The sequence below is a fragment of the Mustela erminea genome, chromosome 13 (genome assembly GCF_009829155.1).
Source record: "Mustela erminea isolate mMusErm1 chromosome 13, mMusErm1.Pri, whole genome shotgun sequence".
NCBI classification, from domain to species: domain Eukaryota; kingdom Metazoa; phylum Chordata; class Mammalia; order Carnivora; family Mustelidae; genus Mustela; species Mustela erminea.
In genome coordinates, this window is record NC_045626.1 from 49,661,949 (window position 1) to 49,892,186 (window position 230,238).

General features: G+C 42.2%; 1 protein-coding gene and 1 pseudogene across 1 annotated transcript; both read right to left on the reverse strand.

The window, feature by feature from the left end:
- Window positions 1-5,895: 5,895 nt before the first annotated feature.
- Window positions 5,896-196,732, reverse strand: COLEC12 (collectin subfamily member 12). Its single transcript, XM_032310194.1, has 10 exons — window positions 196,491-196,732; window positions 179,293-179,343; window positions 46,543-46,665; window positions 39,286-39,384; window positions 37,059-38,105; window positions 24,479-24,967; window positions 23,379-23,515; window positions 21,806-21,915; window positions 15,520-15,665; window positions 5,896-6,448 (listed from the first exon to the last, which is right to left on the reverse strand). The coding sequence occupies exons 1-10, from the start codon at window positions 196,495-196,497 to the stop codon at window positions 6,429-6,431; spliced, it is 2,229 nt and encodes a 742-aa protein (XP_032166085.1). The 5' UTR covers window positions 196,498-196,732; the 3' UTR covers window positions 5,896-6,428.
- On the reverse strand, window positions 123,214-124,005 carry LOC116571804 (annotated as a pseudogene).
- Window positions 196,733-230,238: the final 33,506 nt, after the last annotated feature.

Here is a 230,238-nt window from a genome sequence, read left to right on the forward strand (position 1 = left end):
AACCAAGTAAGCCACCCAGGTGTCCCCAGAATTACAGATTTTTAAAGACATGTTTGCTATGGGGACTCTTACTTTTTACAAATCTGAGCAGGAGTTCCCCTAGCTTCAGGCTTCTGTGCCATTCCTCTTGCATCCTTTCCCCTTCAGATCTCCGTCAGTACAATCTGGGGCTGCTTAGTGCAGCTGAGTTCAGCCAGCCCTGCCCTTATCCCTTGTGACCTTCAGCTTCCCTTTAGTTGACCTTTTGGAGTTTAAAGTTTCAGGAGAGATACTTTCAGGGGGATTTGTGTAGGAGCAAAAAGACATGTTCCTATAGATCATGAACAAGTAGGTAGAGCCTGTGAAGAAACTGCTTATGATGAGGCCAGAACCTTCACATACATGCTTCCATCCATCTCTCTATCCATGGAGGCATGTATCCATTCATCCACTCATCCATGCCATTCATCTACCATCTGTGCACCTGCCCACCGATGCATCCATCTGTGCTTCAATCCTTCCATCTATCCATTATCCATCTGCCCCTATAGCAAAGGGAGAACACAAATTCCCTGATTTTGGAGATATTTAAATTGATTTTTCTGCCTTTTGAGTAGCTATGACTCAATGCATAAGACATTAAAGATTAGTGTACTGTATCAAAATTTTTAACTTTTTTTTAAACAGTGAACCTCGGAAGAAACCTCATATACGAGATAAATACATAGCCATCTGAAAAGGCATCTGGATCTCTGCTACACAAATACCCTCCTCTCAACTACTGTGGCACCTTCACAAGATCCTTTGGCTACCTGGAGCACAGCTTACACACTGCTATGCTTTGGTATAAAACAAAGTATTGACGGTGTGGTTTCAGCAATTGATCTTGGGGCGATAAGGGAAGGGAGAGGTCACTGGGAGGTAGAGATTTTGGAGGAAGTGTTTTGAAAGAGGGGTTGTGCCTTGAAAGGGAAGTCACATTTTGATCCATGAAGAGAAAGTGGGGAACACACTGCTTGGCAGGGTAGAGGCATCGAGGTGGAGATGGGGTAGAGGAAGAAAGGTTTTTATCAGTCAAGGTCCAATGAGGAAAAGATGGCGCAGTAAAGCTGAGTAATTGAGAGTGTATTAAAGGGGTAATTGACAAAGCTACAGCAGGTTTGGAGAAGATAATAAAGGATAGTGTGGAATCTTGAAGTTGGTGCAGCTTTGAACAATTATGGGGGAGGGTGTGTGTGTGTGTGTGTGTGTGTGTGTGTGTGTGTGTGTGTGTGGTGTAAGAGGAATTTGTCACTTCTGGACCCAGAGAGAGAGCTGGACCACCTAACAGCATGTGTGGCCTTCAGCTGAGGGATGCAGGGAGAAGTTCAGCGAGGAGTTCAGGGAAATAAATTGCCCACTTTGCTCTTTCTCTCCTGCCATTTCATTGACCAAACCAACTGGAAACCAGAAACCAATGAAACCCATAAAGATTTACCTCCCAAAGTCCAGAAAATGGTGGAGAAGGGATCTAGAGGGACAGACAAAAAATAGCCATATATAGAGTAATTGGGTTAGAACCCAAGGACCTATTATCAGTTAGCTCTTGCTTCAGTAATGCTGTGTAATAAACAACCCCCAAATCTCAGTGGAACATACGTTTCATGGGTCTGTGGGTTGGCCAGGTGGCTCTGCTGAAGGCTCTGAAGGTTGAGGTGGCTTTGCTTCTCACTGTGGGTGGGGCCATTTTGTTCCATGTGTGTTCTCTCTACAGCCCAGGCTGCTGGGGCAGCAGATACCCAGGGGAGGCTTGTCAGGCCTGGCGTGGCTCCTGCTCCATGGCACAGGAATTGATTTTATTTAAAAAAAAATTTCATTTATTTATTTGACAGAGATAGAGAGCACAAGCAGGTGGAGCGGCAGGCAGAGGGAGAGGGAGAAGCAAGCTCCCTGCTGAGGGAGGAGCTGGACGAGGGGCATGATCCCAGGACCCTGGGGTCATGACCTGAGCTGAAGGTAGCCGCTTAACCAACAGAGCCACCCAGGTGCTCCAGGAATTGATTCTAAGACACCTATAATTCCCTGTAGTTTCCAGCCATGATTCGGTGGGTCACGGCAATGTGTGACATGTAAAGAGTACAGTAAACTCTGGCACCAAAGATTAGAAGACTGGCCAAAGGACAGTTCTCCATACCTGATCAAGAAGACTAAATCGAGATCCTTTGGTTATGCCCATTTAAAAAAAAATTATATGTATATATATATATATATATATATGCACACATACATACATATATATATATATTTAAGAGAGCGAGGGCTCATGAGTAGGAAGGAGGGGCAGAAAGAGAGGAAGAAGCAGGCTCCCTACTGAGCAGGGAGCCCGAAGTGGGGCTCTATCCCAGGACCCTGAGATCATGACCTGAGCCAAAGGCAGAGGCTTAACCAACTGAGCCACCCAGGCCCTAAAGTTGGTTTGCTTAAGCCTGCTTTTTTTCTGGACTTTTGCCCAACTGGGCATGCTATGTACTTACTTGAACAAGAATATCTAGGAGGCGAGGAAAAGCGATGAACAGGTGAAGCAAAATCTTTTCAATATCTCCTTTGTGATTTATAGAATAAATATGATACCATTCCATTAAGGGATTCTTCCTAGGAAAATGGAACTATTGTATACAGCAACATCTCAAAAACACTGGGAAGTCCACCTGTACTTGTAAAATTGTTGAGTATAATAGCAAGAGAAGAGATACTTGATCACACTGCCATTTAGAAAAAGTTTCTAAAGCTTTTCCCAGACTCAGGGCCATACTTTGGTAAAAGGATGAAACTGTTTTATCATCTGATTTTTTTCAGTCTATCTTCTTCCATTTATGTTGATGGAATGACATGTATAATATACTTAGATCCAATATATGGATGTATAATAAGCAATTATGAGTAACATGAATTCCTTCATTTCTCTTGCTTGACTTCTCCCACTCTTTGGTGCTTTTATGATTTTATAACTGACTGGTCACATTCACTTTCCTCTCTTCCAATTCAGTCGTTTTTTGGTCTTGCAACTAATCTGTAGACATCTAACACAGGGAAGGAGTTTTATTGTTTCATCCAGCACACTTGTGCATAGTGTTTGGCGTGGAAAGAGGAATCAGCTCTACTTTCAAGGTGCGTTTGTTGGGAAAGGAATCAGACAAGAAGTGATGCTTGGGCTGAGTCTTAAAGAAGGTTCTTTCCAGGAAAAAAAGATGAGGAAGGAGTCCATTGAAGTGTGGGGGTGACAAAGAGCGTGGGGTAAGTGCAGCTGGCTTGGAAGGCTGTTTGGGTGCCTGTGGAGGGAGGGTGGGGTTGCAGCCAGAGGAAGGCTGGAGGTGTGAGTGGGAACTCGTGATTCTCTGTAATGTGCTAGGCTGAGGATTTGCGGTAGGATGGACTTGGATTTTGAATTAAGAATGAGGATCCGGATCAGATTTGCATTTTTGAAGGCTACTGTGACAGCAATGTGGGCAATAGCAAGCAGGTCTTCCAAGTAGTCCCTGTTTTCTAATTTCTAAAGTAGGGACAAGGGGCCCCTGAGAGGTTCCGTCGGTTAAACCATGGACTCTTGATTTCAGCTTGGGTCATGATCTCAGGGTTGTGAGATCGAGCCCCCATCAGGCTCCATGCTCAGAGGGGTTCCTGCTTGAGATTCTCAGTCTCCCTCTCACCCCATTTGTACTCTCTGTCTCAAATAAATAAATCCTTTAAAAAGATAAAGGGCAATAGGTTTTGTATGAAGATTAGAGGAGATAATGTAGGTGAAAATGCCAAACATATTTAAACTGTTATTCTTCTTGTGTGACTTCTTTGAGTCATGAATGAGTTAATATGCTTACTTTTTCAAGAAGAGACCAGCTTTGTCATCTGAGGCAAAAAGGATATGCTCGGTATTGTTACCTGACTTATATAGCTTCCTACTTCCTTAAACATCTGGGTTTTAAAATAGGAGTGGCTATTACTGTTTGTTGTCTGCTTTAGCTTAAATTTTAACTCCTTCAAATTGGAAGGGTGGTGGGGGAACAGATGAATATTTGTAAGAGAAGCAGAAAGGTTTTTTTCCCCCCTCCTGGTGTGGATTCATCCTTTACAAGAGCCAGTAAGGAAGAAAAAATCCCCTTCTCCCAGCATGTAGGAAATCAGGTGCCTGAAGACATCATAGTTCATTAAATCTCTCCTCCCAAAAGAGCATCAGCTGTGAGTAGGTGAACAGAAGCCTGGTGTGTAAATAGCTAAATGCACAGAGAAGCATGTGAAGCATCTTATAATGTGAGATACTCAGATCTGATTTTATTCAGGGTGGTATTAAGAAGGTCCTTGGTTTCTAAAGAACATTAGATCATTTTCAGAGCTCAGATCTGAATCCTGTCTCACTGGTGATGGTGTGACCGAGAAAATGATGTCAACTCTTCTGATCCTCCCCTTTTCTGTCAGTGGGGTGTAACTTCTTACTATATAAAAAAATAATTTTATCTTTGGGTATGGAAGGTGTAACCTTCCTCCCAGCAGCCCTATGAAGCAGGCTTTACACCTGCTTCATAGGGCTGCTGGGAGGAGGACATGAAATTGTCTGACTCAAGCACTTGCTGTAGTGCTTGACAATGAGAGCACTGTAAGTTCAGGGCTAGGACAGGAACAGTCCCAGCTGTGGGAACTAGCTATTCCCTTCTCATGGGGGCAGAAGACATTTAAGTTGCTTTTAGGCATAAATCTTAATTACTTAAATAGGAAAAGGACAAACAGGCGATTTGGTTTAGTCTCTGAAAGGTCTTGAGGGATTGGGTTTCATCTATGAATGGTCTTGAGCCTGAATAAGTACTAGAGTCCAATGCTTGCCTTGTATCATGGGGCCCAGATGCCAGTGGGTCCTGTCCACCTGACCAGGCTACATGGACTGGGCATCAGGGCATAAAGGTGCTGAGGAGATGGCCACTTGGGCTGCAGAGATGGGAGATGGCGTGGATGGTGACCAGGGGTAAGACAACATAGTCCACACAGCTACAGGTGTGAAAGTCAAACTCTGTCTTTATTCTTTTACCATTTTATTTGGGATAGGTAGCAGCATTGCCTGGGAAGCTCCTTGGAAGGGGAGGAGAGGAATTGTGTTGGATAGAAATCTTACCTTTGAGAATCAATGATTTCTAATGCCTATTTTCAGCACAGTTCTTGTTAAACTTTTCAATGGCAAGTTAAGGAATAGGAGGAGGATGGACTCAGAGGAAAGGTTCGTTGCAGTAGTTCAATGTAGTGGCCCAAAGTTGACTCTTGCATTTCATTATGCATGTGCCTTGGAGTTATGCTTTTGGGAAGGTGAATTAAGAAAACACAAACTTTCCAGATAGCGTATAGCTTTCCCCATCTTTCTTGTATCTCTGTCCTTGGTTGACAGGATGCTATACTTTCCTTACAGTCATTAGCAGCTCTGTTATGAGTCTGATACCACACACATTCATACCGCAGCCACAAAACAAGGCTTTCTAGGTGCTGTCTTTTCCAACAGATACCTTTCTACCACCCCTAACGTCCACCAAAATGAAGCAGAAGCACATCCTGAGTTGACCACTTCCTCCAGGCCCAGCCAGGCACACAAGAATGCTGGCTGGTGATGGACTCGATACACAGCCCACCTGACTGAGCCATGTATATGTTCAGGCTTGACCGTACCCTGGAAAAATCTGAAAGGATATTTGTAGACATTTCAAGTGATTGACTCTTCTGAGGAAATGCTACATTAAAAAATCTATACACACATATATTTAATTTTTTTTAAAACCACAATTGAAAAAAATTTTTTTGCCATTGGGTAGAATTAAATCTGACAAAAAACCCTAGGAGTTTTTTTTATTAGTACCATTATTGTTTTCTTTGGCTCCATGTATTATATTGGTTAAAGGACAAAAAAAAAAAAAAGGAAGAAAAGGAAAAAATTGTAAAAAGGCAAATATTTTGTACAAAAATACAAAGTTTTAAAAGCTCTTTAAGTATATTTCATATTATCACTAAGAGTTGGCCTATATATCTGTATGTCTGCATATTTTTCTTATGTCTGGGATTTTAGAAATGTAAGGTACTGTTTACACAATACAGTTTAAGTTCTTAGAGCTCAACAACCAATGATAGCATTTTTCTGATTGGAGCAATCCATACTTTGGAAGATGTGATTTGCATAATTATACAGTTACTGGCTGAGAAACATCTATGTGATTCAGTCCATTTGCATACTGAAAATCAATATCTCATACTGGGGGAACATTTCGGTTCTGAAGTCCTTGAGTAAAGGAGGATGGTAAAGATAACCAGCCGTCAATCTTTTCAGAAACTGGTCTTCAGTGCTTTTTTCCCAATCTGGAGAGAAGGTGATACAATCAGAAAGCAGTATCCTTTCCCTTTGAGAACCATCCAGAAGTTTGCTCATGTTATTACATCATAGTCCATTATAATGCAGATGATAGTACTAAAAGAGAGGAAAAATAATGGGCATTTAGTTTTTCTTAAAGAACACCATTAATGTACAATTCAAAAAAAAAAAAAAAGGAACATGTATTTTTATAGGAAAGATTCCAAAATACAACATTCAGTTATTTTTTCAAAGAAATGCCTGTAAGGTCATATTCAGATTAACTGAAAGTTAAATTTCCTTTTGAAGAAGCCTATTCTGGGCTCCACTCAAATCCCAAGTGGCCAAGCAAGGCAAACAAATGACAAGTCTGGGTCACTTCTCACCCTCTACTGTAATTTCTTTTTTTTTTTTTTTTTAACTGAGGTATAGCTGACACACCACATATTAGTTTGTTTCAGGTGTACAATATGATTTGGTAATTGTATACATTCTGAAATGATCACCACCGCAAGTCTAGTTAACACCTGTCATCACATATAGTTAGAAAAATAATTTTTCTTTTAACTTCTTCAAGTTTTAATTTTAATTCCAGCTAACTCAGAGTGTTATATTAATTTCAGGTGTATAATACAGTAATTCAACAATCCTTGGTGCTCATCATGATAAGCGCACTCCTTAACCTCCATCACCTATTTTAAATGCCCATCCCCCCCAGCCTACCTCCCTTCTGGTGGCCATCAGTTTGTTCTCTATAGTTAAGAGAGTTGTTTCTTAAAATCCACATGTGTGTAATCATATGGTATTTGTCTTTCTCTTCATGATTTTGCTTACCATAATACCCTCTAGCTCCATCCACGATATTGCAAATGGCCAGATTTCATTCTTTTTTGTGGCTGAATAGTATTCCATTGTACACATATAATACATCTTCTTTATCCATTCATCTATTAATGGAGGGTTGGGCTGCCTTTCATTTCTTTCTTTCTTTCTTTCTTTCTTTTTTTTTTTTTTTTAAAGATTTTTATTTATTTATTTGACAGAGATCACAAGTAGGCAGAGAGGCAGGCAGAGAGAGAGAGGAGGAAGCAGGCTCCCCGATAAGCAAAGAGCCTGATGCGGGGCTCGATCCCAAGACCCTGGGATCATGACCTGAGCCGAAGGCAGAGGCTTTAACCCACTGAGCCACCCAGGTGCCCCCCTTTCATTTTTTCTAAAGTTTCCTTTGCTGTGTAGGAGCTTTTTAGTTTGATGTAGTTCCAATTGTTTATTTTTGCCTTTGTTGCCTTTGCTTTTGGTGTCAGATGAAAAAAATCATCACCAAGACTGATGGTCAAGGGGTGTACTGCTTATGTTTTCTTCTAGGGATTTTATGGTTTCAGGTCTTAAGTCTTTAATCCATTTTGAGTTAATTTTTGTGTATGATGTACACTTCATGATTTTGCATATGGCTCCAGTCTGCCTAACACTAGTCATTGAAGATACTGTTCTTTTGCTGTTATGTACTCTTGGCTCCTTTGTCAGTTAATTGACCAGCTATGTATGGGCTTATTTTTCTATTCTGGTCCATGATCTGTTCCACAATATACATGTCTGTTTTTATGCCAGTACGATACTGTTCTGTTCTCATTACTGTGCCTTTATAATAGAGTTTGAAATCACATTTCAAAATGCTTCTAGCTTTTTTATTCTTTCTCAAGATGGCTTTGGCTCTTTGGGGTCTTTTGTGGTTTCATACAGATTTTAGGATTGTTCTATTTCTGTGAAGAATCTCTATGGAATTTTGATAGGGATAGGACTGAATTGCTTTGGCTAGTATGGACAGTTTAAAAATATCCTTCCAATCCATGAGCATGGAATATCTTTGCATTTATTTATGTCATCTTCAATTTCTTTCATCAATGTCTCGTAAGGTTTCAATGTACAGATCTTTCACTCCTTGGTTAATTTATTCCTAGGTATTTTCTTTGACGCAATTGTGAGTGGAGACGTTTTCTTAATTTGTCTTAGCATTCATAATTAGTGTATGGAAATGTAACAGATTTTGGTATACTGGTTTTTTATCCTGCAACTTTACTGAATTCATTTACTAGTTCTAATGGGTGTTTTGTTTGTTTGTGGAATCTTTAGGATTTTCTATATATAAAATCATGCCATTTGTGAATAGTGACAGTTTTACTTCTTCCTTTATAATTTGGATGCCTTTTCTTTTTTCCCTCTAATGTCTCTGGTTAGGACTCCACCCCACCCCATACACTTGAAAACACTTTTATCTTCATAAAAAAATATGTTAGTTGAATGGGATTTTTAAAAATTTAAATTCAACATATAGTATATCATTAGTACATACAGTACAACATAAAGCCAACATATAGTACCTTATTAGTTTTTGGTATAGTGTTCAAAGATTCATTAGTTGCATATAACACCCAGTGCTCATCATATCACATGCCCTCCTTAATGCTTTTGTTCAATGTAACACTACGTTGAACAAAAATGGCAAGAATGGGCACATCCTTGTCTTGTTTCTGATCTTAGACAGAAAGTTTTCAGCTTTTCACCATCGAGTATGATGTCAGCTATGGGTTTATCTTCTAAGACCTTTATTATGTTGAGGCCTCTCTATTCACTTTGTTGAGAGTTATTTTATTCTAAATGGAGGCTGAATTTCGTCAAATGCTTTTCTGTATCTATTGAGGTATTATTTTTATCCTTCATTTTGTGAATGTCTCCCACTGATTGATATATGGATATTGAACCATCCCTGCCTCCTTGCAATAAGTCCCACTTCTCATGGTGTATTATCCTTTCAATATATTGTTGAATTCAGTTTGCTGATATTTTGTTGAGGATTTTTGCATCTATGTTCATCAGAGATATTGGCCTGTAATTTTCTTGTGGCATACTTCTCTGGTTTTGGTATCGAGATAATGATGGCTTTGTAAAATTAGTTTAGAAGTAGTCTCTCTTTTCTTTTTTTGAAAAGTTTGAGAAGGATAGTATTAATTCTTTGCATTGTTTGATAGAATGCACCAGTAAAGCCCTCTGGCTGTGGACTTGTTTGTTGGGAAGTTTTTGATTACTGATTTAACCTCCTTACTACTAATCTGTCTGTTCATGTATTCTCTTTTCTTTGTTATTCAGTCTTGGTAGGTTTATGTTTCTAGGAATTTATCCATTTCTTCTAGCTTGTCAAATTTCCTGTCAATAATTGTTCAGAATAGTCTCCTATGATCTTTGTATTTCTGTGGTATTAGTTTTAATATCTCTACTTTCATTTCTGATTTTACTTAAAATTGAGTCTGCTCTCTCTTTTTCTTGGTGAGTCTAGCTATAGTTTTGTCAGTTTTATCCGTTTAAAGAACCAGCTCTTATTTTCATTGAGCTTTTATGGTGTCTTAGTCGGCATTGCATTCCCTTCTGCTCTTGTTTTTGTTATTTCCTACCTTCTGCTAACTTTGGACTTCATTTTCTAGTTCTTTGAGATGTAAACGTAGGTTACTTATCTGAGCTTTTCTTGTCTATGGAGGTGGGTATTTATTGCTATGAAGTCTCTTAGAACTGCTTTTGCAGCATCCTGTAAGTTTTGGTATGTTGTATTTCCATTTTCATTTGTCTCAAGGAATTTTTTGATCTCTCTTTTGATCTCTTCTTTGATCTACTGGTTTATTTAGTAGCATGTTGTTTAATCTTCACATATTGGTGAATTTTCCAGTTTTCCTTTTGTAATTGATTTCTACTTTTATATCACTGTGGTCAGAAAAGATGTTTGGTAGGATTTCAGTCTCCTTAAATTTAATTTAACTTGTCTTGTGGCCTAATATATGATCTGAGAGAATGCTTCATGTACATTTGAGAAGAATATGTTTTCTGTTGATTTTTTTTTTTTTTTTTAGATTTTATTTATTTATTTGACAGAGAGGTCACAAGTAGGCAGAGAGGCAGGCAGAGAGAGAGAGAGGGAAGCAGGCTCCCCACCGAGCAGAGAGTCCGATGTGGGGCTTGATCCCAGGATCCTGAGATCACGACCTGAGCCGAAGGCAGAGGCTTAACCCACTGAGCTACCCAGGCGCCCCTTCTGTTGATTTTTGATGGAGTGTTTGGTATGTCTGTTCAGTCTATCTGGTCTAATACATTGTTTAAGGCTGATGTTTCCTCATTGATTTTCTGTCTGGGTGATCTAGCCATTGAGGTAAGTTGGGTAATAAAGTCCCCTGCTATTGCTGTCTATTTGGTCTGTTAAATCTTTGTTTCATATATTTAGGTGCTCCTATATTGGGTCCATAAATATTTATAAATGTTATAGCCTCTTGTTGGACTGACCCCTTTATTATTATGTAATGTCTCTTACATAGTCTTTGTTTAAACTCTATTTTGTCTGATATAAAATAGCTATCCCCTCTTTCTTTTGGTTTCTGTTTGCTTGGTATATCTTTTTCCATTCCTTCATTTTCAGCCTGTGTGTATCTTTATGTATGAAGTGAGTCTTTTGTTGGCAGCATATGCATGGGTCTTGTTTTCTTATCCATTTGGCTACTTCATGTAGCTGATTTCGATTGAAAAATTTAAGTCATTTAATTTAATTCATTTCATTCACTTAAAGCAACAGTTGATAGGTGTATACTTAGTCATTTAAAAAACTGCTTTTTGGTTGTTTTATAGTTCCTTTCTATTCATTTCTTTTGCTCTCTTATTTTGTGACTTGATGACTTGCTTTAGTGGTATGCTTAGATTCTTTTTATCTTCTATGTATCAACTACAGTTTTTACTTTATTGTTACCATGAAGCTTACATGTAACTACTTATAACTGTCTATTTTAACTTGAAAACAAGTTTGCATTCTAAAGCTCTACATCTTTACTCCCATTTCCCACATTTTGTTTTTGATGTTACATTTCATCTTGTGTATTCCTAATTTTTGTAGTTATAGTTATTTTTACTACTTGGTCTTTTAACCTTCTACCAGATTTATAAGAGCTTAATCCACCACTTTTACTATTTACCCTTATCAGTAAGATTTATACTTTTGTATGTTTTCTTGTCACTAATTAGCACTTTTTTTTTTTAAGCTTAAAGAAGTCCCTTTGACATTTATTGTAAGGCTAGTTTAGTGGTGATGAACTCCTTTGGCTTTTGATTATCTGGGAAACTGTGTTTCAATTATGAATGATAAGGCTTATGGGGTTTCCCTTGCAAATACCAGTTTTCTTTTTTCTTGATTCCCAACCCCCAAATTTTTACTTAAATTCTAGTTAGTTATCATATATGGTAAAATTGGTTTCAGGTGTAGAACTTAGTGATTCATCACTTACCTGTAATACCCACTGCTCATCACAAGTGCTCTCCTTAATACTCATTACCCACTTAGCCCATAGATTCTCATTATCTTTTAATTGTTATGTGTCTTGGTGTAGATATCCTTGGCTCCATCTTGTTAGAGGCTCTGTGTGCTTCTTGGGCCTGGATGTCTGTTTCCTTCCTTAGATTAGGGAAGTTTTCGAGTAAGTATTCTGCCCTTTTCTCTCTTCTGGGATCCCTATAAAGTGCATGTTATTATGCTTGATGATGTTACAGAATGCCCTTTAACTTACTCTAATTTTTATTCTTTTTTCTTTTTGCTGTTCAGCTTGGCCACTTTCCATTACCCTGTCTTCCAGACTGCTGATCTGTTCTTCTGCATCCTCTAATCTGCTTGATTCCCTCGAGTGTATTCTTTGTTACTGAAATCTTTCCATCCAGCTGGTTCTTTTTGTATTTTCTATCTCTTTGCTGACATTCTGAGTTCATACATTCTTTTCTCAAGTGCAGAGAGTACCTTTATGACCATTGCCTTGAATTCTTTATCAGCCATATTGTTTATGTCCATTCATTTAGCTTTTTATTGTGATTTTATCTTGTTCTTTTATTTGGGACATATCCCTCTGGCTCCTCATTTTGTCTGTTTGTTTCTATGTATTAGGTCAGTCAGCTTCAATTCCTGGTTTGAAAGTAGTAGCCTTGTGTAAAAGAGGTCCTGTGGTGTGCTATCATGCAATCTCCCCAGTCATCAGAACCAGGTGCTCCAAGGGTATCCCCTGTGTGGACTGCATGTGTCCTCCTGTTGTGGCTGAGCTAACTGCCTTCAGCACAACCAGCTATGATGACCCACTTTGCCTGCTGTGAGTGCACCAGGCAGGGTTTGCTCCCTGTGGTGTTGAGAGGCCTGTCAGCAGCCACCATGAGTTCACGAATGGGTGGGGCCAGCAGTCAGGCTAGCTGCCTGCATCAGAGCAGGCCCACTAAAGGATAGGCTTGTTCCCTGTGCAGCCGGCTGTAGGAACATCCCCTCATCTTCCCGGAGCAGGAGTCACTTTGGAGTAGTGGTATCCGGGCCAGGGTTGCCTCCCAGGTGTGGCAGGGTAGGACCTGCTCTGGAGGGATGCTTGCTGAGATGGGTGGGTGTGCTGGTTGGGAGGCAGGGGTTCTGGAGAATGCCAGGGCAGAGCATGTAAGGTAGATGGAGAGTGTTAGCATTGGCTCCCCTTCGCTTGCTACCCTTGGCTTGCCTTGGCTATCTAGGCTGGGAAAAAGAAATGGTGCCCACCAGTACTTTGTCCCTAGAGAAATCTTCAGATCCCTGCCCTTCCAGCACATGTTCAAACTACTGCTTCTGTGCTGTGTCTTGGGTAGAGTTATGTATGCTGACATTCTAAGGGTAGGGACGCAGTTTCCCTTTGCTCTACAGCTCTCCAGGTGCCTGGCGTGGGGTCCTATCCTCTCGCCTCACCATGCTTGTGATGTCCCTCCCATTTTCATTAATCACAGTGGGGGTTTGGTTTCCAACCACACCTCTGCCCCTCCCTTCTCTTAGGATGTGACCTCCTCTCTGTGATTAGCTATGGGAGGTCTGTTCCGCCAGTTTTCAGTTAGTCACATGGAGGTAGCTGCTCTCTTGGGTGTCTTTGCCACAAGGTGAACTCAGGATCCTTCTATTCCATCATCTTCCCCAGTATTCCAGTGAGCAGCCTGATGGCCATTACCGTGAGCACTTTATCAGGGAAGTTACTTATCTCCACTTTATGAAGGGCTCCCCCCTTGCTGCCGAAGTTTTATCTTGCTCTTTTGTTTGGAACATTTTCCTCCGTTTCTTCATTTTGCTTGACTATCTGCTGGTTTCAATGCATTAGACGAGACCACCTCTCCCAGTCTTAAGGAGCGGCCGTGTGTAGGAGATGAACCTTACCGTTCAAACCCACTCTAGCTCTTGGCTGTCTCTCAAACTTTCTGATTGTCCAAGTAGACTATTTTATTTTTAATAGCTCCCCATAGTTGAAGGTGTGCCAAGGTCAGTGTCCCAAAGGGGAAGATCACAGTCAGCACCTAGATGCAGGCTGATTGGAAGTCAGACCGTCAGGCAGCAGTATTTAAAGACTACAAATAGATAAAGTCCTGTGGGACCACATGTGTAAGCTCTGAAGGCCACCAGGGCCAGGTGATCTGGAGGTGTCATTTGCAAAAATACCCGTGGGCACAGGGAGAGCACAGAGATGGCATCCCCCAGCCTCTGTTCCCGAGGAAGGCCTCAGATGTATACCAACCTGATAGGACCCCTAGCCCACCAGACACATGCAAGAGCTCCCCTCCAGGAGATGCTGGTGCTCTGGAGCACAGCAGAGAGAGCGCATAGAGATAGTGATTGTCCTCCAGACCTCTGGAAATGATTACACTCAGGCCTTACAGGTGTCCTTCATCACAAGCCTGTACCTCAGGCTGCAGTCTGCAGTCATGGTGATAAGCAGACAGGTGTCCTTCACAGAAAGTGGAGCTCCTGGTTCTGTTACCTCTTGCTGTGTCCTGGAGGAGGGTGGTAGCTGTGTAAGAACTCTTTCTCTGCTGGTTACAGTCCTGCGGGATCCATGAGTATAAGACCCACAGGCCACTGGAACCAAGCCATGTAGAGATGGCCCCTGGTGACAGCTGCAAACACGGGTGCACTGGACAAGGGTCTAAGCTCCTTTCTGGGAGATGCCAGTGAGCTTAAGTGAGTCTGAAGGATAGTGTGCAAGGGCTGCAGCCACTACCCTCTGTTCCCGAGGAACACACCCACAGGCCCCTAGATGTGGTCTAAACTGAAGGCTGCCCCTTAGGCCAAAGCCCCTGGACAGGAAACTAAGCTGCTGTTGTTTCTGCAAGCAGAGACTGCATGTGTGAATGGTTGTGGGGGGGGGGGAAGGTGGGAGAGAGAGAAAATCCGCAAGCAGACTCCCCGCTGAGTGCAGAGCCCACTGTGAGGCTCAAATCAGGACCCTGAACTCATGACCTGAGCTGAAATCAAGAGTTAGACGCCTGACTGTTGAATGGATGTATGGAGAATCTGTGCCCCGGTTACTACCAACAATAGTTTGAGAAAATGTATTTGAGGTTTTTTTTGTTTGCCACCACCACTTTCATAAAGGTTTTATGAGACATAATTCACATATAAAATTCATCCACCTAAGGTATACAGTTCAGTGGTTTTTAGTATATTCACAAATTTGTACAATTTAGAAGTACCTAATTTTAGAACATTTCATCACTCCACAAAAAATTCATACTTATTGGGATTCACTCCTCATTTCTGCCTACTCCTACCATAAATGTTTAAATCTAGTCCTGATGAAGAAAACAAAGATGTCCCATTCTGAAAAGGGTCATGTATTATGTGAAGCTTTAGATAAGGATCTTTTAAAATAAAAAATAGATACATCCAAAAGCTTCTTTGGCTTACAGGCTTTTCAGGGGTATAGACCATCTCCCTCCATTATCTAGCATAGCCCCTGGCCCAGATTAGACACTCAATAAATACACGTGGAGTTGAATGGTTGTCCGCCTAAAATCTCCGTGTGTGGAATCTACAAAAGAGGCATGACACTGGTACCAAATTTGTTAACTGACAATATTACAAGCTAATGACCTAGAACAGTTAGTCTAATACCTCCTGTACGTTTGAGGCACATTTATTAACTTATTTAAGCTCTCACAACAACCTCATGAAGAGGATACTGTTACTATTTCCCTGGGGTTTACAACCTTCCCCTCTAACAAGCGGCCTAACCAGGACTAGAACTCCATTGCAGAGCCTGCATTCAAAGCCCTTACCCTCCGTATATGTCACCCTTGAACAGGAGGTAGGCTCTGCAGCCCACCCTCAGATCGTTGATCCTGCTTACCTGTCTCTCTGTCCTTTTCACAAATGAAGTTATTGATGTCTTCACACTGGAAGTCATTCCACTGCCCAGCATAAATCAGCCCAGCACAGTCTTCTCCCGGCCCGTGGCCATGACCCCAGTTATCTGGCTGTCCAGCTTTCCAATTTCTTTTAATAAAACAGAAATTGAGTGTTATTTGCAAGTCACGCCACAGTTTTCTTTACCCAAGAGCAGCAGAGAAATGTAACAAACAAAACTACATCCTGTCATTTGTCCTGGAAGGAAAATGCACTGTTTAAGGAGTGTTCTTTTTTTTTTTTTTTTAAATTTTTATTTATTTGACAGACAGAGATCAGAAGTAGGCAGAGAGGCAGGCAGAGAGAGAGGAGGAAGCAGGCTGCAGAGAGCCCGACTGAGGCAGAGGCTCTAACCCACTGAGCCACCCAGGTGCCCCAAGGAGTGTTCTTATTCAGGGGTGCCTGGGTGGCTCAGTGGGTTAAAGCCTCTGCCTTCAGCTCGGGTCATGATCCCGGGGTCCTGGGATTGAGCCCCACATCGGGCTCTCTGCTCGGCAGGGAGCCTGCTTCCTCCTCTCTCTCTGCCTGCCTCTCTGCCTACTTCTGATCTCTGTCTGCCAAATAAATAAATAAAATCTTAAAAAAAAAAAAAGAAGTGTTCTTATTCAGAATAAAAAGCAACTGTTTTGCAGGGTAGTGGGTAGCACAGCATCTCCCTGAAGGCTTGTTATCTTTGCCACAGAGAAATCAACTCACTGAGCTGCTGCGTCAGAATGCTGAGGGAGTGAATCCTTCTGGCAACATGGTTAGATGAGTAACCTTCCAGTGTGTTTGTGTGTGTGTGTATGTGTGACTATACATGCACTCAGTGGACATGATACACACACACTCTCACTCACAAGAGAACCAGGGGGATCCTTGCACATTTTGATACCTTGCCCGTGACCAGTTAGAGTGTCAGGCAGGGAAAGTGAGGGACTGTTGATATACATTTCTGAGAATTTACACCCACCAACCCTGGGTTATGACAGCCTGCTTTAGAAAGAAATAATAATTTAATCTTACTGAAAATGACTCATCCATTTCCCTGCCTTTTTTGGGAGGGAAATGCTCAAAAACAAGTTTTCTTTAGGATGCGTTCACTTGGGGGCTTGTTAACTTGGATGCTGCAGCTCAAAACACCACTTTGCCTGAGTCTGCACTTCTCAATTCTGTTTCTACGCAATACATTAGATGTGCTTCTAGGACTCAAAACTTGAAAGCTGAATTTTCTATAAGAAGCGGGTTCTTGCATAAAAGCTTGTGGTTACTGCCTGAGAAGACAAGCTTGCCTCATGTGGAGGGTCTGAAAAAACATGTGCGGCGGAAGGTTCTTCCCATAAACAATTACTCATTGCCCTGTCAGCCATAGGGTGTCCTACGGTCACCTGAGGACACAGCCCCTATTGCCCTATGTCATTTTTTTCTTTATCTGTATCATATCTGTATCTATATCTATATCTATCTATATATATATAATGTATTATTTACCCCAGGGGTAGAGGTCTGTGAATTGTCAGGCTTATACCATTCACAGCACTCACCATAGCACATACCCTCCCCAATATCCATAACCCAGCCACCCTATCCCTACCCCCCAACCCCCAGCAACCCTCAGTTTATTTCATGAGATTAAGAGTCTCTTATGGTTTGTCTCCATTCTGATCCCATCTTGTTTCATTTTTTTCCCTCCCTAACCCCCCATGACTCCCACCCTACTCTCAAATTTCTCATATCAGAGAGATCACATGATAATTGTCTTTCTCTGATTGACTTATTTTGCTCAGCATAATACCCTCTAGTTCCAGCCACATTATTGCAAATGGCAAGATTTTAGGTTTTGTTTTTTTTTTTTTTAGATTTTTTCTTTATTTATCTGACAGAGATCACAAGTAGGCAGAGAGGCAGGGAGAGAGAGAGGAGGAAGCAGGCTCCCTGCAGAGCAGAGAGCCCGATGTGGGGCTCAATCCCAGGACCCTGGGATCATGACCTGAGCCGAAGGCAGAGGCTCAACCCACCGAGCCACCCAGGTGCCCCAAGATTTTAGGTTTTTTGATGGCCGCATAGTATTCCATTGTGTGTGTGTATATATGTGTGTATATATATATATATATATATATATATATATATATAATATACCTCATCTTCTTTATCCACTCATCTGTTGATGAACATCTAGGTTCTTTCCATAGTTTGGCTATTGTGGACATTGCTGCTATAAACATTCAGGTGCATGTGCCCCTTCGGATCACTACCTTTGTATCTTTAAGGTAAAGACCCAGTAGTGCGATTGCTGGGTCATAGGGTAGCTCTATTTTCAACTCTTTGAAGAACCTCCATACTGTTTTCCTGAGTGGCTGCACCAGTTTGCATTCCCACCAACAGTGTAAGAGGGTTCCCCTTTCTCCATATCCTCTCCAACATCTGTCGTTTCCTGACTTGTTAATTTTAGCCATTGTGACTGGTGTGAGGTGATATCTCACTGTGGTTTTGAGTTCTGTTTCCCTGATGCTGAGTGATGTGGAGCACTTTTTCATGTGTCTGTTGGCCATCTGGATGTTGTCTTCGCAGAAATGTCTGTTCATGTCCTCTGCCCATTTCTTTTAAGATTTTTTTTTTTTTAAAAGATTTTATTTATTTATTTGTCAGAGACAGAGGGAGAGAGAGCGAGCGAGCACAGGCAGACAAAGAGGCAGGCAGAGGCAGAGGGAGAAGCAGGCTCCCTGCCAAGCAAGGAGCCCGATGTGGGACTTGATCCCAGGACCGAAGACAGCTGCCCAACCAACTGAGCCACCCAGGTGTCCCCTCTGCCCATTTCTTGATTGGGTTATTTGTTCTTTGGTTGTTGAGTTTGGTAAGTTCTTTATAGATTTTGGATACTAGCCCTTTATCTGATACGTCATTTGCAGATATCTTCTCCCATTCTGTCAGTTGTCTTTTGGTTTTGTTGACTATTTCCTTTGCTGTGCAAAAGCTTTTGATCTTGATGAAGGTTGAAGCAGTCATCAAAAATCTCCCAACAAACAAAAGCCCAGGGCCAGACTGCTTCCCAGGGGAATTCTACCAAACATTTAAAGAAGATTTAATAACTATTCTCCTGAAACTGTACCAGAAAGCAGGAATGGAAGGAAAAGTTCCAAACTCATTTTATGAGGCCAGCATTACCTTGATCCCAAAACCAAAGGCCCCATCAAAAAGAAGAATCATGGCCAATATCCTTGACGAACACGAATGCAAAAATTCTCACCAAATACTAGCCAATAGGATCCAACAGTACATTAAAAGGATTATTCACCACAACCAAGTGGGATTTATTACTGGGCTGCAAGGTTGGTTCAACATCCACAAATCAATCAATGTAATAACACTACATTAATAAAGAAAGAACAAGGACCATGCCCTACATCTTTTGACAGGGGTATCAGGTACGACCAGAGGGTAGTGGGAAAGGATGGGTGAAATTTACAGTTAAAGGGTGAGAAGATGAGGTAGAATTGTCTCCCCCACACTAAATATATACATATTGTGATCTTTAAAAAATGAAAAGTAATCTAGTGACAAATAGATAATCTAGATGAAACCATCAACTGAAGAGAGTAAAAAAGGGATGATACTTAGGAGGGAGCAAGAGTGAGAAATGAGAGCGAGAATGAGAAATACTCATTCACACATTCAGTCCAGCAGATCTCCCCAGAGCACCTACTATGTGCTAGGATGAAGCTACATGACGGCAACCCTGCAGTGCAGGGAGAAGACAGAATTCCAGCCTTCATGGAACTTACGTCACCGACAAGAAACAAGTGAATTAAAAATCTCCATGAATTAAAAATCGCCATGGTGATGCCAGCTAGAAATGAGGTTGGACGGAAAAAGAGGTTACTTTCACGGCTGCTTTTCTGTGTGTATTTCCATTCACCTTGTGGGACCCCTTTGGCCATGTCAACAATGCCTGAGCTGCTGGATCCTGCTGATGGACGTTTGCCTAATCCCTGCCAGCAACCCGAGGGGGTTTGATTCCAATTTTATTTACAGAATTTGAGATCTGTGATTCCTGAATGTATAATGATGGGACATCTGATAGTCTTTATCTCACTTTACTAGGAAGTTGTATAAATAGGACTTTTGGAGAGAAGACCTGCTTAGTATTATTCCCTTGCATATCCTTCCATTTAAATAGATAAATGGGATTTAGAGAAGAGACCAAAAGATAACTGACTGATAAGAGAGGAGGTGGCAATCTTGTCTAAGATCAGTTTTATCTTTTTCCTTTAATAACGTCCATCTTCCATCTCTACCGCTGACCTTTCCAACAGTTTTGAGTCTCCTGAGATATAACTGTGCTGTGCTGGGTGTTCTCCTTTGACCGCCAGCTAACCCCCCGAGTGCCAGGGTGTGCTATAGCTCCCTCTCCCAAAGGTGCAGAGGGGGCACACAGGATATCTAGTTGGCCCAGCAGGAAGATAACCATTTGCCTTGGGAGCACTGTGAGGCTCATCCCAAGCAGACTTAAAACCTTCCAGTGTTCCATCTTGATGTTTAGTCACTGTTCTGTAAAGAAATGGCCTTACTCTGGTTTCTGCCTCTAATCTTGCTTGTCATATGGAAGATTTGTCTCCCTGTGCCCAGATACATGCACACAGAAATATTTTTTTTTTTTTTTTATTTGACAGAGAGATCATAAGTAAGCAGAGAGGCAGGCAGAGAGAGGGGGAAGCAGACTCCCTGTTGAGGAGCGAGCCTGATGCGGGGCTTGATCCCAGGACCCTGAGATCATGACCTGAGCTGAAGGCAGAGCCTTTAACCCACTGAGCCACCCAGGCACCCCTGGAAGCATTTTTTTAAGACTTTTTTATTTTTTAGGGGTGCCTGGTGTTTCATTCAGTTAATCATCTGCCTTTGGCTCAGATCATAATCCCAAGGTCCTGGGATGGAGCCCTGAGTTGGCGGGGGATACCTTGGCTCAGTAGGGAGTCTGCTTCTCCCTCTCCTTTTGCCCCCACCCCCATGCTCTCTCTCTCTCAAATAAAGAAATTTTAAAAAGATGTATTTATTTTTTAGAGAGCGCACGTGAGTGAGCAGGGGACAGAGCGGGGAGAGAGAATCTCAAGCAGACTCTCCTTGGAGCTCAAGCTCACTTGGGGCTGGACCTCACACCCTAAGATTGTGGCCTGAGCTGAAATCTCAAGAGTTGGATGCTTAACCGGCTGAGTCAACCAGGCACCCCCACAGAAACATTTTAGACACTCACTCTGGCTTCTCCACCACCTCTGGCCCTGGCTCCCTGTCCTTGTCCACAACAGGATAGGCCAAGCCTCAGTACTCCCACACAGTCTTAGCCTGAGGCACCTCACAGTTTCCTCCCCATGCCGTGATAGCGGCTGCCTCCAAACCTCCAAACTGTGTCGCCCTCATGCCTGCTTGAGCCTCTGCAGGGTCTGCCTTCTCTTCTCCAGCAAAGGAAAGGCTGGTTATTTAGAGGTGAGTTTTCATAAATTCTGCTGCATGTGGTACCATGTGTGGCACATTTTTACATTCATTAGAGGCAAAACAGAAGTTGGAAGAAGTGAAATTCAAATTGGTACAATTCAGCCATTTCCTGGCCCTGGGGTCGTATTAAGGAAGGAGTGGAGAGGACAGCCCTAGCGGTTGAAAAGAGGGGCCCAGAAGTCTCCATGAGCCTGGGAGCCTGTGCAGGTATTGTAAAAGGTTTCCATTCTTTGTTGCTGCCTTTATAGAATTCAGGTCACACCACACTAACAAGGACTTCTCAAACACTTAGAGGATGATTATCTCCCACACACCACATCTTTGTTCCTGGTGCATCTGTCACAAACTTGTAGTTCATAAATCACACTCTGGCCAGAAGCCCAGCTGGGGTCAGGGCCACTGACAATGTTGTTATCCTGAAGCGAGCTCCCGGCCCTTGAACAGGGGCGAGCTCTCATCGTGCCTGGTGTAGTCTTATCCTTCACAGCAGCAATGGAAGAGAACACCTCACCACAGTTACCCTACTGCGAGATGTTACGAGTCTCTGATTTTTCTTTCCCATAGGAATGAAAAAAAATTCATGCCATGAAAAGAAAAAAAAAAACAAAAAACAAACCCACAAAGTAGTTTATAGCATACTGATTCTCAACCACACATGGAAATACACAACGGGTAGCAGACACAGGGTGTTTAAAGAAGAGATTGCAAGGGGCCAGAGAAGGGGTGAGAACCAGAGAACAGCCTGGAAGGCTCTGAACACTCACTTATACTCTGGAGATGTCCCATCCAGCCACTTCCATTCGTTTTCATGCTCTGAGTCTGTGAGGCCAATCCAGTGGCTCGCTCTCCCTACTATCTGCTTCTTTATCCATTGCTGAAACACAAATCAGTGGCAGTGTGTCATTATTGGGGAGAGGGGGGACAGGTATCTGGAGGAATGCCCCCTTCCTTGCAACATTTGGGGAAAAGAAAGAACGTTTATTTTATTTATTTATTTTTTAAGATTTTATTTATTTGACAGAGATCACAAGTAGACAGAGAGGCAGGCAGAGAGAGAGAGAGAAGCAGGCCCCCCGCCAAGCAGAGAGCCCGATGCAGGGCTCAATCCCAGGACTCTGGAATCATGACCTGAGCTGAAGGCAGAGGACTTAACCCACTGAGCCACCCAGGCACCCCAAGAAAGGATGTTTAAAAGAGAAGGTGTGTTACGGTGTGTACATGCTTCTGCTTTTTTTTTTTTTTTAAATTGCACCTGTTTTTTTTTTTTTTTTTTTTTTTTTTTTTGCAGTGGTTGGAGGCTTGGACACGTTTTCCTCCTATAGGTTTGTAAATGATATTTAAGGGATGCTCCTCTTCTTCTAAATCACCCAGACAACTTAATGAATCCCACCAGGCTCCATTCCTTTCTATCACCCGTCGCTCCAGTGTTCTGATGACACAAACAGCCATGGCGTTATTGAGCGCTTCCTTGGGCCAGCTCCCGTGTCCACGTGCCACAAACCTTTCTGTAAGCTTCCCAGCAACCAAGGTAGTGAGCAGCTGAGCTGAGACAGAACCCAAGTCTGCATATTCTAAAACCGGGGCATCTGACTGGATGCCCAGCCCCAGTTAGTGCAGGAAACATCCGTTGTCAGGGCTGCGTCTGCTGAAGATACTTAGGGAAAAGGAAGGAGGTCACTGGAACAGTGTGGCACCAGAGAGCACTGGCATTGTTGCTAGAGGGACCTCAGTTTCAGTCTCAGCTCTGCATTTACTTGTCATCCTATGAATAAAGCCATTAAACCTTATGGGGCCTCAGTTTTCTTATCTGTAAAAGGGGGATAATAATACCCACAGGTTCTGGGCTTGCTGTGAGGTGTAAAGGAGAGATGCCTTGTACAGTGCCCGGCCCACGGTAGGGGCCTAGGGAGTGGTCACCAGCGTGATCATGAGGGAGCTCGGCCCTGGGGCCTTCTCTACGGCTGAGGCCACTCACCTCCTCCCCAGCACCCACCCCTACATAGTGCTCACGCCCCTTGGCTTCTCTCTCCACAGGTGTCTGGTGCCAGCCGGCGGACTTCTCTTCCATATTACAGCTCTTCTGGGAGAAGCCACTGGGAGGAGCCATAATCTCCAGGCTTAATACAGCAGTATCTTCCAGGTGGAAGGAAGAGGACGTTAACTCCCATGCCACGGATGCTCTTGTCACTGGATAAAGCCCAGATCGCCAGAATGCGGCCTTCTGTGTTTATGTGACTTACGGATTTTTGATATCTTTGAATCCCCAGATAAGCATGCAATTTCCAGATGTAAACAATCCTTAAATGATAGTTTTCTCCAAGCATACTGCAAACATACCTGTTCCTCTCTTGTGTTTATGAAAACGAGATGTGAAGACTTGTCTTCGCAGAAGAGTTTTGCATCCTCAAAAATTTCTTTCTCAACCGAAAAATAGTAGCATTTGTCCGTGAAGTTCTTCCAGTGAGGGGGGCAGCCTAGGAGCACAGACGTTTAAAATATTAATTAAAAAAACCAACACACATACAAAGCACTACGCCCTTCTTCAGTTATATTTAAGAGGCCGTGGCTCTGGCCTTGCTTCCCTCCAAGGCCAGGAGCAGTTCGCGCGTCCATGTGTGCGCCTGCGACTGCCCGTGCTGGACAGGCTGGGAGCAGACCCTAGTGGGGAGGAGGGCGGCAGGCCGCAGAGGACACAGTAGTAAGAACTACAGAGCCTGGAAAGTTACGGACGCTGGGACTTAGTTCCTCTGCGTCTGGATTAGTCTTTAGAATGACAGAAAGAACAGAAACAACAAAAGGCTGAGCAGCCACAGATGTGCCACATCAGTCTGGAGTCCTATGGAACCCATCGATAGAGGGGAGAACCCACAACCAAAACGGGGCTTGTGGAAAAAAACGAAGACGACCAGAGTCGTGCTTAAGGAAATCAAGTGGAATTGGGTGTGATTCAAAGGAGACAAAAATAGGCTTAGTCACTAACCAAACATTGAGGGTTTTGCCAAATTATCAAAATTTGGTAGTTGAATTTAAAAAGGTAGAAGCACCAGAACACCCTCTCAAAACCAGGCAGTCTGGGCTTTAGTGACAGAAAGTTCCATCTACACGGTTACTGAGGGGCATACGATGAGAACAAGACTGGCTGGGGGGAGCCAGCCTCAGACTTGCATGAAGGGGACGCATTTGTCCCCAAGGGCCTGACTCGTCTAAATAAACAAGTGTGATAGAACATGATGGCGTTTACAGAGAAGCACAAAGTGCCCAAGAGACCCCACCAGGGGCAGAGGTCTGTGAGAGCGGCCAAGGCCATGTGCTGCCCTCACAGAGCCTTCAAAGCCAAGCAAAGTGGGGCACGGGGGCACACGGGGCTGCATGCTGGGGCTGGCCATAAGTGCACAGAGCCCCCCTGACCTCGGGTGTGAGGAAAGTCTCAGACTTACCATTAGCCTCAGGTGTGGGGGTTGGCTCGTTCTGCAGGGCTAGGGGCATCGCTGCCCCCGATGGGCCCGGGGGGCCGGGGGGACCCTTTGGGCCCGGCATGCCAGGCACCCCAGGCAAGCCTGGCAGCCCCCGTGGTCCAGGCACCCCTGGCTCTCCCACGGTGCCCTGCAGTCCCTGGAAGCCAGGAGGGCCCTGAGGGCCAGGGGGTCCATCCTTGCCGGTTGGGCCAGGGGGGCCTGGGTCCCCACTGGGGCCCTGAGGGCCAGGCTTCCCGGGGGATCCACGGGAGCCTTTGGGGCCCTGCAGGCCCTTGGAGCCTTTGCCGCCACGTTCTCCAGGGGGGCCGGCGGGCCCAATTGGGCCCCTCTCACCGGCGGGGCCAGGTGGACCAGGCTCCCCCTTCTCTCCTTTCTGTCCTTTGTTGCCAGTGGGACCAGGGGGTCCCTGCTGTCCTCTGTCACCTTTTGGACCCCTGGGGCCAGGAGGACCTAAAATATAAAAAAACATACATGGTGTGAACATGAAATCCACTGTGAGTAGTGGTGAAGAATTTATCTTCTTAAAAACTCTCCAACTAAAAAAATAGATTTTTTTCAAAATATATACATTAAGGAGGGCTACTTGTTTCACCATACTATTGTTGACTGGTTTTTTTTTTTTTTTTAAAGATTTTATTTATTTATTTGACAGAGAGAGATCACAAGTAGGCATAGAGGCAGGCAGAGAGAGAGAGAGGAGGAAGCAGGCTCCCCGCTGAGCAGAGTGCCCGATGCGGGACTCGATCCCAGGACCCTGAGATCATGAACCGAGCCAAAGGCAGCGGCTTAACCCACTGAGCCATCCAGGTGCCCTTGTTTTGTTTTTTTTTTAATGGAAAGTTTTCTTTACTAAGTTCACCCTTTCTGCTCCAAGCATTTAGAATATCTCTTAATGGCACACAGCCCTCTTGTGTCCACAGATGTCTTTTTCCTGCCGACCCCACAGCAGTGATCACGCCATTACCCTGGGTTCCCTTAGTCGTCTGGTACTTTTCTGTCACCAGCAGAAAAACTGTGCAGGTTGGGATTGGGGGATTCCCTCCCACAGATTTCCCCTTCTTTTCATTAATTTGAAAAATATTTATTTATTTTTGGGGGTACATTATTATCATCTTCATTTTTTCCCCTTTATTTTTTATAAACATATAATGTATTTTTATCCCCAGGGGTACAGGTCTGTGAATCGCCAGGTTTACACACTTCACAGCACTCACCAAAGCACACACCCTCCCCAATGTCCATAACCTCACCCCCCTCTCCCAACCCCCCCCAGCAGCCCTCAGTTTGTTTTGTGAGATTAAGAGTCACTTATGGTTTGTCTCCCTCCCAATCCCATCTTGTTTCAATGTGACAAATATTTATTAACAACCTGCTATATGCCAAGCACTGTGCAAGGGGCTATGGGAAAAAAGTTGAAGAAAGATGCCATCAAATGTTGAGAGGCACCAGCCTGCTAACTCCCTCAGCACACCAGGTGCCAGCCTCTTCTCTGTCCTGTCACTGCTGGCCCTTTTGTCTCCTCCACTGTGCTGCTGTCCTTGAGGCTGAGCCTCCCTCACTCTTGGCTCAGAGGGTCTTGGTGGGAAAGGGTTCGACGGGCTGAGCTGAGAAGAGTGTCCTTTCTCCCAGCTTGTTCGTCTAATAATGCAAACAGGGAAGGTGGGCTAGAGAAAAAAACAGGTGACCATCGAGTTGAGCAGGCAAGGGAAAAAAAGGACATCCTTTATTCCCAAAGGAAGAATGCAACTATCCGCTTTTCCCTTATTATCCTAGAGAAGGTCACGTAACCCGAGATTGTTTTTCCTGTAAGTTCTCAGGGGCAACAGGGAACTGCGCGCAAATACACCACAACCAGGATTTATAGAGTGAATGAGTTTTCGGGGTACTTTCACATACATTATGTCACCTGATCTTCATCTATGACCTTTGATTCCCAGAGCACATGTGAGGATAGGTAGAGCCAGAGACGCCAAACTTCTTACTCAACACTAGCTTGTCAAGACAGATACACCCAGGAGGAGGAGACGTGGACAGTCACAGTCTAGCTGTGGAGCTGGCCCAGGAATTCCTTCTTATGTGGAAACAACTGGACCTGGGAGGACACCATTCTCAAATATTCTACTCTCCAGAATTCTTGAGTTTCTGAAATCTCACGGTTCTATAGGAGTTAAGTGAAAGAGATCTATACTCATTCTTTCCATAGAAGTAGAAAGCCTTTCAGGCTGGCTGGGCAGAAGTGCTGGGGAGATGAAGCGTGCGTGGGGCTCCCACCCTATGTTTTTCTTGATCCCTCTTACCCAGTCGTCCCCCACCAGCTGGACAAGACAGAACAGTGACGTAGGCCTTCCTGCCTCCGTAGGGCGATCTCTCTGACCCATTCCCCTTTCTAAGCCTCAGTGGACATCCACTGTACCCTCACACTATCCATGGCCCCAACTAGTCCACCCATCTCTGTTCTCCCTTAGCAAGAACCTTGGCTCTGGACTCAGCTTTCCTTATTTAAGGCTTATTTCCTTATTTAAGGCTACCCATGATGTCGTCCTTGGATTTACTGGCATTCTGCTGAGCTGTAAGAGAGTTTATGCTAATGGTTCAGACTGGTTTCAGTGTGTCCCTTTCTAGGGTTATCTGCTTCATAAGCAAGAGACTTGAGAAGACTTTGTGATGAAAAATTTTCTCTCTGAACCCAACTCACTGACTTCTGTCCCCCAGTTCCTGTTGGCGCTTCTCAATCATCAGCTCTCCTGGTCGTTATCTCATAGTCAGGTGGTCCCCCTTTCTCTGGGATGTCTTGCCAGCACCTGCAACCTGGCGTGTCTAAAACGGACCTTATCCTCACTTTACTGTTACACCTTTCATGACGTCATCACAACCATCTCTTCCGCCACTCATCACGACCCAGTGTGGGTGCTAACCTCTTAACTGCTCTTCCGACCTTTGATTCCTCTCCCTTGACTCCACTCCACATGTTTCCTACATTTGTCTTTCTTACTCAATGATCTGATCTCCACTTGCTCTAGAACATTCAGCCCCCACTACTTGGTTACCCGGTGTTAAATCAAGGCTTTCACGGCCTGGTCTAGCGTGTGTTTACTCCATTCTCCTCTGCCCTTCTGCAGCTCAGCTCTTACAATTTCCTCTGCCTACATCCATCTGGAAAATTCCGGTCTGCCTACCATACAATCCTCCCAGGTGGAAGTGGTTCCTTTTTCTCTCAACTTTTAGTTCTTGTCTGTTCTTCGAGGGCACTTCCCCAACTAGCAGCTAGCAATGTCTCATGCATACTCGTTTTTCAGACAGGGTTTGCCAAATGAATGTGCGTCACAGATCCAAAGACCTAGCGCACTAATGCCAACATTTTGGGTCCCAGGAGAGACCAAAAGGGAGAGGGAGAGGTTTCTGGAGGAAAATGGCCTGACTGGCATCCCTCACCTTATTCTAAGAAGCATAGCTCCACTCAGTCTACATCTCAGGATGACCCTGGCTGCTACTATGAAATGACCCTGGGGAGACTGGTCTCTCTTGACTCTACTCACGTTTAAGAATTGATCCAATGGTCTCTGCATCTACAATCCGAGGGTTTTTTCTTTTTCTTTTTTAAACTGAAGAGGCTCATTAAGTGTATTAGTAAAGATAAGGAAGGTGATTTTCACTGCCAAATCTATCTCCTGTGAAAAAGGATCTTAGTTCTTTGTGTAGTCGAGAAATAGCGTCCTAGAGATTAACAGTGGGAAGGTGGCGCATGCATTCCTACATAATGGTTGTAGCACTGTGGAAGTTCTAGTGGAACGATACTGACAACGGGCCAAAAAAAAAAAAAAAAATTCTAATTTGTTAGAATAATAGCAAAAATAAAAGTACCTTTTCTTCTCACCTATTTCTACGTTCAGCCTTATGGAATATAAATAATGGAGAAGGTCTGTTGGGAAATTCAAGGGCTTTAGAGATTCTTTATCCTTATTCTTTTTATGGGTTTTGCCAACAATCAGTGTTTCTCAATGGCTCACAACTGGGTTTGTTACTATACTTGCAGGTGATGGGAAAGGAGTTTACCTGTGTGCTTGGAATAGAGACTGTTCAGGGGTCTGTCTACCTAATGGGACAGACCAATGTGACAGGGAGTTCTGTTTCTCCCAGAACACCTTCCACTGGTTTCTGACAGACCTTCAAAGACACACGGTTCTCTCTTCCTCTCTTGATATGAATCCAAGACCTACCTCATTTAGGATGACCACTTTTCATTAATCTTATTTCTTTCTGGGGTTGGGTAGTTTATGGTATATAGCTATTTCCTTCTGAAGTGCTGCTCAAATGTCCCCACTCACTCCACACAAAAGTACTGGCTTATTTTAAGAATGGCACCAACCATGGATCCCACAGCCAGTGCAAAGTATCGGCAGATGCTAACTTCTAGATCTTGGGGAAGAAAGAAAAAGATGTCAAAAGATGATGCAAGTTGTTGCCTTTGATAAATCTTACTTGTGAGGCATTTACCAGCTGAGTAAGCATAAAAACTGATTTCTTTCTTTTTTTTTGCATGAAGCACTACATCAATCACAAATCAGTTATCTGACTGTTTTAATTAGTTTGAATACTCATCACTGTGGATAACCTCCTGGCAAGCACCGTGTTACTGACTTCTTCATCCACAGCTGCCCCGGCCTTGGGAAAATCGTCACGGTGCTAGAGCAGGAAGCTGGCCTTCCAATGCTGGGCTAAATAAAAACATATTCTATGTGTCCCCCATATGTAAGAGGATTCAGTCATTAATACTTACATATTCAGTAAGACCATACTTTGCTCATTAAGACCTAGACGTTTCCTACTTATTTCTTTTTAAAAATTCTTGAGAAATAAAGAGCTAAAGCCACTCGAAAAGCCAGTACTAGACACCCAGAAAAACAGATTATTAATGCTCATAAAACAGATTATTAATGGCTATATCTTCCTCTAGGACACAGGATGGTAGTATCGCTTGTTAGCATCTGGATGATCCCAGACTTTGAGGTCTTACATGCACCTTTTATTGGGCAGCTGTTGAAGTGAAAATAAAATGAAATAAAAGACAAGCCACCCCTAGTGCCTTAAAACCAAAACAGTGAGATAAATAACACAAGAGTATTTCTAAGCATGCGTAGTAATGACTTGTCCTCAGAGTTGAGAATATGTTAGCTCCCAGGTGGAGGCATGTGTGATGACTCTCTCAAAAGCAAATTTGAGAGTTGCTTTCAAGGCCAAGCGAGTGGCTCCCTGGTTCCCATTCTGAAATGCCAGGATACACACTGCGGTACTGGCAAAGCCAGCCCAAGCTCCCAAAATGTCTGAGTCTGACTTAGACCAGGCTGGGGAACAGCCTGTATTTCACTGCTGGCAAGGCCTCCCCGTGTTCCCCACCTTCCAGAGCAGGGAGCCTGAGACACCAGAATCCTCCAAACAAGCAATTAGATGATGATTTTAAATCGCTGCGCTGTTTCTGCTTTGGACACCAAACTGTGGACCTTGGGGAGGGCCCAGCCCTGTGTCCTACCCCTGAGATAAGTTTCCAATTTATTTGCCAACAAGACAGAAAGTAGAGAAACCGCTTTGATTCTTACTGCCGTCCAAAGTTTTGGAGACTTGATTTTAGAACCTCTAGCTACCGGTAAGTTTGGAAGCTAGAGAAAATTAGTAATATAATTGGAGACATTTTGCTTCTCATTTAAAAAATCTAAATTAATCAAACATTTACTAAATACCTACATTATGAAAAAATCATCCTGTTTCACTGAGGTACTTTCAAAGCCCTTATTTCACTAGGAAATGGACAGGATATTATTTGGCAATCATTTTGAAAATTAATTCAATTCTTAACCTCACGTTTAAGACAGCCTTGTGGAAATCCCCAGAGGCTCCTTCTCCACAAACACACCCTTGTCCACAGGGTATATTTAAACCACCATTTCTCACCCCCTGGCAACAGTCTGTTACTATGCCTTCCAGTGCCTGCTCTGAAGGGTCCTCAGATAAACGGTTTTGTTTGAGGAAGCGTGGCAAGAGTGGACAGGGTTGGCAACGAGAGAAACTGAGGCCTCCTGCCTGAGCCTTTCAGTGCTCCTAGATATCTGTTAAGATGCAGCTCAAATGTCAGTCTCTTACTTAACCTCTACCAATTGCTCTCCTGAAAATAAAGTCTCCCACATTTCAACTTCTCAACATGCCGTCTGTTCTCTTTCATTATCACAGGGCAGCGGGGTGTCATGTGGAAGCATGGCTTTGGGAACTAGAAAGATCCAAGGTTAAGCACTGACAATTTACTAGCTCCTTGACCTTGGAAAAGTTACTCGGGCTCTCTGTGCCATGGTTCCCAGCCCTGCAAATGGAGACTGCTGGTAATTCCTACCTTAAAGAGATGTAACAATGAAAGCAGACCCCTGAACCCAGGGCTTGGCAGTATGTCTGGCATATTGAAAACACGGGACTGAAAAATGAGTTGAAGCTGGCTGTCAGCAGCACCTGAGTCTGAGTCCTCTCCAGGGCTGGGCCGCAGGCTACCAGCAGTCAGCACTGCTAGACCCAAATCGAGGTTGACCTGCTTCTGTACAATTTTATTCCTTGGGCACATGAAGCTGTTGTCTTCCACTGTGATGTAGCGGCTGCGGCTGCAGGAGAGGGGAAATCTTGCAGAGGTGCTGAACTTACACTTGGGTATGAATATTAGCCCACCACCTGCTAAGCACTGTACTAAAATCTTTATTTACATTATCTCCTTAAGTTCTCATCACTTGAAAGGGTAGATGCAGACGAGGATGAGGAACTTGTGGTTTGTGTTTGGGTCTGTCCCATTCCAGAATTCTTGTTCTCACTTACTGAATCTGATGCCTCTCTCAGAAGAGCAGGGGAAGGGGGCCCTCTGCCTGGGCGAGGAGGGGGCAACTTCACATTCTCCGCATTATGCATTATGACAAACGAAGTCCTCCATATACATAATGAGCTTAAAAATATTTATAGTATTTGTACCAAAAAATAAGGCATTCTTAGTAAGGTTTGTTTTGTTTTGTTGGTTTACAGATACAGAGATAACTGTTGCTGGGATTCAACATGGAGCTTAAAGTCTATTTCCACGTTATCACCTAGTTTAGTGCAAGCCGTCAACTTCCGCTTCTATTTTGCAATGAGGCCAGTGTCTCCTGTGAGCCATCCCGTAGGCATGAGGGTTCATGAAGTGTGAGTCAAAAGGATGTCCCAGAAAGCATGAGAGCACTCTGAACCTTGCAGAGGCAAGGCCAGCATAATCCAAAGTGAATCCAATACTGGCTCCTCCTGCCTGCTTTGTCCCGTCTCTCCCTCCTCCTCGGGGAAGAGATCTGCTTGGAGAGGGAGCAAGGAAGGGCACTGGGAAATGGAGCCCTGCCCCCAGTCTCTTGTTCTCTGGGAACACCTCATGGGCAATCCTGTTCTATAGGAAGTTGAACAGATGGAACAGAAAGGGGGCAACTAGAGATGTTTCTGAGGTCAATTCACAAAAAGCACAGGTAATGAAAAGACCAAGGATAAAAGTTATACGGGAAGGCAAATGAGAAAAGGAAAATACCATTCAGAAGCCAGGATCTCCAGTGTTTTAGAAACAGAGTCAGAAACCTCCTCCTCGTAGACATGTTCCACTTAATATGTCTAAACGGGCCTCTCTTCCGGAACCTCCCCAGTCTGTCCTTCCGCCTACGTGCTCAAGCTAAAAACCGAGAAGACGTTCTGCTCCTCTCTTTCCCTCACCCTCCACTATCGATCCACCATCAGCCTTGTCCAATCACATACATCAGCCCCTGACCCTGTGTTCCATTTCTGTCCACACCCCTCCACAAGCACCCCTACAACACACAGCCTTGGCTGCTTCTCTGGGCTAAGAACACGTTGGGTAGGAAACTCCAGGATCCTGAGCACCAAATGGGGTCAAGAACAGGTTGATGTGAGCTCTGAATACTCCTATCCCCTTCCATCTGTAGGTTCCTCCCCTTGGGGAGCATAGCTGGTTAAAGCCAGTCAGGGTCCTGATGGCCAAGGAAGGACAAGCCTGCCTTTGGGTCTGCCTATAACACTCCTGAGGAGACCCATTTCTCTTACCTCCAAGTCACCCATAACTGTCCCATAGCCCCGCACTGGACCCCTGTCGCCCTGCTTGCTCCCTGAAATCTATCTTTCTTCCACCTCACTCCCCTCCCCACAACCCAGAATGACCTTTTAAAAATATAAATCAGATCATGTCCCCACCATGCCTAAAACTTCCCTGCCGCACTTAGAATGAAATCCCAGCTCCCTGCCCTCACAGAGTCCAGGGGCACCTGAGGACGGGGCAGAAGGGCATGTACTTTTGGTGATCCAAGATGGGGTTAACAGCATGGGCCCTGGCACCAGAAAGCCTGGGCTCAGATCCTGTTTAGCTGCTGCCATCTCTGTGAATTTGAGCAAGTTCCTTAAACACCTCTCCAAACCTTAGTTTCATCTATAAACTGGTGATAATCTTGTAAGTACCATCTTACTTGGGATGCCCAGGTGGCTCAGTCGGTTAACTGTCTGACTCTTGATTTTGGCTTAGGTCACGATCTCAGTGTTGTGAGACTGAGCTCCACGGTGGGCTCTGTGCTGGGCATGAAGCCTGCTTCAGATTCTCTCTCTGTCTTGCCTTTCCCCAAACCCCTCCCTGCCCCTGGCTCACACACACTCTCTAAAAAAAGAAAGAAAATACGAGGCACCTGGGTGGCTCAGTGGGTTAAATCCTCTGCCTTCACTCAGGTCATGATCTCAGGGTCCTGGGATCAAGCCCCACATCAGGCTCTCTGCTCAGCTGGGAGCCTGCTTCCCCCCCCTCCCCTGCCTGCCTCTCTGTCTACTTGTGATATCTGTCTGTCAAATAAATAAATAAAATCTTTAAAAAAAATTAAAAAAAAAAGAAAAGAAATAAGTACCTGTCTTACAGAGTTTGAATCAAGTGCTCAGTGCATCCACACTCAATATTAGTGAATAAAAATAATCACAATAGTGGAAACATTACCTAATTGAAAGCCAGGGTCTGAATCTTCAGTTAAAAGCTTTTCGTACACTTCCTTAGCTGCCAAGCAACACTGTCTACACACTAAATATGTTAGAAGTTTACTTGTAGAAGGCAAGCTAGCAACTGGATGGAATAATAAAACTGTAAAACTTATAGCTAGAAAATATCCAGAGTACTGCAACAGGATTCTCTAAGTTTTCACAGTGCCAAGAGAAATTGAGAAAGCTCTTAGTTTATGTGGTTGCCCAACTACAGAGATCTGCCCTTCTTTTGAATTTAGGTTGAGAAAGAATAGGAAAAAACTAAAGCAATCACTGAAGAACTTTGATTATCTGAAAGCCTGCCCCTTATTCAGAGTAGGATTCATACCCACGATGTCTGTCTCCTCTGGAGCTGGGACACCAATATTGCTCAGGGAAGCCACTGTATTTACAGGCAACACCAATTTTTATAAGGAACATCACATAAAACCAAAATTTGTTTTCTATTCATGAATACCCACTAGTCCTGTTTCACCCTCCTCAGATGTCACATGAAATTTCTTCCACGTGATAGTCTTTTTTTTTTTTTTAAAGATTATTTATTTATTTATTTGACAGACGGAGATCACAAGTAGGCAGAGAGAGAGAGGAGGAAGCAGACTCCCTGCTAAGCAGGGAGCCCGATGTAATGTGGGGCTCGATCCCAGGATCCTGGGATCGTGACCTGAGCCAAAGGCAAAGGCTTTAATCCACTGAGCCACCTAGGCGCCCCCCACATGATAGTCTTTAAATACCTGTAGATAGCTGCCCTGTCTCCACTAAAACAGTGTCTCCTACAGGTTAACGTTTCCGGGTCTTGCAATCCTTCCCCAACCACATTTAGACTCCATAATCCTGGGTGTATTTTTCTCGAGCATGCTGGTCTGTCAATGACCCTTTGAAAGAGGTCCCTCAAAGTACACACTATCCTGCAGGGGTAGTCTTGCCATACTGAACAGCGTAAGGTATCACCTACTATCATTTTCATTGATATAATCAAAGATCACATTAGATTCACTGCCAGACACAGTGACTTGCTTACAGTCGATTAAAACCACCATGCTTTTCATGCACATGTTCTTCCATCAACATCTGTCTGTCCGGCCTTTTCCAACCTCAAGCAGGATTTTACAATTCCCTATCTCTTCCATTTTGTTGGCACCTCTTAACTATTCTAGCCTCTCCAGGTCATTTTGGATTATGATTCTAGCATCCATTGGCTAGTAAATGTAGTTTCATGTCACACAAGTAGTGGATTATCAGGTTATCTATATCCTCATGCTAGTCACTGACAAAGCTGTTGAATGGGGCTCTGCCTTCTGCCATCCAGACCTGCTGCCAGCCCCCCAGGGGCTCACTGAACTGCCATTCTTTATGCACATTCTGTGGAAGACACACCCTAGGGTCACCCCCAATGAGTCATGCCCTTGTATCATCTCTTCCCCTTGAGTGTGCAACCTGTGACTTGCTTCTAACCAACAGAACATGGCAAAGGTGATGGCATGTCACTCCCCTGACTTCCATTAGATGAGATTACATTACATAACACTGTCTCAGCAGACTGGAATGAGAGACTCCCCTGCCGGTTTTGAAGAAGCTGTGGTGTGGTTGGACGGTCACATGACAAGGGGCTGCAGGTGACCTCTAGGCCAGTACCCCTTCTTGCCCCCAAAAGACTCCAAGAATCTCAGTCTCACATTTGCAAGGACATGAATACTATCAAGCACCCAAGGGAGCACAGAAACGGAATTTCCCCAGTCAACCTCTGATGAAACCTTAGCCCCTCAATGACAGGGTATCCTGCTTTGGGGCAGAGGCCCCAAGCCTTACCCAGACACCTGATCTACAGATACTATGAGATAAGAAATGGGTATTGTCCCTTGCTGCTGAGTTTGCACTTTGTTACATAGCATAGAAAACCAACATCACCAATAAATTCACCCAACTGCGCTGTAATTCAGCACCTACTTTCTCCATCTTGTTCTAGACAGCATCAATGACAAATGTCTTGGTAAAATCCAGATATGCTATTTTTTTATTCTTCTAGTTTTTTTAAAAATTTTATTTATTTATTTGAGAGAGAATGAGTGAGAGAGAGCATGAGAGAGTAGAAGACCAGAGGGAGAAGCAGACTCTCCAAAGAGCTGGGAGCCCGATGCGGGACTCGATCCTGGAAGTCTGGGATCATGACCTGAGCCAAAGGCAGTCGCTCAACCAACTGAGCCACAGAGGCGCCCTTATTCTTCTAGTTTAAACAATCTAGTAACTCTGTTAATATGCAGAAATAAGATTATTTCTGCCTTCTTTTTAGTGAACTCACTCTGATGATTGCTGCTTTCCCAAAAGCTCACAAATTATCCTCTTAACAACCTCTTTTCAGCCTTGAAGACCAATTCCCCATTCTACACAATGTGTCTATGCATCCATTTCCTCTTTTTGAATATCAGGATTTCTTTGCTTACAGGCAATCTCCTAATACTCTAAAATTCTCCTGATTTTAAGCTACCTGAGGGCAAAGACCATCTGGGCCTCTCTGCATGCCCCAGAGTGCTTAGTACATCATCTTTCACATAGTACTTTCAACATAAAAGCAGTGAAAATAGTTCATGACTGAAAAATGCTATTAATATATGGTTGCCCCAAATCTTCAGAAGGAGAGTTAATTTGAGCCGAGAATTTTCAATTTACATGGGTGACCTGGATCGGAGTAAAACTCCGATTTTACATGCAGGTCACATTCTTTCTGTCCTCTGTGGCTTTACGGTTACTGTGATGGCCAACCATCCATCTGCTCGTCACACTTAGAAACGGGAATCCCTGTGACCTACACAAATTAATCCTGCTTTCAAAGGAGCCCGATTTATAATGACATTGAAAGAGCAAGGCGCCGAGAAAGTCCAAATTCAGCAACTAGTTAATGGACTGCCTTTGACTGCTGTCCACAAAGTCACAGTTAAAACTCTTTTCAAGATGTGGAGCTTAATCTACCTGCCCCTTGAGTGTGGGTTGGACTTAATGACACATTTTTAAAGAGCAGGATATGGTGGAAGTGATAGTATGTGACTTCTGAAGCTCGGTCATAAAAAGCATGTGGCTTTTTCTTGTGCTTTCTCCTGGATCACCTCCTCGGCAGTCAGCCAGCTGCCATACTGTGAGAACACTCAAGCAACTTCCCATCGCCAGGATCGAATATCTCTTGCCAACAGCCAGTAGGGAACTAAGGCCTCCTGCCAAGAGCCATGTGAATGAGTTATCTTGGAAGGAGGTCCTCAGTCGCAGTTAAGAGTTCAAGATGACTGTAGCCCTGGCCAATATCTTGACACAACCTTACAAGAGATACCGAGCCAGAATCACCCAGCTAAGCCACTCCTGAATTCCTGATCCACACAAACTGTGAGATGGCAAATGTTCGCTGTTTTTAAGTTGCTGACTTTTAGGGTGATTTGTTATATACCAATCAGTAACTAAAACGAGTACATTCAGAATTTTCACTTACCTTGTAGTATTGTAAAGTTCTTGATGAGCTGACCATGCTTGGAGTCTACCAGCTTCATTTCTTCCATAATCACTGATAAGTTGGCTACTTCAGTGTCTAACCTGGACCTCATCATATCTTGCTGCATCCTGAGAGAAACAGAATCCAAACGGATGTTGGCCAGTGTGTTATTCAAGGAGGTCAGATCATCTGTGTGTTTGGTCAGTGTATCAGTGCACGTGGTCCTGACTTCATTCAGATTGCTGGTCAGCGTCCGCAGGTAGTGGGCAGTGTAACTGATGTTGCTAATGATGTTCACTATATCCGTCTCAAAGAGCTGGAAGCGTTCCTCCAGCTGGCTGAACTTGATGGCCGTCCTGTTCTCCGCGTCCTTGTGTACGTCCTGCAGGTCTTTCAGGTTCTGCTCATTGGCTTGGGAGGCTGTAGTGATGTTGTCCATCTGCCCCGTGAATGAATTGAGCTGGCTGTTCATATCCTCCAGGGTGTCGTTGTTAGCTTTGGCCAAAGCAGAGTTATTGGCAGCCAGTGTCTGTAAGTTCTGCACTTTCTCCTTCAGCCAATCAGTGTCCTTCTTGGCTTGAAGGAAAACCTGCTGCAGATTTTGGAAGTCATTCTTGATTCGCTGGATGGCCTGGCTCGTGTCATCCACAGACCGCTGCAGATTGGTGATGAGGTTCCTCTGCTGCACCTGGGTCAGGTTCAGGTTGTTGAGGTTCATAACGACCACGTTATGAGAGTACATTTGGCTCTGCAGGTTGCCCTGCAGCACACTGGTGTCTTGCTGCAGATTTGTGACATACCCATTATACGCCTGGAGGGTTTTGTTCACAGTGGTGATGAGGAAAGAGTTATTCTCCAAAGTTTCTTTCAGTTGACTCTGCCTGTCCACCAGGGCATCCCCACTTGCCTGTAACTTCTCCAGAGTGTCTTTGTTCTTGCTGGTTTTCTCTGTGATCTCACGCAGCTGCTGACGAAGATCCAGTATGTCTGATCTGAAGGTAGAGAGTTCTGAGTTGGTGCTCATAGCTTTCTTCCCAGTTTGGTCCCCTGGAATAAGACATATTTATTACTTAGATTAGTGGTATGGAGAAATGCTCAGGTGGAGTCAAAGATCCCAAAGAGGGGCACCTGAGTGGCTCAGTCATTAAGCTTCTGCCTTCAGCTAAGGTCATGATCCTGTGGTCCTGGGATCAAGTCCTACATCAGGCTCCCTGCTCAGCGGGAAGCCTGCTTCTCCCTCTCCCACTCCCCCTGTGTGTTGCCCCTCTCTCTGTCTCTCTCTCAAATAAATAAATAAAATCTTAAAAAAAAAAAAACAAAAACCAAAAACCAAAAAGAGAACCATAAAGATCCAAAAGACACTTAACTGTTATGAACTGTGTGTCAGATATAAAATTTGTGGTCTATGCAGAGTGTTTTGCATTAGTAAAACCCACGTTATCTATTCAAGGTGGGTCCTGGGAAGTTGGGAAGGGTGCTAACTTCCTAAGCACTTTTCTCAAAGAAGGAGGGGGATTTTATCAGATTTTAGAGCACTGGGCAGGGTGTCAAGAAGGAAATAACTTACTGTTTATTAAATTTACCATTAATCCCTTCCTAAAAAAATGAAAATAAAAATCAAAGTATAGAAATATGTTGGAATCTTTTAATTTTTTAAATTGATTTCTGTAGCTCTTCTATGCAGCTTAGAATAATTCAAGTACAAATTTACTGAACATTTTATAAAGGATATTTTTTTGTTTTTTTCTCTTATTATTTTTTATTGAGATGAAAATTACAGCATATACACAAATTTTAAACTTTAAAAATTACCCTAGGTTCACATCTCAGCTGTTCTTCTTCCTGGTTAAGTCACCATTTTCTCCTGTATAAATTAAGGATGACAATACCAATATCCACCTTGCAAATACTTAGAAACTTTCTCTGTAGGTTTGCTCTAAAGAGCTTTTACTAAAATCTATGTGTGGTCCTTTTTGATCAGGATTGATCTTCAGATTTTAATTGGCACACAGAGTGGTTTTTTGGAGAAGAACTCCAAAATTGCTCCTTAAGGTTAAAATGCAGAAGCCTTTAAATAAAATCATGAGGAAAGACTCAGCACACAGCACAAAAATTTACATCCTTCTGGGTGAATGTGAATTTACAGCAGTATAGTTCTAAATAGCGGTGGTCATTTAACATGGAATTAGAGGATTCAGTTTAATGATTCATTCTTATTGCAGATTACCTAATTTTTTCAGGTCGCTTTCCACTGCTGTAAGCTTGTCATCATAGGTCTGGCGAGATGTCTCCATGCCACCCGTAACGTTGTCCATTTTTTCTACAACTAAGATTTAAGAATTAAGGATTAGTACACACACCTGCTCACATTTTATTTTTCCAGTTTTAATAAAAAAAAACATTTCATTAGCGAATAAAAGAAAAGATTGAAACAAAAAGAGTATAAATGAAATCAAATATGGGGGAAATGCGATTCTTGAAAAATAATTTACTCGTTACAAAACCCAGTGGTAGGTTATTTGGTTGAGAATTATGTGTTTTAAAGATTTATTTATTTGACAGAGATCACAAGTAGGAAGAGAGGCGGGGGGGGGGGCAGGCTTCCCACTGAGCAGAGACCCTGATGCGGGGCTCCATCCCAGGACCCTGGGATCATGAATCAGAGCCAAAGGCAGAGGCTTTAACCCACTGAGCCTCCTAGGTGCCCTGAGAATTGTATGTTCTTAACTGTACTTAGGATTCTGTAATGCCTTGGATGTGTTAGATGTAATCTGGAGCTCGGCTTTAATTTTTATGTATTATATAAGTCCTCAATCTGTATTGTTTTCTAAAGTAGTTTTCATAGATGGAGGTATAACACTGTGATCATTTACAAAGCTTTATCACTCATCACACTCCCTACCATTCCTGGAAGGTGGTATACATTTATGTAGAAGAAAAGTCTGTAGTAAAGAATACGTAGCTACTTCAATAAATAGTCTTTGTAACAGGAAGGGAAAGAAAGTCAAGAGCATTTGCCACTCTCTTTCATGAGGCCTTGAAACGTCTGCTTTTTCCTCGGTGACAAGCCAATCTGTCCTTCGTCATTTCCCAAGAAGATCCCTACATGGATTTCCAGACAATTATTCATGAAGAAGACTTTTTTTTTTTTTTTTTTTTTTTTTTTAGCATTTTCTTGATTGTACATGGAAAGAGTGACACGGTGTTAAATAAAAGCTTCTGCTCTTATTTGTTCTCAGACGGCAGCTCTTTATGGGTGTGAATACAAGTTTCTTTCTAAAATATTGCGTAAGACCGTGTTTCTCCCAAAGTGACTCCTGCGACATCCAACCTCTAGCAACTCGAGATCAAGTCTGTCTTGGTATCGATGGCTTTCTGAAAAGAAGAACTTCATTTTTTTTTTTTTTTAAGCATGAAATCTATTTTGTATATTAATTGTGAGGTAACAGAGCCAATTTATTTTTATTCTTCAAGTGTTCCATCCATGCGTGATTGTATGAGAAGATTCTTCTGGCTCCTTTCAGGAAGCAGAAGTATGCTCCCATGTGTCTGTATGACCCAAAGTGAACCAGCCCCCTGGCTTCTAGCACCTTCCCTGGGGAAGCTTGTCCTGCTGTCCCCCTCTCGCTTCTAGAGTGTGGCTATAATGAAATGGGTGCAAGGCACCAAATGCTCTTTCTCACCCAAGCCCTTCCAAGTGCTCTTCTTTCTACCTAGAACGTTCTTCCCTGGACTCATTGCCAAGTTAAGCCCTACTTGCTCTTTGAGACTCAGCTCATCACCTTCTATGGGAAATCTTTGCTGCGGTGCATCTTTCAGAAATTCTCTTGGCAAGCAGTCCTTTCTCTGCCATAGGACTTACTTCACTGTGTGGTCCTGGCTTGTTTACTATTAGATCCTTGAAGGCAGGAAAATTTGCATTCAGTTTGATCTGTAGCTCTTAGTGTGGCACTTAGTAGGTGTTCAACACATATTTGTTTATTATGCTATTTATTTAAATCAGTGAGAGTCTGCCCCTTGGCTACTGAGGCCTGTGAAAAACTGGCTGAGCTAGAGGTCCTGCAAACAGACATACAAATCAGCCCTCCCCACCCCCACACCCCAAGAAGAACAACAGCCAGCTGAATTATGACTCCTTTTTTTTTTAAAGTGACTATATAGACAAGAGGGGTATTGTTATAATAATATATATCTTAGGACTGTTAGATAGGCATGCATATTTGTAAATCCCCCAAAACTCTGAGGAACACAATGTTTCATCTGTAATTTTGCAAAGTTAAACTTTAAAAAAAAAAAAAAAGCATAAAATGTTGATGAGTTAAGATTCAGTTTTGATTCTCAAATCAAAACACATGGCTCAGTCTGTCCTCAAACCACACACAGTATCTTAAGTCCTGCCCATTTTTTCCCGGAAGCCGAAGAAACTTCTAAATATGCTGACAGGCAGTCATTTTCTACCCTCTCTAATTTTCCTTCCATTTTAGTTTTAAAAAACACAGAACTGTCATGGACAGAGAATTCAGGTTTGTGTAAAGGCAATAAATACATTTGTTAAAAACAGAATGAAAATCTGTTAGGTTTCTCTTTGGTGCAGCAAGAAAGCTATTGGCTTGGCCACAGGGGCTAATGATCTGGTTACATGCACTGGGGCGTGTGTGTCTGCATTTTAAAAATAGGATCTGGGTCTAAAGCTGCAAACTTCAGGGCTGCAAAGCTGGCAGCTTGCTACTGCATAAAAAATACCAGGCTGATGGGCATCCAGAACCAACACCTGCTGTAATAGCACACAGCATTTTTGTTGGTTTTTACTCTTAACCTATCAGCACAAGTTGTCAATCAGGAAAACAGTGACAGAGCCATCCTCCCTTACCCTAGAAACTCCCAGTCTATTGATGCAGACCTCGGTCTGTAGATCCTTCTGATGTGAGGAAGATGCACATCAAACGGAAGAGTTCCTAGCAGTCTGTTTTTTTCATGGGCTCCCCTTTATTCTTTTTTTTAAAAATTGTGTTATGTTAGTCACCATACCGTACATCATTAGTTTTTGATGTAGTGCTCCATGATTCATTGTTTGCGTACGACACCCAGTGCTCCATGCCATCGGTGCCTCCTTAATAGCCACCACCAGGCTCACCCATCCCCCACACCCCCTAGCAACTGTTTTGTCAGTTTTTCTTCAGAACATTACTGCTTTGGAAATCATACCCAAGGAGGTGGCCCTCTTCGAGTACCCAAAGCCTAATCCTCGTGGATAATCTGACAATCATACCTTTTCTATAAAAGCCTTTTGGTACCGTCCCTTGGCCTGGGCCATGAACCTCCTTCTCCCTTGTCATGATTCCACCCGTCCTTCAGGGTCCACTCCACTCTCACCACCCCAACGTGCTAAGCCTTCCCTGACAAGTGGGTTTTATACCACACCAATAATAACAGCAATAACAGCCTCTGTTTACCAAGTGCCTACTCTTTGAGAGGTGCACTGCACCATCACCAAAGTTAATCCTTAAAACTGCTGTTTTACAGATGAAGAAACTGAGGCTCAGAGATGTTCACTAACTTGCCCAGGGTTACACAGCTTGTAAAGGACCAAGTGAGATGGCAGGCCAGGAAATCTAATTCCAAAATGAATGCTTTCTCTAGAATTCCACATTACCTTGAATTTAGTACTTCATTTTCCTCAATATGGTTACCTCCCATGAGAGACACAGTCCACGCTGCAGGCCCTGAGGACAAGGAACAAGGGCAGGGCGAAGAGCTCCTGCCTGGTGCTCATGCGTGTCTGTCCCAGACGGCAGTGTTGAGGGGGGAAACCCGTCCCTGCGTGAGGACCTGGGACTTCCGGGAATACCAGCTGCACTGCCCTGGAATGCAATCAAGGCATTTCCACCTTGAATGCTATTTCGGGTCTCACTACAAAAGTACAGAAGATCTGGCTGTTGGGGATTATGCTGGCTTCTCACAGGAGCCCCCCAGTGTGACTTGATGCCCCTGTGAAAAGCCTACCGAACCAGCTGTCTCTGCTACTTTAGCAGAGCTTAGCAGCAAGGTAGACATTCAATGACTAGGAATGTTGAGTTAAAGGAGATTTGTCTTGCGAAAGATTCAGATTTCTTTCTTCTCTATCCTAATTCCCTTGAGATGGATGCCTGCTGATATTCCTGTTCCGGAATGTTCTGGAGGAAACATGACCCACTGAACTTAGGAGATGGAGTCTGCCATGGCAGCTCCATGACGGAAGGAAAAGAGCCCAAGGCAGAGAACACCCCAAGCTGGAATTATCCAAGAATATACTTTCTGTACAGCAGCTGATGAGCCTCTGGGGTCACAGTCACTGTACAGCCCTGTGGGGGTGACTCAGCAGTTCCCCGCCTTATGCAGCAAATTCTCCAGAAGGAACTTTAGTTATATCTTAACTCGTGGTTGTGTAAGTGACATAAAAGGAGAAGTAAAAAAACTATTCTGAGGAAAACAGTATGGAGGTGCCTTTGCCAACTCTGATACATAAAGTACTTTCTATTGTACTTCCTAACTTCTCCTTCAGAGAAAGATCTCCTTTGAATATTCTTTTTCTTCTTTCTTTTTTGAAATGGAAAGAGTTTCTCTAGACTTCAAAGGGAGATGTGGGAAAGGAGAAACCAGGTCTTATCTTTCTGCCCCTTCCCCTGTGGGGTTGCTAGACTCTTATCAGCAAGAAAGAAGACTTGCTGTACAAGAGAAAACACATCTGGAAAATACCCACATTTTAGTTCATTCAGACTATGCTTGGGAACCAAAACTACATGTGGTTATTATTTTATATTTGTTAGTAGATGCTGAGGGATGGGGGCCCCTTCAGGAGGGAAAAGGAGTAAGACCATCTCCTTGCATCCACTCACTCGTACTTGCTCCCTCAGCACCTCCCTGCTTCATCCTGGGTGGATTACACCCGTAGAGAGCAGGCCATGCTGATCTTTAGGATTTTAGACTTCCAGGTAGGGCTCTGAGTGGTAGCAATGCCTTAAATGCAGAATGGTTTACAGGTCCCTGGGCACTGACTTATTGTCTTTACAGAAGTCAGCCCTGATCTACAATCCATCCATCCATCCATCCATCCATCCATCCATCCATCCATCCATCCTCCCTCTCATTAATTTATCCAGTAACTTTAACTGGTGCCTAATAAGTACCATGAGCCTAGGTGTTAGTGGAAGATATGACAAACTAAAGATAGGAGTCTCTTGTTTTCATGGAGTTTAGAGTTTGGGTGGTGAGACAGACAAGCCCACCGGCCATCATGACTGAGTATGACAGGGGCTAAGTGTAAATAAGGGAATGCTTTGGGAACAAACAGGAGGGCCTAACTCAGCCTTCGGGGCTTCTTATGGGATAAATGTCCGAGACATGAAAGGAAAGGAGTCCTTTTAGGTGGAGAGCTGAAAAAAAGTGTTCTCAGCACAGGGGCCAGCACGTGCACAAGATGCCAGAGTTGAGATGGGCTTTCCAATGTCATAAAAATGGAGGAAATATTTGGAATAACTTTAAAAACATACAAAGGGAGAAAATCCCCTCTGCTTTGGAACTGCTGTACAATTCTAAAGGCACAAAGATTCTAGATCTTATTTCTCTGCAGAGAGAAAAGTTATAAAATACCATATGGTAATATGCTCTTCAAACCTTTGTCAACTTTCTTCCAGTAGTTGTTTGCTTTCATGATATCACACAGTAGTGAGCCCTAAAGGTACTTATCAAATGGCTATTTGATCTCAAGACCCTTCTTTATCTGGGTTTTCTGGGAAACGTCGAGAAGTAAGTAGTGTTCTAAATAACCTGGTAAAGGAGGAGAGCCAGTCTGACTCACCCAGGATATAACAGACCCCCCCTTTCCCCACTAGACTCCCTACCCCACCCCTTGTCCTGCCTTGCCACAATTTAATAACCTTTCTTAATGCTTACTTTGTTAGTCTTAGGTTGGATTAACTAATCACAAATGGATAAAATGACCTGGTAAGTTTCTAGATTTCCACTGCTCAAATTCATCAGTCAACACCCTACAGGATGCACACAATTTTCCATGCATCTGGCCTCAGAGATGGGACTTTCAAGCTTCAACTATACAAAGTATTTTTAACATTTTGCCATTCTGCTCTATAGCTGTATAAATGCAGTTATGAAGAAGCAAGAAACACAGAAACATGGCCACTATCTACGAGAACCAACTACTGGACAGGTTCAATGACATCATCTTTGCTGATTGCAAACTCCTTGAAAAGTGGTATTACTGTCATTGTAAGAAATAGGAAACTCAAAGAGGGTATGATTCATACCCAGGTTACACAGCCATGTGGAGGACTTAGCGTGATGCCCAGCATGTCAGCAAACACTGAATAAACTCTCACAATTGTTTTACAAATAGAGGAATCGAGAGTTAGCTTGGACCATCTGGCTCCAAAGCCCATTCTCATTTTAATACATGGGGTTTCCTCAGGAAGCCTCTAGACACTTGGGGAGAGGCAAGAGGAGTTATAGGTTGGAGGGAATTCACTTCTCTCCCCAGGGAGGAGTGTCTATGAGCCAAGAAACAGAGAAGGGAATCCGTGGGAATTCTCCACTGTTAACCTGTCAGTTCTGAGGGAAGGCAGCAGGGATAGGGGCTGAGTGAAGGTTTTGAAGATCAGCAGCCCCCATGCCTGCCTCTTGCTGAAACCAGACGACACATCTGTGTCATGTATCTTTGATGGGAAGGCTTCCATGACTGTCTTCTATAAAAAGGTTTATGCAGCTCGTGATTCTGAATCATGACACCTTCTACCTGTGGTGTCTGGGAAGGGTATGGTGGTGGGGCGGGGAGGGGAAGAAGAAAATCCACTTTGTCTGCAAGTCTGAAGGATTTAGGTAAAAATCTTCCACTGACCTTAAACAAGACATTCTGAAAGAATACCTAACATCCCATAAAGTATTATTGGGGTGGCGGTGCTCCCTCTATGTTTAACTTCTACAGGGCAATATTTTTACGGAGCTATATAAACAACAGTGGTCACGGTAAATGTGCTGAAGAAAAAAAGGGGAAAAAAAAGGGAAAAAGAGGAAAATAGCTGCCCAGTCCCTGGGGTGAAGTAAGTCGTATCTCTGGAGATCTTGTGTTTGGCTTACCCTCTGTCAGTATAATTTTCCTGTGTGCTGACTCCAGGGTTTCCACAGGACCTCTTAGAGATAAGATGAAAAAAGATTGAGGAAGAGGGTGGAGCTAGAAACAGGTAGGAAAACACAACAATGAGGAAAAAGCTTTATAACTCATAGAGGACCTTTAGGATTGTGGAAATGCGTCAAAAGGACTCAGATCCCACAACTACACGAAGCGCAAGACACAAAGTTTATGATGTCGCTTCCTTTTGCGTTTGAGTTGTATTAATGACATACTTCATACTTGCAAACATGGTTTTTTTTTAATGTTTAAATTAATAAAGGGAAATGTGCCATTTGGAAAGAAAAAGGAGAGGGTACTTACCTTTGTATCCCAAAATGGCTACTGTGATTGTTAGCAAGGCACACAAAACATATAATAATATGATAGAAAACTTCAGTGCCCAGTTATTTTTACATTTGGTACACTGCGTTCCTTCCTGAATACCTGTAAGAGAAGTCAAATTTTAATAACAGTAACCAGAGATATCATTTCCAAAAGTATCTTTCTGCATGTTGCCCCAAATACTATGATGGAGACTCATTTTCCCTTATGCCTTCCCATAGGATGAGTGGTATTTTAAACATACCATTTTAGCAACATAAGCACTTTAAATATCACCATTATGTTGGTGTAGTTTAATGTCGCTGTATTTAATAATGACTTGGAAATGGCATGTAACTTTGTGTCAGAATAATTTCAAATCCATTATAATTAGATTTTCAATAAAAATCTCTACATGATCAAAGATTTTAAACACCCAAATTGCCTTGTTTCAGCTCTTATTGGACCTATAGCAATTCAAACACAACCAACCAGAAAAACTGTGGACTGTGCCTTGATGTCTGTTTCAGCAGTGTGCTTGAGCTAGTTCCTACTGGCTTACAAGAACCAACTGTTACATTTGTAGGAATTTGGGGAGCTGGTTGTCAAATTGTTGGAAACCTAAAATCAGTCCCGGAGAGAGTATTTATACCATGGAAATGGGCGACCACCACATACTGTGATTCCGCCCCCATCCACACTGTTTTACCATGCCCCTGGCTGTAATGCTCTATAACCTATAGCAGAAAATAGAGGTAATTTTATGATTAAAATGCTCAGTATATAATATTTTTGGATATCATATGTATATAGAAAACAGACACTGACCCTTACTTAAATTATCACAGTGATTTGAATAACAATTAGGAAACTAAAAAAAAAAGGACATTTTTGATGAGAGGAGGTAAATTTTGACTGCTCACTATTCAATTTTTTTGAAAAACATTCTAGCCTAAGTGGTAAACCACTATCACTTCCACAAGCGACTCCAGAAACTAACCTATAAAAAGGGAACTTTCCGTCACACTGATTAGAAACACAGAAGACAGAGACTGTGGACATTTTAATGTGAAAATCACATTGTAAGGAATATCGGGAGATCCCTTATTTTCCTATGTACATTTTACTAATAGCGTCTCACAGGAGCAACAGCACATAAAGGACTGATCTCCTATAATTGTGCTCAATAACTTTTGATGGGTAAGTCGTGAGGATTAAGCCACAGCGAAAGTTCCCCCCTTTCAGTTTATAATTTTACGCATGGTGCCCTTCTTCGGTGAAAAGAGTTCTTCAGCTGTGTTTAATGCAATATGATGAGAGAAACAGCAAAGAACAATGACTCCAATTTAATTTTCAGGGTTTAACCAATCTCTCTGGTGTTCTGAGCTACAAACTCAAGGGGAGGGGGTTCACTCCATCTGTTCCATGATTTAGAGCAGTGGTTCTCAAACTCTGGGGTGCATCAGACTTGTCAGAACACAGCCTTTCTACCTCAAGAAAGGCATCTGGGAAGGTGCCTAAGAATCTGGATTTCTAACAAGTTCCCAGGGCATGCGGACATTGCTGGTCTGGCCGCCATGCTTGAGAACAGTACTTCTCAAACTGCAAAGTGCTTACAGAATACACTGTGAAATGCAAATTTCTGATTTAGTAGGTCTGAGGCAGAAGCTAAGATTCTGCATTTCTCCCAAGGTCCAGAAGATGCCTAATTAGAAAAACACATTTTGAAGAGCTAAAGCTTATTGAGAAGATGGTCATGCTGGATCAAACTTTGGTTAGCCAGCCCTCTGAAGGTAAAGCTGTAAAATCTGACTCAAACAGACCAAGAGTAAATCAACTTCTCTGGATTGGTTTTCCCATTTCTTTTACTCTATTTCCTTTCCATCCCCCTTTAATTGCCCTTTGGATGTCTCAGCACCACCTCCCTATCCAATACCACCCCCACCAAACCAGAACTCCAACTTCCACCCTAAATACTACCATTATCCCAATCCCCCACTCCAAGACACCTTCGAGTTTTCTCTTATATTCTTTAATTCACTCAGTTGCCAGGCACTGCTAATCTTCCCATGAGACATTTTTATCACAGTCATCTCCTCTGTAGGTTAATCTGGTACTGTCTATGCTCTACCAGATTCTGAGCCAGGTGCTTTCCATACAGCATCTTTATTCATGAGCACCCTTCAAGGAGGCATGGCAGTGACAGCTGCAATGATATCCCACAGACACCATAGGCAGGATTCAAACTTGGATCTGACTGACTTTAAGCACCATGCTCTCTCCGCTCTGCCATGGTGACTCTCTCTGGTCGTCCCTTCCTTTCTACTTCACTACCATGGTCCTCAGTGAGAACTTTTCATCTCAGTGGGAGCTTCGTCTTCCACTTCCACTGGAATCTAGCCTCACCCTGTACTCAGACACTGCTATCCTCACGACAGTGCCAAAGAGAAAAAAACAAAACACTTTAACAACTCCTCCTTAAATAATGAACACACACACACACACACACACACACACCCATCAGCTCTTAGACTCTATAATTCGGCAGCTTAAAATGAAACAAAGACCCCTTACATCAGTCAGAGTGAAACTATTTTTGGAACTGGGATTGGGGGGAAGTATAAGTAGACCCACAAACATGCCACGTCTCCTGTCCAGAACCCAGAAACTTGCTTTGGTGGCAACGGTAAGCACAGAAGGATGATAGACACAGCGACATTAGACTGAACTCCCTTGGAAAAGACTGGCTGACACTTTTGTGGTTGATGTAGGGGCGGGGTGGGGTTACCTTCCTTTTGGATTTTAGGACGGTAGGTGGGTGAATTATTTATGTCTCTCTAGGGCGATTTCTTGCATTCCATTAGAAGAGCCTCAGAAGATTTGGTCACAGGGGAGGTTAGGGTAGATAAGAGAATCTCGGGTGAGAAAGCTGCTTGGAGGTCATCTGGTCAAGTGTCATTGTGTTATTGATGGGGAAAGTGAGGTCAGTGAGGCAAAGCAAATCCGAAGCCACGCGTCTGCCCTCTCAGGGTGAAGGTCCTTCCCTTCCGCTCTGCCGTGTGTGCTGCTATTGGGTTTGCCGCTGGACCTCCTGGGCATGTGGTCTTCATGCAGATTGCTTGAGGACAGTTGTCACTGGTTCATATTCTGAAGAGCAGGGTCACTTCCTCTCGATGTGCCTTTCTCGCTGCTGACTGTATCAAGCATTTAATCAATATCAGATGGCACCGCCTGGCCTTCCTTTCCACTTGACACACGTTCTGTGTCTTGTTTCTTCTCTCCCCAGAGACTTATTTTTAATAAGAATTCTGTTTTATCTTTCCCTCTCTGCCCTCCGCTGGGAGGACATCTGGCCAAACATACAGATGCCTACTACAAAGAGACCCTGCTGGCTCACGAAGCTGGGGGACCCCCTCCTCCGTGAACCTAGATGGTCACAAAAAAACATTCGAGAGAGATATCCCCCTGTTCCCCGCCTTTGTACTGTTTGTTTTCTCAGCATTACTTTCCAGAGACTGGGGGCTTTGTTCCTGTGGGCCGGGGTGGGGTGGTGGGAAGGGCAAGGGAATCAACCTGCAGGCTGCTGTGGATAAGACATTCCCGCGCAGGAAGTGAAGCAGTCTTGCCCCTTACCGGGAGAATTCATGTATCAAAAAACCTGGCCCGAATAGCACATTTGTAATTCAGCACGCCACAGACGGAACGCGCCTGAAGGATCCCTGCTTCTGCATTGGTTATCCCTCTCAAACTCTCTCCCATTGAACTTGAGTCTTGGCTCATGTTTTAAATGTATTTGCTAGTGTCCAAGTATTTATTATGCAAAAGAAAGAAAAAGAAAAAAAGGAAAAAGAAAGTCTGGGGGCCCAGTGAAATCAGAATCACTCTGGTTAACTCCTTGGGTATTCCACGGAAGTTCAGAATAGGCTGACAATTCGGTCCCCAGGGCTCAAACTCCGGGTTCCTCGGGTTGCCCTGTTTCCAATAACACATGTTTAGAGTAAGAAGAGTGGGGGCCGGGTGGGGCCACCGATCAGGGGGCAGCGGTTAGCTGGTTGGAGAGAATAATTGAAATACTGCAGGAATGACAGTGCAAAGGGCCAGAAGAATTCAACAGCAGAGAATTCCTTTCTGCTGTGGTTCTCCATAAAAAGCCCTCCCAAGTGCTGCGGTCCAGGCTCCAATCCAGTCTGTTTTTCCAATCTTTTTGGAGAACAAAAGTGTCTCTTTCCTTCACTATCGTATTTTTCGGCCATTACCGAAGGATCGCTTGTCTTTTGATATGGACTCATGCTGATCTGTCCCCTTTCCTGTCAGGGGAAGCCTGGCACGGTGGGCAAGTGTGGGACACTCCTGGTCTGTCTGAATTATCACAAATGTCTACAGAGCTCAGTGGTGTTGCCGTAAAGATCATATTACTGGAGAGAAGCTTCAAAAAGTTGGTGGGTTGCAAAATCCAGAAAACCACAGGTTTTGATCTGAGATTTGCAGTGACCTTTTCATGTGGTTTTTTTATAGTTATTAATCTATCGCCTGGTGGCATATATTCCCATAAGCCCACGAGAATGATTTGGCTCTAACAGTAAAACTGATGATTCAAATAAATTCCTATAATTAAAATGCCCTTAAAGGCAACAACATAGTAAGAGTTAACAACCTGGTTAGTTATTTGGATGTTATGTAATATCACTAGAACAAAAGTTAAATACATAAAATACTTTAACCCACAAATAATTAATTTTTCCTTATTATAAAGGCCATTTGCTAAATGACAGAATATGGATTTAGTTAGCAACAATTTTTTTTATTAATCAGCAATTTAGTTGCCCAAATATTAATCTCAGCCGTGGACACCTCATTAGGCCAAGTTTCCTAAACGATGTGCAGAAGTATGAAAACAGAAGCAGGACAAGACCCAGGAATGAAATAACCTTCTGCACAAAATAAATGAAGCCTCATTGCATCCCTGTATTCATAAAAGTGTCCTCAAACCAGAAAAATTATTTGGAAGAGAGTTTTAGGAGTCTGAAATCTTCAGCACTCATTCTGAGCTTATATTAATAACTTGCACAGTCAACAGGGTATAGTTTTTTTTCATTAAAACATTTATACGTGGCAGTCAGTTCTGGTTTGATATTTAATGTTCAAAGAAGAGTATGTAGTGTTTGTTTACAATTTATCATTTATACCCTGCCTACTGAAAAGAATTATAGGCAAAAGCCAGATACAATGAGCCGCTCAGAATATACATACAGAATCTCCCAGAATATATAGTGTCTCAACAGAACACTATATATTATTTTTGGTTTTTATAAAAAGAAATCCTTTATTATATGAACTGTACACAAATGCTTTCAATTCTGAGGGAAGGAATCCTTGGTCCTCGGGGAGCTCAAGCATCACATCTCCAGCAGTTGTCTCTCCTCACTGGCCCCCTTCCTCTTGGCTCTGTTCCTACTCATTTTATTCTAGGGACACAGCGTGAACTGTCAACAATCCTGATGATATATTTCAGCAGCTCTGACTGCTTCATTATCTGGTACTACCAAACAATGTCCTTCTGTGATTAGGCACTGAGTCTTTTAATGGAAAGGACTTACGAAAATGCAGCCCCAGCTCGGGCCATCAGAGTCTGTTGTATAACTGAGCTGGACACAGACACTGCGCAGGTATCTGAGGAAGGCCACTGGACGTTTGCTTAGTGGGTGAGAGTCTGCCGCGAATGCAAGGGGAACTGCTGGTGATGGCTGCTGGTCCTGAGGCCCTGAGAGGTGCCAGGCATCTTCTCCTGGTTACTTACAATGCCTTCAACGATTCTGCAAAGTAGGAAAGCTGGCCCTAACTTTAGGAAGGTGCCCGTGAAAGAGGTTGACTCTTTAAGCCAGTAAGTGTCTGAGCTGTAAGATGAACTTGGGGGGTTATCACCTGCTGCTTCTCCAAGCTTACTGACTTCCAGAAATGGAAAGCAAAACAAAGCAAGATTAAGGATGCCTAACAATGAGTGCTATTAAGTGTGTAAACCTGGCGATTCACAGACCTGTACCCCTGGGGATAAAAATATATGTTTATAAAAAATAAAAAATTAAAAAAAAAAAAAGGATGCCTAACAAGATAAACCATAGAAAGCTGACAGGTTAGGCTTCTAGAAGTATTCTGTCAAAATAAAGGGGTGCAGAAACACCTTTTCAAACATGGATAGAAGATGCCTTTCTCAGAAATGAGCAGTAAAATTCAGTCTCAGTAAGTTAACTATTACAGGCCTGGAGCTTCTACAGGCTGTAATTTCTGACTATTCTGTGGTGACATACTGAGCAGCAAGTTAATTCCACACTAAATAAATGCTCATTATCTCTGTTAGAGGTCAGGATTGTCTTGGAGGTTGGCTGGTAAGGTCTCTTAGCCCTTTAGGAGAATCATCCCCCAATGGCGATGGAATTTTTGGAATGGGGTAGGCTGGGAAGAGAAGATAGTTTTATAATTTCAAGGCAAACTGTGAGACATGCAGGGGGCTTGCATGGTTTAAGTCCAAAACCAAAACAAGTTTGTTGTTCCTACTGAGGTTTCTTCCGAGCTTCTAATACGTGATATAGTAGCCACAAAAGCCAGTGTCCAATGGCTCATTCATCTGTGGATGGTGGTCCTTACCTCCAGAAGTTGGGTGAGATAAGACAGTGGAAAGAAGGCAATGAAAGAAGGATTTATTAAATGGCGATTAAAAACATTAATTTATCTCTAGCCTCTTCTACCCCCTCAAACAAAAAATTCTGCCTGGAGTACACTGGCAAAAACCTCTTACAAACACCAGCTTGAGCCCATGTTTCAGAAAACCATGGTCATTCTCCACTGCCACAGTAAGGTCCAGGTGGCTCACAGCAGATTCCAAGATGCACAGCAGCTGGCATCCTCTAACTACGCAGGTTCAAAGAACCTCAGCACTAGGAAGAAAATCGGCTGTCATCTTGGCCAACATCCATCTTACGGTGAGGAAACTACAGTCCGGTGAACTTCACGGTCTTCCCCGCTCACATATGAGCCAGGCCTGGCTTTCGGCTTCCCGGTTCCTGATTCTCCTCTGGAAATCTAATTTAGTTCCTGAACCCTGCCCACTTTACCATGCTTCTTTCTTGGTCCATCCCATTATTCATGTATTCAAGAAATAAGTATGGAGGGGTGCCTGGATGGCTCAGTTGGTTAAGTGTCTGCCTTCACCTCAAGATCTGGTCCCAGGGTTTTGGAATTAAGTCCCGCATGGGGCTCCCTACTTGGAGGGGAGTCTGCTTTTCTCTCTCCCTTTGCTGCTCCCTCTGCCAAAAACAAATAAATTTTTTTAAAAAAGGAAAGAAATAAATATGGAGCACCTACTATGTACAAAGCACTCGGTATAACGTTCAGCAAAACGGACAATAATCTTGGTCCCTGTGGAACTTACACTCCAGTAGGAGGCTATGGTAGAGTACCAGGAGGTGATAAAAACACTTTGGAGAACAATAAAGCCAGAAATAGGCAAAGAGCATGTGGGAGGGGTGGTGGATGGCAATTTTAATACAGTGGTCAGAGGAGGCTTCAGAGAGTAAATCAGAAGCAAAAGCTTGGGGGAGTGTGGGAAAGAGCCCCAGGATACCCACGCGGAGCTCACACTGCACCCTCCAAAGGTCTGCTTAGTCCTTCCCCAGCTCTTGAGATTTGCCCTCCTTCTCCCCACAACAGTTTTCCTCCCCATGAAATGACTTCTTTTGAAACCTTCGCTCACCCTTCTCCTCCTCAATGAATCCTGTCCTAACATCAGCCTCGTCCCAAGCCCAGCTGCGTCTGAACCCTTTAGTACCTGTGTGATTCACACCGGATAAATCTAGGTATGTGTGTGAGTGTGTGTGTGCGCGCGCGAGCGTGTGTGTGTGTGTTTTAAAGGCTGTCTGCATGGCCACTGCATTGCAGTGGTGTGGGAATTTTATTTCTCTGCACTATTGCTTTTGCATTTCTCTAAACACACCAGGGAGTTCTCTAGAACTCTACATGTCAAGCAGTTTAACGAGTCCATGACTGCAGTGACATAGATCCCAGCGGGGGAATCACAGGCTCTGTCACTCCCTCAGGGACTGTGTCGCACACACGTTGGAAGCAGCATGCCTCCACCAGCTCTCGGATGCCTGGAACTCAAGACCTTCCTTCCCACCTTTGGGTCCAGCTTTCTAGGTGACGAGGGACATGCCCATCTGTCTTGTTGTCCAGGGGTAGGCGTCCTGGGAGAGCTCTGAGGCCCGACAGTCAAAATGCAGACACTCGCGGGGAACCCCTGTCCTCCCAAATGATCAGGTACCCACCGCCTGAAAGGAAGAGTTTTCTGTTCACCTCAGGACGTGGGGAGTGTAATAGGGTTTACTATCCCCGGGAACGCAACGCATTCTTTAGACCCTGGCCCAGCCCACAGTGAACCCCAAGATCTAAAGCAGGAGGACAGCATTTCTACACTTTCTGTCCCTTAGCACTTGTAAAACTAAATCCGACAGGGCCAAGATGACAAATGTAAACCCACAATTCAACACCTGCCTTGAATGCTGCTGCTTTAAAAAGTGTTCTTTTGGGGGCAGCTGAGGAGCTAATACCAGGATGAGGGGAACCCTGCTGAGCTGGCGCTAAAGGGGCAAGTCGCAGTTAATGATAGTGTGTTCGCTGTTTATCACCGAAACAGTGTTGGGACATGTGGAAATTATGTGTGGGGCAGGTGCTGGCAGAAAGAGGAGACTAATCTACGCTCTCTCACATACCTACTTGGTTTCTTTAAACCAAAAGAACTAGTGTTTTGATGGGGAAAAAAGGGCCTCCATGTAAATGAAAATATCAATCAGCCTGACAGACATTCCTCATTCCTTTGTGAATAGGTGTTTTTTACTTTCTTCAAGCGAAGACTATAGTTGAGGACACTTAAATTAAGGGAAAAGGGAGCCAAGACGGAGCAACAGATTTTACTGTCGGTGTTTTAAAGTAATTATCTGCTCTGCACTGAATGTAGCCTCAGTTCTCAACTGTGATGAGAAATGGGTCAATCAGCGTGAAATGACCCACATGAGGAAATGCTGGCAAATAAATAATGAGGGAAGTGGGAGGGGTCTATTTTAGGGACAATGGCCCAGCAGGGAGAGGAGTGAGGTCCCCAGGTTCCGTGAAGAGCCCCCTGTTCACCAGCTTCTTATTCATACTTGTTATTAAGTCTGGACAAAGGACAGAGAGAGGAAGAAATGTTTCCATGGGGCAGGCAGCTATGGTTGTGGAGGCCAAAGGAATATAAAAATGGAAACCTGATACACAACAAGAAGGCATGTGACCGAATTATAATTGAATAGAAAGTAAATGGGAAAAGGTATGCTTATTAAAATTTTCCATGAGAGGACCGAGTTAAATTTAGAAAATGATCTAAAACTGAAATAACTAGATAAAAATGGATAAATGCACATACTTGTATAGACACACACACCTGCAAACAAAGTGATTTCCTTGACAGTGAGAGAGGTTTAAAAAATAGATTTCTAAGTCACGACTCAAATTCACAGTTTCCCAGATTCCTCAGGGATGTGCTGGGACCAAGTGATGCTGACGAGTAAGAACCAAGTGTTTGTATCTCTTCGCAACTCCATGGTCAGTGACTTTCCATTGGCAGCTTGGAACTGGTCACGCCAGGAGTATTTACACCAAAGAAATCAGCACATGCTACAAAAATCAGGGCTTTTGCCTCCTGGAGGCCCACCTCTCAACCTGTTGCAACTGACCCACCCCATTTAAACAAATCAAACAGCTCCGTCCATATGGCGTAATCGCAAGAGAAGTTCAGGGTCACTGGACAGGGTGAAGGCTATGCTGGACCTTTGTCATTCCTTTTCTCTCCCTCAGGGTTACAGAGATCATATGGGCATTCTTAATAGTGCTATTTGTGCACATTAGATGTTTTGGAATTCAAAAGTTCCAGGGACACTTAATATACTTCAAATTCACATCTCTGTGGGGTGTGATCATCTTAGATTCCTGGTGAAACTGACAACGTTCGGGGCTCAGGTCCCATGTGTCTGTTAATGTCATACCACGGATATAGGTTTGACTTAACTCTGACCAATCACCCTGGAAGTGAATTTCCCTCTTGCTTGGGGGATGATGTACAGAGGACTGGCCTGATCTGTTACCTGCGTGAAGTTAGTATGGCAAAGTTACGAACACAGATGAATCAGCCTAAGGACAGGCAGTGGTGGAGAACACACGCAGATTCAGAGGAAGGAATCACCATGGAGGAAGGGATTTCAAGTGAGAAGCCTCAGTCTGGAAGATATTCTCTTCACCTCCTACATTCATGCAGGGATTAAAACTCCAGCTGCCAGACAGAAAAAATTCAAGAGTCCAAAGGAGTACAAGACCTTGGTACATTCATGAAATGTACAAATTTCTGACATCAGCAACCAGACCTGGAGACAGAAACGGGAAAACATCAGAAATATACCAGTGGAGTTGCCAACAGTGGAGGCAAAATACCTTTTGAACTTGACCTCTTATAGCAGAAAACTGCACAGTCTGGTCCAGGCCACATTAGCTCTGGTCTATTATTCAGTGGAGATAAGAGATGCAGAAGATAAATACACAATTTCACCAATATGAACTTCTTAGTTGATATAATCACTTAATTCTATTTCATGCTCAAAGAAATGCATCTTATTGCTAAATGGCCAAACAGCTTCTAATTCCATCTGTAAACTGGGGAAACAGGTGGAAAGAAAAGGCTTAGGACAAGCTCTTAACAATGCTGCTCAGCCCACACCTAGATCAGGGTTTTCTCCTTTACCCCAGTAAATATGGAATTTGAAACCTGTATCAGAACCACCCAGTCAGGAGTCATTCATGTATTTCATTTCTAATTTGTAGCATATATTTGTTTACATTAATTCCTCCTAAGCTGTGTGAGTTCATTGCTTTTTATTTTCTTAAAATATCTTGTGGTTCCTTCCAGTTAAGAAGTACTTGTCTTTTTCTTTTTCTTAAGATTTTGTTTATTTGAGAGAGCGAGAGCACACGTGCATGTGCATAAGCAGGGGGGAGCGGCAAAGGGAAAGGGAGAAGCAGGCTCCCCACTGAGCAGGCTCCATCCCAGGACTCCAGATCATGACCTGAGCCAAAGGCAGATGCTTAACCGACTGAGCCACCCAGGTACCCCAAGAACTGTTTGTCTGGATTGGCTACTTCACAATGGGATGCCAGGCATGGATGCAGCTCAGCAGACCAAGGACACACAAACTTCTAGAGCAGGGTCTAAGCAGGGCTTTTCCTTCCTGGGCCAGCAAAACTTCCCCAGGAAGTCTTGGAAGTGTTGGAAATGCTCTCATCCTATTGCTGACAGGCGGGCAGTGTGATCTTGCAATTGAGACAGTGCTGTTTCATTCCTCTCACAACATGCATGGCCCTCAAGAGGCACTAAAAAAGAAGGATTTGGTCATTGACAAAGCATCCATTCCTAAATGAGGAATCAAATCAAGTCTGGACTCAATAACCCCAGCTACTACACAATGTTCCTTCCTGCCAGAAAGTAGTTGTGTTATGGCAGCAAAGCTAGTAAAGACAACCGACCACCTGTAAATACAGTCCACCGGTTGCCCTGAAACAATCCGTCACTTTATACAGCACTTAGGGGAGACAACACCTAATAAACAACACCTAGTAAAGCACAGGAACATATACTCCAGTTAAAGGAAAAATCCCACTTACAACTGTGGTTATGACAGTGCTTATAAAATTAGAAGCACTAATTTACTAGGGTATACAGAGCCCCCAATGACTATGTGATTGTAGATTTACTCAATTCTATCTATAGGACTACGACCGAGAAGTAAATCTTCTCGGCTTTGAGCTTGGTGGGAAGATCCGACAATTTCCGCACTTGCTCACTGCCTAGACAGACATCACGAGTGGCACAAACCACCTGTGAGAAATGTTCACTCCAGTGGGGCCAGGAGAGTCAGGGCCTCAGGGAGGGCTCTTTCTTTCAAAGGCTTCAGCTGTACAGGCCTCAGGGAGGTTGGAAAGGAAATAGAGCAGGGGAAAAGAAATACCCACCCCCATTTTTTTTCTTTTTCTTTTCTTTTTTAGGAGAGCAAAGATTTGTGATTATCTAGAAATAACATAAGAAAGGGGAGAGCTGTGGCAACAGGGAAAGGAAAATAAGCCACAACAGGCCTTGGGAAGGACACCATAAGGAAGGCTGCCACCACTGAGTATTCTGTGGCCCAGCCACCTGGGAGACTCTGAGGGGGAAGGTCTGTGCCTCACGCCCTGGGACACAAAGATGACAGAGATAATTTCTGTTGATAATGAACAGTAGGTTCTCGAGAGTAAAGGGAAAACTAGTGCACGAAACAAGTAGTGTAACATTACTTGGGACATCAAGGGCACAAAGAAGCAAGTCTGTTAGGTAAAGAAAGGAACACCAGTCTCGCTCCTGCTGTTACAGCGTGGGGACTTTCTCCCAAATGGCCAATACCAAGGCTTGAGATCTAGCAGCATACCTGTCCTCAGAGCAGGGCGAGACGTCTGCTTCCACGCAGCTCACTCCCGCCCCACCCCACTGACCCATGGCCACGTGGCCTCAGGTGGCCCCCAACCTGGGACCCAAACATGGTGGCTCAGCACAGACGCCAGACGCCACCCATCTGGGGTGCAATGTCGAGACAACGAAAGTATTCTCTCTTGGAAGATGCGACTCAGAGTCCTGCCTCAACCTCAATGCCTCTCCCTCCTCCTTCCCTCGTGAAACAACAAAATTGAAGAGACCAAACCGACTTGGCTTATTTTTCCTGCACTATCCCATTTCGAGTAAGTCAAGCACCATGGTTCTGAGTCCCTGTGCCCCTGCTGGGAGGGGTGTTCATGCAGAAGTGGGTATAAAACAGTTTCCCAGCTGCATCATTCTGGAGGGTGCACCCGACACCGGGTGAGGCAAGGGTGTACCTCAAGCCACTTTCTGCCAAGGAGACATGGAAATGTACTGATTGCTCACACAGAGGAGATCCAGGTTTTGGTCTGATCTTTCAGCAAACAGGTTCAACCTCCTCCCATCTGTCCAGGAAACACAGAGGACAGCTCAGTAGCAAAAGATACTGAACGCCTCTGAGAGACTGGTATCGTTACAATAATTGGACAAGGAGGCCGTCAGACTGAGGGGGCTCACTCGTCCTGGTGGCCCACAGGAGCAAACCAAAACCCAAGTCTGTAAATGCCTCTAGGTTACAGAATCGACATCTAAGGACAGCCAGCCACACAACAGGCAACAACTAGCCGAAGCATTAGCTAATCAGTTGATGTCCTTTCCTTGCTGCTGGGCACCTTCTCCACAGAAGTCTCTCCCCTGGCTCCTGTAGTTGGAGTGTTTCTAACTACTGCTGATTTGTCGCTGTCCTGATTTGAATAGATGTCTGCTTCAGCCCTCAAAAAAAATTTTTTTAAGATTTTATTTATTTATTTGACACACAGAGAGAGATGACAAGCAGGCAGAGAGGCAGGCAGAGAGAGAGGAGGAAGGAGGCTCCCTGCTGAGCAGAGAGCGCAACGACGGACTTGATCCCAGGACCCCGAGATCATGACCTGAGCCGAAGGCAGAGGCTCAACCCCCTGAGCCACCCAGGTGCCCCAGTCCTCAAAATTCTTAATATGCCCCAGTTTATCTTCTAACAGTATATAGTCAGGTTAGAGAGGAACAGAGGCTAGGGCTCCCCTGTGGCCAGGACAAAAACTGAAATGTTGCCCGTGCTGGGGGACAGAAACACAGACTGAACCTGTAGCAAGTATCCTTGTCATAGTTCTCCTCTTAAAATTTCCATCTTGATAAACAATGTGAAATTTCTATGCAACTGAAGAACAAAATACACGGACTTCTGTTTCATAATTTGTATGGCGGATCTTCTCTACTTATAAAATATGAGCTTATTGCATTTGATCATGTTTCTATCTTCTGACCCTGACGTGAGAGGCAGACGTCGCTTCGGTCAGTTGACACTAAACAGCGGGGGAAGGGGCAGTGGGGACATATGGAAGCAGATTCAGACAGGACCAGAACTATTTCCTTAGCCGCAATGATGAAGGGTTTTTTACCAGTTCCTTTAGTGAGGAAGAACTGGAACCTGATATCAAAACCCACTGTATGTCCTTTATAGTTTATTGTATATAATTACGTACCATAAACTGTGCGGGCTTTGCATTCCAGGGCGTGGGATCAGTCATTCTCAATAAATCCTTTTGTTGACTAAGTCCTGGCTAGGAACCCCTGGAGGGCTTCTCTGAGCTGGGCCCCATGGACTAATGTGTCCCCAGGATGCACTGAATCCCACCTTCAGGTACTCTGCAGATGCACACCCTGCGTATGGAACCCAAACATGTCTGCAGGTGCCAGCACGGCTTCAGAAACGTCTCTTTCCAGCACCGACTGTTGCAAAGTTACTAGGCTTCCCTGTTAAGTTGTTCTCTTTGTTCGCCTCTGCAGCTGGGACCTCATCCTGTATGTGAGCCCTGTTCCACGAAGGACCAGAGGGGATGGTGGGGGAAGGGTTCTTCCAAACACTTAAGGCCTAGGTTGTTGTTTTAAACGATTTGGCTCATGAGCATGTCTGTAAAGCATTGCTAAAATTGGAGGTGTTTCAAAGGCAATGAGGAGCATATGAGAATAAGTGATCTAATACAGCCGGGGAATTCCTAGCAGTTTAGTCACTGAGCAAAAGGAGGCAAAACAGACCCTGTGTGACAGCACACCTGATGCCCTCAAAAATACATTCCATGTCTTCTAAGAGACTACGACTTCTCTTTCTGTCTTGGAAACCCTACAAGTAACGTTTGTTAAATAGAGATATTACAGATTCTTAATATTAGGAAGCTAGGCCCCTTCTTCAAAATGTGTACATTGTCCCCTGGTTGCATATAGGTTAACGCACTAGCATATCCAAGGTTGCAGATATGGCTTGCAGTTGTGATGAAGCCATTCTAGGAAGAAGCAGCTAGAAAGTCATGACCTCTCCCCAGAAAAATGCACTCAGACATATATTTGGACTTTACTTCAGGAGGTCTCTGGGCTCTAGAAGCTCAGAATCTGTATTGCCTAGCCACTCACAGGAATATCAGGATATCATAATCCTCTCCCAAAGGAATTTACAGGGGCTAGTGAGTTCTTGGTCACAGAGGGAGCAAGTCCATTGACAAACATCTCCTTTGTCATCCTTGCGTTCCATTGGTTGCCCTGGTTGCCTGGCCAAGGTAATATTTATCTGTGAGTCCCTGGGCCAATAACTAATGCAAATGGAACACACATCATGAATCACAAGTGTAGACCACAGGCGTCTATGCAGCAATTTTAGTAGCATCCTCAAGACAATCCAATGCGGAGAAGCAGCAAAGGATGGAATCATCCAGAAGGGAGGAGGCTGGACGCAGATACAGGGGAAGCTGGGGAAAGTTCATCTGTTGTTAAAATCAATAAGGACGATGTTAACAGTGGAGGCCCAGATGTCCTGTTAAGTAATGTCCCAGTTAAACAGTCTCAAAAAGTTGGCAAATATCCTTGTGGGAACCAACAGCAGGCGCAGCAGCTGTAGTGAATGAATCAGAAGTGTGCTTTCTACACATCTGCTTCAACTTGATCATGCCCCTCGTCTACTCAAGCTCTTCTGGTAGCTTCTCTTCTCACTGAGACACGGCGCTGAGGCCCATGAAGCCCCATCCAGTCCACCCTCCCCTGACCTCTCGGACCCATCTGCTCTGCCCTCTGCTCCTTCAGCTCCAGCCACACTGGTCTCTTCACCGCACCCTGGATACACCAGACACGCTGCTAGAGGACCTTCACACCTGCCTTTTCCTCTGTCTAGGACTCTCTTTCTCCTGGATATCCTCATAGCTTCCCTTCCCCCACGCCACCATTTTCTGAAAAAGCATTTACTCAAATACCGTCTTGTCAGAGAGGCTCTCCCTGATTATTCTTTTGAAAATGACAACACTACTCTCCCCCACTTCCCAACCCTGTTTCATTTCTCTCCAGGGCACTAAGCACCATCTATCACATTATTTATTTTACTTCTCTTCTGTCTTTCCTCAAAAAGAACGTAGGTTTCACATGGGCAGAGATCTCTGTCAGTTGCCACTCGCCACTGTATCCCCAGGGGCTAGAACATGGCCGGCCTGGTGCCCAGCCCACGTGGCTGTTGAGAAGATTAAATGAGTTACTACATGTAAGACACCTCACACCACACAGCATGTGATAGGAATTAAAGAAATGTTGGCTATTATTCTGAATTCTGTTTTAAACTTCACGACAACCTAATGAGTAGTTACTACCACGCCATTTTACAGATCAGGAGACTGAAGTTCAGAATAACTCCCCTGAGGTGACATATTAGTAGTTGGCGGAACCAGGATTCAGACCCAGATCTGACATTCGGTTCTGTGCACTCATTCCCCTCTCTCTGCTTTCTAAGTCCTGGGATAGCAGAGGGGGCAGAGATCCATTTGTTCCGCAACAAGCCCAATCCCTCAGAAGGCTCCAACCCCAGGGTTTTGGGGGGCAGGGAATAGAGTTTCCGGGATCCAGAGACCTTAGTGCTACGTGAATCTGAAATGGCATGTGGCATTCTGTTTACTTCCTCACTTCACCAAAAAAATGTAATCGAGCCTGCCAATTAAAAAATGTTTTCATGACCCCAGAAAATCCATGTATTGGAGACATTTACTTTAAACAGTCATTCTACCATAACAGGAAAAAGAGGTAGAGCAGAGGCCTTTATTATAACAGCTGCTTTCATACCCCAAACAAGGTTTGGCTGTTTTTGGCAGGTTGTACTGTACTCGTGTTGGCAAGAAGCGGATGGACTGCGTGAGTTTCCTTTCAAAAGATCATTTTGCTTCCTCAGAGAAACCCATGACTGGACTATCTAGTGTGAATTGCAGATGTTTGTTCCTCCTTTGCTCCTCGGTCCCCTCCTGGGGCTTCCAGCCTGCCGAGGCCTAAATGGGGCACGAGCCTGTAGAGCAGAAAGAGTGTGGGCTTTGGAATGGTGAAGGTCTTGGTTAGAATCCAGTGTTTCCTTTCTTAGCAGTGCAGCTCTCGGAGACGTGGTGTCCCCAGCCACAGGGCTGTATGAGGACTAAGTAGGGCAGACGCTCCTCCTAGCTAATTACCAGGTACCCCTGGCAGCGATTATTGCAACGTAGTTATTACTGTGACTTTAGGTGGCTAGAGGCTTGAGTCCCCATTTCTTCTGAGGGTTCTCCTGAGAGATTCCATTGTACAAAATGCACACAGCAGAGGAAGTAAAATCCAACTCCTTTCCTGGGGGCTTTTTAGAGTCGCTCTTTAGAGTGACTTATTTGCATCCCCACTTCAAACCTACAAGGTGGGCGAGAAATGACACAAGGATAGATATCAGGACCTCCTCTTGCCCCCACAAGGATCACTGCTCTTGAGTTCCAAAAGGGGAGGAAGAGGCAGAGATAGAAGGGGACCTGATGATCCTGATGATGGCCTGAAGGGTAGGGCTTCACTGGATTTTAAACTGGAAATCATACAGGAAGTAAAGGGCTCCTGACTCCCAGAACCAGGGCTGTGTTGGGCTGTGCCTCTTGCGACACCGGAATACACAGCACACAGCCGAAACCATTTCAATGCTAATGGCTTCCAGATGGCAGGAGAGCAACCAGCACACGATGCACTCAGCACAAGTGAGCCCAAGGGATCTGATGTCCATCAGTCCTGCTCGTGGCCCAAACTCATAAGAACCCATGTGAGTCAGAACTGGACCCCCAGCAAACTTGGAAGCCCTAGCTGGACAGCACCCGCTGCCGTATCCCAGTAAGTTACAGACTCCTGTGTTCCACAGAGTATCAGTCAGCACAGAAGCCACCTCCCTCCAACCTCCAGGAATGCCTGCTCCCCAGCATCCAAGTCTGAGACCCGAACACAGCATAGGTCTTGCTGCGCAAAGGAAACGAGCTTCGCCAAGTATTTGGGAGATGTGTGCTGGGCTGGGTTTTTGGACCCACGCTGGAGAGGAGGGAATCTTTGGCCACTGCGGGCAGTTTTGAAGACCTATTTTTGACTTCAAAGGCCTTTAATCCTCTGTCTATTCAGAGCCTGAACTTGGAGCATTTGCCTTTCAAAGAAAGACGGGGGAAGCCAGTGAGCGGCACTGGGAACTTCCAGCCCCCCGCCCCGCCCCCCCTGAGCTGGGCACATTTAAGTCCTTCTCCTGAGTTCCAGCCTGGCAAAGAGTGGGGTTGGGAAAAAGTAGGTGGGGGGTGGCTATGCTCCTTCCCCACTGAGAAGGCAGCGGGCGGCGGGGGGAGGGGAGTTTAATTCATATGTCAAAAAATCCCATAGTCCAGTACCTGTTCAACCAGAAGGAAAGACCCTGTACAATTTCAGCCTCAACCCCGTATCTAGGGGTGATAGTCCACATATTTAATCAGTGCTCTGGCATGGGCACTGATCAGTCAGAAGGGATATACCATGGTGCTCCCTCTGCTGAACGCCAGCCCTGCCTACGTCCTGACAGAGACGTTTTAAAAATACCACGGCAATTACTTGTGGGTGGAATATCCCGGAGCAGCCCACACACTTTCCGCTGTTGACACAGAGCTCTCACTGCCTGGAGCCTTTCCTGGAGGGCACCCCGCTCCATGGAAGCCCGGCCACACAGTGCTGATGGGACATTAGAAGATGAACTCCATGCCCCAGCTGTGAATGAAAAACAAGTTCTGTTACAAAAGTAGACAGATGAATGGCTATTTTAAGTTGTTTCACTGTTTTGGGAAAGTGGCTGCAAGGACAGGTGCCAGGGCTTGAAGAATATTCTTCCATTCCTGTCAAACTGTGTAAAAACCCTAAGAGTACCGCTTTGCGAATCCAAAGACTCATGCAGCCACCACAGAACCTTTAGCAGAAGACCAACATGGAGTCCTGAAGGGCATGGCTCGTGAGGGAGAAAGAATGAAGCAAAGGGCACCCAGTCCCCACCCTCCAGAAACTTACAATCCAAGTCTTTGCAATTTTTGTCATAGTTTTAGATAACTAGCTCCTTCCACGCAGCAGCCGGTACTGCTCTCCGTGGGGAAATTCTGAGTGCCGTATTTTGTTTTGTCCTTTCAAGACTCTCCCGACACAGTGTGTTTCTTCCCAGTCTATTCTCCCTTCTCGTCTCACTCCTAGAATGCTACCTCTCAGTTCTCACCTTTCTTTTCCTTCTTCCCTCATAGCCAGCTCTCTGCAGCAGACCCTTTGATTCTTAGCAGTTCCATGTCCTTCTTCTGGTTCTTTCTTTCCGACAGTGCCTTCCAGAACCTTCCCCCAGGACTGCCTGGAAGAACTCTGAGTGCCCCTGACTGAGGAGGGAGTGGGGCAAGGTGGAAATGTGCAGGATGGTTTCCACCACCATGCCCACATCAGCCCAGAGCTGCCCAGACTAGTCATTCTTTTTCACAACATAGATCCTCACTGGGAGAAAAAGTTAGAACATGCAACCCAAAAATTTTGGAAAAGGAAAAAAAAAAAAAAAAAGAAAGAAAAAAAAAGGGGGTTGGAATTGGAGGGGAAAAGGAAGAAATGAAAAGAATAAAGAGCAGAAGAGAAAGACTCAACTTCAGAGTGATCACATTGAACTCAGGTCAAAGTTCAAAATACTAAAACTGTTTCTAATGTTCCACGAAGTAGCAACCTCTCAGTGCCTCTGACAAGTGATTTAAGAGAAGTGGTCTGTTCCCAAGGGGACCCATGAATCTCCATGCATGATGGTTCGATCAAGAGAGTCTGGAGTCACACAGTTGGGAAGGTGGCAACACAAAGGTCAGAAGGACAAGGGAGGAGTCCATTCATCAACCCTGACAGGCGGGCATGCCCAGGATGGCGCAAAAGACAGGAGCCATCTGGTAGCTTTGCTTGCAAGACCAGATTAAGAAAGTACCAGCCCAGAAACCACAAAGGAGAAGACGAAGCTGTATTTCCGGAAGAAAAAGCAAACATTTCTACCCAAAGCTGAGGTAAGAGCTTTATTTATTTTTTTTCCAATGATGAAGAAAGAATCCTACTTCCCTCTGATTTGAATTATTTTTAGCATACATGCCTCAGCTTTGATGCCCAACACGTCTGGCCATGTCTCTCTTCCCCTGCCTGAAATTTTTCAGTAGCTTCCCAGTGCCTAGAGTATAAAACACAACCTCCACTGCATGGCTCCTAAAGGCCTTCATGAAGGGACCTCCGCCCAACACTTCCTGTCTTCTTCCTGCATTCTTAGCTCAGACTTCAGAGGACTCGGGCCTTCCAGAATACACTAACACCGCCTCCTGCTTTTCCCTCTGCTTGGAACACCTTCTCCTGTTTGCCTCCCTGCCTGTCTGCCTGCCCAAATTTTACTCATCCTCTCTAATCCATCTCAAAACTCCAGCTCCTCTGGGAATCCTGACTTCTACAGGGTTCCCTCTCCTGGCACTTGAATGCCATCCCATTACATTAATTATCTTTTACTGTAATCCAGACTAGAACTGTACCTTCCATCTTCTTGCAACCAGTGCCTCGCACACAGCAATTTCCCCAGATGTGTTCAGACTACTCAGATGATCATTTGTTTGCATTCTATATGTATACATCTCTCTCTCTCTCTCTCACACACACACAGACACACACACACAATGTCATCACCTTATCACCTCCTGGGTCTCTAGGATTGTGGGATCTAGGTTAGGATACTGGTTAGAAGTTAGGGCCCCAAGGTTGAGATGGACGTGAAGAAAGAGTGAGTCATACATCAGAAATCAAGTTAGAAGCCTAGAAATGAACGGCTTCAAGTGCTTAGATGTTTCCCATCCACAGGCCTCAGCTTTCCACTCAGGCAGAATATATGTATGTTTGCAGAGAGAGGGTGGCTAGAGCAAAGTGAGTGAGAGCAGAGAGAGGGGTACAGGGTCTTGTGCAGAGTCTCTCTCCTGGTCCCTTTCCAGGCTTCTAGGCAGTGGTTCCAGCCCCTGGCTAGTGGTTCCATACAAAGAGTCATATATTATTTCCACCCATTTAAATTTCATTTTTAATTAGCCCTTTCCCAAAGAACCACAAAATGTCCAAGGTGCTAAGGTAAGCAGTTGAGACGTTTATAAGTGTCAAAGCCAGTAGAGCCAGACTCAGAGAAAGGCAGGTAAATGCAAGGGACCCCTTGAATTCCAAAACATGTGCAGAAAAGTGCAGAAGTCAGTATTTATGGATGGAGGAATTTTTGAAATAGTCTATTGCACGGAGACATAATTCTGCTCCAAGACCTCAATTTTCACTAAGTCTGGCATGGAACGAACAAGCAAAGAACCATCTAGATACTTGAACTCAAAAGTTCTGTAGTTCTGAAATTTGGTCTAGTTTGTGTTCCACTAAAATTGTTTGCCTCTCATCAGGAAAATAATTTCTGGATTAGCAAATGTCAAGAATGGGCATGTTAAACAAGCATACCAGGTCTGTGATCTTCTAGAGATCTTAAAAAAAAAAAAACTAAACAAAAAACAAAAAACAAACCAAAAACAACAACAGCAACAACAACAAAAACAAGGCAAAAAGCCACTGCCACCCCAGGGGAGATAGGAGCTTTGCTAGGAATTAGCAATACTCTGCTATAATAATCTGTAACATGCTCATGCTGGAGTTGGGAGTAGTGTAGTCACAATACAACCAGGTAGGCAGCAGGTTAAACAGGCGTTTCAGATAGCCAGAAGATGAAATATTATTTCTAGGGCAAAATGTATCTTTAAAATGATCAAACATCTGCTTTACAAATCACCCTTCCTGTTCCAAATTAGGAACCACCTGTATAAATCACTCAGACACACTGATGAAAAATAAATCCCCCTTTTCTTTCTACTTTTCATGCACAGAGTCAGGGATATAGGATCAATTAGTTTCTCCAGGGTATGGTCTGTTGTACTACTTTACATAGCACGTTGCACAAAGGCAGGTAGAATGTCTCCTAAGCATTCTGCATTCCATCACAGTGGAGCAGGTTTTCCTAACTTAGCCAATGCATGCTGTGCACAAACAGGACTCAGAAAGACGGAAAGCCTGCAACTCTGGGGTGAACGCAACACAGTGAAATTCAACATCCTTAGCAGGATGGTGTAGGGGGGAAAGGCATGACACACATTTCCCTCCTGACACCCCACTTATTAGTGCTTTGCCCTTCTAAGCACCAGCTTCCTCATCTATAACATGGCCATCCTTATGTGCACATCACAGAATTTTTGGACAGATTAAGTGAAACCATGCATTTACAATGATTATGGTCAATGTGGTACATATTGGGTCAAAACATCACAGTTGCTTCTTCTTCTTTCCTTGTAAAATGCAACTACCTTTTTAGGGTGTCTGTTTGCCCACAGAGGGCACACTTTTTCTCCATGTAGCACGTTCTACAAGCCAGTCCCCACATAAGAAGTCTATGGTTTTTTAGTACTGCCTGTGGGAAAGTCCAGCTAATTCTGGAGTCCACGGCTGAGAAACTCATTGTGGCGGCACACCTAAGCCACATCCTCTGACCTTGCCTTTATCAGTAAAAGTGATTAAAAAAAAAAAAAAAAAGATTGTCAAAATATAAGATGGGGGTAATGGCTGAGGAGGTAGCATGAGGAGGAGAAAACTAGGAGTCTTTTTTTTTTTTTTTTAAAGATTTTATTTATTTATTTGACAGAGAGAGAGAGAGATAACAAGTAGACAGAGAAACAGGCAGAGGGAAGGGGGGAAGCAGGCTCCCCACTGAGCAGAGAGGCCAACGCGGGGCTCGATAACCCAGAACCCTTAGATCATGACCTGAGCCGAAGGCAGAGGCTTAACCCACTGAGCCACCCAGGCACCCCGACTAGGAGTCTTTTTTAGGTGAACAGCAAATTCACAATATGCGAGTGCTCTCCTGCAGCGAATGTGAAGAATACAGTGCGGCAGAGGCAGAGAGAGGGAGAGAGGGGCGGTATCTCAGGAGGGGGACGATGCACCCCCGCCTCCCGACTCCCCAGATGTCTTGTCATAACATCCAGAGAGAAAAAATATCTGCTAGAAACACGATAAAACGTGAAACAGAAACACCATGAGCTCACCTAGCTCAGCTGTGAAACTTAAGTTATGATTATACTGGTTTTGTATCAACGTAAAATAATTCAAGATGAAAGCCTAAAAGCCAAATAAGAAGTACTAGTTCCAGCGTAAGGAGAGACCTGCCAGTCCGACAAAAGGTTGCAGCTTCTCCTCCACCCTAACCACCCTCCCCATTCCTTCTCTACACTCAAACCATGCAGCCAGCAATGCCTCTGACTGGTAAAAACGAGAAATAGCGGTACTCAGCCTCCATTGCCTTTGACGTACCCCAGAAGCCTGGACAAATCTTGACCCCAGGTCAGTGAAGTCCAGGGGACTCTAACATGTAGCCAAGGTTGAGAACAACTGCTCCAGAAGGCTGATCCCCCTTCAACCCAGGGGATGGTACCAGAGAGACTCGGGAGCCTGCTCAAAGGGCAGTGACCAGGATAGTGACATAAGGACAACTGGCAAGGGACATGGAGATGAAGAGAGGACACTCAGGGAGGTATAATCAACACTTAAAATACCTGAAGCCCTGTCAAGTGTCAGAGGAAATTGTTTTGCTCTCCCTGCATGGCTACTAAAGGATGGGAACTAGAGGGGAAATGGGTTTCAGCTTCATCTCAGGAAGAACTTTCTTAAGAGAACTCTTTAAAGACGAGGAGACCTCGAGGGAACTCACAGCCTACAGCTGAATGCATGTAAGCACAGACCCCACTGGCGGGAGGCCCCACTGGACAGAGATCCATAAGGGGGAATCAGGCACTGGGTGGAGAATTGGACTGAACCCTTCTCAGGTCGGTTCCGCTCTGTGATTCCTGGGGCTCGATGCGAGTGATGGACGGAAACTGCAAACTTTCCCCAACAAAGAAAACATGTTTGTTCTAACTCAGGAAAACAAATCCATCATAAACCTTGCCAAACAGAGAAACAAGAGTGGGCTGGGATGGCAGAATAAAGGCATGACGACTGGTAAAGGCATGACAACCGAAATGCTCCAGAGTTCTTTCCACAATATCGTACAGTTCATTAGAACAATTCAAAATGCAGCAGTGAAAGGCTGCTGTGCTGCATGGCCTCGCCGGCCGCTCTCCGGGAGCTATCTGCTGATTTAAGAAGGCAGACACTCTGGAGGAGCCCCCTGCTGTTTATATGGTTGTCCAAGTTAATTATCCCTATATTTGCAGATGAAGAGAATGGTAATCTGTTTATCTAGGTCAAATATTTGGAGCTGCCTCTGTCCCTTGATAGTTGTACAAAAATACATAGTGTTGTCCTCTTGGGCATTATAAGAAAAGATCAGGTTAAAAAAATAGCATCCACTTCTTTATAGGTTTAACACAGTAAGCCCCTATTTGTGAAGTAGCCTAATTAGACCTAACTCTAAACAATGAATTTATAATGGGATTTAAAAAAAAAGAAAGAAAGAAAGAAAGAAATTTTGAATTCATGCCATATTTTTGTCTTGAGTTTATGGATGTTTCCCCATAGAGATAATGAAAAACTGACCTCTGGCCTCTGTAACCATTCCTAAGAGTAGTAACTTCCACTGCATAAGGAAAAATAAATGCACGGCACTACCACAGACAGGTGATAAGGTGCTGGTATCGGTTACCAGAACAGAGAAGGGTGCTGGAGTGGAGGCGGAAACTTTATATGTCGCAAGATATGTGGGAAAGATGTGATTTAAGATGCAAACTAAAATCTCTGGAAGACTAGGTGTTTCCTAAAGGCATCTACCAGCTGTCCTTTAAGGTCAATTTCATTTTGGATCAAGTCAGTCAGAGTGAGCTGGGGACAGAGTTAGGGTGGGTATGTCCACCTTTGAGAAACTTACAACAGGAAATCTGCTGTGGTTGGGGTGGGGAGAAGGCCAGGCTTGGTTTGGTCCTACAGGAAGGAACCTTCAGAGCAGCCAAAGTTACAAGCTCCCATCCAACCACGTCCCTTTGAGCTACTTTTCTGTACTAACTACATCCAGTGTACCTAACATTATTACACGCAAGGCATCTAATCAATGTGGGCATGCAGCAATGACAGGAAGATGAAGACATGCTTGCTGCCCTCTTGGAGTCTCAGAAGGATGATGCTGTAAGACCTTCATCCTCAAAGTGCTGTCTGCACCAGCAACACCAGCAGCACCTGGAAGCTTTGTAGAACCTCAGGACTCTCCCCAGACCTGTTGAATCAGACTCTCATCTTAGCAAGATCTTTAGGTGATTCCTTTGCCTCATTAAAGTTGAGGAGCACTTTAGTAAGAGACCTTAGAGTTAATACCCTCTCATGTAAAAATTTTTAAAAAATTAAGATTATTTTTTTAGAGCAGTTTTAGGTCTGCAGCAAAATTGAGGGGAAGCTACAGAGATTTCCCATGTGGAAATCCCACCAGAGTGGCACATTTGTTACAGGTGACGCACCTACGTGAACACATCATAATGGTCCGAAGTCCGCAGTTCACATGAGAGTTCATTCCTGATGTGGAAAATTCTGTGGGTTTAGACAAATGTATAATGATGTGTATCTACCTTTATGGCATTACATGGAGAGTTTATTGCCCTGAAAAACGCTGTGCTCCATGTGTTCATCCCTCCCTCCCTCACAACCCCTGACAACCTCTGACATTTTTACTGTCTCCACAGTTTTGCCTTTTCTAGAATGTCACATAGTTGTATTCATACTGTATGTAACCTTTTCATCCTGGCTTCCTTCACTTAATAGTATATATTTATGTGTCTTCCATGTGTTTTCATGGCTTGATAGCTCCTTTCTTTTTAGTGCTGAATTATACTCCATAATCTAGGTCCCTACAGTTTATCCATTCATCTACTGAAGGACATCTTGGTTGCTTACAAGTTTTGTCAATGATGAATAAAGCTGCTACAAACATCTGTGCACAGGTTTTACGTGGACATAAGTTTTCATCTCCTTTGGGTAAATGCCAAAGTTTATGATTGCTGGATTGTACAGTAAGAGTATATTTAGTTTTGGCAAGAACGACCTTTCATTTCTTAGCTACAAAGGTGAGGCCCAGAGAAGTTCAATGACTTGTCCAAATTCAAGCCATAAATTCGTGGCAGCCAGGTCTACAACAAACATTTCGTGATGTTTCATCGGGAAGCATAGGCTCTTAGATATGAAGAATGGATATGGGAACTAGGGAGACCTGAATTTGGAAGGTCTGTGCCTCAGTTTCCTCATCTATGGACACTAACATGCTAATATTTCCCCATAATTGTGTGTGGTTATGAAGATTTAACAAAATAACACACCTGCAGGAGCTCAAGGTACACAAAAACTGTAATTCCTGAAAAGTTTTTGTTCCTACTGGCACCTTGTAGGGGCACAGACCTGCACACCTGACTGAGGCCTGAGGGGCTCTCCACATGGTGAGGAGTTTTGTTGAGCCAGAATGGAGAACTACTTCATCTGCTGAAAGGTGGGGTGCCACACTGCTGTCCATGTTCTCTAGACTGTTGTCCAAGCTTTATATAGATCCCTGGATGTTTCCAGTCCTGTTTTCTAACACAGTGACATGCTCGCTTTTGGCAGCTTAATTGGTAGAGCTGTCAGCACAGCTGCCTTTTATTGCCAATAAACTTGGGTCTCTCTGAGCTGTGGTCTTAATTATTTGTTATTTCTTTTTCCAAGGGGGATAATGTACGCCCTTCTTTAAGATGGCGTTTTCTTGCATCAGGACAAGAAACTGAAGAATGCACTGAGGAATTTAGCATATGGCAGTAACTGAGAGTCACTAGGAGAAAAAGCAATAAACTAGCAGAAAGTGGAGTGGCCTTATATCGGTCTTTTTCCTTTTCTTACTCCTCTCATGCCCCTTTCTCATCCACCCAACTCCCAAAACCCATGCTTAATGGCAAGAGACAGAGAAACATCTGCATCTGGTCTAAGCCTCATGATAAAATTTCCACCAGCATAATACCGTGATTTCCCTCTCCCCACTTAAGAAAGGGTTGAAGGCTTTTATGCCGTAGTGCAATCCCCCAGTGATGTTTTTCTATGCTGCATTTGAGAACTGATCAATCTCTCATAGCACCTCTGATTCAGATACAACCGTAGATGACTGTATTTCTATTTAAAAATTAAAAAATGTACCCTAAGAAAATTGAGAAACTCTGTTGACAGTATTTACAGACATAGGCAAAAATGGTTTTGATGAGTGTAATCACTGTGCAAATCGTGTAATTTTAAAACGCTTCAGCATCTCGTTGGATTTGTCACTGTTTTCCTTTACATGTGACAAAACTAATGTCATATAAGCAGAATGCTGCTGAGTTTACTTTTTACCCTACCTACCAGTGATCAGCTCTAACACTGGGGATCTACGGGAATCGAAGGAAGATATAATCCATGTGGGAACACACAGGTATGTTTTCAGCCAATAGTTTCGGTATCTTCCCTACAAAACAGTTTACCAGATTTGCTGCTAGGCAGAGAGACAGACATGAGCTTCACCTTCTTCATGTGTACCTTCTTGCCAAGGGGCTAGTGAACTGTGTAACGGTCTCAGTTGGACAGCCGGAGGGATAATAAACAAAAAGAACTTGGTAATAAGCCATCTACATAATTAGTCCACGAAAAAAAAAAATCAAGCTAAAGTGGTAACTTTTAAGGCTGTGAGTAGCACTCAGCTTCCACAATAGCAAGACCCAGTAAACTACTTATTATACTATTTTATTATACTCAAATACCACCTCATTTTAAATGGAAGCCTTGTAAAATTGAACTAGATTGATGTCTTAGCCAGAGTTATCCGTATAATCTCCAACTAAATCTGCCTAATTGGGTCATCGGCAATGGCTCTCTTGGCCATTAGTCTTAATTAGCATGGCGCCATCCATACTACGCATGCTCCTGTGGCTTCCAAGTAGGAGCTCGCATCAATCACTCACCTCTTTATGAAGAGATTCACTCAAAGTTTTTGTATGTAGGTGGGTCTCCTCAAATGCCAAGCACACATGCAGTGATGTTTGTAAACCTTGGCTTTAGTTTGCTGAAACCATCTGATTAACTGCTGTGGCCACCCAATGTCTGAGAGCTAGTGTATCACACAGAGATGGAATAAATAGAAATAACAGTGGAGAAATAATGGAGGGTTCCATTATTCTCCTCATTCCTGGCAATGACAGGCCACCAACTCATTAAGGTGACATTAAAGCCAGCTTTTGTCACAAAATCTGATTCCTCGGGACACTTGAAGAGGAGTGGACACATCAGTAATTACAATAACTGATTTTGCTTATAAAATTCTCACCTACCATTGCTCCCTTTCTTTCAGGCCAAGGAACCGCTGGGAAAGCATACGCCTTTCCTCCCAAACCAGGGTTTGCTTTGTACTTTCAACATGGGAAGAAGTTTATCTTTGGAGTCCTCCTGCCCCCACCTCGTTCTCCTGAATGCCATCTACCTGCCCCTGGTATCCTCCTGTGCCTGTCAACCAGTGAAATTTCCTCACATGCTGCTCTCCTCCTGAATTCCCCTGGATTCTGAGTACCTCCTCCTTCTACAACAAATACTTCTTCCTCTCCTGGAGGGTGTGTAAACCAGGTGTTAGAAGGAAAGCAACCTGTTTACATTATTCACAATTTACTGTGAAGCTAGAACAACTCACCTCAACTCTCCCAAGGACGTTAACAACGGAAAGAAAGCTTACTGATGATACTGAATTTATTATGATAGACTTTCAATCAATGTAACTTTGAAAAGGAAGCTGTTTTAGGCAGAATTAGGAGATGATGTTTGAAAAGCAAGATGCACACATCCATTTCACACACACATAGCCAAGCTGTAGGATACTCTGCAGCAATTTTAAAAAATGAGATTGTGTTGTATATGCTAAAAGAGAAGCTAGCTCTCCAAGTTACTGTAACAGCAAGGCCCTTTGGGGGTTCTTTAATCCAACGACCAGGACAAAAATAAGGTCACCCCTAGTCTTCTCTCACTGATTCAGAATAATCATCCCCTCTGCTCCCTCTCCTCCCTGAGAGAATCAAGCTCACTCAAATGCCACCCACAGACTTAAGCCTGAAGAACAGAGCTGAAAACTTGGCATGGCCCTTCTGAAAAATTGCTAATCCCTGAGCCTGGCCAATGGATGTGGAAATCTCATCGGTAGTCAAAACCACCCTCACAGTTCAGGCCGCAAATGCAAATCCATTTTCTGCCATGGTATCCACAGATCTCATCTATTACTTTCTGTTGATTGGCTTTTGTTCTCACTGAAAGGCCAAAGAGAAGATCCTGATGGAATTTTTTTTTTTTAACATTAAAAGCACAAATAAATAAAAACATGGAGCAAACACAGTGCCAGACTCTTTTTTCACAGGACACCACGTCAACCTGAGACCTTTCCCAGGCCCCATGAGTGCTTTGCCCAGCAGGGGGCTACACTGCTCCCAATCACATGTGCACTTCCCAAGAGCAGGAGGCCTCAGATGCCCCCAAAATCTGGGAAGGGAAGCTGGTCCTGCTCCACAAACGCAGGTTTGCTACCGAAGCAGAGATGGCGTACACGCCTGTCCTTCTAAGAGCTATTTTTGGAAAAAGAGGCCAGATGAGAACCTTAAAACAGAATCTTTCAAAGCAGAAATGACCCTCTGGGACCCAGACATTTTCAAGATGTTCCATTAACTATTTCAAGGCACTAAGGATCACTTTGCAAATGACCCTCTTCTGTACTTCAAGATGAAAAGGTAACAAAGGCACAGACCCCTTTGGTGCATGTGTTATAATCCCTAAGACTTCAGAAGGCCCTGTGTTCCTAATACCCTAGTTACGGTATAGTAGCAGGTCACGAAGACACAAGGACCGTCTTCTCCCACCACAGTGGTGGCTTAGACATCATCTCCATGGCCGCAAACTGGTGTCTGTCAGGAAGGAACCATGCAGGTGGCTGTGGGCAGTTGTGCACTGACAGGGAACTGATTCCACTCTTCTTTCTCTCTTCCTTCCTTTCCTATCTTTCGTGTATGAATTTCCAGCTACTGCCAAGTCATTTCTAAAGAGTGGGCTTTTCCAAACCAGTCTCGGGTTTGGCTGCCAGAGGGTCTTGCTTCCACTGACTTAACATGAACTCCATCTTCAACAACTTGGGAGGCTGGAGAGAAGAAAGCTCTTCAGATGTGCAGCAACCTTCACCTTGTAGACTTCCCAATGTTTTGAACTGAAAATGACTCAGGAGATGATATATTCTCTCATTTTTAGGAGTCAGTACCCAACTGGATGCTAACTGGAAAGGGGTGAGTGGTACTGTGTGCCCAAACAGAGAAGAGAATAGGAAAACACATTCCGGAATGCTTTACCTGGATTGATTTGGGGACGGGCTGCTCTTGGGTATCGTTGGCAAGTAACTACATCAAAAGAGTCTCAATTTTTGAGTGAATAGACAACAAGTTATGAGTTAATGGGTCTGACTGCCATACTGAGATCTGGGATTTCCCCCTGGAAACAAACTGGGGATATATGGTGCTGTCTTGGGATCATCTCTTTGAGTGTCTATGACTCTCTGGTTATGAGAACCCTGGTTGATTGGGAGGAGATCCTGTCCTTTGGGATGCCAGTTTACAATTTAGTGCATTATGTCAGCGGTGGCATTGATGCCTGAATTTTACTTCCTATCTTTGTATTTTCGGGGGGAACCAAGAGAAAACATTCTATATCCACAAATTCTCTGCTGCACACCAAAGCAACTAGACACAAGTTGGCTCTTCAGAAGTTCAATGCAAAAGTAGGCAGGAGGCAGAAAGAGTTTACTTTTACTTAAGCAGAGTACTCGGAAAAGCAATTATTACAATATACAGAGTTCAAGTTCATCTTTATAGCTACCATAAGTACCTTCAGGAAGATTTGGTCATTTGGTATCAACAGATAAGATTGTTTAAAGTTTCTACAATATCTGTACAACTAATCTTACATTATACAGGGAACAAGCGCGTCCACACAATCATACATGGCAATGCATGGTATGTTTGGTAAACAGAAGGCTGGTAGAACAGACCCTTGGATTGTCTCTGGCCAGTGCACACCTGGGATCACCCATGGACTACAGGAACTAGGAAGTGCTTGTCTTTCCATAACAGACGTCTCACATTCCTGCCTAAGGAGTTGATATTTTTTTCCGAGTTAACTGCAGGGTGCCTTCCCTACTTACAGTGTATGGAATTTTTTCCATTTGGCGGTACTGTAGCCTGGTGGCTGCGGAGCGTGGTTATCATACCCTACCTACAATTTGTTCTTCCTTTGAGTAAGTCAGGTGTGTCTTGGAAGAGAGAAAAATAAGTGTACTAAAATCAAGAGTCAAGTTATGATCCTTGTTCTCCTACCCCACGTGCATGCCAAACTGCGCAAGTCTTCAGTTTTCTCATATGTGTTATGGGATAATCATACCAGTCCTCTTCAAAGTTCTGTGTAATTCGAATTAGATACTGGGTGGGAAGGATCAAAATATCTTTTATAAATTGTACAGTGTTGCATAAATATGTGGAATTTGTTTTTTAGGTGTAGTGGAATTTACGCTCTTAGTTTAGATGCTATTTGGTGAATGCCACAGGCCTCCTGAGACGAAAACAAAACACACACACCCACAGTCTGTTGGACCTACATTTATGTTTCACATAATTGACTCAGCTGCTGAGGAAAGGGGCCTAATGTCAAAAGATGCTCAGCCCACAGCTTTCCTTGTATAATGTAAGGACTTATTTATGCTCCCACCTTCAACTTAGAGTTCACAGCAAGACACGTGCTATCAGGTCAGGGAACTCTACTTAGCAACTCAGCTCTAATTCCAGGTCAGCTGGAACTGAGCCATGGATTACACCATTAGTCCGGGATGACCAATTACTTTCCTTCCATGATTAAACATCTTTGGAAAAGATTTTTCTGTTGCATAACCCAAGGTTCACACTCTTTTGTTCTTGAGGTCTTTGACAATGAATAGAAGCTTAAGTTCACTGCTTGCTGTCCAATACTTTTTAAGATCCTGTTGTAATAAATAATATTCATGGATGATTGCCCAAAAGATATGAAGAACTTCTTTTCCTTTATACACCGCAAATCATATCCGTACATCAAGCCAAACGATCACAAAGCAGCAGGCTTAGGCTGAACTGCTATGGCCCTGTGCAGAGCGGCTTTTACTGAATTACACTTTGGCAATGTGCCATTGGCTTAACACTGAGGGACATTACAAGAAACAGTTCTATAAAAATTGCTAGTGTAAGAATATGGTTGAAGATATTTCCACTGTATCCCTCCATGGAGCCTTTGATAAGAATCAATGGATGAATTTCCCTTGGGTCCTAGTTCCAGCAAAAGCCCGTTTCTCTGGCTTTTTTCATTAGTTCGGGTTTCTCTTTTTGCTGTGGCATTTAGGAAGTACAGAGAGAGTACTGAGAGAGAGAGAGTGAACATGTGCATGTGTGAGCAGGGGGACAGGCAGAGAGGGAGAGAGAATCTTCATCATGACCTGAACTGAAATCAAGAGTCAGACACTTAACCAAATGAGCCACCCAGGCGCCCCACAGTGTCAAATTTCTGTCCTACCTGTAACAACTAATTGTACATAAACCATACAGGAACAACTAACTTTCATGCTCTTTTCCATCCTCATCCCTCATACTTCCTACAATTCAATTTCTTCTTTATGTATTTATTATGTGTGTTTCTGTAAACTCTCCGGATTTTCTGGAGAACAAATGTATATTTAACTCATGGTCCCTGCATAAGGCTCTTTCTGATCCCAACCTGCCTCTCTAGCCTCCCAGCCTTGTATTTTGCCATCTTCCACCATGACTCTGTAACACAATCACACTGACCTTCATCATGCCTTGATTATGCCGTGTCCTTTTATGCTGCTCTGCATCTGCCCATGCAGATTCCTCTGCCTGGAATACCCTTAGCTGAGTGAAATCCTGGCAGAACTCAGAATTCTGGTCTCTGTTCCTATACAGCTTTTCATCTGTGCCTCCAGTGTAGCTTTTACATTCTATTCTGGCACACCATGTATACACCTGTGTCGTTTACTAGGTGATAAACTCCTTGAAGGCAGGGCCATTTGCATATATCTTTGTATCTCCAGTGCCTATCCAGGTATACAATAGGTGTGCAACAAATGTTAGTAAAACTAATGGTTAATGAATACTGCTGTTGCAGCACCAGCACTGGGACCTCTGGGACACTTGTTACCAAGACTGATAACAAGTTGCTTTGCAATATTCACATGGGCGTGATGGTGGTGGCTGCTGGAGGTACAGGTGATGGTGTCTTCCATCAGTCCTTCCTCAGAGCAGATCCCAAACCTCAAACTCTCTTCTGGAGGCAGGAATACAGGGATGCTTTTTTCCCCCACAACACTTGCCTATGGATTTGCTACATGGTCAAATTCCAGCTGTGTGTTGTTGATGAAGCTAATACCACAACAACAATGAAATGCAGCCCAAAACATAAAAATCTACACCGGGTTCTGCTTTGTGATTTCATATGACAGAGAAGAAGGGCTCAGAAAATGGGAAGCAGTCTGGTATACTGGGTTCCACCTAGAGGGTGTAAATGTGCAGATGAATGCTAAGGAAAGTTAACCCAGAAAGCAATTAGTCAATCAATTTTCCAAACAATGGGATGGAAATGAAGCTACCAGAGCCTCCCTTGTTCTTCCAGTGCCAGTATCATTTCTCTTTCGTTCAAGAGTCCAAAATATCCATGGGATGGTGAGATGGAACATGAAAACAGCGTCACAGTGTTTGCAGAAGAAGGTTACACCAGAACATGTTCACAGAGCTTTGCAGAGCAATGTTTAACATGCCTTGGAGGTTCTTCCTTGGAGGTTTCCCATCTTTGCCTTTTGCGTGGTCTTTGTTTTCCTGGAAACCTTACAGTAAAACGAATAGGACAACTACTGTTTCAACAGGAAGACCGCTACATCCAACACCTCCATTCTACAAACGGGCAAGCAGATACACTGAGTTACCCAACACTACACAATGAACTGGCAAAAGAACCAATGCTTGATACTCAGTCCCTGTCCTTCCCAGGACATCAGTATCATACCAGCTGGCTCTTGGTCGTCCTCAAACAAAAATTAAGTACAAAAAAGTAGGAGCACCTGGGAGAATAAACCAGTTCACTTGTTTCTACCAACTCAGTTAAAACAAAAAACAAAAAACAAAACCCTGTATTAAAGGGCTAACAGACTCAGCTAAAAGGTTAACACTCAGCAAGTGGTTAATGTGTACAGGGACAGGGACACGATTGCTAAGAAATGTTACATTTTCAAGCTTGGCATCTGGGACTCATTCTGCAAACACTGGGGGGGGGGGTGAGCGGAGGGGGGCGGGCGTGTGCCGAGCCTAGCATCTGCTGACCCAAGTGCTGGAAGAAGGAGAGGAGGTGAATGAAAGAGAAGAGTGGAAAAGTGCAGCAGAAAAGTAGGTCTCAGACCTCCTGCTCTGTTGATGAATGTGTTATGTATGTCACTTGGCAACTGGCACAGGGTGTGCATCAGCAAAAAGACACTCAGGGTTTCTGCAGTTGAGCTGGGAGGACACAAGGCCCTACGAATGGTTTACAATTCAGTTGGAAGGGCCCTACAGAAGACAAGAGTTTGGTGCCTTCTGGTTCCAATGCTGGCACAACACCCCAGTTCTGGGGCGGGGGGGGGGGCGCATGTGTCTACAATCCTGGGGCACACACAGCGCAAGGGAAAGGCTCATGTGTGGATGTACCGATTTGAACAAGCATGGAAAGGGCACTAGACATTTTGGAGTTTCTGATGGCCTTTTTCAAACAATAAAAATGTGGATCATAATCCTTCCCAGAAAAATGTGAGGTTAAAAGTTTAATCTGAGTTCACAGCACACACATTCCAAGGGGGCACTGTACTTGGGGAAATTACTCACCTAGAGTTTATATAAGTTCCGAGGCGATTAGAGTCAGCCGACAAATTGGAGCCAGTACACGTTTACATTTAAGGCTTAAAATGTAGAGTCCTCTTATGGAAAGAAAGAATGGGGGGGGAGGAAATCACCCACCACCCAATGTTTCTTGTTAAGGGACCAGACCCCATTAAGTGTCAGTCCATCATCTCAAAGAGTGTGGAAGATGCCAACACACGATCCCTCTCTGTCCCTCTTGAAAAGCAAACGTCACATCTGCTTGCTATCAGCATTTATCTCACAGCGTGCGTCTGACTCATTTGGAAAACTCAAAGCACATGTTTATTCCTGCTGAGGAACCGGCCATTACTGTGCAATTTACAGGTCTTCTGCAACCCAGACCGCACCGTGCTGAAGGGAGAACTGCCAGGGCGACGGGCGGGACACTCAGCGCTTCTCAGTTTGATCACTTTGCTCCCAGTTTTCTGAGTGGAGAGGGCACTGTCCCGGTCCTCTGGAGAGCTGTCCTTCATTTCCCAGCCTGGATCACAACTGACTGTCCCTCTTAGCCAATCTGAGGGGGTGAGGATCCCAGAGCAAGCATGTTTGGGAAAGAGTGGCAGCAGGTAACCAACGAGAAGCACATGGCTTGTTAGTTTCTGGAAACAAGTGGCGTTTGTGCAGCAACTCAAAAAGTCTTGGTCACAAAATGAAATCCATCCCTGCTGTCTTCGGGATGGCTCCTAGCGACAGCAATACAATTCTCACCCTGGGCTTCTCTCCACCACCTAATCTGATTTCAAGTGGCTTCTCTAACAACACTGAGGGTGAATGCAACATGAATCTGCCTTACTGGGCCTTCATAAAGCCACACTCCCGGCTGAAGAGTGAAAGTTCATTAGACTTAGTGCTTGATCTTTTTTTTTTTCTTTTTTTTCTCTATTCTGCCAAAATTCACTGCAAAGCCATGGCAGTTCAATGTAAGCGCCTCTGTAGGAGTTAGAAAAAGGTGCCTTTTAGGCAGATCAGGCCTTCTGGAAAACTTTCTGTGGAGCAAAACCTACAAAACCTAATACAGCGGTCCTGACAAGAGCTCCCGGGCCTTTTCTTACCAGAAACCTTGAAAAGTGATAGGAACTCAAGATTTGTTTGCCTTCACGGGTAAAGACCATACTGGGATGATGAAATGCAAAAGGCCAAAGGTTCGAATCAAAACCTATCATACATACCTCTATGTGTGTTCTCTGAATGCTGAGTCCCACCCACAGCGGGGAGATGGTGAGGTGCCATGAGTTATCTGCACTCAGTGGTCCTCCATGACCAGATGAGCTGCTAAAACTCACCTTTCCCGAGAACCAGCTCCTAGACGGAACCTGGTTCTCTGGTCAATTTGTGTCCACTTTCTTAAGTTGCTTCCTTAGTTCTGCATCCCTCTGGAAAGAGAGGGACATCTCCCGTCCTCCTCGTTTGTATATATCCTCTCACCTCTCATCAGTGGCCTCTATCATCCCTCGGTTTGCAGGAGGGTCTGTCCCTGGAGGCCACGCCTACCTCGGAGCAGACCACCAACCTTAGACCGTCAACTTAGTAGGTACCATTTCTTAGAGCAAGGGGTTCCAAGCATTTGAACATATAACTCCTGAATTCCTGACTTTATTTATTCTTCACTAACTCATAAATTATCTACACAGGCTATCATCATGACTTAATAGTTCAGAGCACAAAATACCCTTAGCATGTGATCTATCATAATAATTATACATGTACATTTTTATCCATATCCTCCAGTGACAGTTTAATAACTTTGAAGGTTTTCCAGCCAACTGCTTGGCAAACACATCAGACTGTCACTGTTTCTACCCTGTAAGACTGTCAACCTGTAATGTGATTGGCAAATCATTTTCAGGAAGAATGATGGAAAAGTTTCCTGTGCCATTTTTGTCTGATTTTCTTGGGGATGTACTGTTAAACAGTGCTATCTTTAATCCCTGGTTCCTTTATAAGAGCTTTTTAAAGCCACATATCCATTTGTGGAGGCTAAGACTAGGTAATACAACTGTTAAATCCATTTAACTAGGTACCAGTAACCAAGGGTGGGGGTACTCTCTTGACTTTGATTTTGAGTACTTGAAGACAGAAGTCTAAAGATTGGCTCACTCTTTCACTTAGGGTTCATACTATGTCACCCAACCAGGAAAAAGTGCAGAAGGTTTTGGGGCCACCAGAAACATGAGAGTTTCACAGTTGACTCCTCATCTTCATCACTTCTGGTTCAGAGCACTTTCTAGCAAGAGAAGGAAAGTTATAGATACTCTGTGTCCAAACGTTTCAAATGCCTCCTAAGGGAAGCAGGTAAGGTATATGACCTAACTTTCTAGGCTGAAAAACAAAGCAGGGTCTGTCTTCATTCGTCTTTTCTCCATGGGCACTTTCAAAACGCATGGGAACTGTGAGACAGTGGCGATGGGCATGCTGTTCCTCCTTCCACCAACCCCCACTGCCTCTCCCTCAGCAATAATAATGCCTACAGTCCTAACACTTTCTGGAAATTGATTTTGTCACCCCATTCTAAGTTTGAAAAATCAGAGCTGCTCTATACATTTTCAGTCTCAAGGGTCATGATTTCTAGTTTTTGAGGAATGTTGCTACTTTATCCAAGAAAAGCAACCACCAACAAGATGAAAGGAAGTAGCCACAAATTCCCCCTTTCCACCCACTTCTACGGGAAAAACACAAGATCAGCGTATTTCTCCCATGTTGCCAGTGAAGACTTTTCTTCATTGCTTGAAAACTGGCCCTTCTGACCCAGGTCTCCTCTGTGGGCATGAGCCTTTCTCGGAGGGAGAAGCAGCTCTCTGCAGTCAGCAGGCCTGGTCTAGGGAAGAGGACCTGCGGGAAAGGGTCGGCAGCTGACTTAGCCCGGTCAGTTGCAGGAAAATTCCACAGACGGGAAAAGCAGATTTAAACTGTGGAAGAGTCAGAGGAGCTAGTTAACCGTAACTATAAGTTAGCGTCCACACTGAACTCTCTGACTCAGGGGTGTCCACAATGAAATTCAGTGAGGTCAGTAATTAGCTGAAGAATGAGAAGAAAACTGACATTGAAGCCAACTGAAGCCATGGATTGAGATCTCTGGAATCTCCACGCTTTTCTGGGGGAGAAGCTCACAGCTCTGACCTCAAGTTCCACATGCTGCCTCTTTTCGCACTACCTGGCAGTGTTTATATACCAAATTCTAAGTGCCCGTGGACTTAAATAATACAAGAAGAAAAGAAGGAACTAAAAGCTGGTCTATCTGTAGTATGCAGATCTAAACCTTAACCTAAACATATCCAAATTCCTCTGATCTTGTTAAGATCAATTTAAGACAACAGAGCAGGTTCAAATAATGCCAAGCATTTGGGGGCCACCCATGCATACCAGGCTACTTTATCAGCAGCCTAAGACATGATTTACAAAAAGCAAAACCAACCAAATAAACCAACAAAAAACAACACAAAAGAGACCCAAACCCAAAATGTCATCCCAGAGAATGCACAAAGGAGTCTGAGGTTGAGCACTTTTTCCACCCTGTCTCAGGACTGAATTTCAGATGACTAGGGTGGGGACCACCAGCGACAGTGGCCTGTGGTATGTGGCAGGGAAGTGGGCGGGGAGAGCACTTCTCACTCCCGGGTCTGTGCCCCTGCATGGTCTGTTCCTGCTAGCTGGAGTCCTTTCTTGTCAAACTTTCCCAAATGACAGGCCATGCTCTGCCATCCATGTCCTGTCATTCACTAGTTTATTTGTCCATTTAGCAAATATTTATTGAATTCCTCCTAAGGGTCAGGCCCTGGGGATATACACATGAATGGAACACACACGGCCGCTACCTTCATTGGACGCTTTCTCTAAGTCTCTCTGGCAGGTTGTTTGCTTGAGCTGTAATCCTGGTTAAAATGTAGATGCTGTGAGGCAGAGCCAGACTTGGCTATTACTCGTTGTTAGTTAAGCAGGGGTCTGAAATTTGGACTGATGCTGAGTGCCTGGAAGGAAGCGCTGGGACAGATGTGTGGTGAGGACTGTGGCGGAGCACTTGGGAAATTAATTTTCATCTGGTTCACAGTTTGCTTGGGACCAGCTCAACCTACAACAGACCCCAGTTCTTGGCTCAACCCTCAGACAAACCTTGTTAAAAGGGTGTACATGGGGGGCAGTGACTGGAGAGGCTGTATTTATTCAGAGCCTACAGAAAGTCCCATGACACAGTTTTAGCTAGACTTTCAGCTTTCTCTTTGTATAAAAGTTAACCCTTTTCATCTCCATTTGCATCCCCAGCACAGGGCTCTTGGGAGTGCTCAGGAGGAGTAAAACTGCAAAAAGACAGTGGCAAGTGTTTATGCAGAAGCTGGAAAAGGCCTAGATAAACTCTCCATTGGATCATCTCTAGGTCCTGGATAACAAAGCACTGACGTGCTCTAAAAGTAGAGTGACTTTGAGTCTAAATTATGCCAATTGAGTGTTCAACAGTTTCTAGAGTAAGTAGATCCTTTTAATCTGTCATAAGTTCATGCACTTGGAATGACCAATAATGTATACTTAAACATATAATAAAACTTAAGGGAAAAGAGAGTCCAGGGCGTGCAGGGGAAATGAGCTATTACTCCTCTGGCATGGAAAGGCCATTGTGTTTCATGTACGATTTGACCATGCTTCAGGAAAGCAATTTTGGCTTTAAATGGCACATTTCCTTTCTTCTTTATTAGGCTTCCAGAAGGGTTATTTCACCCCAGGTACTTTCTTATACTGAGTAATATTTCAGCTGTTTCGTGCAAACCCAGAGATCTTGCAGCAATCTCAGTAATACTTGGTATGTCACTAATGGTCAACAACTGGCAGACTGTGGTTCTGGAATCCTGAGCTGCATACTTGAATCTGTGATGGATGTTTATAACTCGGAATGTGTCTTCAATCATCACAGAAATGCCTGAGCACATGGCTGTTGGTTGCGCAATGCAAGACGTGACTGACCGCGTTTCTTAAGATGGGCATCTGTGCCATTGTTTATTATTGTTCTGGTAACATTTACTATTTTTGAGGGCTTGTTGTTCTGTTTTAAGAAATAATGATTTGAGTGTTGCTGTTTTCTTTTTTCCCAAAGAAGTAGCCTTAACCTTCTTTCCCCGAGTTTTGGAGCAAGGCAGCATCTGGGAACATATGGTTTCAGCTTCCTGAAAAATAAACTTTCCTTCCTTATTTTGTTAAGATGCATTCTTTATTCCTAGAGAAACCAAAACCGCATTAGTTAATGGAATTTTATTTCCTTGGAACTTATCTGCATGGGAACATCAATCTCATTAGAGCCTCTGGAAGCAGGAGATAATGGAATGTAGACTGTCTTGCACATTAATGTCTCCCGATCATGAAGCAGCAATTCTCACTGAGGAACTGCATGTGCTTTTTTCTGATACTATCTGCACCCAGGCTTGCTTCCACCTTCTTAGTATTTAGGTATCTGAAATTAGTTATTCATGAGTGAAATAAAATATTTTTATTTGCATTATAGTTCTTCAGATCTGGAACCAGCTCATACCAGCTGGCCTTTTAAATAATTCCTCTGTAAAATCTCCAGTAATTTTGCCACTCAAAGCAATGCAGTTACCTTTGGCTTCATTACAGAGATGCAACATCTATTCCAAGGGAAACAGACCAGGTTTTCAAAAAGCTGAACAATCCTTGGCTCCTTAGCTGCCCATGAAAGCTCAATTATTATCAACAGAAAAGATACTTTCTAATTGTCACCAAGAACTTAGTGTTCTATGATTTTCTTGGACCAAAAGTCTCCAGGTGTCATGGGCAGGGCCAGTGCCAGCACCAGATTAGATTCACTATGCATCCTCCTGGCATCTCAATGTTGCTTATGAAGCTGGGCTGGCTTATCCTTTAGAGATACTCTACAAAGCACCTCAGGGGAATATGCTCAAATACTTGCTTCAGTATAATTCCTGCGGCATGGCACTGGCCACGTCATATTCCATGAGGCTTCATAGCAGGCTTCAAACCCCCTTTCTTCAGGGTTCAGGGACAGGAAGGCTAAAAAACTAGTGGTGCTACATGATGACCTGGAACTCAGAGGACCCAAGAGTGCCTGCAAAGGATGAGTGGCTTCTCTAGGCGTTAACACTTGGCTTTGCCAAAGACCTCCAACATAAGACAGCAGGAAGAACCATCCACTGGAAAGCACAATTAATACACTCTTGAGTCCAACTGTAGTTTTACCATGGTTTATGGTTTCTTCATTCATACAGTGAAGGTTGGGCACTCAATAACCTTCAGGACTCCTTCAAGTTCATTGTATGATTTTGTAATTCCATTCTACTCAGAATTATATCTTAGCAGACCATGGCAGAGCAAAGCTGCAATGTAACTGTATGGAAGATGGGACTTAGGATACCTGGCCAGATAACACAAAGATGAACCAGAATTGAGGAAAAGAAGATGCCCATGTCTTGTCTACTGCAACTGGGAATCTGGTGGTGATCTAAAAGATCCAGATGTTCCCCCTTCACATAATAAAGGTCTTAGCAGTAGTTGAATTAGGGCTCTCTCCATGGCTGATACAATTTCATTCCCACCCCTCACTCCCCACCATGGGCAGCAGTGAAACTCTGCTCCTTTTGGGTGTGTGTACGTGGAAGCCTCTTCATGGGTCAGGTGTGTACACAAAAAGGAGGAAAAAGTGTTTAAACAGCCATGGCCTGAGTTACCAACTGGGGGGGAGAGTCTAAAGTGTTTTCTAGTGCCGGTGCTTCTAACAATGAGCCTTCCGTATTTGCTTCTTTAAGGGTTAAGTTATTCTGAGCTGAGTCCGAGATGGCAGAGGAGTAGGAGACCTTGATTTCATCTGGTTCCAGGAATTCAGGTAGCTAGCTATAAAATCATTCTGATGACCTGCAAACTCAACCAGAGATCTAAAAAATAATAGCTGCAACTCTACAAATAGAAAAGCAACCACTTTCTGTAAGAACAGAAGGACAAGACAGAAAAACTCACCTAAAGAAAAGACAAGAGGGAGCACCAACTGCCAAGGACCTAATAGACACGGATATTTGTAAGATGTCAGAACTGGAGTTCAGAATAACGATTATAAAGATACTAGCTGGGCTTGGAAAAAGCATAGAAGACAGTAGAGAATCCCTTTCTGGAGAAATAAAAGACCTAAAATCTAATCAAGTTGAAATAAAAAAGCTATTAATGACGTGCAATAAAAAAAAACAGAGGCTCTAACTGCTAGGATAAATGAGGCAGAAGAGAGAATTAGTGATATAGAAGACCAAATAATGGAGAATAAAGAAGATGAGAAAAAGAGAGATAAACACTACTGGATTGGGAGGGGAGAATTCGAGAGATAAGTGATACCATAAGATGAAACAATATTAGAATAATTGGGATTCCAGAAGAAGAAGAAAGAGAAAGGGGCAGAAGGTATACTGAAGCAAATTATAGTGGAGAACTTCCCTAATCTGGGGAAGGAAACAGGCATTCAAGTCCAGGAGGCACCTGAAATCAATAAAAATAGGTTAATACCTCCAACATGTAATAGCGAAACTTGCAAATCTCAGAGACAAAGAGAAAATCCTGAAAGCAGCTTGAGACAAGGGGTCTGTAACCTACAAGAGTAGAAACATCAGACTGGCAGAAGACTTATCCACAGAGATCTGGTAGGCCAGAAAGTACTGGCATGATATATTCAGGTTACTAAAAGAGAAAAATTTGTAGCCAAGAATACTTTATCCATCAGGGATATCGTTCAAAATAGGAGAGAGTAAAAGCTTCTAGGACAAACAGAAACTAAAAGAATTTATGATCACTAAACCAGCCCTGCAAGAAATATTAAAGGGGATCCTTAAAGCAAAAAGAAAGCCAAAATGTAACACAAAAAGGAATGGAGACAATATACAGAAACAGTGACTTTACAGGTGATACAATGGCACTAAATTCATATCTTTCAATAGTTACTCCAAGTGCAAACAGGATAAATGCCCCAATCAAAACACACAGGTTATCAGATTGGATAAAAATGTGAGACCCGTTGATATACTGTCTGCAAGAGACTCATTTTAGACCCAAAGACACCTCCAGACCTAAAATGAGGGGGTGGAAAACCATTTATCATGCTAATGGACATCAAAAGAAAGCTCGGTGGCAATCCTTATATCAGACAAATTAGATTTTAAACCAAAGACTGTAATAAGAGATGAGGAAGGACATGATATCATACTTAAAGTGTCTTTCCAGAGGTGCCTGGGTAGCTCAGTGGGCTAAAGCCTCTGCCTTCAGCTCAGGTCATGATCCCAGGGTCCTGGGATCGAGCCCTGAGTCAGGCTCTCGGCTCACCAGGAAGCCTGCTTCCTCCTCTCTCTCTGCTTGCCTCTCTGCCTGCTTGTGATCTTTGTCAAATAAATAAATTCAATCTTTAAAAAAAAAAAAAAAAGGTCTCTCCAACAAGAAGATCTAACAACTGTGAATATTTATGCCCCTAACATGTGAGCAGCCAATTATGTAAACCGATTAATAACAAAATTAAAGAAACACATTGATACTAATATAATAACTGTAGGGGACTTTAACACCCCCCTCAGCACAACTGACAGATCATCTAAGCCGAAGCTCAACAAGGAAATAAGAGCTTTGAATGACACACTGGACCAGATGAACTTCACAGATATATTCAGAGCATTCTACCCTAAAGCAACAGAATACACATTCTTTTCCAGTACACTTGGAACTTCTCCAAAATAGACCACATACTGAGTCACAAATCAGATCTCAACTAGTACCAAAAGATTGGGATTGGGGTGCCTGGGTGGCTCAGCTGTTAAGAAGCTGCCTTCAGCTCAGGTTATGACACCAGGGTCCTGGGATGGAGCAATGTCCACAATAGCCAAATTATGGCAAGAACCTAGATGTCCATCAACAGATGAATGGATAAAGAAGATGTGGTGTATGTGTATATATACATATGTATGTACATATACACAATGGAATACTACTCAGCCATCAAAAGAAATGAAATCTTGCCATTTGCAACAAAGTAGATGGAACTAGAGGGTATTATGCTAAGGGAAATAAGTTAATCAGAGAAAGACAATTATCATATGATCTCACTCATATGTGGAATTTAAGAAACAAAACAGAATCATAGGGGAAAAGAGGAAAAAATAAAACAAGACAAATCAGAAAGGGAGACAAACCATAAGAGACTCTTAATCTTAGCAAACAAACTGAGAGTTGCTGGATGAGAGAGGGGAGGGAGAATAGGGTAACTGGGTGATGGACATTAAGGAGGGCACATGATGTAATGAGCACTGGGTGTTATATAAGACTGATGGTGATGAATCACTGACCGCTACCTCTGAAAACCAATAATATAGTTTATGTTAATTAATTGAATTTAAATTAAAAAATATATTTAAAAAAGGGTTAAGTTACTCTGCCCTTCAAAAGAGTTTTTCAATTTCCCATCTGTAGCCTTAACATTCAGAATGTTAATCCTGAGACGACTTTTAGATACTTGGTTCTTAAGAACTAGACTCTAAGAAACAAAGACTAACAGCTTTGTGTAACCTGCTCATGAAAGACCATGAAGTAAGAAGTGTAAACCAGACCAACTGGGATGAAGTCAGGACAGAATGGATTCAAATGGGACCAAAGCACCACTGGTTAAAGGTGACGAAATTCTCAGTGAGACAGAACTGGCAATTGATAGCAAAACTCACTTCATTCCATTCCACCATTATGGTTTGTGGTGTGTACACAACAAGTTAAATAAAGTCTTTACTTATCAAAGGGTGTGTTTTTAATCACTCCCAAGAAATTCCTTTGTTGTCTTCATACAGACCCTGGGTTAAACAACAACAGTAATAACACTTCAGAGGTTGTTATAGAGATACATCTTGGGTGGACACAAATGCTTGTAAAGACAAGATTCTGATGCCCAGAGTGGGGAAAATCTAGATTAGGAGCAACCATTTGCCAAACTTTCCAATATACAGCAGACAGATAACACTGGGTGTGCTAATACCACCACTACACACTTATAAAAATACACAAAAGAAGAGAGTGTTAAGCAAAGATGATGATGATGATGATGATGATTATTATTATTATTATTTACCTTCAGTGACTCTTTGCTGTCCAACTGTCCTAAAACGACAGCTTTGAATGAAAACCATGAATCTAATTTCTCTTGGAAATTTCAATCCAAAAGATCAATGGAGACAAAGAAATTAAAAAGTTGTATTTCCATTAGCTAACCAAAGTGAAGAGCTGAAAAAATTATGCAGTTTGGGTAAAAATAAAAGACAAATTATCCTTTTAAATCTATAATGTCTACACTCTGTCCAGGGCCAAGTTTGCCAGATCCCTTGGACAGCCTTCTGATTCCCCTGAAGCCAAGCAAATGTGGAAAATTGATGGTTACATTTTGTTCTCACATACCTATGGTACTAAAAAAAAAGGGGGGGTTGGAATAGGTTTCCCTTTCCTGCTATGGAATTGGAAGAACCTTAAGATCCAACCCAGAGTATCTTCCTTTTTTCTCCCAAATGTTTTCCTAGTTGGTTTTTAATTTACTTTAGGTAAAATAATAATAGCAAAATCATCTGAAAATTAAGCGTGAAATGAAAACTGATGCTTTTATCTGCACACATGGCAGCACTGATGTGCTAATACAATACAGTCATGAATGCACCCCTAGATGAACTTAGATGACTTCTAATCCCACGAAATCTGTTTATTTCGCCGAATGGGAATGATTTCTGTGGCTTTGTTTATTAGTGATTATTTTTCAAAGTTTGGGAAAATATAGCAAAAAAAAAAAAAAGCAAATGATAATACAAGATCATTCCTCTGTGAGCTATTTACAAGGCACTAAAATAAACTGAAATTTACTCTAACAATACGGGATCCCAAAATGCCTTTCATATGTTTAAAGATATTATCAGTGTGATAGAAATTTATGGGGCACTGGTTTATGGTGTTGTAAACTAAGGCTTTTTTGACTAAGTCATGAACTTGTGTTACTGAATAAAACAAAATATCCAAAGGACAGGATGGCGCCACAACTTAATTTAAAGTAGGACTAGGGATGTGGCCGAAAAAAATTGAATGAAAAATTAGCCATTCCAACACAGGACTTTCAACCAGGATGATCCATTCATGGTCATATGACTGTTGGCCAATACAAATGAATCACAGATATGCAACAATGGGAACTTCTGGTTCACCTTCCCATTGTTCTCTTACCCCACACCATCCTATTCTCCTCTGGCTACATCTTCTAGGTTTTTGACCCTTGACTTTGCCTCCCTCTCTGGTGCCCTGCTTGCTCCTTGCCTTGCATGTGACACCAGCTTGGCACTCAGTGGCACTGGTCTGTACCCCTCTTTGGTTCATATTTCCCTTGTGTCTTTGGGTGGTCACCTCCCCACTCAGTGCTGGGCTCTCTAGATGCCAAGTTCAGCTTTGGCCATCTGGTCAATACCCTGAGCAGAATGACTCCAGACCACCAGGAGAGACAACTAGACCATGTGAGTTAACAGTGGACATGCAATATTAAGGTCCCTTTACCCCTCAGGTAGCTCCTCCTGTGATGATACCACTTTAGGTAGGCTACATTTTGACAGAAAGGTATTTTGTTCTTTGATTTCACAGCTGCTTCTCTGAACAGGCACAAGTACAAAGGCCAAGAATTAGACCGAGCTGGTTGAGAGAAGCACAGGGGCAGGAATGTGAGGTTCTTATGGCTGACCTGCAGCCTCTGCATCAGTGTTGAGGTGGAACCTTCAAGAAATGTTCATCCCAACCCCATTTTAAAAGAGCTTCCTGGGAAGCCTGGGTGGCTCAACTGGTTGTGTTCAACTCTTGATTTCGGCTGAGGTCATGATCTCATGGTCCTGGGATGGAGCCCCATGTTGGGCTTCACACTCAGTGGGGAGTCTGCTTGAGGATTCTTTCTCTCCCTTTCCCTCCACCCCTCCCCCACTCTCTCTCTATATAATACATAAATAACATAAATAAATATATTTAAAAAAATTTTTTTTATTTGTCAGAGAGAGAGAGCAAGAGCGAGCACATGCAAGGGGAGAGGCAGGCAGAGCAGGCAGAGGGAGAAGCAGGCTACTGGCCGAGCAAGGAGCTCCATGTGGGACCCCATCCCAGGACTCTGGGATCATGACCTGAGCCAAAGGCAGTGGATTAGCCAACTGAGCCACCCAGGTGTCCCTACATAGATAAATCTTAAAAAAAAAAAAAAAAAAGTTTTCCTTGTGATGTCTCAAGGGACATAAAGTATGACAAACCTCAGAGACTGAAAAGGTGTCGGGAAGTCTTAGTTAAAAAGTAAGTGGCTCAGTCGGTGAAGCATCTGACTTCTGCTCATGTCATGATCTCAGGGTCCTGGGATCAAGCGCTGTGTTGGACTCCCTGGTCCATGAGGAGTCTGCTTCTCCTTCTGTCCCTCCCCTCTGCTCATTCTTGCTCGCTCTCTGTCTCTCTCTCAAATAAATGGATAAAATATTATTTTTAAAAAGTGCATTAGCTATGGTTCACCAGAGAAACAGAACCAAGAAGATGTACATACGTATAGAAAAAAATTTATTATAAGGAATTGGCTTGTGCAATTATGGAGGCTGAGAAATTCCAAGATTTGCAGTTGGCAAGCTATAGACCCAGGAGAGCTAATGGTGTAAGCTAGACTACAAGCCAGTTGAGACCCAAGAAATACCAGTATTTCAGTTCAGTCCAAAGTCAGGAAGAGACCAAGGTTCCAGTTCAAGGCAGTCAGACAGCAGGACCCATTTACTCTCAAGAGAGTCAGCCTCAGTCTTTTTGTTCTATTCAGGTCTATACTAATTGTAGATGGCCACCCATATCCAGGAGGGCAATCTGCTTTACTCAGGTCACTGATTTAAATGTTAATCTCATCCAGAAACACCCTCACAAATACACCTGGAATAAATATTTGACCAAATGTCTGGGGTACCCCATGGCCCAGGCAAGTAGACACACAAAATTAACCATCACAGGGAGTAATGTTAGAGATTATAGAAGCCATGAGACTGCAAGGTGTCAATCCTGGCTTCACATCAGAGACACTTGGGGACTTTAAAAATAGCTGCCTGGGCGTCATACCAGGCCAATAATCAGAATCTCTGTTGGGTGGAGTCTGACATAATTTTAAAAAACTCCCCAGTGATCTGATGTGTAGTCAGAATCTCAAAGCTCTGGACTAAAAGGAAGGAAAACAATAAGTGGCTGGACAAATGATGAACAAATGGAATCCAATTGCTGGTGCTAGCCTAGGAGATGAATTTTCAGTAGGTCTTCTTCAGAATGCAAGAGGTTAAATCGTTTCTTTGGCTTTCAGCTTAAGAGGATTTTTTTCAAAGATTTTATTTATTTATTTGACAGACAGAGATCACAAGTAGGCAGAGAAGCAGGCAGAAAGTGAGGAGGAAGCAGGCTCGCTGCTGACTGGAGAGCCCCATGCGGGGCTCAATCCCAGGACCCTGGGATCATGACCTGAGCCGAAGGCAGAGGCTTTAACCCACTGAGCCACTCAGGTACCCCAAGAGGATTTTTTTAGCATGGTGTGGGAAAAGTGTCCTGGAAAGAGTATGGGCTTCAGGGTCTGAAAGACTTAGGTTCATTTTTAGTTCTACCACACAGCTATTTAACCTCTTGCAAACTACCTTCCCCCCCAATTTCCTAACTGGTAAACTAGGGATAATGATGGCTGAGATGATACTCTTAGAAGGTCAGCACAATGCCTGGCCCTTAGAGGATACCAGCAAAGGTCATTCTCTTCCTCTAAACTCAGCAGGGATCAAGTATTATTAAAACTTGAGAACCAAAAACGTGACTATCATACATGTAATCCCATCTGTGTTTTCAATAAATAAATAATACATCACATACCACATCTCCTTTAGCCATCTTTCTTTTCAATCACTATCTTGTACCAAACTCCTGTGGTTTATAAACAGAAAAAAAGATGTCAGATTTTGAACTTGAAAAAGAATGAATGTGGGATTAAACCTGAATTATTCATAACTGTCTCAAAGCTGAAACTCTCCAAGGAATTCAAGTATTGCCAAGTATGGGGGAAAAGAAAAAGGGGGAAAGTAAAAGGGAAGAAAAAGATTAAGATGATTTAAATAAAATTTCAGGGACAGAAAATGGGTCTAAAATCTGTAATCTGTACAGAGTTGCCACAATTTATCTCACATTAAAATAGGGTTTGAAATGCCTAACTCAGAAATGATTGTGTTCAACAGTTATTACCAGTTTTTTAAGCTTAAATGGAGTCAGTGATTTTTCAAAACCAAAAGAACATTATTTGGATATTCTGTCAGCAGACAAATGTTTTAAGTTCTTAAAGAAATGTCTCCTTTCAGGGTGCCTGACTCACTCGGTCAGTAGAGCATGCGACTCTTGGTCTTGGGGTTGTTTGAAACCCACATTGGGTATAGAGATTACTTAAAAATAAAATCTTACCAAAAAAAAAAAGAAAAAGAAATGTCTCCTTTCCCCAGAATGCAAGTATTCCTACAAACAGTAGCAATGAGTTTTTTTACTTAGGATTTTGTACATATTTATTTACTTAAAGAATTAGTCTACTGTATTGTGCGCACAACTTATATGGTAATTCTAGAACACATTAACATGGTGGGATCTCTAATTTGATCCTATAGGTATTTATTAATTTCCTACTGTAGGAATAGGACTCCCCTCTACATTTATACATGAAAACCACACCTATATGAATATGTTTTACCTAACTGAGAACTGAGGTCAAGTTGCATGGGATTTACTAGGTATGGACATGCAAAAGAAGCAGTAAGGTCATTTCTGTCCTGGTTAAGCTAAAAAGCTGAGTGAGGCATGTGGTGGGACAAAAACGTGAGCAAAACTGGCTTCACACCCTGGCTCTGCCAACTACTAAACTGTGTGATCTGGAACAAGTTACTTAATTTCTCCAAACTTCAGTTCTCAATCTGCAAATCAGGCTTAATAACACCCTCCCTGTGCTATTATTTTAAGGATTAAGTGAAATTATGCATAAAGTGACAAGCATGAGGTAGACACTTTTCCTTTCACATAAATCCAAGAAAGAAATGTTTTCCACGGTGGGTCAGGGTCCTTCTGGTTTGTGAAGTGGTGCTGCACACTCATACAATATTGAGCTCGAAAACCAAGCTGACTAAAAATGAGAGCTCCAGAACTTCCAACTTCCAGGAAGACGAAGTGGCCGCATGTCCTCCCATTTCTCCCACTAAGTAAGTCTAAAGCCCTACACATCAGATATTAAATAAATACAAGGCTCTCAAAGGGGAAGGGAAGAAGGCAGACTAGTTAGAAGATCTCAGGATACATGGAACACCACAGTGGTGAGTTGTACTTAACTCTTTGGATGTCAAGCACCCCAGGAAACCTGCTTTCTCAAGGAAAGGGACAGATTCACAAGGTAGTAAACTTTTAAATCAATAAACACTGTGCTCCAGGCAAACACCACACACAAAAAACTGTGGCCAAGCTTCCACCTCTGCCAGCAAAACCCAGGTGGGGAGCTTAGACTTCCACATCTGTGAGGCTGTACTAGGGTGTCCAAATATCTCCACTGGGGTCATCTCAGAGAATGCCCAGTTGAGAGTCCGGACTTTCATTATGTCCTACTGATAATGAGGCTGCCGTGCCTGCATGTGTCAAAGGAGAACCTCCACCCCTGCTTAGCAATAATGCTTAACAATGAGCAATGATAATAATGAGCGATAATGACACCCCTCACGTGTCAATCAACAGAGGTTAAATGGGGGACCTGCACATCTGCCTCCACTGAAATAGCAATAAGGCAATGTCCACCCCTTCCCCTGCCAAAGCCCAAGAAAGCTTAAAACACAGGATTTCCATAAGATCTAGAGTCTTATAAACTAATATGAAAATATCCCAGGTTCAAGTAAAATCACTTGTCATACCAACAAATAGAAAAATCTCAAATTCAGTAAAAAATGACAACTGTAGATGCCAGTACTGAGATGACAAGAGATTTTAGGATTGCTGAGCAAGATTTTAAAACAGCCATGATAACTGCCTCTATGAACAATTACAAATACATTTGAAACATGAAAAAGTTAAAAACTTTGAAAAGAAATACCAAGTTTTAGTGAAAAAGCAGATTACCTAAAGAAGAATGAAATGGAAACTTCAACAACACATTTACACATAATATATAATATATAAAATATACATATATATAATATACACGTGTGTGTGTGTGTGTATATATATATATATAACTAAAATACAAAGCTCATTGGAGGGGCTCCACAGCAGAATGGAGGGAACAGAGGAAAGAAATAAGGAAATGGAAGACAGGAGAGTAAAAATTACCCAATCTTAATATAGAGAAAATAGAATAAAAAGAAAATTAACAGAATCTCAGGAACCTGTTAGGAAATCTAACATTCATGTCATCAGAGTCCTAGAATGAAAAGCGGAAGAGGGAGGAGCTGGAAAAGTATTTGAAGAAATAATGGCTGTGGAAACTTCTCAAATTTGGCAAGAGACATAAACCTACAAGTTTAGAAGAATCCCACACAGGAGAACGCCAAAGAAATCCATGCCAACACACATCATCATTAAATTTCTAAAAACAAAAGGCAAAGAAAATATTTTGAAAGCAGGAAGAAAAAAACAACGTGTTACCTACAGGGTGAAAGCAATTCAAACAGTGGCTTTCTCTTCAGAGAATATGGCAGTGGGAATGAGATTTTTCAAGTGCTGAAAGAAAACAACAGTGAATGCACAATCCTGTACCTCACAAAAACATACTCCAGGAAGGAAGGGAGAAATGAAGACATTCTCAGAGGAAGGAAAACCAAGAAAAGTTGTGGTTAGCAGACCTACTCTGAAAGGATAGCTAAAGAAAGTTCTCGAAACAGAAGAGAAGATGTTGTGGAATGTCAAGAAAGAAGACAGTACACAACAATAGGGATAAATTCAACAGACTTCTCCTTTGGAGTTTTCTAAAATATGTTTGATGGGGAAGCAAAATTAACAAAACTGTTTGATTTGGTTCCAAATGTCTGTGGATAAACTATTTAAGACAAGTGTATTATAAATGGAGGGAGGTAAAGGGAAGTAAGGTTTCTATACTTCAGCTGAATAGGTAAGAAGGAAACAGCAGTAGGCTCTGATAAGCTATGTAGATACATAATGTAATATCTAGAGCAGCCTCTAGGAGAAAGCTATCCAAAGAGATACACTCCAAAACACTATGGATAAATCAAAATGGAATTCTAAAAAATGTTCAGCTACCCACAGGAAGGCAAAAAAACCAAAACAGAACAAAACAACAACAAAAAACCCACAAAAAAAGAGATGTAAAAAACAGAGATAGGGATGCCTGGGTGGCTCAGTGGGTTAAAGCCTCTGCCTTCGACTCAGGTCATAATCCCAGGATCCTGGGATCAAGCCCCACATCAAACTCTCTGCTTGGAGGGGAGCCTGCCTCCTCCTCTCTCTCTCTGCCTACTTGTGATCTCTGCTAAATAAATAAATAATAAAAAATTTTAAAACAAAACAAAACAAAAAAACCCCAGAGAGATCAATGACCGAAAGCCCTAACATATTAATGATATGATAATGATATTAATAAATGCTTTAACTGCAAACAGTCTAAATTAACCAATTAAAAGACAGAGAAGAGCAGAACAGATTTAAGAATGTGACTCAAGTATGTATACATTGTCTACAATAAACTTATTTCAAAACAGCAATACAGGAAGGTTGAAATTATGAGGACGAGAGAAGATATAGCAGGCAAACATTAATCAAAGGAAAGCAGGAGTGGTTATATCAATATCAGATAAGTTAGACTTACAAGAAAATGACCAGAGACAGAGAGGGACACTATAAAATAACAAGGCCACTCCAAGAAGACACAGGAATCCTAAATTTATGTGCACAAAACACCAGAACTGCAGAATAGGTGAAGCAAAAACTGATAAAATTGAAAGGAGAGAGGTGCTTGGGTGGTTCAGTCACTAAGCATCTGTCTTTGGCTCAGGTCATGGTCCCAGGGTCCTGGGATCTAGCCCCACATAGGACTCCCTGCTCGGCCGGAAGCCTGCTTCTCCCTCTCCCACTCCCTCTGCTTGTGTTTCAACTCTCATTGTGTCTGTGTCAAATAAATAATAAAATCTTTTTTAAAAATTGAAAGGAGAAATAAACAACTTTAGAATTACAGTTAAGGAATTCAACACCATTCTTTCAAAAATTGGTTGAAATTGATTTTCAACAGCAAATCAGGAGGACATAGAAGAACTCAATGCCATCAAAAACGAACAGGATCTAATTATAATTTATAGAACACTCCATCCAACAACTGTAGGATACACATTCCTTTTTTTTCTTTTTAAGATTTTATTTATCTGACAGACAGAGATCACAAGTAGGTGGAGAGGCAGGCAGAGAGAGAGACAGGAGTTAGCAGGCTCCCCATTGAGTAGAGACACCGATGCAGGGCTAGATCCCAGGACCCTGGGATCATGACCTGAGCCGAAGGCAGAGGCTTTAACCCACTGAGCCACCCAGGTGCACTAGGATACGCATTCTTTACAACTGCACACAGCATATATACCAAGACAAACCAAACCCTGAGCTTTTATGAAACAGCATCATCAATTTAAAAGAGTTGAAATCATACCAAGTGTGTTCTCTAATCACCATGGACTCAAACTAGAAATCAGTAACAAAAAGATAACAGTAAACTTTCCAAACACTGACACTAAATAACAACCTGATAATGAATCCATGGGTCAAAAAGGAAATCTCAAGGAAATAAATACACTGAACTGATGAAAATGAAAATACAACATATCAACATTTGTGGGGCACAGCTAAATCAGTGTTGAGAGGGGAAATATATAGCACTAAATGCATACATTATAAGAGAAGTCTCAAATCAATAATCTCCCTGCTCAAGAACCTACAAAGAAACAAAATAAACCCAAAGAATGCAGATGGAAGGAAATAATAAAGATAAGAGGAGAAACCAATGACAATTAAAATGCAAAAACAGTAGAGAAAACAGGAAATCAAAGAACTGGTTCTTTGCAAAGATAATAAAATTGACAAATCCTCTGTAGGCCTGACAAAGGAAAAAGTATGTAAAGTACCATTATCAGAAAATCAGGAGGGAAAAAAGGACATCATTATAAACCCTATAGACACCAAAAAGATAGTAAAGGAATATTAAGAACAATTCTACATGAATACCTTTGACAACTTCTATGAAATGAACAAATTCCTCAAAAACCCCCACAAACTAAAACGACTCACCCAACATGAAATAATTTAAGTAGGCCTCTATGTATTAAGAAAAATGAATTCATAATTGAAAAACTCCCAAAAGGGAGTAGAATTGAAATAGCTAAAACACTTTTGAAGGGTGCCTGGGTGGCTCAGTGGGTTAAGCCTCTGCTTTGGCTCAGGTCATGATCTCAGGGTCCTGGGATAGAGCCCCTCATCACACTGTCTGCTCAGCAGGGAACCTGCTTCCCCCTCTCTCTCTGCCTGCCTCTCTGCCTGCATGTGATCTCTCTTTCTTTGTCAAATAAATAAATAAAATCTTAAGAAAAAAAAACCCTACAGTAATAAAGACTGTAGTGTATAGGCAATTAAGAACAGAGAACCTAAAAAAAAAAAAAAAAAAAAGAATAGAGAACCCAGAAACAGACTCCCACAAACATGACCAACTGATTTTTGGTAAAGGTACAAAAGCCATTCAACAGAGGAAAGATAGCATTTTCAACAAATGGTGCTGGAGTTACTGGACAACGATAGGCAATTCTCATATCTTATATAAAACTGAAATGCATCACAGACTTAAATATAAACAAAAAACTTACAGACAAAAAAAATAGAAGAATATCTTTAGGATCTCCAGCTAGGCAAGTAAAAAGACAAGCTACAGAGAGGGAGAAAACATATGCAAACCATACTTTCAAAGAATAAGTACAGACTATGTAATGAACTTTCAAAAACTCAAACTAAAAAGCAAATAATTCAATTGGAATACAGGCAGAAGACACAAAGAGACATTTTGCCAAAAAGATAGATAGATGGTAAGTAAGCACATGAAAAGATATCCAACATCATCAGCCATTAGAGTAATGTAAATTAAAGCCACAATGATATACCACTACACACCCATCAGAATAGCTAAAATAAAAAACAGTGATACTACCAAATGGTGGTGAGGATGTGGAATGTAAATGAGGAACATAAAACAATGCAGCTACTCTGAAAAAAAACTTTGATAGTTTCTTAACTACATATGCAGATACTATAGGATCCTAGGGATTTATCCCAGAAAAATATGTTCATACAGATCAGTAAATAAAGGTTTATAGAAGTTTTATTCATAATCCAAACTGGAAACCCAGATATCCTTCAACGAATGAATGACTAGCCCATGGAATACTACTCACCAATAAAAAGGGACGAAGTATTGATACATGCAATAATCTTAATGAGGCTACAGAGAATTATACTTAGTTGGGGACTAGGGGTAGAGCCAACCATGAAAGCTTTATATTGCATAATTCTATTTATACATTTCTTGAAATGACAAAACTACAGAAATGGACAACTGATTAGTGGTTGCCTGGGGCTAAGAGAAAGATGGAACAGAGGTAAGTTATTAAAGCTATCTATATAAGGGAAACATATGGGAACCTTGTGACAATGGACATTTTCTGTATCTTGACTCTACTAATGCCAAAATTCTGGTTGTGATATTGTCCTACAGTTCTTGCAAGATGTTACAACTGGGGGAAACTGGGTAAAGAATATACAGGATTATTCTGTATTATTTCTTACAACTGCATAAGAACTCTCAATGATTTCAAAACAAAATTTAATTTAAAAACTTAATGCTCCAGGGGTGACTTGCAAACTGGTAAAGAAAGCAAGCCAAAGCAAAACAAAACAAGCAAAAACCAAACTCTCCTGCAAACACTGACCCTTAAAGATAGAAGTGCTTTTAATTATCAACTAGTCTGACTTTTTAATCTGAAGATAAGAAATGGAGGCCTAGAGAAATGGATTAGCAGAGCTTTTCTGGATAAATATGCAGTAACATGGAGGTTTATTCAGTTGTCTGTCATAGTGACATATGAACCTAATTAAACCGTAATTCACATCTGTCTTTCTTCAACTACTCAATACTCTGGTGTTGAATATGTTAGGCTTAAAGTAAGTTGGACTGAAAAAAAATAAATAAGAAATGATAATCAACAGCACTAGTTCCTGGTCAGGCTACTGATTTTCACCATCCTCAAATGAGTTATCATCATGCTATTAGATGTGGGTGAAATATTTGTAGGATGGAGAGATGACTTTTTAAAACTCTTTCTAGATTCTCCAGTTGCTTTTCTTTTTTTTTCCTTCCCCTTAAAAAACCCAAAGGTCCAACAGATCAAGTTTCCAAAATGACATGTGACATGCATTGAGCAAAAAATTAGTTTGAGAATTGTTTCATCAAAAAGCAAAAGCAAACTGAAAATAATAAAGACCAGCCAGGCACATCCAGGGAAGTACTTATCACATGCTGGTTACTGCAAGTGATTCAAACATTAAACAGAACTGGCTTACATGAGATTATCTGATGTGGAAGAAAAGAAGGAAAAAAAAGGTGAAGAAGGTCAGAGGTTGAAAAAGAGATGTAATGAGTCACCGTCATAATACCTTTGAGTTACAGTCTCCAACTGCTCTCTCAACATTTTACTTAAGAATTTCACAAGTCATTGAAAGTGACTTCTGTGCCTCCTCTCTGGTAGGGAATCTCTTCTGTTAGGGGCAGGGAGAAAAGTGCAAATTTCTATCCACTAGATGAGGTGTTGAGTCTCATCCATGCCCTACATGCCCATGCATGCCCATGCCCTCATGTTAAGTCCAGGTGTGCCTCCTCAGTATCAACTTTTCCCATTCTCTCTCACTCCCTGCTTCTGTGCTGTCCCACAGCTGGAACACTGTTCACATACTTCTCTTGAATGAGTCATGGGGAAGTACCAGCTCTAGAGAAGACCGAAGTCCTTAATTAGAGTGTAGGTCTCTTAAAGTTTTTAAATAATCATCATAATAATAAAACTAAAATTAGAAAACTCATTTTGCCCTACATTCTGAACAGCACAATATGAAGTCTGGTAAACTAATTGGGGAATTACAGAAAAAGAAGAATGGTGGAAAAGGGTTTTCTAGGTGGAGGGTCCAGCATGTGCAAAGTCATGGAAGTGTGGGAAAGCATGTCAGGTTTGAAGAACTGCAGTAACTAGAATAGTTCATTAATTTGACACATATTTGTTGAGCACGTGGGTCAGTCATTGTTTGTAGGGTTACAGTGGTGACCAACAGACAAGGTCCCTTTTCCATGAACTTGCTTCTGAGAGAGTATGGGGGTGGGTAAGAGATGCACAATAAACAAATAAAGTAACACGAAAATATCAAATAGTACTCAAAAAATATCAGAGACTCAAAACTGACTACTTTTAGATTGGGTCCTTCAGAAGTCAGGAGGTGAACAGGTCTACTAGATAGAAAATAAGGAAATATCGGTCTTAACAACATGTTAGACCAGATGGACCTAACAGATAGACATAGAACATTCCCTCTGAAAGCCAACAGAAAACACACTCTTCTCAAGTGCACATGGAACACCCACCAGGATAGATCATATCTTATCTATCTATCTATCTATCTATCTACCAGGATAGATCTATCATATCTATTAGATGATAGATCATATCATATCATTATCTTCAGATAGATCATGAAACAAGTGTTAGTGAATTTAAGAAGAACTGAAATAATACCAAGCACCTTTTCTGACCACGGGAGCATGAAATTAAAAATTAACTACAAGAAAACTGGAAAATTCACAAATAATTCACAAACAATATGCTACTGAACAACCAATGCATTGAACACAAAATTTTAAAAAAATACCTTGAGACAAATAAAAATGGAAATACAACATACCAAACTGTATGAGATATAGTAAAAGCAGTTCTAAGAAGGGCATTCATAGCAATGAATGCTACCTCAAAAACAAGTAAAATCTCAAATAAACAACCTAGCTTCTTATCTCAAGGAACTAGATAAAGAAAAACAAAGTACAAAGTTGGTATAATAAAGGAAATAAAGATCAGAGCAGAAATAAATAAAATAGGGACTTAAAAGATAATAGAATACATCAATGAAACTAAGAGCTGGTTCTTTGAAAAGATATAACTGACAAACCTTTAGTTAGACTCACCAAGAAAAAAAAGAGAGAGGACTAAAATATGTGAAAACAGAAATGAAGAAGACATTACAACTGCTACCACAGTAATACGAGGATTGTAAGAGACTACTATGGATGACTATACACGAACGAATTACAACCTAGAAGAAATTACTAAATTCCTAGAAACATAGAACTTACTAAGACGGAATCATGAAGAAACAGAAAATCTGAACAGACTGATTACCAGTAAGGAAATTGAGTCAATAATCAAAAACCTCCCAACAAACAAAACCCAGAAAACCCAGAAGCAGACATCATTACTGAATTCTACCAAACATCTGAAGATGAATTAATACCAAGCCTTCTTCAACTCTTCCAAAAAATAGAGGAGAAGAGAACACTTCCAAACTTATTTTAGAAGGCCAGGATTATCCTGATACCAAAACCAGAAAAGGAGGGCATGTGCACATGCACACATGCACACACACACACACACACACACACACACCAAAAAAGAAAAGAAAAGAAGGAAAATTACATATCAATATCCCTAGTGAACATAAATATAAAAATCTTCAATAAAATATTAGCATAATTGAATTCAACAATATATCAAAAGGATCATACACCACGATTAAGTCATTAAGTAATATGTATTCCAGGATGAATGACGGCTAACATCCACAAAAATCAATCACTGTGACACACCAAATGATAAAATGAAGGATAAAAATCCTATGATCACCTTACTAGATACAGAAAAGGATTTTAAAAAAATTCAACAAAAAAAGCGCCTCTCAACAATAAGTATAGAGGGAATGTACCTCAGTATAATAAAGGCCACATATGATAAAGGCCACATATGATATGGCCACAGCTAATGTTATACTCAATGCTAAAACTCTGTAAGCTTTTCCTCAAAGATTGGGAATAAGACAAGGATTATCCTCGCTGACCACTTTATTCAATATTGGAAATCCCAGCCAGGGCAATTAGGCAAGAAGAGGAAATAAAAAGCAACCTAGAGGGGTGCCTGGGTGGCTCAGTGGGTTGAAGCCTCTGCCTTCGGCTCAGGTCATGATCCCAGGGTCCTGGGATTGAGCCCCGCATCAAGTTCTCTGCTCAGCAGGGAGCCTGCTTCCCCCTCTCTCTCTGCCTACTTGTGATCTCTCTGTCAAAGAAATAAATAAAATCTTTTTTTAAAAAAAGCATCCAAGTTAGAAAGGAAGAATTAAACTCTCATTATTTGCAGATGATGTGATGTTATACATAGAAAACACTAAAACTCCACAAAAAAGTGTTAGAACTAATGAATGAATTCAGCAAAGTTGCAGGATACAAAACCAATATACAAAAGTCTATTCCATTTCCATACAGTAATAATAAACTACCAGAAAAAAATTAAGTAAACAATCCCATTTACAATGGCATCAAAATGAATAAAATTCTTGGGAATAAATTTAACCAAGGCGATGAAAGAGCTATACACTGAAAACTCTAAGACATTAATGAAATAAATTAATGGACATAAATTAAATATTCTGTGTTCACTGATCCAAGGAATATTGTTAAAATTTCCATATAATCAATCAGTCAATCAATAAAATGTCCATCCTACCCAAAGCAATCTACAGAGTCAATGCAATCCCCTATAAAAATTCTAATGGCATTGTTCACAGAAATAGAACAAACAGTTACAAAATTTGTGTGGCCACAAAAGACCCAAATAGCCAAAGCAATCTTGAGAAAGAACAACAAAGCTGAAAGCATGATGCTCCCTGATTTCAAACTATATTATGAAGTCACAGTAATCGAAACAGTATGGTACTGACATAAAACAGTCACAATGATCAATATAATAGAATAGAGAAAGCTGAAAAAACTTGCACGTATGTGGTCAATTATGACAAAGGAACAAAGAATATACAATGGGAAATGGACAGTCTCTTCAATACATAATTGGGATGGATGGAAGACTGAGCAAACTGAACAGCCATATGTAAAAGAATGAAACTGGGCAGTATCTTACACCATACACAAAAATCAACTCAAAATAGTTTAAAAATGTGAATGGAAGATCCAAAACCATAAAAATCCTAGAAGAAAACACAGGTATAAGGTCCTTGACAAAGGTCTTGTTTTTTTAATCTGACACCAAAAGCAAAAGTAAACAAGTAAGACTACATCAAACTAAAAGCTCCTGCACAGTGAAGGAAAGTATCAACAAAATAAAAATATCCAAAATGTATGAAGAACTCCTATAACTCATTAGCAAAGCAAACAAAAAAATATTACTCACTAGCAAAACAAAATAAAAATGTCCAAAATATATGGAGAACTCCTATAATTGACAAGCGAAACACAAGAAAAAAACTAAAAAAATCTGATTAAAAAACAGGCAGAGGATCTAAACAGGTATTTTCACAAAGAAGATATACAGATGGCCAGCAGATGCCATGAATAAAATACAAATCAAAACTGCAAGATAAAACACCCACACCTATTAAAATGGCTATTATCAGAAAGACAAGAAATAATGAGTATTGATGAGGGTGTGGAGAAAAGAGACCCCTGTGCACTGCTGTTGGGAATGTAAATTGGTGCAGCCACTATGGAAAACAGTATGGACTTTCCTAAGAAAATTAATAATAGAACTACCATATAATCCAGAAATTCCATTTCTGAGTAGTTACATTATTATTCAGCCATAAAAAAGAATGAACCTTGCCATTTGCAACAACATGGATGAATCTGGGGGGCAGTATGCTCACTGTAAGAAGTCAGAAAAAGATAAATACCATATGATCTTATTTACTTATGGAAGCTAAGAAACAAAAACAAAAAACAAAGAAATCAAGCTCCTGGAATCAGAGAATAGACTGGTAATTGCCAGAGGCAGGGAGTGGAGGTGGGAGAAATGGGTAACAGGTGTCAAGAGGTACAAAATTCTAGCCAAAAAATAAATACATCATGGGCATGTAACGAAGAGCGTGGTGACTATAGTTAACAATAATGTATGGCATATTTGAAAGTTGTTAAGAGAGTAAATCTTAAAAATTCTCATCACAATAAAAAACATGTAACTACCTTAGGTGATAGATGTAAAGTACTTCATTTGTAGTGATAATTTCCCAATATATACAAATATCAAATCATTAAGTTGTACGTCTATAACTAATATAATGTCATATGTCAATTATACCTTTTTAAAAGTCCGGAAATAATAATTTAGTTTTTTAAAAGATTTTATTTATTTATTTGAGAGAGAGAGCATGAGCAAGGGGAGAGGCAGAGGGAGAGTGAGAAGAGTCTCTGTGGAGCAAGGAGCCCCGAGGTGGGCTCGATCCCAGGACCCTGGGATCATTACCTGAGTCAAAGGCAGATGCCCAACCAACTGAGCCACCCAGGTGCCCCAATAATAATAATAATAATAATTTGAAAAGGAGTCAGGTCTAAATGATAAGGAGCTAGTCATACCAAGATTACTGGCAAGAGGGAGTAGCTACTGCAAAGATCCCAATGCAGGTAGAAGCTTGAGAGAAAGATGGCTACTTGTAGCAGTGGGGTAGAATGTGGAACCAGGAAATGTGTCCTGTACGTATGAACAACTGTCAGCAATATTGCCTATATCTAAATGGAAAAATGGAAATGTTTATTAACATTGTTTCAGCTGAACAAATAATGAAATAATTTATATCCTAGTCTCTATGACGACTACACAAGTATGGGCTATATTGGATCTAGACAAATATTCACCACCATATGTTCAGACCGGGGTTCCAAACTCCCTCTTGTCTTCTGCCTTCCCCTATCTTCAAACACGGCCATAGCTGAATCATGTTCCCAAGGCCACTGACAACATATCTATCTGGTGACATGAGCAGAGACCTGTCTTGCTCTTCCTTCTGGCCAGGAGGAGATCATGGTGGGAAACAGACATGGTAGAGGGACTGAGATGGTAGAGCCAAGTTCATTACTATAAGCATCAGAAGCATGATTAACAGAGAAATTTCACTCCTAAGGCCTATTGCTGTCAGCAAATTCCAAGAAACACTGGTCATTACTATAGCAACTGATTTCACATACATCACGAGAAATCATAACAGTATTAGCTTTTCCTGGAAACAAAGTTGAAACTGCCTACGATTAGAGTGTTCCCCATTTCCTCTAATGATGCCGGCGCTGCCCCCAATCTTCGTGCCTTTCTCTAACCACTGTGGAATATCCAGTCCTCTAGGGCCTCCTCCATTTTTGTCCCTGAAGAGGCTGGTCCTGGGCTTTACAACTAAGCCATTTGTATACTGTTCTAAGCTTTAAAAGGCCAAGAAACTGGGTATATAGGCGTAGGGAAGTGAGGATCCAAGAAGCAGAAATGATAGGATTCAGAATTTAACGCTCTGGGCTTGAGCACCAGCTCCAGCAGTCAGCCATATGACCCATGAGCAGTTTACTTAAACTCTCTGTACTTCCGTTTCCTCATCTGAAAAGTGATGCTACCAACAATACCTCTCATGAGATTGGCAGGTGGAATAAAGAAGATAGTAAGCGTGAAAATACTCCGTAAGTATAAGAACTGTGCAAACACCAAGTATTTGCCTGAGGCAAAAGATCTTTCTTCACTTCAGGAAATTAACATCCAAAATAACAAAATTTATTAAAAGTCCTTATTATAGCTGTTGGCTTCTACCTATATTAAGGAATTCAACGAAGCCGTCCGTGAAAAGAGGATGAAAAGCTAACCTAATTCTGGTCCTGCCTCTACCACCATGAGTAGCCATTCAGAGCATCTGCTTCCTCATTTACAAAATGAAGATAATAATACCCAAGCACAGATATAGGGATCAGATCACAGATAACTTAAAATTCTTTGGAAAATATCCAGCAAGTGCAAGGATATACATTTCAATACCCTAATATACACTACACATATCTTAGGGGATTACGAAATTATAATTTGAATTTGAAGTCAAAATTTTTTTTCATCAAAAGATCAACAACCTTCATTGAGAACTCTGAAATGAGCCACAGATGAGTAAGTACCCTTTTTTTTTTTTCAAAAAAAGATTTTAAATTCATTTGAGAGAGAGAGAGAGAGACAGTGAGAGAGGGAACACAAGCAAGGGGAGTGGGGAGGGAGTAGCAGTCTCCCCGCTGAGCAGGCAGCCTATGGGTCGGGGGCCTTGATCCCACAGCCCAAGGCAGCTGCTTAACGACTGAGGCCCAGGCCCCCTTTTTAAGGCAGGTACAGAGTGAGATAAAAATAATCTCCTTTTGGTCGATGTGCAAAATGCCCTGTGGTAGACTAGAGATAACCACAAATTCCTTATTATTCCTCCAGTTGAGAGGTGAAGTGTCTGTTCTCTCCCCTGGAATCTGTAGGGTTGGGTGTGGGTGTCTCTGTGAAAACTTAACCAACGTAACCAATATGGCAGAAAGAATGCGGTGCCATGCCAATTTCCAGGCTAAGCCTTAGGCTAGCACTTTCTGACTCCTGAAGACTTAGTTTTGGAGTCCTGAGCTACCCTGCAGGAAGCCTACCCTGAGACTGGCGTTCTGTGAGAAAACTCACACTAGTCACTAGGAGAGACCATATGAGGAGAGAGAGAGCTGCCTGGCCGCCCCAAGTTTTGGAATTCTCAGCCATTCCTATCATCCCAGCTGAAACCCCAGGATGGTGCTACAGAGGCAAGCTGTACCAAGTCCTGAACGCACAGATCAGAGATAAAAGAATAATAAATTGTTTCATGCCACTAAGTTTTGGAGCGGTGTGTTTCACAGCAAATGATAACTGGAAAATCATGCAAACATGAAACGATAAAATATTTGGTGGTAATTTATGAGTGTGTGTGTCACTAAAATGAAATTTCAGCCCCACAGTTGCTTCAGTCCTAGAACAGGAAAACATTTTCCTATGGCCAGCCGCCAGTGAGTGTCTGAGAAATTATGGCAAACTGGAATGATTCCTCAGTATTTCCAAGTACACAAAAAGTGGAAAAGCCTCATTAAGTTTTGTAAAGCAACAAAACCTATATAAGCTAAATCTCTTCTGCAGAAATCCAAAAGGAAAAAAAAGAAGCCTAAAAGTCTAATAAAAGCCCTCAAAAAGGTTTTGGGTAAGGGGAAGAAGGCTCTGGATTCCCTCCAAGGTGGAGGTTAAACTTGATATCGGACAGTAAGTTAGGACTGTATAAATACTGTACCACTCATTCAAAATCATGTTAGGCCACTACAGGCAAATCACTCAGAACACATTTGACAAATAATTGAGCAACTCCACCAACGCCAAATAAGAAAGATTCTAACAAATATGCTAAACTCATTTGTATTGTATATATTTTTTTAATTTTTTGTACATTATATTGTTTTAACATTTCAAAAACCCTTTCTAGCTAAGGAGACTGCTGCCCCTCCTGGGCCAGTCAATTCTTGGAGATGCAGAGGGCCCAGCTGGGAGCATGCCTTTGATAGGCAAACTAACCCAAAAGCAGAGCCAGATCTCCTCAATCTGTTCCCTTAACCCAGGACTCAATATCCCTCTGCCTTAATCATCCTAACGCCAGGTACAGAACTAGAGACCATCTCCATCGTCCAAATCCCTTGGAGGTTATTACAACTAGCCAATCCTGTTTCTTCTGTCCTGTCTTTCCTTTCCCTCAGGCCCCCAAATAAAGGCTGTGCCCTTATTTACCATGTCATATCCAACATGGTTATTCTCAGAACATCACTCAAAGGGGTTACATGTTCAAAGATTTAGCTGAGGTCAAGGGCACCCGGGGGGAATCAAGGACGGGTGAGATTATACTAGTTTAATGACCATGAAATTATAGAGAGGTTTTTCTTTGCACCAAGACCTAGCAACCTTCTGACTGGTGTACTGATGTCAGTGAGGCCTGGTCTGGGAATGCAGATGGGTCAGCACATGTCCCACTACAGTCAGAAAAGCACCACAGAAACTGTGAAGGACAAGCCATGCCACTGTCCTTACAAAGGAGAACAGTTGAGAGACAGAACAGAAACTCAGCTGTGTAATTCCGAAGGTCAGTTTCTCAAGTCATCTAGCAGAAAAAGTTACATGGACTGCCAAGTACCTACTTCAATTAGTTCCTATAAATAAAATATCTGAATGGTTGCATAGTTTTAAAAAGTGTACACGGGGCACCTGGGTGGCTCAGGTCATGATCTCAAGGTCACGAGGTCAAACCCGCATGGGGCTGTGCACTCTGTGGGGAGCCTACTTGACATTCTCTCTCTCCCTCTCCCTTTGCCCCTACTCTCCTGCTCACACTCTAAAATAAAATAAAAAGTGTACACACAGCTTTGAGTTGCTCAGGGCTGCCTATCTTCTAAAAATGAAGCCTGTCTCTATCACTGAGTTATGAAAACTACATATTAAGTTGATAAGGATATACTTTACTAGAAATACATGATAAAATTGAACCCTCTTGTCTGGTGACAGAAGCCAAATGTTTTATTAACAACCCATGCTAGTAGACAGCAAATGACAAAAAAGTGGATAAACGTATGTCTCAGTTCTACCATGAACTGTTCTACTATTTTCTCTACTATCATCAGAAATCAGATTTTGTATCTTCTGAACGTCCCCAGAAGTGTCTTCTTTCTTCTATAGTGTAAACAAATTAACTGAGGTCTTTCTTTTACAGATCCCCTATGTTCATGATTGTTCATCTCCTGCCAGAAGGTTGATGAAGCAGGAGGCAAACATGGACAAACAGGAGGCAAACCCAAAGGAATGTAGGAGAAATTTGGAGGTGTAATTAAAAGAATTACATGTCTGGCTTCCCATGCCTTTAATTTAGGAAGTCAGTGGCTTCATCATGTACTTCACAGCATGAGTAATACACAGAACGTCTGTGTGGGAGCCACAGTTCAGAGGACCCTGCCACCCAGACTGAGGCCAAGTGGCACTCTCTTCACTTGATCGAAATACTTAAGTGATTCCAACAACTGACTACTGATGGTAATCTTAGCTAGACATTTCTGCCGTTGGGATCTTTCTACTAACTTCTTCAAATGGCCGCCAAGCTGCCATTTAAGCATTTTAAAAAAATATTTTAAATTTAAATATTTTAATTTAAAATATTTTAAAATTTAATTTAAACTAATTTAAAATTTAAAATATTTTAAAATATTTAATGTTAAATATTTTAAATTTTTTTTAAAAATATTTATTTATTTGTCAGAGAGAAGGAGAGAGAGAGAGTACACACAAGCAGGCAGAGAGGCAGGCAGAGGCGGAGAGAGAAGCAGGATCCCTGCCGAGCAAGGAGCCCATGCGGGACTCGATCCCAGGACTCTGGGATCATGACCTGAGCCGAAGGCAGCGGCTTAACCCACTGAGCCACACAGGCGTCCCCTATTTAAGCATTTTTAAATATTGCCAACTCATTTCCTAGATGAGGGGCCAAGAAAGGGTTCCATGCATGTAATGGGTCATGCCAGCTGGACTGGGGTTGAAGTTCACACTCATCATTCCTGTTTCTGGATATCAGGCTCCAGGACAGGCCAGATGACCGTGGTTGAACCACTAGATTATTGTCTCCTTTTCCAGATGGTCTCATGAGTTTTTCAGTTGATCCAGCCAACCAGCTGTTGCCTGAACAGGGCTGTGAGTATAAAGGCCTTTCAGACTGTCATGCCGGTCTAGCCCTATCAGGTTAGCAGGTCACCAGGATTAGTGGCCTTCTTGCCAGGCCTTTGTGGAGTCAGTAGATAAACCCATAGGAACACCTAGGATTAGGGGTAATACTATGTTACTCCACATAATACTATACTATTTGGTAACAGTGGATAGCTAATTTGGGGCCGTTTTGTTTTTAAAATTGGAAAATATGTTTATCAACAGCAACCCAAAGCTATTCCTTTATTTCTGATAGCTTCTTCAGTGACCTAGATGATAATGTCCTCTTTTTCCCAGGTCTTCAGTTCAATTTCTTTATCATCATTCTACTCCTAACTCTCTCAAAGTCAAATGTTTGAGTATAACTTTTAGGCCACTCAATTTGCTGATTCACGTATGTGTGTGTTTAACATCGACTAAATGTTTGCTAAGTGCCAGACCATGTGTTAAGAATTAAGACACACAGACCTGTACCCCTGGGGATAAATATATATGTTTATAAAAAATAAAAAAATTAATTAAAAAAAAAAAAGAATTAAGACACACAAATGCATACTCATTTTAAGAAGAATTCAAAAAATGAGAAATATATAAGATAAAATGTGAAAGTGCCCTTTATCTTTTTTGAATTTACTCTCTCTTTAGAGATAATTACTGTTAACTGTATTTTCCATATCTTCAAAAAAAATCCACAGATATGTACATACACATGCATATAGTCTACGCATCACATTCTAAGCATGTGCCCATGGAAGTATTGGAGTATATGTGTGTTCATGAACAATTTTAGATATGGTATTCATGAACTTAAAATGTACGTATTATTAAAAATAATAATAAATGTTCTTTTAAAATTCCCACTCTGATCTTTTTGTTTATACAAATTTCTCAGAGTCTGCAGAAAGAAGACACCATTGGACTCACAGCCAACAAGCCCAGAGACCTTTGCTCTGTGAATATTCTTTTCACTCACTGATTCAAAAAATACTTATTGGGCCTAGACCATCTTCCAAACACTGTGCCAACCAGGAGTACGAAAATGAAGGTGTAGCCTTTCCCTCAAATCCAGAATACACAGAATTAAAATGAACATATGTACTATTTTTCCAAGTAAAGTTCTTATTTTTTAAGAAAATAACCCCAAAAATCCTCCCTTGGGCTATAAATAGTTATTCTTTAATTGTACCGCCAGGTGTTATAATGATAGTTGTTCAAATATTAGCCTTCCCAGGTAACAAGACATGGCAACTGATTAGTAGTGCTTGTCTCCCCAAAAGAGCCTTAAGAAGTATGCAGGAGCACTGGGGGTTATACCTAAACAATGACTAATGGAACCCTACGTCAGAAACTAATGATGTACTGTACAGTGACTAGCATAACATAATAAAAAAATAAATTAAAAAAAAGTAACGTTTTAGGTATGAGAAGTTTGAGAAACTTTGGGCAGATTTCATATCATACTGGTCACACATGCATAGGGCTGGCCTGATAGTAGGGATAGTTTAGGAGCACTCTGTTTTTCCCTTGCTTATAACTGAGGTTGGCCCAGTCGGAATGTGTTGATGTGGTCCCTGATTCGGGGATCAGGAAAGAAGTGACCTAGAGACCCATCTCTCCTCCCTAGGAGACAATGATGCAGGTTGAGAGAGCCAAAGAGTTCATCTGATTTCTTGCTCCTCTTTCCAGATGGGAAGGAAAAGACAGTGATTTGGGGATGTGCTACAGATGGACTTTTATAGTTGCCACTGAACTCAGTTTTAAGAACAACATCTTCTAGTGAGAGAAAAAAATTACACAACAAATGTCCCTGATCATTTTTCTATGTAGAGGGAAAGCCTAGTTATAAATCACATCCAGTACTTAAATCATGGCATGACCCACGAATGACCTTCTGCCTTCTCAGTCCAGCCAGCCTGGTGACTCCCCCTGACCACTGTGACCATGGCAGCTGGATTACAGCAGGGATGGAGGCTGCAGTGGGACTTACGTAACCCACAGGCCTGTCTCTGCCCCGGCCCTTTGCTCACATTAACACGAAGCAGTATATAATTTAGAAAGGGGGAAATGCGATCATAGCTTTTGCCCCCACACTGCTATGAAATTCCAGGCTTTTATGTGCAGGAAGCTCCTTGTTGATCTTGGCATCCCCATGGGTTAAAAATCTTGTTTAAATGTTGCAGCCTTAGAATAGTCTTTGAGGTTTTTCTATGTTGTTTTATAAAAGGCTTCTGCCTGATTATTTACAGATGCTTTCTCTGAGAAAGCTGAAAATAGTCTCACTATGAATACTAAAATTTGGACCCAGGCTTCCCTTACATTTTTATGGTGAACAGTCGAGCCCAAAGATTGGGCTGCTCACTTGGCTTTTAAATGGGTTTCTGTCAGTGTCTCTGCCATGGAGGTGTCTGTTGACTTGACCTCAGTCTGTCAATGGAGTCATCATCAATGTACTCATGTGACAAATAATTGCTGAGCCCTACTACGTGTCAGGTCTTATGCCAGGGCCCGAGGGCAAACGGAGGAGAACCAAGGCTCTGGCTTTGAGGAGCTCACTCTAAGGAGAGGAAGGAAGTATGAGAAATGCTGTCACAAATGTTGGGGTCCTCTCACAGGGGACAGGGAAGTGCAGGTAAACAGGGAGGCCTGCTCAGTTACTCAATCGCTTTCCCACCTTCACTTGGCTCCGTTAGTTGTAATAAACTAGGTAGGATCAGGAGTGGTGTTCTTCTCTCTGGTTTTCCCTTCATCAGATTTGAATCAAGCCTCTGCCTCTGGGAGGACCTGATCCATAATATTTCATACTAAGAGAGACCCATTCTTGTTCTTCAAGATGTCTGGAGAAGAACTTGGTAGAATCTTCGTAAATGTGTCCACAGCATTCCCAAGCATAGGCAGACGGCACTTCAGTCTCCATAACCATAACCCTTGAGCTCTCACTGAAGTTACTCTCTTCTGCACCAGGCATGCTGGAAAGCCTGGTATCTGTCCATACTTAGAGTCATGCCATGACCGGCTCCTTTGCAGGCTAAGCAGTCCTGCCCACCCACCCCATCCCCCGCTCCAGGCTCGCTCACCTCCTTTCAATGTGTTCAGTGTCAGGTCCTGGACTCACTCCAAACCCTCCTTATCCCTTCTCAGTTACAAAACCCAGAACTGGGCCAGGAAAGGAGTGTGCCGGGCCAAAGACTTTCCTTCCCAATTCCCACAAATTCCTGAGAGTCTCTACAGGCTGGTTAAATGAATCTCTTTTTACAGGATAACCAGGGGAGACTCTGGGATGACAACACTAGGGGAAGAGGTTGAGGAGAGTAAAATATCGCCCTTACAGGTTTAATTAGGGACACATGGCCTCCATGTTCTTCAACATTACCGCTCCTGGCACCATGAACTTCTCTCTGGAGTCATCAGGACATGTGGGTGAATATTGGAGAAGTGCTTTTGGATCAACAGGAGTGCCATAAATCACCATTACTGAGTTAAAGACTTCTCCATGTGATTTACAACTTGCAGTAATAACGACCTGGTGAGTTTAAGAACTCACCACTCCATCTCTTATAGACTCTTCTTAAAGAAAAATGAACCAATCTAAGCTGAGAACAATCATATAATCACATCCCATCTTGACATGGCATTTTTTATTTTCTAAAGTATTTTCCCACAAAGAACCTCACCTAATTCTCACAATAACCTTGTGCAATGAATCTTAAATGCACTAACTTATAGCTAAGGAAAGAGAGGCATGGAAGTTCTCAGTGGCTCACTCAAGATGACACAGAAAGTAGCAAGGTAGGACTGAAAATGGAGGTTGGCCTCACCAATCTCTTTAATTCTAACCACTATTTGCAAAATATACCACAGCTTATATGGCAAGTTTTCATATCCATTATCTTACTGGTCCTCAAAATATTCCTAGGATGCAAATAAGGAACCAGCAATAACAAAACCTGTGTAGAAGATGATTGTGAAGAAGCTTCAAATGGATCCGAATGACTAACGGATGATATCAGCAGAAAACTGGGCATTGCCTACTGCAGCCTTCCAGATTACCTGAACCTATGAGGTCTTTGCACATTTCGTGGTCTTTGGGCTACTTTACAACTTGTAAGTTGCAGATGACTGAGAGGAATGTATGTCATTCTTACCCACAGACATGCACATGAATTCTGTCCACTGAAAGTGCAATTGATTTTCCTCTCTCTTTAGAAGAACCCAATCTTGCATCTACTAACCCAATCCTAATCGCCTACATACGCACCTGCCCTTTGGGTTCTCCTTTGCCCCGGCTGTAAGATTACTGTTCTTTCATTAAAGAATGAGTTAAATAAATCCTTGACACATTGGGCGCCTGGGTGGCTCAGTGGATTAAACCTCTGCCTTCAACTCAGGTCATGATCTCAGGGTCCTGGGATCAAGCCCCACATTGGGCTCTCTGCTCAGCAGGGAGCCTGCTTCCTTCTCTCTCTTCCTGCCTCTCTGACTACTTGTGATCTCTCTCTCTGTCAAATAAATAAATAAAATCTTTAAAAAAAAAATCCTTGACACCTGTTCATTTGACATGTATAACATATAAGAGTCATGATTTTCTGTTTTAAAATAATCATCCTTTAACAACAGCTAACATTTCTTGAGCACGTACTAGAAGCCCTTACTAAGGTCTTTACATACATTTAATTCTCACAACCATCACAAGGCAGGCACTCATTACCTCTGTTCTCTAGATGAGAAAGTAGAGGTTTAGAGAAATTTGATAACTGGCACAAGGTCCCACAGTCACTAGAGAGGGAATCACTTGTGTCTGAGGCCACTGCTGTTGATATTTCCTTGGGGTCTGCAATATCTGGAATGAAATAATTAGGGCAGCCATGTGACCCTGACAGAGGTGGGCACGTGAGGGCCTCTGGAGCAGTTGTGGGAGGCAGTCTGCAGTTCGTGCACCCTGAAGTTAAAATCATTCTCATCTTGGATGTTGACCAACATCCTACGGATAGATGATTTGGGATGTACTCCATTGCTTCTCGGCCTTTTGGCTAAGATCAAGTGGGATGTACTCCATGTTATCTGTCTCCCACACAGCATGAGCGGGGGGAAGAGAGTGTCCTGGATACAGCACTGGCCCCACAGTGAGAAGGGGTGCATTCTTGCCTTAGCTCAACTACTGAAAAACAGGGTTATCCCAGACAAGACACTTAACTTTTCTGGTTAGTCTGAGTTGATGAAGATCAGATGGAGAGACAAGAAGGACATATTCAGCTATGCCCGCAATGCTAACAAAGACAATGTACACAGAGCAACGTATATGGGTCCCTGCCCTTTCTGTCGCTGAATGTGGGCCTCTGAGGAGGGGGAAAGTCCTCATTTGAAGCAGCAAGAATTACAGGTCACCCAATATATACAGGTGGAAGAGTTCTACATCTTGCCCCTGTGGACAGGGCTGTCCTTGGGTGACCGCCATAGGCTGATCCTTTTAGAGGTTTCTTTAGTGAATCCCTGGGGAGTGACTCTGGGAGGCGGTGCTCTTGGAAGAAAGTGAAATTCTGTGTCTGGACTAAAAAGATGGAGGCTTATCTGTGTAATTACCAACCTCTAGAGGAAAAAGAACTTTCCTTATTCATACCTTTGAATTTGCCCAATCATTGGCACAGCTCATAACTAACCCTCAAATGCACACTGAATATAACTGAAAGCAAGTCCATTAACTAGTTAAATAATTTATGCAACAAACATTTATTGGACATCTTATCACATGCTTGGCATTATCCCAAATAAGGAGAGGCCAAGCCTATCCCACCATATTCCTGTGCAGGTGGGATGTGCTCTCTGGATTCCACTCTCCCCTCTGGCTGTCTTTGGGGAGGTATTCTTTACCCCCTTCAAAGTTGCCTTTGGTGTTAAATTATCATCTTTTATAAAATGCACAATTCTGGGTGCATGGATGACTCAGTCAGTTAAGCATCTGCCTTTAGCTCAGGTCGTGATCCTGGGTCCTGGGATCAAGTCCTGCAATGGTCTCCCAGGGAGCTTGCTTCTCCTTCTGCCTCTGCCTTCCTTTCTTTGTCTTTCAAGAACAAATAAATAAAATCTTATAAAAAATGCACAGTTCTACACAAACTGTTATTTGCCCTCATGGAATTCCTGCTTAATGACATTTTCCCAATAAATATTGACTAAATGTTTGCCATGGGTTATGCCTTGTTCTATGTGTTGGATTAAAACAGAGAAACAGGGGTGCCTGGGTGGCTCAGTTGGTTAGGTGATGCCTTCAGCTCAGGTCATGATCCTGGAGTTGCAGGATCGAGTCCCACCTCAGGTTCCCTGCTCAGCGGGGAGTCTGCTTCTCCCTCTGGCCCTCTCCCCTCTCATGCTCTCTCACTTTCCTCAAGTAAATAAATAAAATTAAAAAAACAAAACAAAACAAAACAGAGAAACAGAGGAAGTCTTTGCTCCCATGGAGTTTATGTGCAATTTAGGATGAGACGGAGTGGTTAGAGGAGACAGATGAAACTCAACGAACCTTTTAAAAATACAACCAATTTGTAAAGAGAGAAGTAAAATTGTCTCTATTTGCAGATGCAATGATACCAAATATAGAAAACCCTAAGGACTACACCAAAAAATGGTTATAAATAATCAACAACTTGAGTAGTTGCAGGATACAAAAATCAATATATAAAAATCAGCGACATTTCTATGCATTAACAATGAACTATCAGGAAAAAAATTAAGAAAACAATCCCACTTAAAAAAATAAATATTAAATTTATTAAATTTATTAAAAATTTACTTAAATTTATTAAATTTATTAAAAAAATAAATAAAACAACCTAGGAATAAATCGAACCAAGGAGATGAAAGAGCTGTACACTGAAAACTATAAGACATTAATGAAAAACTGAAGATGACACCAATATATGAAAAGATGTTCTGTGTTCATGGATTTAAAGAATGTTAAAATGTCCACACTACCAAAGCAATCTACAAAGTCAATGCAATCCCCATCAAAGTTCCAATGGAATTTTCACAGAAATGGAGGAAGCAATACTAAAATCTGTATGGAGCCACAAAGATCCTGAAGAGCCAGAGCAATCTTGAGAAAGAAGAACAAAGCTGGAGGCACCATGCCCCCCAATTTCAAACTATGTTATGAAGCCACAGTAATCAAAATTGTATGGTATTGGCATAAAAACAGCCACACTGATCAGTGGAACAGAATAGACAGCCTAGAAACAGACCCACGATCATATGGTCAACTTATGACAAAGGACAATAATAGTGTCTTCAATAAATGGCATTGGCAAAACCTGGACAGCCACATGCAAAAGAATGAAACCCTATCTTACACCACATACAAAAATAAACTCAAAATGGATTAAAGATTTGCATATAAGACCTGAAATCACAAGACCCCTAGAAGAAAACATAAGATGTAAGCTCATTGACATTGGTCTTAGCAATGATATTTTAGATTTGACACCAGAAGCAAAGGCAAGGAAAGTAAAAATGAAGAAGCAGGACTACATAAAACTAAAAAACTCCTGCACAGCAAAGGAAATCATTGACAAAATGAAAAGGAAACTACAAAATGGGGGAAAATATTTTTAATTGGGATGGGTTTTTTTTTAATTGAATTGGATGAGTTTCTTGTGTATTTTGGATATTAGTCCTTTACTGGATATGAGGTTTGCAAACTTTATACCAGGAAACTTTAAAAATTAGAACTCTTGAATTTCAGAAATAAAATCTTAAAAAACCTAAGCAATACATATTTATACATTTTATCTCTCTCCAGATCAAGTTAAATGATGGCAAAAAAGGTTGATTTTCATATGATTCTATGGTATCTCCCATTTTCAAAGAAAACAGAAATCAGAACTTTTTATTAAAAATAGTGCTTCAAAACAGTTTACTTCAAGTTACTCAGTGAGTAACTGACCAAATGGTCAGAACACATGCCATGATTGCTAACTAATCTCTTTTTTTTTTAAATCTTGCTTTTTTTAAAATTTTTTATTTTTTATAAACATATATTTTTATCCCCAGGGGTACAGGTCTGTGAATCGCCAGGTTTACACACTTCACAGCACTCACCAAAGCACATACCCTCCCCAATGTCCATAACCCCACCCCCCTTCTCCAAATCCCCCCTCCTCCCAGCAACCCTCAGTTTGTTTTTTGTGAGATTAAGAGTCACTTATGCTAACTAATCTCTTATTATGGCTAAAAAAGTGACTGATTAGAAATTAAATCCAGGGGAGCCTGGGTGGCTCAGTGGGTTAAGCCTCTCCCTTCAGTTCAGGTCATGATCTCAGGGTCCTGGGATCAGGTCCCGCATCAGGCTCTCTGCTCAGCAAGGAGCCTGCTTCCCCTCTTCTCTCTCTCTGCCTGCCTCTCTGCCTACTTGTGATCTCTGTTTGTCAAATAAATAAATTAAATTTAAAAAAAAAAAAGAAATTAAATCCAATTGATACATACAGCCATATGTCTGCTGGAGCTCATTTGAAAGGAATTACTTTAAATAAAGTATTATTTCCCAAATGAATCAGCATTGCATTTAATTAGGTAACTAAAGGCTCTATCTTTTTTTGAGACTTAAATTAAAAATTATAAGCCAATATAATTTGGAACAATAGTAATTAAAACACTAAACTATATAAAAACATAATGGCTTTCCGTTAAGATTTCATTAACTTAAGTGTTTTTCTCCCTTTGGATTAAATTACATCAGGCCAAAATGAACTTGCCCCCAAGCAAATTTTCTAAGGAACGAATATAACATTTACTAGGAAACACAAACACAGTAAAGAATTTTTTTAAAGATATTTTTTAACCAGATGGAAGGCTTTTATTTTAAAAATGTAAAAGGTTATAAAAGCCTCCTTTTGGGGGGGGCAATCATAATGTTTTTAACAGGCCAAAGTGAATATTCTTAACATACAAGTTTAACTTTTAATTCTTTAAAATGCAGTGGGGAGTGATTTTTCCTTAACAGTAAGAAGGAAAATCCCTCTGAGATCGTGAAGCTGTAGAATTTGAGACTAAAAATTTGCTAACATCAAGACACAGTTAACCATCTCTTTGTGTGTTTGTGCTTTCTTAATGAAAGCATTTTGTCTCCCCACTAGTAAGGATGCAGATTTCAAAGTAGCTAAACTACTGTTAGACCAATGTGTACCACACCAGACAACCTCTATACTTGGCTGATTTGATTGTGAACAACACAAGCGAACAAAGCTATGTTCTTACGTGATTCATTACTAACACAGGCTAGCTGAGAATCTGCACCAGAGAGAAAGGGAAGGTAGGACTGTGATGGTTGAGGTCAATTTGAGCATCTAATTCCAATCTATGTGAATAATGAAATCACAGTGAACAACCAAGCCAGGAGAAGCCCTACAATCTGTGCGAGATCCCCTACCACCCCCATCTGTCTCATCTAGCACCCTTTACTTGTTATTTATTTATTTATTTATTTATTTTTGGTGAGATGATTTTTACCTACATTCCATAGACAAGGCATGCTTATAAATGTATAAAAAGTTTTACATGTATAAATAAACTTATAAATTCATAAAGGTCTGTTTAAACTAGAAGTTTCATTCCAGTAAAAGAATTATAAACTATGCAAATCTTTTATTTAAAATGATGCGAGGGGCGCCTGGCTGGCTCATGAGGTAGAGCATGTAACTCCTGAACATAGAGTCTTGAGTTCAGGCCCCACATTGGGCGTGGAGCCTACTTTTTAAAAAAATGAGGTGATAAATTATAATTAATGTGTAAGTAAAATAATGGCACTAAGTTCAGATATGAAAATTCTCCAAGTTCCTGAGTGTGAATAGTATCAAACCTTTCCTTTCTATTGATGCTTCTGGCTGGGAATGGAAGGAGCGATGGAGGCTTGAAGTAATTGAAAAATTCTTCACCTGGTTTCTTGTGACGATGTGTGGAGGGCGACATCATTTTCTCTAGAGTCTCAAGGTAAAATGTCTCTGATTTGAAATGAGAACTGATCTGCTGCTCGGCTAACCATGGCTCGAATACTGCCAAAAAGCTTTGATGGAAGATTTGCCATCAAATGGCACTTCTTGCCATCTGAGGTTTTGAAAAGAGCCCAAGATTGGGAACTTTGACATCAGCCCAAACTATCCATGTCTGTTTCATGTTCTCGCTGGTGAGTTTGGTTGTTCCTCCTTTGCCAAGGATCCTTCCTATTGCCCTGGACACAGGGTCTCCCTTTACGGGCTTCACATCTGTAATTTTAAAAGACTCTAGAAAGAAGTCATTCAGTGAGCGCCAGTGCCTCCTCCACAGGAAACCCCAAGAAGAAAGGCTTTCACAAATGAGTTGCTTCTGTCAGAGTCCGAATATCCTTGGTTTCTTTACAGGTCCTGATTTCTACATTCCTTGATTTCAAGGTAAAGCGTATCTGAAGTCCCAAATGTTCTACAATGGGAGTAACTCTCTTCATACAGTTCTCTTTTATTTATTTATTTTTTAAGATTTTATTTATTTATTTGACAGAGAGAGATCACAAGTAGGCAGAGAGGCAGGCAGAGAGAGGGAAGCAGGCTCCCTGCTGAGCAGAGAGCCAGATGTGGGACTTGATCCCAGGATCCTGAGATCATGACCTGAGCTGAAGGCAGCAGCTTAACCCACTGAGCCACCCAGGCGCCCTTCAGTTGTCATTTAATGGCATGCGGCTGCTGGCTGGAACTGGGATTTTCCCTGTTTCTTCTTGCTCACCCAGGAATTCAGGGCCATGGGAGCGTGGCAAAAAGGGCTTCACAGGCCAGGCCTTCGCCGTGCCCACACAGACCATGTCCCTATGTCCCCTGGCCCCAGACAGCCTACCTTTTTCCCTGCTGGGTGAGCTGGGTGAAGCCATCCTCAGCCTGCTGCTCTGTGCTTCCATCCCCAGGAATGTACAGCCCACAAGTGCTTCTGGCCCTTATTGTTCTTACTTTAATTCACAGTTCTTATCACTGCCTGGCATTACAGGTTTATTGTTTGTTCATTTGTTTTCTGTCTCTCCCAGTAGAATGTGAACTGCCTCAGGGTTGGCTGTTGTTTGCTCACTGCTGCATCCCCAGCTCCTAGAACAGGGCCTGGCACAAGGCAGATGCTCAATAAATAAATCCTTTAGAGAATTACAGACTCTGGACCTAGATAACTCTGCTTATTAATTATCTCTATTTTGAAAACTTCTATTTTTCCAGAGCTCTTTCCTAATTACTAATTATTTATTAATAAATATATTGTTTATAGCACATTTGAAAGATAATGTTCCTTTTTCAATTATATGTTACATTTGAAACTTACAATGAGTGGAAAATCTCTTAGGTTTTATTTGTACAGAGAAAACTACTAAGAATATGAGTGTGAATAGATTAAGCTAAGTTTATTAGTCCAAGTAAGCATATAAAAAGTAGAAACTTAAAGATTTTTTTAAAGTTAAATTCAAAACTTCTTTAAATTAAAAAGATTTTTAATAGCTGACTTAAAATTATTTTGAACCTACCTCCATATCACCACGGAAAACGATTATCATACACAAATCCAACTAAAGAACTGAATACTCTAAAAGAGAGGGAAAACTTTTACTGCATAGTCAGTCATGTGGAAGAATGTTTTTAGGACTCCAAATGGAGAACGAGTAATAAAACTAGTGTTCCCGGCAAAACAAATATGCTTTCTTAACCCAAAGGACCCAAATTTTAAAAATATAGAATGATCCCTTGATGATACCCTTCATCATCTTTGCACATTAATGGTTATCCACTTTGTACTTAAGAGGGTAGCAAAATACAGGAACCATGATTGCATTATGTGGCCTCTTATAGCTGGTCAACACATTTTATCTTGACTGGCCTACTGTGCAAGATTTGGATCAGGTCCTTCCTACTTTTTTTTTTTTTTTAAATATTTTATTTATTTATTTGACAGGCAGAGATCACAAGTAGGCAGAGAGGCAGGCAGAGAGAGAGAGAAGCAGGCCCCCCACTGAGCAGAGAGCCTGATGTGGGGCTCGATATTAGGACTCCGGGATCATGACTTGGGGTGAAGGCAGAGGCTTTAACCCACTGAGCCACCCAGGTGCCCCTCCTTCCTACTTTCTATCTCATAACACACTGAAGATTCTTCAGGACAAGAATCATGCCTTATTCATGTTTATTTCATGAGGCACTTTGGAGAGTGCCTGACACACAGCTGGTGTTCAATAAAATCATAACTGAATGAATGAATGACCCATGGGATGTGGAGGAGGGAGGACAGAGGAAAGGAGCACTGAGGTATCTAGCTTGGGTAAGTCAATGAAAGTGGTTAGAACTCATGAAGAGAAGTACATCGGGAACGAGTTAATGAGTCTGACTTTGGACGTGTTGAGTTTGACATCCTACCACATATCTGGTTTGGAGATCTCCAGTAAGTAGCTGGGAAAACCAGGCCACAGCTCAGTGTACCAGGGCTCCTTCTCTCACATTCACTGATCCTTGGTTCCTTCCAACACACATTGGCAGCAGCAACAGCTGTAGTACTGATAATGATGATGATGATAATTGCTAACACTTACTGAACCACTGCCATGTACCAGGCACTGTGATATGTAATTTATATATATATGATCTTATCTAACAATTATAGAAAGCCAATGAGGAAGACACCAGTTTTATCTAGGGAAGTTAAATAACTTGTCTGTGGTAGGTCACAAGCCTATACTCCTAATCATTTTACTAAAATCCAAACCAATCCAAGAAACCTTGAAGAGTGTAAGAGCCATCCTTAACTCCAAACATGTATCCTTTTTTTTTCTATTTTTAAAGATTTTATTTATTTATTTGCCAGAGAGAGAGAGCACAAACAGAGGAAATGACAGGCAGAGGGCGAGAAAGAAGCAGGCTCCGTTGAGCAGAGAGCCCGATGTGGGACTCGATCCCAGGACCCTGGGACCATGACCTGAGCCGAAGGCAGAGGCTTAACCCTCTGAGCCACCCAGGCGCCCCCATGTATCTTTTCTGTATGTCCGTCTAGACAAAATCATGGGATAAAAACCACTGGCCAATGGGAAAAGTGGGATAAGGGGCATGGGGCACAACCCTCAAAAACCTTACCACAGACATACTTTTTTTAAAAAGATAAGGTACTATGAAAAGGTTAGCACAGTTTTATACATGTTAAAGAAACACATGTTAAGAAATATATAAATACAACAGTAAACATGGCCATTTTCAGACTCAGGTCTGAAAATGTTTCCACAGTGAACCTGGACTTGACTATGTCCATTCACTAACCTCATTAATTTATTCATTCATTTACTAACAAATATTTGTTCAGTTCCAGATACTCTGTTAAGTGCTGGCATCTACATTAAAGTCAGTTAAAAATGTTTAAGGCCAGTAAAACAATGTTATCACTGGCAAAAAATAAATAAATAAATAAATAATAATAGCAAGAGTTTACAAAATACAGCAAAAGAAGCAACAGAGTATGTGGACATTCCTACTACAAAGGGAGCCTGGTTTCAACTTCTAATCTGACTACAAAACCTCATTTAACCTGGCTGGGTCTCTTATATAAAACTTATATAAAAGTTAAGGGGTAAAATTACAGCCAGTTCTGCTATACGGCTACTTTGAAAATACAAACTCTTTCCAAACCATTTGATATATTAGAAAACAACTGGAGTATAACATGAATTTCACTTTTCTGCTAATACACAGCTTTTTCTGCGACAAACACTAAGCGAATGCAGAAAACGCCATCCAACTGAACTGAGCCATTCTGGAATACACAAAATGCGCATGTGCACACACATGCGCACACACGTTAAGCACCTCCCCCCTACCTCAGTTCACCACGTGTTGTGAGCCACACCCATCCACATGTGATGTTATAATTTTCCATCTGATATCAGACAACCATCCTTCACAAAAACTCACAAGCCACAACCCTTCCGGTATCAACCTCCTCAGGCAAACACTTCAACATAAAGTGCCATGTTTACTGTTGTATTTACATATTTCTTAACATGTGTTTCTTTAACATGTATAAAACTGTGCTGACCTTTTCATAGGACCTTATCTTTTTTAAAAAAATATGTCAGTGGTAAGGTTTTTGAGGGTTGTGCCCCATGCCCCTTATCCCACTTTTCCCATTGGCCAGTGGTTTTTATCCCATGATTTTGTAGAGTGCGATGGTTTCTACAAAGGCAGTATGTTGCATGATGGCAGAACTGACTATACTCAGATCATGCTCAAATTTAATGTCAGTTCTGCATAACTTCTTTATGTCATTCCTATTGTTTACCTCTGATAGTCCTTTTAAATCAATCTTAACATGCTGAATCACATCAATAGGAGGCTGCAAATAAAAAGCAGCATTTGTTTAAGCCTGAACTTCCTTTTTTTTTTTTTTTTTTTTCCAATAAGGGAAAAAAGGACCAGGTCATATCATTTAAATGACCACATACTGTCCACTTTGCTACTCCCTCAGGGAAAGCACCTATTTCCTTGCATTTGAAAATTCAGCACTTTAGAAAGGCTATCCCTTAAACAAACCGTAAGAGACTCTTAATCATAAGAAATAAACCAAGGGTTGCTAGAGGGGAGGGGGTGAATGAATGGAGTAACTGGACATTGGATGGACGTTAAGGAGGGCACATGATGGAATGAGCAGTGGATATTCTATAAGAGTGACGAATCATTGACCTTGACCTCAGAAACCAATAATACATTATACGTTAATTAGTTGAATTCAATTTTTTTTTAAATGGAAAGAAAGAAAGAAAGAAAGGAATGAAGGGAAAGGAAAGGAAAGGGAAGGAAGGGGCGGGAAGGGAAGGGAAGGCTGTCTCTTGGCTTCCTATACCAACCAAGGATGCTTGGGGGCTTTGTTGAAGGCAGGACTGGTATGGACTCAAGAAACCTAATATAGTCTGAAGGTTACTGGCAGCTCTATCAGTTTTTTTGGAGACTCCTGTGGTAACTAAATCCCTGGTTTCTTGCAAAATTCTGGCAGCCCCAGGAGGACCTGAAGTCAGGTTACTGCTCAGCCCAGAAGACCATCACTGTAGCAGCCACCACTTACAGAAGACAACAGAAGCCTTTAGAGGTCTGCTCTGACCATCCCTTCCTGAATCCGGGTCTGCCCTGTTTATTAAAAGGATGGAGAAGAGATTTGCCTGCGGCAGGTGGTAATATTCTAAATCCAGTTATGAGGAAAGAGAAGAAAGAAAGGTTTAGAACTCTGCAAAATCTACCACAAAAATCAAACTCACACCCCAAGAGGGAGTCATTACAGCAAATATATGAGGCCATCATCATTATTACTCTTACTATAACACTACTAAAATATTGTCCATAAATCATGAAGCCATTCTCATTGGCTGAGAAAAAGGAATAGCAATTATTAGAATATATGTTTTCCACTGATAATGCAAAACTGTGAAAGAATGTGCCAACAACTGAAAAGTGGTTAAAGCATAGTATGAAAATGCAAGAAATAAAAAGATACATAGTGCTTAAAATTGCAGATATTTAAACCAATAATAGCTGATAATGACCCAGAAAGATACATGGAGTACATGGGGTGTTCATGACAAATCCCCCTAATGGGGGCTGTCTTGCTTTCATCATCAACCTGGCACCAGATCTAGCTTGGGGTCTAAGTTTCTATCCCCTATGTCTCTGCCTTGTCAGAGCAGCCACATCTGGTCCACTCTTCCTCCACAAGGCCTCTCCTGACCATGCTCTCTCACAACGGGTCTTTATCATGGTCCTGATCAGCTCAGGCTGTCACTACCACCTGCCAAGTGTGATGCAACAGACTGTCAAAATCAAACCCCTACATCTGACCCCTTCTCTCTCATCACATCCCTACTCACACTGCCATCAAAATGATCATCCCAAAGCTGCTATTTGAAGTTTACTCTCTTTTGCAATCACACAATTTTCCTTTTCCTTGGAGGCCCCTTCAGATGGGTTTTGATGGCAACATCACCTTCACTGCACCCCACTTATCTGGTCTAAACCATTCTTTTCCTGCTTCAACTCCCAACCTGGCCATCCCCACATCCCCCACGTGAGCCCAAACACTTGCCATTCACGGAAGTGCGCTACACGGCCTCTGCTCCAGGCCAGGGCTCATCCTCTCTGCTTAGCTCATAACACGAGTCCAATCTTCTCTGCCTCTTATCTCACTGACTTCCCTGATTCAGTTTTTGGGTGTTGATTTAGTACTTATTCCTGATATTATGATCCTCTTATCCTTCCCTAGTTGAATTCTGAGTTTCTTAAAGATTGTAGCACCTAGCACACTCTCACTCTCTTGCACATAATGAACATGTTATAAACACTCACAAAATGTAACTAAGCTGAACGTCTAATAGAGAAAGGATGAGAAGGTAAATTCATAGATATGTATGTCTGACATATATTTGAAGTCTCTTGTTATACATATCTTCTCCTGAATATCCAGAGGTAGACAAAACACTCAGAATTTTGCCTGCTTGATAAAAAATCCTTCTGGATCTCTAAAATCCGAGTATTGCATTAGAATGAGTAAGCCGCTACACATAAGTTAAAGACACTCATTTGTTTTCCAAATGCAAAAAGTGTCAAAATACAACGTCTATTACTCTGATGGGTCAGGCTAAAGAATTTCCTGGAATTTTGCACTCTTGTTTCTGAGAACACACAACAGAAATTTGGACTGAAATCTAGACTCCTCAACTCCTCCTCCTAGCAAATGTCCAAAAAAGACTCTGTGTTTCTGGCAGTCAGATATTCTTAATAACTCTTCACCTCTCCCCTTTGGTTTTCCATGTGTCTGTGTTGTCTCTGGAGAAAATTTAAGTCAGAATCTGTGACTAATGGGTATAGGATATCAACCAGACTATTGCTTCAAAACGAGCTCCAGCTAGCCCTCAAGTCTTTGTCATAACACTGCCTTTTGGTCAACTTACTGCACTGCGTGAAAGATGCCTACTTAGTGATGAAAATGCTGGTTAAATAGGCCCTGCTCTGCTAGGGGACTAGCTAGAGAAAAGGGACTTATTTTGCATGTAACAAAGGAAAAAAGACAAGGTGACTTTCCAGAACTTAGATCTGAGGCCTTCCACTGTACATGTAGTTTGGTACAGATATGACGCAGATCTCCTCTGTGTTCAGCTGGGATTTTCAGGCCTGACCGCCAGCCTATCCAGGAGTCACCTGAGTCAAAAAAGTTACAACCAGAGATAGCTCTCCCAATGAAGCATGTTATTTTGCTCTGAACAGCCACAGAAGAATTTTGTACCGTTCTTTGATGATCTTGCATGTGTTCATCTTTCCTATACAAACAGACTGCTTCGTTCCTGAGCCCAAGGTCCATACTTCGTTGTTTCATTTGTATTCCTCACGTAGCTGCCTGAGTCATCAATGTCGAAATATCTAGTGCATGCTCATTAAATATCTTCAATTAATTGTGCTATAAAAAGTTGCACAGTACTTGTGCATTTCAGAGATCTCTAGCTCATACCTAGAAATGCGCACACATTTACAGGACCCAGGAGCTTCAGAGACGAGGAGCAATTCTCTGAGAAGCATAAAACTGGAGAGGTTGAGGGCAGTGAAGGAAGGAAGGCAGTAGTCACGGAGGAGAAATTACAGAAAATAGAGGAGGCTCCTTTGCCCAAACCAGGGCCTCTCTTAGCAGGACTCTATATTTTCAGAGAACAGCCCCATTAAATATTGATGATTGGACTCTGAAAGGCCCAGAATTAAATTCCAATCCTGTTTTAATTTTATGGGCTGTGCAACATCAAGACCAAGGAAGAACATCTGGGCCACTGGGCCACATGCACGTGCTCACAGCTGGAAGAGATCAGAGATGACCCAAGTTAAATTAGCTTCAGGGTGGCCACCTGCACCGCATTTTCATTTCTCTAAAATTCTTTCCCCTGCCCATTTTGACCTGTCCCATGACTCTCCACTTACACCAATTTTTTTTTTTTAAGTCTATTTCCGTAGTCTCTTTTCTCTCAGCCTCTCAAGTTAGTTTTCAGTGCGTTGGTGGTGCGTGTGCATACACATGGAATGAGGAACTCGTAGTCATTTGCTTAGTTGATAGCTGGTGGAGTTATCTCTCTTTAGTATATTCCTATGCACAATTAGAAAGGACAGGAAATGACTCCAGGGCTAAAAGTTTTATTCTGATTCGGGTAAGTGGCTTGAGTCAACCCAGATGGTGATACTTCATGTCACAGCATGTGAGTTAAAAGAAAAGTCTTTGGAGAAATCATAGGAATGACACGAGCTTGCATTGACTGAGCCCCTACCAGATGCCAGGCACTTTTTTAGCTCTTTTTCATCTATTAATTCATTTAATGGACTGTTTGAGCTACAAAAGTGGGTAAAAAAATAAATCTTTAATATTCCTCTGGCAACTAATAAAAAAGGCTAAGGAAAGCAGAATTTAAAGGTTTGACCTGTCATCCCAGAGCACACATATTTCTGAAGAAATATACTTTTTAGAAATTTATAGTCTACATACATATGTTACATGTATATAGTCGATTATAATTCAGCTTTGAACTCTTGGATATATTTTGAGTTTAACTTTCAAAAAAATTATAAAAGGGATAAGATGACATATGTGCTAGATTGAAATGTAAAAGCTATATGCTTAAATAAATGTAAAAAAGAAATTAATTTGGCCACAGAGATACTGTTGGATCTAAAAAAGTGGACATGAGTGATTTCAGATGTTGTAAAGTCAGAGTGCCAGGATAAACCTCATTCTCTTACAACCCGGACTGACAAATGAATTAATAATTTACTTCTCTTAATTCTTTTCTTCTAAGTTGATAGCTTTTAGCCTCAAATTTGAGTAGGTACTTTATCATGGAGCTAAAATTCATTCTAACTTCTAGATACCCAATATTTCTGCCAACTATTTATTATTTTTAAACATATTAAAATCTTGAGTGAACCTGCGTCATTTTAACTTTCAGTACTTTGAAAATTTACACATCAAGTTGAGCTGTGCTTTATTAAAAAAGGAGACACAGTGGAAGATCCAAAATTCTCATTCCATAAAAGCCCAAGCGCCCCTCTTCTACAAACTTTCAATGAATCTCTCCAAAGAGTCACAGAAAGAATAAAACAACAGACCTGAAGTTCAAGGACAAGGCCATGATTATGGGAAGTTACAGAAGCAACTGGCAGGGAAGAATAATAAATAAAGGAAGCAGGAATTATAATTTTGAGTAGGAACTGGCTGCCCTTAACATGCCTTGTCTATCTGGGAAACTTTTTCCAGATTCAACTCAAACTTCTCTACCTTCCTCTGATGGGGCCCTTGCTCTGGGAATCAAGTGCACTCCACCATGCTTGTATGTCCATCTGCAATGGCACATTCCTTACTGTTCTATAATTATTTGTTTCCATGTCTACCTTTTCCCCAAAATCATGAACAACTTAAGTGATTTTTTATTTCCTTCATATGCACTTTCCATTTGCTTATACCAACCAAAATGGTATCTCATCTTCAGTGCTTAATAGTATTTGTTGTATAAATGAATGAATGAATGAATAAGCAAATGGATGGAAATTAAGTAATTTCCTGGTAATTAGGCTAGGAAGGGAGAGAAAACCCAGAGCACAGAGAAGAATCAGGCCCTAGTAGTCACAACAACTCAAATTTTCTAAACCACGGTCTCCAGAGTATGAACATTTTTCATTTTTCCAATTTTATCACTCTACCTCTCTCTACCTACCTACCTAACAATGTTTATAGAGATATAATCACATACCATCTATTTAGAGAATAGCACATGCAGTAATAATAACTAGAAAATGATACATTTTAATAGACATCTAAATTACATCTAAATAGAATTTTACGTAAAAGCATTTTCAATATGTTCATGCATTGGATTCTTCTAATGTTTCTTTCTTTCTTTTTTTTTTTTTTTTTTTTTGACCGACAGAGATCACAAGTAGGCAGAGAGGCAGGCAGAGAGAGGAAGGGAAGCAGGCTCCATGCTGAGCAGATCTGGAGCCTAATGCGGGGCTTGATCCCAGGACCCTGGGATCATGACCTGAGCTGAAGGCAAAGGCTTTAATCCACTGAGCCACCCAGGCGCCCCCCAACATTTCTTTGAGTTACATACCATAAAATTTTATGATCTCCTTCGTACATATCAGATACCTGAATCTTGGAAAAGTTAAACTACTCACGATTACAGAAAATTCTGGGAAACAGTGGGTTAGATCAAGTCAAACAGGCTCTGCAATGGGGCTGTAGAGTGCCACACATCAAAGTGCTATGCACACTTTAACAGGGTTATGCACATTGCACATCTCTGCAGAAGGCCAAGCTATGCAACTTTTCCTACACTAAGGGCATTTTTTCAAAGGCCACCTTTGAAGAGTGAAGGACCAGACTTCAGGAAACAATGGACTTAATCATTTAGTGCTCACATGGAAGAATTTATCACAGCAGATAACACCAGGTATATAAGGGCGAACAAAAAGCAGACACAGTCCTTGTTCTCTACAGTGAATAGACCGTAGTCTAAGGCATCATGAGAATGAACATAGAAGACACTGTCCACAAGCCTACACTAACCAAAGGGGTGTCTAGACTACTTCAAGTTCATATTTTCCTTTTGCCAGTGAATGTGCACCAATAAAAACTCACTTTGGGACAAATAAGAATATTTTTATTTATGTAGTTGTAGTTAAACCCAACTTATCAGGAGACAAATAATATCTTTTGATCTACATAATTGGACAAATGTTTAAATATCTCATCAGATTCAGAAGAGGAATTTCTTTCAGTCAATACATTTGAAAACCAGGAATGCTCCTTATCCAGATTTGTAAGAAGAAAATACATTAGGGGATCAGAAGGACAGTTAATCCACAGACACTTATTGAGCACCTACTTTGTATTAGGTACTGGGGATAAGGATGAACAAGACAAAAATCTCTCCCCTCAAATTGTAGAGAGTCTATAGAACAGACAAGCGTAACAAACACTATTACTCGACACAAGGAATGCCATAATAAAAGAATGGAATGAGGGCACTGGAGCACCAAAGAGGGGACCCCCAAATCTGTGGGAGGTGGGGAAGAGGCAGCAAAGGGACTGAGAAATGTAATGCTTAAATTGAGTCTTGAACTACTAGTGGTTAAATGTCTAGAATCTCTTCCAACATTATCATCCTGATTTCTGTTACCACTTCCTTCTCTTAAATGAAGGTCTGTAATCTAATAAAAAATATCGCCTCTGATGACCATCATTAGGAAATGGAAGTGCTACACCCAGGGATTCTGAGCCTGTGCGCTGGTGTTGTACTCCTCAGTGCTGGGAATGTCTAAGGAGTCCGTCAGAGAATGATACAAGGAGGGAGGAAGAGGTTACCAAATGTGAAATGTAGGCTGGCATTTCCTCTCCTCCATATTCATACTGGCTCAGTGATCTTCCATCACCACAATATTTCCTACAGAGATGGATTATACATTCAAGTCCTCAATTATGACGTCTACACAGAGTACATCTGTATCTTAATCTGCAGCCCTGACTTCTCTCCTGAGCTCAGGATGGATTCAATTCTTTGTGCTTATTTCTACTTGGAGACCTTGCCATCACACCTCACCCTATTTACCTCAAACTAGGTAACAGCAGCAGATTTCCTCACAAATGTTCCTGATTCCAATCTTTCCTTTCTTTTAGTCCATTTATATGCTGCAACTAGGCTAATGCTCTTAAAACAGAGAGTGCAGTATGCGTTTCAATATGTGATAGCATCCAGACTTTCTAAGCTGACCTAAAACAACCTCCCTGTCCTACTCAGGACAGGTCACTGGTATACGGGATAGGAGCAGAGGCAGGAAGCTTGCCTCTGGCACTTGACTGCCATGATTTTGGGCAAATAACAGCCTGGCAGGACTGAGTGAAAAACCCATGCCAATGTATGGCTCCAGCACACAGTTCCCTGAGCAAAGAAGGCTTACTTACTAAGTTTTGTGTGTTCCTACTCTTTGTTCTTTGCATATCCTGCTTCTCCAATGTGAGTTCAAGTCTCATCTTGCTTGTGAAAATTTCTCCAAGTACTCTGGCCCAAAGTGACTTCTGTTTTTTCCCAAACTCTTGGGATTTTCCTGCTAGCTCCTCCATAAAATCCTAGGCCATCTCTTGGAAAGCTAGAAATGACTGTAAGAGTTCATTTGGTCCAGTCATCTGCTAGGAGGAGAGTCATCTCTTTTTACTGATGAACCAAGTCTGTTTCATATATAATCTTGAGTATTTGCTAATGTTCTGTATGTGTGTTAATGTGAAATATATATACAGTATATGAAAAATACATATTCTCTATGTGCATAGTCTCTTTCCAACTACTGCATAAACTCTTCAAGAACAAATATTTCTCTAATTTTTCCTATAGTATCTAAATAAAATATGTTCTTGATGAGTATTTAACTGACTATAAGTATCTTCAGATTAGAGTTAAATTATTGATCAAAATCTCCAAATCTGGAAAAATGGAGGCTGCATCGATTTTTCATGACTGGAAGAAACCATAGGTCAAATCTGGAAGAAACTCAATTAGCTTGTATCCGACTTTCAAGTCTTTTGGTTAGTAAAATAAAACCACTCCTTTTATTTAAGTATCCTCTCGGGCCTTCTATTGAAATGGTGGTTAAGAATAGTTGGCTCTGGAAGTGTGGCTCTCCTCAGGTTTTCATGGGAATTTGTGTCCGTTCATGAAACCTGGGGTATTTTTGGCTCCAAATATGTGCTTGTGTTCACTTATGCTAATGGTGCAGGGTGAGACAAGGAACCAATGGAAATGAAGCATGAGGCTGGAGCATAAGAATAGGATTAGAGAAGGTGAAGAAGAAAGGAGAGTGCTCACCAAACTTTGTGCTCACCAAACTTTGTGCTCAAACATCCTTATCAGAAACAAAGTAATAAGAAAGTGTCCTTCAGTATATGTATTTTACTTATAACTTATATATACTTACATATGTCCATATCAAATAGTATTACAGCTTAAATGTCTTTTTCTTTTTTCAGATAAAAATCAAGCGAACATGTTTACACTACACTTTGGAGACCAATGGAGGAAAGTTTAGACTCCTTAGCTAAGAGCTGGTCCAGTGCAAAGGCTGTGGTGGGTGAAAATGCTGACATAATTGACACAATATGCCATGTGCACAGCTAATAAAGCCATGTTCCCACTTCAGCTTCAGCTGTCCTTCTAGAGCACTCTCTGTGCAAAGAGCCTCAGAACTGCCCTGGCCCACATCCACTTCAGCTCCAGCCATCCCACCATGGCAGCCTCAACATGGTGTGCACCACCAACCCTCAGCCCACACCAGCCATAGTTCCAGCCAGCCAGCCAAATTCACCAAGTACACAATGTCTACATACGGGCTAAACATACACAAGACCATCCCTTCAAGTTTAGAAGCAGCCGTCCTGCCTAAATCATACACACACACATAGAAAGTCAGGCAAAATGGGGAAACAGAGGAATATGCTCCAAAAGAAAGAATAAGACAAAAACCTGAGAAAAAGAACTAAATGAAATAGAGATAAGCAATACGCCTGATAAAGACTTTGAAGTTATGCTCATAAAGATACTCACCAGGCTGGAGAGAAGAGTAGAAGAACTTAGTGAGAACTTCAACAAATGGAAAATATTTAAAAAATAATAACAAAGCCACCCAGATAGAAGACATGAGCCCATATTTGCACTGCAGTTAAACATAAAACATCAGTAGTAGTCTTGATATAAAATTAATTTATTTTTGAGGCATGATATTCCCAGAAGTGGTTAGCAGTCCTGACACTCTCAACTTTTTCTAGAGTAACATTTTTTTGGTTGTTTCTTTGCACTGTTTGGTTTGGTTTGGTTGGGGGAAGCAGGAGATGGGATAGAGCAGAGAAAGAAAAGGCTAAAATAGAAGTGTAGGTATGAAAAACAAGAAAATTAACCTCCAATGTAAAAACAACTTCTATTTGAAAAATTATGTCTCTCTATGTAAATGAGATAGACGTATGCTATTTCCACATTGCCTTAAAGCAAGAAATTTCGAGTTGTCATAAACAATATCCTGAAATCATCTCACTGGGTCTCATACCCACGGCAACCGCAGTTCTCTAAGCTGTGCACAAGATCTGACAGAAGAGAACACACACACAGTGTTTTTCTCCGTCTTGGAAAATACTTTCTTTTTGATCTCTTATGTTTTACTTTGTCCATTTAAGCTATTTTTACTCATTAAGATACTTTTTCTTGCATATTACTTTAAAACAGAGGTCAAATATGACTCGCTGCCCTCTCCTTATGACAGTCATGGTTTGTTTCTTCCAGCTGAAAATGTTTTTCTCACATGGTGTTTGCCTTCAGAGGGGGAATATATAATAAAGTCATCAAACCTGACAGAGCCAACAATTTTCACATGGAGAACAGAACACCGGGGAACGCGTGCCAGAGAGTGCATGAACGCGCACTTGTTCTTCCAAATGGCACCAAGGGTGCCTGAGCAGATCCCAGCCAGTGCGGGATTCAGAGCACCCTGGAATAAACATTACCAGCTTCTCCTAGGTTAAAGCTACCTTTTTCAGCCTTGCTCCTTTTAGCTTGCTGATGTTGTCTATATTGTAATATAAGCTCTTGTTCATCTGAATGCCAATTATTCACCTTTGTGAAAGTTCTGATAGGGATGGACTGACATTTAACTTTTTTTTTTTTAACAGAGTAGTTTGGTTGAGATATAATCACATACCATATAATTCACTCATTTTAAGAGTTCACGGGGTTTTAGTATATTTCAGAGTTGTGCAACTATCATTGTAAGCAACTTGAGGACATTTTCATCACCCCAGAAAGAAACCAAATACCCCCCAACAGTCCTCCAGCTCCTGTCCCACCCTGCTCTTAACAACCACTCTACTTTGTTGTTATAGATTTGCCAGTTCTGACATTTCATACGAATAGGATCGTTTTGTGTAGGATTTCTTTTGTTGAGCATAATATAGTCAAGGTTCATCTATGGTGAAGCATGTACCACTATTTCCTTTTAATAATGGAATTCCATTTTAAGGATTATACTACATTTTATTTATCCATTTATCAGTTGATAACATTTGAGTTGTTTCTACTTTTTGGCTACTGTGAATAATGCTACTATATACATTTGTGTGCAAGTTTTATGTGGACATGTTTTAATATCTAAGAGTGGAATTGCTGGGCCACACGAAAACTTTATGTCCAATTTTTTTTTCCTTTTGTTGTTGTTGTTGTTTGTTTGTTTCAGGAGTAGAATTTAATGATTCATCACTTGCATCTAACACCCACTGCTGGGGCGCCTGGGCGGCTCAGTGGGTTAAGGCTCTGCCTTCAGTTCAGGTTATGATCCCGGTGTCCTGGAATCGAGCCCCGCATCAGGCTCTCTGCTTGGTGGGGCCTGCTTCCCCCTCTCTCTCTGCCTACTTGTGAATTCTTTCTGTCAAATAAATGAATAAAATCTTCAAAAAAAAAAAAAAGAAAAATTAACACCCACTGCTCAACACAAGTGTCCTCCTTAATGCCCATCACCCATTTAACCCACCCCCCCACCCCTCCGCCCCCTCTAGCAACCCTCAGGTTGGCCTCTACAGTTAAAGAGTTTGTTTTATGGTTTGCCTCCCTCTTTTTGTTTTTCCTCCATGCTCTTCTGTTTCAAAAACATTATGTCCACTTTTTTGAAGAACTGTCAGATTATTCTGACATTTATCTTTTATCCGTGCAAATATGTTTTTTTTTTAAGATTTTATTTATTTGACACAGACAGAGAGAGAGCACAAGTAGGCAGAGAGGCAGGTGGAGGTGTGTGGAAAGCAGGCTCTCCACTGAGCAGAGAGCCCAACTCAGGGCTCGATCTCAGGACCCTGAGACCATGACCTGAGCCAAAGGCAGAGGCTTAACCCACTGAGCTACCCAGGCATCTCTATGTAAACAAGTTTTGTAACTAATTCAAATGTGAAGTGCGGGGGCACCTGGGTGGCTCATTTGATTGAGCAACTGCCTTCAGCTCAGGTCATGACCCTGGAGTCCTGGGATCCAGTCCCACATCAGGCTCCCAGCTCTGTGGGGAGTCTGCTTCTCCCTCTGACCTCCCCTCTCATACTCTCTCATTCTGTCTCCCTTTCTCTCTGAAATAAATAAATTAAATCTGTTAAAAAAAAAAGTGTGAAGTGCAAAATGAAAAAAGGAATATTCTGTTGCTTTTATAAAATAATTTCCAAACCTTTCAACACTATAGGATTACTTGCATGAAATATTTACTGTGTTAATTGAAAATTATTTTCTTATTAGAGCAAGTCCATTGATCTTAACATGCATTGCAACATTTTGTCAGCCATTCATTTGTATTATTAAGCACCCCTAAAAACAATCAAAAGCCATTTATTTCATTCACATTTTCCATGTCTCCCTAATCATTATGAATTATTTTACCCATTTTTCTTCAGAATATAAGGGCCTGGAATGCATAACCACATTAATGGGCTTCTGAAAATAAAAAATGCATTCATCTTTGACAGCTTGCCTGGAATGATATGTACCACATTCATAGTTTTTTTTTAAAGATATACTTTTTTTTAAAAAAGATTTTATTTGTTTATTTGACGGACAGAGATCACAAGTAGGCAGAGAGGCAGGCATAGAGAGAGAGGGAGAAGCAGGCTCCCTGCTGAGCAGAGAGCCTGATATGGGGCTTGATCCCAGGACCCTGAGACCACGACCTGAGCTGAAGGTAGAGGCCTAACCCACTGAGCCACCCAGGTACCCCAAGAGTCATTCATTTATTTTAGAGATCTTATTTATTCATTTGACAAAGACAGAGAGCACAAGCAGGGGGAGCAGCAGGCAGAGGGAGGCGGGGAGCAGGGAACATGAGGTGGGGATGGATCCCAGGACCCTGGGATCATGACCCAAGCTGAAGGCAGGTGCTTAATCAAATAAGCCACCCAGGCACCCCTTGATTTATTTATTTTAGAGACAGAGAGAGGGAGCAACGACATAGAGAGAAAGTGTACGTGCACAGAGAGGCAGGGGCAGGGGGAGAATAATAGAATCTCAAGCAGACTCCCCCCTGAGTGGGGACCTAATGCAGGGCTTGATTCCAAGACCCTGAAACATAATCTGAGCCAAAATCAAGAGTGAGATGTTCAACTGACTGAGCCACCCAAGCACCCCCATAGTTATTCTTTTATTATTTTTTTCATTGTATTGGTTTTTCTTGATTTTTAAAAAGATTTTATTTATTTACTTATTCGACAGAGAGGTAGAGAGAGAGCACAAATAAGCAGGGCAGCAGACAGAGGGAGAGGGAGAAGCGGGCTCCTCAGGGAGCAGGGAGCCCGATACGGGGCTTGATCCCAGGATGCTGGGATCATGACCTAAGCCAAAGGAAGACACTTCACCAACTGAGCCACCCAGGCACCCTCATAGTTATTCCTTTTTTTTTTAAAATATTTTATTTATTTATTTGACAGACAGAGATCACAAGTAGGCAGAGAGAGAGGAGGAAGCAGGCTCCCTGCCGAGCAGAGAGCCCGACGCGGGGCTCGATCCCAGGACCCTGAGATCATGACCTGAGCCTAAGGCAGAGGCTTTAACCCACTGAGCAACCCAGGCGCCCCCCTCATAGTTATTCTTGATTATACTGGTTTTTCTTCTCATATTCAAGATGCTGACTCTTTATGGGCCTCTCTAGTTCATGTGACTCGATGACGTAGTCATGAGTCGTAATTCCTCCTGGGAATTACATGGGCTTAAAACATATGAAAACATGTTGAATCCCTCCTTTTGAAAGACTGTTCACGCTGTGCAGATAACACATGCATTCAAGCTTTCTCCTTAGCTTATGGCCTTTGTTAACCAACAAAAATTATATCTTTTAGTAAATCCTTTTTTTCTATTCATAAGTTGGGATCAGCCACAGTTATACCATCTAAGAGATATTTGTATCAGTGGCACCTTCCCACATGGGGACAGACCCTGCTCCTCTGAGTAGGCTCTGACTTCATCAGAGGGCAATCAGGTCTCCCCTTAACTCTCTATGGGGCAGTATGAACCTTCTCCACTTCTCATGGAGGTAGAGGAAAAGCAGAGTAGCCTACCATTTCTGGAAATTCACCCATAGTTCTTGCCTGGTGTGCTGAATGGAGGCCACCCAGTCTGTCTTCTTGAATAGAATTTGACGACTTCACCAGACCAAGTAAAACAGATCCACCATAGAAGCACTCCAGGAAAAACAGCAGAGCGTAACCTCGGCGTGCTGTGAGTCTGGTATACTGTACTGCTCTCGATGACCACTGTCAAAAGTAGGAGGGGGTAACCCCAGCTTCTCTTCTCTTCTCTAAGACTACCTGATAACATTACAAAGAAGCAGTTTCTAGCCCTTGGATCCCTTACTAATAGGTAGTAAACATACAGGGACAACTATAAATGCAGGTCCTGTCATCTCTGGTTTTATTAAATATAAAGCTACTCATCATTTTTCCCCCTCTAGCAAAATACAACAATAATATAATCCTATGGGAAGAAAAACTCTAACCTTGATTTTTCATAATTATCAAGTATCTTAGAACTCTCTTTAAAAAATGCCAATAGTCGGGGTGTCTAGGTGGTGGCTCAGTCTGTTAAGTTTCTGACTCTTCATCTCAGCTCAGGTCTTGATCTCAGAATGGTGAGTTCAAGCCCCACATTCGGCATGGAGCCTACTTAAAAAAAAACAAAAACAAAACCAAAATCCAACAGTCAAGGTAAATGGCAATGGGACAGCACAGAAATCTGACTTTGGGGAACAGTACGCATGAAACTATGTATCTAAAAAGTTCAAAGCAGAATGCAGCACTACTCTAACTGAAAAACAGTAATTCTGCTGCTTTCGAATACCCAAGTGGTGGCCACAGAGTGTCTTTCTCTAAGGCCTGTCTGGATCGATGCCTTTTGTCTCTCTTAAAAGTATTACTTTGTGCAGTAATCTTTATTTTAACCACTTTGTCATCATCGTGGGATAAACACAATAGAGTTTCCCAAATGAATCTGGGAGGTTGGGGTTGTCTAGATAAAACACGACTGACTGTTTGGCAAACAATTGCTCACAAAGGGCCTGATCCTGTAATCTTTGTGTGGCAGAACACTGCTGTAGTATAATTTGGTTTGGCAAACCTTGTATAAAAATAGGACCCTTGACTTAAGATACAGTGTAAACAGGCTGACTTCCTAAAACCCTCAATGGGTATGTGGTGAATGAATACTTGGGCGCAGACTCTTCTTTGTAAAACCAAATTTACTTGAAAGGTAATGTTTCTCTGCTCTCTGTTTTTCATGATATGTGGGTAGCCCAACCCCCACACCCTCTACCAAACACTTCACAGTCATTGTCCAAATTCCTGTAGCATCCAAAGGGGAGAGGGTATTCAACTACTGAGGGACTTTCAATAATATGAGATGTCTGTGAGGCTAACTGCATTGTCCGTGACTAAAAATATGCGTAAATTAGAACAACTAAGTAAATGAAAATGGTTACTAGGAATTCGTGGGGAGGAATCTTTTTAACTGATTCTATTTCCATTATACAAGTACAAACGTCCTTTCTGACTTAGATTTTAAAAGGTTTAAAAAATTACTGTCCTGTACATAAACTTAATGAAAATAAAGCACTGCCTTTTGTTACAGTGTACAAAGGGATAAATTCTATGGTTTCTTTTAAAAGTAATTTTCATTGAAGGACTATTGTAATACTGAGTATATGCACAAATAATAAAAAGAATTGGTGGCTAGATATACAAAACAAGGTCATTTTTCTGATCCCACAGAAATGGCACCTGGAATGGGAAGAAAATAAATACTGTTTACTTGAATTCATGCCTTTCATTGAAATCATACTGAAGACTATACACAGCTGACCTGTGAATAATGCAGAGTTAGGGACACTGACGAGCCACGCAGTAAAAAATCTGCATATAATTTCTGACCCCACGAAGACTTAACTACTTGGCCAGAAGCCTTATAGATAACATAAACAGTTGATCACCACTATCATGTATGTTTCATGTACTATATGCTGTATCCTCATAATAAAGGAAGCTAGAGAAAAGAAAACTATTCAGAAAATCATAAGGAAGAGAAAATTCATTTATAGTGCTATACTATAAAAAAAATCTGTGTGTCAGTGGACCCATGCAGTGTAAACCCAGGTTGTTCAAGCAGCAACTGTATTAACATTTCCTTAAAAAATATAGAACATATATATCTTCTTGAAAACAATGATTATCCCTTGGGGATGGAGTGTTACAACAGACTTCTACATTCAAAAACATACATTTCTAAATGCATCAGAAAAAAACGCTGTGAGTTAAAAAATAACTCTGGTGTGAGAGATTTTCTCTGAGGCTGGGTTGAGGAAAAATATGTTGTTCTCACTGTTGTTTACAGTCTAAATAGAGAAACATCAAATGTATCAGAACTTGTCTTGAAGGAGACCTGCAGGGTCTTGGAGACCCAGAAGTACTATTAGCTGCCTTATGGACCACCGTAACGAAGCTTCCTCAACAAACTCACACAGGGGTTCCCGTATTGAGACGCTTTTCTAGAATGTGGGTAAAATCATTGTGCAATCATGGAGAGGCACCCCTCAGATGTCCCCTCAAGATAAAACCTGCTATGACCGCCAGCCATTGCACCTTTGGGATCTGCAACCGTGTTCCTGCTGAGGCCACCATGTTGTGGGTCTGCTTTCAGTCACTGACCAAGCACAGCAGGGACACTAGATCAAGGCTGCTTCCGGACACTGAACACTTCTAACAGGCAGCCTCTGCTCTCAGGCTTCCCATCAGTTTGGCTGAGGCCCTTTCTACCTGCACTGTAGTCTGAGGCCTCTACCCAATCCTTCCTTCCTCCTCTCTTCTCACAAGGGTCGGACCTGTATAGTCTGAAGGCTCTCTCTGGTTCCTTTGGCTTCCTCACTCCATTATCCTTCACAGACATTTCTGCTAATCAACGTCTCACACTTTTCTTCAGTCTTGGTGTCTGCCTTCCAGAAGACTCAAACAAATCTAGACATCTCCGGCCCCAACTTACATTCTTGTGGGGAAAATGGGATGCTGAGGTAGCCCTGGGATACCGGTAGCATACACACAGATCTTTAGGTGAGAAGGTCTGGGCCACGTTATCCAAATACTATGTGTTCTCCTGCTCAGACCTGGCTTCCCCTCTCTACTATAAAGCAATTCATGGAAACTTGATATGAACTCTGGCTTAGGTATAGCCAAGAAACGTTCTTCTCTTTAAAAAAAAAAATTATAGGGGCACCTGGGTGGCTCAGTGGATTAAAGCCTCTGCCTTCGGCTCGGGTCATGATCCCAGAATCCTGGGATCGAGCCCTGCATCGGGTTCTCTGCTCAGCAGGGAGCCTGCTTCCTCCTCTCTCTCTGTCTGCCTCTCTGTCTACTTGTGATCTCTGTCAAATAAATAAATAAAATCTTTAAAAAAAAATTATATCCCCAGAAATTACATAACATTTTGAAAATAATATTGCTATTGATAATATTACTAAAAAACTTTCATTATTTCTTATGATTTAAAAAACTTTCACTTAAGTTTCATTTTTCTCTTTTTATTCTCATGTCAAGTATGTATGCTAGGTAAATCATTTATTAATAAAATATTTAGGACACTTGGGTGGCTCAGTCAGTTTACAGTCTGACTCTTGATTTTGGCTCAGGTCATGATCTCAGGATTGTGGGACTGAGCCCTGCACTGGGCTCTATGCTAGGAGTGGAGTCTTCTTGAGATTCTCTCCCTCTGCCTTACATCCCTCTCTTAAAAAAAAAAAAAAGATACGAAAAGAAAAGAAAAAAGAATATTTAATGAAAAAAAAATAGACACAGATTGCCTTCACTTGCATTAGGAAACATTTATATTACTTACAGGGACAATGTTGACACTGAACAAAATATTAATTAAATTACAAGAACTTTCTCTTATTTTCATTGTGACAAAACACACATAAAAGCTACCATCTTAACATTACTTTGAATACAGTTCAGTAGTGTTAAGTACATTCATATTGTTGTTCAACCAATTTCCAGAACTCTTTTCATCTTGCAAAACTGAAACTCTGAACCCGTTAAACAGCAACTGCCCACTGCCCCCTCTCCCCAGACCTGAGAAACCATCATTCTGCTCTTTGTCTCTGCGATTCTGACTACTCCAGGATAACTCTCATATAAGTGACATATGCAGTAGTCATCCTTTTGTGACTGGCTTATTTCATTTAGCATAATATTCTCAAGGTTCACCCCATGTGGTAGCCTATGAAGGGGTTGTAAAAAAAAAAAAAAAAATCCTTCATTGGCTTCCAGGGACACCATACCTTTCTGGTTCTGTTTCTGTCCCTAAATCATCTTTTTGGTCCATCTGACTGGATCATCTTCTTCCATCCACCTCTTTAGAGTGGACACTCTCCGGAGTTCTGTCCTTGGCCCCCTCATCCTCTCTGTACACGATCATATCCACTTTTTATGGTTTTCACTGTCACATATGTTCTGGTCACTTCCTCTCCTGTGGACTTCAGACTCACACCTGACTGACCACTGGACACTTCAACCTCGGTACCAGAGGACTTGGGCTAGGCTAATAATGGCCCCCAAAGAGATCAAATCCAAATTCCTAGAACCTGTAAATGTTACCTTATTTGAAAAAAGAGTCTTTGCAGAGATTGAGGAATCTGAGAGGAGATTATCCTGGATTACCTGGGTGTGCCCAAAATACAATCACAAATGTTCTTATAAGGGAGGGGCAGAGACAAATTTGACAAATGCACAGAGAAGAAGGCAAAGTGACTGCAGAGGCAGATGGACTTAATGGGGCCAAAACCCATGGAATCCCAGCAACCACGAGAAGCTAGGAGATGTAAGCAACAGATTCCCTCCAAGAGTTTCTGAAAGGAACCAACCAGCTGACATCTTTATATTGGTTTGGTGAAAACTGGTTTTGGACTTCTGGCACCCCAAACGATAAAAGGATACATTTCTGTTCTTTTAAGCAATGAAATGTACAATACTTTGTCTTGGCAACCACAGGAAGTGGATAGAGGGACGCATGAATTTCCTAGAACGACTGTAACAGAGTACCACAAACTGCAGGACTTAACACCACAGAAATGTGTTCTTTCACAGTTCTGGAGCCTAGAAGTCCAAGGGCCAGGGTTCTGCAGGGTTGATGTCTTCCGAGGGCTATGACAGAGAATCTTCTCCATGCCTTTCCTAGGCTCTGGTGGTTTGCTGGCAACTGCTGGTGTTCGCTGGCTTCGGATGCATTTCCCTGATCTCTGCTTTCATCTTTACATGGTATTCTCCTGCTGTGGATGCCCTCTGTGTCCAGACTGCTCCTCTTTGTAAGGTCACCAGTCATCCTGGATTAAGGCCCACCCTAATGACTTCATTTTAACTTAACCTACAAAGACCCCGGAGGTTAGCACTTCAGTCTCTTTTGGGGGACACAATTCAACTCATAACTTGTCCATTCTCTGGATCCTCAAAATTCATGTCCCTCCCACATGCAAAATACACTGACCTCATCACGACATCCCCCAAAGTCTTCATCATTCCAGCATCAACTCAAAGTCCCAACTCTCATCATCTAAATCATCCAAATCGGCTACGAGTGACACTTGGGATAAGATTCGTCCTGGAGCAAAATTCCTCTACAGTTGTGAAACTGGACAGCTGGTAAGCTCCTTCCAAAATACAACACTGGAACAGGCATAGGATACATATTCCTGTTCCAAAAAGGCGCTAATTGGAAGGGAAAAAGGGGGGCTATGTTATCCCAAGGAAGTCAGAAAAGTAACAAGGAAAATTCCACAAGATTTTAAGGCTCGGCAATAATCCTCTTTGGCTTGATGCTCTGTCCTCCAGGCCCACCAGGAGGGCAGACCCATCCCCTTAGTCCCAGGTTGCAGTTCACCCCTCGAAACAAGGAGGTAGCCCTGACACCCCAGATCTGTGCCCTCAGGGACCATGGTGATGGTATCAGCCCTGTTGAGCTCTGAATTGCCTTCAGGGTCATTCTTTCCATTTCTTAAAGGATAACAGACATTCGTGGTCAAACAGCTCCACTGATCCATTTCCTCCCTATAGAATCCTAGAGGTCTGACAGCCGTCCCTCGTTTCACGCATCTCTGTCCCCTTTCGCCCACACTGACAACATTTCTGCCGAGATGGTTGACACTCCTGATGTTATCTGCGCAGTACACACTTTCTTGTTTTTTCCTGCAATATAGACAGGCTAAAAATTTTTCAAATCTTCAGGTCCTGTTTCTTTCATGCTTAACATTTCCTTTTCCAACGGATCTCTGTCCTCTCACAGTTTGCTATAAGCAGCGACGAGACACTAGGTCATGGTTTCAATGCTTTCTCAGAAGTCTCCTCAGCTCCAAGTTCTACTTTCCGTCCAACAGAACACAGTCAGCCAAGTTCTCTCCCACTTCATTACAAAGATCGCCTTTCCTCCAGTTTCAAATAACATGCTCCTCATTTCTATCTGAGAAGCTCACAAAAAGCAACTTTAGCATTCATGTTTCTAGCAACAATATGTTCATGAGGATTTATGTATTCTCTAAGAAGATGGAGGCTCTCTCTCCAGCTCTCCTATTCTGAGTCCTCACCAGAATCACCTGTAACATCCATGTTTCTACCAAAGTCTCTCCAAGCCAATCTTTCTCTAGCAAGCACCACAGACCTCCTCCAGCCTCTACCCATTATCCAATCCCAAAGACACTTCCACATTTTTAAGGATTTGTTACCACAGCACCACATTTCCTAAAGTCTGTATTAGTTTCCTAGGGCTGCTGCCATTACAAAGTACCATAAACTGGGTGGTTTAAGCTACAGAAACTATTCCCTCACAGTTCTGGAGGCTGAAAGTCCAAATTCAAAGTATTCACAGAACTGGTGCCTTCTGAGGGCTGTGACGGAGAATCTCCTCTGAATCTCCTCTGTGCCTACCCTAGCATCCAGTGGTTTTCTGGCAATCTTTGGCATTCCTTGGCTTCTGTTTTACAGAAGCCAAGACAGAAGCTTCTGTCTTCTTTGTCACATGATGTTCTTGTATGCATATCCTTTATGTCCAAATCTCCCCTCTTTAGAAGAACACCCATCATATTGGATTAGAGCCCACCCTAATGATATCTCAGCTTGATCATCTACAAAGACCCCATTTCCAAATCAAGTCATAGCCACAGATAGTAAGAGTTAGGACTTCAACATTTTGGGAGGCAACATAATTCAACCCATGAGTACCCCCAATTCAGCATATACAAAACATAATTTATCCTCCTTCCGAAAAACATGTTGATCTTCCTGTACTCCATTCGTGAGATGACAACACCACCACCACTGGTCCATTCAGAAGTCTTAGATGCTTTGCTTTCCCTCTGAACTCCATGCTGAATCCTACTTATTTTACCACCTAAGTATGTATGTATGTATTTTTAATTTCAATTATATTTTATTTAACCCAACATGTCCCAAATATTATCATTTCAATATATAAACAGGTTTTTGGATGAAATTACTCTTTTTTCCTACTTATTTATTTCCAGTATAATGAACATATAGTGTTATGTCAGTTTCAGGTGTACACATAGTGAGCCAACAAGTCTATATATTAGTGCTCATTATGATAAGTGTACTCTTATTCCCCATCATCTACCTCACCCATCCTTTTACCTTTCTTCCCTCTGGTAACCATCAGTTTGTCCTCTATAGTTGAGAGTCTGGTTTTTTTGGTCTCTTTTTTCCTTTGTTCATTCATTTGTTTCTTAAATTCCACATCTGAGTGTCATTCTCTGCCTTATTTCACTTAGCATTATATTCTCTAGCTCCATCTGTGTTGTTGCAAATGGCAAGATTTCATTCTTTTTTTATGGCTGAATAATATTCCATCACACACACACATCACATCTTCCTTATCCATTCATCAACTGATGGACACTAGGGCTGTTTCCATAGCTTGGCTATTGTAAATAATGCTGCTATAACCATAGGGATGCATGTATCCCTTTGAATTACTATTTTTGTATTCTTTGTATATAGCCAAGAGTGCAATTGCTGGATCATGAGGTAATCCTATTTTTAACTTTTCAAGGAACTTCCATACTGTTTTCCACGTTGGCTGCACCAGTTTGCATTCCCACCAACAGTGTACAAGGGCTCCTTTTTTCCCAAATCCTCACCAACACCTGTTGTTTCTTGTTGATTTTAGCCATTCTGACAGGTGTGAGGTGATATCTCATTGTGGTTTTGATGTGCATTTTCCTGATGATGAATTATATTGAGAGTTTTTTCATGTGTCTGTTGGCCATCTGGATGTCTTCTTTGGAGAAATGTCTACTCATGTCTTCTGCCCATTTTTAAATTGGATTCTTTGTGTTTGGGTGTTGAGTTATATAAGTTCATTATATATTTTGGATATTAACAGCCCCTTACCAGATATATCATTTGAAAATATCTTCTCCTATTCAGTACCTTGTCTTTTTGTTTTGTTGACCATTTCCTCTGCTGTGCAGAGTCACTTTTTTTATCTGCCTAAGTATTTATTGATTTTATCAGCATCTCTCACTCTCTCCAGCTAAAGCCTTTAGGTTTAAAGAGTTTAGGTGCTTATCATATGGGCTACTGCAACAGACTCTTAACTGATTTCCTACCCTCTAGTCTTGCACTTCTCACATTTGCCCTCCTATCTTCCGAGCTCCTTGACTACATTTGCTGTATCTCATTCATCCTGGAATCCCACTGGCCTCACACAGAACCCATAGAAGACATTCATGTAGAAGACACTCATAGAGCAAATGATGACCAGTGAACTCATTCAAGAAATTGCATTATATACACAACACTGAATCTATACCATTGAGGTCTTCTTTGGGATTTAGAGATAAATTCTCCTATTGAAACAAATGTCATGATAGTATTTCTGGGAGGGGGATTTTGCCAACACTTTGAAAGAGGCTACATCCTAAGTATTAGTTAAGATGGTGTTTTACACACCATTAGTTGAAAAGATAGTTACATCATAAAGGAAAATATCACCTTGGCCTCTGTCCCTCACAGTGTCTTGCTCTCCCTTCAGCATCTGTGATATCTGTCCGTAGCTCTGATTAGACCCTTCATTACCTACTGCCTGACACTTAATTTTTTTAAGGTTATGTTTTCTCTGACACCTAAGCTGCTTGAGAAAAAGAACAATGTTGCATATTTTTTAATCCCCCCACTATGCATGGTCTAGTGGTAAACAGAAGAGATGTTGGTATTAATCATCAGTCACACAGACTGTGTTAGAAAAAGAAGACCAACATTGCACACTACAGTTTCATATATATTATATTATATGTTATATATATATTTATATATATTATAGATATATATATTTGGAAATCCTGTGTTTCCAGGTGTTGGCTTTGGCAGGATTCTGTGGGAGTGCAGAGATCAGCTGATATTACCCCTGACAAAACCAAAAATTTTCCCAGTCTAAGCCAGAACCCAATATATAAATGAAATATTGGGTCATTTATATATTGGGTCCTGGCTTAGACTGGGAAAATTTTTGGTTTCATATATATAAATTTATATGTATATATATGAAATATATATGTATATATATGAAATCATATGTATGTGAAATATATATACATATGTACGTATATGATTGAGATTAGAGCTTGGGTTCTGAAAACAGACAGACTTGGGTTTCACATTTCTTCCACCTACTAGCCTATAACAATTTATACAAGCTCTTGAAGCCTCAGCTTCCTTATCAATAAAATGGGAACCCTCCCCCCTTCATTATCTCCTCTATAGGACTATAGTAAGGATTTGTTCTGACAAGGCATACAAAGTATAGCACAGAGCCTGGTACATGTAAGCACTCATGGAATCATGGTTATCAGCATCATTATTATTTTGGATTCCTTTAAGTTCTAGAAACTTCCTCTTTGGCAGCAGTGTCCTCCTTCCCCACACCACCACCATCAAAGAACATTTCTGAAGAATTTTGGAAATCCTGTGTTTCCAGGTGTTGGCTCTGGCAGGATTCTGTGGGAGTGCAGAGATCAGCTGATACTACGCCTGACAAAACCAAAAATTTTCCCAGTCTAAGCCAGGATCCAAAGATTGGATCTCCAGGACTGACCTACAGGTTTGTTTGTATTTTAAATTACTGTGTTCTGTCAATATGGCTTTTTGCTTTGTCCTTTTCTTCCATTGAACTTCACATCTGTTTCTCCTGACACACAAGCACCCAAAGGCCTTGGAACCAAACACTTCTAGTAAGATCACAGGGCTGCTTTAGAGAGGGTAAGGACACTGCCTTCGTCCCACCAAACAGTGCCACTCAGGGACCCACGGGAATTTGAAGCTAATATTCTACAAGGTAAAAGAATGTATTCAAAACACATCACCCTAAAAATCAGCAGGAAACTAGAGGGTTTACATTGCATACTGCCAAATCCATCTTCTGATACACAATGAACTTCTGAACAACAAAGAGAGGTCTCTGAGATTTGGTGGTTTACTGCCCACATTCCCCAAACACTCCAACTTCCCCTACTTAAAAGTGATGGTGAAGGGGCACCTGGGTGGCTCAGTAGGTTAAAGCCTCTGCCTTCGGCTCAGGTCATGATCTCGGGGTCCTGGGATTGAGCCCCGCGTCCGGCTCTCTGCTCGGCGGGGAACCTGCTTCCCCCTCTCTCTCTGCCTGCTGCTCTGCCTACTTGAGATCTCTCTGTGTCAAATAAATAAAAGCTTAAAAAAAAGTGATGGTGAATTTAGCAAGCGAGAATTCTGAATCACTCTCATATGATCAGTGTCACCATGCTCATTCTGGAGATCAGCAAGGACACAAGTATAGGATCTATTCCTAGCCAGGTTGGAGAGGTCTACAATTTGGGAATTAATCAAGAAAGGAAGGAAGAGGCGAAAAGAAAAGAAAAAGAGAAAAGAGGAAGAGGAAAATGATCAGCCCCCATCCCCCCATCCCCTGACACACATGAACAGCACAGGCCAAACACCTGAACATTCCTGACCTCACTCTGTCCCTTACACCTACATCAGCAAGCCCAGTCAGCTCTGTCTCTAAAACACACCCCAAACCCTAGCACTTCTCTAGGACTACCACTCCCGTCAAGGACACCACTACTTTCCACCTGGTCTCCTAACACAACTTCTCACGTCTCCCTGCTTCCACACTTGCCTCCCCACGCTCCATACCCCACCCACTTTTCCATAAAGGAATCAGAGTGGCTTATAATATGAGCGGCAAGTCAGACCAGGACACTACCTGAACCCTACAAAGGCCTTTCCAAGACTCCAAAATCCTCTCTAAGAACAGATGCCAGGTTGGGGCGCCTGGGTGCCTCAGTGGGTTAAAGAACAGATGCCAGGTCTTAAGATCTTTTAGGCCATAAGTGACTCTTAATCTTACAAAACAAACTGAGGGTTGTTGGGGGGAGGGGGGTTGGGAGAAGGGGCGGTGGGGTTATGGACATTGGTGAGGGTATGTGCTTTGGTGAGTGCTGATTCACAGACCTGTACCCCTGGGGATAAAAATACATGTTTATAAAAAATAAAAAATTAAAAAAAAAGTTATCTACTCTTAAAAAAAAAAAAAAAGATCTTTTAGGCTCTCCCACTTCTTGACCTCATCTCCTCTACCTCCCTTCATTTTATTCTAGCAACATCTGGCTGAATTTTGTTCCTAGAACACTCCAGGCTGTATCCACCTCAAGGTCTTCTCATTTGCCATACCCTCAGGCTATAATGCTTCCCCCAAATCACAGCAACCATCCACCTTCATCTCTGTGGTTCCAACATCACCTCCTCCAAGGGACTTTCTTTAGTCATCCTGTCCAAAACAACCTCTCATCTCCCTAGTCCTCCATCCTGCTTTTTCTCCATAGCACCTGTCACTATTTGAATTATTTTCTCATTAGATTATTACTTATCCCCTCAACCTGGTTGAAGACAGGTACTTTCTGTTTTCCACTGTATTCCCAGAGCCTAAAACAGAGTCTGACATGTAACAGATATTCAATAATACCTCAAATAAATAGATGTAGAACCACTGAGATTGGCCCGAAACAGTTTCCTATACTCAGGATTTTTAATTTTATTTTCAAAGAGATGAAGGATGGGACGCCTGGGTGGCTCAGTGGGTTAAAGCCTTCTGTGCAGGTCATGATCTTGGGGTCCTGGGATAGAGCCCCATATCGCATTGGTACCTCTGCTCAGTGGGGAGCCTGCTTCCTCCTCTCTCTCTGTGGGCCTCTGCCTACTTGTGATTTCTGTCTGTCAAATAAATAAATAAAATCTTAAAAAGAAAAGAGAGAGAGAGATGAAGGATATATGTTGGCTGGAATCATACTTGAAGATCACTAATGTTCCTGATCTCCCTGATGTCCAAGCACCCCGATCACCCCCACAAGCAGGGCCACCTTCTGGGATCACAGACCATACATCATCGTTCGGATGGTACCTCTGACCCAGACAGAAACAAGGTGAAAAATCACTGTTGCCCATTCCATGACTCTGTGGTAGCTAAATGGAAAACTACACTGGAAGAGAAACAGAAATGAAAGGCACCATGATGTTCTAATGTTATTCTAAACAAGAAAGCTCAACCGATTTTAAATGACACAATACTTAAGTATATCAGGCATACCCAGGCAGGGTGTGAAATCGGACCATATGTCAGCCCTCAGGTGGGATTATAAAGCGCGTGGCTGACGGCTGACTGGTTTAAGAGGTCCTTGCCATACATTATAAAGAGCATTTTACCACTTTTCTGAATTGAACTTAGCCACGGAATTGAGAGAAACCATCTGACTCCCACATTTACCCTGTCTCACAGAGGTGGGGCATGACAGCATTAAAATCCAACAGACACCCTGTAGCTGTACTCCATCCAAATGCTCAGTGTGGAACTACACTGTTGGTGTTATGTTGTGTTTAAATCTTAATGAAGGGGTGCCTGGATGGCTCAGTTCATTGAGCGGCTGCCTTCGGCTCGGGTCATGATCCCAGCATCCTGGGATCGAGTCCTGCATCAGTCTCCTTGCTCAGCGGGGAGTCTACGTCTCTCTTTCCCTCTGCCTGCTTGTGCTCTCTCTGTCAAATAAATAAATAAAATTTTTTAAAAAATCTTGGGGCGCCTGGGTGGCTCAGTGGGTTAAGCCGCTGCCTTCGGCTCAGGTCATGATCTCAGAGTCCTGGGATCGAGTCCCACATCGGGTTCTCTGCTCAGCAGGGAGCCTGCTTCCTCCTCTCTCTCTGCCTGCCTCTCTGCCTGCTTGTGATCTCTGTCTGTCAAATAAATAAATAAAATCTTTAAAAAAAAAAATTTTTTTTTTAAATCTTAATGAAAAAAGACATCACTTATTTCCATCTTGTACTCTGCTTAGTCCTATAACCCTCATACAAAACACAAGCCCCTTCCTGGTCAGGGAACACTGGGGAGTTTGGACCAAGAGTGTGCCGTGAGCAACTTATGTTCATAAGCCAGGCCCACACAGATGAAACACTCTGCACAAAGAGAGAAAAGCTGCCCAAAAACCTACTCTGGAGAAATACTCAATATTGGCCAGACTTTCCCTCCAGTGCCGGAAACAGCAGAATGACTTCTAAGTTACCAGTGATCTGTTCTCCACATCACTGGAGCCTTCCCACACCTCAGCTCAAGAAGGTCACTGACCCACATCGGGTTAAATGCTCTCACAGCTTACTGGAAACCCACTGATGGCTGATGCAGTGTTTTGAGAATAAACTATGTAATCTTCATGATTTCCAAAAGGCACATTTTCTCCTTCAACAAAGAGCAGATTCTGACCAAACTGTGGGCTGTGGGCAGTGGTAACCCCTTGGCTGCTCACCTTTTGGATTCTGGAGAGATCCCACAGGAGAATGAAAGGCTGGGGAGAAGGCAAGTGGAAAGCCGATAAAATACATGTGGTAGGTGAGAGCTATCCAGATAGGGCCACACAAGGCACAATTCTGAGACCACAGCTCCCTCTCTCTGTTCAAGTGGTCGGCCCTGCCGCTTCTCTGTAGGTGAGCCTGGGAGCACCCTACGGTTCTTAAACATCTCCCTGCTTTTTAGGCAGCATTTTCATGGGCATTTTGTTCAGAAGGGTTTTTTTGCCCAAGTCCCTGGGAGTTTTTCCTTGGCAAGGATCGGGAGAGCTAGGTGACTGCTCTCCCTTAATGGGCCTTAATTAGATTATGTTTGACAGCATGGCCTACGCAGGGAGGCACGCCAATGTGTAGACAGGGAGGGCCTTGCCCTGTAAATTAATAGGCCTGACTGGGATCATGGAAGCTCACTGCGTCAATGCTAGCGGAGCCCCCAAGCCAACAGTCCTTGGCCTGCTGACACAGCTGCACCAGCGTACCCAGTCACTGGAGCGCCAAAGGATATTCAGTTACAGTGAAGAAATCATAACAAAGACAGGAAACAGATCAGCACACTCTGGATTTAACACCCTCCCTGGGGAACTCGGCTGATTTCTAGGCTGCAGATGTTTTTAACTCTGCCTTGAAGAATGTCCATGTCACATGCTGAAGCTGATGGAACCGAGTACAGTAGTCAAGCAAAGCTCACATATTCAGAGAGGGGACCGAAACTACGTTGGTGAGAATTCCTCATCTCTGAAACAGAGGTGGGACAACTGCTAAAATCCATAAACTCTTTGGGTGGATCTGCTGAGCTGTCAGGAAATGCCCGCCAAGCCCAGCGTTGACGTAAAATGAGGTGTAAGTGAAGCCGACTGGACCCTTCCATGGAGATCCTGCCGGTCCCCACGGTCGTGGCGTTTCTCAGCTGCTCTCTCTCGTGCTTCTCAGCACTCCACACCAAGTGCAGTAGAATGAAAACAAGCCTTCCTCATTCAGCCTTTCTCAATAACACTGCCAACAAAAACGGGATCTTTGACTCTTTGGAGCTTATGATGAAGGGGATGGCATATCTTACAGGCAGGATATAGGTCATTTTTCAAAAGTTACAGTAAGTTTGCAGAACTGGAAGTTTATCTTTTTAAATTCTTCCGACTGAGTTACATAAATATGTCTAAGGCTGCATGAAGATGTGGTTTGCCAGAGGTACTGCGTTTTCTTTATGGCAAAGGGACCAGCTGTACCATGCCAGGAAAGAGTTCACACAAGAGAAGGACTATGGATGTTAGATAAACCTCAAGCCCAAGAACTGGAAAAAGGGAAACCTGTTCAGCTCACTTGTGATTTTTTTTTTTTTCTGGTCTCAATTGCAGTTATTTTATTCTTCTAAGTTTCCTTATCTATAAAATGAGTAATTTTTACGAATACTTTCAGAGGACCCTATCAAGACCAAACACTGCATCAGTAATTTCCTAACTTACCCTTGAAACATCCTGCTAAGGACATAGTTTTGTTTCTTGTGTTAAAAAAGCAATGATCATTTTAACTGCTACTGAATGGAATTTCGTGATTGAGCAGACAGGGATTTCTGGCAATTTAGAGCAATTCTCCTTTCTCCACCTGAGCTTGCAGACTTATTCCGACGACTGAGAAGATGTGAGGGTGGCGGGGAACGAGAGAGGGGAGAGGCTGTTGGAAGTATCTGGGCTGACCCTCTCTGCAGCACAGACTGACGTCCCAAAGGCAAGGCTTCACTTCCACCAGTGGAAGGCAGTTCAGGACAGAAGAGCTGGTAGTGACTCATGGGGTGGCCGGGACGACTGTTGGACAGTTCCACCTGTGAAAAAGCCTGTCCTTATTTTGGACTTCTCTCACCCATATTCCTGTCCAAAGAATTTCTGAGCAAAGATTCTCTCCCCAGACGATCACTCCCTACGACGTCTCTTTCCTCGAGGAAGCCATTTCTCCGAATTTCCTCTCTGCTCCACCAAGTCTCCTGGGGGTTCTCACTTCCAGCAGCGGGAACTCAGAGTTCTTACTTGCTAATGAAATAACTGGTGGATATATCGAGCTGGATCCCCCAGATTCTGATGAGCATCTTGGATGGAGTAGGGACTTAGGGACTTAGGGATTTAGGTGTGAGCAGAGAAAGTCTTATCCTAAGATGTGAAGGTGCCAACGAATTGTCTCTGCCCTGTCAGTTTGCTGTAAGTCTGGAAGGTCATTGGTGGGATCTTTTTCACACAGGGCCCTATCACCAAGGTCTCCTTTTGAATGAATGACCACCCGGAAAAATGAGCATGCACAGTGCCTGGTACATATGTGCGGGATGAATTTATAAGTGAAATCATAAATCAGACAGCTTTTCTCACTAGGAGAACCTGAAAGGATGAAGGGACTGGATGCCCAGAAGAGACAGGCCAGTACTCTGGTATGTGAAACCTGAGTGTAGGTAAGAGGAACATGTGCAATAGTTCTGTCCACCTTAAAACTCTGCTCAGGCCAGGTCAGGAGATCCCAAACCGGCTTCCTGGGCACACCTAGGGCAGCAAGTCTCGGCTATGTGTAGAACACCTCTGTTTATTCTTTTCTCCACCTTCCAGAAGCTTCATGGAAGTGGAGCCAGGACCAGGATATAATTTCCTGACCCTCCCATGCCTCTGAGCTATGAGGTAAGAGACGACAGGACAGAGAATGGATGCTGAGGAGCTTCTCAAAGGGGATCATTGCTCGTAAAGTTGGCCCTAAAATCAACCAGGAAATCTAACAAAACTCGTGTGTTCAACATACAAATTAGTTAACTGAATCATGGTCTCTCTCTTAATTATCTTGTTTTTCAGTAAACCATAATGACCTTCTGGTACTTCCCAGAGGGAATGCCCAGAGGTTCTTCCTTTAAAGTGGACCAGTGATGAGTGGTGATTGATTAACCCGCCAAACCTTCACTTAAGAACTCATCAGCAGAACGAAGAAAATAGACTGAGCTATTTTGATTTGGCAGTGAGCTCAAGGAAACAACACCAGTAAAACAGTTAAGAACGTTTTTGACAAGAGACATCATTTACACATACGTGGAATCCCTCTACTGTCAACCGAGAATAAAATCCTGATGGGCTCCCACCTATTTTTATCCTTCTTTTTCCATGGTTGCTTGGGATGGGTCACAGGAAAGATCAGGATTCTTCATTTACTATATGCCCTAAGGTTTTATGGACTTTGTCTCACCTTTTGAATCCATCTCCCCAACACTGCCCCAAGTTTCATTTTACGCATCAGCGATTGCCTCAGCCAAAGGGGAAGAAGTTTTCTTCCCATTGGAGTAGAATTCAGGAATTTATCTGTCTTAAGGTCTGGAGTCAAGCTAAATTATGTTACCTGGGGATGTTGCCAAAACATAGGTCTGTTCTCTGTTTTGAATCATGAAACCACCAGTGGTAATCTTATGTCCAGATATTTGAGGTTAAAAACACCAGTACATCATGTGTGTTTTACAGATGAGGGCTGCCAAGTATGTTATGCCTTCAACATAGCTTTCTTGGTAATCTGAAAGCCGACCTTCAACAAAAAAAAAGGCAGGTGAGAAGCACAGGGCCAACCCGGTTAATGGTGAAGAAGTCTCCACACATACTAGTTGAAAGACCAACCTCCCCCAACATTTCCCCAGTAGTTTGCCATATATACACACACATATATGTATATACCACCCTCTTCCTTTCCCGGCCTGCGATGTCCACTGGTCACTCTCCTGGCTTCTATAACAGAGAGGGCCAGCACATTCCTGGGAGAGTCAGTGAGGGCACCGTATTCAATTATCACAGGACTTTGTTTTAATGTCTTCATGGTCATGTTTCTATTTGTGAAAGCTTTTCCTTATTTTGTTGGTTAGCTGATGAATTCATCTTGCTGGAAGGTTGCTTGGTCAGGGCCCTTCTGCAGAAAGCTGACTCACCCTTACTTTCAGTCAAGGGGCAAATGGATTCCTGATCTTTCTTCAGTGATTAAACAACAACAACAACAACAACAACAACAACAAAACAGGGGCACCTGGGTGGCTCAGTGGGTTAAAGCTCTGCCTTTGGCTCAGGTCATGATCCTGGAATCCTGGAATCGAGCCCTACATCGGGCTCTCTGCTCAGCGGAAAGCCTGCTTCCTCCTCTCTCTGTCTCTGCCTGTCTTTCTGCCCACTTGTGATCTCTGTCTGTCAGATAAATAAATGAAATCTTTAAAAAATAAAACAAAACAAAACAAAAAACAAAATAAAAAAACCAAAAAACTTGCTAATAATCTGAATCTACCCAAAGGATATTTAAACTTTTTTTCTTTACCCGTAGTTCAAAAAAAAAACAAAGTCTTAAAAATCATCTATAACAGCACTGCCCAACAGAAATATAATAAAAGCCACACATGTAACTTAAAATTTCCTAGGAGCCACATTAAAAAAAGTAAAAAGAAACAGGTGAGGTTATTTTTAACACTATATGTTATTTAACCCAACAGATCCCATGTAATTTCAACATGTAATTTATATAAAAATTATATTTTACATTCTTTTGTTCACATTCAGTTTCCAAATCTGGGTGGGTTTTAGACTCACAGCACTTGTCAATGTAAACTAGCCACATTTTTGAGGGCCCAAGAGCCACCCCCAGCTCCTGGCTACCACCCTGGCAAGCTCCCATAGAACAGCACCGTCCTGCACTTTACTGACTTAGGGAAAGGAGAACAGGCATGTTAACCAGGTCGTCTTCTCCACGTGGTGGGGAACTAAAGTGTACTGTAATGTACAGATACTGAGATGTAAACAAAACACCATACCTAAAACCATTCTCGGGTCATTTCAGTTCTATCCTCTTTAGTTACTACAAATCACCAAGGCGCTATATAGCAAATTAACTCAAGATGTTTTTCTCCTTCCCGTTTGCGGTAAAGGAAATAAGGGTACTCAGTAGTGAAGGAGTGGCACAGCCACTTGGAAATACAGCCTGCAGGTCCTCAGAAGGTTAAACACAGAACTGCATAAACATGACTCAGCCGCTGTGTTCCTAGGCACATACCGGAGAGCACTGAAAACATACGTCCACACCAAAACCCTGCACATCCAGGATCACAGCACTCTTCGTAGAGCCAAGAAGCAGAAACAAGCCAAATGCCCATCAAAGGATGAATGAATAAATGGAGCAGACCCACACACCGGAGTATTATTCGGCAAGAAACAGGAAAGACGTCCTCACACGCACTACGACACAGATGGAACCTGAAGACACGGTACTTAGTGAAATAAGCCAGAGAGAGGACCGCATATTGTACAATTCCGTTTCTATGAAACCTCCAGGACAGGAAAATCCACAGAGTCAGAAGTCAGCCAAGGGCTTCGATGGGATGGAGGGAGTTGGAGGGAAGTGGGGAGTGATCGCTAATAGGTACAAGGTTTCTTTCTGGGGTGATGAAGATATCCTAATATCGATTGTGGTGATCACTGCGCAGCTGAATACACTCAAAGCTAGCCAACTGTATACTTTAAATTGGTGAGTTGTGGGATATGTGAATTGTATCTCAATAACACTGTTACTAAAACAAACGAAACGCAAGAAGACTGCCACTTGATGTCTGAGGCGCCGGGACACCACACGCATTTTCTCCAGCGCTCATGTAACACTGTGCATGGGACCAGACGTACAGGGATACAGAGGTATCCTACCAGTACAAACCATGGTTGAAACACTTAAGGATGTTTCTTTTATGCAAAGGCGGCAAAGAAGAGCAGCTCAGGTTACTTTCTCCCTCGCCAGAGTAGTAAGAGAAGCAAAATGCAGTATCTCAGAATGAAGACTTCAAAGAGCCCACTCTTTCCACAGGACGAGGGGAGTGGGGTCTGAGGGTCCAGTGGCAGGTTCTGCAGAAGCACAGGCAGGAGCTGCAACCCCGCTGTCTTCTTGGGCAGCTCAGCCGGAACTCACCACCCCCTACTCCTCAGGCTGGGTTTCCCGAATGAGCTTCCAAACTCAGAGCCAGCCTTCAGCGTCAAGCCATTTGCTTACCTGCGGCCGAGTATCACCCTCGCAGACTGCTCATGTCACACTTCTCTTACCTTGTTTTGTTTTAGGCTTGGTTTGTTGCTGTTTGGTCGTCCCTCCAAACCAAGTTTCCAAGACCTCACCGGCACACCCCTGAAGTCATAGCAGCTTAGTAAAAAGTGCTTCTTATTTGCACCTGACTATTCATGGTTGCATTTAATTAAGACATCTGGCAATAACCCACCAAACCAAAAGATCCATTTGAATCGAGAACGTTGTAAACCACACACAAAGAAAAATAATTAGTTGCCCATTTGTCTCAATGCAATGACAGGTGGCCGCCTGGGTCCTAAGCAACCAAGTGGCAGGATTCTTCTGCTCTACGGGGCGGGGGCCGGGTTGTGTGGCCACTTCCCTAGCTGTACTCTGAACCTGATGTTATCTGAGCCTGATATTATCGGGGACCGCAGTAAGAGTCAGCAGACATCTTGGAGTCACAGACGACAGCGGCTCTCTCCCGTCATTCCCATCATCACTCGTACAGTATCAGCCTGTCCCCTGGTGACGGCTTACAGCTCTGATCCTTCACTGCCTCTTCCTTCTGTCGGTTTGACACTGCGGGCTGACATTCCATAAGTCACTCCCAATACTCCTCAAGAACCTTTTTGCTACACGGATGGCTCTGTTAAAACACTTACAGAAACGGCTTTGTTTTTTTTTTTTTTTTAAGATTTATGTATTTCAGAGAGAGAGAGAGCGAGCAAGCAGGCATAATCAGGAGGATGACAGGGACAAAGAATCTCAAGCCAGCTCTGTGCTGAGCGTGGAGCCTGACATGGGGCTCAATCCAGGACCCTGAAACCATGACCTGAGTTGAAATCAACAGTCGGATGCTTCACTGACTATGCCACCTGGGCGCCCCTCAGAGATTTTTTTTTTTTTTAAAGATTTTATTTATTTGACAGAAAGATCACAAGTAGGCAGAGCAGCAGGCAGAGAGATCGGGGGGAAGCAGGCTCCCTGCTGAGCAGAGCCCCAATGTGGGACTCGATCCCAGGACCCTGAGATCATGACCTGAGCCGAAGGCAGAGGCTTAACCCACTGAGCCACCCAGGTGCCCCAAAGATGGGTTATTTTAACTGAGTCAAGTCTAAATTCTTCTGCCTAATTTTCAGCTCCCTCACCAGGCTCCATACACACCCACACCACACCCTAATGGCAACCCCAGCTCTGAGTAGGAAGACTGCTCCCCTCTCTGCATGCCTTTTCTCCCAGCCCCACATGCATCTGAGCTAACTCCTACTTCTCCGAACCCAGAGCCCAGGATGGCTGCAATGGCTTTCCTCTCTCTTTCCCAATTTCCTCTGGACTCACCTTCACCATAGAAAGGTACCTATACACGCTCTTGTATTGTTTGCTACTATTACCTGTGAGTAACGTGGGCATTCTTAACTCGCTTGTAACTTCCTGACCGCAGGGACCAAGCCTTCTTACTCTGAATCCTCCCAGGCATCCAGCACCTGTTGGGAGTCTAAGCAATGCAACGTCTAACGATTATCCCTGGATACTGGATTCCAGAGGTGGAGCTGCACCTCTGCTTGTGGGTGTATGTATGTTTCCCTGCGGGGCACCGGCCCTAGTCCATCTCCCCAACAAAGACAGGAATGTAATGCTCCTTGATTCTCTGGCAACATCCTCATTCTGTCTCAGCCTTGAGGCTCTCCTACTGACGGCCAGGGGATGTCCTCATGTTAATGCCCTTCCACTCAAACAAATCATCCTTCTCTGTTCCTTTCTCTGATCACACTTCTTCCCCCACCCTCTGCAGAATTAGTAACTTCAGAATGTGGGTCCTCTATCTGTCCTCTATTTCCTTGCAAATACCTTTCAAACTGCAGTATGACTATGTTGATTTTTTTTCCTCCCTGTTAGACCAGGAGGACCATAAATAATGATGCCGTGTCTTAGCAATACAGCCCCAGACTCCAGCACAGGGTTAGAAGATAATAGTTTCATAACAGATATTCTAGGATTTTATTCCATGAGCTCTCACAGAGGGCCCAAGACTCATGCAAACTTCCTATTCCTAGTCAAAGTTACCTCTCTTCCCAGAACTTGGTTGAGACTTTCTTCCCAGCATGCAGGGGCGGGGTAGGGGGCACAACAGCCCCAGGGCCCAGGGAAGCCACTCACCAGGGAAGGGCTCTAGAGACCACTGTTACCCTAGGAAGCTCCATCTAAAGGCAGCTTCTCCTCAGATGACAGTCTCCCTCAAGCCCCTCTAGAGATAGATGGCCCCTTCTCACCTGCTTTCTAGAAACAAAGGGGAGATAGGAATAGACTTCAGGAAAACTGTTAATTATGGAAAGTTTGTGTTTTACACTCTCCTGAGTTCCTGCCCGACATCCTGACACCCTTCTTTCCCAATCCTAGGTGCCTTCAATCCAAAGCTCTTCGAGCCTTTCCTATCTCTGAAAGATGAGTCTCTTACAAGCAACAGCTTTCAGGATTTCAGTGAGATTTGAGGAAGAAAGCAGTCAGATTAAACAGTCTACCCAAAAGTGCAGGGGACGATCAGAAGCCTCCATCCTTTCTGAAACACTTCCTGGTGAACTTGTATCTCAGAGCTCTGCATTCTTCATTAAGTTTAATAGAAATAAAGTAAATTCAGAGGAAGTCAAAGGACCCTCCCTGGGTCTTTCTGAAGAAGCAGCAGACATCTGGTCCCTCCGTGGTTAGAGATGTTCAGATGATCAGGGTTTCGCTCAGTCTTCCCCCTCTGACACCGACCCTCTCTGACCTCTTCCTCCCCAATGTCAGCTCAAATTCATCTTCTCCCTTCTCAGACTTAGCCCCTGTTGTCTTTTACTTTTCCTGGATCTGAGTCTGTGCTGTAACTGACTGTTGGACGTGGGGTCTGGGCCTCTGCCTTCCCTGAAGTCAATTTTAGAAAATATTCTTTGTCCATACAGAGGTGCCTTCGGGGAGAGGTCCACCAGATTGTGAGCTTTGGGAAGATTTAAGACAACACCCAGAGTACAAGTCATGTCCTAAGTATACAAAATACCTTGCTCTTCCTTTCTCAAATATTTGTTGAGCTGAGGAACTGTCCTAGGTACAGTAACGAGCAAAACAGGCACAATTTCTGTCCTCACTGAACTTACACTATGGCTTAAAAAATTTTTTTAAAAGATATTACAAGGAATCAAGGGTTTGCTCACTCCCTTCTGCCTATTATCCCTGCCCTTGAGGACTAAATAAGATCACCACATACCCCCAATTCCAAAGCCCGCAGCACACTCTGCCACCTGCCTTTCTCCCCAAGCCCATGTCTTCCCCCTTCTCATCCTTCCTTTAGCTCCCCAGAACTTCAAATTCTTCAGCTCTCTCCAACTGTGGGCTCAGCAAATGGGAAAAAAAATGACGACAGAGACTTTCAGTTTATCAGGATCCACCCTTTCTAGGTAATTGTAATTAAAATGGAAATAAAGGTTAATACTCTTTTTTTGTTTTCTTCTTCCCTTCGTTCTAAATGCTGACTTATTGCAAATTTTGAAAGTGAGATTAACTATATACAAAGAGGCAGAGAGGGAAGGAATCAATTTAATAATGTCCCAGCTGGGAAAAGGACTAGCTCACAAGCTTTTAAAATATAAGCAGTCCCACTTCACAGAACCACAATCTCAGATGAAGGAACAAAAGCTGGCAAAGCACAGAAGACCACCCAGTTTTTTGTTTGTTTGTTTGTTTGTTTTTTGGTTTTTTGGTTTTTTTTTTTTTTTTTTTTTTTGGTGGATTCTAATACTTGGTCATTAACCTGAGAAGGTACAAGGTCACAGCTCCCACTGGGCCATCTTCTCAATGAGGAGCATGGCTAAAATGATTTTTTTCCTTTGTTGATAACTCGTGGATTTATGTTTTCATGCAATGTGTCTTTCATTAACATGAGAAGAAAAATTTCATAATATGATAAATATAAACAGATCACTGAATTGGGAGAAACTGCAAGTTTTCTTGGGATTATTAATGGAAATGTTATGCTTCTTGTTAAATTTGCAGACATGTGTATTTGAATAATTATCCATGGATTTTATGAACCTGGGAGGGACGAGACTATTCCATGACTGAGTGTAGAAATCTAGAATAAAGTGGGTTTCAAAACATGTAAGCCTAGAAAATGTTTCAAAATCTCTAAAGTTACATGAAAGGAACATATAACCAAATGGAAAATCAATAATCATGAGATCACTAATATTTCAAACAAAACTAATGAGAAGAAAGTTTTCCATCTGCCAGTTTTTGCCAACTAACTTTTGTGTCAGAGAACTGGGAAAATATAACTAAAGTGAGGGCACAAAAATATTTATTCTGAATTGAAGTTAAGTGAAAGAAAAAGTAAAAAATAATATCATGTATTTAAAATCACATGTAAGGGCAGAACAGAACTTTGGATGACACTATAGCTACTAATCCACTGCATGGCCTGAAGAGTCTTCAGAATCACCTACTCTACCCTCTTAATTTTGCAGAAGAGCTTCTTTGAGACCCAGAGCATTTACATCCTTTTGCAAAATTCACATAGTTAGTTAATATGGATGAAAAAAAGACTACAAATTCTGAAATGGTGAAGACCACATTCTTCTAATTCAGATCTTTTCAAATACCCAGTCATGCATGCACACACACACACATACACACAGGTAGGGGGGTGTGCACATGTAGACAGAGAGGAAGAGGGAGAGGGAGGATGGGAGAGACGGCGCAAAAGAACTACTGGACTTGGGGCACCTGGGTGGCTCAGTGGGTTAAGGCCTCTGCTTTCGGCTCAGGTCATGATCTCAGGGTCCTGGGATCGAGCCCCGCATGGGGCTCTCTGCTCAGCGGGGAGCCTGCTTCCCTTCCTTTCTCTGCCTGCCTCTCTGCCTACTTGTGATCTGTCAAATAAATAAATAAATAAATAATCTTTAAAAAAAAAAAAAAAAAAGAACTACTGGACTCAGTAATTTTCCAAAAAATCTAATTTTCTTTGTCTTTCTCCTTTGATTAGTAGGGAGCATTTGCAGAATACCTTCTAAGGTATTTTGCCAAATATCTCACTTACACGAAATAACCCTCAGAATGCCACTGTAGCATAGGTAGTATTGTCATCCCTCTTGCATAGAAAAGCAAATGAAGGCTTAGTGGTGTCAATTTATGAGTTTAAGGTCACTCGGGCTCCCCGAAATCCTTACTGGACAGTCTTCACTGTTTATAGGAGGTACCTTTTGGTCTACCAAAATGTGCAAAAGTGCAACCAAGAGTGAAGGCTTCCAAACCAAATTATTTAGTTCCACACTTTCAGAATTGCATTTTAAATGAACATAGCTGCTGTCAATAAGCAGACTGGATTCACATGGCAGCAGTTTGGAAACAGCTGTTATCAATGGTGCGTACACCATACGGAGACAGAAATTACCTTCCAACCTTCTTTCACGGGCTTCTATCAAATGGATTCGTACACCTCATCCTGAACCTTTCCTGTGGGGCAAAGGAAGGGGACTCTGCATATGCCTTCTTCACTTGCACGGACGGACAGGGATGCGCATCAAGGAGAGTTCCCAACCTTCTCCGGAAACCTCTGAAGTTTTGCCAATACCGAACTAACAACAACACTGGAGGGAGAAAGAAGAGGCGGCTCACATTCCATCTGGCATGTGGTGCCCTCTATTGTGCCTTTTGAAATTCTGCTGGTGGGTGGGGAAACAATTTGTAGTCTTGGCTGATATTTCTCTTTTATGCAAATGTGCCAATGCTGGAAAACTCTGCTTCTCATTAAATTTGAAATTCCCGAAGGCAAAGCCTATGTCTCCCCTCTTTATTGTGCACGATGCTCAGCACGTTATGGATAGTTAATAAATGTCACATCATTTTCATACTGCATTGACTTAGAATGACATTTTCCCATGAACACTGCTTACTTTAATTTCTCAGCAAATCTCATAAAGTGCATATATTTTGTAAGAAAAGAGTACTGTGTGAGGCCCCTCTTCCTTGCCTGAATCTCTTCCCCGAACTCTCATTAATGCTTCAGTCACCTTTTCTCTGGGCCAAGGGACAACCCCCCTCCTCCCCCTGAACCCTGTTTCCCAACTGTTTTACTCTTTTTTCACTCCCACTTGCAGGATTTATGCACGGATCTCTGACACCCAGTTCATATCATTTCCATCACAAAATGGCACCTCTCCAGTCTATCTTTACCTTATGAGTCTTTGGGGGGACCCTTTGAGGAGATTTATGAATGAGGCCATTACCAGTATGGAGATTTCTAAAAGCAGTTTTTGTTTTCATGAGGATTATGATACTTCTTATGTTCTGAGAAACTGAAAAAAAAAATGAATTATAAACATTGATGATGATTAATAGTCAGGAAAAGGACCTTGTTTTATTCATCTTTGTACCACAATTCACAGCACATGGAGGGCAGTCAGTGAATGTTCCTCAGAATGAGACGGATTCCCAACTCCCCTCAACGGTTTCAAAAACAATTCAACGGTAAGCCTTCTGTGTAAAAGGTGAGGTAGAGCCATCACTACATCTTTATGGTACTCCTCAAATGGTCCCAGTAAAGGACCAAATAGCGATCAGGAGGATATCCTCTTACAAGTACAAAATGAAGGAAAGTCCCAAGGGGAAGAGTATGCTTGTACTTCACTTACACTACTTTGAATGCCTGAGCTCAGGTTCAAGACTCAATCTAAAATGTCCACAATAATTTTACGTATGCCTTTTCCTGCTTCACAGAACAAAAAGAATGTGACAGAAAGGTTATTTCAAATATCAGAGAACAGAGGCATCTTTAGGCATTTGGAGTAAAACTGGAGTCTAAATTTCTGCCAGAACTTTTGCCGACTTCTAGTTCCATACTCCTGTTTTCCCTGACAAGTCTCTAGTCCTTTATCTTCATCAGAAAGAAACTGATCTGTGTATGGAAATATTTATACCAAAAAAAAAAAGAAAAGAAAAAACCTATCCTAGAATATGAAAAGAGAAGCTTGTTTCAATCAGAGCCAAATGTCAACTTTCAAAAACTTATAAAAAGGATGAAAATGAAAAACATCGGAAGAAGCACAAAGTGTTTATAGTTATGACTCAGAACAGGACACCAATTTCACAATGTTTCCTGTGGCAAGAGTTGTATTCACTGAAAACATGAGAGTTGTAGTCTTCAGAGTTCAGCACCTTGTAGCTCCATTTATTACAAAATTATAATTCACTTAAAAGTAAACTTGTACTGGGCGCCTGGGTGGCTCAGTGGTTTAGGCCTCTGCCTTCGGCTCAGGTCATGATCTCAGGGTCCTGGGATCGAGCCCCACATCGGGCTCTCTGCTCAGCGGGGAGCCTGCTTCCCCCTCTCTCTCTGACTGCCTCTCTGCCTACTTGTGATTTCTGTCTATCAAATAAATAAATAAAAATCTTTAAAAAAAAAAAAAAAAGTAAACTTGTACTGTTACGTTGAAAAGAAATTTTTTAAAAAAGTGTTTAATTTCTACCAAAAAAAAAAAGTAAACTTGTAATTACTTTGTGAGTAAACTGAATTTTTTCCTGTGTTATATACGACATGATAATTTTGTAAGTGGAACAGAGTATAAGTAATAATGGAGCAGATTATAATGAAATCACATTATTATTTAATAATAACCATTGTCTAAATTAACATTAAATTATAGATGTAACCATATAGTATATTTATTATGTGATATTAGATATTACAGATATTAAGTTACACATAACAATAGTGATCAGAGTACTTACTTCCTCACTGTTCATTCTACTCCAAATGATTAGGTAAGTCAACCAGAGCCAGCCCATTCCTTTGTCCATAACGGATTTAGGAAAAGACTGTGACTCAACGTTGGCCAATGACTTGTGACAGAGAGTCTACCAAAGGCCTGTCATAGTTTCCTTGCTTCCGAAAAGGCATTTGGAACAAAGACTCCTTCACCCACTGGAAATGCTGCAGCCGCCTTGTGACCGTTCCTGTCACTTTCTATAATACAAACTCTTATGTGGTTCTCTGTAAGTGTGAGGCAGTGATCTGCCTCACTAACTCATTCAGTTCTCACAACTCCCCTACAGATAGATACTTGAACTACCCCTATCTTTTTTTAACCACCCCTAACTTTTGATGAGGACGATGAGGCACTGAGAGGTCAACACCCCCCCCCCCAATGCTATCTCTCCACTAAGTGACAAAGCTGGAAATAAAACCCAGAGGACATTCTCCCAGCCATGAGGATGCTAGGGCACCCCCTCCATGAAAATTGCTCTCAGCCACGCCCCCCCTTCGCAGTGTGTGTTACTTTCCTTAAAACACATTCTTTGCTTGGTGGCTGCCAAGTCTTTCATTATTTTTAAAAAGACCTGCAAGAAAATTGATTCCTTTGATATTCCCTAAATAAAGTTATGGCACTGGTAAGTCGGAGTGAGGGCAGTGAGGTTTGGAGGGAGGGAGGACAGAAGGTGGGATCAGAGAGCGCCAAGCCTATCAGGCCTCAGGAAAGGAGAGCTGAGGCAATGGGATGCTGGTTCCTGGGGAAGGGAAGGGGGAGGGGCATGGGCAGGAAGAGAAGGAAAAAGAAGGGAAGGGAAGAGAAGGGAAGGGAGAGGAGGGGAGAGGAGGGGAGGGGAGAGGAGGGGAGAGGAAAGAAGGGGAGGGGAGAGGAGGGGAGGGGAGAAGAGGAAGAGGAGGGGAGGGGAGAGGAGGGGAGAGGAGGAAGAGGAGGGGAGGGGAGGGGAGAAGAGGAAGAGGAGGGGAGGGGAGGGGAGGGGAGAGGAGGGGAGAGGAGGGGAGGGGAGGGGAGTGAAGCGAAGCCAAGTGAGAGCTGTCTACAGTTAAACGGCCACCACAGTTCAGTGCAGACCTGCTATGTTACTTAACAAATTTTAGAATTCCTCTGCCCTGCAAGGAAGGTTTTCTTGCTATTCCCATTTCATAGCTAAGCAAAGTGAGGCTTAGAGAGTTTGGAGATTTGCTGGTAAGGGGCAAAGCCAGCACGTAAACCAGACTGTCCGAAGCTAAAGCCCCGCCAGTGCCCTGAAGAGCAAGGGGCACCGGCAGAAAACGTGAGGCAGGACAAGAGCCACCCTAGTTCACAACCGAGCTGAGGGCCGTGTCTTCCCTCAAAACCCATGACTCTCAGACATCATTCCCTTTCCCAGGCCACCAAATGAACAACTCAAGCCTTTCAAGGAAAGTTTCAGAGTTCGTCTGTTTTAAGTTACTAGGAGTTGCTACCAAAAGGAATCACTCTTTCCCACCCTACCCCTAACAACCAAGCACTGGAAACAGCCTAATGCCTTCATGCTGTCTGAACAGAAAAATGGCTGAGTGGATCTTTTTTTTCCCCTTCGTTTTTCTAAAAATAAAAACAAACCACATTCAGCTTCAACTCAATTGTAGGGAAAACAAATTATTCTCCCTCCCCACACTCTTACCAGGATTCAGAACAGAATACAAACCAGGAAAGGGTGGGGAGGAATTCGACTTAAAATGGTTGGAAAATACCAGGCTCAAGCATTCAATCTATACATACCGTGAGTTATGAAACATAAACCCATGTATAAACAGCTGCAGACTGAAGCCACATACACCTATGATCGTTTGTTTTCCCACCAAAATCTTGAGATGCCCTGAGAATGGACGCCTCTGTGTCAGCCATGGACGGAGTAGAAAGATCAGTGGGTGCTGGAGTCAGATGACCTCAAATGTTGGCCAGACCACTCCACCGTTGGCTTCAAGAACCCTCCTCACTTGTAAACTGCAGGTAATTTCCACCTCGAAGAACTTCTGAGAAACTAAATGAACTGAGGGGGAAACTTCCTAGCATGCAGTAGATATCCGAGAAACCACTCTTAGTGGTTTCTTATGGGAAAATGGTTTTTAAAAGATCAGAATCTCATGGGACCACCGTGTGGAACAAATTTTTTTTTTTTTTTTTTTTTTTTTTTTTTAACACTGCTGAGCAAAAAACACTAGGTGGGGAGGACCTGGCCTAACCAGTGAGTTCTTGATGAGAGCAGAAGTGAAAACCTGGAAAAACACTGCGGGCAAGAGAGGTCATGAATATTATCTCTAATGATAAAAATTAGGAAATCTTCTTAGTTATTTAAAAGGAAGTGACAGGGCGCCTGGGTGGCTCAGTGGGTTGAGCCGCTGCCTTCGGCTCAGGTCATGATCTCAGGGTCCTGGGATCGAGTCCTGCATCGGGCTCTCTGCTCAGCAGGGAGCCTGCTTCCTCCTCTCTCTCTCTCTCTCTCTCTCTCTGCCTGCCTCTCTGCCTACTTGTGATCTCTCTCTGTCAAATAAATTAAAAAAAAAAATCTTTAAAAAAAAAAAAATAAAAAAAAAATAATAAAAGGAAGTGACAGCTACCAAATTCCCTTTCTTGGGTCTCGAGAACCCTACCTGCCTGACTGGAAGCAGAGGGTAGGGGGGCTGTGGGAGTTCTACAAATCCCCTCCACAGTGATTCTTTTATTTCTTTTTTAAAGATTTTATTTATTTATTTATTTGAGAGAGAGAGAGAGAGAGAATACACACACAAGCAGGGGGAGCAGCAGGCAGAGGGAGAAGCAGACTCCCTGCAGACTCCCACTGAGCAGAGAGCCTCATGTGGTGCTCAATCCCAGGACTCTGCGATAAGGACCTGAGCTGAAGGCAGACACTTAACTGAGTTGCCCAGGTGGCCCCAGCTTCAAGGTGATTCTGACTGAGAAGCTCTTTTTTGTCTACTTTTCCACAAGCCATTTGACACCAAGTTCTTCTAAAATAAAAAATATCAACTTCATTAGGACTTACAAAGCCACATAAATAAAACCCTGCCAGTAAGTGATGCAAATGGCTTGAACATTTCCAAGAAATCCCACAGGGATACTCAGACTCCTGTTTCCTGCCCTAACTTGTCTCTCTGCCCAGGGTCAGTTCTTTGCCTATTCCTAAACCATTTCCATTCACAGATGCTTGAAAAAGGTGCTTCTAAAAGGCCATCCCCATGCTGAGCTTATTTAATCTCTCCCCCTAGGAAATGATGGAAATTCCTGGCATTCCTATCAGGGAAAGGGGGTGAGCTCTGCTGGTGTCAGTATTGAAAGGTCCTGGTGATAGGGAGGTAGGGGAGGGAGATGACTTCAAAGCAGGGCCTTCTTCAAACCCAAACATGAAGCTTCTAGAAGAGCCCTGGGAGAGAAGAGACAGGCAGCCTGGTCCCTAAGCCCAAACAATGAGAAGTTGAGGCATCCAAGTGTTCATCTTGGGCAGCTCCTCAAAGACAGTTTGGTATCCTCTCAGTGAACTCTTTCTCTCCTCCGCACCAAAAGCAGAAACCCACCGTGTACCTCAGACAGAACTGGTCTTCCTGACAGAAGTCCGTGTGGCCTTTCACACTTTTAGACATTAAGCTCCTCTAAAACTCTTGGCAGGAAATAGCTCGGTGGTTTAACGGCAGTTGCCAAGGTTTTTTCATCGATATCATTAGAGGATGGTCTGGAGGATGGCAGAGGTAAGAAGGAGGCTAGGGGTCGTTCTAGAGCAGGGCTGGGCTCTGTACAGACTTCAGAGGCTGCTTCCACATGTCCAGCACTGTCCAGATAGTCTTGCTAATTTGAAATGATCATTCAACGGAAAACGGGAAAAGAAAAAGCACAGCGTGTTTGAAACAATGGGTATAGCGAGGCCTGTGAAGTCGCAGGTGAACAGAACTATTTAAGGGCACACACTGGTGAACACACTTAGAAAAAGGCATCCGATACCCCTTTGGGAACTGTAACCCCTAAATAATTTTTCAGTAGTTCTCTCAGAATTTTCCCACTTACTTTTTTACACAAGACTTGAGTTCTCCTTAAAAAAGAGAATGCTTCAACTTTTCGCTACTGTTCCACAGTTGGCAATTTTTCAGATCCTTTTCTCTCGTCACTATTAATACTCCCGGCTACGGAGCCCCAAGGAAGTGTCACAGTTTTGTCAAATCCAAACAATGGACGTTTCCAGCTGCTCCCCAGTTGGTCACTTGCAACGCTTGAATCTACCCATGATTTTCACAGGTGGAGACATGGATTTCTTGCTCCTCTACCATTCCAGCTTTGGACATCCTATTATTACACCAGATCAGATTCCAAAAATAACTCAAGACAACCCAACACAACCAAGGAAACAAAGTAGGTCTAGGTGCTCTTTTGCCCCAGCACAGAAAGGAGGAAAAGCAGGCTCTAGAGGGAGGGGCCCAAAACATCCCGCATGCTGCTTACTATTAGACACCCACACCACCCACCGGGAAGCTGGGGCACAGAGCTTCTGTCGCTAGGTCTTCTCGCCTCTCGTAGTATTTAGCAGTACAGCAAGAGGTATGACAGAACAAGAATTCATGAGGCTGCTGGAAATCAGAAGGTTCCAGGGGTCTACTAAATCCTAGGCTCTACGTTCAAGCAGCAGGACCAGAAGCCCCAAGAAGGAACTTATTAGAATAATGGTCAACACTTACGGGATGTTCCTAGTGTGCAAGGCACTGTGCTAATGAACTCAGCATCCCATTTAATTCCACAGCTTCATGGAGCTGGCCTATTATGACCCAAACTTTACAAATGAGGAAGCAGATTTCACAATAATGCACCTGAGGTCACATAGTTGGGGAGTCTGGGAACTCAGATCCAAAGCCATAGACCTAGTTCTAGTGCCCATACACCTAACCACTGCCCCCCACTGCCTCCAGGAAAGATAAAAAGCAGCCAACAAACAGGAAAGATAACACCTGGCCTGCTGGCCTCATGGAGTTGTTGCGAAAGAGAAATATGTTTGTCCTTTGGAAAGATAAATGTGATATACAAATGTGAGCTGGATTTGCGATGATCATTTCTACACATGTTCTGGGGCTCATTCCTCTTCCCACACTTCTCCCCTTCTCCTATGGAATTCTGATGCACTTATCCCTTGGAAAGGAAATGACATTCTTTGTTGCTTCTACTCTGTATCATCTTAATGAAGAAGAATTTAAGAAAACAAAACTTGAATGCATTTGTGTTAACCATATGACTAATCAGAAGGTTTTAGAAGACATTCTTGGATCAACTTACCATAAATTCTAAACTTTATAAATTTATATTTACCCCTTATAATATGAATTAATTCTCCTTCCTTTTCTGCTCACTATAATAACAAAGATACCAGAGCCATATGTGACACTTGCAAAGAAAAGAGTAACTGAGAAATATGTAGAAAAATATCACTGTACTATATATTGTATTCTATCTATATAAGGTACAAATTAATATACAGTGCCTTGTGTTCCAGAGAATGAACTCTGCAAATCGTAACTATAGTTACATCCCAAATTAATTAGCTCTGCATACTGAGACTGAGAAATGCTGGCCCTGAGAGCCTGATTAAAGCTTGAAGATGCTTCCTTCATTAACCTTTCAGAGTTTCCCCTCAGTGAAGTTTCTGTCAGAGAAGCAAATAAGTCGCAAACCCATCAGATTTAAGTCTGTCACCCCCGCAGACACATATCTGAAATTCTGGGAAAGGGGCTTACAAGCATGACATATAAACAGACTGAAGAAAAACAGTCATTTTTACATTACTATATATATTATATATATATATAAACAGTATATATTTATATATACTTATATACAACAGTTTATCTATAGTCATTATATTATATAATTATTATATATTATAGAAACAGTCATTATTATAATGAAAAAATTCATCATTGTGACTGAAATGCAGTAATAATTTCCCAAATAAATAGGGAATGACTGTCCTAAAATAATACCATGCCACACCTGATTCCAGGTTAAGATCGCCCATTCTGCTCTTTACTGTAATTTTGTACCAAATTTGCAAAAGCACAGTATTATTACACAAATAGTCCCAACTTCATGTAGCAAATGCTTCTGAATAACAATTTACAACAAACTGTGGGTTTTGGAAGGGAGAGGTGCGGGGGATGGGTGAGCCTGGGGGTGGCTATTAAGGAGGGCACAGATTGCATGGAGCACTGGATATGGTGCATAAACAATGAATCTTGGAACACTGAAAAATTTTTTAAAAAACAAACAAAACAAAAAAACAAATACCTTTGGAAACAAGCCACCAAGTAACAATTTGCTAGAATAGTGAGCAGCCCCTTTGCCCTGTGAATAATGAACCCCTGGTTCACCAGTAGTCTAATTTCAGTTATGCAGATCATAAACAAGACATACCTAAAATTAGACAATAACTAAACCCTGTATGTTACCCTAGACTACTTCACCAAAAGTAAAAATCGGTATTACCACATTGAAAAGTAAGTCCTACCTTTGCATCTCTTCAGGAATGAGGTTTCAGACCTGACACGCTTTGATATTTGGCAGTGGTTGTAGCAAAATGTCCAGAGAGTGACAAAAGCCCCTCATATCAGAAGCGGGATAACAGCACCTTTGCTTCTATAGCGCCGTACTTTCAAAGCACTGGTCCGCCTGGTATCTCTCTCAGTCTCACCACAGGCCTGTGAGGTAGACTTACATCCCGTCAGGGGTCACTCTGCCCACGGCACAGATGCAGCATCTGAGGCCTACAGCGTGCAAGTGACGGGTTTCAAGTCATGAGAGTAAGTAGGGGCTGGTCCTACAGGGCTGTGGGGTCTCTGGATTCCTCCCACCTACACCACCTTACCTTGACTCTGTCTTCCTGTAATGGTTAAAGTTGAACCATATCTGGAGGAATGACTTCCTGGGTTCTGCAGCATTCAGTGACCAGCTTTGACTACCTCTTACGACTGAAAACTCATTTACCTTCAATAAAATCAGAACCAGAGTCCTGGAGCTTGCAAAAATGATGAGGCTCCATGGTGGGGCCGCAGTCCACTTTAGGGTTCTAGAACTGCAGGGACCCTTCTAGGATATGGGAGTTGAGAAATCACCTCAGCACCATTGTGGGACCCTTCCCCAAGACTAGCTTGCCTGAGGGGTAGAAAACCCAGCGTCCAGCTGAGCAAGGACTGAGTCTATCTGGGCCTCACCTTACTTATCTATAAAATGAAAGGCTGCTTTAAATAATCTCAAAGGCTCTTCCATCTTCAAAATTCTACTCTACCCCTCGGCTGGATATCCATCACTTTGACTAAAGACTCACCCCAAGAACTCTCAATGCTGGGACACCTCTCTCATAACCCTTTCCAAGATGCCCCACATTAATTTCACCCTCATCATCCACTCGCACCACCTGCTCTCTCCCTCTCCCTGCCTCTCTGCTCACGGTCTCCAGGACTGGTAAGTTGTTATCATGTGTCTTCTAAGTCATCGGTTTATGATTTCCACACATAATTAAATAAATTAATAATAATTAAATCTTCCAGCAACTATTATTTGTGTGTTTTTTTTTCACCAAATCCCCACCCATGTAGCTAGTCACGGGGTCATGAAATTTTAAATAAAATTACTCTCAAGGTCGCTCTTTTTTTTTTTTTTTAAAGATTTTATTAATTCATTTGAGAGACAGACAAAGACAGAGCACACAAGCATGGGGAGAGGGGAAGGGAGAGGCAGACTTCCCAGCAGGTTGGGAGCGCAACATGGGGTTTGATCCCAGGACCTGGAGATCATGACTGGAGCTGAAGGCAGATGCCCAACCGCCTGATCCACCCAGCCATCCGGTCACTTTTTGTTTTTGAAGATTTTATTTATTTATTTGACAGACAGACATCACAAGTAGGCAGAGAGGCAGACAGAGAGAGAGGAAGAAGCAGGCTCCCTGCTGAGCAGAAGCTGGATGTGGGGCTCCATCCCAGGACCCTGGGATCACGACAGAGCCGAGGGCAGAGGCTTTAACACACTGAGCCACCCAGGCGCCCCCCCCCCACCGGTCACTCTTCTTAAAGAAACTTTCCCTCATGGTTCTTCATATTTCAACTAATGTCCAAATAAATATCTGCAATCTACTGATTTCCAAAATAGGCATGTCAATATTGATTTTGCCTTCTTTGACAAGTTTGATTTCCCTCTTTATTTCCACCTTTTTTTTTTTTTAACATTTATTTATTTGCTAGAGAGAGAGCATGAGAGCACAAAGCAGGGAGAGCAGCGGGCAGGGGGAGAAGCAGGCTCCCCGCTGAGCAAGGAGCCTCATGCAGGACTTGATCCCAGGACCCTGGGATCATGACCTTGAGCCCAAGGCAGACGCTTAACGGACTGAGCCACCCAGGCGCCCCTATTTCTACCTTTGCATTTTTGTCTGTTCTGTCTGTCTTTCCCTTTTTAATTCCCGGGTTCATCTTGGCTCCTGCTATCATGTTGAGTGAGCCCACCCTAGCAGGGCAACACAGGGCACCAGTCCCGAAACAGGTAACGTGCAGATAAAGGACAGTGGCGAGAAAGTGCTGAGCATCTCTGCCAGCACATGAATGGAGGAGCTGTTGGCTTGATGCCACTGCATTCCCCCTGTAAAGCCCTACTTCTGCACAGAAAGAGATGCAGAAGTATATCCAGAAGGAAGAATGCTAAAGCAATGAGGGAGCCAAGCAGCTGGGGACTATTAACTTAAATCAAAGTCCAGCCAGGAGTTGTTTTTTTGTTTTGTTTTAAACAACAGGAAGTAGATTCATTCTCTTTTACATTCTCTCTCTCTCTCTCTCTCTCTCTCACACACACACACACACACACACACACACACACACTCACTCACTCACTCATTCTTTTCTCCTCCATCCTTCTTCTTTTCTGCTTGCCAAGGCACAGGAACAAGCCGGATGGAACAAGCCCAGTTCCCTCGAGCTGTCTCTGGAACCTGCCGTGTTCACTGGCAGCCCAAACCCAGAGTGCAGAGCACGAGACGCGTGGTCGGAGAGAGACTCGCACGGTGTGCAGCAGCCTCAGAGACGGAGGACCGTGTTTCAGTTCCCTCCGGCTGCCGTAATAGATTTCCACACACGTGGTGGCCTAAAACAACACAAAGCTCTCCTCTCACAGTTTGAGGGGCCAGAAGTCTGAAATCGACTCCAGTCAGCTGAAATCAAGATGTTGGCAGGGCTGTGCTCCCTCCTGAGGCTCGGACCAGAAAATCCATTTCTTTGCCTTTTTCGGCTTCTAATTGACCACCTGTAGTCCTAGGCCTGCGGCCCCTTCCCCACCATCAGAGCCCATCACTGGAGTGATGTGCTCCCACCTGCCCTCCACCTTCTCCTCAGTCATTTAACATCCCTCTCCCTCCCTCTTACGAGCACACTCCCATGGAGCTCAGAGCCCAACCAGGTAGCCCAGGACAATCTCTCCATCTCAAGGTCTTCAATTTAATCCCATCAGCAAAGCACCTTTTGCCCGCGAAGGTAACGTGCAAATTCCAGAGATCCGGACATACATCTCTCTGGGGGCCACTTTCCAGGCTACCACAGGGCACCTCTGTCTGCCTGGTTTCCTGGAGAAAATCTTCCTCTCACTTATCCGCTAAGTTACGGACATGAGACGAGAAAAGAGGGCAAAAATGTTTTCCAAATATCAAAACAGAGAAATGTTGTGTATTTTTGCTTCTGTCCCTTCACAGAGTTACCTTGCCCATTGTTCCACATATTAAACCATCCAGTTTGTATTCAGAGAACCCCAAGAGCATCCCGTTGCTTTCCGCGCCTGGGCACAGCTCCTGTTCCATTACAATCAGGGTTACGAGAAATCATCCTCTGTTACACAGAAACTCCATTTCCAACCAAAACTGGACCTCAGAACTACACATATCCACGTGCCTGTTACCACAACCCAGATCAGGCATGGAGAAGGAAAAGAGCTTTGCTAGAACTCACCAAACCTCTTGTAACCGAAGGACTGCACCTCCTCCTCTTCTGCAAAGTCGTCTGTGGGAGAAGAAAAGACACAGGGTTAACCCTGGGAAGGCCGAGAAACATGCGGTGGGTGAGGGATCCCACGGCTTCGATCTCCATCCTCTCTACCTTCCCCTCGCCGCACGCTTGTCCTTCTGCTCCTGGAGCATGCCACGCTTTCTGAGAAAGACCACAGGGTCCCCACACTGGCTGTTCCCTCTGGCTGGAATGCTCTTCCTCCTGTTTTGAGGAGACTCCTTCTAATTCAGGTCTTGGCTGAAGTGTGACATCTCTGGGATGCCTTTCTGGACCACAACCTGGCCATCCCTGTCATACCACCCTGTTTTAATATTATTCTCTGATACCATCATTGAGTGTGTATGTTTGTGTGTGTGTGTGTGTGTGGTGTTATCATGCATTCTGTGAGCACACACCTTTTTTGTTTTGTTTCATGAACAAATCCCCCATGCCTGCCACAAAGCAGGGGCGAAATAAACTTTGTTGAACGATGACTGGATAACCAGCTGTCCAGAGGGTTACATTATCGTCACAGAACTGAGTGAGCCTAAAGACCTCCCTCTCAGATGCCAGGATCCGGGGTCACGTCTAAATGTGGCATCTCAGGAGCCCAGCATGGCTTCTGCAGTGACAACGGAATCTTTCCCCACTTCCTTGCCATTGGATAACTGGGACCTACAGATGGTTTCCCAGTAAATACATTTCAAAACACAACCTTGTTCTGGGAATTCCTAAATGAAGGCCCCTCTGGAAACAAAAGTAATAGGTCAGCAAAGCTTTCTACCAAAAGGTCGGAATCGACCACCCCCCCCAACCCCCACCAAGACAAAGGCAATGTGATTCCTTATCACAATGATAAGAAACCCATTTTACAGTTCTTCCAAGGGTGGGTCTGGTGATTTCTCAGGCAACTTCTGAAAACAAGTAGAGGTGTCAAGGTGAGGACTTTCCAGGGAACCCAAATCAACTTCTCCTGAGCCGGTCACCATGACACGCCAGCACTCAGCTCTCCCCCTGCAAGTGGTTCAGTTCAAAAGCACTTATTTGGACCAGAGACCACCAAGCAGAGGGGCTTCAGAAATGAAGTGACTCTTAATCTCACAAAACAAACTGAGGGTTGCTGGGGGGAGGGGGTTTGGGAGAAGGGGGTGGGATTATGGACATTGGGGAGGGTATGTGCTTTGGTGAGTGCTGTGAAGTGTGTAAACCTGGTGATTCATAGACCTGTACCCCTGGGGATAAAAATATGTTTATAAAAAAATAAAAAATTTAATAAAAATAAATAAATAAATGCAAAAAAAAAAAAAAGAAGTGAAACCCGGTTCCTTCCCTCAAGAAGCTGACAGGCTTTCAAGGGGGGAAATAAAGCCTCTGTGATCCTCTTTTTCAGACCCCAAATGGGATGCAGGACGTGGATCTATCTGAACCTTCAAATGTCGTGAGAAAACCCAAGACGTAGGACATCGACAACGCAATGCAGTGGGCCTTGGGGCACTACTGTGTAATGAGGTGCTCTGAAAACCCAAGGGAGAGAGCAACTGCTTCCAGCAGAGACAGGAGAAGTATGATAGCTCTGTATTTTATCATTGTTTCCTTACTCGGAGAACAGGGAAGAGATCTTGCTGGGAATCTAAAAGGCCAGGTCTTCATAATTAAAGCAGTCTCCTTATGTCAAAGATTAATGCTTTAGTTCTTTCTACATGTTAGAACATGCTTACCACCCAGAGAACAGCACCTTTCTCAGTCACTCAGTGACTGGTTATTTCTACAAATACACGTTAAGCTCCTCTGGGCCAGCTTTACTAAGTAATCCCATCATATTAATGGCTGAGTAGCTTGGTCTAGTCTCAATTAATGAGAAACCCTTATCTGCTGCTTCTGCTTAGAAATCCATGCATTTATTATTCACTCATTCAATAAACAACATGCTTGGATCCTAGTGGAGTGGATAAGACAGGAGCACAGGGAATGGTACCACCCAGACGTCAGCCTCCCCTGCCAGCTCCAGCCTCCCCTCCATCCTGTCCCATCTGCAGAAGGATCTACTCACACACAGATGTTGCGAACCAAGGAGGCATCACTGAGGATGTCACAGTGGAAACAAAAGAGTGATTTATGCTGTACCCCTCACAGCAAATAGCTTAAAATTTCCCATTAGACATTTCTATTCTCCCCCGGCCAAAGCTTCTTTCCAGCAGACCTACCATTAGTTTGTTTGTTTGTTTTCTTTTTCCTCTCTGATCTTTTTCCCATGCAGCATTTAGTCTGACTGACTCCTGTCTCCTTCCTGAAATTTCCCTGGGAACTTCAAATGTCTCATACTTTTGTTATTAAAGCAATTCAGCTCTGTCTCCAAATTAACATACTCAAACTCATTCAGGGGTTCAAGAAAACAAAGTCCTTCCAGGTGACCCCTAATAAGACTCAAGGATCTCCTGGTTCTTGTCTTAAGCCTCATCCCAAAAGGGATCAGGAATTCTTACAGCAGCTACTAAAAGAATACAAAGTTTTGTCTCAACCAACTCTACAACTAGAAAATCATGAGCTCTGAGGAGTATACGTCGAGTACCACAGATCACATCTCACTTGGATGATCAGGTAAGTTCTCACAGAGAAGCATCTTAAGTGAGTCTTCTTAATGTTTTCCCTTTGGAGGGACAGAGAGAATTTGGGAAACACGGCATACTATACCCCTTTTTTGGCAATTCATCGTGGTTTTTGAACTATTAGAGATCTGAGAAGGGCTAATAGAAAGAGAAAAAAACTTGTTTAATTTTGTTTCACTCCACGTTTTCAACAGCTGACCTTAGAATCCTTTTCTCATATCCTTAAAGCCTGGGTGAAGTCGGTCAGGTAATACTTACCCACAGTTCGTTAGGGCCCCCAGGGCCCACGGCCACGTTTTCCCAGCTGTGCAGCCAACAAACAAACCATTCATGCTGGTGACGGAGCCAGAGAAAGAGAAAGAGGCCAGAGCCGATGGCTCTGTGGCTGTGTGGACAACCCACATCAGGCTACACAAGCCCCAGGAGAGAAGATGAGAGGTCAAGTGTTCCTAACTACGGAACATTTTAGAGGGCAGAACACTACAATGGGGCCCACAGTGGCAGACAGATGGTTTGAGGATGACAAATAAGGCTGACATGGTGTGCAGTGTTTTATTCTGTTCTCAAAACCTTTCCTCACACCCTAGAGGCCCAAGCTAAGTGCATCCCAGACTGTCTTTACAGGATGGAGGGCCTGTGGATGTGAAAATCTCAGTGAGTTAAGTGAAGACGTTCAGTCGGTTTGAGGACTGAGTATGTGATGCCCTACAGTTAGAATTTACCTCTTCTTCCCATACACTCCCTTTGCATCCATCTGACAGTACTTTCCTTCATCTGCCCCATATTCCAGTTCTGGTTTTCATGCCACCAGACAGAAAACAGGAAACTTGCCATGTTGTACCCTCAGCAGCTAGTATATTTGTAGCATGTTACAGATACCCAGTAGTTGTTGAGAATTAAGTAGATTAGAGTTATACTTGCGTCTATCTCTACTACCAGCTAATGAATTCCTGAAGGAAAGAGCTTAAATCTTTTTCTTTTTGAATATCCACTATGTTTGTGGAAAATGAGAGAACTAATAATTAGTTAATACCTCCTATATATGAGGTACTTCCCCTTCATGATGCTTCTGTTTTACAGATGAGAAAACTGAGCCTCGAGGCAGGTACATAACTTGACTCCAGGTCTCACAACTTATGAGTAGACAGACCAAGACTAAGACCCAGATCTGGGGAGCCCTTGAGTTCCACACCGTGATAGTCACTGACCTCAGAGACCCAAGAAACCGACCCCTGTGCTAGCAGCAGCAAAGCTAAGATGCAATGCTTTCCACCACAGAATCCTGAAAAGGCTAAGGAATCTGGAGCACAGGTCACTCTTGAAGGAGAATCAAGGCAAGACTAAAATAGGAGGATGGGATGAACATATATGAAAGAAGCAGCTGACTATAACCAGAAAGATAACAGATGTTGGCAAGGATGTGCAGAAATCAGAAACCTCCTACGCTATGGTGACAATGCTAAATGGTGCCGTCACTTTGGAACACGGTCCGACTGTTCTTCAAAAGGTGAAGCAAAGAGACACTGTATGATGCAGCCATTCTGCTCAAGGCATACACCCAAGAGACACGACAACCCAAGAGACACAACAATGTCTACACAAAACCTTGCACACAAACGTCCGTAGCGGTTATTAGTCGTAACAGAGAAAAGTGGAAACAACCTGAATGTCCACGAAACGATGAAGGGATAAATTAGCATAGAGATAAACAATGGAGTATGACTGAGCTATAAAAAGGAAGGAAACACTGACACACACCACAACGTGGATGGCTTTGTGAAAACATCATGCAAAGTGGAAGAAGCCAGTCATGACAGACTGCATAGTGTACAACTCCATTTCTATGAAATGAAATGTCTACACGAGACAAATTCATGGAGTTGGAAAGCAGCTCAAAGGCTGCCCAGGGCTGGAGGTTTTAGGGTGAAAATGGGGAGTGAATGCTAATGGGTATGGGATTTCTTTTGGGGGTGACAGAAATATTCTAAAATTTATTGTAATGATGGTTTCAAAGCCTGTGAATATACCAAACTAAAACAAAGCAAAACAACCCTACTGACTTACACATTTTATACAGTTTGTGTGGTATGCAGGGGGAAAAAAAAAAAAAAAAAAGCAGCTGGACTTCCCAAGTCCCCCTGCCAAGCTAGGTAACTGGCCCTCCCTGACTACAGTAGAAGGTCTAAGGTTTATTATTCAGAGAAGTTAAAAACAAAAGGTCACTTGTCTCGAGGACACCAGGAACAGCTGAGATGAGGGGACTGTTGTGGAATCGGGGGAAAGGTGAAAGTTTACACACTGAATGTCCAGACACACGGTCCTCCTCTCCCACTCAGTCAGCCAGTGTGGACCCTTCAGGCCAAAGACGGGAAGGTTCTTCCTGGGAAATCTGACCAGTTAAGAGGAAAACAAACGAATGTTTCTGATTCTGGGAGGTCCCCGGTGGAACAGCCCAGCCAGTTCAGCTTAGAGTGACAGTCATAGTTCACAAATCCCACGGAAACAGAGAGGTTCTAATTAACCCTTATAATAACCTGCTCCCACAGATGAGAAGACACCACACATCTGACACAGCCTCTAACATGAAAAGACAAAGAGGAAAATAAAGAAATCAGATAAAGAAATCTGGAGGAAATACAGGTGACATGATAAAATTTTCAAGAAAAATATTCTATCATTAATATCCTTAGAGAGGTGAGAGAAGATAACGTATCCATAAAATTAGAACAGGATGCTATAACAAAGAAAGAACCACAGAGAAAAAGAAAAAGCTCTGGGAAATTAAAAGTATGATCACAAAAATAAAAACCTAATAGAAGAGCTGGCAAATAGGGTTGACATATTCTGAGAATAGGAAGAAAAAAGCAAGTAAATGGAAAAGAGCAAAGATGCGGCGCCTGGGTGGCTCAGTGGGTTAAAGCCTCTGCCTTCAGCTCCGGTCATGATCCCAGGGTCATGCTTCCTCCTCTCTGCCTGCTTCTCTGCCTACTTGTGATCTCTGTCTGTCAAATGAATAAATAAAATCTTTAAAAAAAAAAAAAAAAGGAGCAAAGACCAAAAATAATTGTTTAGAGAATCCATTTAGTGGGTCCAATATTCAAGTAACAGGTGTTTTGGGTAAAAGAATATTTCTTTGATGGTAGAGAACCATCAGAAGGAGAACTTAACAGCAATTTTCAGTACTGAAGGATAGGAGTCTTTAGAGAGAAAGGGCCTATTACTTCCCAGCACAAAGGAAAGAGATCTGTTCCAAAGCACAACACTACAACATTTCAGAACACTGAGGACAAGAAGAAAATCCTGAAAGCTTCCAGACAGGGGAAAAGGGGGGGGGGGAAAAAAAAGGTTACCTAAAGGAAAAAAAAAAGAAAAAATTTAAAAAGTGACCTCACTTCTCAACAACAAAGCTAAAGGAAAATAGATCAATGCCCTCAAAATTCTAAGGCTAAATTATTTCCTACATAGAAATCTCTCAAATGAATAAATAGGTAATATAAAGATTTCTTCAAACCCACAGATCCCTCTAAAACGTACCTCTCATGCATACTTTCCTCAAGACATTATTAGAGAATGCATTCCACTAAAATAAGGAACAAACCCAGAAAGACGTGTGTGTGTGTGTGTGTCCCCCGTATACATGCACACTATACACCCTAACCTAACCCTAACCCTGAGGAAGTCAGAAGGCTCCAAGGAAGATTTCTTCAAAAAGACGGAAATGAGAGAACATCTACTACAGGTGAACACCTGTGTAGAGATACGGGAAACTGGAAGAGATTCGGGATGGATGATGACATGTATATATCTAGGAAGCGAAGCAAACAAAATAACTCTAGAAGAAGAGAAGTTATGCAAGAAAGAAATAGGAGTCAGCAGTGAACACTAAATATTGCTTTAATTAAGACGGTGATGTGACTATATCGAGATGATGGAGAGCAACAGAAGGCGTCCATGAGGGTGTTGGGTGGAGATGAAGAGTGAAAGGACTAAATCCTTATCAGATATAAAGGGACGTCAATATATAATGCCTAAACTCAAAATAATGGTAGTAATAAGGAGGAGGAGGAGGAGGAAGAGGAGGAGGAAGAGTGCCATAAGCATGGGACTTAAAGAAAAGGCTCTGTGGCAGAAGGTCTGCAAAAAGGACTACCAGTAATTCTTTTCATCCCTCCACGTGCAAGTCCACTTCCACTCTCTTGAATCTGGGAGGGCCCTACAACTTGCTTTGGCTGATGGAATTTGCCAGAAGTGGCAATGGGTGACCTCAGGAACCGGGCCTGAGATGCCCTTCAGTTTGTGTTTTCACCCTCCTGGAAGGCAGCTACGGTGGGCAAAGTCCGACTGCCATGCAGGACTGGGGGCTCCCCCAGAAGAGAAGATCTCTGGAGGACGAGAGCCGATGACTGGAAGGAAGCCGTTCCAGCCACCCCTGCTGATGCCCAGCCGTGGGGGTGAGGCCGGCCAGCCTGGCCAACCCCTCAGGAAGCAGAGGCCAGCCCGAATTGTAGAATCTTGAGCAAATAAACAACAGTTGTTTTAAGCTGCAGGGTTTGGGGAAGGTTTGTCAGGCATTAGTAGATAACCGCAAGAAAAGTAAATGCCAAAAGAAAATGCTAAAAATGTTCTGAAGAGGCTGCCTCTCGGGACTGGAAAATGATGAAATGAAGGTGGGCCGGGCCGGCAACTGCCATTTTTCATAACAAATCTCATTCATAATAAATATTAGTCAACTCCTCGAACTATGTACATGTCTGTGATTAAAAAAAAAAAAAAAAGCAAACAAAAAACAAGGGAATGTGGGTGGAAGATAAAAGGCAGGTAGACAACAATGAAAGTGCTCGGGTCCTACAGACGCTGATGGCCAGAGAAGGTGCAGAGGACCCAGGACCACCCCGCTGCAAAGAGCCAGCGTGAGGAGTTCAACCTGCAGCAACAGAATACAAAGTCTGGACTTGCAGCCATCAATCCCTGGCACACCGCAGGTCCTGACAAAGGCCAGACTGAACAGAACGAGTTCAGACTTTTTTTAGGAGCCAGGCTGAAGGACTGGGGACAGAGGCCAGGCTGAGTTCAGAGTTCTTTCCAAGGTGGGTTCGGTGATGCTGTCCAGATTACACAGCCATCAGTGACTCTGTGCTCTTTCTACCTCAGTGAAGTCCCAGTTCTTATAAACCCATCACTGTTAGAACAAAATGGCATAGTCCCATCGGGGTGTGGGTAACATGTTTAACTGCTTCCAAACCAACTGGTGAACGTGCTCTGCTGGGAGCATTCCTGCTAGCTCTTCCCATGTGTTCCTACCACCAATACCTACTGTAGCACTGCTGGGTGGTGAGGAGAAGAGAAAGTGCCCTTGCACTCCTGGGGCCAAATGCCCCTGAGTCTACTACAGTCACCCTTCACTGGCCAGTGCTGCACGGAGAAGCTTTCATGGAGTTAGTGGTCTGGGAAACTGTGGCCTCCACAGAGTGTCACCTAGGTTGCTAAGTATTTTGGACAGCCCCTGGGACACTGCTATGGTGTTCGGGAAGACTTTTCTCCTAAAGCTAGAGTGATATACTGGTAAAGCTTGGGCTTTGGAATTCTAAGACCTGAGTTGGAACTCCGGCTCAACTCGTGACCCCAGCTGAAATCAAGAGTCGGATGCCCAACTTACTGAGCCACCCAGGTGCCCCAGTGATTGAGTTTCAAAAGACACAAAGTTCCGTCTGAAGTGAGCATCCGGGGAGGTAAACAGCAGGGAATTTTGGTTAGCAAGGGTAATATGCAGGGTGGGTTCAATATGGTCTATAGCTAACCGGCACTGAAGTATCCAGTTGATACTAAAAAAAAAAAGTGTCTTAATGAATTTGAGCTACAAAAACTGAAAACATACACTCTTTTTTTTTTAAATTTTTTATTTTTTATAAACATATATTTTTATCCCCAGGGGTACAGGTATGTGAATCGCCAGGTTTACACACTTCACAGCACTCACCAAAGCACATACCCTCCCCAATGTCCATAACCCCAAGGACATACACTCTTTAACCTTGATTTAACCCTAAGAACCAAACTGGTACTACCTGCCATGGCTTCAAAGCTTTCTAAATATAAAACCTTATGTGGCTCCTTGTATAGTTTGCTTTACCCTACTAGCAATTTTGGGCCACACTTGTTAAGTATTCTGCAAGGGAATGAGCTCAGTGCAGTGTAGTAAGATACAGAGGTTCAGGATAATTTTGATGGGGTAATTAGATCTGCCTTCCAGGCTTCTCCCCTACCCTATCCTAAATGGATAAAAGGAATTTGTAGCCATTTAAATACTTTTAGATTATTCCAAATATAACAGAAGATTTATTTCAATTACCCAGCTGCTTTTCAAATGTTATATTTTTCCACAATGGGATCACTTTTTGGTTCAGTGGTATAAGTGTTTTTTGTTGTTGTTTGCTTTTTGCTTTTAGTCAGTATTATAGACACAAACTGACCCCAATTTCTGGCACAACTTATAATTCTGATGCTTGTAAAAACAGCAGATACTTACTTGTAGGGTAAAGAGAGCTACAATACCATTTTTCTTCCTTTACAGTCCAACAAAATTGAAGTGGTTGTGTGTATTTTGTTACTTTTACCACTAAATTGGTAGTGGGGGCTAAACCAGATTTCCCCCAGGAGCCAGCTTCAACAACTTAAAAAGTAAGAAACAAATATGATACTCAAAACCTTGATCCCCACATCTACCCCTTGTGGGTAACTACAGGGAGAAGGACATGCTTCCCTTTCTTTTAGGAGGGAACCCCCTCATCCAGTCACATTGGTAGGGTGAATAATAAGAAAGTCTGGAGGAAGACTAATCACTGCCTCAAATTTTGTAAGGGCTCTGGAAGCCCTCAAATACACGGGTCATTTGTCAAGGAAAACTAATGCTGTCCATTTCTCTGGAGGCATGCAAAAATAACTGATCTTTGCTAACTCCCCCAGTAAATACATAAGTAAATACATACATACAGGCAGACAGACAAACATAAAGGACACATCTGTTTTGTTAGAAATCCCATAACTTAGGTTATCCGAACAATTATGCCAAAGCAATATAATGTAATTAATTACAAATGATAGACCAACATTAAGCTTAGGAGACAAAGTCTGAGAAAACTTCAATATTCTCTCATCTCCCATACTGAGATGTCATACTGCAAGGTTGTGCGGTGGCCCAATGCACCATTTGCCTCTTCAATTACAATTAGAATAATGCAATCTGAAATATGAACTCTCATTCAAGATAATGAATCAAGTTGCATTATCCCTCCAAAGGAAAATATCCCTGGCTGCAGGCAGGTTGCCCTCTCCTCCCATGCCCTCTGGCAACATTTATCGGAACCTCAACTAGGGCACTTTTCACATCTTACCTTAGATTACAGTTGTTTACGCATAAGCCTTACACTGCCCACAAGACTGCAAGCTCCTTGAGGACAGGTTATATATGTACTAAATATTTGAATATGTCTCAGTATTATGCTAAACAAATATTGTATATATTTAATATAAAGAATATTTGAATACATTTAAATATATTAAAGAATAAGTGAAAGCCAGTTAGGATTTGGTGGCCCAAAGAAGTAAAAAAAATACAAATACGACAGCTTAATGGGAAATCAACACTAGCAGTGAAATAGACATGATCTTATACAGTTTAAAAATATATATATATACATACCTGTCTTAATAGTTCCTTTTTTATACATATATATGAAATATAAATATATTTAAAGATTTTATTTATTTGACAGAGAGAGACACAGTAAGAGATGGAACACAGGTAAGGGGAGTGGGAGAGGGAGAAGAAGGCTTCCTGCTGAGCAGGGAGCCCAATGTGGGGCTCAATCCCAGGACCCTGGGATCCTGACCTGAGCCAAAGGCAGTCTCTTAATGACTGAGTCACCCAGGTGCCCCATCTTAATAGTTTCTTAGAGACAAATTTGTTTTATGTTTTGATTCTTTTATGTCATATTGGTACTGGATAAAACTGGACACTGCATTTGAGATACAAATTTTTAAAATATTATGTCATTATCAGTAGGCACCTGAACAAAGGTGCTCCAGGAAAATTAGTGCTCGTGAGCAAATCAAATGTATTTACAAACATTAAATCAATTTTCTACGACTATCATAAATGAGAAAAATCGTGTGATTTCACTAGAATTGCAAATTCACTATGAATATGGTCCCTGCATTTTCAGTAGGGCTGGTTTGTGTGGGGGTGGGGTGGGGGGGGTTAACATTACATTAAAATGATGACAAGAACACAAGAGAGAGCCGCTGGAGGTGGACGAACATAAACACTGTTCCTATAGAGAGCACAGCTCCCTCCTATCCCTGAGGTCAGTTTTAACACATTCATAATTTGAAAATTACTTTCCTTTCAAAACTGAGCTCTGTTCTTCATGGTATAAACTGTATCACTTGATTAACTTAAATGGTTCATAACTGGCAATTATATTACTGCCTGGAGGAAGCAGCAGGTTACAATTACACAGTATTACAAAAACTAAAATGTCCTGAATTTTCCTTACCTATTGGACACCATTCTAAAGAACTGATCTATCCTAACCTATTGAATCCTCCAAAAAACAAACTAACAAAAATGGCTTTGGGCAGATGCTGTTACTGTTCCCCCTTTGACAGATAAGGAAACCAGGCCCCTCAGGGGAGGTTAGGTAATTTGCATATGGCCACCAGGCTCTCTGGTTTCACAGTCCAGACTCCTTGTTACCACATTAGAATTCTCAGGTTCAACTCCTGGGATCACTATGTATGATGACATTCTATGAAATGTTGTATTTTAAAGTATGCATTTTGCATTATATGACAGGACTATTTTGCCTGTGAATGATAAGTTGTTATATAAGTATCTGTGAGTTTCCTAACATTTCTAGGTCTTAAGGAAGTGACTAAGGCTCAAAGAAGTGTAACTGCTTCCACGAAAGCCAAAGACAAGTTAGGCAGAATGTCAAATGTCCAATCTCTTGTGCTAGTGACTACAACCTCATGTGATACAGATTTGTAATCCCAAACCATTCAGGAAGCATAAAGGAGTCATATTTAATAAATCCCAGTCCAATAAATTTACTTAATTTTAAAAGTTCCTCCCATGTGGAAAAACACATTTCCTTTATATTCTAATGAGTACTGATTGAGTACGCATGATAAATTCAGGGATTAGTTCTCTGGCATCTTAAATTTGGGACTACTAATTTCTGTTTACATTGGCTCTCACTGCCATATAATTACCAAGGTCCCCTACGTAAGCAATCAGCAAGACCCTTTCAAGGTCCTCTATTGGTTTGGGCTCTTCAAATAACACCCGCTGACACAGAAATCAAATCACGGCTTGATTGAAAGTTACCTCCCTCAAGCTCTGTTGGTGTGGTCAGAAACTGTGTTGTCAGCAGTAAAGAATGCAATACTTTCTATGAAGAACATCTATCCTCCCCTAGCCCTTGCTCAAAATGTTTATTACTGTCTCCACTCCTACTGTTTTATTTTTATTGGTTTTTTTAACTGATCACCTACTGGTGGTTAAAGTCTGTTCTTGAAAATGGCACTTCGGACAATGTTCCATTTTCTCCTGGCAAACCTGTCAGCAGGACTGTGGTGTAGAGGCTGTTTTCAGAGCTGCTGGCTTCAGTGGGCCATTCACATTCAGTCAGTCAGTCTTAAGCAAAACCTCCTAAAGATAAACTCTCCACACCACAACGACCCTGGAATCTGCTTTATCTTTGCAGAGCTCCTGTCTAGAGAGGATCCTCTCATGGCTGGTTGAAGAGCACATCAGTTTCTTCAGACCTTTGACGCCAAATGATTACATGTCTGAGTCCAGATGATAGGACCTTCTCTGTGTTGCTACTTAGTAACTATTGGAACGCAGCACACAGTAGGTACTCAGCAAAGATGTGTTGATTGAGTGGAATGTTAGGGTTTGGCTAAGAAGAAGTCTAAGCAAGAGGGGTAACATGCGGCTTCTGGAATCAGACTGCCTGAATCACTTAAAACTGTCTGGAATACCAGTTTTGCCACTGACTTGCTGGATGCCCCTACAAGAAACTATACCTCTTTAAGCCTAAGTTTTCCCATCTGAAAAATGGAGAAAATAAGAACACTTGGCTTGGTGAGTGTTCAGTAAATGTTAGCTATTATTAGAGAGAAAAATAATAAGTGGGCATGTAGGTGGCCATCAGTCACACCTAACAAGTTGCTGGTAAGCATAAACCATGGTTCTGATCAAGCTCGTCCCTGGCATTTATCTTCCAGCTCATGACCCTGTTCTGGGCCAGAGACAGGAACTCTGGAAGCTGAGAGACCGTGAGCCTGGGCCTTCGGAATGGCAGAAGATGGAGAGGACAGAACGAGCCTGGCAGAGCTGACCCCGTGGTGGGGGTAGACTCTCTTCGTAGATGCGTATCTCTCAGGCCTAGAATGCTGTCCCCCGACCTGGCTGTCCAATTCTTCCCACTCTGATTCACCAGCTGAACTTCCAAAAGCACCACAGACACAGACACCGCCAACGGGAAGGCTGCGCTCTGCCACGGCTCTGGGCTTCCTCTCCCAGGACCCCCTCCCTGCTTCCCAACATGGGCAGACATGTGTCAGATTTGCCCCCTGAGAGACTACTCACAAGCTGTGTTCACCCCAGGCAAAATATGCTTTTCTTCTAACACAAAATTTAAGTGTCTATTTTCCCATCTGAAAACTTGGAGGGCCATTTAACTTACCTTGGCAACAGCTGCATCAACTGTCTTAAAATACTATTTTAATGAGAATAAGTGTTAATTCAGAAAATTAGGCACCTGGTTTGCTATAGCTTGAGAACTATCATCTGCCAGCTTTTCCCAGTCATACCTTATCAGTGGATGAGCTGCATGGTTAAGGAGCGGGGGGAGGGTGAGCAGGGCACAATCTTGGGAAATTGAGGAGGAGACCACAGGAAAGATCTATACTTAGCAATAATTAAGCCTCAGATTAAGAATGTTAAGCATCCCCAAACTAATGAAAACTCAAAAGTATAATTAGATTGCAAATTCACCTTCCAAAGGAAGGGTAGTCCTAGTTCCAATCAGTGAAGGGAAAAAGGCCTCATTTTGTTTCCAGTTCCTTTCATAAAACATGATGCTTTCAGTGCAGTCAGCCCTTACACAATTGTTTACATATCCCAGTTAAGGAAAAGAAATCTTAGAGACAGTGGTAAGGCAAGGAGTCTGTGAGTCCAGAAAAACAACCGGCAGTAGACTGCTTACCAGAGCATTTTTAAAGTATTATTGCCAACAGTATTTTAGAAATGTTTATATACAAGCACACAAAAATAAGCAGCTGAATACTATGTTTTGATGGCACCAACCTCCTCCCTGTGTTAAATTAGAACGGTGGTTTGGACCTCTGTGGTCCCATGTGCTGGTCGTTTTTGGCCATCTCTTAGGCAACAAGTGCTGCTGCTTTAAAACTCACCAATATTCCCAACTTTAAGAACTAGAAATGTGATTTAATATTAACACACCTAACTCTGGAGGAGTCAGATTCCTTCAAAAAGAAAGTGAATATTTATCCAAAACCATGAGATTAATGGTGCAGTCCAGCTAATTGAAAATGAAACTGGAAATTAAAACCAATTTCGTGTTTTAATCGGTTTGGAAGACTGCAAGTATTGCAGCAATGAGGCAAGTAATTTTCTTCTGGAAAATATATAATGATGTCATTATTTTGGTACTTATGATTCCAGAGATGGAGGAAGTAAGACCGAGACAAATATTTGCTGAATGCAACAGATAGGTGGCGCTGTGACTCCTGGCGGATATGGAATTACACTCCAAAAGCCAGGTTTAATACCCAGGCCATGAAACATCGGAATTAGAAAGTCAAACAGAAAGTCAAACCTTATAAAGATGTCTGACTCGTAGAGAAGCTAAATTTTTCTTTTGGCAAAGAAAAATTTCTGTAACTTCTAACATGTCCACTAATTTTCTATTTGTCTAAAAAAAGTTTTAAGTTAATACTTTAAGCATTTGCAAGGCCTGTCATTGCCCTCTATCATTTAGGGAAATTAAATTCTAATGAAATGTTGGCTTTCTTAAGTATAACGAGTTAATAACTATGCAACATAATCACAAATCCAAGGAAGCTTTGCGTTGGTTAACTAATGGCAAAATGTCAAGATAATTCCACTCGGTAAAGGCGTCCTTCCTCTCTGGCTAGAAATACTCTGCGCTTGGCTTCAGAAGGCTTGTGTCCAATTTCTTGGATCCACCCCCTTCCTGGCTGCTGTACCAAATGCGGGTTACTTGGCTACTCGATTGTCTGAGATTTACTTTTCTTCTGGTCTACCAGAAGTTGTCATAGCTGGTGTCCTAGCTCTTTCCAAGCAATACAAGGAAACTGGCAAAGTTTGTCTTCAGTGCCTACCACACTCCTGGTTGCCAGTTCCTGTTTGTTCTACACTCAGTTTCCACATCTATAATATGAGTTCAAATACCTACCTCATAGTATCGCTGAGAAGATTAATTGACAGAGTGCTTTGTAGAGGATATAGCACCATGGCTGGCACTTAGTAGATTCTATAAAATTATTACTGTCTCCTTCCCTTCCCATTTTACTAAACAGACAAATGAATGTAAATTATATGGCAACAGTTGGTAAGCAAACTTCTTCCAGAATATTTCCTTTTAAAAGAGGACTTCAAAGTGAGTAGTCTACCGTGGGATTCACAGGTCCCTTATTAGCCCTCCCCCACTGGGATAGAAGGTATGTGGGGGCTTTAGGCAGTGCCTGGATCATAGAGGGTAAGCAATGAGCCAGGGGGTCTGCAAGCTGATCCAGAATGCAGAGTAAATCTCACAAATATACGTTTAGGACTTTCAGGCGTGTCTTTCTTTAATAACACTGAAAAATACCCACGCAGCAAAAAACGGTCATTTACCCAGTCAAAAAGCATAACAAGATTTTCAGGGCTCAAGAACCAACTCAGGAACTGAGGGAGTGAGCAGTTCGCTTATCTTTTCCAACAGTTCAAAGACTACTGGCCTCAGTGACCAGCAATGAGAGGATTAACTTCTGGCTAAAATGACGGTAACTGAGCCCCAAAGTAATGTGTAGCCTGTGAACTCTTTCCTTGCTGGCAAGATCCTTTAATCAGTGCTAGCCAAGGAAAGAGTTTCCTAAAATGTAAATGAGAGAAGAGAAACAGAGGAAAAAGAAGAAACATCCCCCACTGCATTTCGAAATTCCCTAGCCAGAAAAGTGTATCCTATCTTTTGTTTCTCTTCTGGGGACGGCCACTTTTCACCTGGAATTCAGTCCCTGCCATTCCTAGGGTCTCCTTGATGAGGAAACTAATACCTTGGAAGGGCACCTAATTGGTAGGACATTATCACTTGGGATAGTTTAGCGAGGACTTCCTTTCGGAGAAACCTAGAGGGAAAAGTTACTTTCCAAGAGTGTGGGGCTCCCCGGGCACCTCCCTCGGACAGCAACCCTGGCAAGTCAAAGCGATCGCATGGCCCGGTCTCTGGCGGCTGGAAATGTGGTCACCGCGGTCGGATGGCACTTCACACCCAGCCCCCTCGCTCAGGCCCGGCCTGAGCGGTATCTGAAACGTGTTATCCTAGTACAAGACCAGAAACTCGAGTCTTGTGTAAACACCACGTCGGCCCATCCCCAAACGATTCACTTTGATGCCTCTGTTGTAATTATTTATCTCGCATGTAAATCAGAATTCTGCTAACCAATCTTCATGTTTCTAATCAATAGAAAGCTGCCCCGCAAAGTCCTTCTCCTTGTGATTCAGTTTAAAGGTACGGTAACATCCTACACTTCCCTAAGCCGGCCTGCAGAGGACACAGCTCCGGAGACGACCAGCGGGATGATTTGTGTCACCTCTGAACACACGCGGGGACACCAGCTCCACAGGCGGGCACGTGGAAGGGACGCGGAACGAAGAGTAGTTATTTTCCAATCGGTGGGTCGGATGGAGAAAGATGCCAAACGCACTTTCTGAGCCAGCTGAACTCCGCGGGCACCTAATCATTGCCAGATGTGGGGAGGACGCACTGAGAACATCCCCGAGTCCAGGAGGAAACAACCCAGCCGGCAGCACGTCGACTTCTCGGATGGGGAAACGGCACCAGCCAGGAGGAGAGGTCCGGGAACAGAGAGTGGAGCGCCGCAGAGCGGAAAACTGACTCGGGGAAATGAGGATGCCTCCCCTCTCCTCGGCATGTTTTTTCAATTAAAAAGTTGGGAACTGGAATCCGTAAACAACGACTTAGGGCTCCAAACTACTTTGCAGAGACACGATGGGGAGGGGATTACTTGCACGCTCCAAAACCCCGAACATCTAGGTCTCCTGCCGTGCCCAACTCCGGAACCGAGGAGCGTCCCACGGGTGCACGCACGAACCCCGCGCCGCGCTCCTCTGGCCCTCTGCCCGGAGAAAGTTAAGCGCAGGCTTGCACCTCCGTCCCCTCCCGCGCGCCCCGAAGCCCGCCCTGCCGGCCCCCAGCCCCGCGCAGCCCGCCGCCGTCCTACCTTTCATGGTGACCGAGGAGACGCACGGCCAGTCAAGGAGCTCCGCGCTGCCGAGAAAATTCGCGCTGAACAGCCGGTCACTGCGCGCCCATGGCAGCCGCGCCGCGCGTCGGACGTCTGCGCTCTAGCCCTCCCTCGCCGCCTCCACCGCCGGCCTGCGCTCCCAGCTCGGCGCTCTGTGCCGCGGGGCTGCCGCGCGCGCCGCTCACCCCGGGCGGGAGGCGCCGCTCCCGCCAGCGCCCCTCCCCCTGGCCCGCCGGGGCGCGCGGGCGGCCGCGCCCACGCCCCCTCGCGCCCTCTCGCGCCCGCCCCGCCCTCGGGCCCGCGCTCGCCCCTGCCGGGCGGCTCTCTCGCCCAGTCTCTCCTCCGCGCGGTGCCGGTCCCCAGGGCTCCCTTTGCGTCGTCGGATCCGCGGTGGAACGAAGCTGGAAGAAAGCGTCTCCCGGGCGGTCAAATGTTCACCCGTGGTGTGCGCGACGGTGCTGTTGCTGGGCTTGTTTCTAGACCCCAAAGTATCTAGAACGTGCGGTGAGAGAGTTGAGGAGCAACAACGTCACGGCGGTGGCGGAGTAAGCTTGTCCCTTCCCCAAACGTCTCTGGGGGGCATGGAGAGGGTCAGAAGATTAAACCAAAGCGAGAACGTCCTAGGTATTCCAAGATTTCAGGTGCGCTTGTTCACGCCGGAAGGGAAAACGGGACACAGGCGAGCGCGCTCACTGTCACCCGGGGAGAGCTGTTGCTAATTCCGCAATCACCATGAGATGCTCTCCTTACAGAACTCAGAGCAGCATTACAACTCTTAGACCGCCAAAAGAGAGATCAAAAACCCACTACTCTCCCCTCGGTTGGAATAAGTCACCCTTCTACCCACTACCCCTGAAATTGATCTGAAATTGATCATATTGAAGGGGGCGAGACAATTGAGTGGCTTCTTAGAAAGTTCCTTTCATTGTGGCCCATCATGTAGTCCCAGTGTGGGGTTCCCCCCCCCTTTTAGAAATCCCTAATCGGACCCATTTGTTGCTTTATTGCTTTAAAACATAAACTAAGTGTGAGTGGAGCTGTAGAGAGGGAGGTGCAGCGCGACTTCTTCCACAACGATGAAATGAAAAATGACCATGTGCTTACTAGCACACCAAAAGCACTACAATTCTGCCTGGGCGGTGGTTGCAGCTTTTCAGATTTCCTCTCCTGAGGATTTGGTAGCACGTTGTAAACAACCCATTGATTAATTCTAAACAGGGAATTCTGCTCTAGAAAAACGTAGTGCCCAAAAAGGAATACATTCTAAATATTTTAGACTCTCCATTCCAGACGCCTTCTTTCAAACATCAGGGAGACACTTTTACATGACTAGCAGAGAAAAAGACAAAAAACAGCACTTTAAGGGTTGATTAAACTACAGGGTCCCTAGGGACTTGCTCCATCCACCTCTCAACAAGGTACCTGCCTTGTCTTGCAGGGCAAGTAAGGGTTGCTAAAGAGAACCCAGATTATGCTGGGGTAAAGTAAATCCATCAGTTTCTGTGCATAATAATTTCTCCAACTGAAAAATGGAGAGGATTTTGGCTACAGCATTTGAGTTATAAAATTGTTTTAAAAACATAAATTATAGCTATGACAGAAAAAGCAGAGTCAGTAAAAGAATATATAGATTAACTGGATTTCATTAAAATTTAAAACTTGTGCATCAAAGCACATTGTCAACAGTGTGAAGAGACCACCCACAGAATGGGATAAAATATTTGTAAATCATATATCTTGTAAGGGATTAATATCCAGAATATATAAAGAATGCTTGCAACTCAACAACAAAAAACAACCCACTTCAAAAATGGGCAAAGTACTCAAATAGACATCCTCTGAAGATTTACAAATGGCCAACAAGCATGGAAAAATGTTCAACATCTTTAATCACTAGGGAAATGCAAATCAAAACTACCACGGGATACCATTTCGTACCCATTAAGATGAATATTATAAAAATAAAAATATTTGTTAAAAAGCAGAAAACAACAAATGTTGGCAAAGATGTGAAGAATCAGAACCTTGTGCATTGATGGTAAGAATGCAAAATGATATAACCACTATGGAAAACAACATGGTGCTTCCTTAAAAAGAATGAAACATGGAATTATCATATGATCTAACAGTAGTACTTCTGGATATATGCCCCAAAGAACTGGAAGCAAGGACTCAAATAGATATTTGTAGACCCAGGTGCACAGCAGTATTATTCAAAATGGCCAAAAGGTAGAAGTGATCAAAGTGTCCATCGATGGATGAATGGATAAACAAAATGTGGTACATACTAATGATGGAATATTATTCAGCCCTAAAAAAGGAAGGAAATTCTGAAACACGCTATACAGCATGAATGAACTGAGAGCATTATGCTAAGTGAAAAAAGCCACTACAAAAAGACAAATACTGTATGATTCCTTTTCTAAGAGTTGCCTGGAGTAACGAGGCATAAAGACAGAAAATAGAATGGAGGTTGCCAGGGGTTAGGAGGAAGAGTGAATGGAGAGTTGGTGTTTAATTGTTACAGAATTTCAGGTTTGCAAAACGAAGGGTTCTGGAGATGGGTAGTGGTAATGTTTGAGTGATAATGTGAATGCACTTAATGCCACTGAACTACACACTTAAAAATGGTTAGGATGGTAAGTTTTATTTGTATTTTACCATACATTTTCTTCTATTGATTTACTTATTTATTTATTTATTTATTCTCTTATTAACATATAATGTATTGTTTGCTTCAGAGATGCAGGTCTGTGAATCATCAGTCATATACAATTCACAGCACTCACCATAGCACATACCCTCCCCAATGTCCATCATCCAGCCACCCCATCCCTCCCCCTCCCCCTCCCCCCACCCCCAGCAACCCTAGGTTTGTTTCCTGAGATTGAGTCCCTTATGGTGTGTCTCCCTCCCGATCCCATCTTGTTTCATTTTCCCCTCCCTACCACTCTGAACCCCCATCCTGCCCCTCATATTCCTCATATCAGAGAGATCATATGATAATTGTCTTTCTCTGATTGACTTATTTCGCTTAACATAATACCCTCTAGTTCCATCCACATCGTTGCAAATGGCAAAAAAAAAAAAAAAAGACTTTTTTTTGTGGCTGCGTAATATTCCTGTGTGTGTGTGTGTGTGTGTGTGTGTGTGTGTGTGTACCACATCTTTATCCATTCATCTGTTGATGGACATCTAGGCTCTTTCCATAGTTTGGCAATTGTGAACATTGCTGTTGTAAACATTTGGGTGCAAGTGCCCCTCAGATCACTGCATTTGTATCTTTAGGGTAAAGACCCAGTAGTGCTATTGCTGGGTCTAGGGTACCTCTATTTTTAACTTGTTGAGGAACCACTTTTCCAGAGTGGTTGCACCAGCTTGCATTCCCACCAACAGTGTAGGAGGGTTACCCTTTCTCTGCATCCTCACCAGCATCTGTCATTTCCTGACTTGTTAATTTTAGCCATTCTGACTGGTGTGAGGTGGTATCTCATTGTGGTTTTGATTTGTATTTCCCTGATATCAAGTGATGTGGAGCACTTTTTCATGTGTCTGTTGGCCATCTGGATGTCTTCTTTGCAGAAATGTCTGTTCATGTCCTCTACCCATTTCTTGATTGGATTATTTATTCTTTGGGTGTTGAGTTTGGTAAGTTCTTTATGGATTTTGGATAATAGCCCTTTAACTGATATGTCATTTATGAATATCTTCTCCCATTCTGTTAGTTGTCTTTTGGTTTTGTTGACTGTTTCCTTTGCTGTGCAGATGCTTTTGATCTTGATGAAGTACAAATAGTTCATTTTTGCCCTTACTTCCCTTGCCTTTGGCGAAGTTTCTGGGAAGAAGTTGCCGCAGCTAAGTTCGAAGAGGTTGCTGCCTGTGTTCTCCGCAAGGATTTTGATGGATTCCTGTCTCACATTACCACACATTTTCTATATTTATATTTTGTTATAAAATTTTCTAACAAATTATGAGATTAAAAAAATCCCACAAAACCCAAAACCCATGATGTTTGTTATAATGAACCAAATTTGTGATGAAAAAGCAGGCTTGGCAATTCTTTAGAGGACAGTTTTAAGGAGCATTCCTCGATGATCACCTCCTTCAGCACAAAAAGGACAGAACTTCTTGGGTATGTCCCATAAGTCCCCTGCGTGCCACCTCCTCTGAGTCCCACTCGGGGGGTTCATAGGATGAAGGCTGTGGACACATACAGATCATCAGCCAACCAAAATTTCTCTGGTCAAGATCTATGAGAGAAGTTGAGGATTGAACTGGGGCTTGGGAAGAGAAGGGGACAATACAGGAGAGGAGGGAGGATGGTGTGATTAGGAAGGACTGAATCACACCAGTGAAGACGCTTTGAAGTCCTTAGCAGAAATGGGCTACAGGGCTTCCAGGTCATGCTCAGGCCTCCCCACCTCCAGCAGCAGCAACTGTAACCTGTATTCACATTACAAACCTGGAGAAGGCATCATGTCATTTAATCCTCAGCCCAACCTTGTGCTAAGTATCTCCTTTTTAGGAATGACAAAGCCCTATCGCACTTGCCTTCTCTCCTTCCCTTGGCTGTTCTCACCAAGCTCTGCTTCCACCTTCAGAACATGTCTCACACATCTCCACTTCTCCCCATCACCCAGGCAAAGACCACTATGCCCATCTGGAATTCAGCAAGAACCCTCCAGGCTGGCCTCCCCATGTTCCCTGTTGCTTCTTCTCTGCTCCAGGTTCCAAAACCCGGCAGGCTGAGCGGCAAGAAGGACAGAAGAGAGATGGGAAACTCTATAGTTTCCCCAGCCTAGGACCTTTAGAGAGGTTCTGGGCCATGATATGAGAATGGGGAACACAGGTTGAACACAAAGAGCTCCTTAAGTGAAGGAGAAGCTGAGAGGGTAGGGAGACCAAGGCAGGACAGAACATTGGAGGGGAAGGAGTGGTAGTCAGTTTGCACAGGGATCAGTCCAATACCTCGATCTCTGACCATCTCTGTTTCCTCTCTGGCGAGCAGCCAGTACCTTCCAGCAATAGTCTGTGCTACCACCACTTCCCATTTACCCACTCATTTCTCTTCTGTCCTTATGCAGTCCCTTTTGTTCCATTTCAGCCAAGCTATTTAGTGTCTCCCCAAACATCATGTTTATTGTACTTATGAAGTCTTGAGCCTAGCATTCCACCCCCAGAAACATCCTCCTTTCTCTGTTGTATCAGTACACTTCATTGTGTCTGCTTTGAAAAACAACTCTCCCTTTAGAATTGAACCCTTTTGTCTAGGAAGGAAGACCTGCATGATTATTAATAATTGGCACTGTGCTACACACTGCGGAGAATACGAATTAAGGCCAGACAGTCCCCCATCCAGGAGTCTGTTAGGTGAGGCAAGGCATTCCAGAAAGGAGCCACAGTAAAGACAGAAAGTGGGAGATGGCCAGTGTCATGACAGATACAGAAAAAAGGCCCCAGAAGGAAAGAAGGTAGCATGGAAAGCTGGGAGCTGAAGGTAAACTGAGATTCAAATGAGCATGAAAAATCTTGTCTCCCTCCAAACCAGTGGCTTGAACAATGGCATCTGAGACCCACCTATATCAGAATCACTCAGGGGTGTTTTTATAAAGTGGACATGGTTGAACTTCACCTCAGACTCCTGAATCAGAAGGTTTCAGGATGAGGCTCGGGGTAATTCCATTTTCTAGCACTCCCCAGCTGATTTTTGCGCTCACTGAACTTGGAGAATCATCACGGTAGAGCTTGTTTATGGCTATGACCATGAGCATCTTTAGAGGAAGACCAGGTCTTCTTCACCTTTGTTAACAACAGCTTCTAGCAATTAACAACCCAGGGAAATACTGAATAAATGGAAAGGGGATTAGTAATGGAAGAAGATGCCCCAAAAATGCAGAGCAGAGAAAGCAAAATGTATGAAACAACCCTTGGGATAGAACTTCTGTGGATGACATGTGCTCTGAAAACCAAGCCTTTGGATAAGATGGGAGAACAAACTTGTTTTTTGAGAAGAATATTGGCTTCTATGGTTTGGTCTTCTGAGTTCCTTCATATTCTCTCCCATACTTGACAAAGAATAGACTTTGTTTTCCCAGACTAGCCATTGTGCTGTTGAACAAGCCCACTAAAATGTTAGGATCCTATAAAGAACTAATGGTGCTCTATGGACACCAGGTGCTCTGTCTCCATCCTCGGAGATGGGATTTTTCTTGAGATCCGCATGAAAAGTTTTGTTTGTTTTGGTTTGTTTTTGGTTTTTTTTTTGTTGTTGTTTTGTTTTGTTTTTGGGGTTTTTTTGTTGTTGTTTTTGTTTTGTTTTTTTTTTTTTGGATAAAGAAATAGCTTTTAAGTCCTTAAAAGCTTAGGTTTCTGACAGTGAGTGTTTCTGTTTCTTTAGTGTTTAAACAAACAGCATTTTGAAAGAGACCTCTGACTGAGAGCTCCTTCACCTGTTTTGTCCAAAAAAAAAAAAAACAAAAAAAACCAAAAACACTATTTTATTCCATTTGATGTTGCACAATTCAGAGGATCAGTCTGAGATTGTTCTAGCCCTCTACAAATCACTGTGATTCTCAGGATGGAACTGGACCCTCTTTCCAAGTTCAGTGGAGAGGCAAGGGCCTTAGAAAACAGAAATGTGGCCCTTGAGTCTCATTTTGGAGACCAGAGTGCATCTCTAGGTAAACAGCAATTCCCTCCTCATGACCTGAGAGCTATCAGGTGGATGACCAGAAGCTCCATTCCAATCCTGAAATGTTGGTGATTGCTCTATCAAGCTTCAGAAATATTACACCTGGACATTTCAGATCGACCTGTTTTTAAAAAATAAAATAAAATATGAGTTTGTTTTTGCTTTCAATGCATGTCTTTTGTAGTGACATAGATGGGAGGGATTTACTTTGGTTTCCTGTTTCATTTGGCTTTGTCATTCATTTGCTTTGGAGATGAAACATGTTGATGTGAGCAAAGCCACCCTCTGGTGACCAGTGGAATTGGACTCTAAGGCCGGTTCTGTGAGATGTGGATGTCTGATGGAGGGCAGGACCCTGACTTTTCTGGATGTGAGAATCCTCACCGTAAAATGACTGATTTTAGACTAGGTCATTTCCAAGGTCCCTTTTGGTTCAAAAACTCTAACATGAAATACATACAAACACTATTGAATACAGAATAAACACACAGAAAATGTGAAAGTTAGAAATTCAGATACATTTTGGATGCATGATATATATATGTATTTTTAAAATATGTCTGAATTTCCAACTTTCACATTGTTCAGCTATAAATATATATGTCAGTGATCATACATATATACGTATGTACATATATGTACACATGCACATTTGTAGCTGGATCACTTTTTGAAATATTGGATTACCTCAGAGGTACATCGTTGTCCATATGTTCACACTGATATTCCCAGGGCATAGTCAGCATTCAGTAAATGTCTGTTGAATGAATAGATGAATGAGTATTCAAATGCAACTGAAATAGAAGCAAAAGCTAGAGGAGCTAATTTATCTGTTCATCAGTTTCACCTAACTTTAAAGTGAACCCTTTCATGGACATATTTGGCTCAGTCCATTGGACATTTGCCTTCAGCTCAGGTCGTGATCTCTGGGTCATGAGATGGAGCCCCGTATCTGGCTCTGCACTGGGTGTGGAGCCTCCTTGTGATCCTCTCTCTCCTTCTCCCTCTGCCACCTCCAATAAATAAAATAAAAATATTTCACATATTTCCTATCACTTAGGAGAAGCTCATCAAATTGTAGTAATTTTCCTCATACTTATTCAATATATTTATTATCTCCCATTTTTGTTTTTTTAAGGTAAACCAGAAGACCGAATTGAACAAAGGCAAAATAATCTTTAATTATTTTATATGAAATAACAATTTGGCTGGGTAGAGAAGAGCCTAGTAAAATTAATTTAAAATCTGAATGATGGAATATCCCTAAGGAGATGGTTTTATCTTTAAGATCAAACAAGTACAAAAATAGTGGAAATCTTGAAGAGAACTACCTTAAGGGATAGATTAAATTGTTTATGATTCATATGTACATTGTTACTAAGTATGGTCTGCTCAAGATATTTGAACATAGAGAATTTGTTCTCTAAAGTAATTTAAACATTAACTTTGTGACTATTGTTTATACTATAATTTGATTAATAATGGTGAAAAGGTAAACTTGCATTAAGCTTTTGTCAAAATTGTTACAAATTCCAAATAAGTATATCAAGATTGGTGAGGTTTCACAGTATGGTCTTATTCCTGTGTGGTGTTATCTGTTGATATTACAGTCTTTCAAGATTGGCAAAATTTTATTTTATTCCTTCTTATAAATAACTAGCCATTTTCATTGGCGTTTTTGACCACACTACATTTTTTATTCAAGATTAAAACCCAGTCATTCTTTCCATTTCAGTTATTTACATCTTTCATTGAAGCAATACATCATACATTGAGCTTAAATTTTTCTTTATCTTGAATGTGCTTTCTTAGCACATAATAGTGCATATCAATATTCTGAAAGATTTGCTTAAAAAGAGCAGCAGAAGTGCAAATAACTTTATGGGATCTTTTATTTGCAAAGACTTTTTGCCGAACTGGAAAAATGTTCTTCTCTGATTGCTCCTATGTTGTAGTGAATTCTTGGATCGCCCATTAAGTTGATTTGTTCTATAGATGTTAAAAGTTGTAGATTTCCAATCATATACAATCGAAATATTTAGTATCCATATAGCAGAAGCTGAAGTCTAGAAGGGTTCTACGACTTTTCTAAGTCCAAGACAATGGAGAATAAGGCTCCATTAAGATTCTGATGGAATGTGTTCAAAATAAGCTCATCTCAAATTGAATATGATTTTCCAATAACTGTAGTTTCACTGAATGAAAAACTTAAGACTGAAAAAGAAAAAGAATAAGAATTTTTTTAAGATTTTATTTATTTATTTATTTATTTGACAGAGAGAAATCACAAGTAGATGGAGAGGCAGGCAGAGAGAGAGAAGCAGGCTCCCTGCTGAGCAGAGAGCCCGACGCGGGACTCGATCCCAGGACCCTGAGATCATGACCTGAGCCGAAGGCAGCGGCTTAACCCACTGAGCCACCCAGGCGCCCAAGAATAAGAATTTTTAAACTAAATCTACAATGCTGCAAGAACATGAGAATGTGGACAGCTTAAAAGATAATCCTTACCTTTTACTTAATATCTTCTATGGAGAAAGTAGAGCTCATAGAATCTTTATAGATTTTAATAAGATTCTAGAATCCCAGATTTTAATGTGCTGTAAGGAAAATGCTCACAAGTCAGACCCCAGGGTTATGGTCCCAGCGCAAACCATAGCTAATTCTCTGGGGCCTCATGACTCTCTCAGAGTCCTTGCGCATGCGCTGGGCAGCCCATTTCCCCATTTTCCTAGCAGCTTCTCCTAACCTTCTCAAGAACCCTGCTAGACACCCACCTTCTTATTCTCAGCAGATAGATGGCCTTGTCTCCTTCTCTACAAAAAATCAGAGGTTATCTGGCAGGAATCCCCTCAAGTTCCTGTGGTCTCCCTTGCCCCTATCCCTCTAAACTTATCTTTCCTAGCACCTGGCCTCACACTTCCCCTAATTACCACAGGAAGAGGCACCTTATCTGGTGTGCCGGCCTCAACTCCCAGCTGGGTTCTCAAACCCCACCTCTTCCTGCTTTCATGTCCCCCCCTCATCTATCATTTCTCTCTCTCTCTCTCTCTCTCTCTCTCTCCATGTAGATTGTTCCTTTACTTCCTAAACTCTTTCTCTTCGTCAGAGGCAAGCCTCTGAAGTCATCGACACCTACAGCGTCCATTTCCAGGACCTGTTCCCTCTTCAGAGTGGCCACGTGTCTGCAGCCACACGGTGGCGCTGGCCCTGACATAACAAAGGTCATTCGAGCCATTCAAAGAGCCAACTCCAGGGGGCACTTCGCACGCCATTCTTAATTCATTTAACTTCTCTTCTGTTGACACTTAACTTCTTGAACGTTTCTTTTCCCTCTGATAGGTGTCGACAGGTCTCTGATTCACTCACTAAGTCTACTCTACTCTTGGTTTTCAATGTGGCTCCTCCTTATCTACCTTGCTTCAGAAATCAGGACACTCCTAAGGATCTTGCCATCTGCTCTGCCTTGAAGACTTCAGTAGCTATTTCTGATGACCTCTGTTTCCTGCCTCGACTTTTCTGAGTTCCAGACACAAATTTCCAATGGCTTACCAAATATTTCAAAATCTTTTCCTTTCATGTAGAATTCAAAATTCACTGGCATGAAATTCATTGTAGTTGCTTGTATGATTTCCTTTTTTTTTTTTTTTAAGATTTTATTTATTTCTGAGGGGTACAGGCGAGGGAGAGGGAGACGCAGACTCCCTGCTGAGCAAGGAGTCAACATGGGGACTCAATCCCAGGACTCTGGGATCATGAGCTGAGCTGAAGGTATATGCTTAACCCACTGAGCCACTAAGGCATCCCACTTGTATGATTTTCTAAAAACATCCCTGGAATAGGATTATATGTTCATACCTTTACTGTGGTCTCATGGTGGGTGGAGTATACTTCTCTGCCTCCTGATTTTGGACTTGTCCACTTCGGTCATATTTGAAGCAACTTGAAGTATACCTATGCTCTTGGGCTTGTCTTCCCACTCTGAATATCTGATATGAGAGGAAATGACCCAGATATCCGTTGTCCCTCAGCCTGAGCCCCCAGATGGGAAGGTGAGGCCAACCACATACTCTAGCAAAGGACCTGAAGAGTCAGTAAGACTTGACTCTGGACATAGGGGGGCCTGCATGGAGACTTCTGAAATTTATTACACAGGTGGCAATGAGCACAGAAAATAAAGATGAATTCCCATTCAAATAAGCCTGTAAACCAATATTCTCAAAACATGTGAAGAAAACAAATGCGATAAAGTGTAAAGTGTTAGCAACTATTACCACAACAATGTTGTACAACAAAACTCAGTAGCTTAAAAACATGACCACTTAGTCTCAAGTACTTGGGGTTGCTGGCAGGCTGCCACTTGGCTGGGCTTGGCTGGACTCTAGGTTCTAGGAACCAGCTTCTGGGCTCCAGGTACCCTTTTGGTTTTAGGTCTGCTCCATGTGTCTCTCATCCCTCTGGGACTAAAGGTACTTAGGGCTGTGGTTGGCTTCTATTTTCCATTCAGAAGCCTAGGCTAAGGGACAATCCATACCTGGTTCATGGTCCTCTCATGATAGATCATCAGAGAGCAAGAGGGTAAGCGCAAGAGCACAGGTATATTTCAAGTTACTTCAGATATGGCCCAAACCAGTCATATGGACAAGCCTATACCCAGTCCTTGAGCCAGAGGATGACTTGGACCAGGTACTGGTTGTAAGCTTTATTTGCGTCTCCCAATCTCTCTAGGTATAAAGCTCGTATCAGGTGGGGCTCAAGTGGCAGGATAGTTGGACCTATTCTCAGTTTCCATTCATGCAGGAATTAAAACCAGACCCTGGTTTCTAAGGGTGAGACTGGCTCACTTTTTCTATCTTGCCCAAGTTCTTTTAGTTCTCATTACCCGACAAGACATAAACTCCACCTCCACCTGCTTCCAGACACTGAGCCCAGGAGGCCACAGCTTCAGTCCTGCTTAACATTTTATATTCTTTTCTAAATCTGGTCCAATGTTGTATTTATCTTACTTTTGAGGTAGCAATGTCTTTTCAAGTTTCTCTAGGTATATTCTTTCCATCACTGCTCTGTGTTTGGAGTGGGGAAAGGGTGCTTTGAAACATGAACTCACAATGCTATCTTGACCAGAATTTTCCTAGAGATTTCTACTCGCACGTTCATCAAGCACTTATACCACATACACTCAAAACAGATTCCACTCACCACTTTCCCGCAAAACCACTATTTTCTGTAATCCCACTTCTGATTAATTCTACACCATTCATCCTTTTGCTCAAGTCAGAATCTTCATTCATTCTTTTCTTCTCACCTTCTGTATCTGCTCCCAGTCTGACTACCAACTCCTGCACATGCCAGCCCTCAATCCCATCTGTGAAGTCAGCTCACTAAAATGCACACCTTATTCTATTACTCCATAGCCAGAAATCTCTTAGTTAGCTTGAGGATAAAGTCCAGACTCCTTAGCACAGCATAGTGTGAAGGACAGGCTTGATTCCCTCCAAGCCTCAGCTCTAGCTACTAATCTATTCACAGTTCCTTGACTCTGGCAACTCTTTCTGGCTCCGTGGTTCTTTTCATGACCTTTGCAATGACAGAAATTCCTTTTCCTGGACCACTAGCCCAAGCCAAGCATCCTCCACTCCCCCTTCCTTCCCTCTCCCCTGCTCATCTGGCAAATCATTAAGACCCAGGAACCTCCTGTTCTGAAAACAACTTCCACAAACCCCTCACCCCCAGAATTGACTGATCCTTTTCACCTTCAAGGAATCGGATGTTACGTCTCAGTGATAGAACCAATCAACTAATTGGTGTGTGTTTGCATACATTTGTTTTCCCAAACAGAAGAATGCTGTAACCTTCTTGAGAACAGACATTTTATTTTTCAATGTCTAACACCAAATCTGACATAGAGCATGCAACCAACAAATGCTTGTTGAATCCTTAGGATTAAACACAGGTGAGCCTTTTTTTTTTTTTTTTAAACTAGGTTTTCTGGTTACTCATTAGTAGTTGAGGAAATAGACTGCATGACCCCCAAGAGTTCTTTGAGGCTCATCTCACTGCCATTGGGATGCCTTGAATGTACATTTTAACTATAATTCATATGAAAATTACTATTTATAGATGACATCAGTAAATCTTTGATGTTTCGGGCCTCAAAAGATGATGGCAGTGAAATTGATGGTTGCTTTAATAAATGCTTCTAGTTTATCCTGGGTTTGGGGGGATTTTTTGATGTATTGCTTTAGACTAAAAACAAAATGTAAAGGAAGACTGTCAGGTAAAAGGCATCCTACTCCAAGTATATATTGTACACCATTACTTTTGATTCTTTAATGTAGTATTTATATTTTTTATTCAAAGTATTTGATTATCATTTTATTTCAGTGGGGCTCTCTTATTTGCAATTGTTTGGATTTTATATTATTGTTTTAAGGATGTAAAAATCTATTCAATGGATACATTAGCTAATGTGGTACTAAATCATTTTAGAAGTCAGAATTTTCATTTCAATCTCTGCCTGGCTTACCTGCCCCAAACTTTTACGTCCTCACTGAAAATTTCAAACACCCATACATGGCATGAAATTCATTAAGTGAACTAAAAGTTTGATTCAGGTCACACCTGACCAACTAAAATTTCCCATTTTTTTTTAAATTAATTCAGCAAACATTCATGCAACGTCTATTGGGAATCAAGCGCTGGTAAAGTAATAGTGACTAAATAGAGTGGTTTCTATTCTCAAAGATCTTAGCAATTTTGGGGGGAGAGAAGCAATTAAATAAGCAAGAAAAATATGATGTGTAATACTGATGAGTTAAGGAGCTTTCCAGTGTAACAGAATCCAACTCCAATTGCATTAACAATAAAGGAAATTTATTTTTAAAGATTTATTTATTAATTTGATAAAGCGAAAGAGAGCATGCATGTAAGCACAAGCAGAGGGAGGGGCAGGGAAGAGAGAATCTCAAGCAGACTCCCGCTGAGCATGGAGCCCAGCTTGAGGCTCGACCTCTAGCCCCTGAGCTGAAATCAAGAGTTGGAGACTTAGCCAACTGAGACATCCAGGAGACCCAGCTACAAAGGAAATTTATATATGCCTGTGCCTTCAGAAGTATGCTGGCTTCAGCAAAGTTTGATCCAGGCAGCCCAAAGCATGTGACCAGACCCAGCACTTCTTTCTCTTCATTTCTTAGCATTGACTCCATGATATGGGCTCCTTGGTCATCAGAACTCACTTATGATTCCCAGATGGCTTCAAGGAATTCTGAAGCTACAGGCTACATCCTCAACTACTGTGGGGAAGAAGGAATCTGTGTCCCAGCATTCCCTGCCTATGAGCAAAAGTCCCAAGATTTCTTCTGATTGGACCAGCCTAGCACCTGTGCCTACACTGAACCAATCACTATGAGCAACTGGAGGGGATGTGTTTGTTGACTGAGTGAGAGTGCCCCATGTGTTTTACCCGGGGGCCCAGGAATGGAGACTGTGTAGTTAAACTGAAAGTTGCCATGAAGTTGGAAGAGGGGATGGACATTGGGAAGGTACTGCAAGTGTGGTGACAGGAAAAGTATGGAGTACTCTGGAAGGCAAGATAGCACAGTAGTTAGGAACAAGAGCTCTGAAGTCATGTTGCCTGTGTTTGAATGCCTGTTCTGCCAACTTACTTTCCTGCCCTATACTCAGCTTTCTCAAGTACAAAATAGAGATTATAATAGTACCACTCAGGATAGTTTGAGGAATAATTCAGATAATGAATATAGAGAGCCTAACACAATGCATGGCACTCTTAGCAGTTATTTTTGTACGAAAGACACCTAAGCTAGTTTGTAGGAGTCAGGGAAGGCTTCCAGGAGGAAGCGGCATTGATGCCAACTCCTAAAGGAAAAGGAAGAGTCATCTAATGAAAAAGGAGGATTGGTTTTTAAGAGAGAGTATACTGGCCCTTCAATTTTTTGCCCTAAATGGAACTTGTACAAACTCAGAAGGAAGCATTTCTCATGTCTCATTTTCTACATGAAATGCGTAATGATTCTACCAGACATCTAATTTCTATAATGAACAGAGAGGACTAGCTTTTGAGAAGGGGAGCAATGTGAAAATGGAGCTTAATCATGGGAAATTTGAAAATAATTTGTTTGTGCAAACTATGTTGGAATTTGGCTTTTAAAAATGGTATGTGTATATGAAAAAGTTCTTTAGGTTTTGATATACCAAACATCCAAAGGTTTGGTAATTTATAGCAAGAGGGGTTAGAAAAGAAAGGGGGCAGGAGGAGGGAGTTTCACAGTTAACTCTTCATAGGCCTTTGAAGCTAGTGAGAGGTTGGACCCATGAGACCTAAGACCCAGTTTGGAGAATCCATGATTTATTAATCAAGAATCAGAGAGTACCAAATAACTACAAAGCAAATTTGTATAAAGGAAATGAGACATCTTCCAGGGAAAAAGAAACCCCAAACCATTGATCATCCAAGTCAGTGAGAACAGACTGGTCTTCAGCTACTCCATTCCCCCCATATTCAGACCTCTCCTGAATTGTGTCTATAGTTACCACCAACAAGCTGTAGGAGGCAACCAGAACTCATCAACCCTCATTCAGTCACTTCTTTAGGCAAGGCACAGTGTTAAATATGGGAAATTCAAAAATGTAACAAACATACACCCTCCTAGGCACTTGCCTTCTGGGAGTAAGGATATATAGCTAATATTTGTTGATCACATAACACTGCTATTTTGTGAGTGCAATAGTAACTATTATTCCCATTTCATAGATGAGGAAACTGAGTCCCTGAAAAATTAAATACCTTGTTCAAGGTCCCCCAGGTGATCAGGGCCAGAACCAGGACTCAAACACATGGCTGTCTGACCTTGGAGGGTTTACTTTTAACCCCATCTATGTTTTCTGAGCCACAGGATTCACTTTGGAGTTTATAAGAAGCAGGTGTAGCATGTTCTAGGGGAAATGGACAGGCAGGGGACAGGATGAGGATGGGTGAACTCCCGGTGGCTGGCGTGGGTTGTTTTGACCATTTTTCCTCTATTCTCAAAGGTTATTGAGATCTCTTAGATTCTTCATGGCCAATACCCTTATTTTCTCTTTGCAAAGAATAGTACTGAAAATTGTGCTGCTCAATAGGAGTGCTTTATTGGTCTCCCCCCCCACACACTTCTTGTATGTATGTTTTTTTTTTTATCATGTTACATTAGTCACCATACAATACATCATAGTTTTTGATGTAGTGTTCCAAGATTCATTGTTTACATATAACTCCCAGTGCTCCATGCAATCTGTGCCCTCCTTAATACCCACCACCAGGCTCACCCATCCCCTCAGCCTCCCCAAAACTCTCAGTCTGTTTCTCGGAGTCCACAATTTCTTATGGTTCATCTCCCCCTCCGATTTTCCCTCTTCATTTTTCCCTTCCTTCTCCTATAGATGCACTGACTTTTTTCTAATAATAAAATCTAAAACCTAAAATCCAAATTCCAATTGCTTTTATTGCTAGGCCTGAATGACATTTTAGTTATATGTTAGGTATAAAACTATAAGCTTAATAGAGTATAGTAATATAAGCTTCACGAATTCATGTGCATTATTTCCAATTTTAACTCATATGTGTGTGGGGGAAGCTTGGCTGTCTCAGTTACTAGAGCATGTGACTCCTGATTCCCCCATTGAGTTTGAGCCCCACATTGGGTGTAGGGATTACTCAAAAATAAAATCTTAAAAAAAATTCAAAGAATCTCTGTGTCAGAGAGAGGGAGCAAGGGACAGAGAGACAGACATTCTCACTGGAATGTTTTTAAGTCTGAAAATTTTTTGAATATTTTGAGCACAAAACAGCCCTTTCTCCCCCTTAATTTCTTTATTCATATTTTTATGAATTAGTAAAATTTGTTGTTGCTAAAAACCATTTGAAACATTTTTCAACCACTTCAACAGTATTTTATAATCTTCTTGATAAAGCAAAATTGCACCGGTTTTTAAGGAAACATGCCAACCAAGAACTATCTCAAGAATGTGTAAATAATCTTATTTCTTCACCTCCTTTAAGGAATAAAGATTCATTTAGTTGAAATCCCCTTTGGCAACCATTTATTGAGTTTCTGGATCTTCCATTATAATTACTTGATCTCTGTGGTTGGTCCTAGCATACAGAGGTAGGTCACAATTTTGTGTGTTTGCTAAGCACTTATAGAGATTATGTGGTAGCTCTGTCAAAACCATTAAAGTTCAAAAACTAGTGGGTCAGCTGGGTGGCTCAGCTGAACATCTGACTCTGAGTTTGGCTCAGGTCATGATCTCAGGGTCCAGAGATCAAGCCCCACATCAGACTCCACACCCAGCGGGGAGTCTCTTGGAGATTCTCTCTTTCTCCTGCCACCCCTCCCCCTCTATCTCTCAAAAATAAATTTTAAAAATATATCTTTTTTGAAAAGTGTAACAACTAGTATCCACTATTCAATTGGCTATCTTTCCACAAAGTTGCTATTTGAATAAAACTATTTATTGACCTTGTCTTCCAATATGGTCAGGAAGCAAGTCCTTCACATATAAACATATCTTTCTTTGGTGTTGGATTGACAGTAGACTATGTGCCTTACTACAACAAGTTGGGTCTCCAAGACATGGTATTTCTATCATGTTGCAGACCCTTAGCTGAAGAAAAGAGTGTCTGGTAAACATGGGTCAAAAGTTGGTGGCCCATCTAGAAGGGTTTGTGGCACAACTAAGTCACAGAACAGCTGTTTGATATCACTAGCTGAGGGATCAGACCACAAGCTCTGGAGTCATGAATGCCTGAATTTCAATCTCAGTTAAGACACTGATCAGTTGAGTAACATTGGGAAAGTCGTTAAACCTCCCCAAGAATCTCACATTCCTGAAGCATAAAGTCAGAGCAATATTAGGTCCTTGCAGAAGTGTCAGAGGGTTAAATAAGATAATACATGTAAAGTACTTAAAACATAGCAAGCTCTCAGTAAGTACCAGTTACTATTGATTATCAGTTTTTCAGATGCTTTTAAAAGTCCCTCATTTTTGTAATTAATTGAACTGCCTCTGTCTATAATGTTGACTAATTCATCTTTTCAACAAATGGTGGTAGGAGAACTAGATAGCTAAATGCAAAAGAATGAAACTGGACAACTTCCTTACACCATACACAAAAATAAACTCAAAATGAATTAAGAACCTAAATGCGAGACCTAAAACCATAAAAATTCTAGAAGAGGGTACAGGCCGTAATTTCTCTGACATTGGCCATCACAGTATTTTTCTAGATATGTCTCCTGAGGCAAGGGAAACAAAAGCAAAAATGAACTATTGGGACTACATCAAAATAAAAAGGTCGCACAGCAAATGAAACAATCATAAAAACTAAAAGACAACTTACTGAATGGGATATTTTCAAATGACATACCTGATAAAGGGTTAGTGTCCAAAATATAGAAAAAACTTATACAACTCAGCACATAAAACACCCCCAAATAATCCATTTTAAAAATAGCCAGAAGACATGAACAGACTTTTCTCTAAAGAAGACATCCAGATGGCCAACAGGTACATGAAGAGATGCTCAACATCCCTGATCATCAGGAAAATCAAATCAAAATCACAATGAGATATCACTTCACACCTGTGAGAATGGCTAGTATCCACAACACAAGAAACAGTAGGTATTGGTGAGGGTGTGGACTTGTGCACTGTTGGTGGGAATGCAAACTGGGACAGCCACTGTGGAAAACAGTATGCAGGTTCCTGGAAAAATTAAAAATATAATTACTATATAATCCAGTAATTCCACTGCTGGATATTTACATGAAGAATAAAACACTAATTCAAAAAGATACATGCACCCCTATATTTATTATAGCATTATTTACATTAGCCAAGCTATGGAAGCAGCCCAAGATAGATGAATAGATAAAGATGTGATATATATATATAGATAGATATATATAGATATATATAGATATATACACACACACACATACATATACACGCACACACAATGGAATATTACTCAGCTATAAAAAAGAATGAAATCTTGCCATTTGCAATGACATGGATGGAGCTAGAGAGTATAATGCTAAGTGAAATAAGTCAGAGAAAGACAAATATCATATAATTGCATTCATCTGGAATTTAAGAAACAAAACAAATGAACATCAACAGAAAAAGACAAACCAAAAAGTGGACTCTTAGCTGTAAAGAACAAACTGATAGTTACCAGAGGGGAGGTGGGTAGAGGGGGTCAGTGAAACAGGTGAAGGGGATTAAGAGTACACTTATCTGGGCACCTGGATGGCACAGTTGGTTAAAGCATTTGACTCTTGGTTTTGCCTCAGGTCATGATCTTGGGGTCCTGGGATCAAGCCCCGTGTCAAGCACCATGTTGGGCTCTGAGCTAAGCATGGAGTCTGCTTGTCCCTCTCCCTCTGCTCTGCCCCACCCATGCTCTCAAATAAGTAGAATAAATTCTTAAAAAAAAAAAAAAAAGACAGTTAACCTACTGAGTACTGAGAAATATATGGAACTGTCGAATCACTATATTGTACACCTGAAACTAATGTGACACTGTACGTTAACTGTACTGGAATTAAAATTTTAAAAAAAAGAATGTTGGCTAATTCAATTATCTTCTCTCCACTGAATTCTTCTGTCTTATCTAACATCGTGTGCTCCTTAATAATTTGAAATCCCTGATTGTTTACAATTATCGATGGCATTGGTCTCTCTCTCAAGGTTCCCACACCCCAGACTCAGAGGATGTGAACCTCATGATTGTCCAAACTAACCAGGTCTGTTCTTTGCACCCACACTGACATTTTACTCAAAAGCTACCACTTCCCTGATTCTTGAAGACCCAGGGCAAACCAACCTCTAAGTTTAGTTTCTACTCTAGGTGAAAATTTTGAGGAGTTTCCCCTTGGGCCAGTAGTTTGCTCCAAAATCCAGGTCTCTGTCTGGAGGCTCTGGTTTCTGATCAGCTCTTCATTCCTTAAAGGGCCAGCCTTACCCCCTAGCCTCTGAGCTCCTTTGGCTGACTGTTAACCTACTCATGAGAGGCCCTGGCTGGAGAAATTGTAGAGGAAATCCATACTTGGACAGACTTTGTGATACCCTTCAGTGCTGATAGCCCAGACCCATCTGGTTTTTGGTGTTTTGGTTTTTTTTTTTAAGATATTATTTATTTATTTGACAGAGATCACAAGCAGGCAGAGAGCCAGGCAGAGAGAGAGGAAGAAGCAGGCTCCCTGCCGAGCAGAGAGCCTAATGAGGGACTCGATCCCATGACCCTGGAATCATGACCCGAGCCGAAGGCAGAGGTTTTAACCCACTGAGCCACACAGGCACCCCAACCCATCTGGTTTTATGACCCACTCCTTCCCCGTGACAGTCAACTTATTTTGGATTCTGCACCAAAATGCTTAGAAATGCAAACCAACTTTTACTGAATCCCTGGCATTCTCAGGTGAGTTCCTTGACCTGATGTCAAATCCCCCCACCACCTCATGACCTTGGTCCTGCATACATCCTGCTTTGTTGCTCAAATGTCAGACTGGAGCAGCCTTGGCAATACAAATCTTCACAGTTGGAGTCACCATGTATCAAAGAGACAAAAACATGCATCATATTGTGAAAAACACCCAAATGCAAGATTAGAAATACTGATACCGACTTTTTGGATTCAAGAAATTTCAGGGGTGCATGGGTGGCTCAGTCGGTTAAGTGTCCGAATTTGATTTCAGCTTAGGGTCATGAGATCAAGTCCCGTGTTGGGCTCCGTCCTCAGCACAGAGTCTGCTTGAGTTTCTCTCCCTCTGCCCCTCTTGTGCTCTCTCTGTCTTTCTTTCTCTCTAAAATAGGTAAATAAATCTTAAAAAAAAAAAAAAGAGGCTGTCTTTTTTTCATTGGACATTCTTTCTTGCTTTGTCGAAGATTAGTTGACCATAGAGTTGAGGGTCTATTTCTGGGCTCTCTATTCTGTTCCATTGATCTATGTGTCTGTTTTTGTGCCAATTCCATGCTATCTTGATGATGACAGCTTTGTAATAGAGCTTGAAGTCCGGAATTGTGATGCCACCAACTTTGGCTTTCTTTTTCAATATCCCTTTGGCTATTCAAGTTCTTTTCTGGTTCCATATAAATTTTAGGATTATTTATTGCATTATTTTGAAAAAGATGGATGGTACTTTGATAGGAATTGCATTAAATGTATAGATTGCTTTAGGTAGCATAGACATTTTCACAATATTTATTCTTCCAATCCAGGAGCATGGAACATTTTTCCATTTCTTTGTGTCTTTCTCAATTTCTTTCATGAGTACTTTATAGTTTTCTAAGTATAGATTCTTAGCCTTTTTGGCTAGGTTTAGTCCTAGGTATCTTATGGTTTTGGGTGCAATTGTAAATGGGATTGACTCCTTAATTTCTCTTTCTTCTGTCTTGTTGTTGGTGTAGAGAAATGCAACCGGTTTCTGTGCATTGATTTTATATCCTGACACTTTACTGAATTCCTGTACAAGTTCTAGCAGTTTTGGAGCAGAGTCTTTTGGGTTTTCCACATATAGTATCATATCATCTGCGAAGAGTGATAGTTTGACTTCTTCTTTGTTGATTTGGATGCCTTTAATTTCCTTTTGTTGTCTGATTGCTGAGGCTAGGACTTCTAGTACTATGTTGAATAGCAGTGGTGATAATGGACATCCCTGCCGTGTTCCTGATGTTAACAGAAAAGCTTTCAGTTTTTCTAAATTGAGAATGATATTTGCGGTGGGTTTTTCATAGATGGCTTTGATAATATTGAGGTATGTGCCCTCTATCCCTACACTTTGAAGAGTTTTGATCCAGAAGGGATGCTGTACTTTGTCAAATGCTTTTTCAGCATCTATTGAGAGTATCATATGGTTCTTGTTCTTTCTTTTATTAATGTGTTGTATCACATTGATTGATTTGCAGATGTTGAACCAACCTTGCAGCCCTGGAATAAATCCCACTTGGTCGTGGTGAATAACACTTTTAACGTACTGTTGAATCCTATTGGCTAGTATTTTGGTGAGAATTTTTGCATCTGTGTTCATCAGGGATATTGGTCTGTAATTCTCTTTTTTGATGGGATCCTTGTCTGGTTTTGGGATCAAGGTGATGCTGGCCTCATAAAATGAGTTTGGAAGTTTTCCTTCCATTTCTATTTTTTAGAACAGTTTCAGGAGAACAGGAATTAGTTCTTCTTTAAATGTTTGGAAGAATTCCCCCAGGAAGCTGTCTGGCCCTGGGCTTTTGTTTGTTTGGAGATTTTGGATGACTGTTTCAATCTCCTTACTGGTTATTGGTCTGTTCAGGCTTTCTATTTCTTCCTGGTTCAGTTGTGGTAGTTTATATGTCTCTAGGAATGCATCCATTTCTTCCAGATTGTCAAATTTGTTGGCGTAGAGTTGCTCATAGTATGATCTTATAATTGTCTGTATTTCTTTGGTGTTAGTTGTGATCTCTCCTCTTTCATTCATGATTTTATTTATTGGGGTCCTTTCTCTTCTTTTTGATAAGTCTGGCCAGGGGTTTATCAATCTTATTAATTCTTTCAAAGAACCAGCTCCTAGTTTCGTTGATTTGTCCTACTGATTTTTGGTTTCTATTTCATTAATTTCTGCTCTGATCTTTATGATTTCTCTTCTCCTGCTGGGTTTAGGGTTTCTTTCTTGTTCTTTCTCCAGCTCCTTTAGGTGTAGGGTTAGGTTGTGTACCTGAGACCTTTCTTGTTTCTTGAGAAAGGCTTGTATCGCTATATATTTTCCTCTCAGGACTGCCTTTGTTGTGTCCCACAGACTTTGAACTGCTGTGTTTTCATTATCATTTGTTTCCATGAATTTTTTCAATTCTTCTTTAGTTTCCTGGTTGACCCATTCATTCTTTAGAAGGATGCTATTTAGTCTCCATGTATTTGGGTTCTTTCCAAATTTCCTCTTGTGATTGAGTTCTAGCTTCAGAGCATTGTGGTCTGAAAATATGCAGAGAATGGTCCCAATCTTCTGATACTGGTTGAGACAGCCTCTTCAATAAATGGTGTTGGGAAAATTGGAGAGCCACATGCAGAAAAATGAAATTGGAACATTTCCTTACACCACACATGAAAATAAACTCAAAATGGATGAACGACCTCAATGTGAGAAAGAAACCCATCAAAATCCTTGAAGAGAACACAGGCAGCAACCTCTTTGACCTCAGCCACAGCAACATCTTCCTAGGAACATCGCCAAAGGCAAGGGAAGCAAGGGCAAAAATGAACTATTGGGATTTTATCAAGATCAAAAGCTTTTGCACAGCAAAGGAAACAGTTAACAAAACCAAAAGACAACTGACAGAATGGGAGAAGATATTTGCAAACGACATATCAGATAAAGGGCTAGTGTCCAAAATCTATAAAGAACTTAGCAAACTCAACACCCAAAGAACAAATAATCCAATCAAGAAATGGGCAGAAGACATGAACAGACATTTCTGCAAAGAAGACATCCAGATGGCCAACAGACACACGAAAAAGTGTTCCATATCACTCGGCATCAGGGAAATACAAATCAAAACCACAATGAGATACCACCTCACACCAGTCAGAATGGCTAAAATTAACAAGTCAGGAAATGACAGATGCTGGCAAGGATGCAGAGAAAGGGTAACCCTCCTACACTGTTGGTGGGAATGCAAGCTGGTGCAACCACTCTGGAAAACAGCATGGAGGTTCCTCAAAATGTTGAAAATAGAACTGCTCTATGACCCAGCAATTGTGCTACTGGGTATTTACCTTAAAGATACAAACATAGTTTTCTGAAGGGGCACGTGCACCCAAATGTTTATAGCAGCAATGTCTACAATAGCCAGACTATGGAAAGAACCTAGATGTCCATCAACAGATGAATGGATCAAGAAGATGTGGTATATATACACAATGGAATACTATGCAGCCATTAAAAGAAATGAAATCTTGCCATTTGTGACGACGTGGATGGAACTAGAGGGTATCATGCTTAGCGAAATAAGTCAAGCAGAGAAAGACAACTATCATATGCTCTCCCTGATATGAGGAAGTGGAGATGCAACATGGGGGGTTAAGGGGGTAGGAGAAGAATAAATGAAACAAGATGGGATTGGGAGGGAGACAAACCATAAGCGACTCTTAATCTCACAAAACAAACTGAGGGTTGCTGGGGGGAGAGGGGTTGAGAGAAGGTGGGTGGGGTTATGGACATTGGGGAGGGTATGTGCTATGGTGAGTGCTGTGAAGTGTGTAAACCTGGCGATTCACAAACCTGTACCCCTGGGGATAAAAATATATTATATGTTTATAAAAAATAAAAAATTAGGGGTGCCTGGGTGGCTCAGTGGGTTAAGCCTCTGCCTTCAGCTCAGGTCATGATCTCAGGGTCCTGGGATTGAGCCCCACATCGGGCTCTCTGCTCAGCAGGGAGTCTGCTTCCCCCCTCTCTCTCTGCCTGCCTTTCTGCCTACTTGTAATCTCCATCTGTCAAATAAATAAATAAAATCTTTTTAAAAAATTAAAGCAGAAAAAAAAAAGAAATTTCAACACATGAATTGTAATTGGATAAAGGAGAGAGATATTGAGTGATCATGTTTATTAAACATTTGGTTTTGGTTCAACAGGATGAAATCTTGATTATCAGATAAAGTGTATGTCTAAGCATTACAAATTATTCTTAAATTATGTCATTATTTTATTCATTGTTCTTAGATCAAGCTAGAAATCAGACAGACTGCTAGACAAAACTCATAGTGGAGTATGTTTCCTCAGATAAGAGCCACTCATTGTCAGGAGTCAGTCATTTATTCAACACACTAACACACGTTTCATGACTGTCCATTTTGTGACTGACAATAATATTCTAGATGCTGACAGTAGCTACAAAGCATCTTGGGGATTTGACTGTCAAGTGTGAAGACAGAAGGTAATAGTCGCAAGGGAGTCCATGCTGTAGGGAGATTTGTAAGCAGTCCTGAGGAATGGAGGAAGGAAGGGGACAGTCTCCTTGGGGAGTCCAGAAGTCTCCCTTGAGAATCAGAAACTTATAAAGCAGTCCCATTTCCATTAACAATAGCATTAATAGGAATGTGATTACCAACTATGCAGTTTATTACAAAACGAAAATGTCAATCTTAAATATAGAAAACTGCTCAAAATAAATAAGGCAGGAAAGGAAAACAGTTTCCATTGACAAACTCTCACCTCAACAGAGCCTTCCCTTCCTTTCCTTTCCTTCCTCCTTTCTCAGCGCCTCCAGCTCTCTGTTCCCTTTTCCTCTGTTCCTTCCTCTGTCCCTCCCTCCCTCCCTTCCTCTCGTTGGTGAATACTTCTTTTTCTTGGTGCAACTTTGATTTTATGCTTCAAATGAACCCAATCAGAGTTCTGTGTGGTTCACTTTTGAATCACATGATCAATGCAAAAATACGAACACATCGCTTACAGGATACATTTTAATCTGGCAACGGCCTTCAATCTGCACACTTACTGAAACTATGAAACATCATTCATTGAAACTAATTTTTCGAAATGCGTATTAAAAGAGCCATCAACAGGGCAGGTAGGACTCAGTGCTTACCCCCAGCCTACCGTCTTTCACACGTACCTGTCACCCTCCAGCCCTGATCCCATTTTCTACCCTACTCACTTCCCACCGCCTTTAACTAGCTAACTGCTACTTATTCAGACCTTGCCTTCTCCAAGAAAGATATCTTCAACCCTCCCAGAACAGCCAGTACCCCTCCTTGGGCCTCCAACTTAGCTTTTTCGCTGCCTTGGGACAGTCTGTTTTTATTTTTAAGGACAAACACTGCATCACATGCACCCTTTTATCCTCTGTGCCTGGGGTAGAGAAGCTCAAAAAATACCGCAGAAGTGAATGAAAGGATTTGGTTACCCTATCAATCAGTAACTGGAATGATCGTGATAGTGAATGTCTATTAGGTGTGTGCAATATGTCAGGCATTGTACTTAGCACTTTATGTGTATTTAATTTCATCCAGTCTTCACAGCAGCCCTAAGAGGTCGAGAATATGTGTCTCCTTGTTGTACATACCTAGACACTGAGGCTTGAGGGATTAGGAAACTTGCCCAAAGGTGGGCTGAGAGAGGGTCAGAGCTGACTCCAAGTCTGATCCAACTCTAGAATTCATGCTTGACTCAATTTTCCACTCTTCAACAGATGTCCTTATGGAGAGATCTTATAACCAACCCATTCTTAGAGGTTCTGTTGTCTTGAAATGGGTATCTTTCAGATGATCTCTTTTTGCATTTATTTCTTCAAACTTTACAACAAAGGTTTATTTAGATGCCAGACAAGTTGACTGATAATGTCATTTTATCACACTGCTTTTGACATGTCATATTTCAGGCTCAAAATTCTTTTTTAACTCAACAGGCCCTGGGATGTGGTAGAAAGAAAAGAAAGGCCTGAGTCACAATGGCTCTGTCTTGAGCAAGTTGAGGGCTTTAGGCAAGTCCCTCAACCCCTCTGGACCTCTGAATCGTTGTTTGCAAAGTTAGAGTCATCTTCAGCACTTACATTCTGTGATCCTGGAAGCTGAATCCAGGATCTCCAGCTCTCTCCATCTTAAATCTTGAAAGGACCCTTGTACAGTGCCATGTTTTGTGAATTTAATTTTTGCTCTTTCTTTCTCAGAATGTGTGCCTGGAAAGGCAGGATGAAATAAAGCTACATTCTGCATTCACCTTCCAGGATAATTCAGGCTAATAAGATCCTTTTTTGCCTCTGCCTGGACACACTGGCTTGTCCGACCTCCCTAACCAAATTGTATCATCTCTGATGTCCTGCCGTTCTTCACCTGGCAAGATGCAGCTAGATGCAGTTGGGTTTTTTGCTGTCTGGATACTAAATCTAACACAAGTTTTCTGACATCCATAAGGAGAAAATGCAACTTTTGAAGCTGAATCCCAGAAGACAAACTCTTAATTGAGAACAGTAGAGAGAAATCTATTTCAGTAGAAAATTGTCCACAGTTCAATGTGGATTTGCCTCTATTCCTAAGGGGCTCTTCACTCATCAAAGCCACTGTATCTAAAATAGATCAAAGACTTTCTCAGAGAAACAAATTGAGAAAGCAAAAGACCCCACAAAGTCCAGGTCTAGGGAACACTTGGTGTGGCAGAGACAACCCTTGGTAGAACTGAAGGTGGAAGGAAGGAAGCCTGATGGCTTCTCCCACAGCAAGAGCAGGGCTTGTCAAGGCATCTACATCCACCCCTTACATGCAGTTCCTGTTTTCTCAGAACAGGTCTTCAATTCTGGGTGGTCTGCTTTTCCAATTTGTGATGCCTGGTTGTATTATCTTATCATTCTTCTCCTTCCCAGTTTCCTCTCCAGTCCTCCCATCTCTCCCCTCCTCTCCCTCACCCTCTCCAACTTCCCTCTTCCATTACATATTATCTCTCACATACAGCCCAGAAAATCAAACTCAAGACTCATTCTTTCATAATATGAGAAAAACTAAAAAAGAGAGTGAAACACAAAGGTTATTTTCTAACACAAAAGAGTTTTCATGTTGGAAGTATCATGAGAATGTACCTAGGCCAACTCTGCATTTGACCACGAGCCCTCAGGCCAGAAGAGCTCACGGGATTGTCTCTGTAGAATCTGTCATAGCTGCTGTCTACCCAGAACCCAAGTCTCCCAACACCCAGACGTTTTCACCGTCATCTGATATCAGTCCTTTGATATTTATAAAGCTCTGTACTTTACAAAGCACTTTCCCATTTGGGTCTTAGCCTAGGAATTAGACCAAATGGTTCTTTATAACCCCTGTTTAATTTACACAAACAACAAGGTTGAAAAAACAAGTATCCTTCACTGGATCACCTGGCTATTACATGGCAGGGGCAGGGTGTGAACTCTGGAGTCTTAGGCCATGTGCTTGCCGTACTGTCTTCCTATGCTTGCTGTCAATTATATTTTAAGATCATTTTTTTTTACACAAATTTATATGTGTATTAACAGAAATGATCTCATTTGAGTGACAAGCTCTTAAGTGTGAGATCAGCACTATAAAATGATTCTAGAAAAGTCTATTTGCTCAGATGGTGCTTTCAGGCTCAATGTGAAATACCATGGCCAATTTGGACCCACTCATCCAAAGTCTACTCTTCAGTGTAATACTCTGGAGTTGAGGCCTTCTCTATTTTATAATTAATTGCATCCTGAAACTGAGGGTAGAAGGAGCATAGATACATTTTAAAGCAGGAACAATGGTAATTACATGAAAAATACAAGTCAGAGCCTGCTGTTCTTGGTGTCAGGCCCAGTGAAGGCCCACCTACAGGCCCCTCCCTGGAGATCTACAATTGTGGTGACATCAAGTGACGCTAAGGCTATTTGGGGGCCTATGTTTTGGACTTTTTTTCCCACTTAGTGCTAGATCACAAATGTCTTCCTTGCCCACAAATACATTTCTATAACAGGATTTGTGATAGCTACATAGAATTCTACTTAACATATACACCATATCTCATCCAGACAATCTGGGATTGTTGAATTAAGGCTGCCTCTGACTTCATGTTACTGATAGAAAACATCAGTAACATCTAAACCATTTGTTAAGACTCCTTTCCTATTTGAAGTTAATGTGAAATAATTAGAGTAGAGAAGATCAGGTTGATGTAGTCTTCCATACCAACCTACACATTTTCTCCCTGAAAGTTGTGCTTGTTCAATGGTTTAGTTGGTGCCAACTAAGAAGAGCTGGTATTTATGAGAAAAAGAGGAGTTCATTAGTACTTCATTCATGAGTATTCATTAACTCATTCATTCATCCAGTCGGCTGTGAAATATCTCTTGCGTCTTAGATGTTCCATACACGTTAGACATGTACGAGGCAAAGATGACTCAAGACAGACTCACATCTTGGCCAAAACTCAGTCTGGTGGCACAGGGGTGTCAATGTATGTGTTGGCATCCCCACCTAGAGAACGAGCTCCTCGAAGGTAAGAACGAAGCCCATCCCTTCTCTGTCCACATGGCACCAGTCCCAGTGATTTGTGCCGAGAGGTCCACGATCAACATTTACTATGGGAAGGAGCACATTTCACTTAAAGTGAATGATGGAAGCCGCTGTACTTTCCAGAAACAAGGAAGAGCCCAGGGTTATGTGAAAAAGCAGGAACTCGATTTCTTTCCTGTACTTGAAAAGCCTGGATTTGAGATTAAGGGGACTTGTGTAAGAGCATATTATCTTTGATGTTGACTTTTTTTTTTTTTTTACCTGTTATTTATTTTAGGTCTTGTTCATTCAAGACATTAGTTACTAGTTACCCAGTTATTAAATACTGTTAAAATTAAACCTATTTAATAAAAAATTTTAATAAATATTAAGTGACTATTAAGATATTAACCAGATGCAGTTAATAAATAAAATTATCTATTTATTCTTATTCCCAATAGCTTCAGTATAACCAGTAGTTTTCTTTTACCCATGAAGTTTACCCAAATGCTAATTTTTACAAGAAAATATTAATCATTAGCCAACTGAAACTTAAAGAGCTACCTGGTTTTTATTCATCTTTTAGAAAAAGGTTTTAAACAATCTTATATTCTGAAACAATTTTATAAGACATTTTTCTTTTTCTTTCTGGTGAAAGAAACCTCTTAGTCTTCTGAAAGTAATTTTGAGGAGTTGCCTTAATTAACCTGGTCACAAAATTAGTCGGCACCACTCAAGAAGAAAATGAGAATTGTAGAGCCTTAGAGGTAGAAAATGCTTAGAAATAAGATTTAAGGCTACCATATATACTTAGGTTTGCAGTGAGGTTCTGAGTCCTAATAAAACTGGGCATTGGTGAAGGAGAAAATAAAATTGTGGTCTAATGATATCCAGTTTGGTAGGCACAGATGGGAAACAAGCATGAACAGAACATAGTCCCTTCAGTCTAGCTTAGAAAAGGAGCTGTATATGGAAGTTAATGGGGTGAGGGAGGAGCAGTGACAGGGCTAGCTACCTAATTTATGGGGCCCAGTGCAAAATGAAATGTGAGACTCATTTAAAATATTATTAAGAAAGTCAAAACAGCAACAGCAGAGTGTTGAATCAGGCACGATTTCCGTGCTCACGAGGCCAGCCTAAGAGAGTGGGTTAACCATGGTCTTGTCCTGCCAAATACAGATGCTAGGACTCTTCCTTCCATACCAACACCATGTCATGGGATGTCAAAAAGCTCACCTTCTGTTTCCCAGTATTTACAAGTATTTCAGGCTTAAAAGACGATATCCACACTGGGACAGTGTCACATGGGGATCCCAAACAGCAGGAGGGCAGGTTTGCTTAGTATCAAATGCCATGTTGAAGAGAAATCTGCCTTTTATAGTTTCTTTCCCTGAGTGTTTTGCTATGTTTGTGTGAATAGCGATAGTCTCAAAGGACCTAACAGCAATGGGAATAAAGCAAAACTCTTTTTGCCACATCCTTCCCAGACCCTCCATAGCAAAATGTTTGCATAGCTTAGTATTTCTGAGCCCTGCCTTATAAGCCCCACCCAGCCCACCCACCCTCACAGTTTTGCCTCTACAATACTTTGAAATTTTTAGGCTATAATCTTGTCCTCTTAAAACACTCTTGGAAGAGGGATGCCACACACCAGTGAACAGCTTCAAAGGAAGGACTTGGGAAGTTGCCTTGGTTTAGGCGCACTCGTTGCAGAATAAGGAACATACATGCAGCGTTTGGGCCATGAGACAAACCACCCAAGACAATTGCACTTGGACCTCCCCTATGCCATGTGTCACTTGAAAAATGAAAATGGAACATACCCCCTGCTTTGGGCAGACACAATCTGACATCAAATTGGCAAGCAGTTGGGATGGCTATGAACCAGTGGTTGGTGGTACAGGACAGTGAGAAGGAAATTGAACCAAAACCCAAGGAAAAGTCTTGCCCTCTTGATTTGACTCAGGCTCTTTCTACTCGTGTGAGTTTAGGTTAATCACATAATCTCCCTGGGTCTCAATGACCTTGTCTCTTTAATGAGAACATTGGACTATCTCAAATTTTGGATCTCTTCCTGTGAAAGAGGAGAAGTTCCATGCACATTTAATTGAAAAGGTGTTGAGGGAAGATAGGGAAAAAAAAGAAGAAGGAGTCTGTTTAAGGGACATTGTTCATTTGTTCATTGACATAAACAATGAAATACCCAGAGAGGGTGAATCCTGTCCAGGAAACCAGAGAAGACAAGAGAAAGGACTAATATTTAGGGATTGAGATAATTAGCTACAGAGCATGTCAGAGTGGTGTGCCGGGGAGTTGAAGTATGTTCAAGGGCAAGTTCTTGGCTTTGGGTAATGTAAGAGGCGGGAAAAGGGCTGGATGGGATACAGATTTTAATTTCAAACTTCCAAGAGGTTATTATAAACAACTGCAGAAAAGGTTGTTTTAAATCGTGTTTAATGTGAGTATTCACTTGTTGGCAGTGATCAGCATTTCCTATAAATACCACTTACATCGTATGGAATGAAGCTGTAACATGTAATGTGTAAGGAGAAGAGGTGAAGAAAGAGCAGTGAGGGAAACTTGGAGCCTGAGCACTTGGCATGAAAAATTGGGGAAATTGAACTCCCCTTTTTTATTCTTTTTGGAACTGATGGTGAACAATTGCCTTTTGAATGGCTGTGTTCTTATTAATATACATTTTTGCTTTGCTTTGGGGTATTTAATGTGCTCTCCAGAGAATTGTTCAAAGCATTTAAAATAGCATTTGCCAATTTCTCCTTCTTCTAATTAATACCAAGTGGTTTCATTCAAACTGAAGTTTCAAGCTGAGTCTACATAAGCAAAACTAAATGTAGAGTGAAGCTTCAGAGCCAAAATGACCTCAATTCAGATCCCTGCTCTACCACTTACTCGCTTTATGACCTTAGGAAAATGATTTATCCTATCAGAATTTCAAATGCATCTTTTTTTATAATGAGGATTGTTATGATTACTAAATGTAGTAGACGAAGTATGTAAAACATCTGACACAGTTCTTGACACACAGTAGGAATGCTGTCAACATGCCCTATTCCTCAATCCCCACCTACAACTCTCTCTCCCCAGGAGGCTTTTGGAGGTCTGACTTATTCACTCAGATGCTGACATGGGTTATATGACCAAGGATGACCATTTACCCTGTTCTACTTTGTGCCTGCGGAGGAAGGCCTCTGAGGTAAGAGAGTCTGTTTCTAAAAATTGTAGCTTCTTACTTGACTGATGTGAAAACCTCATGCCTGCAATGCCCATTCTTCCTTCCCACCCAACCCTGCTTTCAGGCTCATCCCAGGAGGTAACTCATGCAGAAACCTTCCCTGATCCCTCCAGTTTGGGCCCTCTCACGATGTAGATGGCCTCCAACTTGTGCTTCAACCTACAATCTTTTGACCTTGCAATCATGCAAAAGCAATCAATATACATTCATAGTACAAACTTTAAATTCTGACCTTTTCTGCATAGTATGGTACCCTCTTATGCCCGGCATAGCTTCCAGTCAGCCACTCCATCCCCAGAGTAAACAAATGATACACTGACAACCATTTTGTACCCATATGGCCATTCTGTTTTACACTTCCAATAGAGTAATCATAAAATTACAGGAGACATTCAATGCTTTATTATAAAGCAGGCCTCATGTTAGATGATTTTGCCCAACTGTAGGCTAATGCTGGCGTTCTGAGCACGTTAGAGTGCTAATGCACATACCTGTTTTTGGATGGGTAGATATTTAAATTAACATGGGAAGAGTTACCAAGAAAAGGGGGAATGGATGTTGAGAAGACATCACAATATCCAGCATACCAATGGTAGAGCTAACTGGTATCAATGCCTGTTCAATGTTGTCTTAAAATCTTGTTGTTTTAATATTTCCCTATTTGATATGGATTATTTATGTATGACTTTTAGTTGGATTCTGACCTACTGAAGCTGAAATTGGAGGAAAACATGTATGGACCCAGATAATGGCTTTGGTGCCAAGATGTTAGGGGTACTTGACACCAAACTGGCTTGGACAGTATTAGTGTAGTCAAAGTGTGAAGCCAAGTACCTCCAAGAATTAAACATTACTGAATACTACCTACAAAGATGAGCATCTTCTCACTGGGGTAAAGATCATGTTGACAGTCTTGCTCCTCTTATCCCCCTTGACAGTGCTCCTGTGACTTTCCATGGTGATGGGCAGATGAGCTGAGAACAAATTTTAAAATGTACATTTAGGAAAACTGGATCATATCATATATGATGCTTTGTCAAAATGCACTTCTTAGAGTTAAACTTGGAATGTTCTCTTGCCTCTGCCTGACACCATGAAAGCAACATAAGGTTTCCTGAGGTTCTTCGTGTCCATCTGGCTTTCCCTCTTCCACCTCAGAGAAGCCATAACATTAGGACCCTCGTCCTAGAAATGAAGTATGTTTTCACTCCACTACAATGGACCCTTGCCACTCCTTCACCTCACACTCTAGGAAAGCTGCTTTCTGGTTCCAACAGTCTTTATCAGTCCTAATCAGAGTTTTTCACACACCCAACATTCCCCATGATTGCTCAAACCATTTCTTCATCCCTGAATACCCTCCTTCTGCCATCCTTTCTTTCAAATTCCACCTTACATGTTCCCTCCTCCTCAAAACCACTCCTTCTCCCCCAACCTGAAATGATCTGTCCTCTAGTTCTTTACTTATATGTAATTTGTATCCAGTGCTGAATGTATGGATGGAAGGTAGTAGGTCTGTGTGATATCTTCCTTGCATTGGTAAAAAGGTTAGTTTCATCAGAAAAAAAAAAAAAAGGGAAAATTTTCTGTACAGAGGTAAGAACAGTTTTGAAAATTCTGCCTTATTATGGAGAAAAGTTCTTGACAAGAAAGATATTTGTAACTGGTGGTTGCCAGAGGGGAAGGAGGATGGGCAAAGTGGGTGAAGGGGGGTGGGAAGGATAGGCTGTCAGTTATGGAATGAATAAGTCATGGGGATGAATGATACAGCATAGGGA

What these genes read in the sequence shown, in the direction of transcription:
- COLEC12 (XM_032310194.1), bottom strand. An exon ending in CCCCACACCTGAGGCTAATG is followed by an intron (nt 23,516 to 24,478) that starts GTAAGTCTGAGA and finishes CTGTGCTCCTAG; the next exon opens with GCTGCCCCCCTCACTGGAAG. An exon ending in TGAAAAGGACAGAGAGACAG is followed by an intron (nt 6,449 to 15,519) that starts GTAAGCAGGATC and finishes CCTCTCTTTTAG; the next exon opens with TACTATCATCTGCATTATAA.